Source organism: Serinus canaria, chromosome 11, assembly GCF_022539315.1.
Source record: "Serinus canaria isolate serCan28SL12 chromosome 11, serCan2020, whole genome shotgun sequence".
Lineage (NCBI taxonomy): Eukaryota > Metazoa > Chordata > Aves > Passeriformes > Fringillidae > Serinus > Serinus canaria.
The window spans coordinates 17478367-17729890 of record NC_066325.1 but is presented as its reverse complement, the minus strand read 5'-3'; the positions used below and the strand labels follow the sequence as shown (position 1 = coordinate 17729890).

At 45.4% G+C, this 251524-nt stretch overlaps 7 protein-coding genes and 1 long non-coding RNA gene across 10 annotated transcripts in view; 3 read left to right on the top strand and 5 right to left on the bottom strand.

Moving 5' to 3' along the window:
- Positions 1 to 37664: 37664 nt before the first annotated feature.
- On the bottom strand, positions 37665 to 68465 carry CRISPLD2 (cysteine rich secretory protein LCCL domain containing 2). The gene is made up of 15 exons (XM_030227727.2): positions 68107 to 68465; positions 63557 to 63870; positions 57642 to 57760; positions 55438 to 55570; positions 55232 to 55347; positions 53835 to 53935; positions 52450 to 52602; positions 51102 to 51162; positions 50358 to 50424; positions 49256 to 49386; positions 49053 to 49096; positions 48071 to 48143; positions 47317 to 47392; positions 42914 to 43047; positions 37665 to 40959 (listed from the first exon to the last, which is right to left on the bottom strand). Exons 2-15 carry the CDS (start codon positions 63797 to 63799, stop codon positions 40905 to 40907), a joined length of 1506 nt encoding a protein of 501 aa, XP_030083587.2. The 5' UTR covers positions 63800 to 63870; positions 68107 to 68465; the 3' UTR covers positions 37665 to 40904.
- Positions 68466 to 74108: 5643 nt separating this feature from the next.
- USP10 (ubiquitin specific peptidase 10) lies at positions 74109 to 119972 on the bottom strand. The gene is made up of 14 exons (XM_030227559.2): positions 119843 to 119972; positions 100446 to 100514; positions 97298 to 97343; positions 91862 to 92887; positions 86994 to 87085; positions 85376 to 85485; positions 84878 to 84933; positions 83607 to 83710; positions 82800 to 82899; positions 81142 to 81322; positions 78551 to 78716; positions 77686 to 77830; positions 76546 to 76611; positions 74109 to 75213 (listed from the first exon to the last, which is right to left on the bottom strand). The coding sequence occupies exons 1-14, from the start codon at positions 119861 to 119863 to the stop codon at positions 75026 to 75028; spliced, it is 2370 nt and encodes a 789-aa protein (XP_030083419.1). The 5' UTR covers positions 119864 to 119972; the 3' UTR covers positions 74109 to 75025.
- A 5507-nt stretch (positions 119973 to 125479) lies between these two features.
- Positions 125480 to 144628, bottom strand: KLHL36 (kelch like family member 36). 2 transcript variants are annotated; one of them, XM_030227588.2, is made up of 5 exons: positions 144504 to 144628; positions 140684 to 140765; positions 136031 to 137104; positions 134983 to 135140; positions 125480 to 127524 (listed from the first exon to the last, which is right to left on the bottom strand). In XM_030227588.2, exons 2-5 carry the CDS (start codon positions 140741 to 140743, stop codon positions 126969 to 126971), a joined length of 1848 nt encoding a protein of 615 aa, XP_030083448.1. In that variant the 5' UTR covers positions 140744 to 140765; positions 144504 to 144628; the 3' UTR covers positions 125480 to 126968. The 2 variants fall into 2 exon arrangements, with proteins under 2 accessions (XP_030083448.1, XP_050834712.1); XM_050978755.1 differs by lacking the exon at positions 144504 to 144628 and having other exon boundaries at positions 140684 to 140938.
- A 232-nt stretch (positions 144629 to 144860) lies between these two features.
- Positions 144861 to 165014, top strand: COTL1 (coactosin like F-actin binding protein 1). The gene is made up of 4 exons (XM_009090761.4): positions 144861 to 145026; positions 145353 to 145435; positions 155593 to 155750; positions 163675 to 165014. The coding sequence occupies exons 1-4, from the start codon at positions 144950 to 144952 to the stop codon at positions 163783 to 163785; spliced, it is 429 nt and encodes a 142-aa protein (XP_009089009.1). The 5' UTR covers positions 144861 to 144949; the 3' UTR covers positions 163786 to 165014.
- A 42755-nt stretch (positions 165015 to 207769) lies between these two features.
- LOC127060023 (uncharacterized) lies at positions 207770 to 211736 on the bottom strand. Its single transcript, XR_007778537.1, has 3 exons — positions 211600 to 211736; positions 211280 to 211440; positions 207770 to 207920 (listed from the first exon to the last, which is right to left on the bottom strand). It is a non-coding gene; the product is annotated as an uncharacterized LOC127060023 (long non-coding RNA).
- A 2122-nt stretch (positions 211737 to 213858) lies between these two features.
- MEAK7 (MTOR associated protein, eak-7 homolog) lies at positions 213859 to 223851 on the top strand. The gene is made up of 9 exons (XM_030227510.2): positions 213859 to 214055; positions 214259 to 214373; positions 215474 to 215650; positions 218172 to 218402; positions 218869 to 219013; positions 219653 to 220093; positions 221284 to 221402; positions 222210 to 222389; positions 223398 to 223851. Exons 3-9 carry the CDS (start codon positions 215483 to 215485, stop codon positions 223530 to 223532), a joined length of 1419 nt encoding a protein of 472 aa, XP_030083370.2. The 5' UTR covers positions 213859 to 214055; positions 214259 to 214373; positions 215474 to 215482; the 3' UTR covers positions 223533 to 223851.
- The window catches only part of SDR42E1 (short chain dehydrogenase/reductase family 42E, member 1), a 1031186-nt gene continuing 1000380 nt past the window's right edge, over positions 220719 to 251524 (top strand). Inside the window, exon 1 of the mRNA XM_050978760.1 lies at positions 220719 to 220722. The gene's annotated coding sequence lies outside the window, so the exon portion shown is untranslated. The remainder of the gene's footprint in view (positions 220723 to 251524) is intronic.
- The window catches only part of ATP2C2 (ATPase secretory pathway Ca2+ transporting 2), a 27777-nt gene continuing 2703 nt past the window's right edge, over positions 226451 to 251524 (bottom strand). Inside the window, exons 2-27 of one of the 2 annotated variants that reach the window (XM_009090758.4) lie at positions 247914 to 248024; positions 247141 to 247257; positions 244711 to 244800; positions 243967 to 244002; positions 243816 to 243877; positions 242566 to 242674; positions 242340 to 242489; positions 241907 to 241975; positions 241535 to 241610; positions 241229 to 241295; positions 239964 to 240088; positions 238128 to 238225; positions 236583 to 236684; positions 235657 to 235746; positions 234185 to 234286; positions 233499 to 233655; positions 231766 to 231936; positions 231346 to 231443; positions 231205 to 231255; positions 230500 to 230666; positions 229574 to 229642; positions 229379 to 229495; positions 228651 to 228798; positions 227995 to 228090; positions 227551 to 227692; positions 226451 to 226926 (exon numbers count right to left, since the gene is read on the bottom strand). In XM_009090758.4, coding sequence (XP_009089006.2) covers positions 226814 to 226926; positions 227551 to 227692; positions 227995 to 228090; positions 228651 to 228798; positions 229379 to 229495; positions 229574 to 229642; positions 230500 to 230666; positions 231205 to 231255; positions 231346 to 231443; positions 231766 to 231936; positions 233499 to 233655; positions 234185 to 234286; positions 235657 to 235746; positions 236583 to 236684; positions 238128 to 238225; positions 239964 to 240088; positions 241229 to 241295; positions 241535 to 241610; positions 241907 to 241975; positions 242340 to 242489; positions 242566 to 242674; positions 243816 to 243877; positions 243967 to 244002; positions 244711 to 244800; positions 247141 to 247257; positions 247914 to 248024 — 2733 coding nt within the window. In that variant the 3' untranslated portion in view covers positions 226451 to 226813. Of the gene's footprint in view, positions 226927 to 227550; positions 227693 to 227994; positions 228091 to 228650; positions 228803 to 229378; positions 229496 to 229573; positions 229643 to 230499; positions 230667 to 231204; positions 231256 to 231345; positions 231444 to 231765; positions 231937 to 233498; positions 233656 to 234184; positions 234287 to 235656; positions 235747 to 236582; positions 236685 to 238127; positions 238226 to 239963; positions 240089 to 241228; positions 241296 to 241534; positions 241611 to 241906; positions 241976 to 242339; positions 242490 to 242565; positions 242675 to 243815; positions 243878 to 243966; positions 244003 to 244710; positions 244801 to 247140; positions 247258 to 247913; positions 248025 to 251524 lie in introns of those variants that run through there. The other variant, XM_050978754.1, reaches the window with a different exon arrangement.

The window sequence follows — 251524 nt, the reverse complement described above, 5'->3', positions numbered from 1 at the left end:
CCTGAGCAGCCACCATGGCTGGGAGGGAGGTCCCTGCATCTTCTCCCTGTCCCCATCCCCACGTGTAATTCCTTCACCTCTGGCTGAAACTCCCTGTGGCAGCAATCCAGCCCTTCCCAGGTTTAGGGCTGTGGGGATGGAATCCTTTCAGCAGCCACAGAGCAGCAGGGCAAACCCCAAACTCACTCCTGATCTGAGAAGTTTCAAAGGAAAGTCTGATTTTTGCAGGGAAATGTTCGTTCCTAGGGAAGGGGAGAGGGCCTCACTGTGGCCCCACTGGGAAGCCAGGCCAGAGACACTGGTTGTTTGCTGAGGCACATCCTCTCCCCATCCTATCCTATTTTCCCTAAAATAACTCAGCCAAGCAGTAATTCATGGTTATTGACTAAGCTATAGAAAATCTCAGGGGAATCAAGGAGATAAATGGCCTTTGGTTTTCCATAAATAAGAGTGATGGAAACAGAGCCTTTATGCTGCCTCAGGCACTGCCAGGAGGGTTTGCAGCTCCTCTGGAAATCTGTAGGGTTCTATTGCTCTGTGCCTAAAAACATATTTACACTGGGAACAACAGCCTGGGTGGGAATGGCACTTTTTATACTGACAAACCACTGGAAAACCAAGTCCTTGACAGAATTTTTGCACCACACTGGAAAAAAAAAAAATAGAATTTAGGAAACATGAAGGCACATGAACTGACAATAATATTGGTGAAAATCTCTGGCTTTTTTGGCAACCAAAGCAGCTCCTGGTTGTGCCCACCTTCCTACAGCTCCAGTCCTGTTTGCTCCCTGTGGAAATGTGGTGCTGAAAGGGCAGATAACAATCCCAGTAACCAGCCAGAACAATCCCAGTAACCACTGGATCAATCCCAGTGACCACTGGACCAATCCCAGTGACCAGCAGGAACAATCCCAGTAACCAGCCAGAACAATCCCAGTAACCAGTCAGAACAATCCCAGTAACCAGACAGAACAATCCCAGTGACCACTGGATCAATCCCAGTAACCAGCCAGAACAATCCCAGTAACCAGTCAGAACAATCCCAGTGACCACTGGATCAATCCCAGTAACCAGCCAGAACAATCCCGGTAACCAGCTAGAACAATCCCAGTGACCACTGGATCAATCCCAGTGACCAGCCAGAACAATCCCAGTAACCAGCTAGAACAATTCTGGTAACTAGCCAGAACAATCCCGGTAACCAGCTAGAACAATCCCAGTGACCACTGGATCAATCCCAGTAACCAGCCAGAACAATCCCGGTAACCAGCTGAACAAACCCAGTAACCAGCTAGAACAATCCCAGTGACCAGCTAGAACAATCCCAGTAACCACTGGATCAATCCCAGTGACCAGCAGGAACAATCCCAGTAACCAGCTACAACAATCCCAGTGACCACTGGCTCAATCCCAGTGACCACTGGCTCAATCCCAGTGACCACTGGCTCAATCCCAGTGACCACTGGCCCAATCCCTGCTGGCTGCAGGGAGCTGTTGCCCTCTCTCCAGTCTCAGCCCTGCAATGGGGCTGATGCTGCCGTCAAAGCTCCAGGAGCTTCTCCCAGCACTCCTGTCCTGTGGGTGAAATAAAACCCCCCCAGCACGGTGCTCCCCCAGGTTGGGTGCCCAGGATGTGTCACAGCCCCACCACAGCAGGTCAGGCTGAGTGCAGGTGACACTGCCACACCTTGGGTGGTGACACCAGGGGACCAGCCTGCCAAGCCCTCTGCTGTCACCTTCCCCAGCAGCAGCAGCAGCAATCCAGTGGGGACAGGAGGAAGCAAATCACACCCTTCCGCTCCAGGAGCCAGGAGAGCTGCAGTTTGCTGGTTGTCAGCACTGATTCATGCACTCAGCCTGGATGTACATCAAATCCTCTGCTGGAAAAGCAGGATTAGTCATTGTTTCCAGAAAAATACAGCTTGCAGCAGACACCACAATGTATCTCTTTTCTTCAGCAGTTACTCATGCAGTTATTACTTACAGTCTTAGTTGGCGGGTTCGAAAAATTCAAACATGAAATTAATTACAGTGCTCATTAATTCTTCTGCTCCTGGACAAAACCTGCACAGACAAAGCAAAGGCTTTGTCTGCTCTGACGTGGCTGAGGGGTCTAATGCTTCTTTATGGGGTTGCACATCATCCCCCAAGGAAAAAGGGCCAACCTTTCCCCAGGAGAGAAAGAAAACCTTGGCACAAGGGCAGGAAACACTTTGGGTTTTCTTTTCCTGTGACATCCCTCTCCATGAGAACATTTGCCCTTTTCCTTGGGCAGGGCAGGCAGAGTTTTAAATGCAGATTTCAGCTGTAATCCCTTCTTTGAAGGAGCTGCTGCTGCCCTTCAGCTGGGCTGGTCTTCCTGCCGCTGGTGGCGTCTATTTGTCATGGCTGGGGCAGAGGAGAGAATGGAATCACACATATATCCATTTCTAAGAAAGGCTTTTAAAGCTCTCCAAGATGCTTTTCCTCTAAGGATTCCTATGGATCATCTGCCAGACCACCAGCCACGAGGCACTATCGAGTGTAGCAGCTCTCTGTTATTTTATTTATTCCTCCAGTTGGAAATAATCAAACCTTGCTCGAGCTCTGTGGAAAAGCAGGCTTGAAATATCAGTGATGGGTCAGGAAAGGAAGAGGATTGTCATCACATAATTAGAGGCAAAATTATCTTTATATCTGTCATTACTGCCACTTTTCCTGGAGCACCATTGGAAGGAAAGAAATTTATCTTAGCTGAACTGGATACCAACACCACCTTTGCTTTCATTGCTGCTGGACTTCTGAATTGGCTTTTCACTGCATTTTCTGCCAGTGCAGCTAACAGAAAACAGTGAAAATGTACAGATTTTCACAAATGCTAAAGTTTAGGATCATGTGAGCTCCTGGACCCTGATAAACAATCACAGAGCCCCCACTGCCATGGCCAAACCCCATCTCTGCAGGGAAGGAGACACAGCAGAGACCATCATTTCATAAATACCTGCCTGTTTCCATAACTCCTGGCTGGCTTCCACTCACACACATTTTGCAGACACATTTGACCATTTTCTCTGCCCACCTCAGAGGCTGCAGCCATAACAGCTCTCTGGAGCATCACTTTGGGATAACAAGCTGTGACAGACTCAGTGAGACCAGCAGGAAAAGAGGTGAGTCTGTTATGGAGATCTCATCCCTGCCCAGGGCAGGCTGCTGCCAACTCAACATTAAATTTGCATTTTCAGCTCACTCAGGTGCCTTGGAAAGGCTTTTTGGATGAGGGACAAACCACAGGAGTCTCAGCACATTTGGGCATGCAGCTGGGGAGAGAGAACTGTTTGCTGCCAAGGAATGATGCCAAGAAAACATCTGGAGTGATGGACAGCTGAGTGGCAGAGATAACCCAGTCCTTAAACCACCCTCTGCTTTAAAATGTAAAATATTCCAACACCAAATTTCTCTAAATGTGGATTTTCATGGAGCAGGCAATACCCCTGCTGCCCTTTTTCTTGGTGTTCTAACCCAGATAAAATAGATAAAAATCAATAATTTCAGAGAGAAATTCAAAATGCAGCTCTTTTCTTTCACCCTGAAGAATTTACAGCTTTAACCAGATGAGAGAAAAAAGACAAGAAAATGAACAATGTACAAACAAATGCAAACACTTCCTGGGGAGAACAGGACTGGGAAGATTTGTTACTGGTGTTAAGAGAGGATTTGAAGGAAAGGAGAATATGCAAGGTAGAATAGAACAGCTGTCAGGGAAATGAGCTGAAAACATTTCTTCCCCCTGTGGAAAAAGATGCTGGATCTTTGCTGGAAAACAGAAATTAAAACAAAGAACCTTTTGTTTCCAAGCTGTGCCAAAAGAACTTTGCCAGCTTTTGGCAATCTTTTGTGGAAAAGGTTTTGGCAAATGCCTTGTGAGGAGAGGTGAGAGGGCAAAGGAGAGCAGAGGTGCTGGGGTCCAAAGCCACTCCTGGGGCAGCAGTGAGGAACAGCAGGTGACACCAGGAGGAGTGAGCTCAGTGACATTTGTGACCCACGGTCTAGGGGTTTTCCCCCAGCTTTTTTATCTTTGGAGTACAGAAATTGCCTGAATTCCTCTCTTTTTGAATTCTTAAATGTGAGTTGTCCCCACAGCAACTTTTCCAGCTGCTCCACAACAGGCTAAAATCACACATGGAGAGATGGAACATCCCACAGGAAAACAAAAAAGCAGGAAGGGACTGATCCAGCACTTGGTTCTTTGTGGCATGGAGAAAAAAGGTCTAAAATCCAGCTTTGGGGGTACCTGGCTGGGCTTCTCTTTGCTGCTTAAACCCCATCATCAAAGCAACCCAAGGACCAGAGAAGACAACAAAACTGCTGCTAATTGCAGGGATTGGGTGCAAAGCAGGGAGAGGATGCCCAGGCAGTGTTTGGGCTGCTAGGAGGAGAAATGTGGAAAGGCCAGGTTTAAAGCAATAAAAAAAGAGAAGAGATAAATCAGTTCTGCCTAAAGAAAATCCATAAACTGCTCTCCGGGTCGTAAAGAGAAATATGCTGCACATGAGGAATTTGTTCTCAGCTTTTCTTCATGAACAGTCAGGCAGAGGCCTGAAAGAAGTCAGTGTCATTTTTATAGAGAGAAAAATATTTTAACAAGATGTTCTGTCCTTGAGCAGAGGCTCTTCCCTGTGCTGGGGAGCCCTTGATCCCCAGAGCCAAACGAGTGGGACTGGAAAAGCAGCTGAGGCACAGCAGCCACCCCCCTGCAACCCCAGAGCCAGCAGGGGCTGCTGGAAATGGTGCCTGGGGAAGGCTGAGCTGGAACAGAGGCTGGACAGAATAAAGAATAAAGCAGGGATTTATTAAGAGTCCTCAATGGATCCGCTTTGGGCAGCACAACCAAAAATGGTCCTAAAATGAACCCAAAGTGAACCAAAATGGTCCCAAAATGAACCCAAGATGAACCCAAAATGGCCCCAAAATGAACCCAAGATGACCCAAAATGGTCCCAAAATGAACCCAAGATGAGCCAAAATGGCCCCAAAATGAACCCAAGGTGAACCAAAATGGTCCCAAAATGAACCCAAGATGAACCAAAATGGTCCCAAAATGAACCCAAGGTGAACCAAAATGGTCCCAAAATGAACCGAAGATGACCCAAAATGGCCCCAAAATGAACCCAAGATGAACCAAAATGGCCCCAAAATGAACCCAAGATGAACCAAAATGGCCCCAAAATGAACCCAAGATGACCCAAAATGTCCCCAAAATGAACCCAAGATGACCCAAAATGTCCCCAAAATGCCCGAGCGCTCCCGGGGTCTCTCCCTGGGATCAGCTCTGCTCCATTCCCACCTTGCAGTTCATTGTCCCAGCCCAGCTTTAGCCCAGGCAGTCCCAGCCTTGTTTTTCTCTCTCCAGCCCACGGGGTTTGTGCTCCTGGGCTGAGATTTGGCTCATTTGTCCTTGGTGCCCAGCTGGAGCAGGAATTGTTTTGTCTCCCTGCTCTGTGCACAGAGCTCACCATGCCCTGATGGGAACCCAGCCCCACACACTAAAGCAGCACAGAGTGTGAGAAATAGAAAAGCCAAACCTGAGGCATCAGAACAGGCTTTGCTCCTGTCAAACACATAAATCTCTGTCAAGCACATAAACTCTCTGCTCCTGAAGCAGCTCCCTGAGGAGCAGCTGCTCCTGGCCCTGCCCGTGGGAGCAGGAGCATCCCGGGGATGCTGGCTCCAGGAGTGTTGGGCATTGGAGGTATCTGCCAGCCCATTTCCAGCGTCCCTCTGCCTCTGCCTCTGAGTTGGGAACACAAGAACAGCTCCCAGGGTAAATTAGGTGTTTTTCCATGCCTGGAATTCTTCCTGCCTCGCTGATGTGGCAAAATTTGGATGGAATCCAGGCAGTGTCCCTCCAGCCACCCTCTGCAGGGCTGCTGGACCCACAGGGATTGATCATCCCAGCAGAGTGCTGTGTCTGCCCGTGCCTGAGGGACAGGAGGAGGGTCACTGTGCCACCAGGCTGTGGGATAACCTGCCTGGGTGACCCCAGCACCATCCCTTCCTCCTGTGATTCAGCCTCTCCTTCCCTGGTGCCGTGGGCACAGCTCTCAGCCTTGCAACACCCCACACATCTCATTCCCCTTGGGGGATGAATGGCCTGAGTTTCCACCTCTCAGGGCAAGCTGGCAAAGCCACATCCTGTGTGAGTCAGGCACAGCAGCCTTGTGGCTCCATCACGCCGGGATGTGACATCCTGGGCAGATTCCTCCTGCTCCTGCAGATCCCTGCTGCTCCACATCCAGGGAAAAGCCAAGGCAGCCCTGTCCTAGCAGCCTCAGTCCAACCTTCCAGCTCTTGAGGGTTCTGGAAATAAATAAATAAATAAATAAATATAAATATACTTGTGCTTATTCAGAAATAAATAGAAATAAAGAGGGTGTTTTGCTTCTTTGACAGGTGCAAGGCTTTGGGGTGGTGCAAGGTTGGTGATGGGACCCATCAAAAGCATCAGCCAGGACATCTGGGCAAAATTCATGCTCCTCTCCAAGCCACAGCATTTATTCCAAGCCCAGTGCAAGGGTATTTTTCTTTCCAACAGCTCATGATTTGTGCTAAGTTATTGTTGGCTGCTCTGCATTTGTAGATATTTTCACATCTGTAGAAGGTGACATTGATCTTTCTGTGTTTCTGTGGGGGAGATTGTTTTGGAAAAGGCACCTGGTAGGTGCAGGATTGGCTTTGCCTCCTCCTTTAATCATGCCAAAACTCAGGTGGTCAAAACAAAAAAAAAACAAAACAAAAAGCCAAAAACAAACAAAAGAAAACAAACCAAAATACAAACAAACAAACCCAACAACATATATTAATAATATATGTAACTATATAATATAAATACAAATATAAATATAACCATAAATATAAATATAGATATAGATATAAATATATAATATGTAATATATAATATGTAATATATAATATGTAATATGTAATATATAGTATAGTATATATTATAATATAATATATAATATGTAATATATATATTATGTATTATATATAATATTATATGTAATATTATATATATAGAAATATTATAATATAATATTACTATAAATATATAATTAGTAAAAAATAATAACTATAAATATAATTAACAATATAAATATAACTATAACATATAAATAGAAATATAAATATAAAGAATATATAAATAAATATATAAATAATTATATAAATAAATATATAAATAAATATAAATATTAAAGACCCAGTTTCAATATTTGAATTCTAGGGATGCCAGCCCTTGTTTATTGCCATCAATCTATAAAGCCAAAGCTCCTGGGGCCATTTTCACCAAATGATGACCAAAAGCAGGTCAAAAATGACAAAGTAAATGCACTCTGACTGCAATATGACTTAATTTTACCCAGCAGGAGTTTCAGGGGGATTAAAAAAAAAAGGAAAAGAACTTGTTGACATGAGGCATGTGGAGTCACTCATCCAGCATTGTGTAAGGGCTGTAAATCTGCCTGGAAATGAGGCATGAAATGCATCATAAAAAGTATATCATCAAAACTATAAGATCAGCTGAAAATTTATGGTAGGTAGCTTGGGGAGAGCCTTACATGTCTGGGCTTTAAATCAAATTCAGCTCCTCAGCTGGATAATCCTGCAAGCTTTTGCACAGAGCTGCATTTTCTTATTTCCCCTTCCTTGCACCAGCTGTCAGCAGTAAAATCCCCCCACCATTCTCTGTAAATTCAGCAGTGAAAACTCTGCAATCTGAAAGTCAGTACAAAACCTGCCACAGCCAGTGAGTTACAGCAGAACCATCTCTGGGTTTAACTTTGGGGGCAAATAAAGCTCAAAAATGAGACAGAGGATTTGTCCCCTCCTGCAGAAGGTTCTGTTGACTCACCCAAAGCAGCTCCCCAATCTCCTCATCACTTTAAGGTGTTCCTCTGACCTCCACAACCCCACTGCAATTCTCTTCTTGGTGTTAGTTTCTGTTTCTTCATCTCCCCAAAGAATATCGTTGCCTCTCTGTGGCCAGATGAAAACCAGATGGGGAGGAGAAAGGGGGAGATGAAGATTTGGGTGTCTACCTGATTTTTGCTGTGCCTGGTGAGTATGGGCAAGCATGACCAAAATTAAAGCAATTAATTACCCTCTAAAGCCTGATAGAAATTGTTCTTTTGGTTTCACTGTTGTGCCAAGGGAGTGGGGATCATGATCCTTCCAAATTACATGGGGCCAGAGGTTTATCTCACCTAAATTCCCCTGCTCTACAAACCAGCCCACGAATTGCCCAGCACAAATCTGCAGGAGGTCTCTTAATCTCTAATCATTCATCCAGAAAAGGCTGCAGAGAGCAGTGGGAGAAAGATTCTCCTGCCCACTGCAGAAACACAAAACAAGAGCACTCTCTAAAACAAACCAAGCTCATTTTCCCTGATATCTCCCGCAGCTTCTTGGTTTTTCTGATAATTCTTGAAGATGAAGTACTAAACCACAGTCCTTGCACATGGAGTAATTCATGCACATGGAGTAATTCAATATTTATATTACTGAACTGTTCAATATTTATATTACTGAACTGCTTCATCTTCATTCCTGTTGCAGTCTGGGTTGGTTTGAAGGCACACAGAATAAGAGCACTCTCTAAAACAAACCAAGCTCATCTTTTCCCTGGTATTTCCTGCAGCTCCTTGGTTTTTCTGATAATTCTTGAAGATGAAGTACTGAACCACAGTCCTTTCACCTGGAGTAATTCATGCCATATATTCATATTATTGAACTGTTTCATCTTCATTCCTATTGCAGTCTGGGTTGGTCTGAAGGCACACAGAATAAGAGCACTCTCTAAAACAAACCAAGCTCATCTTTTCCCTGGTATCTCCTGCAGCTTCTCCTTTTTTTCTGATAATTCTTGAAGATGAAGTACTGAACCACAGTCCTTTCACCTGGAGTAATTCATGCCATGTATTTATATTACTGAACTGCTTCATCCTAATCCTTATTGCAGTCTGGGATGCTCTGTGCCTTTCCCCTGTTTTTTGGAGCCCTGGGACCCAGCATTGTGCAATCCCTCACTGCTGCAGCTCTGCCAGCTCTAGTGGAAAAGTTTGAGCAAGAGAAAATAAAATCTCCTTGGCTGGACACCAAGCACACTCCTCTAAACCAGCGTCAGGGCTTTGCTAGGCTCAGCTCTCCAGAGCTGCTGTGGCCCAGGTTTGCAGCAGGCTGCTGCCACCCTCACCCACCCTGCTGGGGCTGTCCCCAGGGTGGCTGGGCTGGGTTTAAGCATTCCCTCACTCTGACAGCTGATTTGTAGCTTGCTGCAATCCCAGCCACCACTTTGTGCTCCCACTGCCATCATCTCCCAAGCACACAGGAACTTTTTCTGTCACCTCACCAGCAGTGCCAGAGCCAGGCTCACAGAAACCTTCACCAACAACATAAAAACTGAGAGTAAGCTCCTCCTGGGGCCAAAAGCAAGCACCCATCTCTGTGTTTAGGCACCCCAAAAGCTGCTCAAGCCTGGCCTGTTATCAACATGTGACAGATGAAATAAATTCTGCTGAGGATCTCCAGACTAAGCCAGGCACTGCTGCCCCTGGGCAGCCCAGGTGGTTTTTAGGGTTAATGAGAGGCACCAAAGGTAGAGCAGAAATTTGGAATTCCCAGGTGGGCAGTGATGTGTTTGTAACCCCTGAGTGAGCAGGGATTGTTGTGTGACCCCAAAACTCACAGCCTGGTGCTCAAGGTCTCTCCTGGACAAGGGGAGGAGGAGGGGCAGATGTTGCTTCATCCCCTGCTCAGCTGCGCTGATGGGCTCCTCAGTCTGGAACTGGAGACAACTTGGAGACAATCTGGAGACAAAGACCTCATCCAGCCTTCATCCAGCTCTGGCTGGGAGAAAGAAAAGGAATTTCCCAGTGACTGCTTCCCACAGTGCTGGAAAAACCTGGGTAGAGAAGAGACAAACGAGTCTGTGATCACTTGGGACAAGAGGTGACTCTAAAAGAAACTGGCACCATCACCCAGAGTGACAACAATTCTGCTTGCCAGGCCCAGGAAATCCCAGGGTAAAGTGAGGGTGACACGTGGAAGAAAAGGACAGGGGGAAAAGTCACAGGGTCTACACAGGCATGGCTAAGTCTGCACCTCAGTTTGGATGGTTTTGTACTTTTTAAAATGATTTTTTTATGAAATTATAATTAAAATTATACTGGGGTTGTGGTTTTTTCTTTCTAAACAGTTCCATTAAATTTTAAAGTAGGCTAAGAAACAGTGTTACCAAAGAGAATTTACTCACCCTCTTTAGGGGATTTTAAGAATATTGGTTGTTCAAATGGTGATGAAAACTGCCAAGAAAACGCAGGGCATTTATTTGGGTGCAGGAAACAGAGAAGGAAGGCAGAGGAAAAGACAAAGCAGCAGCCACCAAATATCTGAGTACAAGGTGTGTGGATCTCCTTTTCCAGACTCCAGCACTGTCCCTGGTACCTGCACATCCCACCCACTTCCCATCCCATCCCCATCCCCATCCCCAGAAATCCCAGGGGGATTTCTGCCCCTCTGACATTTGGACCATCAGGGCCACAAAAGCTGATCTCTGAGGAGCAGCTCCTGATTCCAGCACACCATGTTCTGCACCACATTCCAAGTCTCCTCTGCTCCATTTTATCACTGAGGTCTTGGCTGCATTCTTCTGCTTTTTTTTTTCCTTTTTTTGTCCTTTTGCCTATTTCTCCTTCTATTTTTTTTTTTTTCCAGCAAGCTTTTCCCTAGCAATCTGCTGGAATGAACAGCCAGCCTGTGTCAGCTGGGATGGAGCTGAGATTTATGGGAGCTGAATGCTCAGACAGTTGTTCAGGGTGGAAACTCTTGCCCAGCAGAGCCTGCTGGGTGATTTTACACAAGGCTCTCTAGCTGATCTCCAGGAACCTTTGCATGCAAACCTTGTGGATGTGCTCACCAACAGATGCAGCAGCTGGAGAAGAGTTTGGGCTCGGCCCCCTTGGCCACCACTGGCCAAACCCAGTGCCTCAGTTTCCCTGCAGGGTGCCTGGATACTCTCAAGGCTGGATTTTGTGGGTTCAGTGCCCAGCACTTCTGCAGATGTTGGATGTGCTCTGGAGGAGCCTCAGAGCTATCTCAGCACTTCACACCCAGCTTTTGAAAAGGCTGAGATCCAAAACAATTTGCAGGTGCCCAAATGAGAGTGAAATCTTTTCAGCCCAGCCCTTCCTCACCCTTCACAGCCCTGTAAATCCAAAGGCTGTGCCACAGGGAACACCCCAGAACCCTTCACCACAAAAGGGAAGAAAATGCCCTGGAGAAAAAGAGGAGCAAGCGGCTCGCCCTGGCACCACTTCTCATCAGCTTTCCAGGAAATTTGGGATCTCTCCCACATGGAGAGGTTCTGGGAACAAAGCAGTTGTCATTTCCTCCTTAGATTTTGGGGCTTTCCTCCTTTGCAAAGGATGTCTCTTGACTTTAAAACAAAAGCATGGAAGGAGGGAAGAAAACAGATTCCCAAGGAAAAAACACTAGTTAGAACATAAAAATCTAACATTGTTAGATTTTAAAAATGCATTACTTTTTAACCCATTCATTTGGGGGCTGGTGATTCTCTTGGTGCCCTTAGAGGTGGAAACACAAGGCTTAGGAAATTCAGAGTAGGGGATGGAGAAGTTCCCTTCTCCCAGAGGGGCTTTGCAGAGCTTGGTCACGTTTTTCCTCCTTCTATCTCAACCCAAATCTCCTGAGGTCCCTTCAGCAGGCCTGGGTTGGGTTGTGTAGCAGGACATTTGCATGGGAACAGCCCTCCCTGCACAGGTAAGAGAAGAGAAAAATCCAAGTAAATTATTAAACTAAGAAAAATTCAAGTTAACTTTTCAAGTAGGAACTATTGAAGTGAACATCCAAGTAGGCTTTGCTGGGTTTGAATGAAGCTGCAGAGAGGTGTCCCAAGGACTGGGTGGGCTGTCACCTGTCTGCCTCACTCTGCCCCACCAGGTGTGGATCCTCCTGAATGCTCCAGAGCTGGAGGCATCCCAGTTTTGGGTGAGGAATTCCTTGGGAGAGCTCATTGCAGCCCTTTGAGGGAAAGCTCCAGGTCTGTGATTCCCTTTGCATGGAATCAAAGGCATCAAGCCTGACTCTGGCTCGAGCTTGGCAGTTTGCCTGTGGAAAACATAACAATATGAAATGTTCCTCGTGCCAGTGGAGAGCCCCAAAACTATTTTAATTACTGGCTTTGGTAACTGAATCACAATAGAGAATTCAATGGGACATTTTTGGGTTCTTAACTCACAGTCCATACATTCCTCCTCCATATCCTGGGGAGGTGCTGGATTAGTCTGGTTTGGAGACACTTAAAAACAATTTAAAGGTAATCAGGGCACATTTGTCCAGATCTAAGCAAATTTTATCCAGGATTCCCCCAAGCATTTTTAGTTGGTTTGAGTGGCTGAGGGGACCAGGAGCACCTTGCAATTCTGAGCCCTGATCTGATCAGCAGAAAAAAATTATTTTGGAAGGATCACAGAAAGCAAGATGGCTTTACAAAACCAAGGATTTACATGAAAATGGTGAAAAAGGAGCAGTGAGGGAGAACTGCTGCACTGTCCCCCTGCCATCAGTGCCACAGCTGTGACCCCAGGGCAGTGCCTGCTGTGCAGAGCACTCAGCATTAACCACCCCTCTTCCCTCCCCCTGCACTCTCACCTTTTGGTTCTAAAGTTCCCATTTTAACTGATCACAGCCAGCCAGGTGTCCCCCTGCTGCCCTCAGACTGCAGTGAAAATCCACTAAAAACCAAAGCACAGGGCACACTGGAGCTCTCCAGAACTGAAACAAAACCCAAGGAATCACCTGGATGCTGCGTCCCAGGGAAGGCTGCCTCTCCTCCCTGAGCATTTCCCCAACAGCTGGTTTGAGTTGCTGGGAGTGATGCTCCACTCAGCCCTGGACTGCTTCCAGCCTGTGGGCTCAGAACAGAGTCAGGACACCTGCACCTAAAAGCAAAACCATCCAAGTCTGCTTGGATGTGCTGCCTGAGAGAGATTTTCCTTCTCGGATGAGAAGGAACTATCCAGCCCTGCCTGTCCTGGAAAGACAATACTGTATTTCTTACAAGAACTGGGATAATAATCCCTGGCACAGCTCAGGACATTGCTTTGCTCTCCTGAAATTCCCCCACCCTGACTTTACAGTTGGTGCATTAATCTGGGGTAGGTAGCAAAACACATCCATTTTTAAAGGCCCAGGAAATTTCCATCCCCCACCTCCAAAAATTCCCAGGAATTCCAAACCCCAAAATTTCCGAAATTCCCGAAATTCCGTTCCCAAATTGCCAGGAGTTCCTTCTCTGAAATTCCCAAAATTCCGTTCCCAAATTCCCAGGAGTTCCTTCTCTGAAATTCCTGAAATTCCAGTCCCAAATTCCCAGGAGTTCCTTCTCTGAAATTCTCGAAATTCCAGTCCCAAATTCCCAGGAGTTCCTTCTCTGAAATTCTCGAAATTCCGTTCCCAAATTCCCAGGAGTTCCTTCTCTGAAATTCCTGAAATTCCAGTCCCAAATTCCCAGGAGTTCCTTCTCTGAAATTCTCGAAATTCCAGTCCCAAATTCCCAGGAGTTCCTTCTCTGAAATTCCCGAAATTCCAGTCCCAAATTCCCAGGAGTTCCTTCTCTGAAATTCCCGAAATTCCAGTCCCAAATTCCCAGGAGTTCCTTCTCTGAAATTCTCGAAATTCCAGTCCCAAATTCCCGGGAATTCCTTCTCCTGAAATTCCTGAAATTCCAACCCCCAAATTTATGGGAATTCCAACTCCAAAACTCCCCAGATTCCTGTCCCAATTTCCCAGGAATTCCTTCTCCCAACATTCCCAAAATTCCTGGGAAATTTCCATCCCCCACTCCCAAAAATTCCCAGGAATTCCTTCTCCCAAAATCCCCGAAATTCCCAAATTTCCTAGGAATTCCAATCCCAAATCCACCCAAAAATTCCTGGGAATTCCTTCTCCAAAATTCCAAAAATTCCCGAAATTCCAGTCCCAGGATGTGAACGTGATGCTAATGAAAACATCCTGCTCTGCTCTATCAGAGTCAGGGCTCTGGGCAGACCCAGAGTCTGGTCTGGGGGGGTTTATCAAGGACAAGCAGAGAACTTGCAGAAGGCTGAGCTGGTGTTGCACCAGGAAGGGTTTTACAGGAGAGGCTGGGGCTGTTTCTCAGCTCTTGGGGGGTCTCACTGCTCTCTGGAGGTTTATGGGTCAGTCTGGGACTTGGCACAGATGAAATAATCTGAATTCTTTTGGCCCCACCTTTCTGGGAGTCTCCCTGGGCTGTCTGGTCGCAGGATTAAAGAGGAGACTCTGCAGGGGCAGCTCTGGGCACAGGGCACCTGTGATGGAGGAGCCTTGGCCACAGCCCTGCTCCAGTGGGGTCAGGGGCTGATCCTGCCACAGCACCGGGTGCTACTGCTGCAACATCATCCCAGCATAAATAACCAGGCAGACAGAAAACAGCTCAATTTATAACAATCCAAAGTGACCCTCTAAATCTCAACCTGTAAATAAATACCCAAACAAATAAATCTCCAAATAAGCACCCTTGAGGCCGTTACAAAGATACACCCTCTCCACCTCAGGCTTTTTCTGATGAGCAAGAGGGAAGACTTTAAATAAACCTGGCTCATGCCAAGCTCCTGGAGCACAGCTGTGCAGCCCAGGGGCTGCAGCACCCAGGCCAAAAGGCAAAAATCACCTCAGGTGGATCTGAACTCCTACAGGCATGGAGCAAACAGCTCTGCAAGCACAGGGGCTGGAGCTGTTTATCACCAGCAGGGGCCAGGAAGAAGTGAAGTGACCTGTGAAGCCAAACCTTCTGTGTCTGATAGAAATCTCAGGATATTCCCCTTCCAGGACCCGACACCAGGGCAGTGTCTGGCCAGACACGGTGCCTTTGAGTGATGGAGCTCCAGCTCTGTCTGGGCAGGGAGTCAAACCCCACAAATCCCCATCCAAGCCTCACACCTGATGGCACTTTGAGCCAGTCCAGACAATCCTCTGGAGTTTATGCTCTGCTCCTTCCACCCTGTCCAGCTGCCAGCCTGCCTTCTCTCAGAGAGAGCTGGGGAGATAATGCCAGCAGATCCTTCCAAAAAGAAAAGGAATCCTGGGGGAAAAAAAGCAGGTTTTAGGCAATCTTAGACTGATGAGGAGGTGTGAGACCACAGGGCTGACAGGATCCTCCAAGCCCCAGCTGGAAGAAGTCCAGGGTCACAGGGCAGTGTGGGCTCTTGGTGGGACCAACTCTGACTTAAAAAGGACTTCCACACTCATGGGATCTTCTAAATCCATGGAATCACAGAATGCTTTGGGCTGGAAGGAGATGATCTAGATCCAACCTCCTTCCGTGGGCAGGGACACCTTCCATGAGAAGGAATTTCATCAGGTCATTCATGACCTCATCCAGCCAAGCTTTGAAAATCACCAAAAAAGGGGAATTTCAGAGCTTTGTTCCAGCAGGTTCTCACACAGAAACAGCAGCACTGCTCCTAGGGGGACAGAATTAACTGGAATTTGAAATTAAGCCTTTGTTGATGGACTCAGAATATCCAGGAGTCAGGAATAGGCTGTTTTGTTCATGGTGATTCCTTCCCCAACCTTAATGCAGGGTCAGGGTTGGTGTCATCTCAAAATAAGGCAGAAAAACTGAAAATCACCAGAACTGAAACTGCATTAGACACAGACCTGGCCACTCAAAATGAAAGGAGCAAAACAAAATTTCCCTGGTGTCCCATTAACCTCAGAAATACAATAGAAAAACTGAAATCACAATTCAGGAAAAAATTATTAAATAAAATCAGCACCTAAATTGCTCCTGAGGAACCTGCTCTTGTAAACCCTGCTTTGGGCAGAGATTGCCTCCAGCCTCAAATACCCAGTGTGATTGTCAATAATTTCAATAACTTCAAATCATTTTCCACATTGTTTTGAATTTAACTGTATTTCTGTGCATTCCTGAAATGTAGAATTAGTGGGGAACTTGTTGATAAAAATGGAGTAAAACTGAGAAATTTTTCAATTGTATTTGATGCAACTCCAAGCCCGGTGCAGAGATTAATTTATTTTTTTATGGATTTCTCTGCATGAGCTCCTAAAGTCCTCTGTTTACAGTGGGGCTGTTCTACTCATACTTGTTTTGTTATCAAAACCACACACCTTCTTTGTTTAATTTATTGCAGCAATTGCTGGAATTGTGCAACTCCTGTGGATTCTTTCTAAAGCCTTCAGACAGACAGACATCCAACAGGGAAAAAAAAAAAAAGCCAAAGGAAAAACACCCTTCTCAGAGAGGAAGAACCTGAAGACTTCTACTAATTTTTGGCAGCAGCAAATTTGCATATAAATTTGCATATTCTAACACCATCATTTTTGGTAGAAATTTGGAATGAGCATCCTTGGTGTCCCGACACTGAGCTTCCAGAGGAAAATATTGCCTGTTAAAAAAGGGCTTTGAGAGGGATAAAGTCTTAAATCTTGGACATGGAGTGCTGGGGAGGGATGGAGGCTGAGGGAAGGGGAACATGGGCCTGGAGAAGGATTGGAAAAGGGAGAGAGAAACAGAGAGAGCATCAGTGATGGAAAAGGGAGAGAGAACCAGAGAGCACCAGTGAGGGAAAAGGGAGAAGGAAGGGGAAGGATTGGAAAAGGGAGAGAGAACCAGAGAGAGAATCAGTGAGGGGAAAGGGAGAGGGAACCAGAGAGAGCATCAGTGAGGGAAAAGGGAGAGGGAACCAGAGAGAGAATCAGTGATGGAAAAGGGAGAGAGAACCAGAGAGAGCATCAGTGAGGGAAAAGGGAGAAGGAAGGGGAAGGACTGGAAAAGGGAGAGGGAACCAGAGGGGGGAATTGGGGTGACCTGGGCATGACTGCACTCACAGCACTGGTGGAGCTTCTGCACCAAAGGACATCCTGCCCCACCTTCTCCTCCATCCATTTCAGCAAATTTAGGCCAAAAAGGCCAAAGGACACAAGGCCTTGTGCAGCTCAGCTGGTGTGGAGGACAGTTTGCTTGCAGAGGAGACAGGAAGGAGATGACTCACAAAGGTCTCCTGGCTCTTCTGACAGCTGGAGGAAGGAGCACGAGGCACCAGCCTGTCCCTGAAGATAATCCAGTCCTAGAAATGGGACAAGGAACTGGGAATAACATTGGCAGTGGAACAGACAGGCTCTTCTGGGGACAAAAGCCAGAATATGCTGATTTATGGCAACAGGAGGAGGGATGTATTTTTGTTATCCGAGCCAACCTGAATCACTGTAGAGGCAAGAGTTCAAAAATAAAGACCAGGTCCACGTCCTTTCTTGGTTTAATTGCAGTCACTCCAGGAGGATTTTGTTTGAACAAGGGTTCCTGATGTTATGTCTGCACTGAAAAGGAAAAAGAATGTGTTTCCATTTCAGTTTGGTCAAGCCCCATGAGCTAACCTGGGCTAAAACAGAGGTGAGCAGAGTCCAGGAGCAGGAGAGGGATGGAGTGGGTCAGACCAAAGGTCCCCAAGTGCTCAGGGAGGAACAGCCAAGCACAGGAAGCTGTGAGCAATTCCCACACCATACCCAGCCCCAGGACCCCACAGCTTTGGGGAGGGTGGAAGTCACAGTCCCCAAGGTGGAGATGTCTGAGAGCCTCTCATGGGCCAACCCCTCACACATCAGCAGAGCCCCCTCAACACCCCTCAGAAAGGAGCTGCTGGGCTGGAGGATGGGCTGTGGCACACATCCCTGCTCCTCAGCTGACTCAGGTGTGTGTGGGCACCCCAGCAGCAGCCCAGAGGTGATTTGGGGTTAGCCTGGGGATCAATTAAAATTGCTGAATTCAGTGAGAGCCTCTGCTGGTTTTCCTTCTTTCCCTTTATCCTTATTTTCATTAGAGATAATTAATATGGATTGGTTAACTGGCACTGAAAACAGATTTTCTTCTTTCTGCCTTAAAATAAAACAGAATCAGGATGTAGGCATGAACTAAGCCAAGGATCCAAACACACTCCAGGCTTAAGGAAAGCCCAACTTCCACCCTAAATTTTGTGCTTAGGATCAAGGAAAAGAAATATTTCAGTTTGGTGAGAAGAGTTTCTTAGTGCACAGAATAGTATTCTAAAATAAAAATATCCCATTTTTATTTTATCTGAGCCTACCTGATTGCAACAAGGATGAGTGATTGTTTTTCCCAAGGCTCCAATCCCTTCATTTTTCTTTCTTTCCCCTAAAGGATTTTTGGCAGATAATCTCCACCTCTGGCTTCTTCCCCCCTTTTTTGTATAGGAAGGCTCAGGACATGCCTGGCTGCACACAGGGGTCACCCTGCAGGTTACTGATTAGGAAATAGTAGGGTTTGTCAACATCTGGCCCTGACAAACTTTTAAAATATAAATACAGATGGTTTTATTTAAAAAGGTAAAAGGTCCAAATTCAGCTCAAGGATGAAGCCTGTTTTCTTTCCAATCTCATTTTTTTCCCCTGGATGTTTGGAACGCTGTGTTCCATTGCTGTGGAGTGTAATCACATTTATATAATAAAATGTAATTAAGAAAGGGAAGCTTAAATTGGGAGCTCTTTCGTTTTGTGACTTACTTGAGAAATTTCTAGCCCAAACTGAGTAGGATTTGTATATGTGAAGTATTTCTGAGTGCTCCTTCCCATGGTAGGAGGGAGCACAAGCCTCAGGGAAGTAGAATAAAGAGGATAACTTCCCTAACTGCTACTTCTGTGGGCTGGAAAATGAATTCCTTCATCCAGGGCTTGACTCTGAAATCTGCAGCTGAAGCTGTCTCTGCATGAGCTCTGATCCTGTTTGATTGTGCAGCACCTCAAGTGCAGATCCCATCGTAGCAATTCCTGCCCAGCTAGAGATTTCCACCCCAGAACATCTAATCCAAAGCCTTTACAATCCGTGCCCATGACTTTTCCCTGCAGGAAAGCTCACAGACCAGCACAGGCTGCTGAATCACCAAAGAAAACTGCACAGTAAATTCAGCATGACAAGAACAAACCCCTCCATAATCCACCAGGATACCCCAACATTTGGCTCCCAAAAACCCCTGTGATCAGAGCCCTGAACTTCAAAAAATCACCGACCTTTGGATGCTGCTCCTTTAAAAACACCATCCCCGGCACTCTTGGTGCCCCAGGGCTGGTAACCCAACCAACCCAGGATGGGTTTGTTTGTCTTCTCATTTATTTATTTATTTATCTTGTCATTTCTTCCTGTTTTCCTGAGGTTTCTCATCTCCCTGCCCCTGACAAAGGCAGAGGGATTCGCTCGCTCTGTGGAGTGTAATCACATTTATGGAATAAAACATAATTAAGGAAGGGAAGGATGAATTGAGAGTTCTTTCATTTTGTGACTTATTCAGGAAATTTCAAGCCCAAACTGAGTAGAACTCATATTTTTCAAGTATTTCTGAGTGCTTACCCCCATGGTAAGAGGGAACACACCGTGTTGAGCACAGCAAAGAGGGTTTTTTTGGGAAAAGGGACAGGGGGAGGAGCACAGAATCAGCATTGTGAGGGCAAAAGGGCTGGACTGGGAATATTGTTTTTATCAAGAGGGGTGAAAAAATCTGGATACTGCTCCCAGCAGGGCACCAGCAAGCCTGGAGCAGAGACAGAGTTTTGGAGATTTAAATCCTGGGAATCTGAGTGTGATGTGCTTGGTGCTCAGAGCAGTAACAGGGGTGGCTGTGGTGGGGACAAAACCCCTTTAATGTCAGCCTGCAGCTAATTAAAACATCCTGCTCTGCCGTATCAGAGTCAGGGCTTTGGCCTGGGGGTGTTTGTAAAAGAACAAGGAGAGAACTTGCAAAAAGCTGAGCTGGTGTTGCCCTAGGAAGGGTTTTGCAGGAGAGGGTTAAATTCCAGATATTCCTGGAAACCTGCTGAAATGAAAATCATCCAATTGCACAGAGAAGAGCAGAGGATTGTGTGGAGAGAGGGGGGACCAGTTGTGAGTGAGGGGCTGGGAACGGGGGCTGGAGGGGATGTGAAATGGGAAAGGTGATGGGAATAAGCTCAATAGGAGGCAGGGGAGAACAGCTGGGAAAAAACCCAGACCAATGCTGGAAAACACAGAGCACAAACAAGAATTTTTTGTGTAACCTGGAAAAGCAGCAACAGGAGATGGGAAATGCTGTTCACAGCAAAACACATAAAGATCATTATCGAGGCAAAGGCAGCCAGCAGCTCTCCAGGAATGCTCCAAGGAGCACATGAGGCCTTTGGCTTTATTTGCAACAAATACCTTGAACACATCCTCAGCTTTAAGCACTCCATGAACTTGCTATTTGTTAGGATTTCTTTTTCCCTCCTTGGCGTGAAAACATCCTGAAGGCAGCAGAAAATACAAATATATATATAAAACAAATTAAACCCATGCAGCAAACATATATCAACAACACACCTCAGCCATAGAAACCCTGGGAAAACCTCAATTTGGCACACAAACAAGGCTGATTCTGCCTCGGGGACTCTGTTCCCAGGGCAGTTTTTGCACTAAGCCCATGGAGCTGTGACACCTGAAATCCTGGCAGCAGCAGGAGCAGGGAGAGCACCGTGGGTTTTTCTGCCACAGCATGCAAGGCTGCTGCTGTGCAGAGCACGAGGCCCAAATGCAGCACCAAGCAGCACCAAAATGTACTTCACAATCAGATTTTTTATTAAAATATGGGTTTCATTTCCCTTAAGACGATTAAAAGAGAAGGGGGAGGAGCCAGCACCATTTCCTTCAACAGGTGCCCGCTTTTCCTTTTCCTTCTTTTCACTTTTGCTTCTGCTGCCCCTGAGCAGCACAGTGGCATTAAGGTGACATTTTCACCCTCAGTAACTGAATGGCAGCAAAATAAATCACTGAGGCAGGAGCTGAAATCCCCCCCAAAACCCCACCAGTGACCTCAACAGCCTCCAATGGATCCTTTGTGCAAAAAAAGGCACAAATCCTACCCAAAACCACTCTTTTTTTTTTTTTTTTGTCTCCTTCTCTGTTTGAGCTTTGTGGAAGCAAAATTCCTGCAGCACCTGCACTCCCGCAGCGCCAGGCAAACCTCAGGGGACATTCCAAGCTCTGCTGTCCTAAATAGGATGCAAATAATCAAGTTTTTACCCTGAGAGGTGGAACCATGCCATGTTTCCTGGAGCAATCCATCCCACCACCCAGCTGGGAGGTGCTGGAGCAGCTGGCAGGGGCTGCAGCTAGAAAATGATGCTGGAGATTTAGGAGGCTGCAGGAAATGTTCCTCAAGATTTAGACTCCATGTGCAGCTGCTGCACGGAAGGCAGAGCAGGATGTCAGCTGCCCTGGTAGAGGAATGTCCTCTAATTGAAAAAGTTTGGTTATTATTGTGTGAGGAAATGATAAAATCTAGTGCAGAGCATGGCTTGGTCGAGCAATGATATGGGAAATAATAAATGATATCAGTTCTCCTGGCTTAAGGCAGAGAAACATTCAGGACAATGGGTTTATCCTCATTTCTCACAGCCTGTGGGGGATGGATCAGCTCTCACCTTCAGGAGAATGATGTTTTGTGTGTGTTTGCTCTGTTCAGCTGGGAAAAAGACTTTCAGGCGAGCTCCCCAGTCAGCAGAGCTCTGCAGCCACCAGAGCCAGCTGTGCACCCAGCCCCTCTGCCCTCTGCCCCCAGAAACATCCCAGGGACACCCAAAAAAACCCCAAAACAAAAGCAAGAAGCTGCCTCAGTGTGAGGTAACTCTCAGGGTCACCTCTGGTGAGGTGAGCTCTGGTTTTTACACAAGGAGCTGCATCCCAAAGGCCTCTGGAGCAGCAGAGCCCTGCCAGCTTGGGCTCCATCCTCAGGGACAGCTCACACTTGGCCACCCAAATGTTTTGCAGAGAGGTAACCCAAATATTTTGCAGACATTTCTCAGCCAGTGAAAGAGAGAAAAGGGACAAAGCTGCCACTCAACTGAGCTAATGACTTGGGGGTGATTAATGAGAGGGGTGAGTGCTGCCCTGCTGGGAGGGCAGAGCCAGAGGGGGTTTGTGGATGAAATACCCCCAGAAATGGGTGGAGAAGCCAGAACAGATGTGCTGCCATGGAAAGCACAGCTCTGGAGAGAGGTGGAGCTCAGCTGGGTCAGCCACACACCAGGGTTTGTCCACCAGGGCCTGACAAATGGGCATAAAGGCACCTAATTAAACCACACTTCTCTAATTAGGGCAGGACAGCTGATGGGTTTGGAGAGTGAGAAGGAGCAGCAGTGTTGACACCTGGAGATATCAAATCTCACTTTGCAGAGGGGATGACAGGACCTGGAGGGATTTGTGGGATCCCTCCAAACCCTCTGTGTCCCCTGGTGCTCCTCACACAGCCAAACCCAACACCATAATTCAGGGGGGGCTGCCCTCAGCACCACTTTGAACTGGGTTGGGCCCCTTGTTCCTCCCATAATACAGAATTTCCTCCCCTCAGTTGAGGGCTGAGCTCCTTCTCTGGTCTCTCAGCCATCAACAGAAGGTTTGTGGGGTCCCCAGGGATGTTTGTTGCCCACCAGGGATGCAGAGGCAGCCCAGCTGCTCAGCAAAGACCTCTTGCTTCTCATGAGGTGCCTGTGATCTCATGGATCCCCGTGGGGAAAATGAAAATAACCCCAAAACCCAAATCCAGAGGTTCACATAGAGACACGGGGTTTTCTCAAAGCATCAGCAGATTGTGGTTTTGAAATTTTTCCTCATTCTGAATTTTGTGTGTCATCTCCTGGACAGCACCATGGTTCCTTCCACATGGCCACAGCAGCAGAGGTCTCACAAAAAGCAGTTTGTGTTTTCTAACACCATCAAGAGAGCAGCAAAGGGAAAAGGATCTGTCTGGGATGTTTGAAAGCATTCCTTTTGCTCTGGTTTGCAAAAGTGCAGGCCAGATTTCTGCCACAGAAAAATTCAGCAAAGGGGAGAGATTTGAAGGAAACTTGAAACTGGCAGAAAAGAGAAGGAAAATAAATTAGGGAGATTTATCTTAGCCTGTGATTTCATTCCTTAAGTCTTATATTTGAGCATTATCTGACTGTAGACACAGGTTGTTTTTGCTAGTGCACGTTGCTGTTTATCTTTTCTGCTCTCCATGCCATGATGTTTCTGGCCAGAAATGGGTTATGTATCAAATTCACACCTTTCTGCTCATTTCTTAATAAAAATCAGCTAATTGCATCACCCCTGCTCCCAGCCAAGTGGAGACTGTCATTTTACTAGGCCTATTCCAGCTTGGTTTTTCGTAGAAATCATCATAATTTTGGCTGTTTCTTTCTCATTTGGGAAAGTAAACTTTGCAAAACAGCATCAAACCTCCCCAAACAATTTTGAACTGCTTTGGAGCTGAGAGGTGCTGCCTTCAGAGCAGGGCACTTCCCCTGAGCCAGTGCAATCATCACTCAGAGTTTGCCCATAAAAAAGCACTTTTAAATTTTGTCTGTGTCTCTTCAGCTTGTGTTACCTCCAGAGTAGGTTTTCAGTGCTCGGTTGGAGGGGTTGAGTGAGGTAAATGGAAATATTTGCTGGCTCAGGGGTCTCACCTTGCAGCTCCACCACGTGAATTGGGACAATCCCACTCATCCAAACTTGGGGAAAGGCTGCCAGGCACGGATGCTGATTCATCCTCCCCCTGTCCATCCCTTTGTGTCCCAGCCCTCTTGGCTCTTGAACAATCCAGAGGCCATCCCATGCTCACCTCAGCAGCAGCATCCAAGTGTCCAGGCCCTGCTCCTGGCCAGGATTCCTCCTGCAGGAAGATAAAGAAGAAGAAGAAGAAGAATGCAAACGCCACTCGGCATTTCCAGAGGTGCAGGAAATATCCACTTTTGGGACAAAGCCTTTTCTTTCTAGCTCAGACAGAGAGGTTGAACATGATCTGCTGCTGGGAGCTCAGCCTGGTTTTCTAAGGAAACAACAAATCAAATGCTGCAAAAGCAATGAAGGCTGGCACTGGGGTCGTGTGGGTGTTTGGCTGCTCCTGTGCTCCACCCTCCTCCCCCCTGCTATTCCAAACTGAGCTGCCTCCAACAATGTGACCCAGACTATCTGCCCTGCTTGCTCTTCCAAGTTACATCCTGCCTGCAGATATCCTTCCACTCAGCTCCTGCTGCTTGGGGGTGTCCAGAAGCTGAGTCTGGATTGAGCATCCCAAGGGCCCTGAGCTCAGCATGGCCACTGCAGCTCCCCAGGGTCCCAGCCCAGCTCCCTCCTTGCAGTGCTGGGGAAAACCAGGGCACCAGGAATATTTCTGTGCCTGCTCTGGGGTGCCCTGACCCCCAGGGCAGCACTGACTCTGACCCTCATCCATGGAGAAAGATTCCCAGACTAAGATAGACTGGAACCCACAAAAGTGTGGAATAGGTTATAGAGAGCAGTGTGGGTGTGTCACTGGGTGAGAAATTGAGGGTTTGGGGTTTTTAGGATGTTGTGGATGGCAGCAAGATGGAGGGCACAGGGTGTCATCCTGGGTTCCTTCTTCATCCTTCTTCTCCATGGGTTGGGGTGGCATTTTGTAATTGGGCAGAAAAGTCCCCACTGGGGCTCTGTGGGATCAGTTATTGGGTTAAAAGGGAAATAATCCAGGTGTATTTTCTTAATTGGATAGTTTAGTCTGAAAAGCCCTTGGAACAAGAGATAGTTAACCATTTTGTGCCTTCTAATGAAAAGCTGCCCAACTCATGGTTGTGAGACTGTTTCACTGATAAGAAGTAATCAACACCTGAGTCTGAACAAGAATTACTGTCTCAGGTGCCTTCAATCCAGCCCCAGAGAAGCCCACACAGTGCTAGGAAGGAGATTTGGCCCAGAATTTTAAAGCAAAGCAAAACAAAACCCTGTGCAGATGCCCAGAGTCAGGAAAAGCACAAATGGTTTGAGTTGGCCTGCTGAAAAGTTGGCCATGCTCTTTAATTGTACCTTTGTAGACCAGGTTCCAAGCAGGAGGAACAAAAGCAACTCTGTGCATTTTCTTGCTGAGGTCAGGTTCCTGTCTCCCCAATCCTGTTTATCATTCTCTAATCAAATAATTCCTCTTGATACAACCAGTTCCTAAAAGTCTGCTTGCCATAAACTGCTTTAACCTTAGAATCTCATTTACCACGACCTCAGCTGAGGGGTTTATTCAGGCTTCATCTCTAAAATGTTTTGTGCAATCAGGCAAAAGCTCGAGATCAGCAGCAAGACCTGAGCCCAGAACTCAGCTCTGCCAAGCCCAGCCCCTCTCAAGGTGACCTTAAACTGGGTTGCAAAAATACTCTGAGAGTCCAGAACAATGCAGAACATTTAGAGAAAACCATCCCAGCCTCAGCAAGGCCAAAAATCCTTTGTGGGGACAGAAGGCCAGCCCTGAAGAAGCTGGGTCTGGGCCATCTCACTTTGGGACCTAATTTTTCAAGCTCTCCCATGGGGAAGTCAAGGAGAATCCCAAGTCTGTGTCCAGCTTGGGGAAAGGGACCAAGCCTCTGGCACACCCTCAGGAATTCTCCAGGGAGAAAGCACAGCCTGGGAAAAAAAGAGATTTTGGTGATCATTCCACAGTGTTGGGAGCAACAAAAAAGAACTGAAATGCCATGGCCTGGTCGTTTGTTCCCAAGGAATAATCCAGGCCACTGACTTGTGTCTGAGGTACAGCCCTTCCCCACACTGCTCCAGCTATTGACACCTCCTGCAGCATTAATAGGAAGACAATTAATTAATTAATACAGGACACTTCCTGCAGAATTAATAGGAAGACAATTATTAATTAATACAGGACACTTCCTGCAGAATTAATAGGAAGACAATTAATTAATTAATACAGGACACTTCCTGCAGCATTAATAGGAAGACAATTAATTAATTAATACAGGACACTTCCTGCAGCATTAATAGGAAGACAATTAATTAATTAATACAGGACATTTCCTGCAGCATTAATAGGAAATAAATCAAGGGAAGCCTCTCCTGCAATGACTTTATGGGGCTGCTGTGTCTTTCTACAGATCCCTTGTAGGTTCCCACACTGAAAGCTATTCTGCTCATGCCTTTGGAGTCACAGCTTGGATTTCACATGGCTCTAAATAAAATAAATTAAAAAAAAAATATACCAGCAACCAAACAAGAGCAACAACAAAACAAAACAAAACAAAAAAATAACCACGTGCCCCAAACATGTTTTCTGGAAACATTTTGATTTTCAAATTATGTGTGCTCTCTAAAATGAGAAAAATCCTTGACCAAAAGAGCTGCTTGTTGAAAGCATTACTTGTTTCTTATTTCAAAGGGAAAATTGAAAACATTTATGAGGGGTGTAGCTATTTACCAGTCCAGAGTGTTCTTATAAACAAAATAATATAAAACATATCCTCTTTGCTGTTTTGTTGTTTAATATCTTCCAGTGTATCACAATGTGGAGAGCAGAACAGAGGAGAAAATAGAGCCTATTTCCAAAAAGCCTTGCAACAGGAAAAAAGAGTGAAGGACAACGTGTTTCAGCTTGAAATGCACAGAAAACATGAGACAGGTACCAATTTTCCATCGGAACAGCTGAAGAATTTGTGCAGTTTACCTGCAATTCCAGCTGGGCACATCAGGAAAAGTGAGGAAATCTGAAGGCCACGAGAAAAGTTGAGTTCATCCAATGGACAAATGCATGTAGGAAATCCTTGAACTTCTTCGACAACCTCTCCACAGAAATTCAGCTTGAGAGAACAACAGTCAAGTCAAGCTCACCCTTAAACTGTTCTTATTAAACATTGTCCCTCATTTCAGTGACAGCTGTGATGCTCACCATCAATCATTGCTCCACTCAATCATTTTACCCACAGAGACTGTGAAAAATAATTCCATGTGCAGAGCCTCAAACACATCTCTGGCAGATGGGTGTCCAGCCCTGGGGGAGGATGGGGAGGACATTTGTTCTGTCCCCTGGGGTGGAAGGGACAGGCTGTGACAGTGCTTGAGAGGCTGAAGAAGTGGAGGAGCTGCTTTGTTTTAAAAAGAGACAGAACCTAAAGGCTCTCTGTCCTTTCACATCTGTACAACAGCTGGGTTTCTGCTGTGCTTCACCCAGGCGTTTGATGAGATTTTTGGGCTCTGTAAAGCCAGCAGGGGCCCAGGAGCAGCCCTGCAGGGAGGGAGGAGTGGTGCCTTTGCTGCCTGCCCTCTGCACACCCCCTGCCCCCAGGCAGGCACGGCAGAGAAGTGCCAGGGGAAGTTTATTTCTGTTTGCAGACCTGTGTGGTTCCCTGGGAGAGGGCAGCTCTGCCCAAATCCACCCAGTCCTCCCAGCTGTGACAGGAAACCACCCTTAGCAATGTCACTGCTCCCAGCCAGGACCTGCCAGCCTCTCTGAGAGCTTGGGGCTGTCTCCAGGCCAGCTGCCCCTGGATTTTGGGCTGGGGTGGGTGTTTGGCTTTCCCCATCTCTCTCTGTTGGTGTCACCAGTGTGAGGATTCAGAGGCTGCAGCCAAGGTGTGAAGCAGGTCCAGTGAGGTGGTGCCAATTTGCACCCCCTCCTGATGAGGGTTTACAGAGCCTGAAAATCTGAGCATCCCGTTCAGAGCCTGAAAAAGCCATTTACATGGATAACCCAGCCTGTGCTCCCCTGCTGTACACCCAGCACAGGATTCCAGTTTGCTCTCATTAGGGAAACATGATTTTCTGGGATGAAACTTCCCCCAAGATTCCCATTCATTTGGCCAAGAAGTTGGAGCAGGATTACAAATTGCATTTCCCAGATCCCTGGGACCAGACTCTCTGAGGCATCAAAAGAGATGGAAAGATTTACCACAGGGCAGAGAAACTGTGTCTGTTAGGACACCCTTCTGAAATCAGAAGTACAGAGCACAATCCAGGATCTTTGGTTCCTGCTGTCCAAATCCAGACCATGAGAAGTCAGAGCTCAGGGTGACACAGCTACAGGGCAGGGTGGAAGGGTTTTCTGTAAAGCAGCAGGGCCACTGGCCACTTCACTGAGCACAGAAAAACCTTTCCAAGCAATATGTGACTTTATTTAGTATTTAGATTGGCCATGCTCTCATTTTCCCACAAGAGCACTAAAACTTTCCCTAGGAAAAGTCAACTCCCAGCTTCAAATGCCACAAAATTCAGATGTCACAAGTTCAGCTTTCCCACCAAAAAAAAAAGGTTTGATCAGAAAACGGCCCCACCTCAGACCAATATTGCTAAAGAAGGCACCAAAACCTTTCAAACATCCTGGGCATCCCTGCTCCAGGCCACCCAAAGAAATACTGCAAGCTCTGCTGGCCATGGACAAAACCCCAGCTGCTTTCTCAGGGCAAATAATTCATAGAAGCAAGCAGAGAAAGATGTTTATCTGCTCCCTGATCAAAAGAGTGGCCTGAGTTAAGTTTTTTGGAGAGGTTCCAGGCAATCTCATGTTCATTCCAAAACCAGAGCTCAGATTGATGCAAGGGGACGTTGTGCCAAAGAGGACAAGGCAGGGTAGGGCAGAGTGCAAGAGCAGCACAGTGCAATGTGGAGCTGTTGTGTTTGCATCCTTTGATGGCTGCTGATGGGAACCTTCAGCTGGGAATCACCCACAGAAGGACCTGCAGAGCCCAGCACGGTGGTTGGGGTCAGCTGAAAGCAGAATTGGATTTCTGAGCAGGCAGCAGTGATGTCTCTCTTTCCCAAAGCCATGAGTCAGGCTGTGCACAGGGATCCAACGTGAGCAAAAGCACAATGAGGGAAAATCCAGCAAGCTCCAACACGTGGCTGGATTTCCTGTGGCTCTGGACACTGCTCCAGCTCCTTTTTTTTTTTTTTTTTTCCCTAAAAGCTCCTGGTTAAGGTTGGTTCCTCTGGGTGGACAAGGATGTGAGCAGCTCCTGCTTTTATTGTGATGAGGCACTGGAAATCCTGAGTCAGCCAAACGGGGCTGCAAGCAGTGCAACAACATCCCTGACGTTATGGGAAAGATGTTCCACAGCCTCTCTTCTTCCCAGCCCTCCTGTCCAGAACCCATAACTCACTGACCTGGAGCAGCACTGTCCTGCTGACAGGCATTTCTTGGTGGCTGATTTCACCTCCTGGCACACCATGGAGGCTTTCATGGCTGCTCTAGACACACTCAAGAGCTGCAGGAGCTCTGTTATGTTCCCTTGAGCCTTTCTTGCTTTTCTAATATATATTTTACAAAAACATGGTGTCTCTTCATGAAAGCTCATCCAGTTCCCTCCTGTCTTGTTAGCAGCTACCCAATGCTGATAAATCTATTCCCATGTCCTTAAAATGCCAAGACCTGTCACAATGACAAGTGTGTGGAGCAGTGTCCCAGCTGAAGAAGATTGACTAAAGATCACCCCATCACTGTCACATCCTGTTCCCCAGAGCCCAGACTTACTTGGAAGTGTCCTTCTCACTTCTGCTGTGCATCAGAGGCCTCACCCCACAGCACCTTGGTTCTGCACTTGGGGTGGGAGCTGCCTCTCCTGCCCTGCAAATCCTGCTGCTGCCATGAAACAGGTCCAGACACCAAAAGCTGGGGTGGCAGGGTGGGATGAGGCTGCAGGGGAAGGTGTGGCTCCATCCCATCACCTGCTGACTCAGCTGGCACTAATGGGGTTTAATGAGGGTGATCAAGCTCAGGGAGAGGTGCTGCAGTCCCCAAGGGCATGGTCTGTGTGAGACACTTCATCCAAATGTGGCACTCCCAGCCACTGCCCCACAGCAGCTGGCTCAGCAGAGAGCCTGGGGCAGAGCTCAGCCAAGGCAGGGAGGAAAGGAGCAGGGGGCAGTTTCATTTCAGTGAGTGGCTGTGACCAAGCTGTGCTTCACAGCCCAAAAATCCCCACTGCAGCTTCCAGAGGGGGAATTACACAGCTCTGCTTCCAGCCTTTGGGCTCCCTGTGACACATCTGGCTATGTTTTCATCTCTGTGCAATATCCTTGAACTAATCAGGAGGACCACTCATGGCCTTTGACTGGAAAATTGGTGTGCCAGCATTCCAAGGCCTGTCCCCCAGCAGGCATTGCCACACCTTTCCTCAATGCCAGAGGGGACAGCCAGAACCACGGTCTGATGAAACCTCCTGTCCTGCTTCTGCCATGCTGGAAACCACCCCCCTCTAAAGACACCCCCTCAAAGGTCCCACCAGTCCAGAAATTCTGCATTTCCCTGCATGGCTGGTTTGGAGCCTCTGATTTGTGCAGAGCTGGGAACAGACCTGTGTGACACTGTTCACAGGGGTGTGACATTGTTCACAGGGGTGTGACAATGTTCACAGGGGTCCCAGGATGAGGGAAGAGATGAGAAAGTTGACTCCATGTTCAGAAGGCTGATTTATTACTTTATGAGATATATTATGTTAAAACTCTACTAAAAGAATAGAAGAAAGGATTTCATCAGAAGGCAAGCTAAAAATAGAAAAGGAATGAATAACAAAGGTTTGTCTCTGACCCAGACAGTCTGGGCAGCTGGGCTGGGATTGGCCATGAATGAGAAACAACCACAGAGACCAATCCCAGACCCACCTGCTGCACCCACAGCAGCAGAGAAGAATTGTTTGCAGTTTGTTCTTGAGGCCTCTCAGCAACTCAGGAGGGAAAAGTCCTAAGGAAAGGATTTTTCATGGAACATGTCAGTGACAGACCTGCAATGCCCAGCTCAGGCCCTGGTTTATGAGATCCATAAACGAGGTCCTGGCAGGGTTTTGTGACTCTTTCTCTTCAAAGGGGGTCTGTGCTCTTGCACCCTTTGCAACACTCTCTTCCTGTTCAGTCAAGACTGATGTTGAAATTTACAGTAATTCTCATACACTCAGTAAAAATGAGTCTGTGGTTCATTTTTGCTTCCTCTTCCAATAATTTTCTTGACTCCCTCCAGTACCAGGACAAACCTCCCACACCAGCAGCAGGAGGGGGTTCCCTGAGCTCAGTCTGTGCCAGCACTGTCCCCTGTGCCCAGCACAGCCTTGCCTGCCCCTCTCTGCCACCAGGGAAAGGAGGGGGAATGTGAGGAGGGGTGGCTGTGCAAGCCCCAGGGCTCTCAGGTGTCCCTTAATTAAAGGCAGAGATTACAGAAGATAATGAGAAGGTACAGGAGATCTCAGCTTCCAGCAGGGCTTTGATGAGAAACTCACATCTGCCAGAACCACCAGAGGGCTGGTGGGTCAGAGCTGGGACTGGGAAGAGGATTTCCCTCTCTTTGCACACCCTCAGCTCTGGGAATGACTCCCTCGCTCATCCACCAGTCCAGAGATGCTCCCGTGGATGGGATGCACTTGGTGGAGACACAAAATCTCACCTCAGCACAGGGCTGGTTAAAGGGGGCCTGCCCATGGAGCAGCTGCAGGGGACCATCCACCCGTCAGTGACCGAGCACAGACCCAACGGTGCTGCAACAGCAGGAGTTGGGCTTTCATCCAGCCTTGTCATCCTGGCAGCTCTCCAGGCTGCCTGTGCTGCTTGACCAGCTGAGTGAGCTGTTCCATTAATTTTCCCTGAGGAAAGTCCACTGGGAAGCTGTTGATAGGGACAGGAAGAGACAAGGGCTGTGTTGTCTGCCCAGCCACCGAGCTGGAACGCTGCCCATAATTTCCAGAAAACCCAAATGTTAGCTCAGGAAGAGCAAGGCTGCTTGTGGCTGTCTTTTCCTAGTGAGTGAAATGAAAGTTTCCTTTGCGTTGCATTTGGCTGGAAGAATGGCATCCTCTAGCATCCCACAGGAGATAAAATAATAATAAAATTAATTCAAATTTTTCATTAATGCTTTTCAACTCCAACGAGCTTTTAAGAAGCCACACTTTCAAGCATGAAAAGAAATTACTGAAATAACTGCAATTTCATTTTTTAAAACAGTGTGGTTTTAATTTTTTTTTAAAATATATTTCGATCAACAAAGCCATTTTTTTACTTAAAACGAGGATTGGCTTTCACTCCTTTTTGATCCTTAATGAGACAGAAATGCTTTGGGGGTTTGGATAGTTGCATAAATTTTACGTAATGTGGTTGGCTTGGGGTTGGTGTTTTCTTTCCTAAAGGTCAGTCAATCAAAAAAACACCCCTCATTTATCTGTAATTTGCAATTATGGAGTCAGAGCCTCCCATTCCCTGGGAATGCCCCACTGTTGACCCTTGGATGAGGAGTGCTGCTTGGGTCCCTTCCAGGGAAATTGTGGGACTGAGACTCTGACCAATTTCACTGGGCCAAGGTCTCGGAACAGCTCCAAGCCTGTGTCTCAAATGGGAAAGGTTGGCACACAAAAAATAAAAATTAAAAAAAAAAGAAATAGAGGAACACACCCAATTCTGCAATATTGCACATTAAAAAAGCCTGCCTTGCAGGTCCTGCTGACATTTCTGCTCCCAATGTGTGAATTATCAATATTTAGTATCTGTGACTCACTGAAATTTACTTTGGGAGGTATTTTTATGAGGTTTGATGCAGGAGCTAACGGAGGCTCCCGTTGTGGATGCCCAGGGAGCCCTCCCTGAACAAACTTTTCTGGTCACTGTTCAAACTGGGCTGCTGGGCTCTTTTGGGGCCCTGACCCTGCGAGGCTGAGCCCTGGGGCTGGCAGGGATGGCCCTGCTGGGACACAGCTAATTTTAAACCTGGATCCCAGGGCAAAGGAAAAACCTGGATTTTACTGGCAAAACTGTCCCAGCCGGACTCTGGGCTCAGATTACGGGAAGAGCACACGCTCAATCCCTTTTTTGGGTACTTGGCATGAATTTTATCTGAAGTCATGGATTGTATAAGAGAAGAGCAGAGACTTCACACAACTCTCTCCTGCGTCAGTGCAGGACACCCGGGGCGTGCTGGACCCAGGACATTGCTCTGGCTGCCCTGGAGGGCTCCAGACCCTGCCAGGGGCTCAGAGACCTTGGCACGGGGTCACAAACACCTGAGCCTTGAATTTTAGCCATGGAAACAATTCCCAACTCTGTGTGAGGAGTTACAGACCACAAGGGTTTGAGTAGAATGACAGTGAATTTGGCACAGGGTGGAAAAGTAGAAGTTTGGGGATTTAGAGTGGGGGTTCAAGAGGCAAGATGGAGGAATCTGGGCCTGTCCTGTCCTTCTTCTTCTTCTTCTCCTTGTCCTCCATCTCCTGCTGGGATGGTGGCACTGCTGGGTTGGTTTAGAGCACAGACAGACTGTCTGACACGGGTGACAGGTATTGGGAAGTTATTGTAAATAAAGCACAGGTAGTTCTTGGTATAAAAAGCCAACAGTGCCCTGAGGGTGGTCAGTGTGCCACAGCCCGACCTGCTGGACAGAGCTCAGCAGGGCAGAGACAGAATGGGATGGAAAAGAGAAAATAAACAACCTTGGAAAGCAGAGAAGAGGCATCTCCACTTCTTCAGTCACGGGGCTGGGAGAAAAGAGACTTTCCACACCTCAGGAGCCATTCCAGCAACACAAAACCAGAGAGGGGCAGGGGGGACCCTCCACTCCAAGCCCCCCTGTTGTGCCAGATGCTGCCCACAGCCAAGGGGACAGGGCTTGACCCCTTTTCCAGTAACTCTCCTTAAAAGTGCATCACAAGCATTTTCTGGACCTGCATCCAGAGCTGTCCACAACATCAACAAGAGTTGGCTCCTAAAGTCCTTTTCTTGGTCTAGACGTGAATTTTTGGAGCTCATGAAAACTTGGGTGTTTTCATAATGTTATGGCTCTGATTAAAATGGCCAGTGTCCAAACAAGTCCCCATTTAGTGCTTGGGATTTGCAGAGATCATTGTTTGCTGACAATGAAGCTGTTCCCAAGGAGAGCATCGTCCAGCCCTGGGCTGCTCAGCTGCCTGCATCTGTTTTGCTGCAAGCTTTTGGGACAGCCTGACATCCCTGGTGTCTTTGGAAAGGCACTCACAGCCTGCTGAGCTGGTCAGCTGCCCTCAGACGCCTGACATGGTTTCATGACTCTGCAGAGGAGAACATTTCCATGGTCTGCCTCTCCCCACCCAGAGCCTGTCCTCAGATGGTGCTGCACGCCTGGCACGGGGAGGAGATGCCAGTTGTGGCTCAGGGACACCCCCAGGGGATGCCTAAATCACCCCTTCCTTGCCAGCTTTTCTGGAGGGTTGTCCCTGCTATTTCATCTCAGACACAACAGCCACGGGTCCACCTGCAGCTCTACCTCAGAATTCATCTCTCTGCCAAAAGACCTAAAATAAAAACCCCAAAAAAACAACCAAAAAAAACCTGAACAACAAAGAACAACGACTAATTTTTTATTGTGACTGCCATGACTCAGCACACCTTTATCTAGACTTCTTCTGCCAGGTCATCTCTGTCACCCACAGAAAAATGACAGTCCCTGCTTGTGCACCATCCTGGTCCAAACAGAGGATAACCTGTCCCACATGAAATTTTCCCTTTAACTTGGAAAATGATAGGAAAACAAAAATGTTTCCTTTAACTAGGAAAATTATAGGGAAAAACACCTGGGAGGAACACCAAGACATTTTCTAGTCCATCCTCCACTCAAAGCAGGATCTTGTTTTAGGAGCTGCCAACCAGAATAATCTCAAAAATCCTGGACTGGTGGCTTGAAAAGAGCACACAGATAATCTGCTCCAGTCAGAACCCTTAGCAATGCTCTTGGTGGCTCCTACCACATTTTAAGGCCACCCCTTCCCAGTGGAGTTTCTTTGGGCATGAAGAACCCTCTCTCCCTTTGCTGTACCTTGACACACTTCAGGCATCCTTTTCCAATCCTCAGAGGTCTCTCCTGCTTTCTCAGGAGTGGTTTTGGCTCTCAGGTCTCTCTTTCTTTCCTCCTGGACTTCCCAGGGTGGGATGAACATTTTCCAGGCAGTAGCAGGACAAACCCAGACAATGTCATATTGCACCAGAGACCTGAACAGAGGAGGAGAAGCTGGAAGGTTTCTCACCTGCCCTGCTGATCCTTTCACACCTGATATGGCTTTTATCTCCTTGGCCATAATGTGATGGGTTTGACTCTTTATCTCAGTTGGGCTGAGCTGTTCTTTGCTGGTTGGTCCCATCCTTGATTACTCTTTGTACTCTTCCCTTCCAAGTGCCATCTGATTTTTCAGCCTGTTTCTTCCAGCACAGGCACTGATGCACTTTTGGAGCTCCCTGCATAGATATAAACAATATTTTCATTACCAACACATCAAGTAAGATGCTATGAATACCCCTGCCTCCTACAGCCAATCTCTGTTGGGTTTTACTCTCTTTTTTTCAAACTTACAAAGCCTGCTCAGCTGGTGGAGAGGAACTTAGGCTGCTTTTGAGATTTGTTCCTGACAGACTTGTCCTCTGGCCCCTGGGTTTAGCTCATAGGTGGTTTTTTCTCAGCTTCCACATGTGCAAAAGACAGATGTGCAGAAACAAGCCTTGAGGCAGCTACTAAATAAAAACTTCAGGTATCAGTCAAGCACTCCTCAGGACAGTTGTGCGTGTTGGCAGGTCCCCCCTCGGGGTCACAGTCACCCACAGGAGCCCAAACCTGACAGAATCAGCCCTCCTAGGACACCCCAAAGCTCTGGGTTTATTTTGCTCCCTTCTTCTTTCTGCTCTCATGTTCCACCTGCGCCTCCTGACTTGTCACCCTCTATAAATATCCCTGCACTCCTTCTGACACTGAATCCCCCTGCCATGTGCTGGGCTGTGCAGTGGCCAAGGGACACTGTGGGCAGCCCTCCCCTGGGTGAGGAGCAGAGGGAGCAGCATAAGGCAGACCTTGTCTGTTGACTTAACTCCCTAACCCAATTTTAACCACCGTCCACAAGATAGAAGGGTGGTTTCTGTTTACACTGAGGCTTCTCTACGCTGCTCTCTCCACACCCTGAAGTGGCATAAATGCCTCCTAAGTGCCTTAAAGCAGGTCCTTGGTGCAAATGAGAGCCAACCCCATCGTTTGCAAAATGGCTTTGAAAACATTGGGGGCGCACCCTGTAAATGACTGTGGGTTTTTGGAAGGACACCCACCCCCAGGCATGCCCGGGCTATACATAGGCTCTGATGAGCTCAGCACGGGCTGAGGAGCAGCCAGCAGAAGGCAAAACAACCAGCAACGAGATCTTTGTGCCTGAAGCAGCAAGCAGAGAGAGCCTGGCTGCCTGTCGACCCCCAAGGATTCCCAGCAATGTGGGAATATCAGATCTGCCACCCTCGCCCAGCTCCATGGGGGTTCATCTTTCCTTTCCCCTCTACTTTCCTTCAACCTGCCAATCTTTCTGCCTTCTCAACTAAAACAGAACCTGGATCCCACCCCAGCTGGGAAAAAAAAAAGTAATGAATATTTCTCCTGGCTGTGTGTTTCCCCTGAGCCTTCCCTTACCTGGTTTTCATCCCTGTTGTGCAGGAAGCAGGCACAGCCCTGTTTGCCACGCTGCTCTCACTTGTGATAACACCAATTTCTGCTGGACAGGCAGAGGACAAAGCCCAGGGCTCGAGCAGGAGGAGACAAAACCAGAGACCGTGTCAAAGGATGGCAAGCTGACCCAGAGGATGGGTTTGGTTCAGCCTTAAATTTTGGGTGTTTTGCTCTCTAGGCCAACCAGGACCTAAATTTTACCACAGAATCATAGAATGGATTTAGTTGGAAGGGACCTTAAATATCATCAGGTTCCAAATCACAGAATGGGGCATTTTGTAGCACCAACAAATCAGATATCAAACAAATGTTGCCATTAATGGGATGCTCCAGGCAGCCTCACAATGACCAACAGCCTGAATTCCCCTCTCTGCTTACCTTGAATTCCTCAATTCCCCTCTCTGTTTACCTTGAATTCCTGAATTCCCCTCTCTGCTTACCTTGAAGCTCTGCTTAGGAAAATCTTCCCCAATATTTTCAGCAAAGGAGATCTTTTTGCAGCAGTAAGAATGGGGGAAGGAAAGCACAAGGTAAATTCCAATGGGCAGTTTGGGATTGCAGAGCATGCAGGAGCCATGAGACTTGCCTTTGACAGAAACCACTGGCAGGGCAATAATGAGGTTATCTCATCAGTCCTAGGCTGGGATTCACAGGGAAATACTCTTCAACCTGAACTGCATCAGCCCAGCCCTGAAGTGAAGCAAACATCTCTGGATTTAACATCCATCCTCTTGTATAGGTAATGAAAAACACAAATCTCATGGCCTGGTCAATCAGGACCCCATCCCATGGCCCAGCCCACATTTCTGGTCAGAGCCCATCTGGTGCTCATTGTCTGGAGGGTGAGTTATGAACCTCCCTGTGTCGCTCCTTTAACCAAATGGGGTTGGATTACCATGGAAAAATCTTGGTTTGATTTGTGGTGCTGTCAGCAAGGACGAGCCTGGAGAAAATTTCAAAGGGAATTGCAAAATCTGAATACTTTTCCTTTCCAAAAAGGAGGGTACAATTCACACCAGCCTGCTCAGGTGGGGAGGAGTTCACCTCACTTGTGTTTTGCAGCACTAAATCATCAAACACCATTTCCAAGCCATTAATCTGGTTCAGCCCTTATGCTGCAGGGATTCAAAGACAGGCAGTGATTTTCCCTTACTCCCAGAATGTTTTACTAAGGATACCTCTTATTTTTGATGCCTGGGTACTGGGCAGTTTATTTGTTTGTGGAACAGGCTTTTCACATCCCAGACTCATTTGGAGTCTCCAGGGGACACTCTAGTGCCCAGGATTAATCCCAAATAGCTCTCCTAAACACCAACCCAACCCTGGCTGAGCATTAAAGACAAGGGAAGCATTCATTCCGGGAAGGTTTTATTTCACAAATAATTCAGAAATCAAAAGAAAATGGAAGGGTAGGGAGGAAAAGATATTTTACAATTCTGTATTTAGACAAAAAAAAAAATCTAGTTTATAAACAACCACGGCCCCTTGGAAAACATGCAAAGGCACACAAAAATTTACAAGTAACTTTTATACATAGGAAGTAAAATACACCATTTTTCATAGAAAAAAAAAAAGGGAAAGCAACTCTATGAACTGGCCCTAAATATTTAGACTGCCCAAGTGATAAACTGGAGCCTCCTCAACCAGCTGCTGGCTGGAAGTCTTGAAACAAGGAATGAGTGGAGCCAAGGCCCCACCAGCACAGGCTCTGGGTTTCACCCTGGTTGTGTTTCCTGGAGATTGGGCTGAGCCAGGTGTTTTGCAATGACAGTGCCATTGCTTCCAACCCCCAAATTATTGGAAAAGAACAACCAGGCAGCACCAGCTTTGGCTGCACCTGGATGCTCCAGGTGCCTACAGATCTGCTGAGCTGGGGCTGAGGAGGAGAGGGCCTGGTGAGATACAGACGTGATGCATCTTTAAGCTGCACTGAAATATAGCAGGCTGAGAAATGTCTTGGTATCAGAAATAAAATCTGTCAATATTTGGCTAAAAACACTGGTACTGTCCCACCTATTCATGAATAGCTAGCACACATGATTGCGAGTCATTGATAGGTCATGACTGCCTTGGAGGACCTGATCACCCCTCATTCTGGGGGAGGTATGTTTAAATTAATAGCACCCAGGACCTCGAAAAATATTTGTGTAGTAAAGTCACAATTTCTCTTTTGTACAACAAATACAAAAATAAACAGATACAGACTTAAATTATCATCGGTTTCTAAAAATCCAAACCAGTTGGCTGAAGATAAAAATACGCAATTGTAACTTGAATTAAGCGTTTTAGGATATTTCTGTTGGAATAATAACCCTTCCCCTGTCCCCTTTCTGTCACCTAGGTACATCCCCAGCTGTTTGGATTTTTATGTGCTCTCAGTAACCCCCTGGGTTTTACTCCAAGAGCCCTCACAGTCCTTTCCATCACCTTCCATCCGTAATTTTCATGGATCTCACACAAGAGTCGAGGTGTTTTATGTGCTCCTGCAGTCCCCATGAACCTCTAATTCCATTCCCAGCCCATTTGGCCCAGGATTCTGGGATTTGTCCCAGATTCTTGCTGCAGTGTTGGATGGGCTGGAACCAGACCGTGCTCACCCCAACGCTCCACAGCGGGCAGAAACGGGGGAGCTTCTCCTCACTGCCAACATCTCAACTGCTCCCAACCAGCAGCTTCTCTAGGACATGTCCCAGCTGGATTTAACATCAATTTATTTAGTCAGAAAAGGAAAAGGTTCCGTTTTCCTGTCTAAAGTCAATACTGTACACCTCGGACCACAATACTACATAAACAAAGATGACACCAAGGGTCACTTCTCTCTATCCACCCCAAAAGTGGCTTTTCTGTGCAGCATTTTTGGAGACAAGTGAAAAGCAGCTCCAATTTCAGGTTTTACGAAAGGTTTCTTTCCAAATTCAGATTTCATGGAGAAATAAATCCCAGTGGTGGGACAAACTGAGTGATAAATGTCATTTAAATGTCATTTCCTTGCTGATTCCATGGTGTTTACAGAGTTAAAGCATTTACTCTTATAAATGCTTATGCCTGTCTAGATTAAACCAAACACGTTCTGGGCCTAAGAACAGCTGTGAAACATCTGCCAAACAGAGGGAAATATTTTCCCATTTGTTATCCAATATCTCAATTCAGTTATTGAACGGAAGGACTGCACATTTACAAAAACTGAAGAACCTCTGTTGGCTTGGTCTTCTCATGCCTGATGAAGTTACTGCGTGTGTGTGTGTGCATCAAAACCCCACCAGATTTGTGTTTAGACCAATCATAAATATTCATTTCCAATGTGCAGCAGAGACTGCCCTTCTGCCTTGAGCAGGCAGCTCATGCTGAGCCCTTCTCTTGGCTTTGAAATGAATTTGGGTGCCCGTCAAGACAAAAATATCAAAATATGGAATAACACCATTACAACACCTCATGAGTTTTGCAAAACCCAAATTTATCAAATGCTCACATGTACAGCATTTGCACTGAAAGTGGGGATGTGTTGGCTTCACAAACTGGACAGGAAAAATGAACCTACCCCAATTTGTGCTGCATCTATAAAGTGCCTCAGAGCTGCACACACCACAAGGAGCTTCACAAAGGGAAAGTGAACCTGTTTCCTACAGATGCAACCATTCCTAGCAGAAATAAGGTTAATTTTATCACTACTCAACTACTATAAAACAACCAGCACTGCTGTATAAACCAATACACTGCATTTAACTGAAGGTATGGCGTGGAGTATAGGATGAGATGTGCCAGCACAGGAGCCCCAATTCTCTGGCTGCTCACAGGTTGCCAGAATACCTGGGAGTGTTTGACCAGCAAACACCAAACCTGCTCTTTGGATGATCTGGTGGCCTCATTTTCTGCAGTGAGGATCTCTGCCACCATTTTCCACCCTGCTCCAGACCCAAAAAACCTCAATTTTGGCTGCCAAGAACATACCCAAGTCCCATCACTCGAGGTGCCCAGCAGCCTCACACAGCAGCGCTGCTGCACGTCACCTCAGTGGGGAAACACCACTTTTTATGCTTTTTTGCTCAGAAACCACCCAACACACAAAAAATCACTCTGTCAAAGCCCATCCTCTCCCCAGAAAATGCCATTTTTCAACGAGTTTCTCATTTCAAAGTGTCCAGCGCCTGGGCAGCCGCTCGCTCCCGAGTCTGCTCATCCTCACACCCATCCCAGGAGAAGCTTCACACCCTAAAAACACCATCCAGGGCCAGGCTGAGATCCCTGAATCTGCTGCACGTGGAGCCACCACCGTCCTGTGTAGCAACACCTCTGGCAAAACGAAACCTAGAACAGTTTATGGTCGCTGAATGCCCCCGGGGAAACAAAAAACACGAGACAAAAAGATACAACGCTGCACGGGTGCGATGAGATGCCAACAGCTGAGTCAGAACCTGGGGTCTTTTTTTGGGGGTTTTTCTTTTTTTTTTTTTCCCCTTTTCTTTTGGAATTCCCTGAAGGAGATCGGCAAGGGGGGTACGGGCAGAGCTGATGCCGTTCGGAGGAGCTTTGGTGTCTCTGGAGATCAGCAGAGAGCTCTCCCAAAGGAACCTGCACCTTCCCTGGGGCTTTTTTACTGCTTCACTGCAAAGATTCGGAAGGCGTTCCCATCTGAAGGGTTCTTCAAGCTGGAGACAAAGAAAAAAAGAAAAGAAAACAAACATGGAATGAACCAAGTGAAGGCACCACAGAACCCAAACAGGCAGCTCTGAATTTCTCCTATCTCTTCCCTACCAGGAGCAGGAGGAAGATAGAGGGTGAAAAAGAAGCAGCACAAATCCATGGTTGCACCTTTTTTTTTTTTAGGTTTTCAATCCAAATTTGTAGTGCTAATGCCAAAAAAAGGAGCTGGAAGACAACAGACTCAGTTACAGCCCTAGCTTTTATCCAAGGAACACTGTGCTCCCTTCTGCAGAGATTCAGGAATAAAGAGGAATATGTTTTCCTAAAAAACCTGTTGTCAAATAGGCTGGCAGATTCCCAGGGCCTGTCTGGCTTGGCTCCTCGTGCTGGGAGTGGGAATGGCCCCATCAGCTCATGTTAAATGACAATAAAAATGGATATTCCTTTCCAACCTGCAGAGGTGTCCCCAGCTGCTCTGACTCGGAGCTGCTTGGGGTGGCTGTGTGCATGGGGAAAGGGGAAGTTTCTATTCCCGGGTCCTACAGCACTGAAAACACCCAGGAAAAATACAAAATTTCATATCCCCACAAGACAAACATTGCAACAAGGGTAAGGACCCAGTAAATCCCAAAGGAAGACTTTTCCCACACCTGTTTGGGTGTGTATCTATCTTTGCTCAAGGTTACTTCCAGTGTCCCAAAGGGTGAGGGTTCACCTTAATCTTGGAAAAGCTGTTTCACTGCCTGGCGGATCTCGCAGCATGAGGCTGCTCCTTACGGCAGAGTGTAAATAAAATTTCCAAATGTTCATCCCCACTGTGAGAAGGTCTCTGGTTTCACCCCTCAGATCAGCACTGGCTGCTCACATTGCTCATCCCTGAGAGTGGTGGGATTTATTCTTAGCTAGGGCACAGCTGGCCATCCCAGTAAAAAGTTGTCTTTAGGTATAAAAGATAAGTGAAAGCAAGACTGAGATTTAAAAAACAAATCAAAGGGACAGGAGGTTTTTCACCTAAATCCAATTTATCCAATTGGAAAATGCTGAGCCTGGTAATCTATATTAAACCCCCCATATTTAACTGCTATAGCTTTCCTGTCTTAGTGTGCTTTTATTTCTTGAGGTGCTCTAAAGCATTCTGGAATATCCACAGATAGAATAAAAGCAGCAAACTTGATAGAATTCCTTATGGTCTTTGTAAAATAACTGCACAGAGCTGAGTTAGCAGTGACCAAAACCCCCCTGTCTGTGGGAAATTCTGTACTTGTGAAGATTGCCCTGAGAAATCAGTGCCATCACACCAATATCTGAAAAAACACATAACATGTTGAAGGTGAAGTCTCAGATTAGACAGGACTGGATGAGCTGGGACTGGATTGTTGTGCTCTTGAGGAGGTGCAGGATTTTGGAAGCACAGATTTGCAGTTGGTCCCTGATACCAGCATGGTTGGCCGTAGAGAGTAGAAAAAATACCTACAAGGGTGGCAAATTCATCTTCAAAAAGTGTTTGATCATGTCTCAAGAGACTAATTTACTTATTTCAAAGAGAATAGAGGACATGGATCAACAAATACAAATGAATCCCACCCCCCAGAATGGAACAGAAATCCAAATTACAAAACCCAAGTCATGACCCAGGCTGAGAACTGAAAATACCTGGGCTGATCTCGAACTGAAAATGCCTGTGCTGATCTCCTGATGTGTTAAACACACAGCAAAATGCATTAACATGGACTTGTGCTGTGACAAAACCTAACCGGGTTTGCTTAACAGCATTTCACAGCAGCCTGAACTGGGGAGGAAAGAGCAGGACAGCACGCTCCATTTGCTCAGCTGTCCCAACTCACAGTGACACTGGGAAGTCACTTCTTCCCAAGCCTGTCAAGCTGATACCTGCTGACTTTCCCAGGCAGCTGAAAACACTGGAAAAGAAGAGGGAAGTGCAAAGGAGGGAGGTCCCACCTCTCTGACTGGACGCCGTTCTTTAAGGAGCCCACGTAGGTTTTCTTCTTTTCTACAGGCATCACGTCCACAAAGCCTCCTCTTTCGTCTGAAATGACCCCGGCGTGCACTGCAGTTTTGCAGATACTGGAGCTCTGAAAAATATTTAATTGGTTTGACTTACACACTGTCTATATTTTATTTATGAAGACTTATCAATTCCATCAACACCATGAAAAGCAGGGAATAGACAAAGAAACAGTTATGAAACAGTTTTGTCCCTCTTTTGGACAAATTAGGGACTAGATCTGGCAGGTATGTCATAATCCCTGGGTGAAAGGAGATCCACCATCAGCACAGAGGAGAGGCAGATTTTCCATCATTCGAGGTGGAGCTGCACCTGTGAGATCATCACAGAATCATGGAATGGTTTGGGTGGTAAGGGACCTTAAAGCTCATCCAGTTCCACCCCTGCCATATGCAGAGACAGCTTCCACTGTCCCAGGTTGCTCCAAGCCCCATCAAACCTTTACTTGGACATTTCCAGGGATGGGGCAGCCACAGCTTCCCTGGAAAACCTGTGCCAGGGCCTCCCCAGCCTCACAGGGAACAATTCCTTCCCAATGTCCAGTCTAAAGCCACACATCTTCACCTTACCCAGGGCCAAGACTGAATTGAGACAACTTTCCAGCCAGTGCCTCTTGGGACTGCACCAGAGAAACCTCTGAGGTGAAACTCTGTGCAGACCTCAGCTAAGGTTATTCACAAGTTGCTTGGAAAGTAAATGCTTCTGCAGAGTTGAGGTAAATGATCCCTAATTATCTGGGACAGCTCACATCCTTCTGTCTTTCCTAGAAAGAAGAGCTGCCTCCACTGACTGGTGCAGTTTTTGGATGGGTTTTACCCCATAAAACAACACCAAATGTGGAGGGAGATTTCACTGCTGGAAAGACCAAAGTTTCTCTGTTTTCCATCCCAGATGTGCCGAGTCAGAAGAGCTGGAGGAGCACAAACCAGCAACAACTGATGACTAAGCCCCCAAAGCATCCCGGAAAAGGGAGCAAAAGCTGGGAAGGCTGAGGGATAGTGTAAACCTGGCCATCAGCTCTCTGCAGGGTTTACACACAACAAGCTGGAAGAACAGAAAGGAAAAACCAACTCTGCACAGCAAACTGCAGCAGGTGAAAATCCCAAGCCCAGAAATGCCCTGACTGCTCAAAATCCAAGTTCCACAAAAGCAGCGCCAAGTGCAACAGTTCCCCTTGTGTCAGTAGGATGCAGCCCATGCTGCCTCCCTGCCACAGCCATATATGGCAGCTCTTGTCCCCTATATATATATTTATCACTTTGGATGGCCTATCTCTTGGCAGCCCTCAGAGTTTTGAGTGCTAGTTTGGTATTTTGCTTCTATATATGGTCAATGGAGCAAGGGAATGCTGTGTTTGGAAGATATGCAGTGAATTTGCCCTAATATGTGGTGGGAAATCTATAAATCTAAAACTGGCTCATAAAACTGAACTGTCCTGGATCAATTTGCAGCACCCTCCACTGGGAGACATCCTGAACAATGTTCTTTTCAAAGCATTCCTGTTATTTTTTTTTCCAGGACTTGCTGTTCCGCCGCTCACTCAAAGCTCTGACCAACAGATTCACCCCAAACCTCCTCTTCTCACTCTGTTGGATGACAGCCCTCTCATGTCCCAGGCCACTCTGTGCTTTGATTAATTGATTGCAGAGCTTTTGGAAGATGAGATACTACAGGAATATGGCCCTCCCTTCCAGCTCCAGGAGTACAGCAGCATGGACAATGGAGGTTTTCCATGGTGCAGCCCCTTGGGATGCTCTGAGACCAATTTCCAATGAAATGAGCCCCAGGGGACACACCATAAAATGACAGCACACTTTACAGTGGGTCATTAACAATGTTCTCTGACTATGAGCTTAATCACCCAGAACTTCCTCACTACTGTGACTGATTTAATCGCTAAGTTCAGATCTCCTGAGAGCTGACTCCCAACTCAGTTTGCTCTGGTGACAAGAGCCATCCATCCATCCATCCATCCATCCATCCATCCATCCATCCATCCATCCATCCATCCATCCATCCATCCATCCATCCATCCATCCATCCATCCATCCATCCATCCATCCCTCCCATCCATCCCTCCCATCCATCCCTCCCATCCATCCCTCCTCCTCCAAGCAACCACTGCACAACTCTGGATAAACCTTATCTCAAACGTGGGGCAGTTGTTCTCTTTCCTGGCTCCACAGGGCTCCTGGGCAGGGATGGGGATGGGTTTCCCCTGCAGGATGCCAGGAGCCAGGCAGAGTGACAAATGACAGAGCCTCATGGAAGCCAAAAGTTCTTTTACAACCTCCATGAAGATCCCTGGCTGTTCCCACAGGTCCAGCACCAAGGCCAGGTTGGACAGGGCTTGGAGCACCCTGGTCTGTGGAAAATGTCCCTGCCCATGGCAGGGGGTGGAGCTGGATGATCTTTGAAGTCCCTTCCAACCCAAACCATTCCATGGTTCTATGATCATCCCAGAGCCAGGCCTGTCCACTTTTACCATTGCATATTTCTTGCCTTTTATTCATTTACCCCAAAATTCAAGTCTCCTCTACTCCCCTGTTCCACAGCCTTACTAATATCCTTACTAACAAGTCCCTGAATTGCTTTTTAAAGCAAAGTGCAGGCTGGAAATGGGGCTAAATGCTTCACTGTCTTTTAGATAGCTCCAGGTGCCACTTTAACATGAAGTTGGCTTCCCAGGGCCCTCCCAGAAGACCAGCACTTGTCTCATCCAGCTCACTGCCTGCTTTAATTATTCCTCAGCAGAGGGTTAATTCCCAGTACCCTGCACAAGCCTTTCTTCCTTTCCCCAAATTCTCCTTGTGTGGTGTGGTTATTTCTCTTCTCGACTTCCCATTCTGAGCATTCCCAGCATCCCAACCTCTCCCTGTGCAGCACCATTCAGAGTCACCTCAAACTCTTTGTCTCACCTGCTTTGCCACCAACCTCAGTTCTTTCCTGCCACCTCCACATCACCCTGCTAGCACAGCAGTCCAGTATAAAGGTTAACCAAACCCTCGAGGAAGTGGCCAAATACTTTTTTATTACTATGGGTTCTTGTTTTTCTCCCAAGCCACCATCCATGCCCCCGTTTATGAAACAATATCCAGGAGGGAGGGTAGGAAATGGGTTGATTAAAGGACACTAATCCTTTTGCGTCAGTGCAATGCCAGCCCAGGATGCTGCTCCTCACCTAATTCCTTTGTAATCACAGGCCCTGTGCAGGGCTGATCTCAGGGAGGTTTGTCCTCTGTAAAAACCAGAAAACTATTTTCCATTTCCTGCAGGTGGGAGCATGCAGGAGGCAGGTACTGCAGGGAGGCAGCTGCTCCATAGATTTGCCTGTGAGCTAATCCAGGATAACCTGTTTGTGCAGCTCTTCCTTCAAAAAAATTGGTCTTGAGCAAAATTAAAAATAGTATGGTTTTGGTTTTTTTTGAAATTGCTTTCAAAATTGCTTTTCCAAATTACTGTATGATTCCTGAAGGATGGATTTCCTCAGCAGTCTGCAAAGCTCCAGGGTGACCTGAAGCTGGGGGTCCACAATCTGCTGGCTGCTTTCCCCAAGCTTTCCAAACCAGGATCCTACAGGGCAGCCAGGGAGCTGGCATTCCTGAACACAGCCCCCAGTGGAAAACAGAAAATGAGGGAAAAAACCCAAAATAATCAGACACCCACAAAGGGAAAAACATCTAGACCCAGTTTTTAGAGGCCTAATGGTAAGAGATTTCAAGAAAATGACTCTGCCTAGTTTTAGCATCAAGTCTCTGCTCATGTCCTCGAGCAAAGCTCAGAAAAACAAACCCATAAAACCAGCTCACACGCTTTCTTCTTTCTTTCCACTGCTCTGAGCTCTCCCCTGGCTGCTCAGAAGCTGTTTATCTCCCAGAAAGAGGAGGGAAAGGGAGAGAGGTCTTTTTCTGTCAACTCTGTGGTGTGATAGGATGGAATAAAAGCCCTTTGGTGCTCACCTATAAATCCCAAAATGCTTTAAAGAAGTACAGCCATGATTTCACAGCCAGAGCCCAAAGGCCTGGGGAGGTTAAGGGCCATGACCAAACCTCAAGGGCCATGACCAATTCTTTAGGATGGAGTCAGTGCTGGACAGTAGAAGAGCTCACCAAACCCAGCTCAAGGGCTGTGGAGTGACACATCCAAGTCCTTCCGAATTAATCAGTGTTGGAGACCAACAGGGCTCCCCAAGCCTCCTGACCCCATCTTTCACCCCCTTTGGCCTATCCCCACATGGAATAACCACGAGAGAGTTTGAATTTCTCCCCTGAAGCCCAGAGTGAGCCCAGCTGTGGGACAGGGCAGTCAGGGTGTGCGGGGAGAGCTCTGTACTCACATCGGCGTAAACGTTGGTGCCGAACACGGGCGCCCAGTACGACGGCTCGTCCTTGCAGTGGGCTGGGCAGTAAATCCTGGAAAACAAGGTATTCAGGTTGATTCTCCAGAGCAGGCCTGCACAGGAAGGCCAGCTGCATTCCTGGGAGATTTCAAGTGCCTGCATCTGGTCTGCAGGTGGCAACAGCGAATTTGATTATTGGCTCCCCTCAGATGACATTTGGGCTGCTGCAGAACTGCAAATAGAGGGATTTGGACCAGCAGAAGAGGGATTGGTCTTTTATAACCTTTTCAAAATGGACTACCTGTGTTTTTGCTCAGTTCTGTGCACATAAATCTCTGCATGTGTTTGTGCCCCTCTGCCCTGTCCCTTACTCCTGCACAGATTCCAGAACAAGCTTCTTCCATGCTTTGAGGTGGAAAGGAAAACCACATCCAAAACCCAGCACATGCAGAAGCAAAGAGACAAAGAGTGTGCAGTGGCACGCTCACACATGAGAGTGTGTTGGGACAGGATTGTGCAGCCTGGCTGATAGGTTACTGAAGCCATCCAAAAACATAAAGTGAATTTTCTACAGTGATGCCAAGAAAAGAATGGTGGCGGGAGGAAACACGCCATTCCCAACCCCCTCCTCCAGTTAAACCAGTATGATCAGCTCTTCTCCCAGCAGCCCTCAAATTCAGGGCCTTCAGCACCTCTGTTAAGCTGCCCCTCGTTTAGGACAGAGGTTTTAAACCCAACAGATTTGTGTTACCTTGGGCAGTGGCTCGCTGGCTTTTTGAAGTGGCACAGTTCAGCTACTGTGGTGTAACAATCCAGAGTCTGTGCTGCCAAGAGAAATGTGGAAAGGCAAATTATCAGACCCAAAAGCTCAGGCTGCTGCAGAAAACACAAGTCAGAGCCACACGATGCATTTGGTGGGACCCTTGTAAAGCTGCTCCAGCAGCAGGATCCCAGGATGGGGCTGGCCAGTTCTCCAGCAGGAATCCTGCAGCCACAACACAGTGTGGCCTTAAAAAGGTCACAGCTCTCAGAAGAGACAAGCAGCTGATCCACAGCACATGGGTTTGTTACAGCTCCAGATGTGGAGCCCAAATATCCTGACACCTACAGCTCTCCCTGAAAGGAGCTCAGGTGGATCTCATCAAAAGGATTGTTCTGCACCAGAGGAATTTTTCAAAGATATTCAGAAAGTGGGAATTGTTTAAAAAGCAGAGCAGTGTTTATTTATATGCCCATCAGAAATGTGATGACCCACTGTTAAAAACTAATTTCCCGTGTATTGTGGGTTTTGTTACATTACTGCACTAGGACATTAGCCACTATTTTTTTTTTTTTTTCAGTTTTTGTAAGTGTTGACACTTGACTGAGACTCTCAAAGATGGGTGGCTCAACTCCCATCCCTTCACTATCAGCAGCTGCAGTCTGGGCCCCACCAGGATCCATCAGCAGGAGATGCTGCTGGAATTGGCCCATTTTCACCTTTTTCTCTTCCCTCCTCTTAGATGCCCCCAGGAAAATGAGGTGGGTGGTGGTGGACTTGCCCAGGGTGGGTGGGCAGTCACTCAAAGGTTCTGATCACCCAAGACCACCACTCCAGGGTCTGGTGGTGGCACAGAACCATTTGACACAACCACTGAAAATTAAAAAGAGCCCTGAAAGGAATGATGTTTTCAAGTCCTCCATAAAACCCCAGCAACAATAATTTTTTTTCGCCCTCAACATTTAAAACTTACTTGTGACTTTGGAAACCATGAATGCATTCGAAGGTTTACTTTTCCTGTAAAACAAGCAAAAAAAAAAATTATTAAAAAAAAAAAAATAAGCAGAGCAGAATTCTTTGGACCACTGTGCCCACATGAGAGCAAGAATGACTGAAGACCTGCTTGTATTTAAAGGTAACACTAATAAAGATAATAGTTTTTGGTGAGGGCAGTACCTGAATGACTCCACACCATTCCTGGTGGACTTCACAAACGCAGGTGTCCTCCCTTTCCTGGTGATATCCACCAGCCCTCCTTTGTTGTCCAGGATTCCGTAGTGGATTGCAGCACGACAGATGCTGGAGGACTGACAAGAGATAAATAGATGGGCTGTGACATCAATCCAGTAAATCTCATGCACAGAGCAACGCTGCCCAAGGGCTACGTGAAAAACAGAGGAGAAATGAAACCACCACCAGAGCACCAAGTGGAAAATAAGCTGAGTGCACTCCTTTGGAATCTGGTTGTTAAATCTTCCTCTCCCAATACAGATTCTTTTATTACTATTATTTTAAGCACTGCCTGGTTGAATGGCAAGATTTTTTTTTTTTTTTTTTTTAAATAACAAAACCATACATTTAAATACAATTTAGAGGAAAAGCAGTGCTGGAAGTGAGCGACCAGCCTGAAATATTTCCAGTTCTCGAGAAAATATTCAAACCCAAAATATTTCTGCTGACGCCACTTGGAGGGGTTGGGTGTCTGCAGTCACAGAATTTCCAGGGCAGAGACACATCAGGGGTGATGCAGTCACGCACCAACAGTTGGAACAGGGAAAGAAAAACTGATTTTACCCAAAGAAACCCTTTTATCTTCCAGCTTCCCTCACCCCAAAAAGTAGTTTCGATGGGAAAATGGTGCTATGTTTTATTTATTAATTATCTTATCAATTTAACATCAAGCAAATCAGCCCAAAATATTATTTAGTTACAAAATTTAGGTGTTTTTTTATATAAAGTTTCTGTTCAGATGACAGGAGCAAAGAGATCTTTGTAGGAGCTGCCTATTGGTGCTCATCCCTCACTTTCCATGGGTGTCCACATTAAGGACAATTCCTGACAAAATCCCATCTGGAACCACTTTGCCTTCCCAGAATCTGTCCCTTTTTTCAACAGCAAGATGAGGAAAATGCAGATAATCTTTATTAGCTCCATTTTACAGCACCACAACCCGAGAGTCTGAAAAGCCAAAGGACAGCAGAATGTCTGGCATTTCCCATTTCTGTCATCCCCACTGACTCCCACAAATTACACCCAGCAGCTATTAAAAGGTACTTACACTTTCATAATAAAATGTTCCAAAGATCTTTCCCTTACTGTACAAGCAGCCAGCTGGGCACAAATACCTAGTAAAGATATTTATCTTTGAGGGTGGCGAAAAACAATTCAAGAAAAACAGACTTTGACTCTATTTCCCTTAATAGTCATTCCATTCATTTCACGTAGTTCTCCTGTTTTAAAAACAAGATTGCAAAACAGCTACTTTTTTAAAACAGTTGTTCCACCCTCCTTAAGAGCCCGACCAATATTTAGGTTCTGTGGATTTGGTTTTTCTCCAAGTGATAAACTGTCCTGTTCTCTGCAGAAACCTTAACCAGAAGTTCTGGACTGGCTGGGAGGGGACAAGCCATGAATTATTGGGTCTGCCTCGGGCAGCAATGGAATGCATGAAAAAGGCTCGAAAAATGACTCTGCTGAAATGTATTCAATTATTTTGGACACCTGAAACTGTGGGTCATCATGGCTGAATAAAATCATCCAAACCACCTTACTGCCAGGCTTGGTTGAAGGCTTGAATTAGGAGAAATTTAGGGGATTTTTTTGTTGGGTTTCGGGGCTTTTCCTAAGGAGATCCACCTAGAGAGTCACAAAAAATATAGAGTGCAACCTATCCTAGGTTTGCAAGAACTGGATAATATTTAGCAATAAAACATAAATATTTATTAAAAATATTTAACGATAAAAAGTAAATATTTATTTACTTTTCCCCTCAGCACTCCAAGAAGTATCAACAAAACTTTACCTGTTGCACGTTGAGCCTCTGCACTTGTCTCTCATCTTGGTTTCACAGGTAATGACTTGTGCTGGGGAGGGGAAAAAAAAAAATCAAATAAATACATTTTTTAAAAAGGAAATTGCTCAGCCTGCTCTTGAGCTACAGAAATGAGCGAGCTCCACACATCCTTCCTGGAGGTCTTTGGTGCATCAAGATAAAATCGGATTTTCTCCAGCCTGGAGCAGTTGGAGCCTCTTTAGCCCTTCACCTGAGACAGGTGTCTTTGGAATATTAGCAAGGAAGATGCAGCTGACAGCTGAAGGCTTTGGTTTACAGCCCCAGGTCTGCAGCCAGAGCTCTCATCCTCCTTGTAATTACAGACTCTCCAGATGCTGGCTGATAAACTTGAAAAGGGCCCACTGGCGTGCCCCACCAAGTGTCTTTTAATTAACAGAGGTTGGAAAACAGCTCAGGAAGCACCAGCAGCTCCACAAACAACTTCAGAAATATTCCCCAGCAAGAAATAAGGAGGAAACAAGCCATAAACCCCAGATAAGTGCTGAGTGTAGAGTTTTATAGGTGAAATAAAATCAGTATTTCCTAAATGTGTTACTGATTGAGGGCACTTTTGGTACGTTGGTATTTTATTGAGGTCAGGAGGACCTGGACTGCTGGAGTCAGTCAGAGGAGGTGACAGAGGTGCTCTGAGAGCTGGAGCCAGGCTGGGACACCTGGGGGTGCTCACCTGGAGAGGAGAAGCTCCAGGGAGAGCTCAGAGCCCTGGCAGGGCCTGAAGGGGCTCCAGGAGAGCTGGAGAGGGACTGGGGACAAGGGATGGAGGGACAGGACACAGGGAATGGCTCCCAGTGCCAGAGGGCAGGGATGGATGGGAGATTGGGAATTGGGAATTGTTCCCTGGGAGGGTGGGGAGGGGCTGGGATGAATTCCCAGAGTAGCTGTGGCTGCCCCTGGATCCCTGGAAGTGCCCAAGGCCAGGCTGGATGGGGTTTGGAACAATCTGGGACAGTGGAAGGTGTCCCTGCCATGGCAGGGGGTGGGACTGGATGAGCTTTAAGGTCCCTTCCAAACCAAACCATTGTGGCATTCTATGAAATGACTGAAACAAGCACAGAACTTGTGCAGCTCCATGTGCAGAAGGTGCAGGTTGTTTCTGGGAGCTTTGCTCACCACTTCCAGCAGCTTTCTGCACAGCTGAAATGCTCACACAGTGAATTTTCACACAGATCACCTTTCCTCCTCTCAAACATCCTCCCAGTTTCTTTGTCCCTCAGCCCCCTCATCACTTCCCACACCTTTTCCCACTGAGGTGCTCCAAAACCCACAGGAGCTGAAAAAGAGAGAGGCTGTGCCTTACTCATGTAGGATTCTGGGCTGATTTTCTTGGCCTTGATGGTTTTGCTGGGTTTGTTCTCTGGAAGGTGGAACTGCACCGGCTTCTGCACCTGCGGGATCTCCACCTCGTTGGTCTCGTCTGTCTCAGCAATGATGGGATCTTTGTAACGGTGATCTTGGCAGAAGAGGGGATTCAAAATAGTCACAGGGTGCTCACAAGGGTGGGCAAGTCAGGTTCATGTTTAGTGGGGATGATTTAGTTGGACAAGGATCTGCTTTTAAACAGCTGGGAGATCAGGAATGCCCATTGGAGGCAGCACAGGGCCATGGCCAGGACACTCCTGCCCTGCCCCTCTGCACATGAAGCAGCATTCACAGCATCTCACTATAAAGATTTGAAGGGATCCCCACTAATTAGTGAAAAAAGTGCTAATATTCCTTCCTAATTAGTGAAAAAAGTGCTAATATTCCTTCCTAATTAGTGAAAAAAGTGCTAATATTCCTTCCTCTGTTTCCCACCGAGCTCTTCCCTCTGGAGGAAAACACAGATTTGCTGAAGGGCTCATATTCCATCAGGGCATCCCCTGCTGCAGCCCACCTGCACCCTGGGGTCCTCCTTCAAACCCCACAAGATGAAAAATGAGAAGTGCATGGTGGCAGCAAAACAAGCCTCAGCTTTGGGCAAGTCTCCAGGGAATGTCCCTGTTTCCAAAGAGCTCAGTTCTCTGGGAAGCAAAACACTTGGGAGGAGAGAAGTGGCCCCAGGAGATCGTGGATGCTGGGGGTGGCAATGCTGCTGGAGGGCTCACCCTAATAATGTTTTATCCCATTGACCTCTCTTCCAAAAACACTCCACAGGTCAGGGAGAACCTTTCAGGATCCCCCTCCTCTCCTCCAAGGGACACGAATCCCTAGGTTCATTTTGCATCCCTGAAAACCATCCCTTGAATCCCCCACCCTGAAAGGTGGGGAGGGAGGCAAAGGCTCCACCCGTGGCTCCCAAAGGTGCTGAGCAGGCAGCCAAGCTCTGCCCACCCAGGATTCCTCTGCCAAGCCCTGGAGAACATTCCCTAACCCAGCAAACCCTCCCAGGAGGGGATCGCTCCTGCCCGCAGCCTGCCAGAGCTCAAACCCCCCTGCAGCTCCCGGGCCAAACCCATGGGAGCTCAGAGCTGCTTCTCCCCAGCCAAACTCTCTGTTTTCTCCAGGAAAACCCGCTGAATTCCAGATTCTCAGCAGCTCAGGGATTCTTGCTTTCAGTGGCTGACTATTTCCCATGTTTCCCAATATTGAGGACGGCTAATTAGGAGGGGCACGAAGCTGTGGCTGGCCCCAATGAGAAGATTCCAGATGTTTGCTCCAGCCTTGCCCCCCACCCCAGAGGTGCCCCAGGCCCCCAGCAGGTACCTTTGTAGCAGAGGTTGTTCTGGCAGCTGCCCCCGTAGCTCGGCGGGCACTCGGAGCAGGGACGGCCGGTCTTGTACGGAGCTTCTCCAATCCAGTTGCCCCTGGGAGAAATGAGCATCCATCAGACACCCTTCTGAGCCTCCAAACCCAGAAACACCATCCTGGCCTAGAGCAACTAAATAAAGACTAAACCACCAGCCGTGTAGGGAAGGTGTTCCTCCTTGTTCCATCCCTAAAATGACATTTTCTAGGGGTTTGCCTAAATCGTGTGCCATATTGCTTTTATATCACATCCCAATATCAACAGCAGGGTCTAATGTAAAGAGAAATAAATCACTGGATTGCTGCATTTTGCTGAAGAAACTCTCCAGAAACAACAGCCCATTTTGGCCTTCTGTCCTGCAGGTTTTGGGGGACGAGGTGGTTGAAGGAGCTGGAGTTAAGCTGTGCCTATAAACTCCTGGGTTATGCTCTTTCAGCTGTCTCCACCTATGAGGCTACATGAGGACAATGTGCACCGGTGCCAGAGAGAAAAGATTAAGCAGAAGCTGCAGAAGCAGAGTGTTTTTCCATCCAGCAGCTCTGAATGGATGATGTGTGAATGGCCCAGCCTGCTCTGGGGGCTCTGTGGGAGCTGCTGTTACCCCTCAGGAGGAGCAAGCTGGTAAATCCCCCCAAACCAGGAGCAAAATGTGCTCATCTGACGTGGGGAGAGGGGATTAGAGAACCCTCCCAGAGAGCTCTGCCTGGGACACGGCAGCTGCAGCCCCACACTTCTTTTTCCTTTGCATTATCCTGCAGTGTGATCCCCTGAAGTCAGGTGCTCCCCGAGCCACTCACTTTGCACACAGCAATTTCCCTATTTTGTTTTGTTTTGAAGTTTTGAATTGCCAAGGGCTTGGAGTGGGAATGTTTCTCCTATTAGCCATTAAACCAGAAAATCTTAACTGCCCTTGCCAGGTAGTAAACTTCTCCTGGATGTAGTAGGCAAGAAATATGATTTTCATTTTGAAATTTAATCAAACCGTCGAGCTAGTGAAATCTTGACTGCTGCAGTTATTTCAGGGTTTTTTTGGCATTCACCACCACCCCATCCCTTCCCACCCTGTGACAGCAGAGAGCAAGCCTTGCTCAGCAGCCAGCTCCCTCCTGGCCATCTCCTGCTCCTCCTTTCCCTTCCCGTGGCAGGAACATCAAAGCTCCAGCCTGGCCCCAGCCTCTCATTCAGTTTTCCAGGCAGGGCTCTGGAGTTTTGAACCAGCCCTGTGCTGCTGTCTAAAGAAAAAATTTAAAGCCACAACCACCGGTCTAGACTGCCTGAAATCTCTTCCCCAGAGCTAGTTAAGCCAGCTGCCAGTTTTGGGAGAGCTGGAGAGAGCCCAGCTGCTCTGCCTTACTTGGGGGAGTAGTTGCAGACCAGGTAGACGGCGTTCTCCCAGATCTCTCCCCACACATTCATCTGCTTGCAGACATTCACAGCACAGCCAATCCTGTTGGTGGTGGCCCAGACTATCTGTAAGGGAAATGTGGTTATTGAAAATAAGCAAATTACCCCAAGCCAGACACGGGGGGATGTGGGTGCAGAGCCCTTGGGGTCCTTTACCTGGGTGTAATGTGTGCACATGGCACCTGTACACCTGTCTGGGCACCACGGGTTGCACTCGTGGGGGTATGGGAATGTGTAATCTTTCACTTCATCATACCAGGACTGCACATGGAAGGCTGGAGATCGATACCTGAGGGGGGAAAGGCAGCTGGAGTCAGGATGTTCTGGTAGAAGTTTTCAAATTAAAAAAAACCAACCAACCAAACAAACAAACAAAAAAAAAGTTTTTGAAAATGTTAAAGATGAGGGGTTAGATGGGATATTGGGAAGGAATTGTTCCTCTGAGGGTGAGGAGGTGCTGGCACAGGATGCCCAGAGAAGCTGTGGCTGCCCCTGGATCCCTGAAGTGCCCAAGGCCAGGCTGGACAGGGCTGGGAGCAGCCTGGGATGATGGAAGGTGTCCCTGCCCATGGCAGGGGAGTTGGAGCTGGAAAGATCTTTGAGGTCCCTTCCAACCCAAACTGTTGTGTGTTTCTATGATTTTTTCCCTCAGATTCAGAGCCTGACCTGACTCTGTATTATTTATAGGTTTGACATGATCCTCAAGTGCTGCTGACCTGAAATGCCCTCTCACTTTTCCACTCAACTACAAAATACCTTCTAGTTTGGCGGGAAGTTGTGTTTTGAAAGTAAACACGAGTTAGGCTTTGCCAAACGTCTTAACCCAAAAGCCATCCTGTACCTATTTTACCAGGGGGCAATTTGCTAAATCTGGAAGGTAACTCACAGCCAGTGCTGGGAGAGCTTTGAGGGTGAGTGGGCTTTTCCTCACCCACATCCCACCAGGAGCTGCTGTGGAGCAGTTGGTGCCCTGCACTCCTACCCTACCTTTTTTTGGCAGCAATTTTCCCCTGCACCCCGTGGGTAATCTCTGCCTCAGATATCACAGTCTGAGGCAGAGCTGATGCTGTTTGGGGGGCACAGAGGGTGTCAAAACTACCTGAACAAACTCATGCACACTGCACACACAGTGATCTGCAAACTGCACCAAACCCACTGCTTTTTGGTTGCTCTCAACAGCTCACACCCAGCAAGCTGCCAGAAATCCAAATGATATCATTACCAACTGGAGCTGATCCCCACAGCCAGCTTTTCATTAAAAATCACTCATTAGAGGTATTTTAAAAACATCCATCTCGTGATGTCATGAAGCAAATACTTTCCCAATCCTATTTTACAGGAGAGGAAATGGAGGCAAACAAGTTGTGGCCCGTTTCTGAAAAAGCTGAGATAAATCTGATTTTTCTTTCCTCTCAGGGATCACAAAGGGAGCAAGATTGGATCTTCCTCCATCAGGAACCCGTGGCCACCCTGAGCACTTGTAGGACAGCCAAGAACAGCACGATCTTTTGACTTTGTTTCCAATGAATTAACCACTCTATTTTCCAAACATTACAATGGGCCTGATTTTTACATCCTGATTTTACATTTTTTACATTTCACACCAGCAAATTTCCTTTGCTTTCCACCAAGTTCTGCCTGATTTACAACAAAGATAACTGGACTTCCACCCAGGAAATGGGGGAAAACGCTCAGGGCTCCTGAGCAAGAACAAAATGTTTGCTGTGCAAAGCAAGTTTAACCTATAGCAAGCTTAAAAACAGGGGCTTAACAATAAACAAATTTCATCTTGAGGTGGAGAGGAAAATCCCTTTAGAAGCCTTCATGTCAGCTTTCCTGACTGGGTTAATGACTCTAGTTTAAAAACTTGTCCCAGAAATTGAAAAAAAACCCTGCAAAGTGTTTTCAGTAAAGAAAAATCAGGAGCCAGATAAATATTTATGGAAAACACAGCAAGAGAGAATTAAATTCTGAACTGAATCCAGACATTGCTCCTGAGAAACTTCAGCCTTCAGCTGTGTGGTGCCAGAACCCCCCTGAAACAGCAGATTTAGGAGCAAGTGTTCAGGCTCCTGGACCTGTTCACCTCAAGGAGAAGGAGTGACTTCAGGTGTGTTACAGAGGTGCTGCCCCGAGATCCAGATGGATGGAGGGGCCCAAATCAGTGCTGGGAAGTCTCAGTGGAAGGTGGCAGCAGGAGTTACCATGATACCCATCCCACTGATGACAATTAATCACAATTAATGACCCCCAGCTCTTCTCCCATCCCCCCAGTGCTCCTCCAAGACAAGAGCAATGTGTCTCTAAAGGGGGCCCCCAAACCACCCTTTGCAGAGACCCTGAGGCACCCCAAGCCTTACCTGCCCCAGTGCACTGCCAGGTTCTGCCCAATTGACCTGATGAGGTCACTGGGCCCGTGGTCCCAGATGCACTGCTGAGCCCAGGCGTGTGCTGACCTTTCCAGCTCCTCATCCCAGCTCTGCAGGGTGTGGGGAGAGAAAAGAGCTGGTCAGGTTTGCATCTCAGACTCGCTAGATCAGGAGATTAAACCAACAGCAGTTAGTGGAGAAAGACTAAAGTGCAGACCACCCCCCAATTTCTGGCCTGTCCTGGGGAAGCCACCACACTTCTGTGCTAAAATCTCATTTCTCAACATGTTCCCCTGCCATGAAGGTCCAGGGCACTGAAGGGTCTATGATTTCCTCAGCTGGTGCCATGCTTCTGAGGAAATGCTTCACTCAGTTCACCAGAAAACACACAAACCCACGTGGGAAGACCTCAAGGACACATCCAGACCATCCACCCTAAACCACGAGATATTCTTGGCAGTTGGTTTTCTAATGTGTTTTAAAAAATTGAAAATTAAAATTAAAATTAAGCTTGGAGATCCCACGATCTCCAACATGACACACATTTCTTGGATCTCATGATCAGAACATGACATTTCTGGGATCCCATGGTCTCCAACATGACATTTCTGGGATCCCATGATCTCCAACATGACACACATTTCTGGGATCCCATGATCTCCAACATGACATTTCTGGGATCCTATGTCTCCAACATGACACACATTTCTGGGATCCCATGGTCTCCAACATGACATTCTGAGATCCCATGATCTCCAACATGACACACATTTCTGGGATCCCATGATCTCCAACATGACATTTCTGGGATTCCATGGTCTCCAGCATGACACACATTCCTGGGATCCCATGGTCTCCAACATGACCCGCATTTCTGGGATCCTATGTCTCCAACATGACACACATTTCTGGGATTCCATGGTCTCCAACATGACATTTCTGGGATCCTATGGTCTCCAGCATGACCCACATTCCTGGGATCCCATGATCTCCAACATGACACACATTTCTGGGATCCCATGGTCTCCAACATGACACACATTTCTGGGATCCCATGATCAGAACATGACACACATTTCTGGGATCCCATGATCTCCAACATGACACACATTTCTGAGTGCTGCAGGAGTTCTGACATACACTCAGGGCTTTGATGTATTTCAGGATGATTTTTCATCCATTGTCCTTATTGTTGGGATGTCTCCAGGCTTTCCCACCACGTGAGAGCTCCAGTACCTCCACCACACACAGCTGGAGATCTTTGATCCAACCTCTTCATCAGGGAGTGTGGGTCTGAGGCTCTCAGTCTCAGCTCCTCTTCTCCTTCCAGAATAAATGAGAGTCCACCACTGGATCCAGTCAAATACACCAGAGGTGGCAATGTGCCAGGCTTTTTTTTCCACTCTCACTGAAACAGGCATCATGTTCAAATGACAAATCCCATTTCTGAGGGCAGGATGCTGGGGTGAGATCACTGCTCATGGAATATCACACAGTTGTGAGCCAGAGGAGAGCTCCAGCATGACACAAAGGCACACAGGAAAGCAGCTCTGCTGGCTCTGCTGCCCAGGAGAGCATTTGTTCTAAAGGCCAGACTGGCTGGGCCCAGCAGCCAGTGCCCTGAATTCATTGTGTAATTACTGACAGCTGCTCTATTCAGAGCAGCCCTTAGAGGATAATTCGTTGGGATTTAAATATTACCACACATTCCTACAAATAAAACCAAAGAGAGGAGAGGTCCTGTAATGTGCATCCAGCCCATCCACATGCCAGCACAAGACTGTCCTCTCTGGACATTTACCATCACAACCAGCTGCTCTTCCCAAGTCCTGTCTCCTCCAGAAGAAAGGCAACCTCTGATCCCAAAGGTTTCAAAGGACCTGTCAGAGCCTGGAGGGCTGCAGGGCATCCAGGCTCTCAAACCCATTTACAAAGCACCCAGTGTTCATTCTGAGCATCTCTGCACGCAGTCTCAGGCAGTCATAGCTGGGATGGGGAAGGACTGTGCATCCCTGGGTAAGACAGTGGGAAAATGCAGTGTCTCCTGGAACGTGGTGTGTCTCCACTATCTCAGTGAGGCAAACATGACCTCATCTCACTGAGCTCACAGCCCAGGCCTCCCAGAGCAGCTTATCATGAAGCATTCTCAGCAGCCCAGGTTCCAGCAGCATCCCAGAGCTGTCCCAGTCTCACCAGCCTGGCTTTGGACTCAGCAGTGACCGACCAAACTCAGCCTGCAAAACCCCCTGTGGACACAGCTCTGACACAGGGAACAAAACCATTTTCCTTCTCAGCCCTCCAGCTCCTTGGAAGTGATGGGATCAGACCCACCACACATCCCCAGCCCTCTGCTCAGGCAGGCTCAGGCAGCAGACACAGCTTTTTGTGGTTTCCCACTCTGTGGGCTCAGCAGCCACCGGCCACAGCCGCCCTCCCATCCAGCACAAAAGCCACAGAAACTCTCCCAAGATGTTCTGCACTCCCAGCTCCTCAGACTTCCTACCCAGCTCTATTCCCTGCAGCCCCGGAGGCGTGGATGTTCCAAATTTCTTAATTTAATGCAGAGACGTCCTGAGCAACGGGCTATTAAATGGGAATTAATGCGAGCGTTCGCGTTGCATCTCCCTTTGATGCCTGCGGATAAAATAAAAGAACTCGGACAAAAGACACTTGGCAGGTAATTGGGAGGGAGCTCCATCTCTGCACGGCTCTTTGCTGCATCAGGAGAGGAGCTCGTTTCTGCAGGCATCGGATTACAAAGCCATCCCATCTAAATTAGAGCAGTTATTTGCCTCTCGCTTCTCAGACGCGAATGCGGTCAGGAGGCTGGAATTAGTTCAGGGCAACAAACATAGGGGGAAAAAAAAAAAGAGATTTCAAACTTTCCCAGCTATACTTGCAAGAATTCTTGATGCCAATATTCAAAGCAGTATCTAGGAAGATGACTGAAGCCAGAGGGGCAACGAGCCTGTGCTCAGCTTCCTTCAGAAGCAGAGGATGAAAATGTTTTGGGTGTGAGTGATTCCAAGTGGGTTAGCACGTGGACTCTCTTTTTTTTTCACTCCTGAAAATTTCTGATGTCCTTTCAAGGTGGAATGGACGGTGTACATGTAAAATATATGGCATACACACACCACACCACAACTTGTAGGTCCAGATCTAATAATGCATCCCACAAGGAGTCTGCTCCCTCAGCCCAAGGAGCCTGCAAACCCAAAGCCAGACACCTGAATTGCAGTGATCAGGTTACTCACTCATTTTCCTCCCCAGCCCAGACTTTCTGCAATACTGGAGCTTCCTTCTAAAAGGGGCACCAGCCTCCAGGACTGACATGTCCTGGCAGAGCTCTGGAGATGCTTTTTGCTAACCCCCACAGCAACACTACCCCGTCCTGACAGGGAAAGCCACCACCCTACAGCTGAGAGGAAGGATGCATACCTTATACATGAAAACAAACTATTTTCCTTCCAGCAATCTGCACTGAGAACAATTTTGCTTTATCCAGCTGTCTCTGAGGCCACCGCAAGAGGAAAGATTTCTGCCTTTCATCACTGCTGAAAGCATCTGACTAAGCCATCTTAAAAGGTCACCATGCCTTAGGATCTATTTTGTCCTTTTTCCTCCGAGTCCGTGGTGTCCTTTTCACTCTGGGACTGTTAACAAGGAGTCTGTTTTGGCCTTGGCACCCACCCAGCTCTGTTCAGCAGTCCAAATGCACTCTGGAAGTGTCAATCACGGAGCTGGTAGAGGGGTTAAGGTAATTCTGAACTGGCCCAGCTTTGTCAGGAAGTCGTGCCCTGCTCACTCATTTTCCATTAGCACTGAATGCCTGTGCCAGCTTTCAATTAATTACACAGACCCAGCAGCTAAACCGTCTCTTTCTTCATTTTTCAGCCCACTTTGCCTAATCCCATCCATATATAAAAATTCTTTTGATCTCTAGATAAGTTATAGGACTCACTGTGCTCTTGCTTTCTCATTAACAGCATCCAACAACAGAAGTTCATCCAGTAGCAGTGAAATATGTCCCTTTCCTGGAATAGGTCCCATTTCCCTTTTAGACCACGTAAATATATCAGATATGGAGCTGGGAGGAAGGATTTTCACAAGGGAGTGTTTGGAGGTTGATGGGCAAGAACGAGCTCTACCCACTCATCCACAAATTATCCCAGCACATCTCCAGTGACGCTCCACTCCAGCATCAAAGGGAAAGAGGAAGGTTTATCAATGGTTCTACAGACAGACCATCCTCTTAAACGAGTCCAAATGAGAAATGTCCTCTGCAGGACACAGGATTAAAGAGAAATTCCCGTTCGGCATATACACGGCATTTCCAAGTCATACTGGGTAAACACGAGCACATGAAAGGCTGATTCTAGCCCTTCCAAGCAGCACCATCTCATACTCAGCTCCTTTCTTCAGAGCACACAAGGCCCTTTCACTGGCCCTCCATCACCCATGAAAACCACTAGAAAAGCTCCCAGAGCAAAGGCAAACACCGAAGTGTAACCGCGCCGCGAGCGCAAACAGCGGCCGGGCCGGGGCCGCGCGGCAGCGCCGGCTCTGCCAGCCCCACGGCCAACCAAAACACCTTGGGCTTGCTCCTGCTTTGTGTTTACCCTCTGGAAATGCATCAAGTGGCCTCTTCTGGCAGCGCTTCCCTGCAGGATAACGCGAGAGAGGCTGAGAGAGGGACGCAATCCCCGGTTCTTAGAAAGGGTTTCTGGCAGAGCCCAGCTGGTGTGGACGGACCGAGGGACAGCTGTCCTTCCTCACCATCCCCTGCCCTCCCTTCTCTTCCCCTTCTCCCTGCAGTCACAGAAGGCAGGGTTTTCCATCTGCAGCCCTCACTTCAGCACAGCTGGAAAACAATTTTATATTACATTTGAGTTTACTCTTCTTTTCCCCTTTTAAACACGGTCTTAACAAGTCATCCATCATTTGATCCCTCAGCAGGAGCGCACGGCTGAAGTCAGGCTAGTTTTGATCAGAACTTTATTTGCACACTGGGAAAAGGCACACAAAAAGTAATTATTTGCCTACATCGTTTTGTGGCCCTGTAACATTCTGATGGCATGGCAAAAATAGCTCAAAGTAGGGTCTCTGGCATCAGGTGGAAAAAAAAATGTTCATGTGAATTGTTGATGGCAAAGAGATATTTCCTGCTCCTCCAACTTTTAGGTTCTCCCTCTAAAATGGGAGAACACACTGACCAAACTTTTATTTTGGTTTCCTGAACTACAAAACCCAACAGCAGTGACCCATCCACACAAGAACTCCCAAAGCCTTTCCAGCTACTCTCAGTGCTTTGCAGGTGGAACCACATTCCTCAGGCCCCTTTTCCCTGTGGGCCTGTGCAGATTCCCAGGAGCATCGTGGATGTTTGGCTCACATTGCTAAGCTCAGGTGATCAGTGTGTGACTGAGGGCAGGTGAACCTCCAGCACTGGGTTGGCAACCCAAAAACCACCAGAAGATCCCCTGGGCAGAGTGTGGTGTCCCCACAAGAGCCTGAAAGCTTTCACAGGGAGAGCAGGGGTTAAACACTGGGGGGAAATTGCTGCTTTTATGGCTTGAAGGTAATGGAAGAGCCTGCTGAGGCAGGCTGGGGAATTGCCATCACCGGAGATGCATCCAGGGCTGGGCCAGATGCTCCTTTATGAATAATGGAACCACTTCTGGAGCTGTGCAGAGGATGGACTGGATGGCCCACCAGCAGCCCCTTCCAACCAAAACAGGCCTCTGATCTAAAGCATCCTTCACTCTGGAATGAAAGGCTTCAGGAAACCTCTAGAGAAAAACTTCAGAGGAAATTTGCTACACCTCTCGCACCACAAGGAAAATTTAAATACAGTAAGGAAAAAAGTAAAAGTAGTAATAAAGTGATATATCAGGCTCTAGACTCACCATGTATTCCATGTTAGAGGCCACTGGATACACCTGACCTCTCAGTTTATTGTGGAGCATCAGTATCTCCTGTCTGTCTGAGAATAAAATGGCTCTCTTGGACCTGGAGTGAGCTTCCCCATCCTGGTATTTACTCAGGATGCTCTCCAGGTGACTCGAGTTGGGCAAGATGAAGCACTCAGCTGTCTTTGTCAGCAGCAGCACACATCCCAGAGGAATGATCCAGGGCAGGGCAGGAGTCATTCTGCCAGCAGAAGCAGAGATGAAGGTGATGCTGGGTTTTCCTGCAGGCACTCCCGAGGCTCGGTGCAGGTCTGGAATTTGGGGAGAAACAGGCAGTCAGAGCAGTGCCACAGGAGCTCCCAGTGCATTTGCCCCCCAACAACGAGGTCACACAGCCCAGATGTGAGCTTGGAAAAGAGTGGTGCTTAAAATTATTGCTCACCCCAAAGGCAGGAAGACCCCAACAGCACCACAGGAGGTGGGGACTCAGAGTTTATGACACCTGGGAATTTCACTGATGCTGATTTGGGAAAGAACCTTTCCCAGGCATGGAGGAGGATGCCTCCTGCACCCCTGCTGGAGCTGCCACCCCTCAATGCCCACCAGCTCCGAGTAACCCCCAGCTCCATCCCTTCACAGGCAGGGGGACATTTGGAGCCATCCCCCCGAAGAGCAGCTGGCAAAGCCGAGATTCACTATTTCATGAATAAAAGGAAAACTAAAACCCCCAGCCAGGCGGATGAGGAGGTCAGGCAGCAGCAAGAGCTGCTCTGAGGCTGCAGCAGAGCAGCTGCGGGGCCGGGTGAGAGCGGCTGTGTTTGGGAAATGTCACGGCGGGGCCGAGCAGCGCGGTCCCCGCTGGCACTGACGCAGCCGCCTCTCGCTGACGCTTCCCAGCGGGCGGGAGCGGCTCCAGGGATGTGAGTTATGGAGCAGCAGGAGCAGCCGCCCTCCCCCGGCCAGATTAGATGTTCCCAGGCACTCGGATGCCGTCAGCACCGACAAAATGGTCTTTGGTTGTGGATGCCGTGGGACAGAGAGAGAGAAACGGCCAGCGTTTGTCACAGCTGCTGGTGAGGAGTTTTAGAGAGTTGGAAAGATGTAAAAACTTGTTGAGTATGAACAATTTGCAAGTGGCGTTTTTCTACTTCGTCTTTCTGTTCTCCCCAAGGACAGTGTGTGAAGATGTTTTAGTTAGTTAGCCAATCGAATAGAACCTATCCTATCACTCCATAAAAACCGCGGAGTTCCTTTAAATAAAGTTTTCTTTGTCTTTTCTACAATCCTGCCTCTCGCCTGTTCCTGTGTCAATCGCGGTGCAAGAGTGACATCTGGTCTTTGAGCAGCTTCCTTTAATCCCTGTCCCTTGCTCCCTAGTGCTCCTGCTCCACCTGTCATTCCCAAGCACTTCCACCCCTCCCGTGCTCCAGTTTATCCTCCCAGAGATCCTTGAGGGTCTTGGCTGGTTTTCTTTGGATCACTCACAGGAGGCTGTGCAGCACTCACTGAGCCCCTGGAGCAGGATCAATCCATCCAGGGCAAGAAGCACCTCTACAGACAGAGCAAGCACAGCATCTCCCTCCTTAGGGTTAAGTTTTTGGAGAAAGCTTCCCCACCCCTGTCTCCAACACGAGGTGAGGATCTGGTTTTGACAGCACTGTTGAAAGCCCCGCTGAAAGCATTCCTCTGCAGCAGCAGGAAACAACCCCCAGATTAGCAGGAATTATTCGAGAAGTTTCAACCAATGACACGAGATTTGGACACTCTGAGACCAGAGGAGCTGGAAGCCAACCAGAGCAGGGAAGAGCCATCTAACTCCCAGCTAAAAGCTGCACTTGAGCACAAAACCCCAAACCTCTGTTCCCCCAACCCACTAGAGCAGCATCTGAGGAGAACAGCAGCAAGCACGAGGTGCTTTGCACAGGCAGGGACCCCAAAAAAACTCTGAGAACGCTGAGAACCCCCAAAAATTTGTTGGCTGACTGCACAAAAGACAGAGAGTCCCTGCCTGAGGCTTCTCTCTTGGACTGAACGTTGAGGCAGATGAAAACCAGCTGCCCTCAGCCTCTCTCCAGGCAGAGCACTCAGCCTTTCCCTGGGTACAGCAATGCAGGATGTCATTTGCTCCCTTTAGGTGACAGCTCCTCATCATTTCCTGCTCTGCACGGCAAGGCGAACACACACGCCTTGTCCCCAGCTGCAGGCACACCTGGAGGACATTCGGTGGCACAGGGACAGACAGACAGACACTCCTTTAACCTCATCCTGCTCTCAGCCCCGCTTGCGGCATTCGCTTCCCCCGAGGCAGGAGCCCGACTTTCTAACCTGGCTGCACAGGGGTAGGGGAGATGCAGCAGCTGCTTTTGTAGACTGTCTGACCCAAATTCAGGGAACAATTCCTACTTTGAGGCACTTCCCTGAGAGGTTAAAAATAGCTGCATTGCCACGGCCATTGACAATGTGGCCATTTAGCCCCGGCCGCTCTCCCTGCAGGAACAGCCGGCGCTCAGAGGCTGCCTTTGCACCCCTCGTTTGGCCGCCTGCCCTTGGCTGAACAGGAGCCCAAATCCACCACCCATCTAAGGCAAACACTCAACTTTCAGAAAGGGCAGATTGAAAAAAATCAGCTGTAGCATCTGAGAGCCAGAGGAGCTGCCCCGCTCACGGCTCCGCTGCGAGGCCAGCGCGTCTGGCTCGGCGAGGCAGCCAAAACCTCCCAACAGATGGTGCTTTATTCCCTGGGATGGGCTTTATTCCCTGGGATGAGCTTTATTCCTCAGGATGGGCTTCCCTGTGTCTCACTTGCCAGCCAAAGGATACCAGCACCTCTTGAAAATTAGGTCGCTTTGACTTAATCTATTTCACTCAGGGTGTGCAAGTCCCTTCCTCTGCTTCAGCTTGAGGTGAGGAGCATCCCAAGGGAGAATAAAGGGATCAGAGAGGGACAGGGAGCAGAGAGTTCCCTGGCCAGGTTAATTGAAAGCAGCTGGAAATGCTCACGTTTCAGAAGGCTGTCACAGATCTCAGATGTCCATCCATCTGCCTCTCAGTATCCTCATGCCCAGGTGCAAAGGAACACTGGGATGTGTGTGCTCCAGCCCAGTCCCAGTGCCCTGCAGGGCTGGGGCAATGCCTCACCCTGGGAGGCTGAAATCACATTGCCTTTGAGCTGGGGTTTGACATTATTCACAGAAAATCATCAGCTGACAGTCAGCTGAGGAAGGCTCTGCTGTTGATTTCAAGGGTTCAAGAGGAGCACAACCTCCCTTTAAACACATCAGGCCCTTGACACTGGTGCCAGGTGAACATCTGGGAGCCATCAGAATCGACTGAGTCAGCAGAAAAGGACTCCTGAATATGCTGGAAAGCCTGTCCAAAGTGGGGAGAAATGGGAGGCCTTCTGCTGGGGTCTGAGGGAGTTAAAGTGCAGCACTGGACTTAGGGAAAGATTATTTTTAGAAAGCTATTTCCCCAGCTAATGGATGGTGTCTGCTTTGCAGGAAAGCAGGGGAGCTGGTCACATCTGAAGCCTGGCAGAGGCACTGCTAAAGCCACATGCAGGCTGACCCTGCATTCATGTCCCCAGGTCACCTTTTTCCTTGGGGACATTGAGCCTTGACTGCCTCCCTGGTGAAGCACACGAGTGGGCTCCTGCTCCTGGGTTATGGTGACATTTGCAGCTAAAACATCCCAGGGCCTGTGGAGTTATACATGGCACCAGCTGACAAGGATGGAAAATGCAAAGTTAGCTCAGGATGTCAGGAGAGCATTTAAAACAGTGAAGCAGAGAAGAGTTAGCCTGGGATCAGCTTCTAAACTGAGTCTGGGATCAGCTTCCAACCTGAGTTAGCCTGGGATCAACTTTAACCTGTGCAAAGAAATCCAGGGATAAAGCCACAAGACGATGCAGTAATCCCCAGGTCATCTCTTTCCCTGGGATGCACACACCTCAAGCTGTGCAGAATTGTGTTGGCTTCCAAAGACAAGGAGGATGACAAGTTCCTAGACACGGGACAACAGTGACAGATTGCACTGGACACACCACAGATGCAGCATCTTCAAGGCCGTGGCTTAAAACATCTGGATCTTCCATTCCAGTGCACTCCCAAGTGGGAGAGTTTCTATGTAAAACCACATGGAGAACCCACTGGTAACAGGGAGCACACGTGGTGATGCTGAAATTCCTTCCCTACAGGACCTGAGAGCAGAGCAGCACAAACACAGGCAGCCTGGAGCAGACAGATGTGCCCACGGGGATCAGCTCTGGGCACTGCTGCAGCATCCCTTGGATATTTTCTATTTGCATAGAAATCCACTCCTGTACTTGCAAACTCCTCCCATTCATTCCAGATTAATGCTTGTTAATCTTGCATTAAATTCTGCAGGGCACACATGAGGGAAGCTCCGAGAGCACTGTGTTATTTTATACCATCCAGGCAACTTTTTGGAGAAGTTACTAAAACTGTGCCTTCTTCAGAGTCATTTCTTGCACTCCCACCACCCCCAAAAACAAAATTTCAGCATCCAGAACTGAACTTTACACTTACCTTGCTGAGTACTTCCAAGTCTCCAGGTAATTGCAGCTCCTCCAAGCCTGCTTGTGGAAAATAAATTAACGTATTTGAAATACTTAAAACGAGAAGGAGGGGAAAAAGGATGGAATAAGCCTCAGGAGGTGCGAGATGGTCGGGGCTCAGCAACTCGGACCAAGTGCAGTCTCCCCGAGCTCCCCGGTGGTATTTATGCTCTCCAGGCAGAGGGGAGAACCCTGGATCATCCCTGTGACACCGGGCGTGGAGCAATAACGAGAGGGAGAGGGAGGGGAAAAGGGGGGAAAAGCCACCAGGAGAGGGCTGGGATCGCAGCAGCTCACGGGCGGTCATTGGGGCTCAGAGGAGCGGGACCATCCTCCCTAAGGCGGGAGGGAGGAGGAGGAGGAGGAGGAGGAGGAGGAGGAAGGAGGAGGGCAGCCCTGCTCCTATAAAAGCGCTGGCTGTGCTGTGCCAGCAGCCGCCTCTGGCACTCGCAGCCAGGAATTCCAGGGCACGGGGAATCCTCCCCGCACAGGGGGGACCGCGACACCGCGGTCAGGGCTGCGGTGACAAGAGAGGGGCAATTCCAGAGAGGAATTTTCCCTGGAAGGGGCTGAAGGCGGCTGGCTGCCCCCGGCTGCCGCTCCTCGCAGGGAAATCCCACCCAGCTCCAGCCCCGCCAGTAAAGCCCATGGCATCCCCCTTTATTTCCAGAGCGGGACTTTTGCTGGGAACAGGAGATTAATGGCGCTCTAGTTTGCTGCCAAAGCTCTCCCAGAGCTGACATTCCTCCGGGGCAAGAGCGGGAGCCGCAGGGAATAGGGAACGCAAAGTCGGTGAAACACGCAGGCAGCACTCACCTCTGCCCATGTCCCAACAGCTCCAGCCTTGGCATCCAGCTCCGTGGTTTTACTCACTGTGAAAGGAAACGATTGAGCAAAAGACAAGCTAAAAGTTCCTTCCTTTTTCTCGAAGTAAACAAACAGGGAGAACCCAAACCGCTGTCGTGAGTAACAACGGGAGTGTGTCACGGCAGCAGCATCCCCGGCACTCCCGTGGGATCCGCATCCCGCACCAGGGTCAGCGCATCCCCCGGGATGTCCCCTGAGGAGGGGCACCAGCCACACCCAGCACGGAGCCAGGGGAGCACCCATCTCCTGGGAGCTGGCACATCCAAGAAAAGCAGCTCTGCTTTTTCCAAATGCACTGCCTTGTCCTCTTTCCGAGGTTCTTGGGGGGAAAAAAAGTCCTTCTATTCTTCTGACCAGTCAATATTTATTTCTTCCTTCAGGCAAAACAGCAACCACTTTTATTTACTGTTTACTAGGAGGGAGTTTACAAGATATTCCCAGAGGTTTGTTTAAACCCAGCAACGCTCAGAAAGCAGAGGGACATTTATCAAACTCGTTCAACAGAGCAGGAGCAGAGGAGCAAATATTGGCAGCTGGGAGAGCAGCACTGCTCTGAGCAAAGAAAGAGCCCTCTGAAGTCAGCATCGAGGCTGATTCCATCTCTGACACCATTTTCCTGAGGATTTTTCAAGAAGGGACAGATTGTCACCCCTGGGGTTGCATCTCCCAGTCCATTCCAAGCTGAGATGGGCAGCCAGTCCCCACCAGTCAGTCCCAGTCCCACAGCCTGGTGCAGCCACACCAGCCCCTCGGGCTGCTCTTCCCACTGCCCACACTCTCCCAGCTGTATTTACAAAGAGTTTCTATTTACTTCCAAACAAACTGTGTATGGGAACCAGCAACACGTGGTGCAGCACTTGGACCTGGCACTTCTGCCCTGCCAAGAGCCATTCAGGGCAGTTTGCTCCCAAAAAAAGCTCAGATTTTGACACCAACACAGGCAACTCAAAGACCACCCAGAACTGGTTCTGCACTGCTTTACTGTAAAATCACTGAATCCTCTTTTTTTCCCCTTGCTCTTTTGATTCTCTCTGGATCAGTGAGTTTGCTCGAGGCTTATTTAATTAGCTGAAAGATGCTGCAGCCCCCCAGTTCCTAATTTCCCCAAAACACAGTGAATTTCACCCCAACACAGTGAACCCTGGTGACCCCACACAGGCTGCCACCCCAAAACCAGGCAGCTCCCCAGCCCTGACTCACAGCCCTCAGAAGGTGCTGCTCACTCCAATTACCATAAAGCTGAATTAACTCATTTTAAATCTCACATACCGACGGACAAATAATTTCCAGACCTCAGAGGAATCTGGTATTTTGTAATCTCCGCAAATATCCCTATGGGAAAGGAATCCCTGTAGGATGGTTTGGGCTGTCTGATTGCTCCATCAACCTGGCTGCTTTACAAAGATTTGATTTTTTAATTTATTTTTTTAATGTACACCAGGATGGTTTCACTGTACAAGACACACACAGGGCCTGGTTGTGCTCAGGGATGAGCACAGCCTGGAACAAGAATTTTTACCCACCTCATTTTGTCTTGAGTCAGCAGCTTGGGGTCATATGTTCCACCAAAGCCAAAACAATCAGAAGTTACTTTTAATCATTCCTCGTTATTACTGCCTTGATTATAATGTCTCCATTTCATATGTGGTAAAAGCCACATAAAGCAGGCTGCATATATAAGTATATATTAGCAGAGAGGCTTTTAATGTAATAGCCAATGGATGGGAAGAGACACAGATTTCCCTATGCCCTCCTAATTGACCAGGCAGACAGCGAGTCTTGATCTCCACTGGAATTAATGCTCCTTTATTTCCCACTCCAACACAGCTCGGCAGGAATGGCCCCAAAGCAGGGCAGGGTGAGAGGCACAGAGCTGCAGGGGATCCCCTGACTGCACTGCTGCTCCAGAGCACAGGGGGATGAACAGGGTGAAGAGGAGCCAGTGGCAGCAGGGATCTGCAGGAGCTTCTCTGGGATCACCAGCAGTGAGAGCACAGGGGGAGCAGTGCTGGGCACTGAGCTGGGCACCAGGCACAGACAGACTCAGGTCTGGGGGAATCACACCCTGAGCTGGGCACCAGGCTCAGATTTGGGGAAATCACCCCCCAGGCTGGGCACCAGGCTCAAGTTTGGGGGAACCACCCCCCAGGCTGGGCACCAGGCTCAAGTTTGGGGGAACCACCCCCCAGGCTGGGCACCAGGCTCAAGTTTGGGATATCACCCCCCTTTTGCTGCCTGCTCACATCCCCCTCCTGCCTGGGCTGTTTACCTGAGGGAGCCAAGGAAGCCCTGCCACATCCACCACCCCAGCAGGGTGGAGATGCCCCTCTCTTGATCTTGCTGCAATCCAGAGGCTACTCCAGCAGATAATTTGACAGTGTGGGGATCCAAATCACAGGAGGGAAATGCAGGCATTGATGGATTTATTCCCAAACACAATTATTACTTGGCACTGCGAGCCCCCTGTTTGTTCTTTCTTGCTGTTCTCCTGTTTTGGGGTAGCCTGGACTGACCCAGGTCCATCTGCAGCTTCTCCACCTTCTCAAGAACATCTCAACACATACTCAAGAACATTCCCCTAAATGCTTCAGCAGCTGATGAGGAAGAAAACAACTCCCCATAAATCTGTCCTGTTTAATCAGTGAAAAGCTGATGTAAAACAATGAAATAAGAACACGAGCTGCAGCAATTCCAGAACATTTAGGGGGCACCACTGACTGCACTAAGTACAATTCAAATGTGAACTGAAATCCACCAAACCCTTCCCTATGAAGGTGGTGAGGCACAGGCTGTCCAGAGCAGCCGTGGCTGCCCCAGCCCTGCAGGGGTTTAAGGCAAGGTTGGACAGGGCTTGGAGCAAACTGGCCTAGTGGAAGGTGTCCCTGCCCAGGCAGGGGCTGGGACAAGATGAGTCCTTTCCAACCCATCAGTTTGGGATTCCATGAAAACCACTCACCTTGTTCTCAGAGGTTCCTGGTTGCATCTGGAGACTGGAACGGTTCAGGACCCTTAACCCAGCACCCACCTTTGGGGATTTCACCTCAGAGCAGAAGCTGGACTATCACAAGCTCTGCAGCCACCATATCTGGTTATTCACCAATAGAAATGATTTCCAAAAAAATCCTCTGGGTCATTAAGACAGCCTGAAATCAACCCCCAGCTGCACAAATCTCCAGCATGTTGGGAACATCCCCTACACGTCCAAGGTTTCCTCTTCAGTTCTAATGAAAAGCAGCAGATTTAGAGCACATTGAGAGATAAAGCCTCTGCTGACAGCTCAGGATCCATCCTGATAGCAGGCCTGGCCCAGCCCAGCCCGGAGGGACATCATCTCCAGAGGATATTGTGGATAACAGCAGTTTCCTACTCAAAACACCTTCCCCCACCCTAAACACCTCGTGGCTTTAATAACCCTCCTCCCCAGCCCATCCAGCCCTTTCCCTGCACATCTGGCTCATGGCACAAGGTTTTCCCCACAGCCCTTTGGAGCTGCACATCCAGTTTCTCATTTTGGAAATTTCAGGACTTGTTGTGCACTAAGAAAAATACCCCAAATATTTCTCAAAATTTGGTCTGAACTTCAGCAAGCAACCACCGGATTTACAGTGCATCAGAGGGTGTTGGGGATTTTGTTTTACATAATCACACCCAGAGGAAATGATCAAAAGCTGCCAGCTCTTGTTTTGTAACAATGGGAGGAGTTAATACAGAAAATAAAAATTGTGGCTGTGTGTCCACATCACTGTTGCCACATACTTTTATTTCCCTTTTAATACACTGCAGAAGAAGGACTTTAGTGACAAATACATTTGTAACATCCTCAGTAAAAAATGCAAAAATTCACTTTTAAGTGATACTGAGACAATTTCAAGTCATACTGAGAGAATTTCAACACTTGATTTTTAAACTGGCAATGACTCTTTGCCATTTCTTAAAATGGTAACATGTAAAATTTACTAAGTAATGTATTAATTAGGGATCACCTGCAGTTTTCTCTGCACTGTTCAGGTTAACCTGCACTATCAGAAATGCACCTTTTCACAATGCACTGGAGATAGAGTTAAATAAATACCAACAGAGGCACAGAACTAATTGAACCCAGGATTTCTGCTGAACAGAAAACCGCTTTAACCAGGTTCCAGAAGCAGGATGTGAATAACAGCACAGAACAGGAAGTTCAAAACCTGGTTTCTTTCTTTTTTGGAACAACCTCCCAATCCCCCAAGATTTCAAGTTCTCACCAGTGGAGCTCTGGGGCAATTCCCATCACAGGGATGGGAGCACCAATCCTCCAGCAGGTTCAGCTCCAGGAGCTGAGGTTTTCCCTGCAAACAGCCACAATCCAAGTGAGCTTTGCACAGAAAATTGCTTTGGAATTGGTGGAATGTCACCAAAATCACGAGCAGCCACCACCTGTAAATCAGAAAATCCTAATAAAGCATGAGCAGCAAAACCATAACAATACATGTGGACACCCAAAACAATGCCAGAGTATCATTAAAGTAACTCAGCAGAGCAGGACCAGCCCAAAGAGCCACGGGGTTGGGATGCTCCTTCCTGCAGCAGAAGCTCTGGACAGGAAACTCCTTCCTGTGGGACAGCACGAGAGGGCAGAAGAGTCAGGACAAGCCAGGGAGCTTCCACCATGCCATGATGAAATAAAGACACAACACCACTATCATCAGAGAATTAAATAATGTATAGGAGTTTTTTAGAGAAAGCAACAGGAAGCTGATCAAGGAAATATTTTTACCAGAAGTTCTCCAGAGCAATGTCAGCTGGCTGAAGAAGAGACAAAGAAATCATCTGCTTCAGAAATAACAGTGCAGGAGTTTCCAGGAGGACACAGAAGGAATTCCATCCCCTCTCCTGGCTGCTCAGGGCTCAGCCCTGGGACCACCACATCCCTTTCCCTCTCCCCTCCAAGTTCAGTCCCACCTGGAACACTTCTGAAGTTTCAAAAAGCTGTAAAAGCAAAGAAAAATCATCTTCATTTGGGGAATGCTCCCTACACCTTGAGAAGGGCTACACAGAAAAAACCTTTGGAGTTTCCAAGGGCAGGATTCACACCTGGGGAAAAACAAAACCCACACACACACACACACCTTAAACCAACTTTGTGACTTTTATTGATGGGCGACAACTTTATACTTCTAGGTATCACTAAACTGTGTACAATTAGGAACTCAACATTATAGGAGAGCAGACAGCAAAATTAAACAAAGCAGACTTAAAGAAATAGCAATCTTAATTATTTTGCCCATTTTCTTAATTTCATGTACACAGAAGCATAAATGCAGTTTGAAATTTCTTAATAGCAATAAAGTTACAATCACCCATCTATATAGACTAACATCTTAACTCCAAATATTTGATCTGCAATGTGTACTTAAAGCAGTTTCTCATCGCACAATTATTAAAATGTGTCTTCCTATCAGGAACCAGCAACTCTGCAGTTTGTACATGTTTTGAAGCACAAAGGACCATTTCCATCTCATACACATCAGCTCATATTTTACCACTTATCAAAAAACTATTGGGGAAGCAGAGAGAGCTTTTTAATTTTTTTTTTTTTTTAATTTTTTTTCTTTTTTTACTGAAGTAAAGATAAAACATTTTCACAGAAATCTACAAGTTCTGTTGCTGGTGCAGGGTTTTCTTCTACTACGCAATTAGAAAGTGGGAATTAAATGCAAATCCCCTTTTTTATTATCTTAGGATTCAGCATTAACTCGGATGAACTTTATTTCTTTTTAATATTTTTTTTTGTGATTCACAAGGCTTCCAACCGAGCGACTTCATTCTGCAAAGTCAAAAGTCAACACAAACTATGTTGTGCACAAACGGCAGCTTTCTTTAGCACTCTATCCCATAGTTGCAAGGGGACAAAAACAAAACAAAAAAAAGAATAAAAAGGGGAGGGGGGAAAAAAAAAAAAACAGAAAAAAAAAAATTCACTCAGAAGAGCATTTACAGGAGAAAAAGTTAGTGATGTTGGCGTCCTACGGGGCGGGGAGGTGGGGTCACAGCAGGTCCACCTGGCGGTAGTACAGGAGGTAGGCTGTGCGCTCCAGGGCCGCCTTGACCACCTGCGAGTGGTGGATGACCCTGACGGCCTGGTCGTCGATGCGCAGCCACCCGTTGAGGCCGATCTGGAACACGTCCGTGGTGTAGTGCCCGCCCGTGGCGCTGTTGCCGTGGTGGTACACAACTGTGGGGATACATGGGGGGGGGGGAGGTGTTGCCTTGTGATTTCAGGGTTTACCTCAGATCCCTACCCTGATAATTCCCTCAACCTCTCCTTTCCCTTCCCTGACCTCTGCTGAGCACTGTCTGTCAGTCCTGGAATTCCAGAAGGGCAGATTCAAAGGATGCCCTCTACCCCTGGGGGGGAATTGGGCCAACCACATGTGAAAAATGCCTATTTTAAATTTGGCTTTTTGCAAATATTGAAATGAATATTATATGTGTTGTGTTAGAAAGTAATGCTGTATTAATTCTCTTAAGTAGTGTGTTAAATCTAGTTTTAGGTTATAACAAAATGTTAAAATAGACACTGTGCTATGTGGGATACTTTTTTTCTAAAGAAAGGACTCGCACTGAGATAGCAGCCACAGGACACCCAAATCTTTCAGAGAAAGAATTTATTGCTCCATTATCAGGAGAAATGAACTTCTTCCCACCTCGCTCGGGCAGGATGACACCGTTAGGATTATGAGGAAGAAGCTGACACTGCCCAGACAGAATCCTGTGTCTGAATGGAATTTATGTATCCTGTATGAGGTGTATGAATATGCAACAGGCTGTTGTTTCTAAGGGTTAATCCTCTGTTAACATGGGTCCTTTTACGGGCTTATGCTGTCCAGAGAGAGGTACCCAGGCTGTCTGTAACTCTTAGTTTCTGTTGTCTCATATTGTCCTAATTCAAATTGTCCAAATTACTGTTACTCTAATTGTATTACTATTTTTATGACCATTTTATTACTATCGAACTTTTAAAATTTTAAAAACAAGTGACTGGCATTTTTCACACATGTGTCCTTTGTCCCTTGAGACCTCCCCTCCTGTACCTGGTTGGTGGCTCCCTACCCCTTCCCTGCCCTCTCCCTGGGGTTAAAAGGAACAGCACCCACGGGGTTTGGGAGTTCTGTTGGAGCTGGTGCTGGGTTCAGAGGCTCCATCCCACACCCACCAGAGCTCCTGCACGCCTGGACTTGTCCCCACGTTGTCCCCAGCTGCAGCACCCAGCCAGCCAAAAGTATCTGTGGAGTAAAACACCACCCACCCAGCCAGCCAAAAGTGTCTTTGGTGTGAAACACCACAGTTGCCACTATTTGGTTCAGCACAAGAGCCAGACAAGCTCACACCCACAAGGTGCTTCAGGGCAATTGAAAAGAAAACACTTAATAGAACCCAGTGTTTCTATAATTCCATGTGCAGAGTCTGCACTTGCAATAGAGGTAAAATACACACATGAAAACACACAGATAATAAACCATGCAGATAAATAAAAGGCACAAATAATAAAAGACAGATAAAATACCTGCAAAGAGCCGGTAGGTTCTTTGGCCTTTGGAAATTTTACTTTTCACACCAGGAGATAGTAGCTCTGGAGGAGGAGAAACAGCCATCCATTAGGAATTCTCTATCAAGAGGATCAATTATTTTTCAGAAAACCAACACTATCACAAAGGAGAACATTTAACTGAAATTTCTTCTGCAGCCTTTAAAGAATGGTCATGGTTCTAATAACTAGTAATCAAGGGAGGGAATTTGCAGGTTTGCAATACTGTGGTTTATGAAAGCTTTAAAAATACCACCAAAAAATGAAGGGAAATTAAGACATAGTAAAAGATCAGACTATTCCATTTTCCCCCTTTCACTCCTGCTGTCAGAATGACAGCATCAATTGTCACTCTGAATCTGTCAATGAATGACAGCATCAATTTCAGATTCCAAGTCATGCTTAAATCCTAAAAGAAAATTGCAAAATAAAATATTAAGTAAAACAAAAGGGCACTGCCTGACAATGTCCAGATCTCAGCTGAGGTATGAGTGTACACTGATTTTATTTATTCCTGTTTGAGCTACTGGCTGGCTAACAGTCCATTTGTCAGCTCAAAACAAAAGGCATTATTTTGGCAAGCTTCAGATGCTGGACAATTTCCAATCTCACTATTTAAAGGCAGTATCTCCTAGGACACTTGTTAAACAAAGAATCCTTGTTTAACCTCTGCACTATGCATTGTCTACCTTCAGGCAGTATTTCCAATAAAACACCAGTTTCCTTCCACCAGCCACTCATTAATTAAATAATTTGGCACGTCTCTGAACTAAATTTGTGATAAAAATGTCCAATATTGATCCAACACTGGCAAGTCTTGTACAGACAGGAACAGAGATCCAAGAGGATCACTTCCCATATTTGCCCTCAGCAGCCAATATCCTCACTCTATAAATCCCCAAGTTCTCATTTGACCATCCCACTGCCTAGGAAGGGCCAAAGGCTTGAAGATCTTTCATCACAAAACCCCCCCACAAACTATTCACCCAAATGACCACATTTTCACACAACGATGAGAACAAAATTTGTGTGGGAGAAAATGGAAACACAGACACTCCTAGGAAATACAACATCCTCTTTCCCACGAGGAGAGGGAAATTCTGTTCCTAAATCTTTTACCTTTGCTGATTTCCAGATCAACAGTGTACTCAATATTCTTGATCAGCTTCTGGCATCCTCCAGTCTTCTCATACACGAAGCGTTTGAGGTGTAAAACGAGAACAGGGGGCAGCTTTTCTAAGGTGAGCCTTCGACTGATCTCCACCTGAGAGCATTTCATTTCAAGTATTAAAATTGAGCATTATTTTAAATTTAAGTATTTAATTTTAAATACACTAGGAGCAAACAAAACAAACTCCAGATTTGTTATTATTGCAGTATTAATTTATGATAAATGCTCGTTTGTGACTTAAAGCCCACTGGATCTTCAATCCTAATGTTGTTTCAAAGGAGAACTCAATATATTCAATGAGAAAAATGTGAGTTATGACCAAACATTTTTCTACTAAATAGTGATTTTTATATAATTATAACCAAATAATCCACAAAATTTCTGCCTGGAAACCAGAAGTCGAGCTCAAATTTGTAGATTAAAAATGTTTTACCTTCCAAGAAATGAAGACATGAAAATATTTCTCAAAATAACTGATTAAGGTTTTTCTCCATTTCTTAATTGAGAAAAAAACTCTTTATTGGTAACCATGAGCATATTTTTTTTCAATACATGGCTTGATTCTGCTGATAATTTAGTATATTCTCCATTAAAATCCCCAATAAATTATTACATCAACTCAAACCCTAGCTATTAACAGGCCTGGCTTTGTTTCAGAGCTGACATCTCACTGCTCCAGGACACTCTGAAACGTTTGTACCTCTTTTGTTACAGCGTGCTCCAACAACTCTTTGTAAAGCCAGAGCTCTATGAAAACCCTTTAAAACACAAAGTTTAGCAGCTGGCTGTGAGGGAGGGGTGAGCAGAACACACCTCCTGCTTGGTTTTTGTGGTGTAGCCCTGCACAGACTCCCTTGCCACCAAGCTTTCCAAGGCATCCTGCACGGTGCGGATCTTGTCCGACTGGATGTCCAGCTGCAGGGTGAAGAAAAGCTGCAGCGTGGCAGACTCCTTGGAACTCTGCTGGTAAACAACAGATCTGTGGAGAAAAAAAGGAATCAAAATGAAATAAAGAGTGGTTTTCAACCAGATTGAACCTTCAAGGCTGAACAAGTTACTTACATAACTCAATTTATATTTAATTGGAGGCAACACATACAAATATAAAGGTTAAACACCAAGTTTTAACTTACCCTAATTTAAATTATTTTCATCTACTAAAAGTACTCTGAATGGGATTGTAACTGAAGTGTTTTATTTATGCAAGGTTTAAAGAAAATGACTGAAAACTGTGATACCAATTTTAAAAAAATTCACCTCCTGGCTCTTTTGGTTAGTTTAGTTTGCCAACAGCTCTTCATGTGCAAAGTGCCATTGCTTATCTATGTTATACTGTAAAAATCACAGCTGATTCCAGATTCTCCAATAAAATACACCATTTTTCAGTCACTTCTTCAAGACCAATTTTATAGTGATTTTAAAGTGTCTGCTTAAATCTTGCCACAGGAAATATAAACTATGCTCCACTGAGGACTGGTAGCTCATTTTCTTCCCTTCATTTTCTGTACCCAGACTTTGTCCATGTATATAAATTATTATGTTGTTATATATTGAAAGCAGAATTATAATTAACACAGCTCTGACTTATTTGGCCATGCTGGAATATTTCCAAGTCAGGTAGGAAATGTTAATATTCAGGTTAATTTTAATGTTCAGGATAACCAAAAGAGCCCTTTTTACCAAGGCAAAGCCCTGAAGCACCAACACAAAGCCAATGCAGCTTCATAATGGCAACTGTATCTCCTTTAGAGGAAGAGGATGCATGAACAGCAGCACCTTTGTTTTAAAAAGCAGAAATTATATTGCAACACCTCCTCAGGATATTTTCTTCCCAAGATATGCAGAAATCTATTTGATAGCAAAACCTTCACTGGGCTCTGATTTCTCTGTAACCATGCCCCTAATTAGAATAATTACAAATCTCAGTTGGACATGGGAAAATCCATCACTTTCAATGAAAAATTACTCAAGCACTGCAAGAATTCCCAGGAAAATTTTGTGCTTTCCCACTTAAGCCTCCTGTTGCTTAGAAAGGCTTTATAGGCTGGGGTTTTTAAGTAATTAAGCCTAAATAGACATTTAATAGACTCAAGCCTCCCAAGGACAGCCTAAAAACTCCCAAGCCTGAAGATTCCTCAGCCAAAAGATGCCAATTTAAATCATCTTTTCCTCACTGCTTTTCCCATTGGATTTTTCCAGTTCCTGAAGCCTTCATTTAGTGGAATTCTACTGGCAGTTTTATATTCAGCCCTTCCTATCTCCACCCCTGAGGCTGAAGCTTTCCCACATCCCAGGGGATGCTGTTTCTGTGGTGAGTTGTGCCCAGGTGTGAAGGATAAATAAAGTGGATGTGGTGCCAGCAGATGTTGGATTGGATCCTGTGGTTCTGCTGCCCCGTGCAAGGTTTTCCCTTTTTCCAGTTTTACCTTTGCTTTTTATCTTTTTTTTTTTTGTGGACTTTACAGAAAACTGCCATCTTCTCAGTATTTTTAATATTAAAACTGATGGAATCCTGTAGATATCTAAACAATTGTGACAAATTCTGAGTAAATATACCTGGGGTATTAACAGCATCTTGGGTATGTGAACCATTGATGCAGGACTCCATCAATACCTACCAACATCTGTCTGCCAAATTCTATGGAAAATATAATTTTATTTACCAGCTGTCTGGCTCAAAACCCAGAAGAATAAATAATTTCAGAGCATTTCCAAGGCAGAAGGCACTAGCCCACATTATTCACACTTCTAGACTCAATATCTGGCAACACAGAGAAAGTCAAACACCAGCAATTAAGTGTCTGTCTCCAATTTAAAAATAATTCTTCAAGTCTAGCAGTTTTGTTTTGCTGTATGTTTTTAGCAAGTGTTTACTTTGCTTTCATTTTAAATTATACATCTCTCCAAACAAGTCAGGAGGTTTCCTTTCCAAAAAATATTCAAATTCTCCTTTCTGCCTTTGTCTGGTACCAGACCTGCACAGAAGTGATAGGCCACATTCTTTTCATTCCAGGAACATCTTGTAACAATTTACATTTTTCCAGACTTCTTTTGCCTTTAACATTTTCCTTACTATTAAACACAGCTTTCTCTGAGAAGCACAAAGGGTCTGAATAAGCTAAAAGTCACATTTTTATGTTTCAGTTCATTGTTTTACTGTCAAGATCTCATTCTCTCTCAGTATCTTTACTTATACCATGAGATGAGACTCCTCAGAACTCATAAAAATTAGGCAGCTCTAAAATGCTTTGGAATTCTTTAGACAATATTCAAAGTACAAATACTCCAAACTCCTTTTCCCCATGCAATTCAGGGCTTGGGATCCCACAACAGTCAGTTCATTCAAGACCTTTTAAAAGATTCAAGCACTTCAAGTCAAGAACTTGTAGGACTAAGTACTGTACCTTATGTGACCACCAAAAATATCAGTGATTGGGGTCTGCACAAAGTCAGCCTGGCGAGTGACCGAGGATTTGTTGCGGGGTCCCACCTGCTCCCACTCATCCTCGCTGCCCTCCCCCTGCTCCTCCTGCTCCTCCTCCTTGGGGACACTCTGAGCCTCGGGGCCGTTGGACACCGACACTTCTGCAGGTGACAAGGGGAAACACAATGTCAGACACATGGACAAATAAAGATCCAGGCAGATAAAGGATCTGAAAGGTAAAAAAACCCAATATAAAAGGCAAAAATGACAATACTAATAATTTTTTGAGGATAAAATGTTTACAAAAATCCACAAAAAATATCCCCAAAAATTCTATAAAAATCCCCCAAAAATTCCCAATAAATCCCATAAAAATCTCAATAAATCCCATTAAAATCCAAAAAAATGCCCAAAAATCCCTAAAAATCTTTTATTAATTAGCAAAAAATCTCCTCCAAATTGCTAAAAATTCACTTAAAAAATCCCCAAAAACTCTCAATAAATCCTAAAAAATTCCCCCAAAAATCCCCAAATAATTCTCAGTAAATCCCATATAAAATCCCAAAAGATTGCATAATCATTTTAATATAAAAAACATTCTTTTTTTTTTAAATTTAAAAAAAGAACAAGCATATTCCAGGTTTGCTCCCTGAATGACACATCCATGTATTAACAGAAGGCAGCTCACTGACGACTGCATGTAAATAGCAAAGTTTGATATATTTTTAGTAGTAAATTTATGGGGTAGAAAATTAGAAAGTCAAGTGTTATTCTGGCAACAGAATTATGCCATTATTAAATACAACTCCTTTTCTGCACAGGTATTTTACAGGGAACCCAAGGCTTAGCAAATATTTTCCCAGCCTGTGCCAAATTCAGGTTATAAACTGCACACAGCTAAGGAACAAAATATGGAATGACTTTATATCCTAAAAAATTTACCCTACTAAAGAGAAATTGGGTAACTAGTGATCTGAATTCTTACTTGGCTATGGGTTGCAGGATTTTATTTGTAAAGGGGGTTCAAGCTAAAGACTCTATAAACTAAAATGACATTTTACTCTGCAGACAAATTCTAGTAATTCTTTCAAAGCAAATTCTCCTCCAACTTTGTCAGTAAGAATTTTCATATAATTTACTATGTTCATAGTTATTAGATAGAAAAAGAAAGATCTTAACAGTTGGTTTAGAGATCAGTGAAAAAGACACTGATGTACTTTTGAACTCCCATGGAGAGTCAAAAACCACAGACACTGCATGTTTTATAAATGACAAACAAGAGTGATAACTAGAGTTAGCCCCAAATAATGCTCAGCTGGGCTCAGAAAAATGTGTAATATTGAGTTTTGTTGTTTAGAAGAACCAGGGATGTGACTTACAACTCAGAGTATTGACAGAGCCATGATGCCTTTCCAGAAACCCAGTAACTCTTCAGATCATTCATAAACTGGGCAGAATGGACTCACTGTATCCAGATTTCATCAAAATATTATTTATTTCCCAATCCTCTAAAACATGGCATTCTGTCCCTATCTCAATCTCCACTCCAAGCACTACTCTGTACTATGGAATCACCACACAATAACAGTATTTGAAATTAATTGTTTGCTATATAAAAAAAAAAAAACCTCCACTAACTTTCATTATGTGGAGAGAGAAGTTTCTTGAGGGTCAGCATTTCTTCATGTAGTCCATTGAGGATAAATCCCAAGTATTCTTCAGCATCCTCTTGCCTGCCCTGAACAAAATATTTTTTTCAATTAATTCCATGATATTTTCATGTTTTCCTTTTAACAGAAGGATCATGACACTGAACAAATCCAGAATTCTCCTATAAATTTAGCAACTACTCAGTCTAAAGTTATGTCAAATAAAGTTTACATTTTATTATAAGACAAACTCTTTTTTTAACCAGTTAAACCCAAACTGTGCTAAGCAGCATCAGCTCCACAACGGTTACAAGAATTCTGCATTTTTCTCCATACAAATTCCATTTAATTTGTGAGCTGGAATTTCTCTCTCCCCAATTCTTTTACAGCCACTATTAAAAGTTGTTGTCAAGCCAAGGCCAAATCAAAGGATGGTTTGAATTATTATCTTTTCTTTATATTGAAATTAACCTGACCTTCAATCAGTCTTAGCTGATTTCCTCATAAAAATGAACAACTGCTCAATTCTCAAATGTAAATCAATTGGTGACTCCATTATAAAAAGAGATGTTCCATTCCAACAGTAATTTTCCCATTATTCTGACATATCAAACTGCCAAACCTGTAATTAAGATTTTCCTGTAATTCAGGTCCCAAGACAGTCGAGCCTCATTACCATGAGCTCCCATTGAGCTGATTTTAGTGGCATTTGAGCAGAGCCTGAGGTTTGGCTTTGCAGAGGTTTTAGGAAGTGCCCTGCAATGCAGTTGCACCAGTCAAGGATGTGAAGTCCCACCTTTTCTGACAGACTTGACTTTATAACCGTCAAGAGCCTGTAAATGTAGGTTGGTTCAAAGGCAGCTCCTGGCCGGATGTCTCTCACTATTTTATCACCCAAAGCTGCAAGGTGAAAGAGAATTCATGTAAGTAATAATAAATAAAAGGGTTTTTTACATTATACCTTAACAGTCTCTTCGCACATCACTAGGAGTCCAGCACTTTTTTTACTAATGGTTTAATTCTAATTTTGGGGTCTTGAGCTCAGAAGTTATAAGATACAATTCTTATTGCTTTAAAACATATCACCCTGCATAAACTCACAGATAGTCAGGAAAAGTTCTAAGAAGATTAACAAGAATATCAACAGCCATCATAAAAGAACACTTTTAGTGCTATTTGCATTTTTGCCTTTCTTTTGTAATTGAAAAACAGGTCCTTAACCCTTCTGTGCATCTGCAATTCTAACAGATCACTTTTGCTCATAAAAATAAATAAAAACCCCAAGAACAGCCTGACAAAAAGTTCCACCTAATGGCAATACAAGGCTTCAGAACTACTTGAAAACTACACAAGAAAATGACCTACAAGTAAAATAAGTTGCATAAGCCAGTAAGATTTGTTTCACAGAAAGAAACCACAGAAATGTCTGAACTGTTTGGAAATCACTGGAACAACCAGCTCCTCCTGATATTTCCTTATCATGTTACATAAAGAATAGTTTCAGGAATGTGCTTGTTTCTACAAGTTTGCAATACAACAGACTTGGCTTAAAATGAAGATTAAACAACCGAAACCTTTAAGATCATTTATTTGCATCAAAAAATATGCTATTCCTCACTCCATCATCAGCACTGAGCCTAAATATGTATTAGGAGAAATCAGATATGTCTGAAGTTTTCCCACTGGAATCAGAAGCCAGGATAATATTCCTGCAGGCAATCTCCAAGGGCTTAAGGGACCTGTTATGGGCCCATTTTATTCCAAATCAGTGATTGTTCAGGATTTAAGGAGAACTGAGCAATCTGATAAACAAAGTTGGAACTATGGAAGGAAGGAAGTGGAGGAAAATACAGGGAGTATCAGCTGATTTTCTTAGAAAGGGCATTTTCTTAGAAGGCATCTTCACAACTGAGTGAACCTTCAACAAAAACTGTTCTTACTGCACTTCTACACTTGGTCCACCAAACAGAAGGAAAAAATCCAAGGTGTAACACCTCCCCCCAAGCACACCTTTACCCCACAGGCTTCTCCTCATGTTTTCTGCTCTGTGCCCCTGCTCCCACTCACCTTGCTTTGCTTTAGGAGGTACAGGCATATTAGTGAACTCATTCATTAAACGAACACTGAAACAGAAGGGAAGCAATTGGACATGAGCAGCAATTTAACACTTAGAAAAACAAATAATAAAATTAGAACATTGTCATTCTGACTGCCAAAACAAAACAAAATCAAAGAGTGTCACAGCAATCTGGGTGAAGTTCAGACATAAAAATCCACCTGATCATTGCAGTGAAACCCAGGTGTTGGGCTGGTCCTTGCACCTCTCACAGTTCATTTTTGAACATTAAACACTACACAAAACTGATACTCCCAAGGCAACAGGAATTCTCCTCCTTGACAATCCAAGCACTTGTAAAACACCAAGTTCATTCTAAAAGAGCCACCCAAAAACACACAAAAAACTTCTGGACACATATCAGCTTCTATCAAGAGCCATGGTTAGGTATTTCCGAATGAGTTTAGCCAGATCCCAGAGTTTGACTCCTTTTTTCCCAAGCTACTTACAAACTGTCTAGCATTGGTGTGGAGGTGCACGGCCTCTGCGATTTGGAATACATTGGAATGGACTTCATTAAATGATACATTGGAGGGCAAGCAACCAAGGCTTGCAGGGTCTATGCAGTGGCATTAAGGAAAGAAATATGCAGGAAATGGCATCTGTGTATTAACCAAATATTCAATTATATGCAAAACCATAGGGAAAACAGAGCTGCATTTTTAGTAGGCAGATCAAACCAAGAATTTAACTGGAAAAAAGGATGAAGCTTTATCACAACATTAACCAATAATGTACAGAAGTTGTATTAAAAAAACCAGCATCTTGGAACACGCAGTGATTTCACTGACATTTTAATCACGGCAAAAACTTTAATTCATGGGTAAGGAAACATTTCATCCAGGAACAGGAGAGGAAAAGAACTTTCAGAGGAAGGACTTTAGAGAATTAACCATTTGGCAGGAGATAACCTGGAACACATTTTCTGAGAAGAATGGAAGAAACCAGCTGAAACGTAAAGGTGCTGAGTCACCCAAGCAAAACCTGCTGAGATGTGAGACATTCTGCACTGCAAAGAGTTGGGAGCAACCTGGAAAACTCCAGGTATGCTGGAAGAATGATACTCTAAATTTAAACATCACAACTTGGTGAGAGCAGTGAACAGAAAAAATGCACGAAAAAACTGAAGGGGAAGGACAAAATAAAGCATTGCTCACAACAGCTGGAGAGATTATTCTGACCCCCTACAATGTGCAAAAACTGAGTAATAAATTGCAATGTAAAACTTCAAGACTGAAAAAAGGGAAGCTAAGATATATAGTGTATACAATCAAATGTGCAGAACTGGTTATGTAAGATAAAAGCTTTATTTAAGGCACAGTTGTTGGCCTAGAAATAGTTTATTAGGATCTCCCATGATCAGTCTTGAAATTGGTGTTAACATTTTCCACTAGCAGTCCCAGCACTAGAAATATCCCAAGTGTCACCTTGCTGACATGGGAGACAATTTTTCTTAATTATTAATATTTTTATTATTATCATAATATACCATGGAGGGAAGGTGCTTTCTGTTCCTCGGGGTAAAAATTATTTTTGCAGGGGAATACAACTCTAATTCATTAAGAGCAAACTCATCTTCCATATGCAAGCCTGGAGTAGGATTAATTTAAATTAAATGCTGCTTTATACAGAGAAGACAACAGTGACAACCTGATCAGCACAAACCCAAATGATCCACTTAAAACTGCAAAACAAAGCCCAAGTGTAAGAACAGTTACTTCAAGTGCAAAGGAGAAATACCCACTTAAATGGATGCACAGAGTCATGGGGAAACACTGCTAGAAATCACAAGGGTTTCAGTCAGGAGAAGTTACAGGTCTGAAATATTTTAACACAGGTAACAAACTGCAAACAGGATTGCAGGGGAACCCTGCACACCAGATTCAATGATCCAAAATCCCCCTGGATTTCTGGCTGCTACACTTCAACATTTTAACCACAGGAGCAGGATCTTGGAAAACAAAACACTTCTAGAAAATACTTACCAGAACAATCCAAAACAACTCTGACAGATATAATATAAAAATATCAACTTAAGAGCATTAATTTTTTCCCAGGGAAGGATACAGCATTGATGTAGCACCAGTTTCCTTTGTTGATCAGCCCTCGGGGTTGCAAAGACACTGGTTTATGTATTAGTCTTACATTTTCCAGTATTTCTGCAGAATGAAAACAGTAAATTGAGCATCAACAAAACTCTCGTGAACATCAAACAAATATCTGCTGCAGCATTACACAGGAATTCAAATCAATGAACAAGATTCCCAGAATCTTCAGCAGATGATTTCCACTCTGTTTACCCACTGCTCCCATTCCAAACCAGACGTTTTTCTTCCACCGAAGATCCAGGGATTCAGAGCAGGAGATGCTGATACAAAACTGATCACTGTCATTCCAAAGCAAGACCTATTGATCTGGCTGTTTGTTTTCCTAAATCCAGAGATTTTATTTACATTGCTACATAGATATATACACAGATATAAAATGCCATTAGCTGGAATCACTCGTCACGGTTTTGTGAAGGATTTCCCACATTTTTCTGCTTTGAAGAGGGATGAAGCCAATGCAGCAGTCTCAGTTCAGAAGTTTCACCATCCCCTATCTTACAACAAAATCATCTCAGTGCACACACACAGGCTGATGTGCTCTGCTCTTCAGAACACACAGTTCTATTTAACATTTTTACACAGTTTTATTTAACATTTCCAAAACCTACGAGATAACAGCCTTACATAATGTAATTCCTACTCTTTCCTGCTTTCAAAACCCAAGCTGAAAACTTAGAAACCACTGCACATTAGTCTGTCCCAGTTATGAAACCAAGAACAACAAAGGGAGCTTTTCCAGGAATCCTGACCTGTTATTTAGAAACCTAAATAAGAACTGTTCAAAGAAAATATTGGAGCTCATATTCTTAAAACTTGCAAAATAAGGTGTATACAAGACAAAATACAAAGTGCAAGTAAATATAGCAATTGTGTACCAGTGGGGTTATTTTTTTTATAATAAATGTGAGGGGCTCTAAAGCTCTCATATGCTATAAACTGAAAGAATTTGAGTTGTTCACTACAGGACCAAAAAGATAAAATAACATGATGTAGGTACAAAAGCAAAGGTACAAAGTAAGCAGAGGACATGGCAGAACTGCAAACAAAATCCACATCCTTCTGCTGCCAAGCTATCTCCCTATCTATAAGATCATATTTCCTGCAGATAACATCAGTCCTAAGCAAACAAAATTAAAAAAAATAAAAATACAAGTTTAATTCAGTTGTCTATTACATAAAGAACGTGCCACCTGAAAGAGCAGACAGCAAGGAAATGTAAAATGGAAGATGAGGTAGCACAGATGCAGAATAAGATTCTTTTCTAGTGAAGGCTAGAATATGTTATTAAATTACTGCTAAAGTACTTCAGAATGTATTGTCAAACACCAACATCTGAACTGTGTTCACACACGATATTTCAGTTAACATAATTCATCATTGTTGAAAATAAGGATAAAAGTAACAGAAAAAGTTTCTATTTTTTGTGTCTATCAATAACTTCTTACATTAACTCTTTTCTTCCCCATTTTTGCATCATGCTCAATAAAGATATTAAGAGGACCTTTAGCATCCTCTTGTGGTCACAAAGCTGCTTTGTGAACAGCTCCAGTGCCATTCCTGGGAGTTTTGCTTCTTAACAAAGACTTGGGTTTGTCTACCCAACAGCACATCTCCAGCTTACAGCTAACACACAGGAACCTTTAAATCTTTAAATCTTATTTCCATTTTTGCTGCTGCACCATGAAATTTTCCTTCAGAAGGAATGCCCAAAGACTGCCATTGCATCAAGTCCTCAACAGCAGAATTAGTTATTTTCCATGTATTCCATGTAAATTGGTATCAACACACGCTGGGGAAAAGAAACTTTGTCTTCTTCAGCTCTACTAAAGACATTCATCAATTCCCTAGAACTTCCAGATCTTTTTCTCTAATATGTCTACCATTAGTTCTTCACATGGTACCTGCATTTGGTTTCTGCTCTGGTGCCCTTCATACTTGCATTTATTGGATTCCCTTCCTCCTAATTTAAAATCATTCCAGATTTAGTCAGATCTTAAAAGTTTCTGTTCTTTGATTCATCTGAAATCCTGCCTGCTGTAAACAGATTTTATGGGCACTGTTACCTCCATCACCCACAGTGAAAACACTGCAAGCAAACATGATTCAGAAAATTATTTTAGATTCTCTCAATGCAATTTTTCCTAAGATCAGCAAAGAAGAGTTATAAGACTACTCAGAGAATTGGTATTTTTCCAATCACTTATTTCCTTAGCTTATTTTCAACATTATATAAGGCATTATTAATTATCAGGTTATAATCACAGGGGATCAATGTGAAATGTGGCAAGTAAAGGCTTGAAGAGCCGTATTTTTTACCAATATAACTTATGACCTCACTATCCTTTAGATATTAATTATTAAAATGTTTGTCCTATCATCTAAATTAGGCTGTGGTGCATAATTACTGCACTTGGCCCTTTCTACACATTCAAGTGCAGCACCTGCACAGCAGATACATCTTCGACACTTGCTAAAATTACCTCTTCTGTATTTGTTTCTCATCAAGATTAACATGAAATTTGTCTATTTATTTTCTAGACCTGATCACTTCCTTACCTTGTGTAGCTTCTGTCTGAGGCTAAAGGAATCACAGATCTCTGCAGGCTGAATTAAGGAGCATTAAATTATCTTCAGGGTGCCTGTGAATCATTTACATCCCTTGTAATAACTGCTGAAATTGAAGTACAAACCAACAATTTCTCCCTGGAAAAGCAACTTCTCTTCTTGTGTGCTGAACAGCTGTTCTAAATAAGAACTGTGCAGAAGGATCTTGGCACTCCAGCACTGGGTTGTTAATTGGATTTGTTAATTTTGCCTGCTAACTCAAGATAGTTCAGGTGTAGAGTTTACCTGTGTCCAGCACCCCATGGTACTTGTGGTCAAATACTCATTCCCATTGGCATGAGCTGAAGCTGCTGAATTCCCAGCAAATCCAACAGGGGGATCTCAACTCAGCCACAGGGCAAACAAGGAACACACCTGACAAACACACAGACCCTCACACAGTGATGATCACAAGGCAGGAGATTTGAAATTCAGTATCTACAGTACAGTGCTAATGATCTGTCTGGAAATCATGACCTGAAGTTCTTGTAACACATTTTTGAGTGTGGGTGGATGAACAAAGCACTCAGGTACCTGTTTTCCAAACAGGACAGAGAACTCCAGTACATATAAAGAAAATCAAGAAAACCACCTTTTTCCACAGAGCAAAGCACTGATCACATGGCAGTCAGATCTTCAAGTAAACATTTTACACCAAAATCAGCAGCATCTGAATTACAGGAATTACAGCAATAACTCCTACCTAAATCAGCTACAAGGAGCAGATTAATTCCTTTTATCTATACTCATGAATACTCCTCTGCCCTAAGAGCAAGCTAATAGTGAAGGTGCAGAAGAAAACTTGGTAAAAGTTACATTTGTGGTTTACTACAGTGAAGACAAAATAAAAAACTCTGCTCCCACCTGGTGGCAAAAAATAGTACAGAAACAGTGAAAGTCTAGAAAGTTAAGTTACAGCTGGAACAACTTGGACAAGAGGAAAAAATCTTTTCCATTTATGGCAAGCAACCCCAGCTTTATGATGGTCACAAAACAGTTTTAAGCTAAAAATCTTTACCAAATGACAACTTGAGATTTTTAAGACAACATTCTCCACATGGGTTCATACAGACTGTAATCACTTGTCTTTTTTGTGTGTATGTGTGTATATATATATATATATATATATTGCTTTAACACAGTGTTTGTGACACCTAAGTGGAAAACACACTGAAATATAAATTATTCTGACAACTTTTCTCTCAACAGACAGTTCTGAATAATGAAACCATTGCTGAGTAAGGAGGGGAGGAGAGGCAGCACACAATTCTGGGCACTCTGAGCATCATCATCTCCAGGTCAGCTTCTGTTCAGAGTGGAAACCTGACTTGAAGCTGTCACTCTCAAAACAGCATTGTACCTGTAAATTAGCTTGTAGCATAAACAGCAGGAGTCTGCACAAAGCCTTCTCACACACTGACCACTTCACAGATTTAAAATAATTACTTTGGTTCCAACAGTGGTGAGTCAGTGACACAAAATGCACCCAGGCTGGGAGACCTTCACCATTTCTGGCTGAATCTGCACAGCCAGCCTCCTGCAGTTTCTAGTCCTTCCCATTAGGACCAAGAGTCAAAGCTTTGTATCACTCATTTCCTAGCCTGATGTCCCCTCTGGACAGTTCCTTAGGGTTATTTTTGAACTGGGAACAGCTAGCATTGGTTATGGATACAGCAATACTGTTTATAATGGTTACATTGGAAGGACAGACCCACAAGAAGCATATTAGTAAATATATTTCCTGAATTGAAATTTTTGAAGCAAGACCTACGTAGCCATCACACTTCAGCTGCTGTTTAGTGCCCAGAAATTTCAGCTACTTTGGTATAAACATAGTAATACTCTTCTTGTAATGGAACACTACAAAATTGTAAATACTGGATAATGTAACACACCATTTTCTGAACAAACCTAACATATTCTCCTTTTTGTAACAGCACACAGCCTATTTGAAACCACAGATCACTTGCACAGACTGTTTGACAAGTTGTTTGACAAGCAGCAATAGTTTCCTTGTATCTGGGATAATGACATGGCAATGCCTGCTAGGAATGTTTACTCAGGGGGATACAAACTGGCTAATTCAAATGACATCCTTCATGCAGTGTTTGAACAGTCAGCTCATTACCAGAGGAATGTTCTCTATCAATACTTCACACTCCTGTTTACAAGCAGAGCTAATACCCTCGCAGTGTAACATCCACTCGTGTGTATTAACTATACCTGCAATCTTTATGGCTACGGGATCCTCTGAAACTGGAACAGGCCCCTCTTTCACTTCAACCTGTTTTTCAGGGACCAGAGGAGATGTGGCAGGAGGGGTATACTTAGTCTCAACATAGACCACAGATGTGGAAGCAGAGGGCTTGGAATTGTGAAAAAGACTAGCCCACGATTTTGCAGGCTGATTAACAGGGACTGATCCTGCAAGCGGGACCGTTGCCTCAGTAGTAGGTGAAGCTTCCTCAGGCTTAGCTTGGTCTGAGTCAGTGCTTTCCACAGTGTGCAATTCTACCCCATTGGCAGCTGTGTCCTCACCAGAGGATTCAAGTGTTTGTCCATTAGTAACGCCAAGAGTTTCAGTAGTATCAGTACCAGCATAAGCCTGTACAACAGCTGTCCTTAGGGGGCTCTCTCTGACGGCCTCCGGGGGGAGGCAGAACCGTTCAGAATGAGCAAGGCGGCATACCTCGGGCTGCCCGGCAGTCCTGCCGGGGGCTGCGGCGCCGGGGCCGGGCTCGGCACACGCAGCTCCGGCCAGGAAGTCCACGGAGCTGGCGGGGCTGCTGCAAGTCCTCGGCGTGGCCAGCGAGGGGAGGTCTCCTGCCAGCTCCGTGTCCTCCGTGCTCAGGCTGTTGAGTCCCGCGGCCGAGGCGTGGCCGTTCACCAGCGCCTCCGGGGCAGCCACGCCGTCGGGGACATCTTCCAAGTAACTGTAGTATCCGGGGGGTCTTTTTTTCTTCTTCTTCCGCTCCCTCTGCCCGAGGCCCCCAGCCAAGGCGTCGTTTTCAGCGTTGGAGCCGCTGTCCAGAGCCAGGGTGGGGTCACTGAACTGGCAGTCAATGGAGTTGTAGTTTGTGTCGCTGAGAGCATCATCTGGGGTTTTCTGAGCAGGTGCACAGCTGAGAATGAATTCTGGAGCCTGAGGATTCAGAGTACTGGAAATACTGTAGTCGGTGTTATTCAGGACAGATGACTGAGTCTCGATGACTTCATTAACACCAAATTCAATTCTCTGATACTCTTCCCCTGGACAAGAGAAAGCAAATCTCAGTCAGAGAATCACACTGAATCAAAAAGCTACAAAAGCAAGAAAAACACTCTCCTATTTTCCCATAACTCAGAAAACAAAGTACTCCCCAAACAAAAGGAATTCTCATTCTCAACCACGACAACTTTCAAAAGATCATTTTCTTAAAGACAGCAGAGCATGATTCAGGATTTCTTAACCAGTTATGTAATGTACAAATCCTGCACATAGTCCCTTATCAAATTCCCCTCGTAAGAAAAACTATTAAAGTCCAAGGTCTACAGGAATAATCAGTATTAAATTATTACTGGATAATTGCCTATGAAATATGGTGTAACATTTAATTCCATGCTTTTTTCAAGCCAGTCTGTTCAACTGACAATTACAAAATCCAAGCCTTTCCCTTTTTAACTTTTCCATATGTGAGGTTTGCTTTTTGAGGGGCTGGGTTTGGTTTTTCTGGTGGGACTTATCACAACCAAACATAACTGAAAAATCTATTTATTAATTGCACGGAACAATTAAAGCTTTCAAGCCTCCAGGCTCATTTATAACTTCTTTAATTTTATCACAAATGTATTACCATGCCAGAGTGACGGTATCCAGGATTTTATGACCCCAAATACAACACATTCCTCAACATAAATCAGCATTCAACTTGTACATAGGAATTGCACTGAAAACTTATGAACTAGGTTTTTTTTTTTTTTTTTCATTTAATTGATTTATTTATTTGCCCTGGAATTAAAGAAATATTCTCATGGCAGGCTGCAGTATCAGGAAATATTTTCAGCCACCAAGTTCTGCAATTTCCTGGAATTTATTTATTGTTATAATGTATGTGTGCTAAGTGGTAACACTGAACACTTCAGCTACAACTATCTGTAACTACTGAGTAAAGACATAAAATTAATGAAACAGTTTCAGGAATTTAGAAGGTAAGCTGACATTTTCAAGCTCTACAGGTCTTTATGATATGCATGTTACTGTTTCAAAGACATTTCATTTTGTGTTTCCTTAACAATGGAGGCTCAAACACACATTTCCAATTTTTAAGCCTTACTGCAGAACCAAACACCACTAGGTATTAATTCCAAAGGAATTATGTGGATACAGCACTAAACTTTTAAGATTTTGTGACACTTACATTATGCATGATATCAACAAATACATCACAGACTCACTAAAAATGAGGTGGTTGTTTTATTAAACACAACAAAAAGGCAACCAAAAGTTCCCAGAAAAGAAGTTATTCACACACCTAAGGAAATAATCCTCTGGGAAAACAATCTAGTAGGGAATATTTTGATATATGACTGTCAATATAAAAATTTTGCAGTTCTGGATGTTCTCTAGAAAAATCTGCTAAGAAATATTTTAGCTTTAAAAAATGTGAAAGGAACAAGAATCTGCATTTTTTAATATCACATGAAGAGTAACAAACATACAATGTGTGCTGAGGTCTGACTTATCCATGCAATACCAACGTATAACGACTTAATGAACAAATTATAAAGATGTTAATTGCTTTTCTGCATTGATCTTTTAATCTGACTATATGACAAGCAAACAGGTCACATATCAAATTCAATCTTGCTGCCAGTCAGACTAAAGGAAACTTTTTAGGAATGAAAAAGGGTAAAAATTCCACACACATCTGGTGTCTCTAAATCATCTTAGGAAAAGAGAGAATTTCAAATTTCTCATTTCTAAATTCCTATTTTTTTCCCCCTCTCCCTGTGAGAAAGCATTTTTAACACCCTGTCTGCCATTCACCAACCACTTCTGCAATCACTGACGAGCCATCAGCACCCAGAAGAGAGGGCTCAAGTTCCTTTTTGAAAAATCAGCAGCCTGGAGCCAGGGAGGGGGAAGCTGTGCCTGGTGTGCACTGGGAGAGCTCAGGCAGCACCTCCTGCCCCAGGGGCTGGCAGTGCCACAGAGCCTGAGCTGGCTGCGCACACACAGCTCCAAACTGCTTCATCTGAGTGCAAATGCAAAGTTTTGGGGGCTTTATGTGATCTAAATCCACAACAAAACCATTCCTCATTAGTTCATCTGTTTTGGTTCTTTCTACTCTTTTTTACAACAGCACAAAGCACAGGCAACAATTGGTAACACCCAATATTCCTCCAGCCTTGAAAGAAATGAATTACTGGGCACATTTCAAATCCCTACCAGTTCAAATAATTAATGACTACTTCTTTTCCCAAAATCCAAGTTCAAGCAAATAGCAATTGCTTCAAAACAAAGAATGTGGATTCCCTCCCTGGGGGAGTCAAGTCAATCAGAGGCCAAGGTAAAAGCTGTCACCTCTGTACCCCTGTCCTGCTCCTCTCTCCCCAGCAAGCTCCCAGCACTTGTGTGACTCAGAACTAACCTGGCAAAAATCATCTAAGGGAGCTTTTTTTCTAGTTTTGGTGAATTTATCAGTTTATTGTACACTAAATAATCACAGGAACCCATTCAGGGCTAGTGGGGAGCAGAAAACAGAACACATCTCTTACAGATCACCTTGCCAAGAGCAGAACTGATGTTGTAGCTTTTAACACACAAATCAGGACGTTACAGCTGAGCAATTAATCTTTGCACCTTACAGCAGGATTAGAATATTAAATACCAGCAGCTACTGTACAGTTAGTCTGTGGAATGACTGGCAGAAGCTCATTTGCTGTAAGGTTGTGTCAAGCTCACTTGAGAAAAATAAGAGGTAATTTTTTTTCTTATTTGTTTTGACTTTCCACTTTGCTTCAGGGCATCTTTGTTTCAATCTAGTTCACAGCTCTATTTCTGAATGGACTGAAACAGATTTCTGTGCCATGAACAACATGGCACACATATTGAAACAAGCACCAACAGATGCTCCAAGGACAGTCCAAAATCTGTGACTGCACAGTACTAATTAGTGTGAACAGAGTTCTGAATATTAGAGCTTAAGCCATGATTTGATTACTCCTAGTAGGTGTTAACAGATATTCTGACTCTGTAATAAAGTTAAACACTGAAGATAAGTACAGAAAAAAATGAAGACTATGGGGAATGGTAACATGGTAAGTGTGTGTCATCATATAAAAATACAAATATTCTGCATAACCAAGCATTCCAGTTTAGTTTGCACAGCCTCCTATGCAGCCATCACAGTGACAATGTGCATGCACAGTAGAGTGCAAGATTGTTAAAGACATTTTTCAAGCAAAACCTAATTTGCTGTCATTACCTAATCTCAGGGCTGGGAGGGGTTCTCTCAAGGTCTAGGAATGATCTGAAAGACATTTGTACAAACCATCTTTCTGTATGGCTTGTGAACATTAAAATCTCAGTCTGAAAGAACAAAACTTAAATCTAGTTAGACAAAGAAATATATGACTGGATGCCCCTGTCACCAACAGACAATTCACACCATATGGTCTTTTTAAAGAGCCTTTCCAACCCCTATTTAGAACTACTCAGGGTCCTAAAACTGGTCCTGCACTAAATAAAACTCCTGAATTGTCAGAAGTGCTGCTGATGTGCTCTCAAATGCGACCTGTGGTCCTTCTTTCTGACTTATCTTGTTTATCTTCAAAAGGAAGGCCAAAGTCTTTAAGCACAATGATCAGGGGTGCTTAAACACTAAGGTGTAGTTTGGTCCTCTTCTGAGCATTTTTGAGAAATGTTCAGTCAGATGTTTCCATGATTTTCCAAGGAGACCTGGAGTCATTTTCATATACATCTAAGTCTCAGCTTCCTTACTCTCTGCTCCAGGGAATAAACTAAAAACTGATTCATTGCTGCTTAAAATTCTGTGGAAGTTTGGTTGAAACTATTCAGAGTAAAGATCCTAGGGCAGCTCCCACCTACCTGTGCACTTATTGCAACTCTGAAGTAAGGCCAGGTTTTGGGGTTGAGGCAGAGGAGACCTGTGAGTGTTACAGCTTAAAAGGGGAACTCTGTAATTTAGTTTTACATCAAGTCACACCTTCATCAAGAGATTAAAAAAAAACAAACCAGAAAAATAGCCAAGCCAGGCAGAAACAAGAGTCAAAGGGAGCACAGAGCAGAGCACTGCTTGCAGAGCAGTCTTGCTGTAATTGTTAGACAATACTCATGCTATGGCTCTTCAGCCCCCCTCATTGTCACAGCCACATCCTGCAGTGTTTCCACAGGACTCTGACTATGTGGCAGCACAGTGAAGGAGGAATAAGATGCCCACTTTAATTAGCTGGAGTTCAATGCAGGATTTTCAAAACCTCTCACAGGTATCATTCAGTAAAGTTTAAAAATCTGACCTGCCTAATATATGCCTGCGGAGGTGCTGAGCAAGTTGTAACAATTGCATTTAAAGAGAGGTTACAGTAAATCTCAGGAAAGTGTCACAACCTTGAAATTTAAAAAAAAAATTCTTGATTTCTTACCATCATGAAACTTACCTGTGGATTTAATACCACATGAAACTGTTTCATTGTATGGGGGGAGCTGTACAAAAAAGAAATGAAACTTATTTAAAGGCAAAGCAAATCTATGAACATTTCATATCAGTTTCGAATGAAACATCCAAATCCTTTAAAAATAACATCATAATTGAGATTTGATTTTTGGAGAGGATGCCTTGAACTCATGCTTCTATATTTATCAAATCCCACTGCAGCTTCAGGTGTCCTTGCAGATTACCACAAGTACTGAGAGATAAAGATAATCTTGGTTACACACAACAGCCTCACCAAGCTCTCAAGCAATTCACCTCCCAGCATCTTTCTTCATCAGCTCATGAGGAACATTTCCTCTTTTTAGACAAAAGTTGAAGACAGACCAAATTGGGAACGGATGAAACAAACTTCTGCACAGCCAACAATCACACCTGAACCTTTTGACTCTCAACCTGCTCCAGTGTGGCCCTTGGGATGTCTCAGCTAAGGTGGGTTCTTGAACACACTGATCAGCCTAAGCATGAAGAACCCACAGCACAGGGTGTGGCTAACTCCTGTATAGACACTGCCATCATTTTATGGAATCAGGAATGACAGGACCCTTGCCATGGTGTAACCACAGGTGGGCAACTCCTAACTCCCCTCACTTGCCCCTAAACCTCCTGAGCAGCTGAAAGCTTCTCCTGTGTCTGCAGAACTGGCAGCCATTGCCACACTGCATTCCAGCAGCTCCTGGAGAACACAGAACTGGTTCTGCAGAGGGAGACACAACACTGAGGGGACAGTGCAGTTTACAATGCTATTCTAAGTAACTCCAATGCTGTAACAAATAAAAGATTTCTTTATTGAAGTTTTCAATTCCCTACGCTACACATACTCACATATCATCTTTTTAATGCACTGCAGACACCAGTGCATCAGAAACAGCAAAAAATATTCCTAAAATTCCACTGCAAAAGTATACAAAAAACCCACATGCTGGAAACCCATTTATGAACCTCAATACATAGTAATAGATCATCTTTTCAAACCAAATACATCTTAATAGATCATCTTTTCAAAGCAAAAATGAGAATCAGTGGGTCAAGCTCCATATTAATTTTGAACACAGGTTCAATATAATTTTAAAAAAATTACTCTAAATGTCTATAACAAACAGTTTATGATACACCTTATAATTTTTGTTTTTATCCAAAGCAAAGACCTTCAGAGAATAAGATTTTTAAAAAGCAGTCAAGCTCTTGGTCTCAAACATATCAGATTAATCAACAGCACTCTTGCAAAGCTGACTTATTCCATACACCTGAATCATGTGAACTACCCCAGCCAACAGGTATGAGACAGAACACCTGTTAAAAATGTCCCATGTAAAAGGGACATTTTAGACAACAGAATGACCAGGCTGGAAGAGACCTTCAAGATCATGGAGTCCAACCCAGCCCCAACAGCTCAACTCAACCCTGGCACCCAGTGCCACATCCAGGCTTTGTTAAACACACCCAGGGATGGGGACTGCACCACCTCCCCAGGCAGACAACTCCAGAACTTTATCACTTTTTCATTAAAAAACTTTTTCCCAATATCCAACCTATATTTCCTTTTAGCTTGAACTACTCCCTTGCCAGTCCCCCTTGGCTGTGTGGTTAAGGGACCTCAGAGGGACAGCAGCACATGTGGGGACTGTCCCCACCACGATGTGTGTCAAACATCACTGCAGCATTATCAGCTCTGGCTCATCCTTCTTGAGTTTCACCCTGCCTTTTTCAGACCAATTCTTTACATCAATTAATGCAAAACTAATAAGCACCATTTTTATTTCATCATCCAGGTAATTAAAACATTGAAGTGAACCAGATCAAGGACAAACTTGAGGAACATTGTTCAACAGCTCTTTATTTTGACAGCTAACCAGTAAGTGGTACACTGAGAAAATGAAGTCACACTGGTGCTGGTGCTGCAGGTTCATACTTTGAGAACAGCTTTGCACAAATCAAGAGATGACATTTTCATCATCCCCAAAGTAAGTGCTGAAAAGGCTGATGGGGGCACTTCAGGTGACACTACATGGGATGAAAATGTCCCACTGCTGTGACTGCAATTATGGTGGGAGAACAGCAGGATCATCACAGCTAACAGGAATTACCTAAAGATCTCTTCTGCTTCCCACAGACCAGAGACACAGCTCTCCCCCCAAAAAACAAATGCTCTTTTTCCTTTCTGAACTTCCCTCACTCCCCACCCCACCCCATTCCCTTCATGCCCTTTCATTGTTCAGCAGGTTATTACACTAATTACCCTTGGAAAATTAAGCTACAGGAAAGTAAAGTCACATTAACAATGGTTTGTAAACTGTGACAAAAGGATTTCCCCATCTACAGCTCGAGTGTTTGTTTCCTTTATGTTGAGAGGGCAGGATGGAAGCGTGACTGAAATGTCTCAATGGAAATGTCTGGAGGAAATACATGGAAATGGACCCAGAGGAAAATTATTTTTCAAGTCTGGAGATGAGGACAATGGGATAAAACTCCTCCCTATAAAGGAAAATGGTTTCATGATTGTCTAGCAAGAACTACAGAGAATAAGAGCCTACAATGCTATGTGAGTATGTAATGAACTCCAACACACAAAGACAACTGTTCCCACTCTGTGGTTCTCTCTGTCACTAATTAGCTCATTATTAATGCATTTCTTAGACCTCACACACAGCCTTCTCTGTGAGCACAGCTCTGAGGGGCAGCAGTGCTCCACCTGGCCAAAAATACTAACAATCCCTGTGCTTCCAAAGGCTCCCCAAGGATTAGGAGCCCACCTTACAACAAAGAACTCTACTGGGAAAGTTCTCAGTATCCACCTCTTTTAAAAACCAATAAAAACTGAGGTACAGGGCTGGAAAATTTATTATCAACATCCCACCACTACTGTCAGCTAGTCCAGCTCTGAAAGATGACAAACAGAAAGTGGAATCATTAATTTATGTCTAAAAATTGACTTAATATCCACATACATGGAAAGAAGACTACTGAATAAAATTTTCAGTTTGTAAATTAGCAAGCCGAGTGAATGACAAATATTTGAATTGTTTTATTTCAAATTCACACAGAGATGGAGCTTCAAAACGTTATTTCTAAAACAAGTTTAAAGTAGATCTTACCTCAACAGAGCATCGTGGAGTCACAAAGAACTGATTAAATTCATCAGGGCTGAACTCCCCAAAAATATACTAAAAATAAAAGAGAAGGATCTTTGTTAAAGAACTATGTATATTCAATACAATTAATAAATTCATATTAAAATCCATGAGGATACTAGAATTCAAAAAGACCCATGTGCTGGGAGTCAGAAACTCTACCTTGCATCCCAACTCCCATCTTGGTTCCTTCCTACATCTTTACCAAAGAATTTTAGGCTCTGAAAGTGTAAGCAAAGCATTTCCTTCAGATTCCCATGGCAGGTGATCACAAACTGCTCCTCATCCTGTGACCAGTTTAAAACCATGTTTTGGTGCAGCTGCATCAGTTCATACAAGCTCCAGGCAAAGGCTGGTTTGCCTTCTAAACCCACCCCTCACAAAAAGAAAAAAACCCAAGAATTATTTCTCCAGAGTTGTGCTAAACTGAGAGGTTCCACATGACTAAGTGCACCTGAGGGCACAAAGAACTGAAACTGCTCAGGTGTGGGAAAATACACAAAAACCATCAATCCTGTTATTCCTGTGCCTGAAACTCTCCATAACAAACCTAAAATAAAACATCTTTCCCCAACATCATCCTCCTGCAGCTTTACAGATACTTTGCATCTAGATACTCTCTGAAAAACACTACCTAACAAGACCTAAAGAAAATGACACTAAAATGAGAAATTTAATTTACATAAAACAAAAGATTCCCAATAAAATAGCCTGAGCTGTTGGCTCCAGCTGTAATTGACTGAATAACACCCAAACATTCAGGACAGAGATATTAGGGACAGAAAGAAGTTCAAGAAGGAGCTAAATAAACTGACAAAACAGACAAAGAGGACTGAAAACCATGGCATAAAAGCAGGTCAGTCTGGCCCAGCACATCACAGCCCCCACTCCCATTTATCTCCATGTTCTCCCAGGCCCATTCTGGACAATTCTCTGCTCTCCTCCACCCTCCCACCAGGAAAGCTTTTTCAGCAGTGCCGAGTCTTGCTTGTGCTAAATCCTTAGCTTGGCTCTATCGAGACACAACAACCAGAGTGGGAGCTGAGCCAGAGAAAAGAATTCCCAAATTCCGGGAAATCATCTCTTCTGAAGTGCAGGCTGCTGCCACACACTGCACACACAATAACCCAATCACAGGATTTTTTTCCAGACTTGAGGTGGTTTATTCCAATGGAACTTGCTGTTTACATGACTCACAGCCATCCACATTCATAAATCTCAAAGCTTAACTGAAAGCCAAATTCCCCAGCAATTACAAACCACCCTTTTCTTACACAAAAAGTGATTTATATACACACCACTTTCACGTGTGGCAGAGTGTGCCCGTTTTAATGGCCTTCAGGTTTTTTAAAAAACTAGTAATGTAATCTGCTTTAGACTACAAACAACTCAAACAGTCAAAACAAACTGGAGCATCTGTGATTCAAAGGGTGAAACACAGTTAAACATTTAATGCTTCAAAAACTCTTCCCTCAGCCAACTGCTGCCCACCAAGGGAGAATCCAACACCCAAACCCAACAGATCCCTAAATTGTACCCAAGTGGCTTCACAGCTCCTGGCACAGGACTCAAACTTGGTTTATACTTTCAGTATAACCAAGGCATTTTTATTCAGCAACATATGAACTAGAATTTATCACAGTCCAAAAACAAACTGAAGAAAATCACTTGCTGACTCGTCACTAAAATTATGTTTTAGGGGATATTTTTGATGCTGTCATGCCACAGAACAAAACAATCATCTCAAGGGTAGTCTGTTAAAAGTTACATAAATCCAACCCCAATTTCTCCATATAATAATGTAACACAGTCATTTCATTCACCAGATTTTGAAGCCAAGTATCACAGGCCTGGTATGTCTTTCTGAGCTTCATTTTTAATGAGGAAACACAAGACAAAAATTGAACAAAGTGATCATTAATACTATATTAATTAACTGTTTTAATGGTGCATTCATATAGAGAAATTTGTGTCTATGCAACTCTTCCTGTGGAATTTAAAACAAGACTTTCAATATTTAGCAACATCTCATCTGGGTCAGACTAAAGCTCAATAAACAGAGCTTGAAATAAACAGAATTTGATCTGATTTGTTTTTATTTACCAATGCTTCACACCAGCATTAAGTCACCAGTTGAAAGATCCCTGCATGATAATTGGGAAAAATAATGTTTCAAAATAAACTGAAGGCCATGATGATATCAGTCCTTAAACTTAAGGACTGCTGACATTAAACCTGCCCAGTTTAACCAACCTCCTCTGCCTCCAGTCAGCCTCATCTCTCCAGAAATAACTTCTGCAAGCTGGACAGAATTTTCTACCCTTTTTGAGACACAACTGTGCACTCAAGTGAAAAAGAACTGTGATAGCACATCCCTTGGCAAGTATAACAACCCCTACCAAAAAAAGACAGGATTCAGAGGGGGAAAAGATGTATTTTAAACAATTTGGAAGATACTGTAACTCCCTGCCTGCTGTCCATCCATCCCAAGGAATCAGTGTACCTGGCACTTTACAAGCTACCTGAGTAAGAAAATACTTGTTTAGTTCAAAAACAGCATCAGCATTATTGCACTACTTACCCTGTACCATTAATTCAAATTTTGAAGGTTTTACAACATCTTAAATGCCCAAGTAATATAAGGAAGAGCATCTTATAAAAAGTAGCACACCCTTACAAGAATAACCTCATTATGAGCATGAGCTTTTGGGGTCCTACTTGTTTGCACCCTCAAAATTACTCCCCCAACCCCAAAATTCTCAAAGTTGCCTTCTTTTCCAAACTGACAAAATCTAATGCTTGGAACATCAAACATTTAATTAAATTACTTACACAAGCTACTCACAGTCAGCATTAATTTCTCCCCCACTCTATAAATAACATTTTAACACATGCCAGAAATACATCAGCACACGTTAAAAGCTTGGCCAAACTCATTTCAGATTATTTCAATTCCAATTTTAGCATTTTCAAGTGTGTAAGAAACATACACCCATTACAACTGCATCAGACTGATGCCCTTAATGCCCAGCTAACCTGCCCCACACTGTCCCACTCTCTGGCCATGTTTGTCACAGCACCTCAAGTTCCCCATGGGGGATAAGAGACAGACTTCACAAGCTCCAAGGAACAGTGGGAGTCAGACACAGACAGCTCAGGGTCAGCCCTGGAGCAGGTGAGAGATTGTGCTGTGCTGGAGATAAGCTGCTTGTGCTGCTCCATCACTGCTGTGCCAAGGCAGCAACAGCCATTCACCTGCACCAGCAACTGCCCTGAGTGAAGGTCGGGCACTGGGCGTGAGCACAGAGCTCACCTGGCCCAGGCTGCAACAAAAATTCCCATCAGTAACACAAATTCTGGCAACATACAAACCCAAAATATTTATAAATACTACCTGTGGAATCAAGAGATTTAATTAATAGCTCTACACAAATTTGAAGACAAAAAAAAATATATATATATATATATTACTTTAACACTGATTAACATTCAATTGCTGATTTCAAAAACTGATTTTGATTTATAGCCTCAGACAAAAATGCAGCTGCTTGAAAATCATGTTACACAGCAGTCAATGGTGTCAGTGTTCATTCACAGGAGCACATGGATAAAGCTTAGGAGTTCAGTCTCACACCAAGACTGATTGTGGAAGAAAATCTAAAGAAAACACTGGGAGAAAGTTCTGAAAATTTCCAACTGTAACAATATCCCCAGACTTTCTTTTAAAGATACCTAATCCCTAAGAGGCTTAATTCAGTCCCATCTGCCCTCCCTCTCCTTTCAAACCCTCTCCACAGTCTCTCTCAGAGCTGTGAGTCTGTCCTGGCTCCTGGGAAGGAATCTCTGGTGGGTTTGGGAGCAGGTATTTCACTGCTCCCTCTCCCTGGATGACTGTCGGCTGTGAGTCTGTCCTGGCTCCTGGGAAGGAATCTCTGGTGGGTTTGGGAGCAGGTATTTCACTGCTCCCTCTCCCTGGATGACTGAACCCTGCAGAGCCACCACTGACCCCGCACTGAGTGTGCCCAAGGGTCCCGCAGGACAGCTCAGCCTGAGGAGCTGCATTTCTGTCACAGGTTAAAAGCAGGATCAGAACAGTATCAAACACATCCCAGTGACCTTCCACTTGCAACTGTATAAAAAACCAGATGGGAAATGCAAACCTCCTCTGGGGGGAGGAAGGGGTGTGTGGGAACAATGGGGCTCTGTGGAATTCTTGCAAAGAGGGCATGAAACACAGGGCAGCTCTACCTCTGCTACCTTTCCAATTCCTCATCAAGGCCACCAAACTTCTCCTCTGGGATGAATGAACACCTCCAAACCCAAAACATACTGATGGATCTGTTCCATTCTGCAATTCTCAGGACTAACCCAATCTTACCATTCACCAGAGATGTACAGTGTTAAAAAAACACACTAAAATCCCATGACTTAACTAATGTCAGCAAACATGCACCAACTTAATAAAATGCCTTGCTTACACTGCACAATCAAGTATTTATGTATTTTCCATCCAGTATCTTCCATACTGAGGTTCCACAAACAATCAGTTTAAAAGAGACAATTATTCACAAGGGCTGCTTTCCACCCTCCTTTTAAACACTGGCTTTAACATACACAAGTTCTGAACTTCTGGAGTTTTCAAATGTGAATGTCTTCTTGCAGATGTCACATGTATGAGACCAAGGATGAAAATGCTTGAATAAACCTGAAAACAAGGTAGTTTTACACAGGACATACCAAAAATCCTTCCCTTCAGATACTGACACTAACAGCAACCAGCACATTAATTAAAGAAAACCCTGCAAAATTAAACATACTTTATGAAATTCTAAAATGGCATCTTTTCTCATGAGGCTCCTGGTGACATGGGTGTTCCAGTACTTACTATTTCATTTATTTGCCTTATTTGCACCTATCAAGATTTTGCAACAAACTTTGGGCATTGAGTGCAAAATACTGTCATACTCTTGGGACTATTCAAAAACCCACACAACTAAATCCTTAAAAACAACCAAAGAATCAGTTACAACTGTAGTTCTGAAATGCTTCCTGTGCAACTAAAGAGAGAATAAAAAAAGAGCTGCATCTTGACTCTCTTCTCCAAGTTAAAATTTTATGACTAGAATATTATACAAATATTCTGCAGATGAGAATATCCTTTAAAGTGTAGCATTTTTGAAATATATTTTTCTATAATACAAGTTAGGAACATTGAATGGATGAGACTATTAAAGCTGGAACAGCGTTTCCAGCTCACTCCTGAGCCTCTGGCACCAATTTTCATGTTCAGTCTGACATGCTGCAAGGAATCAAGTTCCCTGTATTGAATCCCTGCCTCCCAACATTAAATTCTCCTCAGAAAAATACTCATGTTAAACACCGTCCTTAGAGCAAATCCCAAATCCTGCTGATTGTCAGCCGCTGGTGTTTCCAGTCACAACAAAACTGGAATCAGTTTCTAACTTAATCTCTCCAATGTGATTACAGCAGTGTAACATCCAGCTGCACTCCAGGAGATTCTCCAGCACTTGGAACTAGTAATTTCATCAATAACATCCCCTTTACATCTTCAAGATATTATATGCAGCTAGATTTTAACACAAATTACATCAAATGAATTAACCAAACAAATCTATCCAAGAAGATTTGTTTTCTACCACTCAGGAATGAAAGTTAAAGTACTTATATATTTGTGTGATAACTCTGATCACTAGGCAACATCTTAACTATGCAGATAAAAGCTGCAGCAACAAAACTAATTCCAAGGAGGGGGGGAAAGACCCCAAAGGGTTAAAATACCTGACCTGCAAGCTCTGCCCATGCTGACTGGTTTTTGCTGTGGTCCCCCAAACCACTTTAAAAAGGAATGCTGATGTTACCCACTGCCTGTAATGAACTCTCCACTGGTGTTCCTGCCGAGCAGCACGGAGGCTGTCCTGGAGGAATACCAGGAGGGTGAGTACGTGTTCCACAGCTGCTTGTCCTAGAAAAATAGGTAGAAATAGCATTGCTGCATCATCATCCTGGGATCACCTGTGCTACAAGAAAGCCAGGAAAATGAAGTGTCAACTTTGGCTTTCAGAAAGCATTAACGTGGCTTTCATCTACCACCCAACAGCTTCAGATCTTCAGTCAAATTAGTTTAAGCTGCAAATACTCCCACTTCAAGTGCTTTTCCATAAAGGAGTTAAAAATACAGCTTTTACAGCTGGATTATTCCTTGCCACCAGTAAATGTCTCAGCAGAAGGCCAAACAAGTCAAACTAGTTCACATTTGAACTGAAATGATGAAACAGCTGATGTATACCTTAAGCTATACTTATATATAAATTATATACATAATCTTGGCCACCAAGTTACTCTTACAGAGGGGACTTACAGCTCTGGGATAGGCTGCAGCAGAGCAGGAAAAGGAAGCATTCAGACAGAAGTGTGTTTTCTGGCAAGGAAAAAAGGACACATGCATATGACTGCACTCAGGTTTTATTAGCAGAGAAAACACTCTCCCATTAGTCATCCCTGCAGCAAACAAGGCATTGCTTCCTCACCCTTTACTTCTCTCCCAATTTCTCAAGGTTTTTTTATGGAAAATATAGGAAAAAGAAGCCTTTCCACAGGTTGTCCTTTCCTCTGAGCTGAAATTCATCATGTCTTACTACACAGATGATTACTTAACTGGAGACAAGGTTCTACAAACTCACAAATCTCAAGAAACTTATTACTGAAATGCTTAAAAAAGCACAGACAAAATTGTGAAACTGAAAAACAGTTTTTTTGCTGTTTGGGGTTTTTATAGATTTTGAATTTGCACCCAGCATCCCATAACCAGGAGCGATGAAAACCACTGGCCATGTATTTACAGCTGTACCACAGCCTAAATAGCATTTCAGGCAAAGCATATGTCAATACACCCTCTTTAAGAAAATATAAAGTCAACTTTCATAAACACAAACATATGCAAGTGAAGCCACACTTGAAGGTGGAGCAGTCGCACATTAAAACTTTTTAACAGCTGAAAATGCAACAAATCACAAGCAAACTCTCAGAGAAGCTGCCAGTCCTTTATCATTAGCCTGCAGCTCAAAACTAGAACATTACCACGTCTCCATAGTGCTGGAGAAAGATCAGAGTTAGGTAAATGTAGGTCACCTAAGCCCATGAGTCAGTGCAACTCTGCCTGCCCACCATTTAAGCTATCAAAGCCTCAAAAATATACTGCATCACCAAACCTTTTTTTTTCCTCCCCAAGTCAGTTTTTTTTTAATGTTATTATAGAAATCTTACAGCTGAAGAAAGTTACAGATTTTCTATATGTTTCACATAAATTAATCTGACAGGTTTTATTCTTTCATAAAAATAAAAGAATTCTCATCTTCAAAAAGTAATTTTCTGGTCAGAGGAAAAGGCAGACCTCTGGCTAGTAAGGAAGCACAGTTGTGATTGTCACACTACTGGAAGGTTTCATGACCAAATGACCCCTTACAGCCTGATGTAATTAAGGGAGCACAATGTGTATCTCAGCAGTTGATCCTGAATATTGTAACTCAAATACTCACAAAAGCAGAGCAGGTTGTACTTTTATCAATTATATAATGTACTTCAAATCAAAGCAACAAACTGAACAACAACCACAGAAAATCCTGCCAAAAGACAAGCCAGTTTCTTACACCCAAACAAGTTCTGTTTATGTATGCTCCTCATTCTATTTCAAATAATGAGGTGCCTGTTGGCACTCCTCTATTTCAAACAGCAGCTGCCACAAAGTGCATCCAGCCCAAGGAAACTGTCTATAGAATGGTCAGTGTAGTGAGCAGGGGAGAGAAAAAAGGAGTGCAAGAATAAAAACCAACCCATGTCACACAGACACCACTGCATTTCTGAGTGAGCTGTTCCACAGAGACTCCTTCTCTTCCCGTGTCCACGACTGCACCAGCAGAAAACCTCTGCTGCTTCACATTTCAGATTTGCCCCAGCTGGTATTTTTCTGTTCCACAAAACAACAAAGAAAAAGCCCACCAAAACAGGCACCATCTTATTTTATAAATTATCAGGGCATAAGGAGGGCAGTGCAACTGTGGAACTCGTACGTGATCGTAAAGCAACGGCCCCTGACTGGAGAACTGTACCCACATTTATATACAACTTTTAATTTGCATCCAGTGGCACAGCACCGAGTGTTCTTGATGAGAAAACTCCTTCCCTGCACCTTCCCCAGGCACCCAAAGCAGGAACACACATGAAGAGCAGGCATTTGGGGACTACAGCAGGAATACCTGCAAAGTGCATTCCAGGCAAGAGGGAGAGGGAGGTAACTGAATTGTGAGAAGTGATTACATCAACTCTTGGCTCTGTGGAGAGCAAAAGAAGGAATTTCTGACACCTTTCCACCACCACTACAAACCCACAGAACATCTGCCTGTGATAGAGAGAAGTAGTAACATTTTCATATCTGTTTTCTTGCTATGTTCAAACTAAATACAAGCCAAACAAAAATACTTTCCTATCATCATCTCCCAGCTGGCAGTCCTCACAAATATCAAATGAAAAAGAAATACTTCCCAAACAGGGAGGTTGGTTCTTCCTCAGGGGTTGGTAAAAAACCCCTGGCCAAGGCTCTATCTCCTCACACCCTCTCAAAGTTTGGAAACATCAGCTCCAGGCTGGCTGCTCATAACTCAGCAAACACATTTACTTCAAGCTCTGCAGGCTCCTCTTGCACTGAACTAGCTATTGAGTCTATGTGCAAATTGGAAACTTGCCCTATAATGAAGAACAAAAATAATTAAGACTTGCATTATTCTGATTTACCATAGCATGATAAGCTCTGAGGAGAGAGAAGCTGGAACATGAAGTTCCTCAAGAACACAGCCAGTTTAACTACTCTTTATTACAGGTGGAGCAGGCAAAACAATCCCTTAGTAATTTTATCTAATACTTCCCAGCAGAAAACCCTTAGTGCTGGCCCTTTTTTTTTTTTTTCTCTCTTCCAAGGTAAAATTATTAGAGCTGCAACCTTCAGTGCCAGACACCTTCAGTGGGATGAAGTTCTAAGAACACAGTGGTAAAATCAGTTCTGCATCTGGAGAACACTGCTTGGGCCACATTAAATAGCAAATTGCCTTGGAACACCTCACAGCTGTCCATCCAAGTTCCAGACACGATCCATAAATCCACCTTTTCCTGTGGTTTACAAAATCTTTATTTAGCAGATGCTCCAGCAGCTAAAATCCTGAAGGATTGTTTTCCACAAGCCTCTCTCAGTTCTTCAGGGTGGAAAAGCAGCACATGCATCTTCCCTGCCATCCCCAGAGCCTGCAGTATCCAGGAGCCAGCACATTCCTCCCCTGGCCAGGCAGGATGCTCTGGGCTGCAGGAACAAAGCCTGGCTTTCCTGGAATGGCTTCCAGCTCAGAAACTGCAGCGCTGCTTGGCACTGCCCTGCCACTGCAAAGCCCCTTCTTCTCTTCTTACTATGTCTGAATTTACCTCACAGGCTGCTTTTATCCTTCAAATCCATGGTTTAAAGAAGTAAAACCAACAGCTCTAGACTTGAATGAGGTTATTAAAAAGAAAAAAAACAGAAGGAGAGCTTTAGGAGTAAAAAGTGCAAGAATGTGACTTTTAAGAAATTAAATATGGGCATGTGGTAAGTAGTTCCAAAATATTACAATTGGCTTGATGAGGCCAAAGATGAGGAAGAAGAGTTAGATGAAGAGATGACAGAGGATCTGAAGTCACTGGTGGAGACAGCAAAGGAGAAAAAAAGAAATTGAGAATGGGTTTTGTGCCTGCCAGACCATTCTCCTTTCCAAAAGCTCAACTATCACCCAAAATTGTGGAGTCACGTAATCCTTCTACTGTTGTGAGGACCCTGCTGAATCCAGTTCCAGCAGTTTGTATCTCACACTCCCTCTCCTGAGAGCTGCTCCATGTGCCTGGACAGTGAGTGCCCTCTCCATGCAGGTGAAGGTGCCAACCTTGCAGGCAGAACAGCCAATATTCAGGATGGCACTATTATTTTAAATATGGAAATTAGACTAAAAAATTATGCTTCTAAAATACAGCAATCAAAAGCAAAGCCACAAAACTCAGACTGCTTGTATTTTCATTAGATTCCCACTAGTTTGTGTATGTTTGGTACTTTCTTTGCTTATTTCCACTACTCTCATCTTCACAGAGGACAAATACCTCAAAGGACCCTTACAGACCCATCCAAGAAAACCATTCCACCCTGGGCAGTGGGGAGATTGCTGCTCCTGTTTGTCAAGCAAGCTGGAAAATACAGTGGAATATAAAGAAAAGTGGGAAAAGAATGCATAGCGTCAGAATTACTGCAGCTAAACACTGTGGAAAACTAAAATCTCTCTCTAACAGCACCTCAGCAAACAAGTCATTCACACAATGCTTTTCACAAGCAATTACTCAGGGCAGGATTTAGGGTGGCTAAGATTAGGTGAGGCAAAAATTAGCTATCTGGACTCCATCCTGACAAGGAACACAGATTAGCACTTTTGGAAAGCAGCTAAGCCCACCTGTCCAGGACTCATGCGCCTCTTTTGACGGCCTAACTTCACATCTCAACCCTAAATTTTTGTAGAGCTGAATGCTTAGAACATTTTGCTGAACTGACACTCTCATCCCTTTTCCACAGGCTGAATGATCAGCGAGGTGATTAGTGTCGAACTGAAAAATTATCCAGATGATTTTTTAATTAATTTTTCCAGTGGTGGAAGGAGTGTTAAGGAATTGAGGAACCAGTGTCAAGCAGAATATACAAGTGGCCAGGAACAAGGGAGAATGAGACTTTCCCCTCTGTGAGTTGTGACCTGCCAAAAATGGGTTATCTCATAGAGAAACAGCCAAAAATATACCAGAGAATCTGTGAAAAACACAATGGTTGATAAATGACTCATGGGGATCACAGAAATGAAACACAAATACCACTCCAGAATAAAGGCTCCAATATTTTAAGTTCTGTATCAGCTGAAGTTTGAGTACTAGTTCTGCAGAGGTTCTTGCTGTGTTTTCTGCAGGAACTCCAGCCCCTTCCGGACTCCACCAGGTGACACACTCAGATGTGGGATGTCCCATGAGGACACCATCCCATGTTCTGATTCCCAGCACATTCTCAGCCATCCACCTCCTCTATCAGCCCAACACGTGGCAGGTGGAAACCTGCAAGGATCTGGCAGAGCCTGTGACAGCAACTTTGTATTTTCAAGGGGTTTGCAAGTTAAAATGAAAATTGGGACACCACACATATGCCACCGCCTCCTGAGACAGTTTTAGAGCTTAAGTATCTGCAAAACAATTTTATGTAGATGCAACATGGCTGTTAAAAAAAATGCACAGATTAATACACTGCTGCCACCAAACCCCAAACAGTAAGCATACTAAACACTCATTTTTTTAAGTGACAGCATTAAAAATTGGGTATGAGTCTGGCAGTAGGTATACTGCAAGAAAAAAAAAAGAAGTCTTAAATGGTCAGAAGTCTTCAATGGTCAAAGAAAAGTAGCTCATTTCAAAAGACTACTACTGATAATGCTGCTACTTCATGTCTTTCCTTGTACATCTTCTGTCAGCATTCAGAATTCTTCTGCAGGTATGAATGAACAGAATGCACAAAACAGTACTCCATTTATTTCCCAACACATTTAGTCTCAAAAGATACTGAAATTCTTTTGCTTTCTGAAGGTAAAAAAGTGATTAAACCAGAATGTACTGACAAAGTGATAAAGCCCTAGTGCTCAGAGAGCAGAGCACACTCACAGCTCCCTGGGTACCCTCCATGCAGGCAGCAGTTGAGTCACCACTTCCTTGGCCTGCTCATCCAGGCGGCTCAGAACAGGAATATCGACACCAGCAGGAGCACAGGCAGCTCTGCTCTGGCCTTCAGCTGCCTCAGTGCAGGGACAGAGGCAGGAGCAGCTCTGTCTGCAGTGTCCCTGCTCTCACCCACAGCTCCACCAGCTCGTCTGCAGCTCCAGCACCTCCTGCTCTCCTCTCCCTCATCCATCCATGGCTCTGGAGACCCCTACCCAGTTGTCATCTGGCCCACAGTGCAGACAAGGTTGAGCAATGATGATGAAACCACACCCTCAACCCTCACATTTCTACACACTCTGAACCTGTGAGACTTTCCACTTTCTAACACCACCAATTCAGGCAGTTTTTGGAAGAACACGCTTCTCATGGGTCTGTTCATTGCCTTCTTTGGTCCCAAATCTAATTAAGAGATCTTGCAAATCATAATGACATTCAGTAAAGCAATGAATTACTCACATGATTGTTCAGAATGGTTGTTTTGCAAATAAGGTAGAAAACACAAACTGAACTAGAAAATATAAACTGCTTTTAAGTTTCACATTAGTGATGTCTGTCATTATCAAATACTGCTGGCTACTCAGTCAACACACTGGATGTGCTGGACACTCAGACCTGCCAATAAACAGTTGTTCAATAATCATAAGCATTTTTTATTTCAAGCTGTCACAAAATATATAAATTTAGAGCACTCACACTTAAAATTGGCTAAAAAACACCTTTTCTCTTAGCTTATCTCTTTCCTAACTATAAAAACCCATGAGCAATTCAGACCAATAATGAAGTCACACTACCATGAAGTCACACAGGCTGCACAGCTCAGCCCCACTGAAGCCCAGCTGCTGGGCAGGAGGGACCCCTCTGAGCCCCTGGTACCCACCACTGCCAGAGCACAAAGCCAAGGTGAAAAATGTGCACAGCTGCCCTCCCACACCACTGCAGGCTCAACACTGATGAGAACTTGGGGACATCTCTATTCCAAGGATGTGATCACATCAAATCAGAAAATCATATCAGCCTTAATGTGGCAATTATTAGTGCCAAGTGTAATACACATCCACTGCCTTTATCCTCTCCTACTGAGGAAACTCAGCTCTGGCAACACCTGGAACACCACGGCAGCATCTGCCACCTGCACTCAGCTACAAGAGTGACCACCACAACCCAGTGACCACCACAACCCAGCACTATGTCTGGACTGTGGTGAAGTTCAAGAGACTGAGAGCATGAGCCTGTTGACAGGAAGAAATTCAACAGCTTTATTTCTTCTGCTCTGAAAGCTGACTGCTCCTCTTTCACACTTCTGACTCTGCTGCACTTACATTTTCTGTTGCTTGCAACACCAGGATGACAATTTTATGTATCTCATTCTTGCCTGCTCTGAAAGCACATTAACTGCATAAACTCTTTTTTCATTGCTGTTCTTTCAAGTTCTGTTAGGGAGTTCTCACTATGTGTGACAAAATGAGGAAGCCTAAACTTCTTGTTAAGGGCAATGCTCTATGTCACAGCCCTTAACTGAGAAGAAAGTGAGTACTGCCTAAGTGGAAATTGCCTCAATAAGCTATCTTTGACTTTTTTCCAACTTTGTATCAATTAAACACAGTGCTCCACAGACATTTTCAAACAGTTGTGGTTTTGGTTTTGTATCCCAAAGGCAGCAGCAGAACAGAAAGTGAGGTTTTCCATGCTGTAAGGACACCAGAGTGCTATTTCTTACTTTCTTTGGTCATCTAGCTATTATTAGAACCCATGAGATTTAATGGATAGACTAAGTACACTGGAACTCAAGAGAACTTGATTCTTCTTGCAATTCAGCTGTTACCTGTGCTGACAATGACTCTTCTCCTTTCTGCTTGACTTCCCTCTCCTTTTTACCCTATCTACTCATATTTAAAATGACAAGGCCATCCCACACTATGTGCCAGCCTCATTTCGAATTGAATGCCCTCCCTAAGTAACATGGTCCAAAAACATTATTTCAATACAACTAATCTAATTGCCTGCCTCTACCATTAAATAAATTAACTGAACTTCTTCCACTTCCCTCTCCATCCAGCCTAAAGCTTGCACCAAGAATTCAAGGGATTATCAGTATCTTACCTATTTTAAAAGGTTGCTACAGTACCTACAAAGACATCCCACTCCAACAAGACAAAACATTTTTAGAGCAGAAGCCTTCACTTCTTTGTATGAATGATACACAACTTCTGTATTTTGAGTTACAGTGGCAAATCCACTGCCAGCCTGCAACATTCATGAGGGAGAATGAGGCAGGAAATCTGTGAACCACTACAGCAGGCTCTAAATGTTGTATGAAAAAACATGCCCAGTGCACTGGGGGAATAACTCAGCTATTTCTGCTGGTCTGCTCAGTGGAGTTCAAACAAAATAAGAAGTCTTTCATACACAGAATTCTTTGAAGAAAACCTACTTTCCTGCATGTTTTTTTTAAATGCATCTTTTCACACAACCTTTAGAGACATGCTCTTCTTTACAGCTTCTTACAGATCTTGCATTTTTCTCCTCCACCTCAAAGCTGAGCCTCACTTGGGGTATTTACTTTTTTAACAAAGTAAAATAATTTCAGATCCCTTAAGTGGTTTTGCAGTTTGTGTTAACATTACCCTGGATGGCAGCTCATCTATATCCCTTTCTTTCCTACTATAATTCCAATGCAAATAACACACAGTGTTTCTTTGAAAGCTTCCATCCATGATATGAATTCACATACAATACCACCAGCAGCAAATTCCCCCAAGTGCTCCTACACATTTCTTTCCTATGGCACTGACATTGGTGGCTACCACAGAATCTCAACAAGCCTCTCCTGATTTGAAGAACAGATGTTTTTTCAAAAGGTGTATGATTCAAAGAAGCCTTACACAAACACTTTGTTAGGGCTCCTGTGATTTAATCTTCCTCCTACCTAACTACAGGTGAAGAAAAACAGACCTTGTAGCACACACTGAAGATCAATAAATTGTATGCTGTCAAACAAGAAGGAAAAGTTCTTACACATATTTAAAATATCAGGAATATCTGGAAATAAATTAGGTATTAGAGAGTCAAATACAAAATGAAAAGATGAATGTACTTCAAAGTTTTACTCTATTAAAGCATTAATGAATATATTAACATGGGCACTAACAAAACAGAATCCTTTAAAGTGTTTTAAAAATAACCAACACAGCCCCATTATTGGAAATACTTAAAACACAGTCTTAAATACCTATGGCACAATTTCATAAAACAAAAGTAGGGTTCAGAACCCCAATTTTAAAATATCAGACTATCCTATTATGGAATGTCTGAATATACAAACACACACACACTTTCTCACCACGAAGCATTACTCTTTGTTCCCTAATCCCCAGTTGTACGTTTAATGATCACACATAAAACACTTCCATCAAAAAGAAAAACCGCAGTTCCAGCATGTTTAATTCTTTGGAAATGAACATCTACATTGCTGAAATGGCATTAGAGTGACAAATGACTATAATCCAATGGCCCAAGGCCAGCAACTTCTATTCTAACAGATTTGGCAGTTTTGTACGACACAGCATGTTGTGTGTCGATCACTAAACAGAAATGAGACTGCTCAGTTTACCTACAAATAAAACCCCACTCAACTTTACAAGTATTTTAACAGCTACATGAATGGAAAGACCAGTATGTCTGAGCAACTGCCTACAGAAACTGGATTTATTAATAGGTAAATGGCTGGATCCATTCTAAGAAGTCTCCAGATCAGTGCTATAGTCTAGAATGCACAGAATAAATAGCAGTGATTCACAAAACCTGTGGGTTTTAGCCTATTTGCATGCTGCCATATAGTTCCAAATTTAAGTTCTATGTCAGTTTTCCCAGACTTCCTTTTTTTAAGTCAACCAACCCACATTCACCCACTTTACTCAGTGTGGATTCACCATTCACATTTTAGAAAGGCAAATGATCCCTTCTGGCTACCCAAACTCCCAGCCTTCAGCTGCAGCCTGAATTCCCAAGATCACGGAAGCCTGGAATAACTGCTCACTCCATGGGCAACAGATGAACCCAGACCCTTCTGAGCAATGACAAAGAAGTGGGGAGAGACAAATCCAGCTTCTTCAGCCCTTTAAACACAGGACAGCAACTGAGCAGCAGCAGCAAGATGGGGCACTCACACACCTCCCTCCAATTCCACTCCCCAGCAGCCCCTTCCTGCAGCCACCTTTTATTTCTTGTTCAGGGTAAGCCCCATATCTTCAGTGGAATTCACAAACCTGAAAGAATCCAACTGCCCCATCCCCAAACATTTCTTTCTGCCCATGAGGACACCCCAGCGTTACACATATGTGCACAAGAAACTCATCCAGCTGCATAACAACCATTTTTTGGACATTATTTTCGAGACATCGATTTCCTAATCACCACAAACATCAGGCAAGACACTGCAAAGGCAGCAGAGCACAAATGCCTGCAGGCTGCAGCCTTTTTTTTTCTTTTTTTTGTCTTCTAGAAAGAGTCCTGGCTTAAGGAAACATCAAACTACACCGTGCCAGGGAGCAGCCCTCCAAGCCGGCCATAAAAGAGGCAGTTTGCAGTGCAGTGTTTCAGGGAGTCAGGTTGCATGCCATGTTCCGAGTTCCAGTTCTTCTGGTTGCCAGGCCAGACACAACCTGGGTGAGGATGAGCAGCTTAGGAGCTTGTTCAGCTTTTTTTCTCGGCTCAGACTCGCCTGGTTTTCACTTCAGCTGGGTTTGGGGCCAATGTGGTACGTTTAAAATGGAACCGAGTTCATTTGACACCACAGTAATGGTGGAAGAACAAAACAAGCATAAATGATTCATTCTGCTATGGTATCCTTTCTTCTGCTTAACTTGTTTTCACAGGATTTACAAATGATGCCTCTGTATTAATTCTTTCTATGAAAAACAATAGAAAAAGTGGCTGAAACAACTGTTTATACAGTTCCTACAGAGTTTTAGTCTTTCCAAACAGGGAAATAGTTTTTAAGCTGTCTTTTTTTTTTTTTTAAGAGATTTTTAGATGCCCTTGCTGACAAGTGGTTTTAACTAGATCAGCTTAACATCTTTAGTGTCATGGAGCAATACAGCAGGTTTACTTGTAGCTCACCTTAAAAAAAGGACAGATTGTGAATACAGTCAGCACACACCCAGCAGACCCACACAACACTTAAACCTCTCATGAGATGATTATGAAATAGTGACATGGAACAGAGGTACAAACACCAGCAAGAGCTGAACTGTGCTACCAAACACTTCTGTGCTTGCTGAACTGGGCACCCAAAATCAATGGAAATATTCAATATGATGGGGTTTCAGGAGTCATTTGTCACAATGTGCAAACTGACTGATGAAATATTTCTGCCCACTATTCCATGAATCCATCCATGGCAGAACTCTGACTCTGCATTTTAGCTGGAGGAGCAGCAGGATTTTCTTGAAGATGTTTTTTCCCCTTGTGACAAAAAATGCCTCAATGATGGTACACCCAAATTGGAGATATGGAAGAAGAACACAGTTCTGTCTACTTCAGAAACATGACATGGACATAAGGACTCAATAATCTTATTTATCTTCTACTCAGAACAGGCAACTTTTATCAAAACTTTCTTTTTTTTCCCTACTGATCTGTAACCTTATCATCCTAAAACAAAAAGGAAACACCTTGCACATGTAAAACTGCATCTCTGAACTTATCTACAGGCTTTTCATCCCAAAGGCTCCAAAACATTGTTACCTGAATTCAGCATCACAGCACTGTTCTGGAAGACATACTCACATAAATCCTAGACAGCATCTCAATAAACTGGTTAAATTTGAAAAAAACCCAAAACCACGTTGTGTTTAGTAACATGAACAAAGTATTAGCTAAACAATATCTTACAAATGTGCTTCCAAAATATATATGTTTCACATTATATGGAAACTATTGAATACAAATAATATATTACAACTTCAGCAGCAACTTCACAAGACCTAAAATCCACCTTTACTACAGAGGGGGATGATTTAAAAAAGTCTGTGCTCGAGTTGCTACTAAAGATGAATTTACAGCCCAGTTTTACTTTCAGCAATGGAGCCCTTCACCATAAACTAAATCATCAGTCTAAGTTTTTTTTGTTTTAAAGTCCACAAACATAATTATGTACAGACCAAAACAAATCCTTAATTCCTCCAAATCATGAAAAAAGCTGCATTTTAAACACCAAACTCCTCAAACTGACCACATGCACGGCTGAGGGGGGAGAAAGCAGAGAGTGAAACAACTCTTGAGTTGGACACTGAATGCTTCTGATGTATCTGAATTCCAAAAATCACTCACTGAGACAGTAAAAAAAGGTCGAAAAGTGAGTGAATTTCCTTCGCTTTGAAATAAAACTTGAAGGACACAAAATTTTAAAATTAGTCGTAAATTTGAAACAAACTCCAGACACTGCAGCTGCCCACATTAACAAAAGCACTCACGTTTTTCTCTCAAACATAAATAAATCAAGCTGCACAAGAAATGTCGGTAGTTTTCACCAATTACGAACTTTTGAAAATGGAAGTATCAGTGCCACCAGTGCACGTCTTCATTTGATGTGCAACTTGAGAAAAAAAAAAACAAAACCCACAGAACTCATAATAAAGCATCACCCTGCTCGAAATGACTTACATTGTATGAAACGTGCTTTCTATGACAGAACACAAAATAACTTTTAACGCTACCACAGTTTTCTAAACTTTATTATTTGCTAAACAACAAAGTTGCTCTAAGTCTTGCGAATAAAACGCTCCAGAGCTCCAGACGCTTTTCCTGACATTCCTGCTTTCAAGCTCTTTGGGAGAAAAACCTTAAGGGAAAGAAACAGCAAAGCGAACCCATTCAATCATTCGCTCTAAGCACACACTGGATTAGCCCAGGAACCGAGCTGTAAACTTCCAGCGAAAAACCACCACGACTGCAGTTTTTTTTCCGCTCGGTGCACAAATCTCCGGGCTGGTTCAGCCAGCGGGATCCAGGGAATCCGCACACGCATCCCCGTGCACGGCGATCTTGCAACACTCAGCCCTTTGCACCCCGATGCGCCGGGGTTTATCGAGTGTTTGGGCGGGGGGGGAGGGGGGAAGGATTAGTTTACAAATCTCCTTATTCCCTTCTCGTTATAGAATCGTTTCAGCCTCTCCCCCCCTCCAAAAAATTAAAAAGAGCAGCTCTGTCCGAGCACGCTCGGCCGGGGGCTCAGCACCGACACCCCCCGCCCCGGGCCCCGGCGTGGTGACACCGAAACCGGCGCGGGGCCGACCCCCTGCACTCCGGACCCCTCCGGGATGGGAATTCCGCCCCGGGAGCGCCGGATCCGCCGTCCCCGCGGGCAGCGAGGCCGCCCCACCGCCCTCAGCACATTCAATGAACGTGCACAATCACCCTGGGCCTACTCCCGGCCACCACGCTCCCCCCCCATCCCGGGGCCCGCCCGCCGCCGGGAGCCCGGCGGGGTCCGGGAGCGGTGCCGCAAGGGTGCCCGCGGTCCCGGACGGTACCTGCGCGCCGTGCAGGGCCATGGCGCCCAGCGTCCCCGGGGAGCTCGGCGGTCCCAGCCCCTCACGCCGCCGCCCCCGCCGCCGCCATCTTCTCCCTCGCACGCACCAGCCGGGCCGGGCGGGCGGGCGCGCGCCGCACCGCGCATGCGCCGTCCCCGCCCGCCCGCTGCGCGCGCACGGGGCGGGAGCTGAGGGCGCCTAGGGAAAAGGGCGGGAGGCGGCTCCGCCTCCCTGAGGGAAGGCGGGCGAGGAGCCCGGAGAGCTTCCCTGGAGCACCCCAGAGGGCGTCTCGCCTGTGAGAGGCTGAGGGAGCGGACAGGGTTCAGCCCAGGGAATATGAGGCTGAGAGGGGATGTGGTTAATGCATGTAAAATATCGCTAGGGCGGATGCTGAAAGAATCATGGACGGAGCTTAAAGATTATCCAGTTCCACCCCCTGCTATGGGCAGGGACACCTTCCACTGTCCCAGCGTGCTCCATGCCCTGTCCGGTCTGGCCTTGGGCACTGCCAGGGATCCAGGGGCAGCCACAGCTGCTCTGGGCACCCTGTGCCAGCCTGGTGCCCGACCTTTCCCGTGGTGCTCAACAGGACAAGCAGCAGTGGCCATAAACTAAACCACGAGAAGTTTCAGCTCACTGTGAGAGGGAATTTCTGTTCGTTTAAGGTGGCAGAGCTCTGGAATAGCTGCCCAAGGAGGTTGTGGAGTCTCTTCTGAGGGAGACATTCGACCCCACCTGGCCACATTCCTGTGTCACCTGCTCCTGATGTCCTTACCTTGGCAAGCTCGTTGGGCTGGGTGATCTCCAGGGATCCTTTCCAACCCAAATAATTCTGTGATTCCTTGATTAAGTTGGAAAAACCTTCCAAGACCATTGAGTCCAACCTCTGGCCAATCCCTACATGGTCAGCCAGCCCAGAGCACTGAGTGCCACATCCAGGCATTCCTTGGACACCTCCAAAGGCTATCCACCACCTCCCTGGATAGCCCATTCCAATGTTCAATCACCCTTTCTGTGAAAAAATTCCTCCTGATGTCCAAATTTCACCTGTAAAAGGGCACGTGCTGAGGGTCACTCTGGCAGTGTGGCAAGGCTGCGTGCCCAGGTGATGCCAGAGTGAAGCTGTACCACCTCTTTCCCAAATAACCAGGGTGGGAAAGGGTTCAGGGTTTGTATCTAGGAAAAAAAAAAAAAAAAAAGGAATGACTAAGCCAATCTCATGATTTTGAGAGGATTGAGTCATAACAATACTGAAACCCCCAGGCAAGAATCCGTCAAATTAATCGCTAATTTACTCCATATTTTTTTTCCTTAAGCAAACTACCAAGTCCTGCAAAAGTCTAATTTGGCTGGGCAGCGAGTGATAGAGACAACTTTATATCAGTGAGAAAGTTGAATAGAAGAAAAGGAAGAGCACACAAGAACTCTGTGTCTTTGGCTGTTCACGGAAAGTGGGCAGAAGATTCCTCCCCGTCTCCAGGACAAGGACACGTCCCTCCTGTTTTGTGAAGAGCAACACTTACCGTGTGCTAATGACAGTAAATTATTTTCTCTATCAGCCTTCACCCTTCCAGCTGACACACCCAGCTGCCGCTCCCTCGCTTTTGTCTCTCCCCAGTGCTGCTGTGCTGTCCTGAGGCAGAGAACCAGCAGTGAAAATGGCTGGTTAATATTAAAAGGGAGAAACAAAAAAGGGAGACAAATGTTCAGGCTTTTTGCATACAGAATTTCAAACGTCTGTAAGCCCCTCTCCCCTCGGGAGTCTAATTTACAAGGTAAATAATGGAGTGAAAAACCTTACGTGGCTCGTCTGGTTGAAGGCAAAATTCCCTTCTGCCCACAATGCTGCCTAAGTAAACTGACTGTTCCAAAATACAAATGAGCACAGTGTCTTCAGCCTGGAAAGCAGAAATTCAAATACCAAAACTGCTAAAACCCAGAGCTGAGGGTGAAAACTGAGAAAGGATGTCACTGTCTCATTCAGCGACATTTTTAACACGTTCAATTTTATCCCATCTTAGTGTGGTTTAATTATAAAGTCTGTTAACATTTTACCATACTATTTCTTTTTGTAATACCGTGCTTTGATGAAACTTACCTGCTACAAAGTTTCCACCTTGGTTCTGTTTTATTAATTTTTGCCAGTTTTTGGCCTGTTATTTCATTACTGCTTTCATTGCACAAACCATTTGTATTTTCTTACATTCTTTATGCCAGTGGCTGTGAATTATCCCTCCATATCAACAAGTTGCTTTTCCAAATTAAAAAAACAACCAGTGTTGTATTTTTCTTTCTGCATATGCACATTCTTAAGATTCATGGAGCAATGTTCCTGACAAGATGAGGATTTATCAAAACCAAACAAGGTCCACGGCTGTGGAAATAAAGGATTGTCTGGCAGCAGCCTGGGAGCTGGATAAACCACTCCCAGGGTATCTGGCTCCAGGTGCTGCTGTAATTGCTCCTATCCTGCTGGAAATGCAAAGTGCTGGGGACTCCGTGGGACTTCACAAGGTCATGGGATCTGTGCTCATGTGACAGTGCCAGGAGATGTGTACTCACGGCTGCTGAGGATGCCTTTTGGGGAGTTGAAGCACTCGGGAGCCTCACACCCACCTTTTCAGGGACAGAGGGAGGTTTAGTGCTGTCCTTGTACAGCTTCATCCTGGTGCCAGGAGCTTCCAGAGCTCCCAGGACTTTTTCTTCAGAGATGCAGAACCTTTATCCCAACATTTTCTAGGTCCAATAAGGGCTTTGCCTGCATAAAGTGTTTGCAAGCCCTGGCTGGATCTCAGGGAGGGTCAGTTGGCTCAGATTAAAAACAGGATATTTAAGTTTTCAGTAGAGAACCAGCCAGCTCTAGGCCAGCATCAGAGATTGTAGAATTATCAACCTTGGTAATATTTTTTAACTTTCTGAGCCCTAAATGTCCCAGGGCAGCAGCAGGAACTGGGAGTGAGCAAAGGGAACCTGAGAGCAGAAGGCAGGAATGGTTCTGCAGGTGGAAAACTTTAGACAGGTAACACAGGCAAACAGCAGCTATTTAATTCCAAAAATGGGTTAATACAAACCTGACTTCAAATTCCATTGGCTGCTCACAGAAATTGGGAATTCCTAAATTTTCTGGACATTTCTAAAAAGATTTGCTGATGTGAAAAGCTTAAGCACGGACTAGGTCAAGCAGAAACACAGCTGAAGTGTGGACAAGCCTTGAGTAGATCATGTGGATGCTTGACTCAGTGTTTCAATTATCTATGCAGAACTTCTGGCTAATTAATTGTGACTTATTTATCCTTATCTTAAATACAAGTCTTCCCTCTTCTCATTCAATCATTCCTGTTAGTTCTGGACCATCAAAAGAACCAGCAAGTTTCCATCTCACCTTTCCCTCGTGTTCTGTCACCAAACCCATCATCATAAAAACAAAGGTATATTTTTTCCCAAAGCTACTCCGAGTTCCAGGAGGAACTAAAAAATGTGTGTAGCACCAACAACCTCGTGCCTGGGCTGTGTCCTTCCTGTGTGGAGTTACCAGGAAGGAGGAGGAAGCTGTGAGTAGCTGAGCTGTGCTCTGACTCTCACAGCGTGGTGACAGAACCTCTCCATCTGCCCTGACCTGATCCCTGAGACACCCCAAAGCCATAAGTTCATGAAGGAATAATTAGCATCTCACTCATTATTACATTCATGAGAACTGAAATAGCTCAAGAAGCTGAAATAAAATAATATTTAAAGCCTGTCACGCCGGCTTTTTTTTTTTTTTTTTTTGTCTTACTGGTCAGAGCTTTGCTAAGACATACCAGCAAGAGGAGAATCACAGTTCAAATCTGGGCTTGTTTTCTGCAAGTTAAATTGCTCTCAGAAAGAGCACTGAAGGTTAAATTATTTCTTTACATTCCCTAGGCACACAACCTCTTTTTTTTTTGCTGTCACGCAAGAATCCAGAATCCCAAACAGCGCCCAGAAAATCAGCAGTTTTTGGAAGAAACCACTGAAAGCAGTCAGATCTCCTACACACAAGACACCAGCACATTTTTCTCAATTTAAAATTTCTACTTGAGAACAAAAATATTTCCATCTTCTTTCTCAAGCCTTTAAAACAACTGCATCTCACACCAGGCTGGGATTTTTCCTCAGGGTACCTCGAGGGATTTGTTATCCAAGGTCAGAGTTACAGCAGCAGCTCCTGGACATGCCAATGCCACGACACAGGCATGGCAGTGTGGGAAGAGCAAACCTGAGGCTGTTGGTAGCTGCTTTGTTTCAGGTCAAACGAGCTTTCCTCAGAATCTGGCAATGGAAGCCTTTTTAAAAACGAGGTAGAGCAGTAGTTATTTTTCCCTGGGGCAGGAAGAAAGAGCTGTGCTTCCTGGCAAGAGTAAAACACTTCACAGAGCTTAGGGATGAAGGCAGTGGGATGTTCAGGAGCCAGGCTGAAGCAAGAGAATACACCTTTCTTCTGCCAACCCTAATTTCTCACCAGGAGGACAGTTCAGACCTCAAAAACCAGAGCAGAAATCCCACTGGTGCCACACAATTTCTCCCTCTCATTTTTCAGGAATTCCAGCACACCAATTCCCCAAAGCCGTGCAGCACTGGGGAGTGAGGGTGATCTCCAAGCTCCCTGTGCTGTCTGCTGACTCTTCCTGAGGGGGGATAGCCACATCTGGACCCACAACAGCCCAAATCCAGGGGTGATCAGGCATATCTGGATCCAAAACACCCCAAATCCAGGGGTGATCAGGCACAACTGGATCCAAAACACCCCAAATCCAGGGGTGATCAGGCACATCTGGACCCACAGCACCCCAAATCCAGGGCCACTTGGCCAGACCTTGCCTTTAGGAGTGCTCCCTGCCATGGGCTTGGAGGTGCAAATGGGGATCACTTGTTCCTTTAATAATGGAAAAATGCTTCTGGGAACAACAGGTAGCATCCCCCAGTGACCTCTAATGACACAGGACATGTCCCACCCTCACTCACAGCCTCTGGCTTTGGTATTTTCCCCAACAAACCCTTTTTGATGAGCACTGAAGCTGTCTTTTGTTCATGTTTAACATTAAGAAATTGTAACTTGTTTATCTGCACTCCATTAAATACTGCCTTTGAAACCACCCTACAAACTGGATTGGATCTTTTGTCAGACCTGTGAAAATGTGAAAAGGAATTTCATAGAATCACAGAATGGTTTGCCTTGAAGGAACCTCAAAACTCATCTTGTTTCACTCCCTGCCATGGGCAGGGACTTTCCACTGTCCCAGGGTGCCCCAAGCCCTGTCCAGCCTGGCCTTGGGCACTGCCAGGGATCCAGGGGCAGCCACAGCTGCTCTGGGCACCCTGTGCCAGGGCCTGCCCACCCTCACAGGGGAGAATTTCTTCCCAATGTCCCATCTAACTCTGCCCTCTGGCAGTGGGGAGCCATTCCCCCTTGTCTCTTCCAACTGTCTGGAGCAGAAAAATTTAGAAAAAAATGAATTATCTAAATAAATTCTATTTCTACTTAATATTGTTAAATTTATCTTCCTACTAAAATGTTTCCACCATTATGAATTTCACTGAAAAATGATTACAGGATCATTTTTTTCCAGTTAATCAAAAAGGAAAACCTCAGTGAAATCAATACACAAGACATCAGACTGTGATGAATAGAATATTCTAAACTGGATTTATTGTTCCCAGACATTAATGTAATACATAAACACATTAAAAGAGGGGATATAGTAACAAGCAACCCAGTAACAGAAAAAAGGCAAGTCTTTGAAATTTTTGTTCTATACTTACACATGAAAATGTCCCCAAAAAGTTAAGTAGTTGTCAGTCAACATAGCAAGGATTTCAGATATTAAAAAAATAACCCCAAAAACTTGTCAATGAGTTTGTCATAACCAAAATGTTTCATTTGGGTTTTTTTGGTTTTGTTTTAAATTTATTTTTAGTCTAAAAAAGAATAACCATTACCTCATGCAATACACAAAGGCTTTAAAATAAATCCATTAATGCAAATGAAAGCCTGACTCCTGAGGCTTTTTTTTAAATAAAAAAAACACAAAAAAAAAAAAAAAAAAAAAAACCCTCAAAGAGTTTCAGAAAATTAATTCCAACTAATTTTCTTAGCATTGAAGAAACAACCTATAACCTCCTTGCACTCCAGAAATTTATTGTTACCTCTTTCCTTACACATGTGCTTGTAGTAGGTCTTAAAGTAGGTTTCTTTAGTAGAAACTCTTACCAGAGTTTCCAATGAAATTAAGTGCAAAAATGTTCTCTTAGTGTTTTCCAATGATTGAGGTAAGTAGTTTGAGGGGGGAAAAAAGACAAAAAAGTGAGGATAGCAGGATATCACCTGCACATACACCAGGTGGAAGAAAAGGCAAATCTGAAATACGTGGAATGGGAGATGGGAGAGGAGGACTGAGGAAAAAATAACAGCAATGATCAACAGCTGAACTTTAAACCAAAGCCCTTGAAATCCACTCAGCAGATCAACAGTCACTGAAATAAAGGGTGTTTATGGGCATGGCTGGCGAGCTGGGCTCTGGGGGAGCTGGGATTGTGACAATAGTCCCGATTCCAGCTGACTGCCTGACAATGCTGGGAATGCCAGCGCTGCTCCAACAGCTGCACCACGTCCTGGCCAAGCCACACAGAGACCAAAGATCATCACACCAGGAGCTCCTGATGCCAACAAGGGGGTCACGAGCACAGAGCTGCAGCTTCTACAGTCAACAACGTAATATATGGCAAACGAGAGACTGAGTTAGCAAAATGTGGTATAAAAAAGTATAAAAGTTGTTTTTAAAAACCTCCTTAAACCGTTGATATAATACGATGTATGTGGAAATGCCATGAACCACAGAAGGAGAAGCCTAAGCCTTAACATTCAGGAGAGCAGCAGAACCTCTCTGGCCACATCACCCTTTGTATAGCAAGAGGGGGAGTTTTTGGTTTCTATTGTTGTTTTTTACCTTAAACATGAGTTTAATCCAAAAACCACATTCAAGCGTACATTTTCTGAGGCTTCAGAAGATGCCCTCCCCACCCTGTTTAAAAAAAAAAAGAATAAAGGTTAGATAGAAATGTCTAAATACAAGGAGCCCACCATCCAAGGGTGGCTATCCAGGAGTGGTCATCTTCCTCGATCTTGATGCTTTTTTGTTTTTATCTTTTTCTTTTTGTCCTCTGTTTTGGGTTTCAGGGCGCAGACACACGCGGACACTCCGGCAATTGCTTTGGGCAAGTCCGTCCCTTTGCACCACTTATTTTTCTCCTTATCATAGACCTGGACTGTTTTGGAGAAGACAGCCTCCTCCCAGCTGTAGCCTCCAAGGATATAAATCTTGCCTTCCCACACTGCCACCCCTGACTCGCTGTTGGCTTGCAGCAGAGGGGCCACTCTGGTCCACTGGTTGCACTGGGGGCTGTAGGACTCCACGCTGAGGATGTCGAACCGAGCCATGGTCTCGATGTTGTCGTCGCTGCCGCCGATGGAGTAGATGTTGTCCTGCAGGGTGCACATGCTGTGCCAGCCCCTGGCAGTGATCATGGGCCTCTTCTCCTCCCACACGTCCGTGCGGTAGTCGTAGCACAGCAGGTTCTTTCTGTAGGGGCCGATCTGGTAATCGTGGCCTCCCGAAATGTACACGAACTCCTTGTAGACGGTGCCGGCGTGGCCGTAGGTAAACCTGGGGCAGGCAAACAGGAGCACTCCTTATGGGTTTTATCAAGACACACGAGCATGCAGCAGGGACTGTGCTAAAGAAGCAAATAAACAGTAACTAAAGACAGAAGAATCCCTGATCTGGCGGTTACCCAGTAACTCCTCTCCTTCCCAGGGCCTCACCCTGCACTGCGGAGTGCACAGCCTGACAACCATTTTAAATCACCCTTTCCATAGCTGGTCACTACAGAGCACTAAGGCATGACAATCACTTTTTAATGCATCCTCTAGAGTGTGTCACACAACAGAAATAGCCCATCCTGTTCTACTGGCATGACCTTCACTCCCATATTTCTGCTCCAGTGCTTGGCTTGCATCAGTCTGAGAGGGCCAGAGAGGAAAAAAATCCACATCTCAGTAAGGGTTTCTGTGACAGAAAGGGGAAATGATCATGACACCTCTCAGACTTACCAGTAGGGATAAACCAAGAGAAACCAAGAAAACTGCTGCTGCCTTGCCCTTCACAGCTTCAGGATCAGTGGATACATTTCTTACCCACGGGCACTCTCTGCCCAGTTCACCTGCAGTCCCAACACAGACAGTGTCCTTTTCCTGAGCCATCTGTCTGCTCTACCACCACTGCCCTGGTGGGAAGCTGGGAACTTCTTTGGTCACCCCAGAACAAGGCAGCAGACCCCAGCACATCACAGATCATGGTGAACTAAGAGAAAATGAGATGGTGGAAGCAGCACCATGCATGCTGCATCCACAGGGCAGAGAGAAACCCCCTTTGACCATCTATAAAAAACCCACTACAAACCTAAATCTCTGGGCTGTTCTTAACTTCACACTGGGCTTTTCCTGACCAAACCTCTTTGAGCTCTCAGAAGTGGACAGCCAAGGTGATGAACAGCATCAGCTGCTCTGAACACATCATTTCTATGTCTTTCCCCCCTCTTTTGGGGCAGTTGGGGTGTCAAAAGATGCAGCACCAGCCACAGCAAATTGGCTCTCACAAGGACTCTGAACGGTTCAATCCCCACAGGGCACAGAGCAATGTACTCATCAGGCTGCACTCACCAGCCTCTACACCCTGCTTTGTAGTCAGGCACTGGAGACCACGCAGCCTCCACAGCAGACAAAGCTCTGTTAGCATTGCTGAACCCTTTGAACCGTGCCTGAACACGCTGGAGCTCTGTGTGGAGAGAACCTTGAGCTGTTTTTATTTCACAGGCTAGTGGTTTCTCTGAGCCACACAAATGCTATCAGAACATCTTCCACACACCTGAGTGCCAGCACTTGGTGTGCCAAGGGAGAAGATGGTCTAGGAAAGAAACCCCACATTTGCCCTGAAAGCACAATGCTTCTGAGATGAGCTAAAAGGTGGTTATTATCCTAGGTGCCTACTGAAACCTCTGATCCTTGTCTGAATCAGATATTTTAATAGGTTCCTGCTACAAGAAGCAGAAAAATCCCTGACATGCTTGGGCTGACAGTGCTGAGTGACCAGGACAGTCTGTTCAACTACAGGGGCTGGAGCACCAGCCCTGGAGATCTTGCAGAGGTGACTTCACTGCTGTTCTGCTTCTTGGCCTCTCAGGGAAAAGATAGGAAGAAAAAAGGAGAGAGCTTTGGTACAGTTATGGACTCTATCCAAAAAGGCAACTCAGAATTTCCACAGCTCCCAACATGCCTCGTGATGGAAGCAGTTAATTCAAACTCTGTGCTGCTGGTGGACATGATGTATCATGAGCACTTGAACCCCTGGCTTTCACCCTGCCAGAAATACCAGGCAGGTGAAGTGCCCAGAGATGCTGCTCCTTGGTTAAGGTCTCTTCCAGACAAAACAGGGACTGTCCATCTCCAGTGGCTCCTGGGCTGCTTGTCAGAGCCTGTTTCTCTCTACATCCACAGCAGTGGGTTTAAAATGCTCAGTCTGGGGATGGGATGGACAGCTTGAGCTCAGTTCATTTCAAACTGCAGCAGACTTGAAACCCACATGAAGCCAAGCTGCCTGGAGGCTGTGCTGTACCAGGGAGTTTGGAGGAGTCAGGAGGAGGACAATGTGAGGACATGGAATGCACCCCAGAGCCCTGCACTGCAGATGGCAATCACACTGCATTCACCATTCAGGGAAAAAATGACACTAAGTTAATAAAAACCTGCATGGCCTTTGGAGAAGTAGGTTAAATATTCTCCTGCTCTGGAGCTCTGTACAGGTAAGCAAGCCATAGCCATTGTGTCAAGCACAGGCATGCAGCCAGCACAGGCAGCTGCAGGGAAAGCACTGGGCTGGTTCCTTTGCCTCAGTCCATGGCTGTGTCCAGGGAACAGCAACAGCTAAGAGAGTGCTTTGACAGAAACCATCAGATCTGAACAGCTAAGAGAATGCTTTGACAGAAACCATCAGATCTGAAGCACCAAACCGACCATCAATTGTCCAGTACAGGGCAATTACCCTCTGAAAGGCACCAAAAAGTTTCACTTTGAAACTTTCACTTCTGAAAGCTCATCCGAAATAGCATCACTTTCCTAAGAACTGCATGAAATAGATGCAGAAATTGAAACCAATCAATGCAGATCCTTTCTACAAGCCCTGTGATTGAGAGAGGGGCATTTCTAAGGAGGCAGCAGAACAGGCACATCAATAGAGTGGGTCTAGACATCCTCCAACAGAGAGCATTGAGCATTTTGGCAGCGTTATCTGCAAGAGTGGCCAGAAAAAAGCAGAGGCATAAAGAGAAAGGAGATTTGATTTTAACATCTGCTGGAGCCTGGCACCAATTTTGAATGCCTTAACCCAGATACAGTGCTGAAAAATTAGTTCCTGACCCAGTAACACCATTCAAATGCCAGAAAACCTACCATTTACTGCCCAAGACAGAAAAGCACATAACTCAGTAAAGCTTTGGGAATCCCCTACTCCAACCAAAGTCCAGGTGAGCTGTGGTTGCTCTGAATCTTGGTGTCCACCTGTTGTAGCCCTGAGAGATCATTCATGACCCAGCTGGCAGAGCAGATACCATCACTCCCCAACCTGTTCCAGCACAGCTCCTCACACAGCAGCTCTCAGTTGTTCTGCCAAACTTTAACCTAAGGCCACTCAATTAATTTCACTGCTGTCTGCAGCAGACCTTTCCATGGTGTGCTCAGGATGAGAACACGCTGCCCCACCTCGTGCTCTGCCAACTCCTCAGCCACCACTGCTCCCTGCCGGGCTAGAAACTATGACAGAAACTGCTCCCAGCTTCTGGGAAAAGGGGCAAAAAATACAGGACCTCTCTGAAGAAAGGAAAAGGTATCCCACAACCAAGGGCCCTAATTGTTACTGTTAGGCTGGACGTGACATACACACACGTGATCAGTGTCTAAGAAGAAAAAAGGTTTTTATTCTGCATGTTCTCCAGCTTTTATACTCTTAACAAAGTGTGATCTTAAGTCATTAACTACATCACAATAACTTATTATATTCATTGGTGCAAAGCAATTAATGTTAATATAATTGGCAAAAGTTTTACAGGAATTTAATAAGGCACATATACACATCTACTTAGGCATGTAGACTAGCTTACAAAAATTCTCATGTGTCTTTTGTAATCTGTTTCCATGCTGATGGCCTTGTCTTCTTCCTTGCTCTGGATACTCTCAAAAATCATCAAGTGTTATTTCTTCTAGTAACTCAGCTTTGCTTGCAGGCCAGCTGTCAGGCCCCTCCATACTTCCCCCTTTTTGCAGTTGAGTGACAAACACAGCTGAGAAGGATTTTTGCAGAGTTTGATGCAAAAATCCAAGTAGATAAGGGAGACAGAGAGTAATAATTACAATCACTAACAAAATTAACAATTTAACAACAAGGTTTTAAGCTACTCAGTGATGCTTCAGCTCTTGAAAAAACTATTCAGCTATCTGTATCTGTCATCTAAGTGTCATCATCACTGCCCCACCTCCTGCTCTGCCAAGCTCCTCAGCCACCACTGCTCCCTGCCGGGCTAGAAATTGTAACAGAAACTGCTCTCAGTTTCTGGGAAAAGGGGCAAAAAATATAGGACCTCTCTGAAGAAAGGGAAAGGTATCCCACAACCAAGGACCCTCATGAGCATCAGGCAAATTGAATTCCTTGTAGCAGGCTTGGACCAGGTCCACCCCTTAGACAACTTGGCTGAAGTTTTCCCTGCAAATCATCTGCCCCGAGAGGCTGTTTGCTTCTCCAGCAAGACAGCCCAAGTTCAGTCAAAACAGCTCAGCTCCTTCCAAGAGAGTGCTTAGGGAAAACAACGTGTTGTTTTGACCATATAGGGTGGGAAGGAGAGGGGGGTGAGAGGAGATAAAGAAGAGGCTGTGAAGCTCTTCCTTAGAGGAGCAAGACTGTGAACAGCAGTGGGACACGGGGTTTGGTGCTGGCATGTGTGCTCAAGGACACAACCACTGCCTTCCCCTGCAGATCTCCACACACAGGGTATGGAGGGGCCTGACAGCTGGACTGCAAGAAAAGCTGAGTTCATAGAAGAAATAACAATTGATGATTTTCGAGAGTATCCATAGCAAGGAAGACAAGATAAGATCATCAGCATGGAAACAGATTAGAAAAGACACATGAAAATTTTTGTAAACTGGACTACATGCATAAGTAGATGTGTATATGTGTATATTAAATTTCTGTAAATCTTTTACCAAATATATTAACACTAATTGCTTTGTACCAATGAATATAATAAGTTATTGTGATGCAGTTAATGACTAAAGATCGCTCTTTGTTAAGAGCATATAAGCAGGAGAACACGCAAAATAGAAACTTTTTTCTCCTTAAACCCTAATCACGTGTGTGAATGTCACGTCTGACCTAACAGCAACAACGTGGCAAGCTCTGACCCTTGGGAAGCAACAAAACAAACCCATTTTCTGCATGTTCAGCAGAGAAGCTCTAACAACCAACCTCTGAGAGTCCCACCCCACACAGCTCCAGCCCAACACGAGCCCACACCCCAGAATGACCTCAACACGAGCCTGTCACTCCAGGGAACAGGATTCCAGGCAGTTGCTGGCTTGGGGCAGTCAGGAGTGGCACCAAAAAGCCTGCTGCTGGTGGTTGTGCTCCCAGGAGGACCAAAACACCTGCACATGCTCTCTTCAGAGGGAAGAAGACAGAAAACCACAGGAAAAGAGGAGGTTTTGTTGGGATACAATGCCTGATCAGGCAGTCAGGAAGCAGAGGACTGGAGCTTCTGGTTTCCTCTACATGAGAAGTCTTGCTGCTGGAAGAGGGCTGAGGGAGATGTTGAGTGAAACAGGAACTTAAGTCAGTTTGAGGAACAAAGAGGTCAGATGAGGAGTGTGTTGAAGGGAAGAGTGGAGCAGGCAGGGGAAACTGTAGCTGGAATGCTTTTAGTCTCGAATGGATCACAGAATCCTCTCTCATCCTTCCTCCACTGCCAGTAAATCACACACTCACAGGGATGGGGCAGCCACAGCTTCTCTGGGCAACCAGAGAAGGGTCTCACCATCTCACAGGTGAGAATTTTTTTCTAATATCTGATCTAAGCCTGCCCTCTGCCCGTGGGAAGCCATTCCCCCTTGTTCTGGCACTCCAGGCCCTTGTAAAGTCTCTCTCCATCGTTCCTGTGTGCTCCCTTCAAGCACTGGAGTGACACAGTTACATCACCCTGAAGCTTCTCTTCTCCAGGCTGAACAACCCCAGCTCTCTCAGCCTTTCCTCTTAGGAGAGCTGTTCCATCCCTCTGATCATCCTGGTGCCTCCTCTGGACTTGCTCCAACAGCTTCACCTGAAGTACCTCAAGGAGGGGCTGCCCAGAGCCTTTTCAGCAGCCCCAGATCTGCCAGGGACACCCAGCTCAAGCCTTGGATGTGTGTCAGAAAGGTTCCTGTTGCTCACCTCTGAGCCTGGCCTTTTGCAACCTGCATAAAGTTCTTTTTGCCTTATTCCTTCTGTGCAGAAACAATTCAAACTGAAACAATTCACCGCCCAGCACCAAATGGAAAAAAACAGGGCTGAAAAGACAAAAAACCCAAAGGGGCCAAGAGTCCACTAAGATCTAACTAAAGAGACTTAAATGTGCAAAACAGCAGCTGCATGGAAAAATGGGGAGCTGCCACCACACAGCTGAGCTGACACAAGGACAGAGCAACAGGAAGAGAGGATGCAGAATCATTTATTTGGGTGCAGGAATAATTCATCCTAAAAGGGGTCTGAACCCTAAGGGAGGACTTTTGCCTCGTCCAAGCAGATCAGCCAGGCAATCTAATAAAAAATTAACACCCACAAGTCAAAGTTCACATTAAATGCTGCAGCTGCAGAATTCCCAAAGCCAGCACACAGGCAGCAGTTGGAATATGCAGACAAACTGCTCCTTTTTAGAGAGTCTGGGTGGATTAAGGCAACTGTGTGAACTTCTCCAGGATCATTTATGAGCAAAAATAGTCACAGAGGATACACCTCACAGGAGACCCCAGTTAAGAGAAGGATTTAGGACCTGAAGAATCTCTCCTACACAGCTTCCCAGGCAGGGTTGTGGTGTTTAGCCCCAACTGCTGGATCTGCCTAAGTGAGCAGGAATAAAAAAGCATCCTGCTTGTGAAGAGCACTCGAGCCCAGCTGCCAGCCTGGATCAGCCTTGCATTGCAGCACCTGCCCAAAATAGAACTGGGCAACAGGCTCCTGTGCCTTCACTGGCTGCCTCTGGCTCTGCAGCTCAGGGACCAGGGAAGAGCCCTGAACTCTCAAAGCAAACTGCAGGAACCTGCTCTGTGATGGCACCAGGAAAGCCAGCACTGCTGCTGAGCTTGCAGACACCATGGAAACACCACCCATACAGTCTGTGATTCCCACAAATGTGAAACATCACCAAATCTGATCACAGCAAATGAAATGCTGTCCTGCTGTCCTTACAAAGCCACTGCTCTGACGTTGATTCAAGACACAGTCTGCTACAACAAGAGCTGCAGGGCTTAAACCTCTCACAAGAAAACAGCCAAATTTTAACTCAGAGAGAGAGAGAGCTCACATTTGTCAGGGTTCTGTATTTCCAATACAGATAATTGTGTTTAGCTGTGACAGCCAGCCTGAGCAGCCCAACACAGAGAAACACCCTACAAGGAAAATCATCACACCAAGGTGACAAAGTAAGGCCAAAGAAATGACAAACCCCTTTGGCCAAGATGTGAAAAGTGACCCTGAAAATATTCAACTCCAAGTGGCCTCAGGAAAAGCTTTGTAAGAATTGTAGAATGAAATCAGAGCTCTCCCTCCCATCTTCCAGATGCACTTTGGGATGGAAATTAAAACCCTGCTGACCTGAGGCACTGCCTGCTCAGCTCCCAGCTGCTGCTGTGGTTGGTATGGCTGATGCCACATTGGTTTTACATTCCCTTCCCTCCCTTCCAGGGCTCCCTTCATCAGCTGAAGCCACACGAGCTCCCTTTACTACCACCCTGCAGACACAGGGGAGCTTCCAGACAGCTCAGTTACCTGGGCAGTCCTGCTATGTAGGTCCAGGAGTCCTTCTGAGGGCTGTAGGTCTCAACTGAGGACAGGGCCCCGTTTTCATTCCTGCCACCAACAGCCACCAGCATGTCAGTGATGGCTCCCAGGTAGAAATCCACTCGTCGCTGTCTCATGGAGGCAACCTGGCAAAGGAAAATGACCTGCTGGCATCTTCCAGTGTCTGGCAAGCAAGGGACTTAAGGGCTATTAACATCTTAGGATGGGGAAGTTGCTCCTTCCCCTTTATGTGGTAAGGAGAGATTCTGGTTTTGACTATTATATTCATAAAGCACTTCTGTTTTTCTGCAGTAGCACTCATTTCAAACAAGGGGAAACAAGGAAACATCTAAGAGACAGGTTACTCTATAAACATTTGTGTTTATAGGAACTCCTTCCCAAACTCTGCAAGAATTACTGGAGACCACAAGTGCACCATCCAGGATGGCTGATCCACAGAGGAATCATGACTGGCTCATATGGAAACCATAACTGGTCCACACAGGAACCATGGCTGGTCCATATGGGAACAAGGAGTGGCTGATTCAGTAGCCCACACAGATGAAGGGGTTTGTGGCAGCACTGGGAGCAAAGAGCTCCTTCTAAGGGACATTTAGCACAGAGACACTTGACAATTGTCAGAGACATTTCCTTTTTACATCACACCCATTTCTGATTTCTATGTACTACTGCTTGAGGAAGATGAGCCAAGCAATCACCCCTAAGTCCATTCCAGAATTATTCCCAGAAATAATCTAAAGAATTGTGGGCAGATGCTGATCAGGAATTTCTCAGATGAGATGCCCAACTCCCAAATGAAGCTGAATATCTGCCCCAAACTCTTTTGCTCTTTGTGTAATTTAAGCATTCCCACAAAGGACTCGAGCAGCTGCTTCAGCGTAACCAACTTGACTTTTCATTTGGAAGTGCTGCCACGTTGGCTATTCCAACAAGCCCTGCCCTTCCACCAGCAAAGGAGAAAACACTCTACACATCAAGGACTTTGAACAGAGAAATAATACAGCTCAAGCCTCACCTTTATCCACTGGTTACAGCGGGGGTCATACCTATATAGGAGATTTGAGGCCGCATCCCCTCCATTGTCCCGGGAAAAGCTGCCCCCGGCTATGAAGATGAATCCTCCCAAGACGGCCACGCAGTGGTGACTCCGCCGGGCCGGCAGGGGTGTCTCTGCCACCCACTGTCCCTTCCTGGTGTCCAGGAAGCAGGTGTCATCGCAGAGCTCCAGGCAGCGCTCCGACACCTCCCCGCCCACGAAGAGCAGGCGCTCCTCGCAGGTGCGCAGCGCCGTGCGCTTGGTCTGCAGCACGGGCTGCGCCGCCACGCTGTTGTGGTAGCTCACGGCCTCCTCGATGAACCCCTCGCAGTTGGCTTCCTTGGGCAGCAGAGAGCACACGGCAGGCTTCACCCGGTGCAGCAGGTCGCTCTTGGGGATCAGGGGGAAGTGGATGTTGTCCAGCACTTGGTAAGCCTCGTTCTCCCGCTCCGGGTACTGAGTGAGCCACTGCAGGGCCGCCTGCAGCAGGTCGTGCTCGCACTCCTGCTGCACGTCGCTGCTGTCCAGGTACTGGCACAGCTTCTGCAGGGAGATGTTCTGCAGGAAGTCCGGCGTGAAGGACAGCGTGCCGAAGTTCTGCAGGATGAAGGAGTCGATGTAGGAGTCAAGGCGCTTCAGGTTGTAGATGGAGGCCAGCTCCTGCAGGTACAGGTAGTTCTCCTCGCTGACTTCGTTCTCCAGGTACTCGCAGCAGAAGTCCACCACCTTCCAGATCTGCAGCAGGTGAGCTGTCTCCAGCACGTAGTCGATGTTCCCTCCGTCCAGAGACAGCTCACTGCCGTACAGGAAATCCACCACGGCCTTGAGGCCGATGTAGGAGGCTCCAAAGAGCTCCACCTCCTTCTGGTGGGCCTCCCTCATGCCGATGGTGAACATAGAGTTGAAGTAGTCGCTGCACACAGCCAGGAGGTTCCTGTGGGCCGGGACTCTCTGCTCGTCCACCACCAGCACGATGTCACAGAAGAGGCCTCGGTGCCTCTGCTCGTTCAGGCTCTGCAGAACCAGACTGGAGTGGTCATCCCACCTGTACACCTGGAGAACACAAACACCATCAGGCAGGTGGCACCTCCACCACGATCAGTTCCAGAGTGGAACATGTTTTCCCACTAAGTGCAGTCAGAGACAGCTTTTTTGTGTTGTGCATTCACATTTATATTAAATTCTGACATGAAGTGGTGGCAAGTGACACAGTACGAGCCTGAGCTCCTCACCTTCACTTTGAAAGGCCTATGGAGACTTTTACTGCTTCCTACTCCCCTTGCTTTATAAAATTTACTTTTCCTTCCCCCACAGTGCTGCATTGAAACCTTCTCCCTGATGAGTTATACAGGCACAATTTTCTGAAACTCTTCCACTCATTGTCTCGGAGACATCTTGCTGACATTTCCTTTCTTCCTTGTCCCCCAAATGACTCCTTACAGAGTTCTCCCAGCTAAGCTGCTCACAGAGCATTCAGAGTGGGAAGCACACACACAGAAGTACTCTGAATTTTCATTCAGCCCATGTATTGTTTGGGTTACTGCTTGCTTGACAGCTACCCCCTCTTAAATCTTTCCAGAACTCTGCATTTCTAAGCTTGTTAGGGTAAAATCCCTCTCTTTCTTCCCACATTATTCCAGGCACACACACTGCACTCAGAAGGAATAGCTGTTTATTTATGTGCAAAGCCACACATGTGGAGAACTGATTCCCACAAGGCTTCTCCTCCTTCCAGAAGCTGAGGTAGGCTTTGTTTAAATGAATAGGAGCAGATATTTTTCTTTTAAAGGAAAGGGAAAATGCCCTCAGGACACGTCCATTAAGTGCCCTTCTGGGATCCCTCTGCTCCTCACATTCTAACCACCAGCTCTGGATGTGTCACTGAGCTTTTAAGGCCACCAGCATTTGCTTTTTTCCCCACAGACTCACATCACCAGCCTTAGGATGAACCATTTGGTGGAAACATTTCTGATGGAAACATTTTGTTACCCCTCAAATGTCCTGCAGAACATGAACTGAACACAGCTGGTCAGTCCAGAATGCCAAGAGAAGCTTTAGGACCACCCTCTGGAGGAATTAAATGTGTGATGGCACAGCCAGGTACCTTGTGAGGCCTCTTAATAAAAGCCAGGTTAAGGTAATGCAAATACCAAATACTTTAATTACCAAATCCAAACCAGGCAGAGCCTGTAAGAACTTGTAAGAGCAATGAAAAGGGGTGGAATGAGAGCACATCCCTGTGTCCTACCTAAGGCAGCTCTGAGCAGCCCTGGCTGTCTGAATCTTGCCCAGTCCTAAACCCCCAGGCTGCATTGCAGAGGTGACACCTGAAAAGGTCACAGGGGTGACCTGAGCCTCCGGGACTCTCCCCCTTCCCTTCCCCACCAAGCTGCTGTTTCTCCTAGGAATCCTAATGCCCTGTGGCTCTCCTGGCTGCCCAGGCAGGGAGCACACAGCCACAGCAGAAAAACCTGGAAAAACCTTTGCTGGGTTGGTTAAACCATGGTGGGACCCTCTCCACCCATCTGTCTGGAAAAGGTTTGATTCTTAGAGCCAAGAGGGCTTCTTGAGACCCAAATTAACAACCAAACATGCTGCTCTTACTGTGACATCCCAGCAGATTCTCTTTATTTCCTTATGGTCTCTTCTAAACAATGGAGCCCAAGCTGCCAAAAATCCTGCTGCTGCAATGGCTCTGAACGCTCAAGTGTGCAGAGTTAAACCAGTCTAAGGGAAGAGGCTGCAATAATTAAAAGCTTTCTGCATCAAAACTCTTTAATTTGCCTTACACTCATGAACACACCTCGGAATTTAAAAAGGGATCTATGGCATAGACAACAAAGTGGCTTCCACTGAGGAATAAAACTGCCAGAGATCTGTAACAGGAAAAAAAATGAAAAATTGTGGACTGTAAAGCATTTTCCTGAGGCTGGGAAAAGCTGATATTGTACAGAAGCCCCAGCAGAAACCAGAGGGCAGAGAGGAGGGGGGAAGAATAAATATGGCAAAGGATAAACCACACTTCTGTGGCAGCTGTAATCAGGGGGAGTTGATGGTGGCAGATGAACAGACAAGAAATAACAACTTGCAGCACCCTCTCCCAAATCTGGCTGACAGGGGATAGGATTGATCCAAACCCTTGGGCTGAACCAAACCCATCCTCCCCCTCCTCCCTGGGAGCTGGCTGATCATTTCTCTCTAATATTCCCTAATTCCACCATCGTGCATAACGAGATTACAGCAGAATATCAGATTTGCCAGAGATCCCTCTCTGCTGAGCTGGATGTTGAGGCAGCAGCGTAATCCTGCCCTCAGATCCGCCTGGCAACTCGCTCTCCTGGAATCCCTGTTGCCATGTGGGACTGCTGCTGCTCCAGGAACCAGGCATGAGCCCACTCCTCGCTGCACTGGAGGCACTCCCAGCACAGCAGCTCAGAATTTCAGCCACTTGCTGAGTTCATTTGTTCAGGGAGCAAGAAATGGAGCTGAGAGCTGCACATTTCAGAACCAAGACTAATTTCATCCTGAACTTGAACATCTTCCTCAAGCTATTTATATTCTGGAGAGCAGCCTTACATTATCCAGTGGTTCTAAGTTTAACAGATAGTGACAGCTTCTGTCTAAGCAAGCAAATAAAACAATGCTGTCAAGTTAATTAATTTTTAATGTGATGAATTATCATTACATTCAGACTAAACCATTTAAGTGGCAGACAGGATCAGGGAAAAATTATACTGGTATGGATGCATTTAAAAATTAGTCCTATTTATCTTACATCAATTGTATTAGAGCAGAATTTCAGCTTCTCTTGGATTCAAAGATCTAATTCTCTCAGACTGTAAATGCAGCACTGCTGCTCGTCAATGGTGCAAAAGAAAATTAGATCTGGCTCATTCAGCTTTGGTAAGGAGGCACTGAAAAGTTTCTCTTTTCCAGCTTTTTTTTCTGCTATTACAAGGTACCTGTTCTGCAGTTCCTGTAACTACAGCACAAAAGCAGCTTGCACTGGCATGAAACAAAGTGAACATAATAATTACAGCTGTTATTAACATTTTATGTCATCCTGAGGACCTGCATAAAGAGCTGCCTGAGATGGATTTCCGGGAATTCACAAATAAAAACAATGTATTTGTGCAGACAGAGCTTTGATATAAAGAAAACGAACCCCACAAACTTAAGAAAGCAACCCAGGCTCTGTGAGTTCACCGGGCTAAGCACAGTTTGCAGGATCGAGGCTCCCATCTTGTACAAAACCAAGACTGAATCTAAAGAGCAATCCCAGCTTTGCTTTTGTAACGAGCTTGGATTTTACGAGATGGATCCGTTTAAAAAACAAACACACCACATTTCATAACTGAATTTTTAGTATAGAGAAACTACTGTGCTGCAATGATGTGGGTTTCTAAGTTATGAGTCATGATGAGCAGATGCCCATTTGCTGCTGCTTTTCCTTTTTTTCCCCTTAATCACTAGGCAGCAACTTCTACCAAAAATACTTGAGCAGGTAAACCACCATTTCCACCCCTCTTTTTAAAAGCTCTGAATTCTCACATTCCTCCCAACCAGCCCGCCCAAAGGAGACCCTTTACCCCCAGCCGGATTTTTTTGGTAGGCGACACAAATCGTACGAACCTTCGAGGATTCACTTATCTTGTGCGGGCGGCAGATCCTGCTCTGCCGGGTTCCCTCCATGACCGCCCGATCCGCAGCACTTCTGCAACAAAGGCACAGGGAGATGTTCAGCAGCTCGCCAGCCCCTCCTGAGCGCTCGCACGCATCTCGAGCCGAGCAGGGAATGCAATTCCCGGCACGGCACGTGTTGGAAACGCCCGGCTTAAAAAATATTCATTTTCCCTCCTTCTCCGCCGTTGTCAAAGGTCGGTTGTGTCAACAAGTTGGGCACAGCCCAGCCCAGCACCGGGCTCAGCGCTGGCTGCCGGGGGAGCGCCGAGCGCTGCCCGGGGCCGGCCGGAGCCCCCCGGCCGCGGTGACCGACCGGCCCCGGCCCCGCTCCGGCCGCTACATCGGCCGCGGGGACAAAATACGGGCGGAAAACAGCCGGGAAAACAAAGCGGTGACAAATTCCTGGAGGCTGCAGCCGCCCCTCGCCCCGCGGCCGGGGCAGGAAACGCCGGCGGGGCGGAACCGAGCGGGGCGGGACCGAGCGGGGCCGGGAGCGGCGGGGGAGGCGCCGGGCGGGGCGGGCCGGGGCGGGGATCCCCGCGGGAGAGACCGAGAGCAGGGCCGGGATGCTCGGACACATCCGGGAGATGGGAGCTGTTTTCTGCCCCGGGATGCTCGGACACATCCAGGAGATCAGGGCTGTTCCCTGCCCCGGGATACACGGACACATCCCGGGAGATGGGAGCTGTTCCTGCCGGGATGGCACTGGCAGGACCTGAGGCAAGGCAGACATGGGTAGCTGTGCCAGGGGCACTGGCTGCAGGGAATGCAGGGTTTTTTGTGTTTCGTTTGTACAGCGGTGATAAACTGTGCAGTGGCTGCGGGAGGTGCAGCCCGAAACCCCACCACCATCTCTTGCTTACCTGGCATGACGCTACCTGACCTCAGAAATTCACCTCCCCAGTGGGGCTTTCCCTGCTTCTGTGGGACTTTCCCTCACTCATTACGGCCCAGGAGGATTAAAATTAAGATGTTCCTCCTGGCGAGCAGCAGGCTGAAGGTTCCCTGCCTCAGGGGGGAACTCAGAAGCAAAGACACTACACAGACCACCAGGCCCAGTTTCAGTGCAGTGGTCCAAGGGGACAAGCCCTTTGCTCACCCAGCACCCCGGGTACCCTCCTGGGGTGATCGATGGACAGCAGAAGGCTGGGTGTGTGTCCAGGCTCCATCTGCTCTCACCAGGGACTGCCCAGCTTGGACACATGTCCTGGGTGGTGACAGGGCTGCGTGGCTGGCAGAGGGTGATGTATGACACCAGGGGAGTGTGCCATGGCTGCCTGGTGCCAGCACCTCCCCCTGTGCCAGCCTCTGCCACCCTCCAGTGCTGGGGCAGTGGCACCCAGCCAGCTCCAAGGACACCCCAGGAAACTAGAGGGGATGATGGGCCTGTACTCATCTATTGACTATTGAGTCTGGAGATGAAAGTGGTTTTTGCCAGCTTTGGCCTCTCCTCATGTGACCATGAGGACCTGGGTAAAGACCCTGGACTGTCTGAGTGAATTCCCACTCTGCTGCCAGCCCCAGAGTGGGCTGTGACCTGAAAACTGACAACCCCAACACTGTGACCTGAAAACTGACAACCCCAACATTGTGACCTGTAAATTGACAACCCAAATACTACCTGAGACCTGAAAACTGACAACCCCAACACTGTGACCTCAAAATTGACAACCCCAATGCTAAATCTGACCTGTAAATTGACAACCTCAATGCTAACTTTGACCTGAAAATTCAGGGCAGCCTCTTCCTGAAGGAGAGCATTGTTCTATCCATTCCTTTCTCTGTTCTCTCCATTCCTTTCTCTGCTTCTGCACAGAAAAGACAGGGATGGAGAAGCAGGATTGGGGGCAGGGATATAGAAAGATTGGAGAAGAAGCAAAAAGTGGGGGAGATGGCAAAGAGATACAGGGACAAGGCATTTGCAGGGTGTATTTTAAGATAAAGATTATGTTTCTGGGGGCCCATGGCTGAGCAGAGCCATCCTGTTTGCTCAGCTCCCTCCAAATATTCGGAGACCCTTCCTGAACCTCGTGGTACATTCTAGACAGCTGAAGGTCACTCCAGACTCCCAGGACTCCAAGCCTGCTGGAGATGTTTTTTTGAGGAGGTCCAAAATTCCTCACTTTCTCTTGTGCTCCCTCTCCAAGGACTCCTGTGACATGGACAGTATTTCTGGTATTTCTGCCAGGCCAGTGACATCTTCCTCACAGGATGAAAAGCCCCATGTTCTGGAGGTCTCAGAATTGCCATATGAAAAGCAAATCAGAGCTCACTAAAGTCAAAAAAGTAGGTAATTTCCTCACTCCAGTGACAGCCTGATGAAACTGAGCACAATACTTATCCCTGCATGCATTAAATATATATATATATATATATCCAAGAGAAAGTGAGAAAAGAAAAGGAAGAGAAGCAAAGAGAAGAGGTTTGGTCCCACAAGGAAGATGTGCATTTCTGATGTTTGGATCTGGCACTGAAAAGTGTGAGGCATGAAGTCCCTGATTAACAGAATTAATTCTTCAGCCACTGGGTCACAGAGACCTGCACAAGGATGAGATTGTCTCCTCCTAAGGGATGACATTGGAGTCACCCACCTCTAGGTGGAAACATCAGGAGCTGAGGGTCAGGGATTGAAGGGACAAGGACAAGGACAAGGACAAGCAGCAGTGTTACAGGTATAAACAGCAGCAAGTGCCAATGGATGATAAACACAGACTACAAAAAAATACATTTATGAGCAGATAATGTTCAGCATAAAGGCTTTAGAAAAAAAATGAAAGTGTTCCTAAAAGCAAAGAAAATTAATATAAATCCAGAAGTATTAATGTGTGATTACATTATCATCTAGAGCCTGCAGCCTGCAGATACCGAGTGTGATTCACCCGGTGTCCTCCACTTGTACTGACTTCAGAAACATTTCCCTGTTCCCTATGACCTCATCGAGCCAGAGATGCACTGCAGCAGTGCCCCGAGGCTCCGGGAGCCTCACGTCATCCAGGGACGGGCCTGCAGCTGGAAGGAGCTGCGGGCACCACTGGGCTTGGTGGCACTGAAGGGTCCCTGGCACTCTGGGCTCGCTCTGGAGCTCTTGTCCCTCATGTCTGACAGCGCTCAGTGACAGCGTGGTAATGAGGCTCCTGCTGCTCACAGGGACAACACTGATGTGAAACAAGCAATGGTCACCCCCTGCAAACTTTAAAAGAAAGAAAATGTGATACTTTTTATCAAGGAATGCGTTTTTTTTATTAAATGGTAAATCCAGCCGCCTGGGATTTGGGGAGCAACCCACTGAAATGCCGAAGGACTGGTCAGTAAAACTCCAGTCTTTGGGCACGAATAAACAGCACGTTTGGTGCTCACAGGCAGCCTCAGCCTCTCGCCCGCATCTCCCGGAGCGCAGGGACTCGCAGGGATGCGGGATCGCTCCTGGGCAGCGCCGGCAGCCCGGCAGGGGGAGATCGCTGCATTGGAACGGGGCGCGCCGCTCGCACACAGACACTGACACACGGACAGACACACGGACAGACACACGGATACACACACAGCCTCCCGCACACACTTGGCCCAGCAGCGGCTCTCACCACCCAAAGTTAACCCCGGAGCCGCCGTTCGAGGCCGGGGCCGCCCTGAGCGCTGGGGCCGGGATGCGGGTGATGCTCAGCCCCCGCTGCTCCGCACAGCCCCGAGCCCCATCCCCGGCCCGAGCCCCATCCCCGGCCCGAGCCCCATCCCCGACCCGAGCCCCCATCCCCGGGCCCCCATCCCCGCTCACCTGCTCCGCTCCGCGCTACCTCCCGTGCGCCCGGCCCAGCCCCCGGCCCCGCCGCGCCGCCGCCGGCCGCTCCATCCCGGGCTCTGCCTCCTTCCTCCTCCCGGCCCTTAGCGGCTGCCACAACATCGGGGAGCTGCCAGCACGGCGGCGGCCGGGAAAAGCATCCCCGCGGCGGGTCCGCGCCGCGCCGGGCCGGGCCGAGCCCCGCGGCCCCCGCGCCCCCGTGCCCGGGCTATTGCATCACCGCGGTCCCCCCGGTGGGCCGGGAGGGGCCGGGCCAGGCCCCGCAGAGCCATTGGCGGCGGCGGCGGCGGGGGCGGGACGGCCGCGCTGCGCGGGGCCAGGCTCGGCTCGGCTCGGCTCGCTCAGCGCGGTGCGGCAGCAGCGGCGGCCGCGGCCACCCCAGCTCCGCGCCGCTCCGCGCTGCCCCCCTCCCCTTCGCCCCCATGGCCACCAAAATCGACAAGGAAGCGTGCAGGGAGGCGTACAACCTCGTCAGGGACGATGCCACAGAGGTGAACTGGTAGGTGGCCCCCCGGCATCCCTCCGGACGGGCAGCGGGTCGCTGGGGTTCGCCGTCCTTTCTCCCCGCTCCCCAAAGGGTGGCTTCTACAGACCTTGACCCCTGCTCCTCTTCCCCTCTTCCTAAAGGATGAGGTTTTCACAGCCTATTCTTCCCCATCTCCTCCTTTCTCTTCCTAAAGACTGTGACTATTCGATGGATTCTTCGCCTTCCCTTCCCCCATTCCAAAGGGTGACTTTTAAACGTGTTATTCCCCTTTTCCTTTTCCCCATTCGGAAAGGTGACTTTTAACTGTATTGTTCCGCTTGTCTTTTCCCTCCCCGAAGGGTGACGTTTAAGTACAATGGCTCCACGATCGTCCCTGGAGACCAAGGGGTAGACTATGAAACCTTCAAAAGGAAGTGCACAGGTAAGCTCCGTCTCCGTTGCCTCGGCCCCTTTCCGCCCTTGCTGCTGCCCGCGGCCAGGGGACAGGACGGGAGGAAACTTGGGGGGACTGGGATCAGTGCTGCTGCTTCTCCCCCTGCAGCCCTGTCCTGCGGGATCGCCTTTCAGCCCCACAGAGCGCAACTCCCCCGAGTCCATAGTCCAGCGGGTCCTTTGTCTCACCCTTAGACTTCACGTCCTTCGGGCTCTTCCTCCCCTCTTTGCACAATCTTTCACTGCTCCTCGGTTATAAACCAGATAAAACGCCTGATAAGCAACGGCCGCCTTGTTTGGCAATGCAATTTCAGGGCAAAACCGACTCGGTTGTGGCTCCAAAGACGCGGGCGTGCAGATCCTTGGGAATGAAATACTTATAAAATCCTTCTGAAAATCATAGCACTAAAGTGACTGCAGTTGGAAGGCGTGCTAGGATTGTTTAGGGACACGAAACCTGAGCGGAGGGTGGTCATTGCAAAGCTGGGCTCGAACAGTACAGCCCTGCAAACAATCGAACAATCGCAGATGTGGCGTTGCACAACCGCAACTGTTGCGGCTCCAGGTTTAAACGTGGCAGTAGATTGTGGAGCTGCCGGCTGTGGAACGTTCAGGGCAGGAACAAAGCCTTGGGAAAATGAAGATAAATTCAGGAGTGTTTAACTGCGCCTGATCGTGACTTTTGATGAGTTTCACAAAAGAGGGTTTTGATTTTTATATTGGTTTTTATCAGTTTTTCTCCTGTCTTGGCTGCTAGTTAACAATGTCACCAAGTGGGGTGAGATATGGAGTATTTTTTACTAATTCTGGATTATAACAAAGATTTACTCAGCCAGTTACTGTACAATCGAGTGCTGTGATTCTGTATTTTCAGAATTCTGTGTCTGAACTGTGGAGGAATTGTGCTGAGCAGACCCTGCCCTCCCAAGGTGGGGCAGTTCATGGAGACACTCTGGGGCTGGGAGTCCCAGGGCTTGGCTGGGCTTTATTGAGGGGAAGGGGAGAACCCCCAGGAAAGTAACTGAGGGTGGGACAGCTCTGATCTGACAGGAGAAAAGAGTATTTTAGTCCTTGGAAAGGAGCCCTGAAATGAAGATGGTTTAGGCTGCTCTGCTACAATGTTGGCAGTGGGGTCTCACTGAGATTAATGCAGCCACTTGTTTCCAGCTGTTCCTGAGAACCTGCAGGGAGAATTCTCAGAACTAGGAAAGGTCCTGTTGTGGTTGGTGTCAGAAGAGCTGATCCTGCACTGCAGGAACTCCTTCCCACTCAACTCTTTTTAGAGAGTAACAGAAGGGAAAAGCAATTACCTGGAACCCAGGGAATCCCAGGGCTCAGCACTGTGGAAGTTCATGGCAGTGGTTAATTGTTCCCTTGGGAGGTCAATGACTTCAGGATCTGAGTTCTCTCTCCTCTCCTGGCCAACTTAACTGAGCATCTCTGGTGTCTCCAGACACCTGGGGCTTACAGGGAGCCTTCCCCATTTGTTTTCTCTCCTTGCCTTTATACAGTCCCTGTCTTTCTTTTTGTTTGAGCTTATTTTTAATGCTTTTTCTGGAAGTTCCCTTCAGAACTTCCATTCTATGGCAAAGGGAATCCTTTTCTGGAGGGGCTGAGCAGGCAGAGGGGCTTTGGCAGAGCACAGGCAGGAGTTGGGTTGGGTAGGATGAGGATGACAAACAGTGGAGGTACACACTGCACTCTGGAGTGTGGCCACATCTGTGTTCTTAACAGGGTTTATAAACAGGGTGCTCAAAGCAAGCTGGCCTCAGGTTACAAAAAAAAAAAAAAATCCATATTTTAGAAATAAGCTCAGTAAGGAAAGAGTTAAATATAGGGCACTTGTGGGATATTGTTAGCCTTGAATGGGGAGCTAAATTCCTTGGAGCTGCTCCATTGCTCCCTGTTCCTTCTCTCCCTTTCCTTTGTGCACCTGCTGAGGGCTGTTCCCTGGCAGACCAGGGCCAAGAAGCTGTCATCAAACACACCTCTGGAGCACAGCTGCTGGAGGATTTAAAAAAAGGCAAATTCAGGTGCCTGGTCCTTGGCTGGGAGCTGAAAAGGATCTTCCTCCACCCACAAATTTCGGTGCTGTAGTTGGGAAAGGAAGAGATGGAAGTTTTGGAGCCTCCATCTGCACAGCAAACCTTCACCTGGCCCGCTAGACACAGTCAGGGATCAAACATTGTGCCAGCAGTGAAGTTGGAGCTTTCCTTCCCATCTGGAAGAAAGTGGAAGTAGAGTTGGTTGGAATATTTCTACTGAAACAAAGTCAGTAAAAAAGAGTAGCAAGACATGGAAAAGCTGTTGAATGTTATTTCTTCTTGTTGCTCCATCTCTTTCATCTTGGTCTCTTCTATCTCCTTTTATGTTTCATTGGAGGGGAGAAGAGCTGCTATCAATACAAACAGCTTCAAAAAATACAATTAAAATTTTAAAAACCTTGATATCAGAACAAACTTCCTTTGTTTTGAATTCCTGTTGTGTGAGAAACACTGCTCTGAAAGCCACAAAGTGCTGCAGCTGCCTCTGGTAGAAGCTGAGCATCACTTGGTGGTCGGAGGTGAGAGCAGGAGCCGGGATTGCAAATCTCAGCGTGCAAAGAGTCCCCGTCAGAGCTCGCTCTGCTCCACTTTCTGCAGCAGCTATTTCAGCTGTTCTGAGCTGCAAACACCCGTGTCCCGCTCTCTTTAAGAGCCATTCTTATGAAAAGCACCTTGGTACTCACTGCTCCCCTGCTGGCGCTGGGCGGGGTCACTGAGTGCTGGCTCCTGTGGCTCAGGGACCAGCAGGGGCTTTCGTGCCAGTCTGGAATCTCTTTGCCTGTGGTGGATGTCCTGCCTTGTGCAGTGACAGAGGTCGGGGGCTGTTGGTAACAGCTCTTATTTCTGCTTTTTTCCCCCCTATCCATAACCCCTTCCATGTCCATCACTGCCTCTGCAAACCTCCTTGGGGAACCAGAGTGCCTGGGGACAAAGGGAAAGGACAGAAACTGAAATTGCTTCTTTTAGAGGAAGTAGCAGTTGAGGGAGGCTGTGTCAGAACCAGCTCTGCACACCTCCAGCCCTGCTCTGGGGCTGCTGGGGGAGCACACGTGCCCCAGGTGCTGAGCTGGGGCAGGGAGACCCATGCCCTGAGCCAGGAGCTGCTGCTGGCCCTGCTGTGGGTTCTCTCCTCTCAGATACATCTCCCACATCAGACCTGCATCTTACAGATCCTGGCACAGGGGCCTTTTCTTCCTTCCATCTTCACTAAGCTTTGTGTAGGAACTGTTGAACAAACAGCACCATTAAATGATCACATTTTCCCCATCCCTGTTTGGGGACAGCAGCTGCCACTCTTAGAAGCAGGAAACATGGAAAGAAGAGCTCCTTCAGTGCCCTCTTGTCCAGGGTCCTGGGGTGATGCTGCAAACACGGCCTGACCCTGAACTTCTGCGTGTCAGTCGCTGTTGTGCTGTCCCTGTCAAGGTCTGCTTGTCTCACACAACTCAAACACTGCCTGGGAGGCAGCAGACCCTGCTTTAGAGCCAGGCATCCATCTTCCCTGGCCCCCAAAGGCAGCGTGTGTGAGGTGTGTGACACCTCTCCTCCAGCCCATCCCAAAGCCAAGGAGGTTGGTTAGGTTGGTTTAAGCCATGGAGGGTGGTTTAAGCCAAGGATGCTGGTTTAAGCCGAGGAGGCTGATTTAAGCTGAGGAGGTTGGTTTAAGGCAAGGAGATTGGTTTAAGCCAAGCATATTGGTTTAAGCCAAGCATATTGGTTTAAGCCGAGGAGGTTGATTTAAGCCAAGGATGCTGGTTTAAGCCATGGAGATTGGTTTAAGCCAAGGATGCTGGTTTAAGCCATGGAGGTTGGTTTAAACCATGGAGGTTGGTTTAAGCCATGGAGGTTGGTTTAAGCCAAGGATGTTGGTTTAAGCCATGGAGGTTGGTTTAAGCCATGGAGGTTGGTTTAGACCAAGGAGGTTGGTTTAAGCTGAGGAGGTTGGTTTAAGCCAAGGAGATTGGTTTAGGCCAGGAGGTTGGTTTAGACCAAGGAGGTTGGTTTAAGCCAAGGATGCTGGTTTAAGCCATGGAGGTTGGTTTAAGCCATGGAGGTTGGTTTAGACCAAGGAGGTTGGTTTAAGCTGAGGAGGTTGGTTTAAGGCAAGGAGATTGGTTTAGGCCCAGGAGGTTGGTTTAAGCCAGTGGCACATCCTTGAGTGATTCAGAGGTGGCTGCTGGGGGCTCTTCCTCTTGCAGTCCTGCCTAAGGGCCAATGTCCTGCCTAATGGCCAGTGTCCTGCCTGTGCTGGCCCTGGCCTGACCCACAGAGTCTGGACACAAAGCTGAGGACCTTCACAGTGTCAGGGTCACTGAACACTCCCTGTGGACACCCCCTGTGTCTGCTGGCTGAGGACTGTTTTGGTTGGGTTTAACAGCACAGATTTCCTCTGCATTAAACAAGGACTTGATTCAAGGCTTCTGATCCATTTTACCCCCCAGTTCCAGCTCTTGCCTCTGCAGATGGCCTGGCTCCAGAGGAAGCATTAATTTGGTGGTTAGTGCTACATGCCATCAGTACACTTTGAAAAAAAACCCCAAAAAACCAGCTGAGCTGGTGCATTTGAAGCCAGAGAGATAAGAGTTGAAGGTTATTGCATGGAAGGATGTGACAGCTCTCGGGATTTTTTTTTGGATGTTTTTAATTTCAAAGTCTTGTAACTGGGCTGGTGATGCTGTTGCTGAGAAGAGCAGAATGAGTTACAGCTGAAAAGACATCCTGTGGAACTTTTGTGTGTGTCTGTTGTACCTGACTGCCCTGGACATTGCCTCAGTGTCTGTATTATGAAGCAGCAGAGCATCACATTGGCTCTGTCTGTGGTTTAATTTCATTTTTTTTGTGTGTGTATTCTGCCATTAAAAAAATGGAGTGGTCAGAAGGCTGGATTTCCCCCCACCTCCCCCCCATGCCATATGTGAACAGCTGTTTTCAATGCATCTCTGACAAAAGAAATAATGAGCCTTTTATTTGGAAAGCCTCAGTGCAGATAAATAATTGCAATGACAGCATGAAATGGGATAGTTATTCATGTGTCTGAAAAGATCAGCCCAAAACCACACTGGGCATTCAGCAGCAGGAAGAACAGAAAATCTTTAGAAGAACAGAAAATAAATACCCTATAAAATCATTTGGGGTTGACATAAAATATTAGAAAATAGAAATAGAATTGTCTCCTAATAAAAATACAAGTTTTGGGGGGTTTAGATCACTTGTCCCAGAAAGCCTGGGCTGCACATTAAAAAGGCAGGAGCTGTGAGTTGAGAGATCTCCAAGGTTACATTGGCACCTGAGGTTGTAGGAAAGATTTGTAAAAACACACGAGGACATATAATGAGATAGGTGCTTATCTGCATTTGGCTGCCTCTTAAGTTGCTAAAATGGGCCTTGTAAATCAATCTCCTACTGCTTTTGTTTTTCCTCTTCAGTCTTCATCTCTCCTGCTTTCCCTTACTGGCTATTTCAAGGGAGACCTGGGGCCATGGGTGGCTTATGGGTTTGTCACCCTGCCCCTGTGCCCTCCCTGCCTGTGTGGACGTGCTCGTGGCAGGGTCACAGCCATCTCCTGGCTGCCAGCTGGAGCCCAGGCTTAGCCTGGCCCTGCTGTGGACAGGGTGTGGCTTTAGGGAATACTCTCACTGATTTTTGTGGGAGTAACTCATCAGGTCAAGGCCTGCAGTGATGGTAACTCTTTGGATTTTTGGTAACTTGGTAACTCTTTGGTTTTGTGATGGTAACTGATGGTAACTCTGGTTTTGTGATGGTAACTGATTGTACTTGTTGGTTTTGGGGTGTTAAATTAAATGTGGTGGCTGTGAGTCTGCCTTTGCCATCCCATGGGGCGCAGGAGCAGGGAAAGAAGAGCTCTGTACCTTTTGCCTGCCCTTTGTTTTGGGGCCTGCCTGGCCCTTCTGGCCAACCATTCCTTCCTTCAGGGAAGAGCTGGGTCCCATTTTGCTCCCTTGGTATCCATCCAGGTCAGGAGAGGAACCACGACTGTCACTGGGGTAGCAGCACCATTGTCCCTGCACTTGTGTCCCCGCACTCACACGGGCCACCCCGAGTCACCTGGGGAAGGTTTGGTGCCCCAGCAAAGCCCTGTGGTGGGGTCAGACAAGTCTGAGGTGACTGAATGAACACGTTGGGGTGGAGCAAGGCAGCCCTCCATGAGAGCTGTGGGCTTAGTGCAGGGTTTAAGAGGAAATACAGTGTAGGAAGAGGGAAGGAACGTTTCTGTCTGCACTTGTAGCCACGTGACCACAGGGCTGACTGAAGAGGTGGAAAATTGACAAATTAATCTAAAATTAATCCAATTGAAGCAAACAAATGCAATCTTCATGGAAGCTGTCACGTGCTGTGGTAATTCATGTTGGACAGAAGACAAAAGCAGGTCAGTTCATCACCTGCCTCGCTGCCTGTGACCTTGATTCAGCAGGCAGGCGGAGCTGGGAGCAGGGTTTTTATCGTGGCACATCTCTGGCCTGGCCACTCAGAGCCCTCAGAACCCTGATGGTTTGGCAGTGGATTTCTTTCCTGCAGCTATTATCTTTTACTGATGACTCACTGCATTTTAATTTAATGGGGAATTTTTCGGTAGAGCTGAACCAAAGCACTTGAGTGGATGTAGAAAAAGGCAAGAATACCATGAAGGAAAGCTCTGTAGTTTGGCATCAAGCTTTGTTGACAGCCAAGGGCAGCTTAATCAGAATATTTGGAAAATCCTGCCTTAGTGATAAATAAAGAGTTTGGAGAGAAATACCAATACCAAGTGATGCTCGTTAAGGCATTCATTGTGCTGTTCATTGTTTGGCCAGACATTGTGAATGGAGTCGTGGTATTAATTGAATAAACATTGTTAATTTCTGCTGTTTGGATCCTGTGTGATCTCAAATAAAGCTGCTATTTCCCTTCTCCCCAGACCAGTTATTCACTTCTCTGTGCCCTGAAATTCATGTCTCAGGGGCTGGGAAGGGGGTGGCACAGCTCTAGGCAGGATTTCCTCCTTCAGGGGAAATTTGTGCTGTCTCTCTCTGATTTGTTCTGCTCCCCTCACTCCCAGCAAATTCCTAAAACCACCTTGAGTGCTTTTGTGTGAGCAGGGGCTGGTGGATGTTAATGCCTTGAGATTTCTCTGGGAATTGGCACTGATGGCATTGATGACTTGCAGCGTGGGGAGCTGATGTGGCAGGGTAGAACTGATGAACTGTGAAAGAGGAAATCTGGGAGTAGGGAAGAACTCGCGTTTTGATCCCCTTATCACTCCGAACACGCTGCAGACTAATTGTGAAACTCAGCCACTTCTGCTCAGGGGGTTTGACATGCACTCGGAGAGGCTTATAGCCAGGCTGAGCTAGCGCTAAAAACCTCTCCATCCGTCCCTGATGTCCTTTTAGGAACTGAGACATGTTAATTGCTCAGGGCTCCAATTCACATTCCCACTCGGCTTTGTGTGCAGGGATTCACAGCCGGCACAGCAGCTAAGGCATCACGTTCGTGCTAAATATCCCGAGGCAGCTGAAGAGCCTGCTCTGCCTCCCGTGGGGTACAAACCCCGTGGGAGACAGGAGGAGACTGGACCCAGCTGGGTGTGACCCCTTCAAGCCCCCACAAGTGAAGCAGCCCCAGGAAAATCTGCCCAAGAGGTGACTCAGAGCCCCAGTCCAACCTCAGGGGATCATTAAACTTACAGGACATGGTGAAGGAAGGGTTGCTCATGCTCAGGTGATCTCATGGATAAAAGCTGGAACTGCTGGATTTGGCTCACTTCAGTGTCATGGAGCTGCTTTCAGCCAGGATGGGCAGGCACTGAAAGTTCTGCTGAGAAGCAAATCCTGCTGCTGCCAGTGAGCTGTGGGTTAATGTCAAAGGGAAGTCATTTTGACAGACAAATTCATAGAATCCCAGAATGGTTTGTGCTGGAAGGGGCCTTAAAGATCATTTCATTCCAGCCCCATCATAAGCAGGGACACCTTCCACTATCCCAGATTGCTCCAAGCCCCCTCCAACCTGGCCTTGGACACTTCCAGGCATGGGACATCCCTGGAGCTTCCTCCCTGTGCTGCTGTGAAAAAGCACTGGTTTTTCCCATTCATGACCTTTTTTCCACTACCTTTTATTACAAAGGGGCACATTGCAGTGTTCAGGTTCTGTGACAGCCTCTGCTAGAAGGGACAGGGATGGAAACCCACAGGCTCAGGGTGGGGACAGAGGGCTCAGTGGGAAGGGCAGTGACACCAGTGCAGTGCAGGAGCTCCCAGCACTCTGGGACTTCCAGGACTGTTCCCAGAGGAGGCACAGAACAGCTCTGGGCAGAGCGTGGCCTCCTTTGCTGTCAGAGCTGGGGAAGCAAGGCTGGCTCCTGGATCTGTTAATTGTAACATTAGGGGATTTACTGTCTCTCTTCACCTTGGGTATTTCCTGGCTGTCGCTTCATTTATGGCTCTAATCAATCTTGGGAAGAGGATTTGCTGTCAGAACCAGCAGCCTCCACGTGCATTTCCTGCACTCACCAGTAGCAGGGCAACTGAGAGAGAAGTTTTGTTTGCCTGCGTTGTTGATGCACGACTCTTTCTCTCTTTCCAAAGATCCATCTGGATTTTTCCTCTGAATAAGATCTTTCTTTTTGTTTCTATTTTGAAATCCTCAGAGGAGTTTGTTTTGAGCATTGTACTGGCTCACACACCTCCCTACAACCATTTTCCAGTTTGCCCAGTATTACTCAGTCAGTTACAAAAAAATAAAAAAGAACAAAGAGAATAAAACAGGGAGAGCAGAGGTGGATTTTTTTCAGACTTAAAAAAGCGTTCTCTTTTATCAAGGAGAATTTGTCTTTGTCCACACTTTGGCAAATCAAAGTGTTAAAGAAGCTCTGAGATGTGTTAGCTTGCAGAGAATATCCCAAATTTTTAGCATTGATTTCTAGCAGCTTATTTTCTGGGGATGAGGAATTTAGAGCTGCTTCTCCCCTGTCTCCAGAGCTCCTGGGGCTGTCCTGGCTGCTCACGGAGTGTGCTGGGGATGTTGGCAGTCAGTCCTACACCTGGAGCCTACATTTTCACCTGGCAATTAGTCAACCCAGCAAATCCCTCTGAGGCACATTGAACTGGTCACAACAAGTGTGCCAGGATTACCAGGAGTCTGCTCAAACAGCAGGTTTGTTCTTCTGGTTTGAGCCACCTCCTTAAAAGGCCTCGAGTGACCTCTGAGAGATGAAGAAGCCATGACTAGAAATATCCCACAATTGCACAATGTCCATCTGCTCTGCTTTCTGCCCTCCTGATGGAAGGCTCCAGCATCCCTTGGAGCCTGGGGATGCAGGGAGATGGTGCTTGCTCCGGATCAGGAAGCTTCCAACTGCTCCATGAGTCACAGGAGATGGAGGAAGGAGCTCTTTGAGATAAGAGTCTGCAAGGCTGTCACACATATGGCCAGACTAAATTAGTCTGGTGTGATGTAGCACAAGCCAGCTGTGAAACAAGGAGCAGCACTGCTCTAAAGTCCAGGACTTTTCCCTCCAGGGTTTTGGAAGGAGGAGAAAAACACACCTGGGCAAGTCATTGCAGATTTTTCTTTTCCTCCTTCTTCTCCCTTCCTTCTTGTAAATTCATACTACAAATGAGCCAGAATGGAAGGAAGAAGGGAGAAAGATCAGACTTGCACAATGGCAGTTTCTGGTACTGCTATAAAATGTGACCCTAATCCTGCTTTTCTATAAGAGAGAGACGTGAGGCTATTGCTGACTTCCCTTCTTCACCAGACCTGCAGATGAATCATTTGGCTGAATGTGTAACTGGGGTTAGCCCTGCTCTTGACCTGCCTGCTGACTGTATTTTAGCCATTTCCACTGTGCTGTGGGGTGTCCAGCACAGCCAGTTTCCTCCCAGTAACTCAGAGAACCCAGAAGGGGCAGAGCCCACACGGGCAAAGCACACCCTGCAAGCACAGGGCATATGAGCAGAGCCCTGTACAGCCCCTGATTCCCAAATGCTGGCACAAACACAGGATCAGGGCCTTGCCTTGGTGTTTGAGAGCAGTAGCTCACCCTGGAGAGGGGAGGGCAGGGCTGTTGCTGGTTTTAATCCCTTGGTCCTTTTTTCCTCCGCAGACGATGTGCGATTGTTCGGCTTTGTCCGATTCACCACCGGTGATGCCATGAGCAAGAGAGTCAAGTTTGCCCTCATCACCTGGATTGGAGAGGATGTCAGTGGCCTGCAGAGAGCCAAAACTGGGACTGACAAGACTCTGGTCAAGGAAGTAGTACAGGTAACCTCTCCCTTTTGCTCCTAACCACCAGCTCCCATGGCTGTTCTCTGTACCAACACCAGCAGGAGGGAGAGAGAGGGAAGGGTTGGCTCATCCTCCAATTTAGGAGTTAATCCTTTAAAAAGAAGACAGTTTCCTATTGCCTGTCTTCCTCCTAGGAAGGCTTATCATCTGCCCTTTGAGCACTCAGGCATAAAGATGCACCTTTTGAGCTTAAGGCTGCCTTAGCTATTTCATGAGGAGGGAATTTCTGCTCTTCCCTCCTTGTGACCACTGAGATGTCCCCTGTGTCCTTCCTTGACTGGAAATAATTCACTATGGAATGATCATGAGCAGAATTAAGTTAAGCAGGTAAAATTAAACAGGAAAACCCACACCCTTGTTTAAACTTCTCCAGAGGCATTTTGCCTTTGCACAGTGGATTTGTGGAGCTAATCACCCAAAGTCTGAAGTCCCTATGGCACCAATTAACTAACAGCTCTTAATGGCTAACTAGATGTGAACAGGCTTTGTTTGGCCTTGGGCGTAGCAGGGGAAAGAGAAATGTGCTCAGTCCAAGTGAGAACAAACAACAGCCAGGAGAGAAGTGACTCGTGGGAGGCACAGCTGAGACCTGGCTGTGATGGGGAGGATGCTGATGTTTGGAATGTTTCTTCTGGAGGAGTATTTGAAGCAAGATTAGCTCTTCCAATGAAACATAGAACCAGCTCACCAGAGCATGAGAAATGGTTTTGTTTATGCTCTTGGGTAACGGGCTGATGATTAAATTAATCTCCCTCAAGAACTGAGCTCTTGCCAGTGTAAAGAAACCTCCCAACAGGACACTGTGAAGGGTGAGAATGAAGCCCCCTCAACTCTTTGGTAGTTTATATGATATAGAAGATTATGTTTAGATAAGAAGAATGAAGATAACACATTCCTGTCCTTCCAGAGGATAAACTCTGGTGCTAAATGTTTCAGAATGACGACTCAGAGGGGCCTGTTCTCCAAAGAAACTTCCAGAATGACACCTGAGAGATAGAAAAGCAAGTTTCTGGTCATGGGAAGCAGCTGAAGCTGTGTAATTGTAGCTGAAGATGAAATTATAGAGTACTAATGAATGACTCTTACATGAGTCACTAAGCCCAAGATTTTCTTAAAAATCTGTTTAGACAATGTATTCCTGTTGAGTTCAATAGCATTCCTGAGCACTGTGCTCAGATCTGTCCCTAGGTCTGTTCCATATAATTTGCAATTTCATTTGTTTCATCTTTGATTAGTAGTCTGTACAAGTTAATAATCTGGTGGAGCATTAACCACTCTTGGCTGTTAGTTAAAAGCTTTCATATTCCAATTAGCCTGTAATAAAATACAAAAACAATACAACTGGTGCTTGATACACTTTTACTGAGCAACCTTGTCTATAAACCCCTGCAAAAACATTTCTGAATGTCACAGCAATGGTGGACTCCTGTCCAGAAGAAATTATCTTGACAAGTATTTTGAATAGTTCTTGATATGCAACTGAATCCCTCTGAGTGCAGTGAGATAAAGCAGAACTATTTTCTTCTTTTTATGCCTGTGACCTTGCAGGTAATCTGTCAGAATAAACAAGGACAAGAAAGTCCAGCTGAAATGTAATGGAGGGAGTTTATCCCAGAGCTATTTCACTCTTAGCAGTTCCCTTGACCTCCAGGTACATTCTCAGTGTTCCGTTTTTTACAGAGATTATTTGAGATGTGAGTTATACATAGAAAAATACACTTTTTTTTTCCTGTAATGATAAACTACAAATCTGAGCCAGTGTTGGTTCATCATTTGGAATAAGCAGTACCCTAAGGTGTTTTTTGGTCTGCAAACCCTGAACAGGTGCAGGTGGGCCCACAGGTGCAGCCACCCTGTGGAAGGGTGGCACAAGGAGGCTTTTTGTACAGCTTTGATCTGCACAAGGGGCAGCTTGGGATTCCAGAAGAGCAGCTCTTCACTCTGAGAAGCCCTCAGCAAAACCTGAAGGGCTCTCACAATCTTGTGCTATTTGCCAAAGCACCTGTGGGTCTTTATTTAGGACCCAAGTGTGAGGAGAATCCTGCTTTAATATCCTGTGCTGTGCTGTGTTGATGAGCTGGGGCTGAGCTCTGCTCAGGGCTCAGCAAACACCAGTAAATGTTGCTGTTCTTGTGAGACCAAGGGAAAGCCAGTCAGCTCAGGCACCTCCTGCCAGCCTGGGATAAAGATGATCCCACCAGGAATGGTGAATGGGCTCCCAGAAGCACCTCCATAAGGAAAAGACAAGGACAGAACTGGTGAGGAGTGGATTATGGGCTCTGAACAAAGGGATGAACCATGACAGAGCAGAGGGAGGAGCTGGCTGCCCTGGCTTTTGTGTTCCTCCCTTGGAAGGAGGAGCAGGTGCTGGGAAATCCGTGGCGAGGTGGCTCTGGAGTGCTGACAGTGAGTGCAGGAGGTTGCCAGAAAACCTCTCAGGAAGAAAGGACAATTGATTTTTAGCTGTAATAATTGTAAAATGACAAGGATGGATCTCATCTGCTACAAATAGCTGTAGTTCTTCTGATCTATGCTAGATGAGAGCCAGGTCTTCTGGCCCTACTTGGACCTATGCTCATTACCTCTTTAATGTTGTTGGAAAATGGGTTTTGAGTTTATTGTATTTCTTTTGGATTGTAGAAAAATCCATTTAAGGAACTATCAGGAGCTTTTTTTTTCCCCCACAGCCATTTATTTTTCCATCCTTTCCGCCTTAACTCAGCTGGAAATCTTGGCTCCAGCCTGCAGCCTGGTCCAAGCAGTTCAGCTGGGAGCAGATTAGAAGTAAGGCCAGGATGAGGAACAAGTATTTATCTGTATAAATGGGTCTAGCTAAGTCCTGCTGTGTGAGACTGCTGTGAAATGGAGCAGGGGGATGCACAATCCCACCTCCTCCCCACTGGGCTCCTCTCCATGCCAAGGCCAGGTCTAATGGGGCAAGAATGGCACAGAATTTCCCATTGCAGGCAGCTGCTTAAGATGTTGAGGAGATAATTTCTGAGGTAGAGTCTAAACCTACCCCTAGAACAATAAAACAACTGGGAACTTCATGGAGCAGTGACTTCTGCATCTGTTTGGCAGCAGCCATGTGTCACCTTGAGTCCAGGGTGACCTGGCAGATGTGTTCAGAGAGCCACCCCACAGCACTGGTGTCCCCTGCAAGCTGCACTTTGGTCACCAGACCCCACAGCAAGGATGAGCCCAGGCACAAGGGTTGTGGCACTGGGAGTGGCACCTGGTGCTGCAGTGGGGTGGTTTTGATGTAAATAGCAAAGAAATGGAGCCAGGACTTGGTTTCCCTCTGAGTGCTCCTTCCTCTCTCTGAACTCGTGTCCTTTCATGACTGCATTTCCTACCAGGAGATTTTAACTCTTCCTTAGGCAGCACTGGGGTCTTTTTCCTGCCAGGGCTGAATTCATGTCCTGCAGGACTCTCCCAGCAAAGGAACTGCCCAATCTTTGCCAGTTTGTCAGATTTTCCATGGATTTTGTCTCTTTTCTGTTTTCATCAGCACTCCTTCCCCCACAAAGTCATGTGCTCTGTTATTTCCCTAATTCATATTCAGGGTAAAACAGCTCTGTTTCTGTGAGCAAATATTCAAGGCATTTTATTCATCATTATTTTTGGTGAGGAATTCATCTGGCTTTCATGATGTCAACAGCTCTACTGGGTTCCTGCTTTGCAGCTCACATCCAGATCTTTTTTTTTTTGCTCACCTTTCCCTTTTCCTCAGGATTTCTCACTGCACTGAGGAGGTGTCCCATGAGGGGGCACCCACTGATGGGGGCCCTGTCCCTGATTTTGGGATCACACAGAATTCCCTGTATGTGCTTTGGTTTTCTCATATCAGCACAGAGTCCTGAGCAGAAGATGAAATAGCTGAATTACAGCAGGAGGTTTAATAGCTTTGTTAGAGGCAGGAAATCAAACTCACAGGGACAGCTATGTCACAGTGGCTTTGAGAGTTACTCATGAGCTGGGAACCAGTTTGCCTGCTGGGAAGGCAAACTCAGTTTTCCTTTTTGGCTGTTTTTCCTGTTCTGGTTTACTGCAATGACCACACCAAATGGGTATGGATTTACAAGAACTCCTAGTCTAGAGAAGAGGGTCAGAATCAGCAGCTTCTCACCTCCCTGAGTCTGACACACAGACTTGTGACTCTTCCAGTGGGATGAAGCACAGCAGGGAGAATTTGCAGAGCAGCTGAAATGCAGCTCCCATTGCTGAGACAAGTGTTTGCCAGAGGTTTGGACTGGCTTCTCTCAGAGTCTGGAACTGGTCCATGTAAAATTGGCAGGGAGTGGATTTGAAGAGAGGGTTTTTGCTGAGCTTGGAGTCTGACAGCTGAGTGCAGGAGCAGGTTTGCTGTAGGGCTGGGACTCAGACCATGCTGGAAAAGAAACCTGGGAGATGTCACCTCCTCTGCTCTGCATCTGCACTGAGGATGAGGTGACCAGTGCATGACAGTGGTGACATCAAGCACAGTAGAACTGAGAGTTCTGAACATCAGCAGAAGCTGCTGCAAGCCCCAGTAAAAATAAAATAAATAAAAAATGGCAAGGAGCTGCTCAGCTACCTGGCACCATCTGTAGCTGCTGAGAAGTGTCTGTAGCCTATGCAAGGATTTTACTCCTGGCTTCAGCTTCCCAGGCTGGGATTTTTAAGGGCCTCTGCAGACCTAGTTTGGTACAATATCTGCACCACATGGATTTTCCCTTGGGCAATTTAGGGAAATTTTATGGCCCATATGCTAAACATTCAAGGCTTGGAAGAGAGGAAGAAAATCTACTCCACCCTTTTTCCTCCCCCTTTAAGTTGGCTGGAAGAGAAGAGTTGAGCTTTCTGCACAAATTTCAGGTTTCCCAGGGAGGGATGCAGGCTCCTTTGCTCCAGCATGCTTCGAGCCCTTTCAGTCTGTGCCTGGAGGGTTGGCACAGGGGATGGCATCCCAAAATTGTGACTCCCAGGCACAAAGAGGAGCTGGAGCCAGAGAGGTGCATTGTAGAACCAGGAGTGATCCTCAGTATTCCTGTGTGCTGTTCACTGATTTGAGAGGCAAAGCAAAGAGGCTGTGGTCACTGTTGTGTTGGGAGAGTGCTAAAGATAAATGGCATCATTGTTTTTGTTATCTGGAGGCTGCTGCTGACTGGGGTGAAGACAAAGGCTAGAATTCACTGGCAGGGCTTGCTGTGGTTGTAGAAAGCCTGGGGTTGGGGGGAGGAGAAGGGAAAAGGAAGTGGAGGATGTAAGATGAAGACACAAGTCAGCAAATCAAGGGCCCAAGCATCAGAGTTATGCACTGTGCCTTAGGATTTGCAGCCTGAACAAAAGCTCAGCCCCAGAGAGCTCAGACAGTAAATTCAGGGTGATGAGGGAGGCTGTGGCTGGAGAAGGTCAAGCAGGATGTTAAAATCAGAAATTCCAGGCACCAAACTCACCAAAAGCATCTTCCCTCCTTGGGGCCAGGCTTGAGGAGACACTGTGGTGGGTTAGTGCTGGTGTGAGGAACCAAGGAGGACCCTGAGAGAATGGAATAAAGCAGAGTTATTAATAGCAGTGACCCAAATTGCACTCTGAGGGTACAAATCTGGCACAAGAGGTGGCCCAGTCAGCTAAGAGGATATTTAAGAGCAGCTGGGAGCAGAACCCATCTGGCCACTGCTAGGGGGACACTGTTCATTCCTTGCAGGGCGTCTTGGTGGTACTGATGTGAAATGGTGGCTGATGCCCACGGATCATCACCCAGGAGTCATCTGGAAAAGTGTCTACTTGAGAAGGCATCTAAGCAATTATCTTTATTTTGTGGCACATGTAATGAATTCTCCTCTGTTTGGGCATGAGTGCACTTGCAGTTTCAATTTCAGAATCAGCTGGATTCTGCAGAGTGGGCATTAAAGAAATCCCTCCCCACACTTATAAAATACACTTTTCATGGAATCCCTCTCAGAAATGGTTTTATGGACCTGCCTCAGTTCTCACTAAAGCAGGGCAAAGACTTGCCCTGAAATCAGGTAGTTCTGGATAATCTGCTCCCAAGGTGAGGAAAATTTGTTAAACCTGGTACCGTAGAAAAGGAATTGAAAAGGCTCAGCTCAAAACTCACATAGGAACATCAAACAGCTGAAAATCCTGGGGCTGGTCTTAGCAAGAGCTGAGCTTTACAGAGATGTCACCCTGGAGACCTGGAAGTAGGACACTCGTGAGCATGACTAAATCTGATGGTTTGGGCAGCTTGCCTCTTTATTTCTATCTTAAAAAAAAAAAAAAAAAAAAAAAAGAAAGAAAAAAGAAAAGGATTTGTTTTTCTCTAAAAGCAATGTCTTTCCCATTTTCCCTGCACTCTGCCAAGCCGTGGATGAGTGCCTGAGCTGTCCACATGGCCAGGAAAGCCGAGCACTGCAGGCAGTGGAGCAGGGCTGTTCTTGCTGAGCACTCTGTGCAGCTGCCCCTCAGGCACAGCAGAGCAGCCAAGGCTCCCGAGCTGCTCCGAGGATTTCCTGCAGTGTGAAACAGGATCAGGCACAGCCCAGAGGGGGGAGGAGGGAGCTGCTTTCCTCTCCTTTCCATTTCTCCCACCGCATAAAAGAGGTGCTGAGGCTCTTTCAAGCTGCATCCTCCTCCACCCCCTCCTTTATCCGACTCTGATCCCAAACTGAGACCCTTGGGACACTGCCAAATAAAGAGCTCTCCCATGGCTTAGAGGCTGAAACCAATTAGAAGCCCCCCTTCCCATTGGGCCAGGGCTGTGCCAGTGCCAGGGAGACCCACACAAGATGCCTGCTGCCCTCCCAAAGTGTTCCCTCCTTTTCCATCACCTTTTGGGGATCTCTCTGCCCAGGGACTGGGGCATTGCAGACTCCCTGAGATGTCACAGCAAAGCTGTTGGGATTTTAATTCATGTTTTTGGTGGAGTGCAGTGGATGCTTGTGTTTGTCATGTCTGTGGGGTGGGGGAAGGGAGACTCATGCAGCGCTCTCAGTTGTGGTTAGGAAGGGGAGGAAAATGCTAAAGCAAGCAGCAAACAGGCTGTTAGCTGAGATGGCTGTGCACACACATGGATGCCATGCCAGCCCTGCTGGGAGGCAGCAAGGACAGCCCCCAACAAGGGAAAAAAAATCCCTGAGCTGCCTCTGCTCTGACAGGAGCCCTAAAGGCACCCTGGATCCCATTCTGCTCCCAGCAAGGTTTTCTGTGTTGCCAACCTCACACCCCAGCACTGCCCAGGGCTTGCCCAGCTCCAGGAGCTGCAGAGCTCTCCAGAGGGAGGGAGCTGCCCTGCAGCACACAAGTGCATCCACCCAGGAGCTCACTTGGGACACAAAGCACAGGGCAGAGCCTGTGCACAGCCTGTCTGGGCCAGTGGCTGGCTTTGGCCATGGTGTGGAGAAGGCACTAAATTCACTGTGTTTGCTCCTGGGATCATCCCTGTGCTGCTCAGTCCTTCACAGGTGTGACACTGTAGTGCTCTCTGGTGTTGTGCTGTGCTTTTTTTAGGAGAAGAAGCCCTAAAAAGGGCACAGAGAGTATTAGTGACTTGGCCAAGATTATGCTGAGGGGCAGCAGTGGTCAGGAGGTCAATAATTTTGAGGGTTTTAGTTCACATACTGCTTAAGGAACTTGACCTAACCTGGCCTGTGCATCTCCAGGAAGAGCTGCTGCACCCCTGCACTGGGTGTGCAGCCAGTGCCTGTGGAAGTGGATACATAACATTTTTCCTGGTTAAGTGCTGGGTTTTGCCATCACCAGCCCTCTGTCTCATCCACAGCTTTCTATTTACCATCCCAGCCACAGGAGATCAGGGTATGCAGCTCAGACACCCAGGGAAGCTGGTACCCCATCTTCATTCAGCTAATTAAAAATATCCCCCTTTGTTAACAGGCTTTTTCTTTATCTCTTGCAGAACTTTGCCAAAGAATTTGTGATCAGTGACCACAAAGAGCTGGATGAGGATTACATCAAGAATGAGCTGAAGAAAGCAGGGGGGGCTAATTATGATGCACAGACTGAGTAAAGGCAGGAACCTCCTGGCACCATCACCTGCATCTCCAAGGGAGGGCAAAGGCACAACAAACTAACACACCTGAGAGATGAGGCAACTGAACTCCCCAGCTTTCTGTGGCTGCACCTAAGAACTCCCTTTTTTGCATTCAGAGGACTTTTATTTTCCATTCTCTCTCATGCAACATTCCTCTCTGGGGCTCTGTTTTTCTTTTTTCCCCTCTTTTTTTACTCATAATTCTGTCTCACACCTGTGGAATTTAGGTTTGGCTCTGCTCTGGTCCTACTCAGCCCTGTGTTTGTAGAGGCTTGCCACTGTGTCCTTCTTCATGTCTGTGTGTTTTACTTGGGCTCAACCTGGTTTCTGAAGGAAGAAAGTTTTGGGGGAGTTCTGAACATCGATTACTTTAATTTTTGAAAAATTTGTTCTGACTGATATTCTTGGGAATAACATTATTTGCTGTTCTAGGCTCAGATCAGCTTGAGATGACTTCCCTCAAATTTTGATTAAATCATCTAAGCAGAAATGTCCAACTGAGATGTTATCTAACAGCTTAAACAACCAAGCCAACAAACAAAAACATTTCTTTGACTCCTGATAAATGGGAATAAATTTGCCTTAAACATTGCTTGACAGTTGCTATGCTCTGTGCTGCAGCTCTGTCCCTCCCTCTTAAAAATAAGATCCACCACAATCCTAAAGTGGGTTTTGTTGCTTTTTGGAGGTGTCACAGCACAGTAAACTGAGGGGCTTAGAAATGTCTGGATCTTGGTCACTATTTTGTGTACGTTGGTCTCTGGGTTTGTATCTGACTTTGCTAATGCTGGGGCTCAGGAGGTGAAACTGAAATGCATAGATTTCCTTTTTCAATGATGTCTGAAAAAAACAGCAGCTGCTGAATCCTTCCCTGCCCCTGTCCCCCCTGGTTATTCTGCAGTTAAACACAACATCTTCAGTTCCTTGGGGCCTTTGGCAGTGAACACCCTCCAGCTAGGACCAAGGGATGGGGCAGGCAGCTCCATCCCAGCTGGGGGTAAAGATTCAACAGCACAGGTCCAACAGCAACAAACTGAGAACCTGGGCTCAGTTTGGTACCAAACTGTTTGTTTGGGGGGGCTTCTTTGTATGGCTTTTGTTTTTCCATCCAAGGTAACTGTCCCAGAATGACCTGCAGGGAGAGGCTGTGGGGCTTGGGAGTCAGCACTGTAAATCCATGACAGAATAAATGTTTTTCAAGAACAGTTCTCAGAGACTCTGTTTTCTTTTACCTTCCCTGCAACAAACCCATCTTTAGGATGTTTCTTAATCCTTGGTGTGAAGCTTTGAGCTCCTGCAATCTTGGGGCTGTTAGGAGATTTAAACACTGGCTTAGATGTAAAATGACCCCAGTGCCTGCAGCCCTTGTCTGCTCCTCTCTGCTCGAGAGGCAGAGGTGACCACAGTGCACCTGACACACTTTTTGTTCAGCAGCTCTGCTTCTCCATTTCCAGTGCCAAAACACCAAGTGGGAATTGAAATTAGGTCAAAGAGAATTTCACAGCCACGGAAAATAAATGCAGAGAGGTCAGGAATAGATTTGGGAACAAGAACAACACTTTCAGGCAAGTTTTGCAGCTTCCTGCACAGGGTTACCTGGGGCATTACAGTTGTTTTTTACAGGACTGACAGCAGGGACAGGCATAACTAATGGGAAGGGGCTTTGCAGAGAGCTTGTGATGCTCTGAGGCTTTGCCTTGCTGGTTCAGTGACCACGATAAACTTGAATTTGACACCCTGTGGCACAAATCTCTGCCTGGTTGTGAAGCCTGGCAGCACCATCACAAGAAATTCATCAGCACCAGCTGTGGTGGGGCCTCAAAAAAGAGCTCAGCAGAGGCAAATTAGCTTTCTCAGCCTTCAAAGGCATCTCAGCAAGACAAATGGAGCACTTGTGTTGCCTTTGGCAAGTTGGGTCCAGGGATGGAGGAAGAGGAGACATCACCCTGGCTCTGGTTGCTTTGTTATCCTTAATCCAGTCCTTAGAACATGGAAAATCCCTTATTCCCTCTTTGGATAACCTCTGTGGTGTACTGGCACATAGACTCTGATGCTGGGCACAGCAATATCAAGTTTGCAGGCATTGCATGGTAACACATGAGAAAAATGAGAAGGAATTACTGATTTGTAATATGAGGGTAAATCCTTGTGGGGAAAAAAATAAAAGTAGCTTAATGAATGAGAGTAATAGCAGAGAACCAGTGGGGTTGGGTTTTTTCCAACCTCAATTTCATCTTTTAGGGCAAGCTAGGTAGGGATACCACCCTGGTGATGTTAGGAAGAACTCTGTGGGGAAAAGCACGGGAGCATTGCTGCTGCTCTGCCCCTGGCCTCACTGGGTCAGTGCTGAAAACCACCAGGAGCTCTTGTTTGTGCAGTCCTGTCCCTCTGGCAGCACTGCAACAGCCAAGTCAACCAAGTCCCTGCTTGTCAAAGCCTCAGTCAAACAGGAGATTATCTTGGTCACAAAGAATGTTCTGGAAACACACCCAGCTCAAGCTGATGAATGCACATCCCAGGGGGATGCCTGGGAGAGTTTGGGGCAAAATGTGTTTCCAGAATTAAATGTTTCATTTTCTCTTTACTTCTCCATCCTGAGGAGTAATCTGAATTAGCCATTAAATGGCTTTGCTTCTAGGATGTTGATTATATTTCAGTGTTAGGAATGGTTTTCATTTCCCTCAGGAGAGTGACTTTACTGGTGCTGTGTCAAACCCTTACACTGGTGGTAGGAGCAGCTCAGCTGGTCCAGGGGCTGCACAAGCCTGGCCTAACTCACAATCTGTCCTAAACCTCATCTCTGGGGTCTGCACCCACTAGGCTGGAAAAGTATTTACCCCCCTTGTTTGCAAGGAGCAATTGGCAAAGACAGAGCAGCAGAAAGGCTGGGACGTGAAGAGCAAAAGCTTTGATCAGTTATTTGTGCTGTGTTTGGGGTCTCATGCTTGGCATATCACAAGAACAGGGGTTCCCAGGGGTGGGACAGGATGAGCTTTAAGGTCCCTTCCAATCCCAGTCCAGCCTGGGATTCTGTGATCTCAGGCCTGGCTTTATGGCCCAGTGAGCCAAAGCAGCAGAGGAGGTTTAACTGCAGCCTGTGTATGGCTTGGGGTGGGAGGCAATAAATGGGCAATAAATGACATTCACAGCCCACTCAGGCCTTCATCCCTGCTCTCTTCATCTTTCCCAGACATCTGTTTCTGGCCTGGAGTAGCTCACTTTGCTTTTCTTTCAAGGGTTGGTTGATTTGTGTAAGTTTATCTGGGCTGGGAAACAAAGAGAAACCTTCCAAGATTTTCCACCTTCCTCCCTCTCTCCACCATCAAAATGTCCAATAAAGTTTTTCATTAACCTTATGACTTCTTCAGAATGAGAGCAAATTTCTGTGGAAATGAAGCTGAAGGGAAGAAACAGCATCTGCTGTGCAAATATTAAATGCAGGCAGGAGATGAATAGACTTATCTCCTTTATCATGATTAGCCACATTTCGGCCTTGTAATTTTGGCCTATCACTCAAAAGAAACTGTAATCAGGATGTAATACATCCTATTGGCAAATTACAGCCATGCAGCTGCTGGAGGCAGCAGCTGAGCCCTTCAGCAATTGAAACTTGGTTTTATTACACCAGGGCAAGGCTCCAATAAGTAGATTAGTGACATGATTTAAAAATAATAAGAGTTGAATCTTGTCCCACTGAAGAATGTAGAATGATGTTGGTTCTTGTGGGAAGCAGTGTTTTGCCAAAATCAGGAATCCAGGAGCTCTCAGGGGTGTCCTCAGCAGGGTGAGACAGTGAGAGCAGAGGAGCTGTGGTGAGATCAGCCACGAGCAAAGGAGTGAACTCCTCACCGGGATTTCTGGGTTACTACGAGCCAAGAAAAGCTCCATGGGAGGAAAGTTCAATGAAATCTGACTACAGAACACAGGGCTCAGACAAGATTTAAAATGTGCCTGGCAAAGTGTGAATTTTCAGCTCTCTCCTTGAATGCACCAGTGAAGGGGCTGTTACCATAACAAAGAGCACCAGAAGTGTATTTGACTTCAAATGTCAGTGTTTCAATTTTGCTGAGTTCCAAACCAAGATAAAACTAAAAGCTGTTACAATTCTTGAGAGTAAGAATCCTGCAAAAGTCCCTAAAGTTTTATGCAAAAATTCCCAGTATTTTTTTAGGCAAGAGCCATAACTCTTGGTCCTAAAACAGATTCCTATTATAAAGTCACAAATTATTCTGTGGGCTATTCTAACACCTCATAAGAGTAAGAGAAGCACTGTTCTCTTTTCTAGATGCAAGGTGACTCTTGTCTAATTTGCAGTGCCCATGTCTATGTGTCAATATTCCCTGCTCTACCCAGACTAGCAGCTGTTTTCCATCTCCACGTGCTGGCTGTCACCAGATACCACATTCTGGTTTAGAATTATTTGCCTTTTTTTCCCCTAATGCTTTCAGTTCAGTTGGAATGACAGGGTTGATGAAAAACTTTTTGGGCTGAATCACAAAACTAGTTTTTAAGTCTGAAATCAGCACTTTCCTCCTCTTCTAAGCTGTTTTCCAGGAAGCATCTTGCATCTGGCAGTGTCTCCCTTCTAAAACACAAACTTTCTGGACAATCCCACTCCTGGATTCTCACTTAATGTGAGAATATTATATTTGTTAATGTGGATACAGCTATGGAGTGATTTGATAGGGAATCTCAGTTGGGAGCTGTACAGAGCAGCCAACTTATCTCACATCAGAGCTGTAAATCAGATATGCTACAACATTTATTATCTTTCTCTCCCTTATTTAAGAGCTCAAACCTGTCAGATGAAACCATACATCTGCTCCTTGCATCAAGCCTCTGAACATTCCAGTTGATGTTTGTTTCCAAAAACTCTCTGCCAACGTTTCATTTTCCTCTCACACTGACACTTAGTGCCTTAAGTGCTTGGAAAGATAAACACTGGCTTTAAGCAGCACAATCTCATGATCAGTTTAGCTGAGGATTATCACAGGGGTGCACAGAGGAGTCAGGCATAAATTGAGCACTTTTTGCCCTGGCTGCTGATTTAATTGCAGTGGAATATTCTGAGAATCACTGAACTGGGATGTAGAGGAGATTCAACTTACAATTTTACCCAATGAAACCCTGCTGGGGTGGGACACCAGGCTGTAATTGGAACCCAGGCTGGGGGTGAGAAGATGAATTTTACTGGGAGCTGAACTGGTGTCTTGCAGCTGAGCACAGTAGGACAGACCAAGGACCAGTGGCAAAAGGCTGAAGACAGATTGACAGAAACATCAAAGCAGACACAAACATTTTATAAGGGAAGGTGATTAACCTCTGGAAGAAATAAAACAATTGACTGATTCACCTTTTCATTGCAACACAAAGCAAGAACTCTCTTCAGTAGATGCTTGAATGAAACACCAACAATTGGATTTAGCAGATGGGAAATACAATTTTCTGCAGTGCACAGATGATTAGATTTGATCTCAGCTCCCTTATGAACTTTAAGGGTCTTCCCTGCCTCAGGGACAATAACACAAGAGATGATTCAAAGTGCATTTTCACAGAGCTCAGATGCATTTTCAGTGGCAAGGCAAAAGTGAGGCAGCTCTGCTCCAGACTGGGCAAACAGCTGGAATAAAAATGTCTTAAATTGTTAGAGGGCTCCAAGGGCAAAACTCATCTCTCAGAGCCATGGGATTCTCAGCCTTAAACAAGGACACACAAGCCTTTGTTTGCTGTAGTGCTCTTTTTCCTTTTCAGCCTCATTTTGAATAGATTAAGTTGTTTGCAGCAGGGTTTATGGCTTATACCAAATACTACTTTCAGCACAGCCAGAAAAGCTGGAGTCTTCCAGTGGAAAAAGTATTTTAGAACTGATGTTGTATTGAAATAAACCAGCACAAGCTCATCCCCTTAAATGAAAACCAGGCAAGAAACCAAGCAAGTTTGATTTTAGTGCATGTTGGACTGAAATGTAGAAAAGTCTGCAAGATGTGCTGGGAAAGAATTGTGACAGATTAAAACAAGGTATGGAATGGTCAGCTCTGCCCTCCTGGCAGCCCAGACAAACAGCTCAGAACCTGCCTGCACATCACTGAGTGCTCCTCTCAGCACATGAATAGAAATTGAAAGTCTCTGAGCAAGAAATAACAAATCCTTCACTTAACAGAGGCACAAACCAGAGCAGCCACTCCAGGGTCTGCAGAGCTGTTGAGGGGTTCTTGCCACACTCCTGCTCCAGACACCACAACTAGCACACTTCACTCAAGGCAGGAGGGCACAGTGCTCAAAAGCTGAAGCAAAAGCAGTGAAATGTTTGCTAAATTTTCTGACTTTTCCATTCAAGGCTTTAAAGTGCTCCCAGCAAGTTGATCTCTGCAGAAAGAATGAGAGTTACTTACCCATGCCCTGGGCAGCACAGCAGGGCAGGGGAGCAGGTGCTCACTGGTTACTCTGTAAAATCCTGTGCAAAATGAAAAAGAATAAATGTCAAACTAAGCTCAGAAGAGTCCAGTTAGGGCAACAGCCAATTAAATACTGCTCTGGTGATGCAAATATCCCTAATATCAGGGCACAGCTCTCAGCTTTGCATTCCACAAGGATATTTTTTGGTGAGTTTAAAATCTGCTTAGTGGAGTAAGTCCCCATTCTGCTTTCACCCCACACAGGCCAAAATCCTCCTGGATTTTTGACTGGAAATGTAAATCCCAACAAACAACAACAGACTGCAAACTTCCTTTCCAGGCTTAACTGCTCCCAAGGTTGCTCCTGGTTACACTCCCATGCCAGCCTGTCACTTTTTATTTGCTTGCAACTTGTAAATCTGAGCTGCAAGAGTGATCCAGCAATAACCACAGTGTTCCTTTTTGCTGGCTTCAATATCTGAACTGAGTACAGCTCTGCCTGTACGAGCAGGTTGTCAGAATCACCACCCAGTTACAACTCCTCTCAAATATACACAAATAATTCTTCCAAATTCCCATTTTACGACATTATTTATACCAGCAGATGTCAAGGCAAGAACACACTGGATTGCCTTCTGAAAATTGGCACTGATTTCAGTTTGGGAATGCAATATCCTAATGAAAACCACGTTAGAGGAGAGGATGTTTTCAAAGCAACTGGTTCTGGCATGTTAGATGTAGAAAATAAAGATATGCGTTTCTGTATCCTAAAAGAATTCCACAAAATTCACACATTCTTGGGAAAACAAACGATCTTTTTGGATGTGTGTGAATATTGACCCATTTCTGGAGCAAGAAATTCAAGCTAACAAAAAATCTGCAATGAGGACAAATCATTTTGGACTTCTTTACTGTGTACATTCTTGGACCACTCATAGCAGTGATTTTTGAAATTCTTTGCTTTTGAAAGGTTCTTTGTGAGGGAAATGGGTTTTGGGAGCTGGAATAGAAAGAGAATCCACTTTCTCACTAAACAGAAGACTTTTCATGTTCTAAGCATGACATGACCAATACAAATCATAGATAGGCTGAAATTCAGGATTTGAACCCACAGGCAGATCTGCCCTTTCACTCTGTTCCAAAGGAAAGGAGGAAAAGACATCCCCAGTTTTTGTTCAAATACTGAAATTCAGGATTTGAACCCACAGGCAGATCTGCCCTTTCACTCTGTTCCAAAGGAAAGGAGGAAAAGACATCCCCAGTTTGTGTTCACTGAACACTGAGGGGACAGAGAGCTCCCAGTCAGCAGCCTGATGTGTGAGGCTGATTGAGGCATGAGATGGATTTGGGATAAACCTCCATGGAACCCTGAAAATTCTCCTCCTGAGGGATTTGGGACTACCCAGATTCTCCCAGGGACCTCTGGTATTTTCCAGGACAGAACTGGAGAGCTCTTGTCTGTCTCCTCACACACTCACAGCTTCCCTGTGCCTGGACACACTAATTAATGTGCCTCTGCAAATTACTTTATGCAAGGAAATTACAGCCACATCTCCTCTGCTGGCATCATCTGAGAGAAGCTCTGAAATTGTACCTCACTCTCCTTTCCTACAGAACAACAACCTTTTTACTCCTCCAGGCTTTCCTGTCCTGGTTATGTTTCAATGGTTACAAATGTGGTGTGGTGAAAGCATCACCCAAAAAAATGTCTCATAAATAGTAACAGGGTGCTGTGTTACCCTCTCACTCTTCCAGAGTGAAAGATGATTTCATTTCAGCAAAGAAGTGAAGAAGAAATGCTAAAAATCTTTTATTACAGGTCATCTGCTCCTTCTCTCTGTTCCTGTTAGACAGAGAGGAAAGTAACAGACTCAGAACTGTGATTTTTTAATTTTTATTGTGCATTGATAGCTCGATGCTGGATTCAAGAACATGAATTATTACTGAGCTACATCTGTTAGAGAACACTGTCCAGGTAAAATCAGCTTCTGCTGGCTCCTGTTCAGATGAAATCAATAGGCTTTTTGCCATCATTTTTATAGGCCCAGCTATTGCTGTAAATGGAAGGGTAAAATATTTGGACAGGCAGACACATATGATGTGTCTGTGCAAAGTGAAGCCAAAGCTTTTCAGCCTCCAGCAAGATTGTGTTCTTAATGAAGTATAAAAAAGAAGGATAATTTGATTCAGAAATAACATTAACTTTCCTGCAGCTCCCCTCACACCAGAAGGTGCATTTGGTGTCACCATCATCTATAAAAGCCCAGAGCATCCATGGCAGTGCCACAGAGCTCCCCTGCTATGCTGGCTAAAAACAAGCTCTGGTTAATCTGGAGCACAGGCCAGGGGTCCTGAACTGGTTTGCAAGCAGTGAGTGCTGCAGAATGTGGGGATCTAGTCAATGGAAATGGTGTTTGTCTGCAAGGGCACCAGGCCAGGATGTCCAAGTTGGTGAGCTCAGGAAGGAATGACCCCTAAAAGGGAAGAAATGATCCCTAAAAGGGAAGAAATGATCCCTAAAAGGGAATTAGTGATCCCTAGAAATGATCCCTAAAATGGATGTATTCTGCTCTAGCACTGGCAGCTCCATCACTGCAGTGTGGTTGCATTTTTCACCCTCTTTTCTGTGTGACAGTTGTAGATTAACCTCAAGCTCAGCACTGCCAAAGGGCCATCCCCACTGGTGGGATTGCTCTGTAGCTGCAATCTCCTCTTTGATGCAGCTCCTGGAGCAGAATCCTACAGGAGGGAGTGGTTTTTGAGGTTAACTGAAGAATGTAGAATGGTGATGGGTTTTGTTTTCTTCAGTCATCAATCTTTGCCTGAGAAAGTCTTTACAGAAATCAGGATTTTCTGTATTTGCTGGCTGCCCAGTGATAAAGGGAAGGACATCCAGAGTTCTTGTATCTCCTGTACACCTGGACATGATGGCACAGGGTGGATCACCTTCCTGCCCAGCTTTTATTCCCTCTGGCTCACACATGGAGCAGTGGGGAGAGGCAGCTGAATTCAGAGCACACAATCAGAGACTCTAAATTAGCATTTAACTTTTCTCTGGGTGCAGTGCTGTGACAAGCTCTTTGGACACTGGTGTGATCAGGGATCAGTTAGGGAACCCCAAGGTGTTAAAGACACATGAAAATAAAAGTTCTCAACACAGTTCCTCAAAATGAACTCCTCATTCAGGTGCTTGTCCATACTTGGAGATGCCTCCACAAGCAAGGAGTGTGTTCAGTGGAAGACACAGCAATGGTTCCACGTGAGGCAGCCTGACAAAGAAAGAAACTATGAAAGAAAAACTGACCCCAAAAACAAAGATGATAAAGCAGAAGATGAAAAGAAATTTGGTTTCAAAGATAGAATCTTTAGAAGGCTTTTGGAAACACAGGTGAGGAGAGGAGACTGTTGGGAGTTGACTGGAATATTTTTAGTGAGAAAATGAATTCAATAGCCACAATTCTCTGTGTCTCCAGCACACTGGGACATTTCACATTAAGGTTTATGAGCAGACATATATTTCCTCTCTCATTGAAGTATTTTTCCTCTTCTATTTTCAGAGCCCTCTGGAGTGCTCAGATAACGCCCCTCTGCAAGCCAATCCCAGCTGGAGACTATTTAATAAGACTCTTTTTAAAATAAAATATTTCTACAAAGGTGGAAATAATGCTATACCTACAGTCCTTTTCAAAGGAAGCAGAACAAGAGAATTTTGCTGTGGAAAACCCCTTTTTGATCATTCCAGTGCCTGTCTCTCCTGCAGGACACAGCAGTGACAGAGCCATGTGATTTATGGTTATGGCAATCACTGAGGCCCATCTGGAGACCCCTGAATTTCATTATTCTGTTCCACTCCATTCCCACTGACCCTGCAGTGTCCTTGTACCTGCTCTGACCTGTCTGAGGGTGCTGTCAACTTAATCTGGTTGCTAAAGGACCTGAACAAGAGCTGCAGCCTGGGCTGCAGCTCCTCTGTTTGCCCTCCTGCACCTCTCAAAGGCAATGCCAGGGAAGGAACAGAGGAACCTGCTTTGTCTGCTCCAGTTTAACAGAAAATCCTCTCTTGGGGTCTCAATGTACTCCTGAGTGGGCCTGAATGCAACATCAAATCCCATTCTGGGAGGGGCTTTCATTCATTCTGTACCATGGAGAGCTGTCCTTGTTCATGGAAGGCACTTGGGTAATTGAGCTGTTCATTTATTTGTCATGTTCATTTTGGGCATGTTCTCTCCAGCCTTCAGAATTCATTCTCTTAAAAGCCAGGAAGAAACATTTGGACAGCTCCCCTCAGCAGGTGTTTATTTCTGGCCTCTGAGTGGTCTGAGCACCCAGCTCCTGCAAACCAGGGCTGCTGGGCTCTCCTGAGAGCTGCTTCTGCTGCTCCTCTCCCTCGAGGAGAAACCTCAGCCCCTGGCAGATGAGCAATCTGGGCCAGGCAGGAAATCTTCAGCCTTTCATGGCCCTTCAGGGGCAGGAAAATCAACAAAGAGAAAAATGCTCAAGGTCTCATGCACTGTCCAACAGCCCAAAGTACCAGGAAACAGGAACTGGAAGTCTTTTCAATTTATACATCAGTCCTGCTCTCTCTGCCCCGTGCACCCACAAGATACAAGGACAATAGACATATATTCTATATTGCCTCGATATTCTATATTGACTATATCTTCTATATTGACTATATATTCTATATTGACTATTCTATTTTGCCTATATTTCAAAAGATGAAAGTTTTTAAACACATCCAAAACTTTAGAAAATACTCATTGTTTAGAGGAAAAAAAACCCACAAAAAAGTTGTGATGCTTACAACAAAGCCAAATATTTTTTTACACAAGCAAACCATTTTGTATTGATTTTTATACACTGTGTTATTATGTATAAGAAATTTTGTCTTACCACTGACATTACTTTCATTGCTAATTCTTCAAAGATTAATAATAGCAAGTATTATAAAAAATGTAAACTATTCAACTTATTTTTTTTCCTTCCCTGCTAAAGTGAGTTGATGCATTCCCAGGAAAAGTTTTAGTTCTGCAAAATCAGCACATCCCACAGAATTTTTGTTCCATAGGGAAAAATTTTATCTACCTGCATCCGGTAATTGTTCTATTTTTCACCTCCAAAAGACCTCAGCTGGATCAGGTCAGCTTTCCTATTCTGGTTTACATTTATTTCCAACAGGAAGCCACGTCTGTCAACAACTGAGTATTCTGCTAGCAATTAGAGTCCCATCCAACATGTGCCAGCTTCTTCTAGCACGCTGCAAGAATGGAAAAGGGCATTTTTGGATGAATTAGAGGTATTAATATGAATGTGTGTCACACACTAGGCACTGTTGGTTTGCCATGACAATATCTCCATGGAGATACCTAAAATACCTATCCCTGGTTAATGTTTTCACTATTGATCAGAGACTCATTCCCCAAAATTTGGGGTTAATAATCCTGGGGGTTCCAAAGGAAGTACAATTGGATGCAATTTTCAGAGATTCACAGAATATCCTGAGTTGGAAGGGACCCACAGGGATCATCCAGTGCAGCTCCTGCCCTGCACAGACACCCCAAAATACCCCCTGGGCATCCCTGGAGTGCTGTCCAAACTCTCCTGGAGCTCTGGCAGCCTTGGGAATGTTCCCATTCCCTGGGGAGCCAGTGCCAGCACCCTCTAGGGAAAGAACCTTTCCTGATATGCACCCTAAACCTGCCCTGCACAGGTCCAGAAAGAAGAGATCAGTGTCTGCCCTTCCTCTTAGGAGGAAGCTGCAGACTGCAATGAGATCTTGACCACCCCAATGTTTCTGTAATCTTCCCTTCCCTTATTAATAAATAAATAAATAAATATTGTGATAATTTTACATGCTCAGGTGTCATTCTGTCTCTTCCTGCCTCTCTGATTTTGCTTTTTTACCAGGAACCCATCCCCTCCAAGAGTTCTGCTGTTTTGATTGACTCTAAGAAATTAAACTACTGTCTTTCATGACACAATTTAATTCTGTTTGCTTTTGGAAAGGTTTTAGGATAATCTGCCTGCTGACCTTGTCTTGAGCAGAACAAAACTCCCTGTGTGCTCCAGGGGGTCAGTTTTGTGGCATGGGAAAGCTCCTCTCTGGAGCTCTCCTCCAGTGGGCAAAGTCTTGGGGCTGCACTAAGCTGTGTGCTCTGCACACAAACTGTGCAAGAAAACAATGAGCATTATCACTAATTAATTCATCTCCATTTTTTCCCTTTCAGCACAGATTATATTTAACAGCTATAAAGCCAAAACAGCTGTAGGTGAATAACAGCAGAGCTCAGAATGGACTCTGGCCCTAAAAATGTCACTGAAAGCCTTCAGATCTGCAAAGCTCCCTGCTCACTGTCCCTCAGGGTGGCTGGCAGGGCTGCCACAAACTGCTCCAGCTCCCTGGGCTCAGGATGGACTGAGCTCACTGTGAAATGACTTTCTGGGAAGCCTCTCCCTTGTTTATTGCTATTCCTTGTTTTCTGGAAGAGGCCCTGGGATTGTTCTGTGAATGTGACCTCAGATGTATTAGCTGTTCTCTCTCTAGCTGGGAGGATTTAGCAGCATGGTTCAGGGGCCAGCAAAAAGCATTTCCAGTTAGTGTGAAATGTTCACCTGGTGCCTGTGTCAGTCCAAGTGCCCAGATGGAAATGGATAATAAAATTCATAACACAAGAACACAACTCACAGAGAAAAAGTGTTGAAATAGTTAAGGCAAATGTATGATGGCTTCAGGTCACCAAAAAAAAAAAATCCAAAAACTCAAGCAAATTTGCTATCAGGGATCAATCCTGTTTCCCAAAAGGAGCTCAGTCTGGAACTTCTAACAATGAATCTCCAGGATTTGCTGAGCTTCTCCTTGCTGAGACAAAGAATTTAAACTATTTTCAGGCGTGACTTCAGGAATTTACTATCAGGGCATGTTTGCCAGGGCCAGCTGAGGGAACCTTCCTGGGCTGGCCTGGGGAGGGAAGCTGCCTGCTCCAGCACAGCTGGAATGTTTCACAGCTGCTCTCCCTTCTGGGGATATCTCACTGGGCTCTTGAGTCTCTCTGTGCTCCAGGAAGAATTCTTTGCAGTGATTTGCCCTTGGCAGATTTGCTGACCCACCTGATGGAAGGAGAAGAAGAAACGAGTGCCCTGATGTTCTCTGTGAAAGCAATGCTGCTTTTTCCAAACGTTTTCCAGGCTGCTGGGGCAAGGCCCTGGTTCTGGGCTCATTAATAGCAGAGCTCTGAAACAACCAGAGCCAGCAACAGCCAGTGGATGTGGGTCAGCCATTGGGATTGTGCTCCTGGTGAAATGCTGAGTGCAGGACACAGCACTCACTCTCACTTCTCCTGCCTAGAAGAGGACAGACCATTTCTGATGGAGGAAAAATGCTGGAGCAGAAGCTGCAGGAGATGCCTCATCAGGACAGAGACTTCTGGTCCAACATAAACTTCTCATTACTTTTTAATACATTCAAACAGGCAAGTTTGCTTGCTCTGGATCAGTGTGGTGTGATTCTGTGTCATGACTTTTCTGAGCTGGCACAAGGAGCCCTTAAGCTGGATTTATTGTTTTGTTGAATCATGACCTCAGGGATTTGTGAGAGAAATGAACTGCAGCCAAGTGCTGGAGATTTTAAGGCAGTTTACAAGTGGAACCTGGGTCAGGCTGAAGTCAACAGCAAATCTCTGTATTCTTTTTTGGAACAAACCCCCTTGATCTCTGAAATGTGAACTTTCTGTGAGAACATATGGACCAGGTTTGGTGTGGCTTGAATTTCTGGCCTGAGGCTTCAAGGAGAGGATATTCCTTCTCTCAGAGTGATGGAGAGGCCATGCACCTCCTGTGGGATGGGGGCTGGAGCAGGCTCACACCAGGATCCTGAGCACCCTAAACTTTCCCTTCCCCCACTCTGCAGGGTTTCTGCTCCACTGCTGCAGCTGATGCTCCCACATCCACCCTGGTTGAAGCACGAGGCAGGAAACACTGAAATGATCCTTGTTTTGGAAAGGGATCTTTAATCCTCCTGTGTCTGCCATTGGTGTCCTTCCAGCCAGTGACTAAGTAGTCAGAGCTGGATAAAAGCCACTTCTCCTATCTCTCCCCCAGATTCTTTTCCAAGAATTTTGAAAGGCCTTTCTGCTGCAGTATGGAATATTTTGGAAGATGAAATACAATGTGGCTTATATAAAACTGCAGGATGCAGAACACAACCCCATTCAGACACAATCAAAGCTTCCCTGAATATTGACATCCTTTGGAAATTTTCATTTTTTTCACCAAATTTTCAGAATCACTAAACCAGCTGAATTACTTTTTAATGTTACTTTGATTAAAACACTAATTTTCTTTCAAGCAGTAAATGATCTTAGCCAGAAAATAATTTGCATTAGTTGAGCATATGGGTTGACTCAAAGACAAGTTAATTACAGAACACAGTGCAGAGAACCTTTGCCTGCTTGAAGGAGACTGCTACAAAAAGGAAAAATGAAATAGGTGTTATCTCTTTTTAAATTAAATTGCCTGTTAAAGGGGAGGTACTTTATTCAACATGAAACAGAGTCTAGATGAAATGAGGAAGGAAAAGAGAAAATGAGATTGAGAAAGCATTGGGAGAAAAAGAAGAAAAAACTCCTATATAAAAGGCTGAAGGAGAGAACGAGGGTTTTTTCTGTATTTTTCAAAAGGTCCCAAAGGAACTGAGGTAACACTGAGAGATGCAAGATGGAAGAGAACAGGACTGAACCCACACTCTGCTGGGTTAAGGGAATTTCTGCTGCAGTTGCTGCAACTGAGTCAGGGCAGAGCTCTGATTTTCACCAAGAAAAGCAAGTTCTTAACCCAAACAATTCCTGCCCATGTACCACAGACTCCCTGTAATTGTCCTTGGGAGCAGGACAAAGCCAAGGCCACAGCCTGACACGCCAGGCTGAGCCTTGCTGTCAGCTCAGGATATCCTCATGCACAACACACCATTTCAAAAGGCAGCTCTACACACTGGGATGATACAATTCTGCTCTCTGTGATTCCTTCCAGATTAAATATGTGGATATTAATTATGTAAATAAATGTATCATTCATGTAATAACTACATATGGAGATGAATATAAACATTGGAGTCATCTCAAAGGCCAGGGAGAGGCTCTGCTGGATTTCAGAACAAGACCTTCTGGCCCCATTTCAGGCTCTCTGATAAGATCAGAGAAGTCTTTCTTGGTGCACATTAGAGCTACATGTTCCAGTATGAGACCATCCAGAACTGGAGCATTTCCAGGCTTGACTTCCAGGCTTGACACACTTCCAGGTGTGAAAATGGAATTGCCCCAAAAAAAAGATGAAAAATGAAAAATGCAAGGTAACTTTTCCCCAGCCATGTGTGCAGTGCAGGCTTGCAAAGAGCCCAGTAATTTTCAGGGTCATTCTCTTTAATCTCAGTGTACAATCCATCTCCACAAACCTCCAGGATCTGAACTGCTTGGTGCATGAATTCAGATCAATACAATGAATAGCAGGTTGTCATCTGTGTTTGCTGACATTGCTTGTGCAGGATAGAAGATTATAACATCAGAGTTACAATGATGTTACCAAAAGCTTTGGATTTAGTGAGTTATTTGGGGACCTGCAATTTACTCTCTTATTGATCATTCCTCATTCAACCTTTTATTTATCCCATACCTGGAAGATGCACAGCACATGAACCAAACACCAGCTCACATTTGATCTGCCTCCAAAAGCTTTGTTTAGTTTGATTGATTTTTGAATATACCTTCAGCTCTGGGTCACACCAACTGTGGCAATGACAGCCCTTTAGAGCCATTTCAGTATCTCATAAAAAGGGATTTAAGTCCTGCTTCTCACAGTACATCAGTTTTATTGTCTGTGTGAAAGGTTTGGACGTGGCAGGGAGCAGCCAACCCTGCTCTAAAGCACTGCTTGATCCTAGGTAAGGAAAGGAAACTGTTCCTGTAAATATCTGGAGATTTATGGAGGTGCAGGAGTGCAGTGGATGTGTTTTATCCAGTGAATCAGTACGTGGTTTATGGCCCAATCACAGACACAGCACTGTTAAAACCTTTCCAAGGCATTTCACACATTTGGATTGTCCTGTGTGTGGATGAGCTCCAAGAGAAAACCTGAACACTAATTTCCACATGCTTTCATGGCTCTAAAAGATTAATGTACAATCCTGTAACCCAGGTTTTGGATGACACCTGTAGATGCACTTTCCTACTTAAGTTCCACAAATCAAGAATGTCTCCATAATTAATTCTTTGGAAAGATAAACTGATTCATGATGTCATTAAGGGCATAATTTAGTGAACCATCATGACAAGATAAAACCCAGACTGGCACAGAAATATTCCCAGTTTGAGTCTAGACTTTCCTGGGGTCTGTATAGGCAAGGCACTGTGGGTATGGGTTTGGGGCAATATGGGGAGATTTCTGTGGGGAAGGGCAGGACTGAGCTCTGCACCAGGGGGGCTCTCATGGGCCTCAGGTGCAGTGGTACTGAGGCTTCAAAAGGACCCTGACCTGTCCCCAGGGACAGAGGGAACTTTGGATGTGGAAACCTTGAGGAGCAGTGCAGGAAATTTGCTTTTTTTTTTTTTTTTTTTCAAAATCCATCTTGTTCTAAAGGAATTCTGAACATGAGCAATCCACTCAGCATCTAAGGACTGTAACCTAAAGCAGGGACACCCCTCACCCAAACAGATGTTTAATATCAGAGAGTGGACTCACTGAAAATCAATTCTAAAGCAGGTGACAAAAAAAGGTTTTCCAAGCCAGTCTGTGTCAAACTGGGATGTGTTGGCCAGGCAGACCCACAGCCAGTGGTGCCAAACTGGTGCCAGTGCTCAGAGCAGTGCAGGGTGCTGGGGTGGATCTGATGCCTGCCTTGTTTACATGCTCCCCTCACTGCTCTCCTTTGCTCAACAGGCAGCTTTACACAATGCCTTTGGGACTTTCTCATGTCTGAGCAGTGCCAGAGAAAAGCAGAATTGGGGAGGTCTTGTACAGCATCAAAGTCAGAGCAGGGCACAGGAAACAGAGCACTTTAACCCTAATTTGACACATTATTAAATTCAAAAAAGGCAGGGGAAAAAACATCCTGGTGAAAGGGGACCATGAGGAGCCTTTTTCCCCCCACAACTTGCCAACCCTAAATTAGTATTCCGTGCTCTCTGAAGGAGGAATGCATTTTTTGTGCTGTACTACTTCAAAATGGCCCTTCAGAAAGTGTTTCTCAGCAAGCAGGGAACAGCTGAAGGCCTTGAAAGAAAAGAATGCATTCAAACCAGCACTTGGCACTTGCAAAGATTTTGGCTTTCTATGACCCCCAGTCCTCCCATTCTTCTACAACTACTATCCAAAAAGAAATATTTTCATCCAGCTGGCCTCCCCTGTAACAAAACAAGCCAGAATCTTTGTGCTAATTTGCAAACTGGGCAGTTCTCTGGGATTTGGGCACTCCCAGCTGTAATTTATTCCCTCATGTGACATTTATTCCCAGCACAGTGACACTGGCAAGGGCTGCAGCAGGCTTTGGCCAGGGCAATGTGGGCACTTGCCAAGAGAGCCACGAGCTCCTGCCCTGGTGGAAGGGCTCAAATGGCCACTGCAAGGGGCTGCAGGGAGAGGAGCTCTCTGCTCCTGCAAGCCCACCATCCTGCTGGCAATGGAGCCTGAGCCCTTTCCCCCAGGGATATCAGCTCAGCTCTCTGTGTCATTTGTCTGTCTTTCTTCTGCCCTTTCACCAGACAAGGGACTCCACACCCAGACCAAACTCACAGAGTGGATACCAGAAACCTTGGATGGATACAAGTTCCAGCTCATTTCCATTGCTTTGATTTAGTTCGACATCAGGTCTTTAATTTGTCATAACCTTTAAGTTCTTTTACAAAATTAAATCATTTTCTTATCTGTTACTGATTACTTTCTTATGTTCCTTCCCTGGGAGATTAAGTGAGATACTATCTGTAAGCACTTTGAAGATGTTAAAGTGCTTATTACTGGATTTGAAAAGTCAACAGAATCATAAAGTTACAAGGTAAAAATATATATTAAAAAGGAATAAATCCCAGACACCACTCCTGACTCATCAACACAGCTGGATGCTGAGTCCTTCTGACCCTGGATCATGTGCTGCTCTTTATCCCACTGTCCAAATCCCACTGACTGCCCAGGTGAGGAAAAAAAGGAGCAAAATCTAATTCAAATTCCCAGTTTCATCCTAAAGAAATCCCCTGGGATCCAAAGCTTGCTTTTCTCTGAGCAGAGAGGGAATTTTACATCACCAGTTTCTGGCCTTGTGTACGTAGGCAGACAGCTCTGGTTTCACAACTTGAACATCCTGGGCTACAAATTACAGCCTGATTCAGATGCTGCTTCATATGTGGCTCATCTGTGCCTTCTGCCAGCCCATGAATTGCTGGGAGCTGGGCAGGGCAGGGCTTGGAGCTTCAATTTAATCTCTTAGTGCCTGGCAGCTGATGCCCCGAGGGGCTGGAAGGGAGGTGCAAAGTGCAGCCCTTCCAAATTCAGGTCAGGAAGAGCCATAAGGACACAGAGCACTCCACCGATGGATTTCCCTGTTCTGCAGTCCACAGTAATTGAAGAATTATTGTGCAATTAGTGGCAAAATTCTACAGAGCAGGAAATGGATTCAGGGCAGATTGAACGTCAGGGAGGGGATATTGAAGGTGGTACCACAATGTCACTTGGTTTATGTCCCTTTATCTCCTGGACAGAACCAATCCTGGGGAAAGGAATACACTCTGGAATGGGGGTTTTGCCTTCATTCAGCTGTTTTAGCAGCCAGGCCTTTGAGGGCTCCTGTGACATGAATCCTCCATCACCTGCAACTGCACTAACCTCCCTGTGTATTTTAAAACTTGTTTTCTTCTCAGAAGTCTCCCTCTTTGCTTCTCCAGAACTTCTCTTCAGTCTTGCCATCTTGGAAAGGCTTCAGTCAGACCCATCAGAGGCAGATTTGGTTTTCATTGCTCACATGTGACGTGCCTTGCTGACCTTTTGGTGCTTCTGTTAACCCTGGTCACCGTGACACTTCAATTTCCCCAAAGAGAAAGGAGGAATGAAAAACCAAAGGGCTTCATCTGCAAAGCTTCCACCTCTGAACTCCATGAAACAATGTTTAAATTGAAGGAGTTAATAAGTATCAGAAGCCTTTTTTAGACCTCAGAGAAGTGCAGTGAATACAGCAAAGGAACAGCAATGTCTGCAGAACTGTGATTCAGATTTCTTGTACCTTCTTTACAGAGCTCACAGAGCTTTTCTTGGGTATTAGTTCTGTCCCTTGTGCTTTGTGCCTCTCTGACACTGAGCCAAGCCTGCTCAGCTAATGCTTTTACAACTCAAAGAACCTATTTTATCTCATTATTTTTCAGCCACTTGAAATTAGGGTTTAAACTGCTCTTACAAAGAGCCATCTGAACTGATGAGAATGGGAAAAAATAGCTCAAGTGCCCATCAGAGAAATATCCTGACTGTCAGCTGCTTCTGGGGAAGAAACCACTGCACTGAGCTACAAGAGGAAGCACCGAGAGCTCTTTAGCCCCCTTTTTGCTTCTAAACAGGAAATTGTGTGATCATGGTTTGAGGAACACAGTGGGGAGAGCTGAGGTGTGAACTCTGCTAAACCCCAGAGGTGCTGGCACTGAGTCTGCATTTCAGCAGCTGGAGGAAAATGCACAGAGGGGGTTTTTCATTGATCCCAGCACAAGGAGAGAACCAGCAATTCAGCACCTTGTCTGTGTGCACTCCAAGGGAAAAGAGCAGGAAAGGTGCTGTGCCTCATTCTCCACCACTGGTGGGAATAAGGAAAGCAGCTCTGTGAATGTGCTGTCTCTATGGTAACTGTGCAACAGGGCTCTCACTGCATGGATCTGCTCACTGCTTTTGGCACTGCACAGGAAATAAATACCTGTACCTTCTGTGTGAACTCCAGCATCTCTGGATTTTACTGACTTGTGAGCAGAAGATGTGCAAAAAAATTGTGATTGTCTTATTTCAGATTTCAGTTTTGGAGCTAGGCTGCCAAAAACCCTAAAAATGAAGCAGGTTTTTATCAGTGGGATAAACAATGAATGGGAGAGAAAAATTCCCTCCAGTGAAGAGGTCTTTTGTGAGCAGGGGAAGAATTTTTTTTTTTTTTTTGTAGTGTGTACTAGAGCTGTGTCTCCTTTCTCTTTCATGTGCCCACTGTGTCCCTCCTTAAAGCGTGGATTTAAGGAGGTGTAGATTGTTTTTCTCTGATTGATGATTTCTTCTGGGCATTACCCAAAGCCAGAGTGCCTTGGCCTCCAGCTGGCCATACTCATATTTGAGTTTTCCCTGGATCTTTTTGGAATTTGTGGGGCTCATCTGAACTTCTGTAGATCTGACCCCAAGGAAAAGTTTTGGATCTGCAGATATTTCAGCTCCTCAGCACTTCAGCTCTTTTTCCTGACACAAGAGTGGTATTTCACATCCATTTCAGAGTGCAGAGGTGGAAGAAGAGGGTGATGGCAAAATCAAAGATTAAAGGCAGTGATACAGAAGGACAAAAGTTCTCCTACCCCACACTCAGCACTGGCTGCAACACTGCCCTTTGGACCATGCTTTGGTTACTTGCTTCAGGTTCCACTTCCCCTTGGAGACAGAGCCTCTCCTCTCTCCCAGTTCCTCTCAGAAGCTGTTCTATCCCAGGCTGCCCCAGTCATTTCCACTCTGTGCTTACACTGAAAAAGGGGCTCAGCCCAGCATGAATCCTGGCAGGTCAGGGGTTTTCCAGCTCTAATAACTTCCCAAGACTGAAACACGAAAGTAGCCCAGAAACAAGAGTGAAAAGGAGCCAAAAATGATTCTGCTAAGAAGCACCGAGTTCACAGCAGATTCATTTGCAGATGAATCTGCAGATTCATTTTCTTTCCACTGAAATACAAGGAAATAAAAAACCCCAGTTAATCTGCTTAATTTACTCACATCCTGAAACCATTAATAAAACCATTTGGGAAGCCAGTTGAAAGTGATGTTGTATTCTCTTTTTCATTCTTGTACCATCTCTGGAAAATATCACAGTGGGCTCTGCTCTGGGTTCACAGAGTGGCTGCAGCAACACAGCACAGCAACACCAAGTCCTCCCTGAAATCCCAGAAATGCTTCAGTCAAGATCCTGAGCTGAAGTCTGCAATGATTCTTGTGCTTATCACCAAGAGTTTTACATGTATAATGTCCTTTTTTCGAGGAACTGGTGGCCTCAGCTGGCTCCAGCATTTATAACTCACGTTTTTGCTAGCAACAGAGGGAAGTTAATGCAATTTGAAAAGATTTTAGGTCAAGTTCATCCATGTTTAATGCAATGGGGAATGATCTGGCCCACTCTGTGCATCTCAATTTGTTTGACTGCTTAAAACAGCAACTGTGCCTGTGTCCAAGCAAAGAACAGGACTTACATGGTCAGACATACATAATTTGTGGATTTTACTGCACAATGAAAATGCAATGGCTTTGTGGCTGTGCCCTGATGCAAACCAATGGGGTTTCAGTGCTGGAGCTCACTGTAGGTGTTACACTGGAAGGAGGCAGTGGGAATGCAGCATGGCTGAGCTGCTGAGGACTCTGGAATTTTGCCTGTTTCCTCTGAGCAGGGGCTTTGTGCTATTTCCTGTTCCCAGTCCCAGGCCTTGTCCTTTCCACTGGTGCCTCCATCCTCACCCACTGACACTCCACCTTTCCACTTCCTGCTTTTTCATGCTCTGCTGACACATCCTTTAACAGCAGCAGCAGCTTTGCTCTTCCTTCCACCCACCCAACCTCCTGTCCCATCCTTCCTCAGATCTGGGGGTTTGACCCCAATTTCCCTTCTGACCCCCTCCTGCACACATTTCTTTGTTTCCTGAAATGTTGGTCCCAGCTTTGCTGTTTTCCTGTTCTTGTTTGACTTTTGGTGAAGGGAGCCTGTCCAGGAACATCCCAGGAGCTCAGACCATGTGAAAAATGTGACAATGGTGAAAGAGGGCAGATAAGGCCCAAGCAAAAGATGAGGATGAGTAAAATGATTTTGATAAAAACACAAACCAGACAGGTGACAGCAGTGAAGTATTTCACACTCAGAGCAGACTGAAATCAAGATGGGGAAGAAAGTCTGGTAAATTTAGCTAATGTTGACTCAGCTGATGTCCCCAGGGTGATCCACTAGATCTGCTTTACAGTTTCCTCAGGCTGCTGCCTCGTATTTGAGTCTTTATTAAAAAAAGCTTTCAACCAACAAAAGAAACAAACCACCTGCCTCTTTCCCCCTCAAAAAAACTCCAGAGGGTTTATCTGCAAGTGTTCTTTAGTCTGTGCTGTGTGCTGAGCCTTCCTGGAAGAGATGTGGTTCCAGGAACCACTCATGTGTTTCAGGTACTGCTGACCAGCTGGAGCTGGGAAGAACAAGCTGGAACTGCTCAGCTGAGATCCTCATTACTGAGTGTTTGGCAGAATTATGAGCGTTCATTCTTTGAAGCCAATGATAAATGCCAAGAAAAGCTGAATTTCTAGGACTGCCTGCTAAAGTGCCTCCAATGCCCACATCCCTGAGCGTGTATACATGCCAAAATATCTGATTTAATTACTACATCTGATATATATCAACCAAAATATTTTTAAGTAGATGCTGTAAATTGTAAATGAAATACATTAAATCCTCTCCCACTTTACTCCTACAAAGGGTTTTTAAAGCCTACAAACCTCCCAGAATGTCCCTCAGGCAGGCTGTGTGTCCAGTGAGACATAGCTCACTCAGGTGAAACACAGAGGGCACAAAGCAGCAACTGCTTGTTAAGGATATCAGCCCAAGAATAGAATCCATCTGAAACACCAGGGAGAATTTAGGTCAGGAGAACATAATTATCCAAGTTGGAGTTTGTCCAGGTTACCTGGATTACCACTGCTATAAAAAGCAGAGTGGGACCATCAGAGAGTGATTAGGAGCTGTGTTTAGCAAGGCTTTGGAAGATCCTAATGTGAATTAGTGTTCCATTCCAACCAACTTTTGGTATGAGTTGTGCATCCTTTTCATTAAAATCTCCTCTTTATGCCATGGCATTCAGCTGCTGCTTTCTAGCCAGTCACGACAGTGTGATTTATTTTTTGCTAAAGCTTCAGTGAAAAAAAAATTACATAAAGCATTAAAGTCTTCTGCGTTAGATAAATAATAAAAACTACTAAATGTTAAAACACTGGCAATCAGTCATCTCTTGTGTTTCATTTTTGGGTTCTTTGTGATCTCAGCCCTACAAGGAGCCTCCAGACTGAACAGGATTAAGGACTATCCTTTCTATGAACCCTAAATTGGTATCTCCAGCTGTAAACCTATCAGAAAGGCAATCAGTTCCCCCAAACCTACTGCACCATGCACCTGTAGAGTGAATTTCCAGATGTAGGTTCATAGCTGGGTAGCAGCCTTTGCCTGGAGAGTGATAGAACCCCTCTGTGCAGAGCTCACCTCTGTGCTGGTGCCAGCTGGGGCAGCCTGACCTGCTCCATGAGAATCTGTCACTTCTCACTGCCTTCCCTGCACTTTGCTTTCAAAGAAATTAAAAATAAATCTCTCATTCCCAGAACAATAGTTATTGCAAAGGGAAATGGAGGCAGACTGGGGCATGCTCAAGGTTGAGTAATCACTGACAGTTTTCCCTTCTGTGCTGGCCTGTCCCTTGCAGACCTATTTGCTCCCTTTGCTGACTCACAAATCCACGTGGCAGACTTAAAAGACTTTATTATAAATACACCAATAATCTGAGCTGTCACTCCTGTGAGCTGCTAAGCTTCTGCTTGGGGCAGGGGTAATAATGAGTTCTTCTATTCCTTTATTTTCCATGAGGGAGAGCTATGCATGGATTTGTTATCAGACATCTGCCCTGTGGGATTCTAGAGCTACTTATTCCTGTTTCCACATTCTGGGGAAGGATGGATTTTCCTTGTGAGCAGAGAAAAAAAAAAGAGCAGCTAATGCTCCTCCCTTTGTCTGTGTGAATTGTGGCATTCAGCAGTTCCTGGAGGGCTGTGCTGCTCCACACAAGGGCTCAGGGAGCACAAATCCATGATTGTGTTTAAAAAAAGCCTGGATGTGGCACTGGCTGCCAGGGTTTAGTTGAGGTGTTGGGGCTGGGTTGGACTCAATGATCTTGAAGGTCTCTTCTAACCCGGTCATTCTGTGAATTCTGTGACTCCACAGCACACTGAAAAGCACAGCAGTCATAGACAGGACTGTACAAGGTTCTGAGAGAGACCACAACTGCAGGAAGGAGGATGTGACTGAAGCTTGGCCACCAACAAGGAAAAGGGAAGTCATGCTAAGCCTCCAGTGAGCAAAAGTTCATTACCAGCTGTTCTGCTCACAAGGTTTTGCTGCCCACCCTCAGCCTCTCTGTCTGCACCTTCCAGCTCCTCAGCCTGGGGCTGCCAGAGTAGAAGAGCTCCCCTATTCACATTTTTATTCTGTGATGTTAATCAAGTAGGCTAATTATATACATGCCAGGGTTGACATTGGCAGGAATCATGGAACTGGAACCACCTCCCACCCCCTCACAGTCCCCTTCTGTTCAGACCTGGGGTGTTATTAATCCCCTAACACCAAATCACTTCCATTCTGTTCTTCCAGTTATGACAAATGCAAGTGCCAATTAGACTTTTGCCCCTAATTTGCATGTGCCCCTGAGTTTTGAACAGCATGCCTCAAGAAAATGGGTCAAAATTCAATGAAAAAATATTCTACCACTGCTGCTTCTACAAAACCTCTGCTTTCCTTGAGAACATGTTGATTTTCACGTGTTGGCACAAATAAAAAACCTCCCCCCAGACATGAAGCACTTCAATGCAGTTAAATTATTCTGCTTTGGCTTTGTGCCCAGGAAACATTTTTGGGGTTTGTACATAGAGTTCTCTCGTGCATTTCCATTCAGAAGCAATAGGATTGATGCTGAAATGAGTGCTGGATCACTGTGCTCTGCAAACATTTGCTGTGTTGTCTGCTGGAGACAGAGAGGGGGTAATCACTCATGAACTATTTCTGTGGGAGAGCCCTCGTGCTGCACCAGCCATTTCAGATGCACTGCAATTTATTCAGTGTCAGAACTGGCACTGGAGAGGCTGCAGCTGCTGGGATCACACCTGGGATCCAAGCAAACAGGAATTCTTCCCACAGTGGGCACCAAGGGCACTGCTGAACCAACCTCACTATTCAACAAATGCATTCATCAAGCACAATCCTGTAAGGCTATGATTAAATACTGCACATTCTGTTTTTACTCAGGCAATAATATAACACCTCACAGTGCTTCTGCTTTCTCCGAGCATTTTGCAATTCCTCAGATTGTTCCTATTCCCTTTTGGCCGTGTTCATCTGCTACTTCTTAAAAATAAAATTTAAAAAATCCCCCAAGATCTCTCTTCATTATATCAAGTAAGAGGCAAAGCCAGATTTGTGTGGGAGCTCACCAAAACATGTTCTTTAGAGAACTGAAAAGGTCTTTTTGGTTCAATTTTCCCTATTCCCCATTTCAGCTGCTATGATCCAGGAACTCCCCCCAGACACAGAGCTCTTTTCCCTCTCAGCTAAAGGATGTGGGTACAAATGTGTTGCTCCAAGTTTTGCACACCACATTCATTTGTGTAAAATCTTGGCTGGACTCAGAGAGACTTCTTTCAGCAAATGGTCAGAACAAGTCAAGCTAAATCAGGGAAATTGTGTTCACACCTAGAAAGGTCCTCCAGTTTCTGCTTTCTGATAATCCTGTGGCAAATTCTAGGCAGGCAGTAGGATCATGAATTGTGTAACCACGCAGCCACAGACAACATCCAATGTGACTCAGAGCAAATAAAGAATTTTTTCCTCAGAAGCAGAGAAAATATCAGCTCTGTAGGAATTCCTGCTCCACCTGAGGCAAGGACATGAAGGTCAGTAGGTAAAGCAGAATTGCTTTTCACATTTCAGTTTGGGAGAGGAAGATGGTTCTGAAATGCATTCAGCATCTGGAGAATAAAATACAATGAGAGATCCCCCGAGCTACTTTGCTTCATTGTGGGCACACCAAGGAATTCCACAAATCCCCTGCTCATCACCAAGTTCATCTGATGGACAGAGCTTTGTGTGCACATTATGAGCATAAGTAGGACAAGGACAGAAAAAATAAAGTTCTATTTATACCACTGTAAACAGACGTCCAAGACAAGACCAAGCAAGCAGTCAGAGAGAAAAAGCCATCCCAAGAAGCAGCCAAATAAATTCCTATCCATGGAAGCTGAGGCTGGAGGTGTGCACACAGCTAATTAGTACTTGCTTCTGCCTAAATTAGTGACCTTTCAGAGCAGGGTGTAAGGAACAGATGAGAGAATCTCCCACACAACTCCTGTGGGATTTAACAGAGCTCCTCTCCAGGGCTCTGCAATTGTGGCACACAGAAAATGCCCCAATGCTTTTCTGGCTGCAGCAAGGCAGAGTTTTTCCAAGCAGAGCAATTCAAGACCTGCAGTTAAAGACCTCACCCACTGGGATGTTCTGGAGCTGACAAGAGCCACCAGACTGGGTGATTTCCTTGCAAGGATCCTTCTGGTCTGAGGCACTGGAAAAGGAACACCTGATATTCCCACTGACTCCAAGAGCAGCTGTGTTAGCTCAGGCTCCGAAATCAGGGAACAAAGGGTCCCTGATAAAGCTGCTGTAGGCCCATCTGCTCACAAGTGATTGCTGGGATGGAGGAAATAAGAAAGAGGGAGAGAAAGGGAGAAAAGCCCTTAAAGCATGAGCTGGTTCAGGTTTTAGGATGAATCCTTTGCAGTTTATGACTGGGATTGCCAGAGCAATCCTGAGCCTGTCTGAATAAAGGTAGAGCTGATGGCACACACAAGTGGGCAAGGTTTGTGCCCTCTCTGAGGCTGCTTGGGCACCTCCACCTGCTGAAACATCACCCAGCAGGTGCCATATCAACTTTGGGGAAGGATTAGTACAATTAAAGGGTAGATTTTAATTCTGTACTATTAAAAATGTCTCTTTTGAAAACAAATTCTCCTTTCAAAGGCTGTTCCCAAGGCTCAGCCACCTCCTGGCTTTGGAGAGGGACAGGGGTTGCTGGGCAAACGCATGGAGTGGCCTGGCTGGGAAGATTGAGGGTAAACCTGGGATCTAGACCCTCACACACCAAATCAAGGAGAGTTTGAAGTTATTTTGAACAACAGGACTCATTTGTGGATGGAGAGGGTAAAATACTAAATTTCCCACAACACATCAAGGTTATTCTGCAATGAGCTGCATCCACATGCTCACTGAAGCACACCTGGAGTTCCAAAGAGGACCTGGAGCTGCAGGGACACATGGAGGGAGCACACAGCCCTGCAGGCAGTTGCTGTGAGTCAAACACAAAGAAAGCATGCAGCTCTGCACTGGTACAAACAGAGAGAGATCCCATGGCAACTTTTATTCTGCAGCTTTCAAACTGCTACAGCAGGGAGCAGGAGAGGTGGGAAGTGGGTGTAAAACCACAGCCATGAGACAGCTCCCTCCAGGACATTTGTGCCCACGTTTCCTGGCTCCTGGTTTCACTGCTGTTTGTAAGGGAGCTGAAGCCAAGACTTTTGCCAGCCTTTCTATCACTGGAGAAGGCACCAGCAGCCACAGCTCCAGCTCAGCACAGAGGAGAAGCAGCTGTCTGTTAAACCATTAGAGAACTTTGCAGTGCAGCTGCCTTTGGAGCATAAATAATTTCTGTTAATGGGCCAGGTTGGCAAATGAATTCAATTGTTTCCTCTCAAATAGGGTTTTTGCATCCAGTTTTGACAGGGTGTTTGAAGTGGAGGCTCTCAACTCAGTGCTTTCTGGAGAGGTTTTCCAGAGAATACATTTCTGAAGAACACCTGGGAATTTGGTGACATTGCAGTATTTGTAAGATTGTGTAGCAAGAATAAACTACTAAGCATGACCTAGAGCCATCTCCATCCCTGTGCCATAAGTATCTGTCAGACTTTGGATAAGCTAAGTGAAGGAAAGGAGAAGGATATGGGGGGAAAAACCCCAAGGAAACACAAAACCCAACAACCCCAGATTTTCCTTTAGAAGCAAATGCTCAGCCTAACCAGTTCCACAGCTCAGGATGCTGGATGGTCAGTTAGAGAGTGGCATGAGCTGGCATTGCTGCTAAGACAAAAACACATGCCCAGCTCTGGTCTTTGGCAAGTTACTACATCCTTGACCCATCCCAAGTCATGAGAGGCCTCCCAGAGGGTGAAAGCCACAGCCCTCCTTCAGGCTTTGGTACCCAGTTTGTGTAAGAGTAACAGGATCTGCTGGTGGGATTTAGGAGGCAGATTGTGATTGCTGGGAAAACTCAGTGCAGGCAGGATTGGGTTTTGTCTCTTTGTTCATCAGGTACTTGAGAAGGAAGTGCACATGGCAGGACTTTTCATGGTGAGAGAAAGAGGAAAGAGTCCACCTCCATTAGCCAAAAACCCCATAATAATCTCGCTGGACAAGTCAGCACAGAGTGGCCGTTCAGGAGAGGCTGCAAGAGAGCAAAGCTGAGTACCCAAGGGTTGGACTCATGATCCTTGTGGGTCCCTTCCAACTCAGAATATTCCATGACAATAGGACTTCCATGGATGGCAGAGTATGTTTGCTTCTATATATTTATATTTTTAACCTGGTACCATAGAGTTTACTCACTTTTGACTCAAAAGGCAAATAGTCTATGTTGCTAAACCTCCAGCTACCAGCACAGCTTTATAAACCAAGCTCTTGTTTAATGATAACTCTGGCATCATTAATTTTATTTATTGTAATAACCCCCTGGATTCAGTTTGCTCTGTGTTGCTGAATCCTCTGCAAGGGCAGTGATCTTGCACATTATAATGGTTTCTGCATTAAGTATCTCTGTGAAAAATCAGAAAACTCCAGCTGAGCAAATTGCTGGGTGTTATTGGGGCTGTGCTTGGTGCTTTGAGAAAAAGAAATCCACCTCTCCTGCAAGCCTTGACCAGGCACTGGTGTGCATGCCAGCTGTCAGCACAGGGAAAGCAGGGTAATTGGAGCGATTAAAAGCTCACAATGGTTGCAGACATGCTTTTGCATTTAAGGTGGAGTGAAACTGAGCTGTGACAGTGCCATGGCTGCTCTGGGGAACCCCTGCTGTCATCTCTGCACCAGTATTTTAAATTCTGGAACCTTGACCCCACCAGTTGGCAGCTACATAAACACCTCCAGACATGCTGGGGAGCAGCAGCTCAAAGGGATGTGCTGACCCCCAAGCTGTGCCAAGGAACTGAGTTTTCAAAAAATCCTCCACTTGAATATATAATGAAATAGTGACAATTTTAGTAGTTAATGTGAGGTGAACACAGGAGGGCTCTTATTTATTATTACAAACAGTGCAGGAGCAGTGGTCAAACAGTGCAGGGAAGGAAAAATTTCCACATATATTTGATAGGATTCAGTAAGATCTCAGAGATAAGGATCCAGAATATCTGTAGAAATCAGGACCAGGCAAAGCAATGATATTGCAGTTAATTTGAATTACTGCATCCAGTAGGATTTTGCAAATTTATCTGCTGCTTTGCCCCTCAAAGGATTGACCCAGCAATATGAGTGTGCAGGACATCTGAATATTACCTAAGTTTTCCAGAAAATAGTTATACCTTTCTGGAGCACAAAGGAGACCTTGAGGAAAAACAAACAGTGCTGTCCTCTACCTCCAAAGGCTTTCTTTACATGCACATTTCACACTAGATAAAAATAGCCTTAAACCCTGGGTTAAGTAAGCTTCTTATATTGGAAAAACCCGTTTCAAGTGGACAAAGGAGACAGAAGTGGCACACCATAAAAAGGCCTTTGGTTTCAGTGTCTGCAACTCGAAACACCATCCTGGTCTCATCTTCTGTGTCCCAGAGGGAACTAACCAACACTGATTGCAGAGAGCAGAGTAAGCATGAACAGGGTGTGGGCTGTCTACTTCTCCTTCCTGCATTTTGAGATCAGGCTAAGTTCCTTTTCAAGACTAACTGGAAACTGTGAAGAAATATTCACAAGGAAAAGACAAAAATCCATTCTGTATCTCTCATCACTACTCAAAGCTTACAAGCTGGTCAAGGTCTTCACTAGAGGAGAATCAACTGCAGTCATTTCCATAGCCGGTAACTTTGAAACTGTCTCATTAGTACTGAAACATTTCTAGAGACACACACATAGCTTATTTCTGTTGTAATTATTTCTGAGTTCAAAGGAGAGTTGAAGAAAGTCAGAGAACAGGATATGAGACTTCCTGGTGCATTTTTAAACTTCAGTGCATAAAGCACTAGAGCTCTGTAGATAACTCCAAAGGGAATGGGGAGGGAACTAAGGAAAGCAAGCCCATTGTTTTGCTAAAATTATTAATCAAGTGTCCAGAAACAAAAAAGAGTGAAGAAAGAAGAGCTAAGCAAGATATTCAGAGGCTGCATGCTATTGCTCAGTTCTGCTGGTCTGCTCCTCTTGGCTACAACATTTCAAGCAAACTTGGTCACTTCAGCGTGCCTCAGTTTCCCTAAACACCCCACACTACCTAAGAAGTCAGAAGGTTATTAATTTCTCATAATTAGCCACACAAAGATTACTACCTTGGAGGATTCTGGCCTGAGCCCTTCAAACTGATCCTGATAGGACCAGAAACTAAAGCTTTATTATTATTATTATTTCTTATTTATTACTACTATTCCCCTTAGAAGCCTTGTGGTCCAACCCAGAATTTCTGTGAGAGCTCCTGGACAAGGAGCTGGGTGACAGAGGGAATTCATCACTGTCCTACAGCAAGCCATTCCCACACCTGAATCCATGCCTTTTGTGATGGAGACCAGCTTAAAAGTGAAATTTAGTGGATTCCTCACCACACCAACCTAATGTTACAGCTCTGGAGACCAAGCTCCACCACTGGCTGTGAATAGCTCAAGGTCTAGAAAGGAACAGAAAAGTTGGAAATTTTGTCCAGAATTCTATCCACATTTTTGTGGCTCTAACAACAGAACAGGCAAAAGTAGTTCACAGGAACACATAAGATCTTAAAAATGTAGATGTGGGGGAAACAAAGAGCAGACACAGGAGAATAAGAACTTTGTCTCATTGAACCAAAAAAGAATTTCCTCGGTGCAGGAAACTGGTCTCAAAGCACTGCAGAAGGGAATCACTGTCCTCATTCCAGCAGTTTATCACCTTCCAAGATCTCCTTTGAGGGAGCAAGTCTCTGTGAGCAGTACCAAAGAAATCCCAAGCTGGATCCACAACCCAGAGTCCAGCACTCCTTGAGCATCCCAGTGCCACAGTCCAGCCTGAGCTCCTCACCAAGCTCAGAGCAAAGTCAGCACCAACAAATTCCCACCACCCATTCCTGGGATGTTCCCACACCCCACTCCCAGCACCACATGCATTTGGCACTGCTACAGATCTGAACAACAAGCTCAATGGAAATGAGGAGGATGGACATTTCTCATGTACCCTCTTCCCAAACAAAACTGTCTCTTCCAACAGAGCTGCACTTCCTACCAAACAACCCTTCCTAGACTGATCCCAGGGCTGTGCTCCCTCTTTGGGTGACTGGTCTCTTGCTCAGCTCTTAGCACAGATTTCAGAATAGTTGCAGTGTTTCCCCCCTTCAGGGCAGAGAGCCCAGCCAAGATCACAAAGGTGACCCTCAGGATGGATTTACATGGTGAAAGACTTCACAGCACATCACCAGCTCAGGGTAGCATCACCCTTTTCCTCCTCATAGGTACCCAGGAGGCCACAATGTGAACCTGTCAGGAGCCTGATCTGGCTTTAAATATCAGGTGATTTTTAAGCTGATCAGTTCCCTGATCCACTTTGCTGTATAAAAAAAATTCCTTTGATAAAACTGAGGGCAAGACAAAACCAGGAAAAAGTGAACTGAAGGAAGGAACTAGAAGGAAAGAACACATCAATCTAGCATTATTACTGAATAAAGAATTAAAGTCATAAAATCACGATAGAATTCACAATCTTTAGGCAGAATTGGGTACCAATACTGATGATGGGTGGCTGTGGAAAGCTGTTGTACCCTCACAAAGTTCAGTCAGAGAATCCCCACCTGCCTCGAACCAGCACAAACACATGCAGCTGATCTTTCTCAACATAACATTTAGAACATTAACACATCCCCATAAAGCCCTTTAAACTAAGGTTTTATATCCCAACCTGATGCACAGACAGTATTAGCACTGAGAACTGTCAGGGAGGCATTTCAGGGTTCCATGTGGGTTCTTTTTCCCCTCTTTTTTTCTTCTAAAGGAAATATCTTGGAAACCTTGGAAAGGACAGGCCTCCTCTGTATGTTCAGTAATGAGTCATGTCTGACCATTTGTTACTACATGGAGAGGGATTTCTCCTCCAAGAATAGATAAAAAGGAATTAGAGCTACTTGAACAACATACCTGAATAAGCCAGAAGCAAGCAATGCAAAACTCTGAAAACTGCAGATCTTCCTTGAATTTTCTCTTCGACTTTTCCATGGAAGATTTTGCCAGCATGGAACAATCCTTCGAAGCAATGGAACAAATGTGTGAGTCACTTAAAAAGTTCTCATTTTAAACAAAAGCTGAATTACTTGCCCACTCTAATGGGGACAGATATTGGGCTGAAAACCATGACTCCACTGATTCAGCATATTGGCGTCTCAGGAGACAAAATGTTCCTGTTGTCCAGGCAAGCTGGGAATTGCAGGAGAGCAGGGAAGCTGTCCTACAATGCTTTACAGGGCCTAAAACTGCAAGCAAGGGAAGCACAATTTTGCTAAAAAGACAGAACTGAAGTTCTGTCTGAAGGGGAAAAAAACTTACACGCAGTCTTAATTTATTTCAAAACACAGACATGGATTCATCTGGATTTTAACAGCTTTGTAAAGGAGATGGGCCATTCCCCTTCCCTGGGAAATCAGCAGTGATACTGAGCAAGTGAAGCCACATAGCCAGTGTCAAACTGTACCCTGACATGCCTACAACTAAAAAAACACACTTGGGAAAATCAAGGAGTTTAAGGGCATCTGTGTTAAAGGGCAAAAAAAAAAAATTACAATTGGAACACGATTATTGGGCTCCATACAAGGATTATTAAGTGAAACTGTGTGGCCTCTATTAGGGAAAAGGTAGATTAAAGCATTATAATGAACTCACTGGGTTCAGAAAAATTACTTGTAGAGCAATTAAAAGAATGAAAGGATTAAAAAAAAAAAAGGTACAAAAAAGATTCAACAGCCATCACATTCAAGGTAACACAAACAGATAACACAGGCAGTGTTTCCACACACCCCAGCAGTGCTTTCCCAAAAACAGAGCTGTGACTTGTCTCCATCAGACTAAACAGGAAACAGGAACTGGTTTGGACTGGAGCCACATATTCACAGTAAAATGATTACTGGAGAAAGCATTTGGTACCAGTTTCAAATCCCACCATAAGACAGAGATTGCTCATCTAATTTCTTTTCTTGCATGTGAACAGGAACTTTATATTAGATTTTAAACACTGCTTTCTGTGGGGTTTCACCTGGAAAAGCACATGGCACTGGTCTTTAGGAATCAGTAGGATGGTGTGTATGCTCCAATGAAAGTGCAGCAAAACAAAATGATAGCAAGCAGAAGATTCAGCACAGGAAAATACAGACTGAACATGAAATTCCTAGACAACACATTTGATGCACCATTATTTAATATTTAAATCCCCAACCTTCCTATTTATTCCTGTTGACATGCATAATGTGAAAATAATTTTGACTTTTCCCTCCCCACAGGTGAAATTTCAGCTTTGAAAACTTTAGCTCTCAAGTTGTCACACATCTACTGTCTTTTTACACAAGTGTTTTGCTAGAGATAGTCAGACAATGCTGATTTCCAACCTCTATTTTCACCTTTTGCATTTAGAACTGAGCCCATGCCAGGTATTGAAGGAGTTCTAGATGCTCTCCAGTCAGAAACCCTAAATACTGTTTGAAAAACTGCCACACTGGTAAATCCATTGCTCCTAATGATTACAGTCTACTAACAAACCAGGATTTATTTATTCCAGACTTTATGAATAATTTCTAACAACAAATCCATCTGAGAATCTTGCAGTTTGCCAGCAAACAAAGGAAGTGGCAGAATTTCTCAAATTAATTTTAATGCATTATTTACCAAAGCTTCTTGTATAATGAGGTAGGGAACAAGTCTCTGCTGACAGACAGAACTAGAGTAACAATCTAAACTGATATTTTTTCATCTTCTGTTTCTACAAAATGGCAAGGACTAGAAACGTTCATACTTGTATCCTTCATTACCTTTATCAACACTGTGAGCCAAAGCCTTATATGCTCATTAACATGATTAATTAATATGCTAATATGCTACTTAATACAGAGCATATAATGAAATATTTACTGACAGGGCACCCCATCACTAATCACACATTTGGTTAATAAAGAAAAAAGTGGTGCTTGCAAAACTAAAGATAAATTAACCCAAAACATCTCTAAAATGTTCAAAAGACCTTATCAGAGCCTACTTCTCAGACAGAGCATTTCCTCCAGCAGTCTCACCCCAAGGCCTCCTCAAAGCCAATCAATCACTCCCCACCCTCCTCTTCATCATTTCCTTTTAAGCAATAGCTGGAAATAGCCCCATCTGCTCTGAAAATCAAAGAGCAGCAGCTGGTGATCAGCCCCCTTTTAGAGCAGCTTGGGAGACTTAAGGATATTGTCCTGAGCAACTCAGTCAAAATTAATTATAACCTAGATGGAATTAATTAGAGGCTATCTTTATTTCATCTCCATTGTTGTGCAGACAATTGTTTGCTACTCCTCACATGACTTGGTAATTACAGTAAGATGAAACCACTTAAGATGAAATGTCCTGAACGGGTTTTGATTCAGATTCACAAGAGTGTATTTGCAGAGCTGGGGGGAGAAGAGTGCTGTTTGTTAAATACAGACCAGACATCCACACACACTCACACACACTCACACACACACAAAAGGTTTGTCAGCTCTTATTCAAGTTATCTCTAGCACAGAGAAACTGGTGGAATTCTGATGTAAAATTCAGATTTTAGATTCAGGCAGCCTTGCTCTCCCTATTTAAAGGTGTAAGAAGCTCCCTGAGATCTGTTACATGTTACCAGTAGTTTTATCTTGCACTGTGGGAGGGAGTTTCTATAGGCACTTTAATTCTAAACCAGATCAAATGGCTCTAATCAGTATTTTCTCAACCTTTTATCAAGGCAGGCAAGTGCCTGCACGTGATGCAGATGCTTCCCAGATGGTTTTCAGCTAGAAGGAAAGAGTCTTATCAGGACTGGAAAGAGACAGTGGCAGATTTCTATTTGGTTAGTAACCACTGCTCTCCATATTAACATCTTTGATTAGATTATAGGAATGAGATTCTCTAGTTTGATAGTATAAAACCCATTTGAGAACTGCAAAAAAACCCCAAACCTTGCATTTAAGAGAGGAAAACATCCATCTAGTTGTAATCTACTGAAGTAATTTCTCCCAAGCAGCATAACAAAGCTAAATTATTCTAAAATAATAATGTCTGTTGCACGTGGGCTTGGGGGAGGCTCAATGGAAGCTGACCCTCCCTGTGGACACGAGTGCTCCATGTTTCCAGGGGTAATAAATAACATATCTCTTGCTGGAACCAGCAAATGCAATGCCTGGCACTCCTGGGAATTAGGCTAAACTGAGTCTATGGCACAAAAGTGGAGCTGAGTGATTAATTCATGTGGTGCCTGCTGCTAGGAAGATCCAGAGGCCCTGGGTCATGGGGACATTATTTTTACAGTGTGAAATCTTATGAAATTATCATGACTTTCTCATGTATAATACATAAGGAGGCAGGCAGGCTCAGCTTCATTCTGTCTCTTCTTACAAGCAGTGGTTCAGGAGTGAATTTTTGCTTCATCAGTCATGTGACAACCTCAGGAGAAGGAAACAGCAAAGACAAAATGGTTCTTGATAGCAGCAAACTGTTCTAAATGTGCTCAGCTTTCTCCTTTCTGAAAAATTCACAGGAGAACGTGTTAAAAATCAACATGAAAAGCATCAGGTAGTTTTTGGGACAGGTAAGAGTCACAGGCATTCTAGAGCAATCCAAGACTTTCCTGAGGTAACTCCATTTAAAATGAACATTCTGTACCCATCTCTGGTTCTACAGCAGTGATTTCCCATGGAGGTACAGAGCTACACTCAGCAGTAGGTCTTTGGGTACTAAAATATTGCAGTTAAACAACACACAAACAAAATGTTCAGAAAATTTTAAACTGAAAAAGTACACACCTCTCTTGTGGTTGTCACAGATATGCAAGGTTAACTAAATGTAGCAATAAATGAAATAAAGATGCCTCATTTCCTTAGACCCTAATAATCCTGTGACAATCTGATTTGATTTCCAAATCAATTTTCCCATTTTTTATCCTCTGGAGAACAATTGCTGCTTACCAAGTTGCTTCCCAGAAACACTGCTGTAAAATATTAAATCTCCTGTGAGCAGAAAAAGATCATCATGGACATTATGTTCAGTGGAGCACAGAAAAACCCAATTCATCCAAATAAAATGAATTATATGTGTTTATTTAAAAGCTATGAGTTCTCATTCTGTAATTGGTTTAATTAGTAGGAATTTTAGTCTAAATCCAAAATGGCCACAAAGGAGTCTCTGTAAGCTAGCAAAAAAAAAAAAAAAAGTGATTTATTTATGTGTGCAAAATCCTAAATATTTCACACACCATTGTTCAAAGGATCTTTCTGTGATTTCAGCCTCATTTTAATCCTAACATCATAAGACACTGTTTACAGTTCCTCCTGCTCTTGAAGAGGGTTTAAAAACCTTGTGTCCCAACCAGCCACACTATAATTTCCCACATTTAATTAGAAAATAGATGAGTTCAGTTTATTTGAACTGGTACTTGAAGTAAGCAATTAAGTGCTTCACTTAATAGGAGTGTGTGCTGTAAATCTGGCCTTTCATTACATGCACAGCTCCCCACACAATAGGTTTCTGGGAGCAGACAGAAGCTTGCAGGCGTTGCTTTAATACAAATACACCATTTAGGAATATTGTGATGTATTTCCACTGCCCCTGAGGGACTTACACTAATACAGCCTATTATCTGTCCTTATTACATTGAACTAAGTATGCAATTAATTGGCAATCTGTAGTGGATTATGGAAACATTCCAGATGGATGGGGGTTTATCACAGCATTTTGCTGCAGCAGATACTGTAATTTCCTAAGTTTGGGACACTGACTTTACAAGAATTTATTTCTTTGTCAGATAGGTCTTGTGAGCAAGAATTTCCATTTCCTTTTACAGCAGAGGCAAGGGTTGGAGATGCAGCACAAAGCACTGTGAGATAACACAGTATTGCCTCAGCAGACTGTCTGTGCTCACACACAATGGATGTGTGGGCTGCACCTCCCTCAAGAAATGAAAATGCAATCAATTGACTTAGTTAATATTTTGCTCTGTGGGAAAAGCTCCATCAGACAGTCTGGAGCTCCATTAATCTGTGGCACTGCTTGAGCTGTGGCAGCCTAAGCAGGAGAAAGCCCTTTGTGGTTTGCCAGCCCTCCTCAGCAATTTGGGGGTGAGAGGGGGAGCTGTTAACCTTTCTATCTTTGCCTTCCACTGCCACTGGAGCTGGATAATGCAGGAGAACCTGGGCTGAGGTATCTGGAGCTGCCACAGATGGCTCCACTGCCACAAGGACCATGGCTGTTGGGAGGGAGAGCTCACCTGGGAGCTGAATCCAGACAATATCCAGAGGAGAGCAGCAGACCCAGCAATGCATCACAGAACAGGTTTGTTTGGAACACACCACTCTCCCAAGAAGGGTTCTTTAAGATATTAAAAATAAGATGTTATTGTGCATAAACCTCATCAATGTATTATTGACAGGAAGGAAGTGCACAGAGGCCCTTTGAAACCAGCAGAACATGAGCTCCTGTTCTGGTGCAGCAGAGGGAGAGCCCATAGGAAAAAACCTCTCATTGTATCACACTTTGGGGCAAATGCACACATTTCCCTCCCTGCAGTGGCAATGATTATTGTTATTTTTTAGACTACCTAGGTCTGTGCAGATAAAAAGTCACCTTCAAACAGCATGCATGTTATGTAGCACCTCTTACTCCATGTCTCAAGATTTCTGTTTTCTCCCCTCAGCATAAATGCCCAGGAAGCTACTACAATGCATGGATCAGAGTTCTATTCTTGCTCAACTGGGTATCAGTTCCTAAAAGTGAACAGCTCACTGCTTTTCCTATGCACTCAGCAAGTATCACAATTCTTGTAGACATTTATAAATGCATATCTGCATGGACCACAGCTCAGCCAAGTAACCCAATCCTCATGTGAACTCCATGCCCTGCTGGAGGAATTTTCACTTTAATGTAACTTAAGATCTAAATCTGACTGTAAGATAAAATATCTTTTAATTCTTCCAGCTATACCTAAGCCTCCTGATTCCCCCTTCTCTTTGGCACTTTCCACCCACATTTATGCTCAGACTGGTAATTGCCCCCTTTACATTTCCATCAGCAGACCCCCACACACCCAGTGAATCTCCAGATTGCTTTTGCCATGTGTTAGGATTAATAATTAATGAAGCCAGCTGATTGTTCCAAGTAACCCATTATCATGTCAGGGCAGAGATGAACTAGAGAGAAGACAGGATTCATTTCTGAACCTCCAATTTCAATATCAAAGTTGTAAATCAAAACACCACCAGCAACATAAATCTATTTCTCTCAAGAGATGTCTTTTTTTTTCAGGGCTGACCAGAAAAGTCCCTCAGCCTGGAAAGCAGATATTCCCATGCCCAGGGCTTTTTAAACATAAACTATTTGTTCTCCAGTATGTGGCATTTCTCAGGGCTTTTCTGACATTTAAGTATCATCCAGGTATTTAATGATAATCAAGAAGAGAAAAAGAATGGGAAAAGGAAATGTACATTAGCATGAAAGATTATGGGCCATGAATATGTATAGCACACACACAAGAATAAAAAGCTGCTATACAATGGGATGCCACAGAGCAGAGTGGGAGGGCTTCTGTTCATTAAGTGTTGATACAGTGGATTTAAATAAAATTGAATAAAATCCAATTTAAATGCCAGGATAAAAAGCCTTGAACGACCAGGCAGGGAACAGAATGAATTTCTGTCCCTCAGAGGTCAGATCAATGCCTGACCTACAGCAGCTGCAGATGGTCGGCAGCAGAAGCCTGCAAAAATAAAAAATTAAATGGTTAGATCAGGTCTGCTGATTCTTTTTAATCCCATTCTTTGCTGTTCCTGTAACACCAAATTTATCTCTAGTACAAAAAAAAAAAAAACCAAAAACAAAAAAAAAAACAAAAAAACCAAACCTATCCCAGGTGTCTTAACAGAGCTGGCATCGTATTAATTTGCATCATGTCTCAAACCACCTTAGCCTCTACATGCATAATCCTAAAACAGCAGTATTCAATTCTACAAGAATAATTGATACTTCAGCAAGAAGATTGCAAATTCACCCGCTGAGAAAAAGCAAACAAACAAATAAATGACAGCTCATCAATTGATTTGAAGTCAGGAGCAAAGCTTCACTGGCGATAGCACAGCTGATTATCAGGCTGCTGTTAATGTAGGGCTCCCTGCTTCGAGATTATTTAAGGATGACTAACTCATGTTACATTTATTTCCTCTAAACTTCCTCCGGGCTATATGAAAAGGAGGAATCAATTAATTATTTACAGGACCATTCAGACAGCACTACAAACAAAAATTAGGCTTTCAACACAACACTTTTGTGGGGACAATATCACATGAAGTTGTTCAAGAAATGAAAGAACCCAGAAAGGTAAAAATTAATTTTCCAATGGGTTATAAAACCACTGAAGCGTTTTAAGTGTGAGAGCAATTTAGATGGAAACACTGATAGCTGAAAAGTTAAAAGTGCAGATGGAATTGCATAGGTTTCACTGTGTTCAATCCTGTCTGCTTTCTTCGCCACTCATAATTAATATTTCCAGAATGCAAAACCTTTCTTAAGAGCCATCCTACTGCCTCAGGATCAGTATTTTTTCAGCAGATGACTCACATTTTAATCCCTTGCATGTCACGGTAGGGCACAGAAAAGGAGGGTGCTCATATTGTCTCCAGTTGGCTGCACAGCTGAAATGGTGCTGCTGTGAGTTCATTGTCCCCAAGGGACTCAGCATGGGCAGCATGTTTTAGTCATGACAGAAGGCAAAACCTGTGCATGGTTATTTGAGGCAATCACTGAATCACTTTTGTGTTGTGCCTGGTATTGATTCACTCCTAACTGCTCTTGGCTTTCAGCAATAATCTCACTTTACCCTGAGATGTGGCAGGGACTGCACAGGTGGGGACACTGGAGTCACAGAGCAGCCTCTAACGTAAATTACAGACAGGTTACAACTGAGTGGATAAAATACCCTGAATTAGATACTCCTGCCTCCTGTCTTAATGGAGAATACCTGACCTACTCTTGGATTTCTGCTTCAAAAGATGGGCTAGAATTTCCAGCACTTGGATTAGACACTGGGATCAATTCCATATTTGTTTAAGGAATGGGTAGATGATTTATCAAGTTGCTGCCAGCTAAAATGACATTATAATGCCATAATACAATAATACCTTAAACACTGTGGTAATAATGCCTTTTACCCACAAAAAGAAAACTCTGCAGAAAGTAAAAGAGAGAAGTTTCATCTGAAACTTGGGTGGACAGCACATTCGAAGATACTTATTACCCAAAAGGATGCAGGTACATTTTGCTTCTTTGCAGGGAAAAGAAACCAAGACCTCTCCAGGGATTTTCTGAGGAGTTTGCAAAAAAGGCCTTTTTATCATTTTAGAAGAGCAATTACTAAACCACTTCAGCCATGGAGTACCAGCAGCTGTCCATCTTCATTTTTCCTGAAAATGTTAAAAGTGCAAAATGCACTGGAGAGCTCCTTGCAGAGCAGCTGTGGATTATTTATGGTGCCTTTACTATCCATGGTCTCAAATGCCCTGTTCCACATTGAAGGAATATGCCTTACCCATGAATGATCTCTGTGAAACAGACAGTCCTAGCAGTTCAGTACTGAAAATGGGATGTCTTGAGGGGAAAAAATAGAGCTGGTGAGAGTGTATTTCAAATAATAAAGTGCATTCAGTACTAATTAATCTGTAAAGTGACAATATGAACAGACTGGCTGGATCCTCTGTCTGGTTATTTTGCTGTGTGCCAACTCAGAGCTATTCAGGGATACCAGAGCAGTTTGTTAAGTACATGACTGGGTGGTACATGACTAAAATTTCCTGGAATTACATATGCACTTGACTTTTCACGTACAAAAAATCTGACTCAAACCTGTGCTAGGTTAGCAGTGCCATTCTTCTCGAGCATTTCTCCTTGTCTTTCAAAAAACTGGCTCAAGTTTCTGGCCTCAAGTCTGCAGATTTTCCTCCAAGACAATAATTTTGTTTGCCCATTGCACTGCTTCTGGAAGGGGACAGCAACTCTTCCCCACCCGAGATGAAGAAAGGGGAAGAAATAGTCTCAAAAATCAGAGCTGTTGTCATGGAAACCAGAACAAGGATTTTTGAGGCCAAAATGGATGCGTTTATAAATCAGAGATGAGGAAAATCCTACCCTTTTATAAAAATATGTTAAGTGGAAAATGTCTTTATCATAGGAAGTCAGTTATTTACTAGCTCAACAACTGCTGCAGTGTAAAGCAGTATGTGAGTAAATATTTTTTTTTTCTATAATACAATATGATCTCATCAGCACCAGTGGTTCATGCATTTGAGAGAAAGGCAGTAGTAGCCATAGAAACAGCCTTCTCTTCCTGAGTGGCAGAAGGTATCGTGTGACACCCACTTTTGGTGGTGGCCTCACACTCTGCAAGATTTGTGGTTGCTTTTGAGTGTGAGGGGGTTTTTGATGCACCTCAAGCCACTGGAACCAGTTTTATTCTGTGCAGCTCCACAGCTTGGCATTGCCTCTGAGAGGAGGTACCCTAAGGGAGGGAGATTCTTTCTGCAGGATGGGAATAAAGGGTGGCTCCAGGGGTGCTTGTATAAACAATGCTGTTACTTTTCCTCCCTGTGTTGTTAGAAAGCATGTTGCTACAGCGCTGCAATAAAATCAGGGCCATTACACTATGTACTCTTTCAGTATTTGTGTGGAGGATGTACAAGTGAACAACAAAACTGCCTGAGGCCATAGAGCAAGACAAGGACAGACCTTGGGGAAAAAAAAAGGTTTTTTCATTTTTTCAATCCCAACCATTTACACAGAGGATTTCACCACTTCACCTTCTTTTCCCAGCACCTTGAATCTCCCCTTCCCCACATCAGCTGCCAGCACAGAGCCCTATCTAAAGGCAGAGCTTGGCTTGGACCCTGATCTCCTGTGACATATTTTCTGTTTAGTGCTGGAAATCGCTGCTTTAAACTGCAACTTGAGCCCTGTCTGGGGACACAGGCTCTGAGTCACCTCTAGCAGCAGATGATTTACAGGCAGCCCTTCAAAGCTGTCCCAGCTCACTGCTATTATCTTGATCTCACTGGTACCTTCCTCAGAATAAAAGCACAGGTTATCCTCTTGCTTGTTTGCAATGCCTAATTAGGCCCAAGCTGTGTAGATCCAGACTGACCTTTAACAGCTCTTTGTACTGGGCACAAGAGGTGGATTTGCACTTTAAGACTGCTTATTGATAATGATTATTTCCCTCTCCTGTGGTAAAGTACAACTTGAAAACAGAAAACACAGAGAAAGCTGCTGTGTTCCGCTCTGGAGAGCATCTGTGGGGGACACATGTACCACAAGTGTTTAATGAAGGTACTGGAGTACCCAGACATGGAATAAACACTGAGATGGAAGCAGCTCATTGCCCTAACATCCTGTCACAGCTCATGGCTCCAGCAGGCACTGCAGCTGGATCACACAGGAAGCTGCTGGATCACACAGGATCCAGCTGCCCTTATGCACCAGGTTTTCAGCTTGACTTTTTACACTCTTAGTGCAAAGAACAGTGTTGAAAGGCTGGTTAGCCTCTGACCTGGAAATTCCCTCAGCAGGAGCATAATCTGTGTGATTTAGTGTGAGTATCTTGTGGCTTTAAGAGCTGGTTACCCTGCAGTGTACAGCCTAATGTCACAGGCAAGTGACAAAACTCCATCCAGCTAGATGACACAGGAAGCTGCTCCAGAACCAGGCTTTTATAGCCCAAAATTTTGAAAAAACCAACCTGGAACTGATTGGACCAATTTGGTAAAGCTGAGATGTACAAGGACATTTTATATATATATATATATATATATATATATATATATATATATATATATATATATATATAATAATGTGTATATATATATTATATATATATAATATAATATATATATATATATACTATCTATATTTTTTTATATATATATATATACACACACACATACACTCCTGGGAAAGGCATGAAGCAGGAACAGCTTCCTCTCCCACACTTTGATCTGGTGTCTCACCTTTTCCTGGACTCTTGGAGCCCAGATCCCAACACTGAGCAGTCAGCAACAACTGGGTGCTCCCACAACCTGCACTGGTTTTGTTTTGGGCAATAACCATCCCAGCATGGGCTCTGGGTCACTTTGTGAAAGGTAACCAAAGGCTTTGGACTCTGAGAGACACACTCCACACCTGGACAGAAATATGGGAAGCAGTCAAAAAGATGAGTTACAGTGGAAAACAAACTGTGCTGCACAAACAACAAGAAGAACAAAGAATGAATAGATCAAATCCAGCCCAGGTGGAAGGGAAGAAGCTGTGTGGGAAAAGGAGCTGCACGTAACAAAGCAGGGCAATGCCACTTGTACAAACCCCTGAAACTGCAAGAAATTTATTTGTTTACTCAATGGCTCTTGACATCACAAGCCATGATCATGTTTCCTCCACTTTTTCAAAACTTAAGGGTTTTCCATACAACAGAGGACAAAACACTGGTTTCTTGTTGCATGGTGGGTGTCAATACTGCACACTGCCAAGAAACACAGCTGCCCTGCTGAAAAAGCCTTCCCTCACAAATCTAGGATGTTTCAAGGGGTTTTCTCCCACTGTTTGGAGAAAGAGTGTGCATGCATTAAAGAGGTGAACAAGAGTGAAAATGAGTTCAGGAATGTTACCAGAAGTTTCCCATCTGGTACTCAAACATGTTTTGTTAGCCACACTCAGTGCTCTAAAATTGTTTGATGTTTTTCACTGTGTTTGCACCTCATTGTTTCTGATGGCCGTGGCATTTCCAGGGTTTGGGCTCGGCAGACCAAACAGGCTGACCCCAAGGAGACAATGGTGATAACACCCTGTGAGGTGATCCCCGCTCACAAACAGAACAAGTCTGGGCCACAGTGTTACTGTGTGTAGTGCTGCCCACACTACAACTGAAATAGAGGGAATTAAGCTGTGTTCTGAGGAAATGAGGAAACGAGACCTTCTGTTTTCATCTGCATTCTCTGCTTTCCATCCTGCAGTACTATATATGGAAACAACTAAAGTTATATATTTTCTGTGGAAGACTTCCTCATTGGAGAAAATACCCTAACAAAATCTAAAATTCCTTCATAGAAAGCAGCCTATAAATGAAAAAAAGTTGAAATTAAACCAACCAAACAAAAAAAGAGAAACAAAGACAGTTGATATTCAGAATTCTACCATTTGACTCCTTTACTCAGTTACAGGCTTGCTGTACTCCTCTGCAGTTTTCACTAAACACAGATTACAAACCTTTGCAAACAAAACAAGAGTTGGGTAATGCAGTAAGTAATCTGGAATTTAATTCAAACTAGGCCTGGGTTAAGCAGAAAATAAACAAAAGGGGCTGTGTAGGGTTTCTCAGCATCAGAGGTTGCATATTTGGTGGAAGAGGTTCTCTTGTTAAGGATTGTTTGCCTTGTTAAATTGGCTGTGGTTTATATTAATGCTATCCCACCTGTAAGTATATTTTCTAAAATACTGCATGTTCTAACCTCTACCCACAATCACAGAATCAGAGAATGGTTTGGAGGTGACCTTAAACATCACTTAGTTCCAACCCCAATAATCAGATTCATCTGTTCACTGCACCCTTTCTCCTTTTATAGAAGAGTTGGTTACCAGCAGGCAGAGGGGTTTGTAAAGGGAAGTACCAAGCCTTGCAAAACCCAGAACTTCCTTTGTGACTACCTAAGGACTCAGTTTGGGTGAGAATCAGACTTTCTTTTACCCTTATATGGCAATCCTACAAAAACCCGAAGGCAAATCAGGTGAGAAGCTGCGAAGTTACAGCTCCTACAGCAGCCAGTTAGAGGCAGAGCTGAACAACACGGATATAAAAGGGGATGTGGGGTAGGTTTGGAAGATACCTTTTAAAGTCAAAAGAATTTTGTGCTGAGGTCACCCTACAGATGATCAGAGGGCCGAGCCTACAACTAGTTTCATCTAATGCCACTATTGCAAGATTTCACTGTGACTGCAGATGCCTTGTGAAACTTCACATGTCCATCAAAACAGGAAACACTGAGCCTAACGGCATTAAAAGGGTGAAATGACATTTGTGTTCTCTAGACCCTAAAACATGGAAAGGGTCTTTTATAATTTAACTCTTTTAACTCAAATGTGACCTTTTTTGCAGAGGGCAGAGTTCTGCAATACAATGTAACTGAAATGCTGAGTAATACGTGGGAAGTGAAAAGCATCAGCTATGTTTCCTCCATGTGACTTACAGCAGGGCTTATCTACACTCCAGGCTGCAAGAGGCTTCAAACTGAATGGCTTATTTGGACCTGGAGTTCCAATCTCTCTTACCCAGGAGGTGAACATACCCCCAAAACACCCTGCTGAAAAGTGTCTCCGGTGTGATAATGCCATTTTTGGAGTTCTCAGATGCCTGTGGCTGAGAGGGCTGGAGTTCTGCTCATTGCATGTGTGAGTGCAGCTAATTATAAGCTCTTTGGAGCAGAAATCCTGTCTGTCTGCACAGTCTTTGGCACAGCAGGGTCCCTTTCTCAGCTGGCCTTCAGTGAGAACTCAGTGCAAAGTATGAATCATATCAAAGGTGAATCAGAACGATTCTGAGTCACAGACATCAGAGAGAAACAACTTTAACATATGTATACAAGACTAATGAGCTGCAAAATTTCTCTGTTCCAACTCAGGAGAAAAAAATAATTTTAAAGAAACTAAAAGATAACGGAAGTAAAACAGATGTGCTAGATATAAATGCATACAAATATTCTATTTTGTTATCTTGAAATAATTTATTTTAACTGAAGGAGACTTACTTGAACTGAGAGACTTGAACTGAGGATTACCTGGAACTAAGGTCATCTAAATTTTCTGTGGTCTTGGCAAACTAATAAAACCAAACCTACCCCATTTTATTAAAGTCAAAAATATATAGTATTTTAAATAAATAGTTTGGGGTTTTGTGGTTTTGTTTTTTTCACTCTGCAATCAAACACATGCCCAAGACCAGTTCACAAAATTAGCCACAATTGTTTATAGAACCTTCTTGTGTGTTTTCCCTCTTTTATATACACCAGTATATTCTTGAATGTCCTTAAAAGGCATCTTAATGTATTCTCTCTTTCTGACTGGCAGAGACAAAGCACTCGAGACACTTCACCAGCTCTGCTGAGTAGCTGAAAATACACATGAGGAAGTGACGACTCATTTAAGGAGAGCTGCGAATTGCTGCCCTTATGCACCAGGTTTCCAGCTTGACTTTTTACACTCATGGTGCAAAGAACAGGCGTTGAAAGGGTGGTTAGCCAGCCTCTGACCTGGAAATTCCCTCAGCAGGAGCATAATCTGTGCGATTTAGTGTGAGTATCTCCTGGCTTTAAGAGCTGGACTTTACAGCCTAATGTCACAGGCGAGTGACAAAACTCCATCCAGGAGCAGCAGGAAGCTGGGGTTAGACTGAGGGGCAGGGCAGACAAACATACAGCTCACAGTCAGCTCTGTCACAAACGGCCAAGGCTTGAACAAAAGAGGATAAACTGGAGTTAAACCAGGCCAGATACCTTTCAGGAGCTTTTGACTGACTCTGAGCTCAGTAGCTGGAAAAAAAGGGTCTTGAAATCATCATTTCTTTGTGAGGATGATACTGGTCAATCAGTCTGAGTGCAAGGTCAGTAAGACCAGAATCTCAAGTCTCGTCAAATTTCCAGACTGAAAAGAGGTCCTACAGAAAGAGATAAAATATGAAACACAATCAATAAAACAAATACATGTAAAAATCCATTTGCATGTGAAGCAATGCATCCACAGAAACACTAACCTTTAAAAATAAATTAAAGAAGAAAAAGTTAACTTGAATGAAAAAACTTAGTTTTTTTCTTACTGTGCACGTTTCACTTTTCTCCATGAGCATCATCTGGAAGTTCATTAACACGGATGGAAACCAAACACACTGCAGACTTTTTCCAGCACCTGCTCATGTAGCCCAGGGAGGGATTTCCAGCAAGAACCGAGTTTTGTCCTCACAGTCATTACGCAGAGTGAAAAGGAAAGGGATAAACCAGTTTATTGCACAGATTTTACTTCTAACACACAGTGTGCAAACGGGGGAATCCAAACCCGCTGCGAGCGGTGCTGAAGCCCGCAGTGTGGGGAACTTCCTAAACATGCAATGCCATCGTGTGGGCAAAGAAATCTCCAGCAGTTTCCAGAGGAACGTCATTGAATCCTGGAATGTTTCGGGCTGTTTTGAGTCAAAATGCTCATCTCGACACTGCTACAGGCAGGGACACCTTCCACTAGCCCAGGTTGTGTTCATATCATATGAACATGCCATTAATTATTTCATTTTTACTTTACTATGTCCTGACCCTGCTGAAGGAGATGGGTAACTCCTGTGCCTCTAGTGGTGATCAGAGAGTCTGAAACAGCATCCACCCGGGAATCCTGGTCAATCTGTTTCTGAGCTGGCAACAGGAAGACTATTCTACAGGTTTTTATGAAATTTTGCACCTGTGAAGGTTAAGAAAACACCCCACAATTAAAAAGTGTGGTTTAACTTAATTAAGATTTTTACTCATTCTTGCAAAAGAGCAAAACAGTGGGAGCTCTGCCATGGTTAGTGCAGACAGAATCACAGATTGGGTTGTGCTGGAAAGGACCTTAAAGCTCATCTCATTCCAACCTAAATTCTCTTAGTTTGTACATTTCTGCTTTCTGTTAAAAACACACTGATCAGACTATAATTAAAAGTTAAATGCCAAAGCTGCTAACCTGTTCCATGGTACCTTGTTGCAGGAACACTCACAGTACCAGATTTATGTGAATTTGCCCATCTCTCCCTATCTGGAAGGAGAAGGAGGCTTCAGGCTGCAAGAAAGTCAACCAGAGTCCGACAAAGAATGGACAAAAATGGTGTTATTGTTCTGAATGTGAAGGCCTTGGTGTGCTGCAAGAACCAAACCCTGTAGCTGAAAGAACCAGGAGAATAATGCAAATGGGATGAAAAGTTGCCACCTGGAAACAAAAAAAAGTTGTGGGACCAGATTTTGCAACTACTGAGGTTATAATTTTTTCTCCCAAGTCTTCACGTGTCTGACTGAAGGCATGGCCAGTCCCTGTCACCTTGCATTTGTCCCTTAGCCCATGCACAGCCTTTTTACCTCTCAGCCTCACACCAGCCTGATTTTGCCACTCAGGAGACAGAAACTGAACCTATTCATTGAGAAATTGTCGTGCTCTCCCCTCCAGTCCCCGCTGCCATTGAAACTGACCAGAGCTGGAGCATTTACCCTGAAAGTGACCTGTGTGTGTGTATTTACTACACACAGGCACACCCAGCTTTTCCCTTCCCAAAGGCCATGAGCTGTTTCCAGCACAGATCAGGGCCAGCAACACCTTCACCCACAGGCCTTTCTGGAACCTTCCCAGGACACTTTTTGGGATGATCTTCAGCACAGGGCACCTGGCACCTCAGGCCTGACAGGTGCCGCCTGGGGTGGTTGCTGTGTACCAGCTACAGCTCTGAATTTTTACACTTTTTGAAACACTTTTTAGGGCCAGGGAGGCTGAGGGAAAAGGGATGCCTCAGGAAGAAGGGTCCCCTCAGGGAGGAGGGTTCCTTAAAAAGCAGGGTCTCCTCAGGGAAGAGGTTTTCCTGGAAAAGCAGGGTCTCCTCAGTGAAAAGGGTTCCCTGGAAAAGCAGGGTCTCCTCAGGGAGGGCGGTTTCCTAAAGGAGATTATCTCCAGGGAAAAGGGTGGATGGCCCCCTCAAAATGGAGACCTTCCTCAGGGCGGAGGGCTCCCTCAAAAAGGAGGGAAGTGTCCGCTCAAAATGGAGAGTTTCCTCAGGGAAAAGCGTTCCCTTAAAGAGAAGGGTCCCCTCAAGGCTGAGGAAGCCCTGATGGAGGCGGGGTGGCCGCGCTCTCGCTGTGTCCGCAGCTCTCCGGCTGCCTCCACTGCGGGCTGCGGCACCGCCCGCCTGTCCTCTGCGGATCGCGGGGGCAACACCGCGGCTCCTCGTTTTCCCTGCCTTCCTCCAACTATTCCCTGACTTCCTCCACTTCCTCCACCCCTTCTCTGCCTTCCTCAATCCCTTCCCTGCCTACCTCGCTCCGCCCGTCCCTCCCCGTGGCCGAGGGCCGGCCCCGCGCTCCGCCCCGGCCGTGCGGGCGGAGGTGCCGGATGGCGCCGGCCGGGCCCGGGCCGGTGTCACAGCGCGGGGCCCATCGGGGGCTATCGAGGCCCGGGCCGGTGTCACAGCGCGGGGCCCATCGGGGGCTATCGAGGCCCGGGCCGGTGTCACAGCGCGGGGCCCATCGGGGCCGGCCCGGCGTGCCGGTAAGCGAGGGGCGGGCGAGGGGCTCGGCCCAGCCCCAGCCTCCGCCTCGTCACCGGGATGGGGCGGGAGCTGCTACCAGCGGCTGCGGAGGATGGGCAGGGCTGAGTTGAGCTGGGCACACTGGGAATAAACCCTTCAAAGCCCCCTGTTCGCCAGTGGTTCGCTGCTTAATTTCACAACTTGTCCACGGTCTGTTTTTTAGGTTACAGTGGTTTCCATTCACCCCTCGGTGTTTACCGCACGATCGGCATCTTCCTTAGGCAAACAAGGCTTTAGGCCCGAAGGTGAAACAGCCTCAACCCGGCTTCGTGTCTACGGTAAACAAAGTTAATGACAGGAATACTGCATTGGGCTCAACAGTGTGTCCTTCAGAAGAGGCTGAAGGGCTGCGTGATAAGTTCGTTTACACAGGAGAAGTGTCAGGAAGGACATGGAATTCGCAGAAAAAAGTCCTGCAAAATGATGTTTTTGTTCCATATCTGATATTTTTCATATTGTCTCCCCAGGCTTGTGTCTTCCCCAGACAGGGGGAAGGCTGTTGGCAATGGTGGCTGTCACTGTGGTCATGGTGGAGTTTGGGGTTTCAGGCACTATTAGGTCTGTGCTGTGCTGCTCCAAGGAAAAGGGCAGAGCACATGGCCCAGACAACACTAAAAATCAGTCTGTAATGCAGACGACTCCTGGGACTTTGAGAGAAATAGTTGTCCCACTAAAAGTATAAAACAAACAAAGAAATCCCCAAACCAACCCCCCAGTGCCAGCTTTAATTCTGTGGGTACCAATTCCCAATGATTGATTTGTTTCATAAAAATCTTTGTGTTTTTAATGGGTCTTGAGTTGTGTTCCTAATTGTTTTTGTTCCAAATTATTTTTATAGTGTGTCCATGAAAAAACCCACTCTTATGTGATTTTCAGAGACTTCCCAGTGATGGTGTTTTAGTACCACAGCATATTGGCAAACTTAGGTTCAGTCCATTAATGCACCAGAAAGATGCAGCATAATCTGTCATAACAAATCCATTATCAGGCTTTCCCCTTCATGTTAGCGATGCAATCCAGCTGTCAAACTCGTGGTCACTTTGTGTAAACTAATTTTACGGTTAGATCATATTGGTTTTTCCATTTGATAGAGACTTGAGTGAGGTTGGCATTGGTGGCCAGAGTGGTTTTAGCCAAGAGCTGTCAGACTGTCAGCTTTTAAAGCACAGTCACTGTTCACAGATGTTCCCCAGGTTCATTGAGCCTTGGTGAATAAAGAGACTAAACAGCAGTTTTAATAATTTCCTGTAAGGCTGCTAATTTGCTCTTCTTGTAAAGCTTGCACTGGTATGTCAGTCTGTTTGATGTGTCTTTCATGGCCCTCGTGATACCTTTCTGTGTTTCATGTTTCTTTTGATTTTTTTTCTCTTTGCTTCAGGTTGAAAAGATGGGGAATGCTGAAAGCAATGCCTATCAGAATCACCTTTCCAGATTTCTTCCTGAGGAGCAGTCTGACATTGATGGACTGTTTGACACCTTATCAGGATCCAGTGGCTCATCTGGAGCAAAAAATGCCAAAGCTGCAAAGAAAACTGTGACTCTGGCAGCACTACAGGCAAGGCAGTCTGTTATTCACTATATAACTGGGATGTAGTGCATTGAACAGAATTTCAGAAATAAACTATAAAGATGTGGTATTTTTTAAGGATTGCTCATCTCAATTTAATTTTTTATGTTTTGGGGCAGGATGGATATTTAACTTTTTCTTGCAGTTTAGCCAGAGTAGTGACTTTCAGGTTTGCATTTATCTCTTGGGTCCATTCACAGTTTTCCTAATTCTGAAGTAAGTTAGGGTGTATGGAAATATTTTCACAGAGACCTGAAAAATGGGAAGAATATTTTTACCCCTGGAGTCTGTAGTGTGGGATCATTTACAGATTGTCTTGAGAAGCTGTCACAAAGTCAATTTTTATTTGGTTATGCCTGTCTCCCTTGACATATCACTGTCTCTAATCTCTTCACTTGTACTAAAAGGAGAGAATTCAATTTGACTTGATTAAGCTGTGGCTCCCTGTTTTAGCTAATTAACATGCATTATGCTTCTGATTAACTTTGCATTCATTTTCTAATCAAGAAAAGAGAAAAAATGAGTCATTGGGTTCCTTAATAACTTCAGCTAGTCAGGAACTAAGTGGCCAAATGAATGTGATGGTAAAGTGCAGTTTGATGTATATTACACAGATAATGGAGTCAAATTAAAGCTCATTGAAAGCAGCAGGTTATTTTAAGGTGTTCAGCAATGCCTGTGCATACAGACCAGCTTCAGCCTTCCTGCAGCCTGGCTGTTTGTGAGCTGTCACCAATTTTTTGGAGCACCAAGTGTGGAAATGATGTTCCTGCTGCCTGGTTTTTCAGCACTAGTTCATCCATTGTCCTTGGTGCCTGTTAATTGTTTGGGACCTGGCAGAAGTTCTCTCTCTAGCTTTGCCCCAGATCAGTGTGATCTTTGATGAACATTTGCCTTTTCCCTTCCTGCCTTTTTGTTTGCCAGCTTCAATTAAAAGCTTTTGGAAGACTTCCTGTAGGTGCAGGGAGAATGGCAATGGCATTTGTGCCTTGTAGGTGACAATGCTCATGCCTGGACTGAGATGTGACAGATTTGATCCCACAACAATCTGGTACCACTGGTGAGGCCCCAGGCATCTGGGCCAGGACAGGCTGTACTGCATAGCTTGGGAAGCAGGTGGTGTAGGAACCTCTTGATATTTTCATGAAGCCTTTTTAAAACAAGGGTTCTGAGCTGTCAGAGGTGTGAGTTAGATGGTTATTAAGGATTCCTTTTTTACACACCTCTTTTTTTCACACCCCAGGCCCACTCTTTGGAATAGCTAGAAGCGAAATGAAACAGCTCAGTGAAGTGGTGGGATTAGGTAGGGAGTAGGCAGGTAAATCAGCAGTGTGAAGTAAAAACCCTTGAGTATAATGCTTTAGTTGTGTTCCCTGCTGCCTCTCCCACTTGAGGCTCATAGAGGATTTTTAGAAAGCCTCTCAAAGCCAGCTGTACCCCCTGTGAGCATCCCTCCCTCGCTGTGGAGCACTCTGATGGGAAAGGCTGTGGCTGCTATTTCTGCTGCTGCTGCTGGAATCAATGGGAGTTGGAGCACTGACGTCAGTGCCAGCAGCACAGAGCTCAGGGTGTTGGATCTCTCATGCCCAGCAACAGCCATTAACAGCAAATAGGAGCAGCCCAGGTGGCTTCCCAAGAGTGGCATTGAGCCAGGAATCAGCAATAGCAGCTCCCCTGAGTGGAGCTGCAGTTGGGCTTTTAGGCAGGTGGGGCTCCACTGATTTCAGCACAGTCCCCACTGAGCTACAGCCCGTGTGGAAGAGTCAAGTCAGGTCCTCAGCACACCTCTGTGCACAGTGAGGACACTGGGTAATCACCTCCTCTTTATGCATGCACTCGAGATTATTTATTTTTAAACTCTAATTATCTTGAACACTTTGAATCCAGAGTCAGATCTTTCCCACAGAGCTGTGATGAGTGATGATATATTCCAGCTAGATTTCAATTCAAAGGGCCAAGCATGCAATCCAGATGAATAAGTGCTGATTTTGGCTCTCATAACACCAGGGATGCTTTTTAAAAATCAGGTGATCTGTGCTTCAGTTTGTTGCTGTGCAGGGGGAAATTTTCCAGGATTGTTTCTACATGTGCATGTGGGGTTAAACACTACTTTGAGGCCAAAACTGAGATATGGAAAACACTCCACTTAGCTTTTAAGTGAGCTGCTCTGTCGAAAGCAGAATTAAAACACAGTTTTGAATGTTTTACTGGCAGAGCTGTAAACCTTTGCACCAGAGTTATCACCTAGAAACCCTTTGCTAATATCCCATTACGACTTTACAGTGTTGATTTTTCTGAAGCTTGTGATGTTTCTAGAAAAAGTGTCAACCTAAATCACTAAAAAAAAACACTATAAAAATAGAGATTTTTAGTTTTTCTCTTGGCAAAGCACTTCTTTGACAAAATTTTATTACTGATGCTACATACTGAATATCAGCACAGATTAACTGGAGCACATCAGTTATTCTTCATTTGTCAAACGTGCTTTTTGCTGTTTCTCTCACTGCAGGCACACACCCGGGAGCCCCTGCCAGAGCCAATGACTGCTCGGTTGTACAATGGAATGAAAAGCATTGACCTGCCTGGCAAATCAGCCGGGCTCAGTGAACAGATTGCCAAGGAGCAGTTTGTAATTTTTATGTCAAACCTCTTAAAAGGGAATGCAGATGAGAAGATTAGCATAATAATGAGAATGATCGCCAAGACGGGAGGGCCTCTGAAGGGCAAACAAATCCAAGAGGTAAACAAGCAGTTAAATGTGTGTTGGGGGGACAGTAAGAGAGCAGGGCTGTGGGTAAGAGCCAGCAAGGGCTGTGGTGTGGATGGTGCTTCTGGGAACTGAGTAAAACGCTTTCTAGAGCTTTAGTTGCAGGATCAACTATGTAACTTTTGAGATATCACAGAACAGTAATTCACTAGCAGCTCCTACACTGCAAAACTTGACCTTCCCCTCCCTCTTTCATTCTCTATTTTATGGAGGTGCTTTGTGAAGTTACATGTATGAAATGTCTTGAAAAAGGATCCTTTTCAAGGCCTGTGACACTGAAATAGCATTTCTGTAGTTCCTGACTTGGCATGGCAAGAGATGTTTCTGCCTTTGGGATTACAACGTCACTACTGCTTGACTTTATCTTCAGACAGTCCTTTGAAGCTCTTGGGAATTTCACTTAAGTAATACCAAAACGGTGATGTTTTAATCTTTTAAGTTCACAGAGGATCTGATCACATCTGTAGTCCATGTACTGAGCTACAGGAAGGAGCTGAAAGGTTGGAGTTTGGAGAATACGAGGGATTCTTCAAGTGGAGTCAAAGCTCTGGCTTCTGAGCTGCTCTCAGAATTGAAGCTTCCAGGTAAGCAGCCCTGATTCAGCTTATCCCAGAGCTTGTGTAATCAGTGGTCTCATGAGAATTTCTATCTTTAGGTCACTTCTTTGAATTTTAAGGGTGAGACCAAAATTTCAAACCTAGTGCTTAGAAAATGACATTGGAATTTTATTTATTTAACTTTACCATCTTTCTCCCCTAAATTCAGGTGAGATTCGATCTGGAGTCCTAGTTTGTCATGGAACATGTCTATTTCACAAATACCTGACTTCAAAATGATAGGAATGGGCATCTAAATAATATTTATTGAAATAAAATTTATTATGTATTTTTGGCTATGTTCTTTTATAAAGCACAGATCTATCTTTGCACTGTTGTAATAACAGATTTGCTGTCTTGTAAAGAACACTTCACGAGTTGTAGCTCGAAATCTGTGTTTCTAAATCATGACAGCCCAACCAAAGAATGCCACAGGTAAAGGTTTCTCAGTTCCATGGTTGCATTTGTTTAATTTGTTTAATATTTACATTTTACTGTTCCTGGCTCCTTTCATTAGTGGTTTTCTGTCCATTACAATAATGGACTATTATGTTTACTCTTACAAATCACCTGATTATTTTCCAGACAGAGAGACTTACTCCTCTCCCTGTGTGTCTTATTCTTCAGATGGGACAAAACCCGTGGGTTCTCAGCTGCTGGAGACAAGTTTTGACCAAAGTGTCATTGAGGACTGGGTGTACCGAGTTCCCCAGATCTCAGTTTTCCTCAGTGTTGTCATCAGGCAGGGCCTCCACGTCCTGCATTCCCTCCCAGACCAAACCAACGACATCCTCAACCTGGTTCCTCACTGCAAAGGCATCAAGGGAAGAGGAGTTGTCAGTCTCTTTGACATCCCAGCCATCATCTACATCAACTCCCACCTGCCTGCTGAGATGCAGCACAAGTGGCAGCTCTTATTTTCCTCTAGGCTCCACGGGGAAAGCTTCTCACAGCTGTGTGCACATATAGTGAACAAAGGTCCTTGCATAGTGATCATAAGGGACTTGGATGGTTTCCTCTTTGGTGGGTTTGCATCTCACTCCTGGGAGGTGAAGCCACAGTTTCAAGGTAAAACTCACTTTTCTTCCTGGATCTCTGGTAAATTCCCTGGTTTTTGTACAGGCACAAGAATCCTGTCCCCTGATGGATACTGTCCCTTTAATGACACAAAGTGTTTCTTACTCTTCCAAGTGAATTTCTCTGTGGCAAAAATAGCACTAATTTTCAAAGAATATAAAACACATGCAAAGTTATTCTTAGCATGGCATGTTGTCTTGGCATGGCATTCTTAGTCAGGCATGTTGCTGATTAATATTTGTAGTTTTTTATTTGATAAGGCTTTTAAAATTGCAGGACTTACTGACCACAGAGTAAGTACAGCAGCCCTGTAGCTGCTTAGGTTGAAAATCAAATGGAAATAAATTAATGAACTGGAGCACAGACGATGAATTAGTGTCTAAATAATTTGACCACAGGATGGCAGTCCTCCCTCAGGAACACCTGAGCCTGCACTGACTTTGGTCCCCTTCTAAAATCCAGCAGCCAGAGGATTCTTTGGGCAAGCTAAACTTCTTGTTCTCTTAAAACTTTGAGGGAGAAGAGAGGGTTTTTGAAGAACTCTTTGGAAAGAATGTTTGTGATGGATTTGTGAAGAAAAGTCATAGCCTATGAGTGTTTGGTGTTGCTGGGAATCCTCACTCTGGGTACATTAGAAACTCAGTTCACATCCTAAATGACTATTTGAAAATCAGTTGGTGTAATATTATTTTACACTGATTACACATCCACTTCCATGTATTTTTTCCTGATAGAGAAACATAGAAATCCTACAGGGCCAGCCCACCACAGGTGCCTCTGAATCCTGAACTGGGCATAGTGAAAATTGCTCTAAATCATGACTCTGAACTGATTTATCTATCAGTGTAGTCAGAACTAGGGATGTCTGCATTCAGTTTGTACAGATCTGTCAGCTGGCCAGTTTTAGGTGATATAATGCAGTCTGGGGTAGGTGACATAGTGACATCATGTCCTAGTGTGCCTCTGACTCTGCCCTTGAACAGAGCCTGTAATTGCATTGATTTTTGTGACTGCACAGAGTTCACTGAGAATAAAACATAGATCTAAAACTTTATGGGAGATCTACTGGCTTTCTGAGATGGCAGCTGCTGTCTTTGAATTATTCAGCTTAAATTATTTTTTCTAAATGATTTGTTATTGCTTGACCTCTTGTCTGACCTGAGGTGCTTTTCTGTTTGCAGGTGACAACAGATGCTTTCTGTTTTCTGTTTTCCCCACTCTGGCTGTGTACACATACACAGGGTACAATGACCACTACATGTATTTAAACCATGGCCAACAGACTATGCCAAATGGACTTGTAAGTATTCAGAAATGATGATTTGGAAATTGGATTTGTGGCTGGCGTTTGGAAGTGTTTTGTGGTTTTTTTCTTTCTGAGAGCAGATTTATTTCACTTGTTATTCTCTGAGGAAATTTGCATGCCTGAAGCAGCACAAAACAGTAATCTGTGTAACTGAGGATTCTTCCACTGGCTGCTCTCCCTGCCACAGCAACTGCTTTTGGAATTATGGAGGAGAAATCCCAGCAGGATGAGAGTGCAGACATTGCAAGTAGCTGCTGCTGCTGTGTGGTGACAGTGGCAGGAGCTAGTCCTACTCAAGTTCCCAGATGAGCTCTCCAGATGCAGAGGAGTTTCTACAGAGCTACAGCACACCACCTGTTTTAGAAATTTTGGAGCATTATGTGCCCATAAATTTGGGAATTGCAGCAGGCTGGAATTAATTTGCTCTAGAAAAAGTGAACAATATCAAATTAAATTATTTGATTATTTGGTTTCTGTAGGTACTTTCCTAAATGGAAAGGAGGCAGCAAACCCGAGCACTCTTTGAAATGGAACTGTTAATAGTCAATAAACAAAAGCCAGGAGTTAAATTTCTGGCACAAGTGACAGATATTTGTATTCTGTGAAGCACAGAAGTAGGGCAGTATCACTCAGGTAAATTTTTATTTGCATTGAAGAATAATTGATGTGGGCATCCCCTTTTTCACCTACCCACAGAAGTGTGGCATTAATACTGACCACAGCAGCTTACTCAGGTTTCCTGACGTTGCCAGTCTGTTTTCCCTGTGCAGGATGTGTTTAATGAGCTGGTTTTCTCCACAGGGTATGGGTGGACAGCATGGCTACTTTGGGCTCTGGATAGACAGTGACTACGGGAAGGGCCACAGCAAAGCCAAACCTCGCTGCACCACCTACAACAGCCCCCAGCTGTCAGCCAAAGAGGATTTTACACTGGATGCCATGGAAGTCTGGGCAGTGGGAGATGCCCCTGAGAGTGCAGGGGTAGGTGAAATTGTGAATTGAACCTGTGAAATTGTGTCCTGGTTGGAACAGAAGGTGTGAATGCAAAGCTCACGGTTGCAGTTTTCTGTTTAAACACTCACTCTCCACTGTAGGGAGTCACATGTTCTTTACCTGGCCCTGTGGTGCCATGTGTTTTGTAGCACCAAATAGCAGAACTGTAGTGGAATTATTGAGGTGCCAACAAGAAAGAATATCAAGTGCCATGAGGTGATAGTCAGAATAGCAGTACTTTGAATTTCAAAAGGCCTTTTTGATATTGAGGAATGGTCTCTGAGAGGAACCTCCTTGGAGGGGCTCAGTAAAACCCAGAGATTCTAAAAGCACTGGACATTCTCAAGTAAAGCTTAATCTGTAGTTCAAGAAGAGACCCAAAAGCTTTCTTTATCTGTAACTTTAAATTTACTATTGTTTTACCATAAATTTGTGTGAATAGGTTTATGCCAGTCTTTCTGCACATGGTTTATTTTTGGGAATGAGTAGAAGCCCTCTCTCCAGTCTCCTCTATCACTGCAATTTATTCTTTTATTAAACTGGTCTGTACAGTTTGGTGAGGTTTTAAAATTTATTTCTTTTTAATTTTCACTTGTTTTCAACTAAATTCATCTACCCTGACTTCACTGGACATGTAGCTCTAAGCAGAAACAGAGCAAACTGTTTACAGAAAATGTTGAATTGTAACTGGATCTCTTTAAAAACCTCACATCAGCACTTCAGACTGAGGTGGGGTTAACCAGGATGTCCTGGATGGCTTGTAACCTAAATAAACTTGAAATATCTCACTGTCATCTTAGGAAAAGTTTATGGCTGTTTTATATAGCTACAGCAGTAAAAATCATTTGATGCATTTGTGAATTTTGAAATTGGAAGTGCATCTTCTCCATTGTGCCAAGCTTGCAGACCACATCACTTCCAGACTTCTGAGTGTGTCCCTTCCCTGTAGCCTGATCCTGACCTTTTAAATTGACTGGATTTTATTTTGTTTTGAAGAGAAAAGGTAAGAAGAGTATCCTGGATGTGGATCCTCAGGCTCAGGCCTTGCTGGAAATGGCTGGGAAAAGCCGTCAGAGCGAAGGTCTGCGGGAGCCCGTGGAAGAGGATGAAGGTGATGATGATGAGAACTAAGGGAGCCACAGTAACATGAAAAACCTTTACTTTTATTTGCTTCAAGTGCTGGTGATGTCCCTTGGACAAGATATTTTTTCCTTTTTTTCCCCCCATGAATGTACCTTAATTGTCTGGGACAAAGCTTAAGCCTTGTACTTGTGTAATATTTAGGTGTAAAGCACTAATCTGCCTGAAGGGTTTTGTTTGGGGAGGACAGAGAAATTAACTGGGGACATAATCATTAGGCATGGCTGAGCTCCAGCTGAATATGAATCTGCTTTCATTCCCCATAGATTATGTCTGCACACTGAATTAAAAGCAGCAGAAGTTATTGACAGTATGGTTTTCTCTCCTGGAGAATTGATATGTACATAGTTACATATTTATAAAGCCTGTTCAAGGCACTGGTTAAAGCTCTTATACCTCAACTGCACATATTTATTTGCATGCAATGAAATTAGTCAGCAAAGCTTACAAACTCTAACAATGTCTTACACTGCTGAACATAGAGTAGTCCACGTGTTGCCATATGAAGGATGCTATAAATCTGCATTGCTTCAGTTAAAGCATTACATTTCAAGCTTTCTAAGTCAGATTTCCAGCAGGTGATTCCATGTGAGCTGTAGGATGTTACACAACAACAAGTTGTATAGTACTGCACTATCCTTAGTTCATCTCACTTCATCTGTTTCTGCAGAAACTTGTCTGTTGCTTTTTAAACTTAGACCAGAACCATTGGAGCCATATTTATCCTAAAAATACCTCCAGCAGAATTCTCTAGAGAAGGTACATTCTTCAGTAGCCTCATGGCACTGGAGTAAAAGATCAGGCTGTAAAAAAGATTGAGTAAGAAGCAGCCACACTTAACTGAGAATAGAATCTGCAGATATCTTGTGAAAGAAATAAAAATCAGGGTTATGTCTGTAAAATGTTTAAAGAAGATTGCTGTACACTTTATTTCCACATAATGAATCATTACTCTATTCTGGAAAAGGATCCCCACAACGTGAAATGCAGTTGTTGTGGTTTGTGCTCTGTTTTGTGACTCTTCACCAGTCAGCACCAGTTCTGTCAGGTCTCTTATACTCAGGACTTTTTTTACTTGAATTAGTTCCCATCTCTCAGTAATTATTAGTTTGACCTTGCTAATTTATTTCTACCAGGGGCTGTAATTTCTAACTCAGCAACAAGTGTTTGGTTGTCAGTGTCTCTGACTGTGAGTTTTTCTCCTCCTGAGGAAGAGGACTGTGTCCAATCCCCTTTGTCCTGGCATGAGTTTGTCTTCTTTGCAGCTTAGAGAAAAACAATAGAATGCTATAATTTCTGCTCATGTGGCCTTCCTTAAAATTCTTACCCTTGGTGTTTTCTTGTATGAGATTTTTCCCCACCTGTTGTTTTTCATAGGGAGCCAGATTTGAATATTCTGAACAATCTGCACTTGTGCCTTAACGTAGATCTCATTTGTAAAATTGTATTAAACAACATGAATTTAGCATTGAAAGGAGAGAATGAAATAATCTCTCCAGATAGGCATCCTAGGACTCAGCTGTGTGTTTTGTGGAGTACCTGGACTAATGCTTGGGTCATTTACATGTTGTTTGTGGCAGTACAGAGAGTGTTGTAAAAGGCCTGGGAGAATGTCCTTTTATGCTGTATATGCTTAGAGAAACCAGATAATCTCCCAAGTTTGTAACAGACAGGAAAAAAAAATAGCATCAGAACAATTGCACTGATAGTTTTGTATAGTTTTCTTCTCTATATATATGAATAATACTAAATTTTACAATGTAAAGACTAGTAAGTACATGATGCTGTCTGTAAGCGTGGTGATAGCAGCTTCTGTTTGAACACTGTCAAACTCCCACCCTGAGTCTCAGAGGTCCTTTTCACTTAGCAGTGACTAAGCCTATTAAACACTCCCATGTAGATGGCATACAGGATGAGACAGTTGAATTTCTGCAGTTAAACATAAAATAAACAGCTAGGCTTTATTTTCCTTCCATTACAAGGCAGAAGCTTGTTTTGAGAACTGAAACCATCTGCAAGGGTAGAGAAAAAACCCTGAATTGTACAAAGCTACTACTCTCCACCAAAAATATTTCAGTGGCCAGGTTTTCTTTGATTTTTAATGAGTATTAGTAAAGCTGTTTCTTTCTAGATTGTGAATCCAAAATATAATCCTGTTTGAACTTCATCTTGTGACTGTCAGCATAGCATTGTGACCTCTGAAATTGTAGTTTTTTGACAAGTTTGTGTCTGAGACTCCTCCTCTTCACTTTGAAGGTGTTAAGCTGGGGCAAGAAGAAAACTGACACTGGCATTTCATCAAATATCTCAGTGAAGCATTGTTTACTAGGACACCACTCATCCAACCAGCAGATGGGATTATTCCAAATTGTTCTTTAAATGTAAAAGATGGGCTTGGGAAAGACTCAATTTTTATTTTAACCTGAGCCTAATGATTAAGAAATCTGGGCTTCATGCTCATGCAGCTAAAAATGTCCAGAAAGCTTTTGTCAGCAGTGGGCTTAGCTATGATCTGAACAGCTCAGTCTCTTCTGTGCAGTTTTGGCCCAGCTGCAAAGCCCAACACCCCTGCTCTGTTCCTGACTCATCTTTATTCTCAGGCTCTTTGGAAGTAAGTCCCTTTCCCATTAAATCCATCCTCTGCTGAGCACTGGGTCTGATCAGCCTTCCCTTCTGCTGTCAGTCACACAGGTACAAAAACTGACAGCTGAGGGTTGGCACTTCAGCTCCCTGCTCTGTTTGACAGCTCCCCACAATTTCCTTGAGAGTCTTGGTGAGTCAAGCCTGGATATCTGGGAATCCACAAACACTACAGATTGGAGGAAAAGAAATGCTTCAAGGCAGGTTTTTTCCACTCTTCTAGTGAAACATTAAGGGACGTGTCTAAATGACGAGTCTCACTCAGATACTTGTCAGTAACATTTTAAAATGTAGATTTTATTAATAAAAAGGATTTTGATTTAAATAAATAAAATTTCAGTTTATGCACAATATATTTTTCTGTACAGGTGTGAAACTTCTTTTGTCTGGGACTAGGTCAGCCTTCTGGAATACACATCAGTGTTACAAAAATATACCTGCTCTTGGTTTAAAAAAGGAGCCACTCTAGAGGTTTCTGCAGACAGCTCACGTGGAAGGGGTAGAAGAGTCTCTGGTGTAAGGACTGCTGGTACAGCTGCACTTGAGTACCTTCAGGAAGGATGTGTGGGTCACAAAGCAATGGGTTGGGATGATCACAGCTGTGTTCCAGCTGCATTTCAGAGCAGTCTCAGTCAGTTGTGGCGTCCCTGGGCGTGCTTTGGGGGGCAGCAGCGCTTTTCACAGAGTTTGATGAGCTCAGACACCACGAACACTGAGGAAGCCAGGCTGGTGAGGAACAGCAGGTCTGGGAGAGGAGAGTGGAGGTGAGCTCAGCTGGGCAGGAATCCCAGCCCAGGGCCTTCCTGCAGCTGGGAGTTGGGCTGGTGAGCCCCTGGGGACATGTGCCCTCGCTGTGCCTTTGCCAGCTGAGAGGTGGGGACACCACTGCAGCAGACAAGGGTCACCCACAGCTGGGATGGTCCCCTTGGAGGGTGGAAACAGAAATCATCCTGTCCCCTGCTTATGACACAGCCTCATGTAGATGGAACACAATGTGGTCAAGCGCAATTTGCAGATTGAAATTAAAATCTGTGTTCCATTTCAGCTGGGAAACTGAAGTTTAACCCAGCTCTTTACAAAGGGAGTGTCTGCATAATGATCTGAGAAATATCTTCCTACAGAGCTGGAAAATCTTGGCATGTCTCCATTTACGTGCAGATTCAGAATGTGAGCTGGGATAATATGAACTACTGCTGCTCTTTGGGTACAGCTCTGTGTAAATAGACAGAGATTGGAGCTGTGGGTTGATCTCCCCTACCAGGGAGGTGTTGGGAGCTAACAGAGCAAACTGGAAATGGCATCTGCTTTCTAAAGTCACTTCAAGGAAAAAAAAAAACTAAAACAAACCCTTATTTATTGTGCAACTTACCTAACACCCCTAAATTCTCTGTCTGGAAGATCTTTTGTAGTGGAGGGATGTAGATAACTGCCAGCTGTCCCAAAAATGACCCAAGCACGGAATACAAGAACATGCGGTTTCGGAAAAAGCCGATTTCAAATATCAACTTTGTCTAAAAAAGGGAAAAAAATTTTGAAAAGTAGCTTTTCCCAAGCTCTGTTGGATCTAAATGTCACCCTGTTTCTTTACATTTCATCTCCATTACTTTTTAAGTTACATAAACTCTAACTTAGAGCTACATAATTGAAAGTGTAGTTGCTCTTGTGATGGATAATTTTATCTGTATAAAAAGCTGATAAAAATCATACTGCTTTAAATACCATTAAAAAACCCCTTACTATGCAAAATGCTGGTATTCTAATGTTTATGTTTGTGATTTGAGACAAGAAATTACTGCTGACAGAGCCATCTCACCTGAGAGCGACACGTCAGGGCATTGAAGAGGTCAAAAAACACAAAACAGGTGAAAGTCATCGTTGTGGTTCGAGGGGTTATGCCCCCTTTTGGATTCTGAAAGCACACAAAAATTCAGGGGTTAGTTTAACCTCACAAAAATATGTCAATTCAATAGAAGAATTAAATATTCCTGTTAATGAGCCCAGTGAAATAAAAGGGTAGTAAAACAAAGGAGTAAGTCTAGTTCTAGCTGTTGTAGGTAGTATTCAGTTCTCTCTGCTAATTTGAAAGTTTATGATCTTATCAACCATACTTTAAATTCTTAAACTGATGTGGACTTTGAGTAAAGAACATCCCAAATTAAATTATTGAAACTTAAAGTACCAACAGCAATCCATTGTACTTGGCATTTTCTGCTGGGAAAATGGAAAGCTGGAGGTGAAAAGTCCCTTAAAGTATTGATGCCACATTAGGTAATAGATTTCCCATTCTGGATTGGAAGGACTAAATTAGAGGTAAAAGAGGGAGGCAGGAGCAGAGCTGGGAGCTGACCCTGCTTTCTCAGCCCTCTGCCACACTGATCCTTCCCCATGGGATGGATTCCACAAAGTCCTTCTCATGTCCTTCAGAAACTGCCCCGATGGAAACAAGATCCGAGTGCAGATTTCCCTCACCTCCTTCCAGAAGACAAAGAGGGTTCCACTGATGATGATAATTGCTGACATGAAGATTTTCAGGATCAGGGATTTGCTGAGGATAGTGTCTGTGATGCACCTGGGGGGCTGCTTGATGGTGTCCCTGTCAACAGGTTCAACCCCCAAGCTGCCTCCAAGAGAAGCAGAGGGATGTGTTAATTAATGCAGGGTCCCAAAATGGACATCCTGAGAAACCAGGATGGAGCTGGAAGATGCAATTCTTTGGGACACAGTGTGAATATTCAAGCAAGGTGACATAAGGCCTAAATTTGTCCATGACACTGATAGTAAAGGTCTTTTCTGTATATTGAGCTGCTAAAATAACATTAAATCATCAGAGCACCCCAGAGTGACCATAATGTGGAAGATGTAATTGTATTTAGCTGTAGTTGTAATTAGCAGTTGGATATGGTTCAAAAGTCTTGTGATTGTGGGGCATATCCCCACTATTCCCTGGTGGTATTTTCAGGATAACAGGCCATTCCTAGTCAGTAAGTGGAATAGTTAAGTGATTCCACCATAAACCCGGAAAATATAGAAAACCTCAAGTAAATGTGAAGTACTTTTTAAAAGACCAGGAGGGGAGAGAAGTGCAGCTTATTGAACCACTGATGATGATTGATGAGGAATCACAACAGTCTCTGTTCCTAGGCCAAATTCAGACCTATTAAACCCAGGATTATTTTGCTCATTGGACTTTTCCCTACCTCTGTGCTGGCGGCCCATCCATGATGATGTTGATCCATAAGATCTGCATGGCATTGAGCGGGTTGGGTAGGTTGAGCACTGTTGACAGGGTAATTAGGCTCAAAGCTGAAATACTCCTGCAAGCACAGAACATTATTGTGCAGGGCCTCACCCCGAAGGTGCTTTCACAGGAGCTGAAGTGAACAGGAACTTACGTGCTCAACTGGAACCGGACAAAATTTTTTATGTTGTAAAATATTCCCTTTCCCTCTTCTATTGCATTCCTGGAAGGGAGAGGGGATTTTATTAAGTCAAGAGCACTCCCACTGTTTACACTGAGCTCCCTGTGACACTCAAAACACAATTGTCTTTTGTAGCCCTTATTTCAGAGGAAGTTCAGAGCCCAGCTCAGGAGGAGGTTGTCAGTGCAGCTTCTCAGTTACAATTCCTTTATCAACGTGTAGATCTTAAAGCCTGGGTCACGTGGCCAGGTTTTGGTTCATAAAGCAGGCCTGGGACCTATTTATATACTCCCTGTACCCTGCCCACTCTGTTGTTATGAACCAACAGAGCATTGCAAATTACATTTTTCCTCTGAGCTTCCTGGATGAGGCAGCGTACGAGGTAGAATCATAAAGGTTGGAAAACACCTCCAGAATCACCGAGCCCAAATTCTGATCAAAAAAATCTCTGATCTACCCAGGCTTTTGGGTGCTCTCAGATCCCCAGTTAGCTACAGAATCATAAAGGTTGGAAAACACCTCCAGAATCACCGAGCCCAAATTCTGACCAAAAAAATCTCTGATCTACCCAGGCTTTTAGGTGCTCTCAGAATAGAAAGCTACAGAATCATAAAGGTTGGAAAACTCCTCCAGGATCACCGAGCCGAAATTCTGACAAAAAAATCTTTGATCTACCCAGGCTTTTGGGTGCTCTCAGATCCCCAGTTAGAGGAGCCAGGGCTCTCAGGTGGCTTGGTCAGCACCACTTGGAAGCAAAGTCATTGCCATGTGTGCAACTAAAGACAAGTCAGAGCCACCCTGGTGCTCTCCACTTCCATTCCCAGCCCTCCTCACACTACAGGCTTGCTGCAGCAGACAGCCAGAAAAGAGCTGCAGAGCAAGAAAACCTCCAAACCTACATGACTTTTGAGAAGTCATCGTCCACGAGGATCATGTTGGCAGCCTCTTTGCTGACGTCCGTCCCCGCCCGTCCCATGGCGATGCCGATATCGGCGGATTTCAGGGCCACGGCGTCGTTGACCCCGTCCCCTGTCATGGACACCACAGCTCCAGCCCTCTGCAAGGCCTGTGGGAGGGGACAGCTCAGAGGCTCTCAAACCACAGCAGGAGCAAGCCATGCTGGCAATTTCAGAGCCTGCACTGTTTGCTTTGCTCTTTTTGTGTTGAAAGATCAGAAGCTCTCTTGGACTCTGAGGGTAAAATGGACTCGGCAGCACTCAGAGCACAAAGCTCAGACCAAGAATTGGGTTTTTCAGGAGTACAGGGAATCTCACAACTCCAGCAGAAGTCAGAAGAGGGGAGCAAAACCCTCAGAAATCATAATACCTCACTAGTTTGGTTTTTTTTGTGTGCCCAAGGCCCAGACTTGCAAGAAACATCATAAAATCATAGAATATCCTGAGGTGGAAAGGACCCACAAGGATCATCTAGTCCAATTCCACACCTAATACCTTCAGAGAAACAGTGCCAGTGCTCTAGCTGGGGTTTTACAATCCTCTAGTTTGAGCTGATGCTGCTGGGGAAGACCAAATCATCCAGAGAACTGAGGCTCCCTCCCCCTTGTTTTTGTGAGGTGTACACTGAATTTCACAGGCTCCTAGTACCTTTATTATTTTTAGTTTGTGCTTAGGACTCGTTCTGAAGAAAATGGAAACCTGAAAAACAGCAAAAAGGACAAAATATAATCTCGTATTAGATGGAAGCTATTGGAAATAGGCTTTTTTAAATGTAATCAAAGCTGTTACATTTTGGACAGTGGAGGAGAGCTCTGCCTCTGCCAGTTGGTCCAGCTCTTCCCCAGACATGGCTTTCAGCTTCCCATTGCAGAGACCAATATTCTGTCCTGCGAAGAAAAGAGATACTCACACTCTAAATGTTAGTGGGTTCTATAATCCTAGCAATGCTATCTGTGTCTTTTAAGAGGCTAAAACTGAGATTTTGCCATTTCTGGTGCTAAAATAGTGGAATGAATTTACTGGAATTTGGCCCAGCTGCTCTATACTCCATTTAATGTTTGTTTCAATGGAAAAGCAAAAACTCAGTGACCTTTAAAGCCTCTACTGAGCACACAGAAACCATGATAAAGTTGATTATTAAGGGATAAAACACTTGACTGATGTGACAGACACACCACAGGCCCCCAGGAGAGCAGCAAAGTTTGGTACCTATGGCCACAGCTGTTTCCAGGGCATCTCCAGTGATCATCTTCACTGACACACCAGACTCAAAGAGGATTTGCACAGCTTCTCTCACCCCAGCCCTTGGGGGATCAATTATTCCCACCAGACCTAGAAATGTTAGTTTGCCAAGTTCTGGACCTGAAGCCAAAGCAAGTACTAGCAAAAGAGGGGAGAAAAAGAGAACAAGAGTAAATTGTTAATGATGTATATCCGTGCTTTGAAAGGAACATTTAGAGAAGATATTAAATTGCCTGTTTCCCAGCAGAAAAAGTCATTAAAAACAGATCTTTAGTCATTACAATCAGATCTTGTATAGACACAAAAATTCAGTCCACTAAATAATAGTTTCTCTGAATGAGAGCATTTCTGTTTGACATGTTTCTCTTAGGATTTCTCTCTTTCTCATTTTAAGTTGCCTACCACGTCTTGCCTAAATGCAGATGGATTAAATCTGGACACTGTTATGTTAAACCAGACACTGTTAAACTCCTAAGTTAAACAACAGCATTCCTGCAAAAACTTACACTTTTTTAAAAAACCTAAAAATGTGACATGTAAATTCAATTTAAACCAGTGAAACTCCCACCATGTAAACATGCAAGCTCTGAACATTTTGTCTCTGTTCCTGGTGCACACCCGTTATCACTCAATCATTCTTAAATCACTCAAGGATATTTTGCCAGGGGTTCATGTCAGCGTTGCTTTGATGATGGAATCAAAAGCTGCAGCAGCTGCCTGAGTTAATCACTTCCCCTCAGAGCTGTAATTTACCATGGCCACGAGGGCAGATAATTTGGATATTGTAAATCAAGTGCTGCACAGGAGCTCCTAACCACAGGACACAGGGCGGGAGAATCTGTACATTAACTCCACCATCCTCCAGATCCAGCTGCCAAGGCTTGTCCTCATCTTGGTGTCTGTGTCCCCGTGGGGAAGTCTGAGATGTTTCTGGGGGGATGTTCGTGGTGCTGAAGGAGGTGACACATGGATAGAGTTCCTGTGGGCTGTGCACTGACAGGGGTCAGGAGATTGAGAGATTGGGACCTAGCAAAGGATTGGACTGAGCTTCAAACAGAAATCTCAGGGCCCAAATCCATGTTTGGAGCTCCTTCCAAAGCAGCTTTTTGTTGCTGTCCTCTCCAAAACCAAAAACTGGCGGAGCAGTGCTTGGGCTGGGCCCAGCACAAAGCCCTGCAGTGCAGCACCCAGAGCGTGTCCCAGACATTCCCAGCTCTCCATGGAAGAGAAACACTCCATTTCCAGGGCTTGTTTCCAGCTCCTTTCAAACTCACTGATCTAAACCCAGATCAGCTAGCAGGCCTAAGACATGGCCCTTGGCACTCCGACAAGACTTGGGAAGAGACCATGAAAGTGACGCTAAGAACTGAGGGCTTTAGGGTGAAACTTGAGATTTAGATTGGAGATTAGGAAAAATTCTTCCCAGTGAGGGTGGGCAGGTCCTGGCACAGGGTGCCCAGAGCAGCTGGGGCTGCCCCTGGATCCTGGAATGCCCAAGGCCAGGCTGGACAGGGCTGGGAGCACCCTGGGATAGTGGAAGGTGTCCCTGTCATGGCAGGGGTGGGATGAGATGAGCTTTAAAGTCCCTTCAACCCAAACCATTCTGTGATTTTGTGAGGACTGAGCCTCTGCCCATCCTAACCACAACAGAGCAGGAAAGTTTTAGGCCAGGAAAGCTGTGAGGAGCAGTAAGGACTGACCTCGAAGTCCTGAGGAGCCCATTCTCTTCTCCTCCTGCTGGTAGAGGGCTTTTTGCTGGGGTGTGAGTGACAGCGAGATGCCACCACTGTTGTACAGGGTGCAGTGCTGGATAACTTCTTCAAATGCTCCTTTCATAAAGTAAACATCTTCCTGATCCTTGAGAGCAAGGAGAGAATACACTTCATACAAAAAAAGGAGCACATTTTAAATGAGTAAGGCTTTAGGTAGAAAAGATCCTGTTTCCTCTTTTACCTGTTTCAAGAGATGCCCAGGAGCATATATTATGGATAGGATGGGATATTTTTTGCTCTGGCCATTTTTCATGTTCAGCCATCACAGACAGCATGGTGATGAAAAGGTTGGTGAGTTTTTAAACCAGAGCATAATACCAGCTAAAATGGACTCAGTAACCCAGTAAGGGATAAAGGGCCAACCTTTTCTCCCAAACACCAGACCTGTCTCTGAAAAGCTTTTATTTTCCTGCTTGAACGACTACAAGAGAAGTATTTTCTCCTCCCATTTGAGCTAAACCCCCCCCCAAGCTGGGAATTTTGAGGTTTATTCCGTTTTCTCCCCACATAGTTAACTCCTTAAAACATTATTTGCTGAGGAGATACCATTTCATGCCCATTGTTGAGGTGCACAATTAGAAACATGAACCAGCCCCTGCCTCTGTTTGCTTTACCTGATTTTTCAGTGTGCATTTCACAGCCATCCACTTCTGCTCGGAGCTGAATGGAATTTCCTTCTTTCTTACATAAATGTCCTTTATGTCAGCTAATTCCATCTGAAGCAAGGTAAAACAAAAAGAGCACTGTGAGGCTGGGCACTGCCAAAATCTGGATATATTTTCTGTATCAGGAGGATTGACTGTAGGCTGTCAGATACCACAGAGCTCAAGAGAAAACAGGAGAGTAAAATTCATATTTCAAACCATTTTTTCCCTTTTGGTGTGCCTGATATGGGATAAATTAAACTGAAGTTTGAAGCTTGATTCCTGATAAATTTTTGAAGAATTAGGGAACTGCCCTGCCTTTTTGTGAGGCTTTGGGTCAAAGGAAGATCAAGTCCATTCCCTAAATCTATGGCTGAGGAGATTTCTGGGTTTCTTTTCTGGGTTATTTCCCAGCAACTCTACTTGAAAGAAGAAAGGAAATTGCAAATAACAGAATGGTCAGTCGTGAATGTGATTTTGAATTATTTCCTGATGAATTACACTCAAAAAGCAATTCACAACAAAGCCTTTCAGTCCAAATCAAATCCATTTCAATCCAAATCAATCCTTACGCTCCTGCTCCAGCAGAGTGTGTGGGTGTATTTCCTGGGTGCCAGGTGAAGTGGGAGACACTGGAAGCTGCTTTTGATCACCTTTGTCCCCAGCTCCCACCAGCCCAAAACATTAAAAATAGGAGAGACACCCTCCCTCATACTCTGCTATTGCTGGGCTTGAATTCCAGAGCAGGAGGAAGGTTTTAACTCAGCAAGTGGGGAAAGGAAATGCCATTGTTTAAAAAGAAAAAAACCTGAAAAATCATTATTTCACTGCTAGAGTTATGAGCTTTAAAAGCAGGAGGTAAGATCAGATGTTTGCAGGGGCATCAGGGACCTCCTGTGCTTCACCTGAGGGCTGAGGCCACAGCCTGGGGGACACCTTGGGGTGTTTCACAGCTCTGCCCAGGAGTGTCAATGCAATATTCATAAAAACATCTTGTTTTACATAATCACGACCAGGAAAAAGCACAAGCCAGCAGATGACCCAAATGAGGGTGACCCTCTGCCATGCAATCTGGCCTGGCCTGTTCCTGCCCCTTTTTAACTCTTCTCTTCCTCCTGGACTCTTCACTGGCACGTGCAGGAAATCTAAAGAAGGCTGTTCCGTCTGAGCCCCAAAGAAATGCATCACCCAGCCCAACTGCAGGATGAACCAAGCCAGCAATGATTGCTGCCAGCACAAGAGCTCAGGGAAAGTGTTGGTCCATGACTAAAGGATGGCTGGGAGAGGCAACATCTGTGACCTTGGGCAGAGGGGACAGGGGAGGACCAAAACCAGCCTGGGCCATTTAAAGCAGTCTCACTCTGCTGCCAGACCTCACAAATCCAGCTTTTATTTATTTATTTATTTGAATTGCAGGGAAATTTAAACTCTAAGGGTCTTACCTTCATAGCCAGGGCAATGAGAGCTCCTTCTGTGGGCTGTCCTATCACACTGTTTTTCCTGATAACAGCATTGTTGACTACACAGCCAGCCTGGGGAAAGGGACAGGTTTAAATGAGCTGGTTTTGCCATCACTGAAGTCACAGCTTTTTCATCTCTTTAAATGAAATGGAAGAAGGGAAATGAAGGTTGGAAGATGGAAGGTTGGGGGATGGAAGGAGCCACATCCCAAAAGTTTTGGGAAAAACTCAGCAGCATCACTCGAGACTTGTGTTTTCTAAAGCCACTTAATGCACATAATACACCAATATTTTGGTAAAATATTATGCTTTGGATAAATTAACATCAAGAAAACATAAGATACATCCAATGAGCTTTATAGATCATGAAAATGAAGGCTCAGTCTCTCCTCCTATTGTTTCTAATGTGCAGTATGAATAAAACAGGACCTAGTCTCCATTTGAGATTGCAGCTCAAATCATTTCATCACCCAAACACTCCACTTCAGCCTACAGCTGAATGTTCAAAATTTTATGTAAAGCAGACACAAACCCCAGAGAACATCATAATAAATTGATAAACTGACTGTATAGCTGGCTAATGTCTAAAAACTGTGCACAATAAAAACCTGAACAGGGTAAAATGTATTGGTTTCTGCTCTGCCAGAATTGTATTTTTATCCAGAATATCGTTGACTCCTGAAGCTGGTGGCTCTGGTCTCTCCCTGCATGCCTTATGATCACTGCCTTTCACTCCTAACTTCAGGAATTACATCACACTCAGTCTTTCCATGAGGATGTTTTAGCAAGCCAGTCCATTTTAGAGTTACAGAAGTGGTTTTTTTTTTTCCACAATAATTAGCCAAAGTTATTTGTGCAACTGAAAACTGACTGTAACTAGGATAAGCTGGTTCATAATTTAAACTTACCTCCACGAGTTTCCCAATGGAGATGTTGGAAAATTCTTTAAGGATCTCCTTGGATGGCAGAAGATAAACATTTCCTTCTCCATTGTAGCCCACCCCGCTGACCTGAGGGAGGGAGGGAGGGAGAGAAAGGTGGGAAATTTCCCCTTTGCCAGGCAGGACTGGGCTGCAGATGTCTGCAGGGGGCTGCACTCAACAAAATTCTCATTTTGAAGGAGTGCAGAGGTTCCTCTTTCTCTCTCAAAGCAAGACTTAAAGGAAAGGCTGCAGACAGTGACAATGTCACATTAAAATGGCTTTTCAGGGACAAAAGGAGTGAATTTGTCCTACAGGGAAATAGGACAAATTTAGGACAAATAGGACAAATGTTTGCCATGATTCCAGAAGTCTCCTGCAGCTCAGGGGAGAGATGCAGACCTTTGGCAGCAGTGGCATCACTGGGTTTGTTCAAGCCCTGCCCTCTTGGCTGTCTGTCTCTCCTCTGCCTCACATTTTGCATTTTCCCTCATTTTGCACAGAGAAATGAACCAGGCAGAGAATGAAGCTGCTCTTATAATAAATATTCTTGCAGGAGATGGACCAGCAAGGGTCAGTGTCACTGTCGAGGCAGGAACAGGAGTGAGGTGACAAAGACTCCAGGTTTCTTCAGGAGCTTAAACTGAGTTCTATTGAAAACCTGTTCTTTTATAGAACATTCCAGTACAGGTGGACCTGATTGGTCCTGATTTAATCAACACCCCATTACACCACTGGCTAATTAAGAAGACAGCCTTTGGTAAACATCTTTTGAGAAAACAACTGCCCAAAACACCAGCTCTAAGATTGTTTTAATTCTTTCTCTCAGCCTTCTCAAAACTCCCCAGAACAATTCCTGGGAAAGTTTATCTGGCTTTCTCTCTCTGACCAGACTGTCACATCCACAGGTCAGTGGCAGGTTCCAGAATTTACAGTAACTGCAGGGAACAGCAGGTTATGCCAATGACAGTCACAGAACGACCAGGTTGGAAGAGACCTTCAAGATCATGGAGTCCACCCCAGCCCCAACAGCTCAACTCAGCCCTGGCACCCAGTGCCACATCCAGGCTTTGTTAAACACACCCAGGGATGGGGATTCCACCACCTCCCCAGGCAGCCATTCCAATATTTTATCACTCTTTCTGTGAAAAGCTTCTCCCTGCTATCCAACCTGAATTTCCCTGGCCCAGCTGGAGGCTGTGAGCTCTGGTTCTGTCAGTGCTGCCTGGAGACAGAGCCCAGCCCCAGCTGAGCACAGGCACCTTTCAGGAGCTGTAGAGAGTGATGGGGGCACCCCTGAGTCTCCTTTTCTGCAGTGAACATCTCTGTGGGACCTGAGCAGTTCTGTCCCCTCAGCCCCACCTCTGCTTGTCCCCGGGGCTGCAAACCCTTCTCTTTACAGAACGTGACAGAAACTGCTGGGCTTGGGGCTGGCCAGCCTCCCTGCTTTGGGTCTGAGTGAACCAAAGGCAGATGGAGTGCAACTGGATTCCAGCAGGAAAGGCTGGATCAGCTCCTCAGCCCCATCCCTACCTCAGCCTGGCAGCCGTCCGAGGTCACGAGCCGCGTCACCGTCATCTCGTTGGCAGTCAGCGTGCCCGTCTTATCCGAGCAGATGACATTGCAGCAACCTGGGACAGGGATGGCTCTGCTCACAACTGGGCAATAAACCCAGCAGGGAGATTGAGAGGGGGAAGAGCAAGTTTCACTCGTGGTGTTTGAACTGCACCGGTGAAAGGCAGAAAAGATGGAGAAGTGGGTGAGGTTCCTAACAGGGAAGGGAAGGATTTGAATGCACACTGGGGCATTGTGAGCATCATTTGGGTGTGAGATGACCTGGAGAGAGTCACATTGTCTTGGTCAATGTTTTTTAGTTGAGATACCACATAACAGAAGAGCTGCTCTGTTCCAAAAGGACAGACCCAATTCCCACCCTGCCAATCAAGCCTTGCTTCTCTAAATCAGGAATTGCAGCCCTTCCCTGCCTCACCAAGGGACTGTGAGAGGAGATGGGTCAAAGACTGCCACAAAAAATACTCAAAGATCCACATCTAAGGGCATAATCTGCCCCTTTGCTCTGCTTGTGCCAATCCTCATCCAGCAAAGCACATTTTTCCAGAGCCCATTTACAAAATACCACAAGAGAGTCAATTTGCAGAGGCACCATTTTCCAGACAGTTTCTACTCCCAAGAAGGGGGGAAATTAATACAAAACAAGCATCAGGCTCCAGCTCCCTTCTGAGTGGGAATATCTTCCCTTGCTCTGGAGGTGATCACAGTGCTCAGGCACAAACCCCATGAGCACAGGGACCTCCAGGTAAAAGCCTGGAGAGAAAATAAAGCAGATTGGGCTGCAATTAAATGAATCACACTTTGGAAGGATTAGCAGAGAGCAAAGCTGTGACCTCCAATACCTCATTTTCAGTGACTGATACTTAAAGAAGGATTGTTTTTCTCCTTTTCAGAAGTTCCCAGACAGTTTTAGCTGTGCCTTCTCTGCACCTGCAGTTCCGCCTCTGTGGGCGCAGCCCTAGCAGAACAAATTCCCTCAGGAGGGAAAAGCCCTTTCAGATGTCCTGGGTCAGGGCAGAGACAATAAAATCAAGGTGATAAGATTCCTTAACTGCAGAACAAACAAGGGCAGTTCAAACAATAGCAGTGTTTCCTTAGAGGACAGGTTTCAGCTGCAGCAGATTTTGGGAACTGCACGGACCAGCCTTGGTGTTAATTGTGCATTTAATGAGTGGTGCTAAAGAGACACCGTGTCTCCTCCTCCACATCCCTGCCACCCTGACCCAGGGCAGAGCAGAAAGCCTGGAGTACAGCCACCTGGGAGTGAGGAGCAAATTAAAGATAGGGGGAGGTGGAAGAACAATTCCATCCCGGTGTGTTGTGCCCTGCAGCTGTGAGGATGTGCTGGACACTTCCTCAAGTCCCCTCTGTCCCCCTCTCCATGACTTTTTGGATATCAGAGACATGGCCACCCAGCCTGCAGAACAAAACATGGCTTTATTTCTGCTGTCAGGAAGGGGCTGGGGAGGTTTTTTTAGCCAGACACTGAAGAAGTGAACGGGATGCAGGAGGGTCCCACAGCGTGGAGAGGAAGGAGAAACAAAGATTCTAACCCAAAGTGTGCCTGCTCCCTGTGGGCTGGCTTGCACCATCCCAAGCATGTGCCTGTGTTCATCCCACCAAACTAAGGGAGAAGGGTGAGAAACACAGGGGAGAAAATGGGTTTCATTCTGAGTGGGTTGCTCTGTCCCAGTAAGCCTAATCCAAATTCGTTTTTCTGGATCAGCCCGTGGCTGTCCAGCTCAGATTTTGGAGCCTGGCAGCTGACCAAGCCCTGTGGCCCCTCTGCAGCCTTACCTAAGGTTTCTACTATGGGCAGCTTCTTCACAATCACCTTTTTCTTGGCCATGCGCAGCACTCCCAGCACCAGGGTGACAGTGACCACGATGGGCAGCCCCTCAGGGATGGCAGCCACGGCCAGGCTGGGGACAGCAGAGACACAACAGCCTCAACACGAGGGACAAACCACAACACTGACCCAAAGGTGCCAAAGGGACATCCCCAGGGCTGAGTTTTCCTAAGGGGATAACCCTTGGGACTCCTGGCACACTGTAAATACAAAAGCAGGATATTTATCCAGCCCTTCAAGCTTTTCCTGGATGATTTTGACACAGCAGTTATTTTTCTTCTTCACATTGCCAAAAAGCAGTAATTTCTGGCTAAGCAGGGATGTACAGGCTGGATTTAATTTCATTTATTTAACTTTCTGAGGATGGGAATTGAATATTCCTTGGCATCAGGGCTCACATGTTAGCCACTGGCTCCTGGCCATGTGCAGCCCCTCACCTGCTCCCTTACCCCACAATGTGGGGACAGAACCAGCTCCCCAAATGTCCCCACCATCAAAACCTGCAACATCTGATATGCTGGAAAAATCCAGCCCCAGTCTGTATATTGGATATTAGATATTCCTTGGGAAACTCTGAATGCTTCTAGGCATGTGCACAATGTGATCCAGGACACCTTATAACATCATCATCTGCCCTCCAGAACTCAGGATTAACCACTTTCCTTGCACTGAATCAGTTTGGCTTCTCCCTTGTCTCCTCACCTGGGTTTTTTGTTTTCTTTCTACAGAACACTTTATTTAAGAATTGATTTTAGAACCATGACAACGCCAAGTTAACAGGTTTTATGGACACTGCTGACAACACATTTTTATTGTGTTTGATTAAGCTGTGCATGCTTTATGCTGTATGAGGTGTGCATTCCCTTCTTAGATGTAAATCCAGTAGGAGCAGCAAAGAGTAATATTTGCTGTTGGTACACTCCCACTGAATTCACAGCACAGATAGGGAAGGGCATTCACAGCAGGATGAGGTAGAGATGCCAGTGAAGATTTTTGAGATAACAGTTCACAAAATTAAACAAACCCTCAAGTTGGTTCTCTTTTTCTCCACTCTCTTTAAGCCTCACATTAATTTTGCCAGTGCATGAGGAGTACGTATTTATGGAAGGTTTTTACTCAAGTTCTCTTATGTGAAAAGTCCATTGTTTTGAACAGGGAATTCCTTGGGATGTTTCATTAGAAATGAAAGAGAAAAGGGCCCTCCAGTCCTCACCTGACTCCAATGGTGAACATGCTGAGGAGATGCTTCCCTTGCAGCCAGCCAATGAGCATTATCAAACCTGGGGAGTGGGTAAAGGATCTGATTAAAAACAGAATTTAAAAAACCCCTAACCTGTTTTAGCTGATGTTGTGGAACTAAAACCCAATGAGGCACCCAAATCTCTCCTTCAATGCTGTCTCTGCTGGAACCCCCAAAGTCCAGGTAAGTCCAGGTGAGCCAGACCCACCAGTGCTTTTGGGAGAGCACAGAGGGATCTCACAGCCAGCCATGCAGGTGTGAGCCCTGCATCCCACTCACCAATTATCCCAAAGGAGAACAGGGTCAGCTGCTTCCCCAGCCTGTCCATGCTCTTCTGCAGAGGTGTCTTGGGAGTCTGGAAGAGTTAGACATGGCTGGTTTTTCTTTGCTTGTTGTGTGGGATCAGGAGATGATGGTTAGCTCAGAACAAGGGACCCAACAGTCCTGGTTTCAATCCATGGCCCCTTGTGCTTTTCCCACCCTCCACCCTCCAAGGGCAGAGCCTGTCCTGTCCTTCTCTGTCACCTGGTGTCCCTCACTCCCACGGGGATGTGGTGGCAGAAGCAGAACTGAGCCCAGTGCATTGGCTCCTGGGACTGTGTCCTGCTCACCCAGGACATCCAGAATTTCCCCAGCCAGGGACTGTGTTACCTCCTCAGCCTGCATCATCTTGAACACCTCGCCAAACTGGGAATTCTCACCCGTGCCAATAACCACGCCCTGAAAAAAGAGAGATGGAGGTGGAAAAACCTAGAGAGATATGGAAAAACCTAGAGAATCCCAGACTGGTTTGGGATGGAAGGGATCTCAAGCCCATCCTGTTCCAGCCCCTGCCATGGGCAGGGACACCTGCCACTGTCCCAGGCTGCTCCCAGCCCTCTCCAGCCTGGCCTTGGGCACTCTCAGGGATCCAGGGATAGCCACATCTCTGTACCAGGGTCTCCCCACCCTCACAGGGAAGAATTCCTTCCCAATATCCAACCTAACCCACCCTCTGTCATTCACCTTTTCCTGTCTCTCCATGCCCACACCAAAAGAATCTGCAATTAATGCCCAGGAGAAGATCAGTGGTGTCAGGACTCACTTTGCCCTTCCCGTAGCGCACCAGGGTCCCCATGAAAACCACATTGCTCAGCGTGGTGATGTCCCCAGCTTCCAGCAGCACACCCTCAGTCTTGTTGCAAGGCTCAGCTTCTCCAGTAAAACTGGATTCATCCACCAGCAGATCTGTAACCTAATTCAAAAGGTGCATTTCTGGCACTGTGAAGACAAGGGCTTTGCCAGGCAGGCTGGTTTCCAGCTGAATTTACCTCGATGAGCCTGAGGTCTGCAGGAACCCTGTCACCCACAGACAGGTAGATGACATCTCCAGGCACCAGCTCTCGTGCTAGAAGGTGCTGCAGTTTTCCTTCCCTTAGGCTACACGAGGCAAATGGAAAAAAAAAGAAGAAAGGGAAGAAGGCTGTGAAGGTTTTATTCCTTCTGCAAGCCTGGGAATGTGGCTGCCAACAAAGCAAGAGGCTTGCCCCAAAGAGCTTCCAATGTAAATAAGAACAGAAAATCTTCATAGCAATGAGCAGAGGATTATGTTCAGCTTGGGCTTGGTTTTAATTCACAAATAGATGGGCAGGTTATGGATGATTTACATTTCAGAAGTGACTTGAACATTATTTATACAGTAGAGGAGCAATGAGAAGTTGGGCTTTCATGCTTTAAATAATGAATTGCAGAATCTTGAACCTAAAAAAGAGGTGTTTTAAAGCTAGAATTACCCCTGGCATTCCACTGTTGCATTCAAAGTGGAGCCTTCCAGGCAGTTGGATGCTTCTGGTGTCATATCATAAATAAATAAAGAGCCAACAGTGGGGTTTGTAAGCTCCAGGGTGAACTTTGGACCAGAGGAAAACCCCACACCTCTTTGGCAGGGCAAGGCTTCCCTGAGCCTCACAACGTTTTCCTGTTCGCTGTGACAAAACTGATTTGCAAAGACATAAAGAAGGAAAACGTTTCCTGTGATTTCCAGCACAGATAACAAACACCAAAGCTGTAGGGAAAGTGGAGTCTGATCCACCCTGCAGCTGCTCTGTGGGCTGTGACCTGGCTGTGCCTGTGCCTGACACGTGTGTGCAGCACCAGGCAGGACAGGAACCCCATCCCACCTGCACCTGCCCTCAGGTGCTGCTTGGTGCTCAGCTCTTGTGGGGAAAAACTACCCTAAAGCAAAAAAAATATATCCACAGGTGAGGCTTTTCCTGCCTGGGGAGAGAGGATGCTGCAGGGATGTGCAGCAGGATTTTTCTGAGACCCTCCTGTCTTAGCATTTATTCAATTCCCCAGGGTGCCTACTCCTTATTTCTAAATTTCCCCTAATAGTTAAACAAAAATTCTAATAATTTCTGATCAATACTGATTATTTCATCCCCAACCTGGAGCTGCACCCATTGACAGTGCCACCCCTCCAGAGACCAGCTTCTCACTGTGTGCACCAGAGCCTGGAATAACTCTCTTCTCCCTTTGGTGCTGCCCTCTCAGCCCCCTCCCTGCTGCAGCCCTGGCTCACCAGTTGCACTCGGGGGGCACCAGCTTGTTGAGCTCTTCCAGAGACTTCTCGGAGCGATATTCCTTGGGGAGGAGAAGGAGAGGAGAGCCAAGTTACAGCAGAGGGCTCTGTGCTGCTGGCCATGGCCACTGCAGAGCTCTGCACAACCCACCTGGATGAAGGCCACGGTGACCACGATGAGCACGGCCTGGGAACAGAGGGAGTTACAGGTGTGGGCACAGGGACACGGTGGGGAAAGGACAGGGGCCACCCACCATGGGGACAGGACAGGGGCCACCACCATGGGGACAAAGGACAGGGGTCACCCTCTGTGGGGACAAAGGACAGGTTACACCCACCATGGGGGTCAGGAATAGGTGACATCCACCATGGGGACAAGGAGAGGGGCCACCATCACGGGGACAAAGGACAGGTGTCACATGGGTGATGGGGCCACCACTATGGGGATAAAGGACAGGTGACACTGTGGGGATGCAGGACAGGGGCCATCCATCATGGGCATAAAGGACAGGTGTCACATACCAAGGTGATATAGGACAGGTGACACCCACTATAGGGGGCAAAGGACAGGTGACACCCAGCATGGTGATGGGGGACAGGTGACACCCACTGTGGTGATGTGGGACAGGTGACACCCACTGTGGTGATGGGGACAGGTGACAGGTACCATGGTGATGGGGGACAGGTGACACGCACTGTGGTGATGGGGACAGGTGACAGGTACCATGGTGATGGGGGACAGGTGACACCCACTGTGGTGATGGGGACAGGTGACAGGTACCATGGTGATGGGGGACAGGAGACACCCACTGTGGTGATGGGGACAGGTGACAGGTACCATGGTGATGGGGGACAGGTGACACCCACTGTGGTGATGGGGACAGGTGACACTCACAGTGGTGATGCTGGCAGCATCCTCGTACTCCTTGGTGATGACGCTCACTAGAGCCGAGGCCAGCAGCAGGAGGATGAGGGGGTTTTTGAACTGAGAACACAAGAGAAATAGGGAAGGAGAGGGGCTGAAGATGAGGTGGCTGCAGAGCCAGCAGGAGGAGTTCTGCAGGAAAGGTCCCTCAGGAAGGGAAGGGTTCCTTAGGAAGGGACCCAGCAGGAATGGTCCCTCAGGAAGGGTCCCTGGGTGGTTCTGCTGCAGGACCCTCCTTGCATCGTGGTCAGTTCCTGCAGTTCCTGCCCCATAGGGGATTGGTGGCCTTGGGGACCAGCAGGATGAAGTCTGCTGCAGTCTCAAACTGTGCCAAGGGAAATACAGGTTGGATAGCAGGGAAAAGTTTCTCACAGAAATGGTGATACAGTTCTGGAATGTTCTGCCCGGGGAGGTGGTGCAGTCCCCATCCCTGGGTGTGTTTAACAAAGCCTGGATGTGGCACTGGGTGCCAGGGCTCAGTTGAGCTGTTGGGGCTGGGTTGGACTCCATGGTCTTGAAGGTCTCTTCCAACCTGGTCATTCTGGGAATTCTGTGAAGTTCACACCAAACACCTGAATTCCCCCCCCACTTTTCCCCTTTTGCACAGGCACTGCTCCCCTTTGCAGACACAGAGCTGATTCCAAAAGCTTCTTAGATGCACAATAAGGACAAACAAAACCTTTACTGTCTTTTTAGAATCTGAAACCAGAAATCCTCTTTCTTCTTCTTTTTCATTTTTTTCTTTAATTAATCTGCTCAAATCTTCACTGCACTGAGGGCTGTGGGAGTCAGGTGCTCACTTGTTTCACTTCTAAACAGAAATTTTGAGGCCCCTTTTTCTACCTGAGAAAATTACAGCCCTGTTTAACTGATGTGGGCATTGATGGAAAGGAATTAAATGGATAAAGATAAACCTGCCTGCTTTGTGCAACAGGTGTGTGGTGATGCTCAGCAGGAAAGCCAGGGATTAAATTTATTCCTGGGTGGCTCCAAAGGTGAAAGTCCCTCCATTTCTCTTTAGAAAACAGAGGCAAAGGGGATGTTTACAAAAATAGCAGCTGGAAAAAGCCACAGCAAGAGGTTGCTGGGTGTGAATGGTGCAGGACCAGAGGCACCAAAAGATTGCAGGAGGATCAGAGATGTACCAGCAAATCTCTTTGGTGTCCCTGTAGGAGAAACTGGTTAAGGCTGAGCAGGAAAAAAAAAAAAAATCTCACTTTTTTATCAGGAATAAAAGAATCCTTGGAGAGATTTAGTGATCCTTACCAAAAGCTTAAAGAATATCAATCATATTGAAAAAAAAAAAGGATAAACCATGAAATAAAAAGGAAGTCTTTCAAAGCAACTCAAATCCTTGTGATTCAGCTAAGCAAGATCAGTCAAATCACTGGTTGGAAATGAAAAATAAAAACAAACAACCAATCAAACAAAAGGCCCTTTTTGTCTGCTCTCAAAGAGAGGTGAAAGACGTATTAAATACGTATTAAGTTATCCTTGAGTTTTGCTTTTATTATCTATTTTTGAGAAATAGATAATAAAAGCAAAACTCAAGGATAACTTAGCTAGGGAAAGAGAAGATAACAAATATCACTTTCTGCCTGGCTTTTGGGGCAGCTGGTGTGAAGTTGTGGGTGTCAACAGCACATGGCACCATTTCTGAATGTACCTGTCACTGGTGTGTCACTGACAGAGACCCTGAGGCCTCAGGGCTCAGCTTTTCTATTTTCACACTCTGTGCTGCTTTAGTGTGTGGGGCTGGGTTCCCATCAGGGCATGGTGAGCTCTGTGCACAGAGCAGGGAGACAAAACAATTCCTGCTCCAGCTGGGCACCAAGGACAAATGAGCCAAATCTCAGCCCAGGAGCACAAACCCCGTGGGCTGGAGAGAGAAAAACAAGGCTGGGACTGGCTGGGCTAAAGCTGGGCTGGGACAATGAACTGCAAGGTGGGAATGGAGCAGAGCTGATCCCAGGGAGAGACCCCGGGAGTGGCTGTGCATTTTGGGGCCATTTTGGGTCATCTTGGGTTCATTTTGGGGCCATTTTGGTTCACCTTGGGTTCATTTTGGGGCCATTTTGGTTCATCTTGGGTTCATTTTGGGACCATTTTGGGAATAAATATGCTCCAGCAATCTGATCTACAGTTTGATTTGTGGGCTGTGTGGGATAAAAAGATCCATTTCTGTTTGCAGATCTTATCTGCACCCTCAGGGAGCTGCAGGAACCTCACAGTGGCTTTTCCCAGGGTCAGGAGCAGTTCCTGTGCCCTGGGCACAGCCTGTCCAAGGCTCAGCCTCTGGAAGTAGAAACCCTGAATATTTCATTGCAGGCATACACTCAGAGCAGCCCAGCCAGGTTTTGTTTCTGCCAAGGAATGAGGATCTGTGCAGAAAATCCTCACCTGGTCCAGATATTTCTTCCATATTGGCTCGGTGTTCTCTACTGAAAATTCATTCCAGCCGTGCTTTGACCGGCGCTGGAGCACGGAAAACTCAGAGAGTCCAGTCTGCAAATCAACCTAGAGGGGAAAACTCAGAGAGTCCAGTCTGCAAATCAACCTAGAGGGGAAAAACCCAACCCCAACATTTCATATTATAGCTACAGAAAACTTACTATGTCAAACTTATATTAAACCCCTATTAGCAGACTAGGCAAGATCTTCATGGCTTGTCCCACATGAAATAAAGAAATCTATCTGTTGTTTTTCTGTTTAAATATGTATTTTTGTTAAACTATAAAATTTTACCATCAACCACCACAGAAATCCATGAAGTAAGCACAACTTAATTCAAAAAAAAGGATATTCCCAAAAGGGAGAAATTGTATCACAAATGATGGATTAGAAATGTAAAATAAGAAAAGAAAGAAGGATTTTCTGGTTGCACTGTGTATTTAAAAAGAAAACAAAATAAATACACCCTGACAAAACTCAAAGGGAACAAAATGAGAAGGAATAAAATCTATTCTGCCTGGATTTTAAAAATACTGAGGTCAGAAAGAAAAATACAGCCAAGCACTAAAGTTTTCCCTGGTGGTGGGATTCTCAGAGGACCCATCCCAGAAAAAGGCAGAGGCATTGGGCACTCCAGGAGTCTGCAGGGCAATTAAAGGCTGATTTTGCAGCTCAGGCCCTTCCCACAGGCAGATCCCACATTCCCAAGGGCAAATCCTTACGTTTAGAGCTCTTGCCAATTCCTCCTTGTGGCATTTACAGGCGTCCTTCGGGGGCAGGACTGCCACCTCCTGTTCCTGCTGGATGATTTTCAGCTCACACTCCTCCCGGGGCTGAGCAAACACAGCAAAGCAATCGTCAGCTGAGAGCAGTGTTAATTAAACCTTCCCTTCCCTTCCCTTCCCTTCCCTTCCCTTCCCTTCCCTTCCCTTCCCTTCCCTTCCCTTCCCTTCCCTTCCCTTCCCTTCCCTTCCCTTCCCTTCCCTTCCCTTTCCCTTCCCTTCCCTTCCCTTCCCTTCCCTTCCCTTCCTTCCTTCCCTTCCCTTCCCTTCCTCCCTTCCCTTCCCTTCCCTTCCCTTCCCTTCCCTCCCTTCCCTTCCCTTCCCTTCCCTTCCCTTCCCTTCCCTTCCCTTCCCTTCCCTTCCCTTCCCTTCCCTTCCCTTCCCTTCCCCTTCCCTTCCCTTCCCTTCCCTTCCCTTCCCTTCCCTTCCCTTCCCTTCCCTTCCCTTCCCTTCCCTTCCCTTCCCTTCCCTTCCCTTCCCTTCCCTTCCCTTCCCTTCCCTTCCCTTTCCCTTCCCGTTCCCTTCCCTTCCCTTCCCTTCCCTTCCCTTCCCTTCCCTTCCCTTCCCTTCCCTTCCCTTCCTTCCCTTCCCTTCCCTTCCCGGCTCGCCTCCCTTCCCGTCCATTCCTCCCTTCCCTTCCCTGCTCCCTTCCCTTCCCTTCCCTTTCCCTTCCCTTCCCTTCCCTCCCTGCCCTTCCCTTCCCGGTCCCTTCCCTTCCCTTCCCTTCCCTGCCTTCCCCCTTCCCTTCCCTTCCCTTTCCCTTTCCCTTCCCTTCCTTCATTCATCCCACCCTCGCTTCCCTTCCCTTCCCTCGCATCCCATCCCTCGCCTCCCCTCCCATCCCATCCCATCCCATCAGCCCTCCCATCCCCTCCCATCCCATCCCATCCCATCCCCCTCCCATCCCATCCCATCCCATCCCATCCCATCCCATCCCATCCCATCCCATCCCATCCCATCCCATCCCATCCCATCCCATCCCATTCCCAGCTGGGCTCCTTCAGTCCCTGCACCACCTCCCAAATCTCAGAGCTTTAATACCAGCCCTAATTAATCCTGAGCACAGGCTTAAAGGCAGAGGCAGGCTCTCGTGGGGGGAGAGAGGCTGTGAGGAGCTGGGCAGCCTCAAGAGAAGCTCATGGTGCTGGTCAGGAAAGGTCTGAGCTGTTTGAAGTGCCCTGCCCAGAGCAGCTCTGTCCCTTGCCAGTGTCTCACAGCCCAGACTCGATGCTCAGAGCAAGGCAAACACCTTTCCCCTCGTGAAAACACAACAAATGAACTGAAAATGGGCTTATTTCTAAGAAATGCTGGAAATGTGAGCCAGAAGGAGAAGCACAATCTCCCCTCCTGTGTCCAGGGCTGTTTTGCTCCACCACTGACTCTGCAGCTCCTCCAGGCAGGGTAAACCCTTCCTGCCCATCCAGGCAGCCCAAACCCTCAGCATCCCAAACTTTCCCTTTCAATCCCTCAATTTCCTTCTCCAAAATGCACTCCCCAGAGCAGCAGCATCCCCAGAATCTCTGCCAGGCCCTCGATGTGATCAGGCTGAGTACAGAGAGGGAGCAATCTGCCCCTTCCCAAGGGACAGGAGCTCCATTCCCTTCTCCCTTCATCCATAAAGCACAGGAGTGTGTGCTCATGAAGGAAGGAACCCCCAGAGAGCGGGGCAGGCATTGGGCACCAGCTCCCAGCACCCTGGAATGTTTGCTGTGGGATGCACTCAGGTCTGGCTCACCCTCCTGCAGGGGGATTTGGGGACTCAGCCCTCCCTTGAATATTCAGGAGCTTTCTAGGAACAGACAGGGATTTGCAATCTAAAGCCTGGGATAAATGCAGAAAGTCAAAAAGGCAGAAAGTAATAAATGCAGAAAATGAAAAATGCAGAAAATGAAAAATGCAGAAAATCAAAAATGCAGAAAATCAAAAATGCAGAAAATGTCCTTGGCTGTTTTCTCATGGAGTTGGTTTCAGCCTTGGGGCTTCTGAAGAGCTGGGAGCACCTCCAAGCCCTGCTCCTGGACCAGGCTTTAGCCATACCCCTCTGTTGCAGCCCCTTTTTAGGGCCATTTCCTGACATTTCCCTCAAGCTGCTGACCCCGTTTTGCCCAGAGAAGCTGCAGCACTGCTCCCCTTTTTGAGCCATCCTAGCACTGCACATCACCCTGATTTCCACATCTCCTTAACAGACCTCTTAAAAAAGGGACAAACATTCACAATAAGGACAAATGTTTAAAACTCATTATCTCTACCCCTTCCATGTTTAAAACTCCTGATTTATATCCCCATTTGGGTGTCCTGGTTGTACAAATCCATCAGTTCCCCGTGACTTTGTTGACATCCAGACACTGAAATCCCAAGAGCCACTTATGGAGATGGAAAGGTTTGGTGGGAAGAAAACACAAGGCTGCCATGGATAAACACATCCTGGAATTCACTGTCAGCCTGATTAATGTGGCTCCTCTGTGCTGCAGGTGACACACACAGGTATCAAGGTACAGCTCTGCCTTGGAGGAGTTTAAATTTTAATGAAAGCAGCTGGAGGGCAGGAAGAGACCTGGACATGAAGATAACATGCCTGCAGTCCCCAGGGGAAGCAGGGCCCAGCTCTATCAGCAGTATTTACCTTCAAAGAGGTGTGGAGGAAATAAATGCCAAAGGCTCTGGATGGGTCTGAGCCCTCTGGGGTTTCTCCAGAGCAGCAGCTCCCTGCTCCTGGCAGCCAGGGGCTGCTGTGACAGGAACAGCTTCGTTGGGATGAGTTCTCCCAAAAAAGGGCTTCTCCCTCATGAGCATGGCACAGCTTTCCCCACCAGAACAGCCCCTGAAATGCATCAGAGGGGCCCCATCTCCCTCCTCATCCTCTGCATGTGCTGCCTCTGCCCAGCTCCTGTGCACAATCCCATCCCACCCCGAGGATGTGGGGCACCAGGCAGTGTCCTGTGCAAATCCTTTCCCAAACAAACCTCTCCTGGAGCATTGCTGGCTCTGTATTTACACTGCAAAGCTGATGTGGCTTATCCACAATATCCATTTACTTTTATAACCTTTATCCTTTCTGCACAAGACTCCACACAGCAGGGCAGGGAGAAATAACCGAAGGGGAATTATCACTTTATCTATTGCTTTGCAGGATCAGGAGACACTGGAGGCTGTAAAGAGCAGGTGTGGTTGGGAGCCACCTTGGAGGTACCTGAGCATCCCTCATCCCAAAACAATCCATCAATTGTGCCACTGAGCAGCCCATGTGGAAGGAAGAGAGCATGGGGCTTTCTGCAGAGCACACAGCCCTTTTTGTGTTCTCTGGCAAACAGCCCAAAATATCAGTGCTTGGGATTTTCCCCCACCTCTGCCTCTGCTGAGCCTTTGCATATTCTTTTCCCTGTCTTAGGTTACTTTGGAGCAGCTAAAGGACTGCAATCCAGAGTGGGCTGGGTTATTTAGCCTTCATGAAACCCTTCCAAACATTAAAATTAATCCCTGCCAAAAATACAATAAATTAATCAAACCATTCCCTCCAAAGCCTTTTACATTTCTTCTTTTTGGGTGGACAT

Coding starts and splice junctions, on each gene's coding strand:
- CRISPLD2 (XM_030227727.2), bottom strand. CDS start 63,799: ATGACTCCTGCCCTGCCCTGGATCATTCCTCTGGGATGTGTGCTGCTG. Junction 55,571..57,641: donor CTGGCAGTGCACTGGGGCAG/GTAAGGCTTGGG, acceptor TTCCCCCCTCAG/GTATCGATCTCCAGCCTTCC. Junction 53,936..55,231: donor GTCTGCAACTACTCCCCCAA/GTAAGGCAGAGC, acceptor CATTTCTCCCAG/GGGCAACTGGATTGGAGAAG.
- USP10 (XM_030227559.2), bottom strand. CDS start 119,863: ATGGCCCTGCACGGCGCGCAG. Junction 87,086..91,861: donor CGTAGCCATAAAGATTGCAG/GTATAGTTAATA, acceptor TTCATTCTGCAG/AAATACTGGAAAATGTAAGA. Junction 78,717..81,141: donor ATTTTTGGTGGTCACATAAG/GTACAGTACTTA, acceptor TTTTCTCCACAG/ATCTGTTGTTTACCAGCAGA.
- KLHL36 (XM_030227588.2), bottom strand. CDS start 140,743: ATGGAGGGAACCCGGCAGAGCAGGATCTGCCGCCCGCACAAGATAAGT. Junction 137,105..140,683: donor AGATAAGTGAATCCTCGAAG/GTTCGTACGATT, acceptor TGTGTTCTCCAG/GTGTACAGGTGGGATGACCA. Junction 135,141..136,030: donor GCTGTAACCAGTGGATAAAG/GTGAGGCTTGAG, acceptor TTCCTTTGCCAG/GTTGCCTCCATGAGACAGCG.
- COTL1 (XM_009090761.4), top strand. CDS start 144,950: ATGGCCACCAAAATCGACAAGGAAGCGTGCAGGGAGGCGTACAACCTC. Junction 145,436..155,592: donor CTTCAAAAGGAAGTGCACAG/GTAAGCTCCGTC, acceptor TTTCCTCCGCAG/ACGATGTGCGATTGTTCGGC. Junction 155,751..163,674: donor TGGTCAAGGAAGTAGTACAG/GTAACCTCTCCC, acceptor TATCTCTTGCAG/AACTTTGCCAAAGAATTTGT.
- MEAK7 (XM_030227510.2), top strand. CDS start 215,483: ATGGGGAATGCTGAAAGCAATGCCTATCAGAATCACCTTTCCAGATTT. Junction 219,014..219,652: donor CTCAGAATTGAAGCTTCCAG/GTAAGCAGCCCT, acceptor CTTATTCTTCAG/ATGGGACAAAACCCGTGGGT. Junction 222,390..223,397: donor ATGCCCCTGAGAGTGCAGGG/GTAGGTGAAATT, acceptor TTTGTTTTGAAG/AGAAAAGGTAAGAAGAGTAT.